The 267,967-nt window shown below is 45.9% G+C and overlaps 3 protein-coding genes and 1 pseudogene across 5 annotated transcripts in view; 2 read left to right on the top strand and 2 right to left on the bottom strand.

Moving 5' to 3' along the window:
- Positions 1-27,574: 27,574 nt before the first annotated feature.
- Positions 27,575-199,680, bottom strand: LOC134983674 (zinc finger protein 271-like). 3 transcript variants are annotated; one of them, XM_063949340.1, is made up of 8 exons: positions 199,516-199,680; positions 197,232-197,380; positions 196,203-196,394; positions 194,707-194,824; positions 194,530-194,627; positions 194,072-194,378; positions 153,029-153,910; positions 27,575-28,764 (listed from the first exon to the last, which is right to left on the bottom strand). In XM_063949340.1, the coding sequence occupies exons 2-8, from the start codon at positions 197,307-197,309 to the stop codon at positions 27,893-27,895; spliced, it is 2,547 nt and encodes an 848-aa protein (XP_063805410.1). In that variant the 5' UTR covers positions 197,310-197,380; positions 199,516-199,680; the 3' UTR covers positions 27,575-27,892. The 3 variants fall into 3 exon arrangements, with proteins under 3 accessions (XP_063805410.1, XP_063805408.1, XP_063805409.1); XM_063949338.1 differs by lacking the exons at positions 153,029-153,910; positions 194,072-194,378; positions 194,530-194,627; positions 194,707-194,824 and adding exons at positions 32,656-33,193; positions 33,352-33,449; positions 33,568-33,646 and having other exon boundaries at positions 27,575-29,055; positions 199,516-199,671; XM_063949339.1 differs by lacking the exons at positions 153,029-153,910; positions 194,072-194,378; positions 194,530-194,627; positions 194,707-194,824; positions 199,516-199,680 and adding exons at positions 32,656-33,193; positions 33,352-33,449; positions 33,568-33,646; positions 199,408-199,504 and having other exon boundaries at positions 27,575-29,055.
- On the top strand, positions 70,685-229,234 carry LOC134983676 (zinc finger protein 585A-like). Its single transcript, XM_063949342.1, has 7 exons — positions 70,685-70,828; positions 71,599-71,790; positions 73,498-73,576; positions 73,696-73,797; positions 73,958-74,641; positions 112,211-113,600; positions 227,104-229,234. The coding sequence occupies exons 1-7, from the start codon at positions 70,751-70,753 to the stop codon at positions 228,176-228,178; spliced, it is 3,600 nt and encodes a 1,199-aa protein (XP_063805412.1). The 5' UTR covers positions 70,685-70,750; the 3' UTR covers positions 228,179-229,234.
- LOC134983684 (5S ribosomal RNA) lies at positions 119,584-119,702 on the top strand (annotated as a pseudogene).
- A 36,790-nt stretch (positions 229,235-266,024) lies between the features above and the next one.
- The window catches only part of LOC134983665 (oocyte zinc finger protein XlCOF6-like), a gene marked incomplete at its 3' end in the record, with an annotated part of 7,365 nt that continues 5,422 nt past the window's right edge, over positions 266,025-267,967 (bottom strand). Inside the window, exon 5 of the mRNA XM_063949331.1 lies at positions 266,025-267,255. Coding sequence (XP_063805401.1) covers positions 266,025-267,255 — 1,231 coding nt within the window. The remainder of the gene's footprint in view (positions 267,256-267,967) is intronic.

The following is a 267,967-nucleotide window of genomic DNA, read 5'->3' as shown; positions in this document are numbered from 1 at the left end:
GTACAGATGTAAGGGTAGTACAGGCATTACTCACAGCACTAAAGTCATGGATTTGATTCCAACCATGGCCCTAACTATGTGGAGTTTGTATGTTCTCCCCATGCTTGCGTGGATATCCTTTAGTTACTATGGTTTCCTCCCACAATCCAACACTATATTGGTAGGTTAATTGACTCCCCAGTGTGTGCGTGTACATGGGCAGACCAGATAGGCCAAGTGGTTCTTATCTGCCGTCACTTTCTATGTTTCTATGTGTGTGTTTGTGTAGGCTGTATGTGTAGGGTGGCACTGACCCCTGTGGGTGTGTGTAGGGTGGCACTGACCCCTGTGGGTGTGTGTAGGGTGGCACTGACCCCTCTGTGCCCTAACAGTGAAGGTTATAACAATAAGTGACAATAGACCCGCCCACAGCTGGCCAAACCAACCTGACTAGATCATAGAGAACAATGTATCCGTTTTATGTACTGCTGATGTTCGGGCTACCTAAACGCGTAACGTGCCCAAGTAGCTGTTCCTGCAGTTCCTGATAATATTGGAATTATGATTGGCTGATTGAAGTGAAAAGATGATACTACCTTTGGTAGAAACACGGAATTCGTCTGAAATTCCGCTCTAAAGGTGTGTACACACGGTGAGATCCTTGCTATGTCCTATTTTTTTCTTGAGATTTCCCTTGAACTCCCCGGAGGCCAGATAGGACAGATTTTGACTAACTTTTCTTGAGATCTGTGTTTGTGTGCTTAAGATTTTGGCTGATGTGAGATTTCGGCTTATGTGAGATTTTGACTATCTCATTATAATAGTGGGATGGCATTACAGGGTTGGGGGGAGTGTCTTTTTCGACTGTCAGACATTTTTAAAACAGTGCATTTCTGCTCTGTGGCTGATTTTTGTTGCCATTTTTTTCCAGTGAACCTATGGATTCTACATGGACAAGAGGACCGAGGGGCTGCGTGGGACACTAGGTAAGTATGTGCGAGTGTGTTGGTGTGTGTGTCAATAAACTTTTACCTTCACGGTGTGTGTGTTTTGTCTTTCTTGGGGTATTTCTTTTGTTGTGGAACTATAGGTACCAGCAGGCCTTTTAATTCTCTGCATGCTGGTACTTGTGGTTCTCCAAGTACCAGCATGTGGGGAGGCTTGCTGGGACTTGTAGTTCCACAGCAAAAGACAATATTCTTTTTTGACACAAGGGTGCTGGGGACAGCCTCGGACTTCACCTCTGGCCCTTGGGTGCCTGGAGGTGGGGGGGCCCTTTGTTTAATGGGTCCCCAACCCCCCAGGGAACCCCGGCCAGGGGTGACTAGTTGGGGGGGTGTGATGCTGCGGCCGCAGGGACCTGTATAAAAGTGTCCCCCGGCTGTGGCATCATCTCCCTGGCTAGTGGAGCCCGGTGCTGGTTTCAAAAATATGGGGTAACCCTACTCTTTGTCCCCCGTATTTTTGGAACCAGGACCGGACCAAGAGCCCGGTGCTGGTTGCTTAAATATGGGGGACCCCTACTCCATTTTTCCCTCATATTTTTGAAACCAGGACCGGCTCAAAGAGCCCGAGGCTGGTTATGTTTTTTGGGGGGACCTGCACATAATTTTATTTTTTATTTTTAACACAACATTTTTACACAGAAGCATGTGCGGATCTTACTGGTCTGTGTATGCTTCTGAGTAAGGGGGTCATTCTGACCTGATTGCTTGCTGCAGTTCTCAGCGATCAGGACAGAAGTGCGCCGAATGGCCGACAGCTGTCGTGGCCTTGAGATCACCTCTGCCTGATTGACAGGCTGAGGCGGGAGGGGGCGGCACGGCAGCGTTTGGCTGCCGTTTTGTGGGCGCGGTCCGGCCAACGCAGCCGTGGCCAGACTGTGCGGGGGGGCAGGCCGCAGCAGCGTGGCGTCACACGGAGCCGCTGTGACCTGGCCAACGACGAGTAGCTCCCGCCTAGCACGCAAAAGTTGTGCTGGCTGGGAGTTACTACTGAAGTGCAAAAGCATTGCAGCTGTATGATGCTTTTGCACTTCTGTGGGCCTGACATGCGGGGCAGACTACCCTGTGCTGGGCGTCCCCCTGCATGTCAGTGTGCCTGATCGTAGACCTGCAAAATGATGCAGGGCTATGATCAGGTCTGAATTAGCCTCTAATAAAACATGACCCCAAAAAAACATAAAAAAGATGTGGTTTTCGGCAGTATCCCCCCCCCCCCCGCCACCTCAGCAACACTCAACTCCCATCCACCCCCCCCCCCCACAAAAAAAAACACCCCCCCCCCACCTAAAAATGCGACAGGGCGTTTTTACTACCTGCCGATAACACAATAAAACCCTTTACCTTTTTTACAAAATACACCACACAGTTTGTTTTTTATAAACTTTATAAAAATATTAAATGCCAACGCCAACTCTGGCCAGGATTCATAAGCTGTACCATGAGAACGAGTGCCTTTGGACAGGGACTATGCCAACAGAACAGGAAACGGGCAAATCAGAGTACAGTAGAGGTAAACAGTGCAATTTTGCCTTGGGTGAAGAACATCATCAAATTTCCAAACAGTCTTGAAGGAACACAAGAAGTGCAGTCTTCACAACGATCCGTAGTCCAGGACAGTGAGGACACAAAACCGACGCTGCAGTACTAATGACCTCAATACAGTTCACTTTGAGCAAGAGCGTAGGATAAGGTCACCAGCAGATTTTTCTAACAAAACTAAAAAACCGGGTCCAAAAAACTAATTATAAATGAAAAAAGCGTAGGTCGCCCAGCACAGAGGACTGTGTACTCTGCATGTCAGAGTACATGCCACTGGACGAGGTGCTAGATTGGGGGGGAGGGGCTGGGCTGTGTGGCTCCCGACGGAAAAAAATACGGTTGCTGAGAGGGGTTTACCGGCGCATGCTCCATGGGGGGGTTGTTTGGGAAGGGGGGACGGGACAAATTTGGGTGATACCAAGGGTCAGTTGGCACTATCTCACATGCCGACACCAGTGTTTGGCGCCTGCCGCGTGAGACAGTCTCATTGACTAACCGTTGGACGATGAATTTTTGATCATCCGTCATCAGGCGCATTTCCGATGCAATAAAATTGCCAAATTGTTGTTCGGCATCCGGGGGCCTATGCAAAACCTCCTCAGCGCGTTGAAAAAACTGCTGGGAGCCAGAGGGGGTGCTAAAGGGTGCAGAAGTGGTCCTCCTTGCCGTGCGCCTCGGTCTTCCTGGGCGCGCCACCGGCTCCTCCACTTCTGCCCCTTGGCCTGTGGTAGGCTCCACCTCCAGCTCCAGGGTAGCATCCTGCAATATAAGAAAAACAAAAATTAGGTCTATGTCAAAATTGGTGGGTGGCATATGAAACAAATGTGTGTGTACTTACCAGATCCAGACTCTCCTGGGCCTCCTCTTCGACAAGAACTGGAGACTCTGGATCTAGAGCGTCCCGTGACCTTACCCGTGCCTCTTGCTCTATAATGAACTGAATTTGGTCATAGTACCACAGCGTCGGTTTATAGACCTCATCAGTCCCGGCTCCGGATCGCTGTGAATCTTGCACCTTCTTGCGTTCCTTCACGAACACTGTTCGGAAATGTTAAATTTTTTTCTTCACCCAATCGACATCAACATCAGAGTTTTTGCCTCTACTGTACTCAATAAGCTGCTGATATGCCCGATTCCGCTTGATTCTGTTGGCATAGTCCGGGCTCCTGACACGCCACAGGCACTCGTTCTGACGGTACAGATCAATGAATCCTGACCAGAATTGGCGGTACTCCGCAGATGACATTGCTGGTTGAAAATAAAATAACACAATTAGCCGACAAAATACAACCGTCACATGCAAAAAGCCTAAAAATACTATTTATATATCTATCTATCTATATCTCTATCTCTATATATATCTCTCTCTCTCTCTCTCTATATATATATATATATATATATATATATATCTCTATCTACCCCAAAAATGCATCCCTTAATGTGTCGCCAGCATCCCCCCGGCAAGGGTCGTGTCCTCATTATTTAAATGTGCTGGCCTCATTTTAATGGGTGTGCCTCATCTGAAAAAACTACCTCAAACCCCAGTATTTGACCGTGTACCAACAGATCACACCCACCATAGGGAAATAAAAATTAAACCATCTTAAGCCCCACACAGTAATGCCCCCTGCACCATATTATGCCACACTCCGCAATGCCCTTGATACATGAAATCCCCACATTACGGCAGGCAAGAGTCCGCATTTTACACATTATGGCAGGCCGAGCCAATGCCCACTACTGCCTATGAGCCAATGCCTGCTGCCACCACCAATGGCTTACGAAGTCGCCCACCATCAACTGACTCAGCCCTCCGCCACTAATTTGCATCTCCAGGCCTGCCTGCTCATCATACTTGTAATATATTGTACATTTTTATAGAAAAAATAACAATTACTGTTTGGGAAGGGAGTGGGAGGAGGACATGAATGCAATTTTGTTGTCCAGGGATTCCATTAACTTAATGGAGAAGGGTCTGAATGTGTTAAAAAAGTACAAAAAAAAAATGCGTGGGGTCCCCCCTCCTAAGTATAACCAGCCTCGGGCTCTTTGAGCCAGTCCTGGTTGTTTAAATACTGGGGAAAAATTGGACAGGGGTTCCCCGTATTTTGACAACCAGCACCGGGCTCTTAGTCCGGGCCTGGTTCCAAAAATACGGGGGACAAAAGATATAGGGGTCCCCCGTATTTTTAAAACCAGCTCCGGGCTCCACTAGCCAGGGACATAATGCCACAGCCGGGGGACACATTTATGGAGGTCCCTGCGGCCGTGGCATTACCCCCCCAACTAGTCACCCCTGGCCGGGGTTCCCTGGAGGAGTGGGGACCCCTTAAATCAAGGGGTCACCCCCCCTCCAGGCACCCAAGGACCAGGGGTGAAGACCGAGGCTGTCCCCCCCATCCGTGGGCGGTGGATGGGAGGCTGATAGTCATGTGTTTAAAGAAGAGAATATTGTCTTTTGTTGTGGAACTACAAGGCCCAGCAAGCCTCCCCCGCTTGCTGGTACTTGGAGAACCTCAAGTACCAGAATGCAGGGAAATAACGGGCTCGCTGGTACCTGTAGGTCTACAACAACAAAAAATACCCAAATAAAAACACAACTCGCACACCGTGACAGTAAAAATTTATTAAAACACACTTACACAGTCACACATACTTACCTACATCCCACGCCGGTCACGTCCACTTGTCCAGTAGAATCCAATAGGGTACCTGTAAAAATGAGAGACAGATTACTTACCTACATCCCACGCCGGTCACGTCCACTTGTCCAGTAGAATCCAATAGGGTAGGGGTACCTGTAAAAAAAAAAAACTTAACACATCAACAGAAGAGAGAGAGAGAGACTAACCTGCTGCTGCTGGGGAGAGCCGCATACACTTCAGGGCCATGCCGCTGCTCCTGTCAGTGGGAGGACGGAGCCAGCGGAGGAGGGGGGAGAGCCGCATGTGGGAGAGCCCCCCCAGTGCCAGTATACATTGCCCCACAGTGCCAGATATGCCCCCCCCAGTGCCAGGTTACGTTGCCCCACAGTGCCAGATATGCCCCCCCTAGTGCCAGTATACATTGCCCCATAGTGCCAGATATGACCCCCAGTGCCAGGTTACATTGCCCCACAGTGCCAGATATGCCCTCCCCCCCAGTGCCAGTATACATTGCCCCACAGTGCCAGATATGTCCCCTTATGGTGCCAGAACTGTGCCCCCCCCCCCCCCGGTGCCAGATATGTCCCCCTGCGGTGCCAGATATGTCCCCCTATGGTGCCCCCCAGTGCTGTCTCCCAACCCCGCATGTGGGAGGGCCCCCGCAGTGCCAGTATACATTGCCCCACAGTGCCAGATATGCCCCCCCCAGTTCCAGGTTACGTTGCCCCACAGTGCCAGATATGCCCCCCCTAGTGCCAGTATACATTGCCCCACAGTGCCAGATATGACCCCCAGTGCCAGATACGGTGCCCCTCAGTGCCAGAAAAAAAGCCCCACACTGCCAGATACGGTGCCCCCCTAGTGCCAGATACATTGCCACCCCAGTGCCAGAACACATATTCATTGCCCCACAGTGCCAGATATGCCCCCCAGTGCCAGTATACATTGCCCCACGGTGCCAGATATGCGCCTCAGTGCCAGGTTACATTGCCCCACAGTGCCAGATATGCCCCCCCAGTGCCAGTATACATTGCCCCACGGTGCCAGATATGCCCCTCAGTGCCAGGTTACATTGCCCCACAGTGCCAGATATGCCCCCCCCCAGTGCCAGTATACATTGTCCCACAGTGCCAGATATGCCCCCCCAGTGCCAGTTTTGCCCCACAGTGCCAGATATAACCCCCAGTGCCAGGTTACATTGCCCCACAGTGCCAGATATGACTCCAGTGCCAGGTTACATTGCCCCACAGTGCCAGATATGACCCCCAGTGCCAGGTTACATTGCCCCACAGTGCCAGATATGCCCTCCCCCCCAGTGCCAGTATACATTGCCCCACAGTGCCAGATATGTCCCCCTATGGTGCCAGATATGTCCCCCCCCCCCCCCCCGGTGCCAGATATGTCCCCCTGCGGTGCCAGATATGTCCCCCTATGGTGCCCCCCAGTGCTGCCCCCCAACCCCGCTGGATATACTTACGTGTCCTTGGATTTTCTCCTCCACGTGCTGCCGCTGCTGCTGCTTCTTTCTTCCTCCGCGCCGCTGTGAAGAGAATGGACCGGCGGGGAGTGGCCACATGACGCTGATCGGCATCGCAAGCTCATATTGCAAGGTACTAGAAACACTTGCGATATGAACTAGATAGGACACCGATCTAGCAAGGATTGACTTGCCAGCTCGGCCTATCTTTTCTTGCGATGCCGACCTGGCGGGGACGCGCATCGGGATCGGATAAGGATCGCAAGGTGACTATCACCTTGCGATCTGTACTATCTTTTCTTCCGATTCTGACTATATAGTCAGAATCGGAAGAAAAAATCGTACCGTGTGTACACACCTTAACTCATGAAACATTAAAACGATGGCTTGCAAAACAAGGCACCCAATTGTGAAACACGCCTTGCCAAAGCTAAGGCTAGGAGAAAACACGGTTTCCCAAGTTAGAACTTAACCTCCACGTGTTATAAGGGTTCAACATTTGAAGACTGTACGAAATCTAAAACTAGATTGAAGTTTCCTGGCGCTGTAGGCGGTATAAAAGGAGGGAGGACCTTGCAGGAAAGAATAACCTGTTGGCCAAAGGCCAAATGCCTTGAAAGTAAATTGACAAGGCAGCGACCTGCACTCTTAGTGTCGCTAAACGTAGTCCTCCATCGAACCTAGTCTATAATCATAGCAAAAAAAGAGAAACCTGAACAAAAGCAGCCACTTCTGAACTTCACACCATCCTATATAAGCTCGCCAATTACTAATAATGAGCTGCTGTAACTGGCTTCCTAGCAGGTAACCTGGTTGGTATAGCAGGTATTGGAAAGCCCTCTTGTCTTAAGAGTGCGGTGTGACCCGCGACCCTGTCAACTCCACCGCGCTAAATTTGGCAAAGGGAACGGTGTTGTATTAGGTGTGGACGTAGCGGCAGCAGCCACAGATGTGGTCTGTCGTTTGATCAGCCTCAGCCACCCAAAGAAGCGTAAAGGTGGAACAGATACCCCAGGCTGTAAGGCTTCTCTATTGTGAGAGCACTCACTGCCACTGCCTTTGTTGTTTTGAACACATATTGGGTGTTTAACGATGATGGCGAGACGTCATTAGATCCAGCTGTCGGTAACTGCATCGCTGGACTAACATGTGTAACCCTGTGAAGCTCTTTCCCATTCCCGTGGATGAAAATGCTGAAGGTTGAGATAAACCACCTTTGAGTAGTCGGCCTCTGGAATGAAAGCTGCTGACAGTATCACTTGGTGATGCTCCGCACCATTTGGGATTTTAGCAACTTGTCCCATAGCCATGCGACATCAAGTCCCTTTTTGTTTGGTGATTTATGCGACTGCCGTCACGCTTCTAACTGAGGAATCACCTGAGACTGGAACATGTGAACTTCCTGTCGCTGTGTATTGTACATTGACTTGAGTTCTAGGACATTTATTGTCAGGCCTGGTGTGAAGATACACTATGTAGGATTACTACTCCCCAACTGAATGAGGTAAATCTAGACTCGGAACAGTCTCTCCGCGGTGAGATTGAGTATGTGGTGCCACGAGAATAGTGATACACTGTTCTTAGATATAAGCGCACTATCTGATGAATCTCTAACCACTGTGCGATTCAGTTAAAGAGAATGTGAGTGAAACTTCCGAAAAAGCGTGCTTCTAAAACGTACATATGTTTCTAACAGTGGCAAGCACAATTGCACCGAGACTTCCTGTGGATCGAGCACAAATTGTATTAGCGAACTAATACTTTGTGCATTTTGTGTCTCAGGCATGATTCGCAGAAGTTGACCATCCAGTCGTGCTGAATTAGCACATTGTACGTTAGTAGAGTATTTTGAAGGAGTATCTGTTGAGATGGAGCTTTGATGAGAAGGTTGTCTAAGCACAGCGTTATCACTACCCGGGATCTGAGAATAGCTATTATCACAGACATCACCCTTGCGACTACCCGAGGCGCTGACAAGAGGCCAAATAGTAGTGTCTGAAATGATAATGGTTTTGTTGTACTGCAAACCTTCAAGTATGCCTGATGTGACAAAAATTGAAAGCGTAAGTACGCGTCCCTGAGCTTTAGTGAAAGGACGATTTCTGTTGTAACTCGCAATCACTGACCGCAGGAATTCTCTATAAAATATGTAGTCAGTCACGTACTGATTGAGCCTCTTTAGGATCAATATGGTTATGACCGAGCAGTCTGCTGTGGTACTGCAGAAAATAAATTGTAATAATAATAAAAACATTGAATGTACCAGAGACTGAATTGCGGTCTACAGGACTGCCTCTGTGTGTTCTGATACAGTCAAGCTTGTTTTGGATGTTGCCTTGGAAAAAAAAACACAGTAAGAGGTGGCAAACAATGGAACTTTATTTTAAGCACTAAATTGTGGATTCACAGATCTGTGGATCTCCGCAATCCCAACAAATGGAACATCTGAAGATATGTTCCACAAAGGTGAATTGAAAGCTCACCAAGTCACTGGCTTGGCAGACTGAACGACGGTTAGTGGTTCAGTTGAAGACCACCTCCTGTAGGAGAGCCTCGAAAAGGCTGAGGTCTAAAAGATTTGAACGCTGGTGTAGCGTGATTCTATTAGGAACTTGTAAATGGTCGTAAACAGACTTTCACGCCGTAGGCTGAGAATGAATTTTCCTAATTTTGTTTTGATTCTGCTTCCACCTGTGTAGGCAATTTGCTTGTCAACCCTGATGCTGAAATCAGACTAACCTAGCTGAGATCTATAGCAGCCATGCTTAAATACTCCGCCGTGATTAGCAAGAAGTAGAAAACTCTTTCAAGACAATACTCGGCTACCAACTATGTTGCCCATGCAACTATAACGCCGTTAATCCAAACCCCAACTGCATCATGTATATGGCCTTCAGCATAGCTTAAAAGTACAAATATACAAGCTACAGAATTATTTAACCTCATGGAGTGGCCTATATAGGAAACAAACACCCCCCCGCGATAAACCATTGGAGACTAACTATCTATTGACCTACATTTTAAAAACCAGACTTATAGTCCAACCTCAGGAATGATAGTTCTCCCTTCTTTTTTTCACTTTGACACATTTACCTTCTCAATGAGAACATATCAATAGGATATATGAACCATACTATGGAATTTTCAGTGGACCAGTCATTCGTTTGCATAATAAGAACATAATAAAGGCATATGGGAATCTCAATGAGGAATACCCTAATAGACTACCTGGTGAATTTGTCCTTATTATGACTTATTGTATATGGCTCACAAGAATGACCAGCATAATACCAACAACTATAGCCCTCGTGGTGGATACATTCTTACCTGTACAATTAGATCATATCGAGGGCAAACAGGGATTTCAACAATGGGACTATTTGAGTAGATCATCTTAGTGAATCTAATTTATGTCACAGATTTATAATATGCATATTTTAGGATCACGTTTCTGATACCCGTGTGAGATTACTAAACATCCCACAAGAATGGGGACAAATGCGAAACAACTCATCACCTAGCAAGTGATAATGCATTATATACATTCTGGGTAACTGTATGATACAATATGCAATATGGAAAAGATGTTTCAAAACCAACAATTAGATGAGTTTATTCAGGACACGTATCTAACAGTATCATGCTTTATCCAAATGCTTTAACAACATATACCTTCGTTTTGAGTTTTGTAAAACAATCGGAACAATACACACTGATATCAAAGGACCCAATCACGTGATTGGGCCGAGTGTTGATACTGTAACCATGGAATGAAAAGTGACGTCTGATATCACGTGACCGGAGCGGGCCGAATGTTTACACCGTTACCATGGAATGGAGAGTGACGTCGGACATCACGTGATCGGAGCGGGTGATCAGTGCCCAGAACGGGACGTAGGTGCGCCGCGATTGGCGGAACAGCTCACTTGATCTGCATCTGACTCATGATTGGCTGCGGTCAATCCTAGAAATTAGGCTCACGGAAGGCAATCGGGTTCAGCCTCGTTAAAGCTATACAGCGAAACGTGCACGTCGGCGTTTCAGTGGCCTGCCACACTCCTTAATAATGTATTAAATGGTGTAGAAATTGTTGTATAGATAGATAGTTTTTGGAGACCTCGTGACACCCTTGAACATTGAGGGACAGCAATTATGCATATATCAGGATAGGTAGTCAGAGGCAGTTATTCAGCGTGTCCAAACTGCATAACAATTCAAACTCTCAGACACATATTGCAAATGATTGAAAGTCTTGCTTAAATACTGTTACGATTCCTGTACTCCAGACTGGAGAAGATCTTATGGCAGGGATCTGAGTACAGGAACCATATACAGGTTGTGGGAGCTGGAGAGCCTAGTAACCCCTGGCGCCCTAACTCCGTTGTCTCGCCCGTGTTATCAGAAATCCCCTGCGAGACTATGGTTGCTTGAGCCCATGGCAGCCGCGTTCGAAGGGCGGATTATGTCTGCCCAACCCCGATGCCCCCGCAGGTCTTAAAGGGAGACAAGGGGAAGTCCGAGACAGGGTGATAACAAGGGGCCCTCTGACTAAGCAACCAAGCCAGGGGTTACAAGCTAACTTAACTAAATCAAAAGGTATGTGCGGATTAGCCGCCAGGGAAAAGGACAACCAAGATCCACTGATCCGACACTCCTATCCGGCACCGCTGGACACCAGAGTGGATCTTGTGGAAGCGGAATCCTCCGCAAAGCTCCAGAACACAATATAAACAAAATAATAAATTATAGCGGACAAGCCGCAACACACGGCTGCGCCGCGACTCACGAACACCACCAGATGTTAAAGGTGCTCGGTCAGACTCCAGGAATAGATGGTAACTTCCGAGTACAGGATCACTGATAACAGGAACAAACGGATAGACCGGGACTGGGAACTTTCTCTGCAGCAGACACAGGCAAACAGGAAGCTATCACCGGCGTCTGTGAGAAGTCCTGGGAGTGCTTATATTTGAGAGCCCTCCAATCCTGATCCAGACAGGGTAATTACATGATGATGCCGTGCAGCTGCATGCTGCATGGCCAGAACACACAGGCACTGATAAATTAAGACCCAGCAACAGGGAATGCAGTCTGACCTGTTGCTAGGGTCTGAGCGGCTCTGTGCGCCCGGCGTCTCTGGTTGCTAGGCGCCGGGCCGCACGGCCTCGCGGACCCCGGCGCCTAACAGTACCCCCCCCTTGAGGAGGGGTCAAGGAACCCCTAAATCCGGGTTTCTGAGGAAATTCTTGAAAAAATGCCCTTTTGAGTCTTGGGGCATGAAGGTCCTCATCTAGGACCCACGACCTTTCCTCAGGACCATAACCTCTCCAATGCACCAAAAAATAGAGCCGACCCCGGGACAACCTGGAATCGAGAACCTTCTCAACCACGAACTCCTGCTGACCCTGTACATTAACTGGTGATCTCCCCTGAGGTTTTTTACCAGGAAATCTGCTAGATGAAACATATGGTTTGAGCAAAGAGCAATGGAAGGTATTTCCGATCCGTAAAGTTTTTGGTAGCTGTAACCGGAAAGCAACTGGATTGACTTTCTTGATAATGAGAAATGGTCCAATAAATCTAGGACCCAATCTGGCTGAGGTTTGTCGAAGTTTGATATTGCGAGTCGACAGCCACACCCTGTCTCCTACTTTAAAAGTGCACGGCCGCCGGAGCCTGTCAGAAATTTTTTTTTCCCTGAAAGCTGCTTTTCTGAGAGCAATGTGCACTCTTTTCCAAATAAGTTTAAGATGAGAGGTCAGGGCCAGAGAGGAGACAGAGGAATGTTGGAAAAATGAATTAGCTCTGGGGTGGAAACCAAAAACTGCAAAAAATGGAGATACATTGGTGGAGGAATGACAGGCATTATTATAAGCAAACTCTGCCAATGGAAGAAACTCAGACCAGTCATTTTGGAGTTTGGCCGAGTACAAACGTAAATATTGTTTTAGGGATTGGTTCACTCGCTCAGTCTGTCCATTTGATTGTGGATGATAACCGGAGGTTAATGATAATTTCATCTTTAACGAAGCACAAAAAGACTTCCAAAATTGTGCAATGAATTGTGGACCCCTGTCAGAAACAATATCAGTGGGTAACCCATGCAGTCTGAAAACATGACGGAGGAACAAGACTGCCAATCCCTGGGCAGATGGCAATCGGGGAAGACCAACAAAATGAGCCATCTTACTAAAACGGTCCACTACCACCCATATGACTGTGCATCCAGCTGACAGAGGGAGATCCACCACAAAATCCATGGAGATATGCGACCATGGTCTAAGAGGAACATTCAATGGCATAAGTTGACCAATAGGTAAAGAGCGAGGAACTTTATGCTGTGCACAGACCTGACACGAAAAAACAAATTCTTTAATGTCTTTAGAAAGACCAGGCCACCACACTGAGCGGGATACCAATTCCAAAGTTTTAGCGACTCCCAGATGCCCTGCAACTTTGCTATCATGAAATTCCTCCAAAACAGTTGCTCTCAAAAACTCAGGAACAAAAAGACGACCAGCAGGAGTATTTCCCGGAGCTTGATGTTGAAGCAGCTTCAATTGAGAGAAAACATCCTGTGTGAGACCTGCCTGAATGACTGAAGGCGGAAGTATGGGAGTAACAGGACTGTTGTCTTGAACGGGAAGAAAACTGCGTGAGAGGGCATCTGCCTTGGTATTCTTGGAACCAGGTCTGAAAGTGATAATGAATTTGAAACGAGTAAAAAATAAAGCCCAACGAGCCTGTCGGGCATTCAATCGCTTAGCTGATTCAATGTATTGAAGATTTTTGTGATCCGTCAAAACTGAAATGGTATGGGTCGCTCCTTCAAGCCAATGTCTCCACTCCTCAAAAGCCCATTTAATAGCCAGCAACTCCCGATTACCAACATCGTAGTTGGATTCAGCAGACGAGAATTTCCTGGACATAAAGGCACAAGGATGTAACTCAAGGGAATCTGGATCCTTCTGAGAAAGGATAGCCCCTACACCAACCTCCGAGGCATCTACCTCAACGATGAAAGGCAATTCTGGGTTGGGATGTCTAAGGACAGGGGCTGAGACAAAGGCTTGTTTCAAGGCCTGAAAAGATGCTTTAGCTTCACATGACCAATTGGTAGGATCCGCTCCCTTCTTAGTGAGCGCCACAATGGGAGCAACTAGGTCAGAGAAAGAGTGAATAAACCTTCTATAGTAGTTTGCAAACCCTAAAAAGCGCTGAATTGCTTTTAAGTTAGTGGGTTGCGCCCAACTCAGGATGGCTTGGAGCTTCTTAGGTTCCATTCGGAATCCCCGAGGGGAAATAATGTACCCTAAAAAGGATACCTCCGTGACGTGAAATTCACACTTCTCCGGTTTGGCATACAAGTGATTTTCACGTAATTTCTTAAGCACCTGACGCACCTGGGTAACATGTTGTTCTACAGAATCAGAATATATCAAAATGTCGTCTAAATAGACCACGACGAATCTTCCCAGAAACTCACGGAGCACATCATTAATGAGATCCTGAAAGACTGCCGGAGCGTTAGATAGGCCGAATGGCATGACCAGATACTCATAGTGGCCTGATTGAGTACTGAATGCCGTTTTCCACTCATCCCCTGACCTGATTCTAATGAGATTATATGCTCCTCTCAGGTCAATCTTAGAAAAAATAACAGCCGAACGTAGCTGATCAAAGAGGACAGAGATCAGCGGCAGGGGGTAAGTATTTTTTACTGAGATCTTATTCAAGGCTCGAAAGTCAATGCAGGGTCTGAGGGAACCATCCTTCTTCTCTACGAAGAAGAAACCTGCACTTAAAGGGGATTTAGATGGCCTGATAAACCCTTTCTCAAGACTTTCTTTCACATACTCATTCATGGCCACCGTTTCAGGACCAGACAATGCATATAACCTTCCCTTAGGCAACGTGGCACCAGGAATTAACTCAATGGTACAATCATAAGGCCTATGGGGAGGCAAAATATCAGCATTGCCCTTGGAAAACACATCCAAAAAATCCTGGTATTCTCCAGGAATATGTGCAGAGCTGGCAGCAGCTACTCGAATGGGAAGTGTAATACATTCTTTATCACAGATGGTACCCCATTGTAGGATCTCCCCAGACTGCCAATCAATGATGGGATTATGAAAGGCCAGCCAAGGGTGACCCAGAACCACAGGAACTGCTGGACAATGGGTAAGAAAAAACTCAATCTTTTCAGAATGTAGAGCTCCCACCGAGAGCAAAACTGGAGGTGTACATAGAGAAATAACCCCATTGGATAAGGGACTCCCATCTAAACCATGCATGGTGATACACCTACCTAAGGTTAGCTGAGGAATACCTAAGGCCTTGGCCCATGTTAAGTCCATAAAGTTTCCTGCAGCTCCACTGTCCACAAAAGCAGAGACCGAGGAACAGAGGCTGTCATAAGAAACTTTAGCAGGAACCAACAGTGAATTATTTGAGGAGATGAGCTGTAGACCAAAGTGAACCCCCTCACTATTCACTTGGTCAGGAAGTTTCCCGACTTGTTTGGGCAACTACGGGCAAAATGTCCCTTACCTCCGCAGTACAAACACAGACCAGAATTTTGCCTCCTGGTTCTTTCTTCCGGAGACAATTTGGAGAGACCAATCTGCATAGGCTCCCCCATGTCTTCAGGAACGGAAGGAACACAGGGAAAAGAAACTACAGATGCCCCTTTCTCAGTCCTCCGCTCTCTGAGCCGACGATCTATTTTAATAGAGAGCTCCATGAGTTTATCAAGGGTCTCAGGAGCGGGATACTGAAGGAGGCTGTCTTTTATAGATTCAGATAAGCCGAGGCGAAACTGACTGCGCAGGGCAGGGTCATTCCAGCCACAGTCGTTCGACCAACGGCGAAACTCCGTACAATAATTCTCTGCAGGATTCCTACCCTGTCTTAGAGCACGCAACTGACTTTCTGCGGACGCCTCTCTATCAGGGTCGTCATACAATAGCCCTAAAGATTTTAAAAAGGCGTCTACAGACGATAAGGCCGGATCGTCTGTCTTTAAACCAAAAGCCCAGGTCTGAGGATCCCCCTGAAGCAGAGAAATTATAATTCCAACCCGCTGAGCCTCCGTACCTGAGGAGACTGGTCTTAAACGAAAATACAGTTTACAAGACTCTTTAAAATTAAAAAACTGTTTTCTATCCCCAGAAAAACGGTCAGGCAGATGCATTTTTGGTTCAGGGATGACCCTCGGGGAAGTCCGTAACAGATCTTCCTGTGAGCTCACCCGGAGGGACAGATCCTGAACCATCTGGGTAAGTTCCTGAATCTGACTAACCAGAAACTGGCCAGGATTTGGCCCAACACCGGTGGGATTCATGAGGCCGACAAAATTCTCCCAACTGGATAAGTGAAAAAATTAACTCCTGTAGAAATTTTTTCTTTTGTTTGGCCGGTGATAATGTTACGATTCCTGTACTCCAGACTGGAGAAGATCTTATGGCAGGGATCTGAGTACAGGAACCATATACAGGTTGTGGGAGCTGGAGAGCCTAGTAACCCCTGGCGCCCTAACTCCGTTGTCTCGCCCGTGTTATCAGAAATCCCCTGCGAGACTATGGTTGCTTGAGCCCATGGCAGCCGCGTTCGAAGGGCGGATTATGTCTGCCCAACCCCGATGCCCCCGCAGGTCTTAATGGGAGACAAGGGGAAGTCCGAGACAGGGTGATAACAAGGGGCCCTCTGACTAAGCAACCAAGCCAGGGGTTACAAGCTAACTTAACTAAATCAAAAGGTATGTGCGGATTAGCCGCCAGGGAAAAGGACAACCAAGATCCACTGATCCGACACTCCTATCCGGCACCGCTGGACACCAGAGTGGATCTTGTGGAAGCGGAATCCTCCGCAAAGCTCCAGAACACAATATAAACAAAATAATAAATTATAGCGGACAAGCCGCAACACACGGCTGCGCCGCGACTCACGAACACCACCAGATGTTAAAGGTGCTCGGTCAGACTCCAGGAATAGATGGTAACTTCCGAGTACAGGATCACTGATAACAGGAACAAACGGATAGACCGGGACTGGGAACTTTCTCTGCAGCAGACACAGGCAAACAGGAAGCTATCACCGGCGTCTGTGAGAAGTCCTGGGAGTGCTTATATTTGAGAGCCCTCCAATCCTGATCCAGACAGGGTAATTACATGATGATGCCGTGCAGCTGCATGCTGCATGGCCAGAACACACAGGCACTGATAAATTAAGACCCAGCAACAGGGAATGCAGTCTGACCTGTTGCTAGGGTCTGAGCGGCTCTGTGCGCCCGGCGTCTCTGGTTGCTAGGCGCCGGGCCGCACGGCCTCGCGGACCCCGGCGCCTAACAAATACATGTGCAAGTCTAATTACCTAGGCGCTTGACTTATTAATGTATTTAGACACAGATTATAAGGAAGGATGTTAATGTCTAATACATATGTATGTCAGTAGTAGCATTGTGTTGCCACCCTGCAATTTAATTTGAATGGATGCTACTCCTAGCAATTGGTAATTATACAAGATACTTACCATACTCCACAGTGAGAGCAGCTGATTGGTGGGAACTATGTGCAATACAGTGCTCTATTTAGTAATATAAAAGACTGAACCAGTGATTTATGATAACCAGACATAACAAAGTGCTTCACTTATCAACATGAAAGACTGAACCAGTCAATAATTATATATTCTCTAATTCACAAGCAGAACTCAGTGACGCATAAGTAAAGTGTATTGTGTAGTTCAACTCGATACAATATACAAATATAAATACATGTGCAGCCAGACTGATAACAGCAGTGTAGCAACAGCATTTATAAGTCAAGTGTATCGTGTAGCATAACTCGATACATTGTATAATTACAAACACAGGTGCAGCCAGACTAATAATAGCAAGCAGCATTATTATTCCTGTGTTATCTATCACAAATACAGATTGCTACAACATCAAAGTGAAAACATCACTGATAGGTTAATGCTGGCAAGCGCATAGGAGTGCTAGAATTGTTATCTATATAATTTAATAGCAATAGCACAAGTTTGTGATACATTCTTGGATCAGTGTTCACTACAGGGACATTAATCTACTGTATCCCTTCAATAAAAATCTATAAATTGTGTAATTAATAAGTGGAATCTGTCCAAATATATAAAGGATTAAAAGACACAATTTTTCTGCAACACTGACCCCTATTGCAGGGGCATCCAATTGTGGAACACCTCTTCCTAATCAATAAGTCTGTAAGATTCATAAGCAGTGATGCTATTAGTGTATAAATAAAATGAAGAATGAAACATATGTATATTCAACAAACACACACCACACCTGCTACAGAAATTTATTGGGATAAGTGATCCTTTATAACATAATTTCACAATCTTAGGTTCCAATTAGACATACACCTTCCAATTTTGTAATACGTCATTTGCTGTAATAGGTTGTATTGAGAGTGAGTATTCAGTACTGAGTGAACCAATTGAATATCATATTTTGACTCATAAGGGCACCACAAATTCTATTTTCTACACCACATTGGGAGGTATATGTGGCAGTGCCACTTTTTAAATCTATTCTCACGTATCTTTATTTTTTCTCAATCACTACATGTTTGTATATGTCCAACAATTTTAACCTCTATGTTTTGCTGTGTAATGTCCCAGTGAAAAGGGACCTTTTAGAAGGCATAAGCAATAAAAGCTAAGTTTTAAACAACATATCAGAATACAAATTATATTAGTGCGCCCTACTAGGCAACTACTTTTGAAATTCCTTCCTGTCCTTTCCCCTCCTGTGCAAATTCATATAGATATCAGAGAAAAAAGATGCGTTAGGGCCATTAGGGGCATATATATTGGCTACTGTATAGAGCGTATTTAGTATTTTTATTTTTAAGAACAAGAATCTACCCTCTTGGTCGATCAGGCTATCTAAGATAGTGGCAGGGAGTGATCTATTAAGAATAGTTAAGACGCCTCTGCGTTTAGATGTGAAGGAGGCTGTTCTATACTCTCCCACCCACACATCCCGCAGTACATTAGGATCTGAAATTCGCCAATGTGTTTCCTGCAACAATACTATATCAGGTTTCAGTCGTTTCAAATAGGTGAGGACTTTTTTCCGTTTAATGGAAGTATTGAGCCCATCTACGTTCCAGGACACTAACCGAAATCGTGACTGCACTATTGTGGGAGGGTCATTGGTTGACAGCATTCAGCCGATACCAACCCTAGGCCAACCACGGGGAATATTATACCTTAACTGCTGATCCCAGTCTGTCCCAGCGAGCAGACCGATATGGATCATTGATGATAAATAAGAAAAGGAATTCAACGGATACATTCCTATCGCTATACATAAACCATGTGTGTACACAGTGTCAACATTATGAACCAAGTTACAAAACCATTTTAACTTTTTGTGAACCCATATGGGTGCCCTATTAGACAATGGCAATCTCCAAGTGGAGAGCAATAAGACATTTCAGGCGGGTGTCCACCCACCTGGCAACCGGGGGCACCAAATTCCAAAACAATATGGTAAAAGATGAGAAAAAGGGGTGAGGGGAAAGGAAGAGAACAAGCAAAAGATTGTCAGAGACAATTGTAGATAAGATGCACAAAAGGAGAAATAGAAGAACATAACCAACATGGTACTGTCGCACCGTAGCCCTTTTCAAGCTCCGGTCGCTACAGTAGGCTATCTCCACTGTGTAGAGATACATTCTATTTAGCTTATCAAACAAGAAGGTGCTATTAAATTCAAACATGAATGGGTCAAGCAATGGAGACGATCAACCCACTTGGGAGGGAAATATAGAGTCAATCAGCATCGTCTGTGCCCGAAAGATGAGCTGTATCTAAAGAGTTCACGAAATTTCTGGCCGCTTGTGCAGTTTCAAAAAGGTGGATTTTGCCACTATAGGTGATTCTCAGCTTGGCAGGATATAGCAACGCAAACTTGTGGCCCATCTCAAAGAGATGCTTGCAAATAGGTGAGAATTCTCGTCTTCTTGCAGCTACGAGATATGAGAAGTCTTGAAACAATAGGATTCTGGAGTCTTGGTATCGGAGATCTGTGCTTTTCCTATATGCCTCAAGCAATCGGACTTTATCGGCATAGTTGAGAATTCTCATGATGACCGGCCTGGGTCTATCTCTGCCGGACTGGCGATCAGGACCGATCCGATGAACACGTTCCACCAGAATGGAGCCCGTGGTCGAGACGCATCCCAGCTCTCTGGGCAGCCACTGGGAGACCAGGGTCATAAGCTCGGAGAATTTCACAGATTCAGGCAAACCCACCAGACGTACATTATTTCTTCTATTCCGATTTTCCAAATCTTCTAATTTGTCTTGCAGAGACACCATCAGCTTGTCGTGTTCTATCTGGATGTTTTTAGCTGCTGACAAATCATCCTCTAGATCCGAGATTTGCTGCTCTGCCTCGGAAATACGTTGATCATGGGCTGTGAGTTGTGCAAGCGCTGAATCTAAAGAGGTTTTCAGGGGCGCTAGTTTTTGGTCTAGCAGAGATGAGAGTATATTTGTAATTTCAGTCGTGGTGAAGGATTTGGAGGGATCCATAATTGGTGCGGGTTGCCCCCTAGGACTAGAGCCTTGACTATACGTCGGGGAGACAGGGGCACTACTAGCGGGATTTTCACGATTTTTGCCTTTACCCGACTGGGCACCTTGTGGGTTACGTAATGATTTAGACATGAATTTGTCCAAAGCAATACCAGACTCACTCCACTCCGCACTTCTAGCCTGTGAGCTGCAGGGGGCGTCAGGCTTATGTTTCTTTTATGTGTTCCCCTCTCTCTCCTCTCTTTTTCTCCCTTCTCTCTGCTCTCCCCCTTCCCTTGATGTATGAAGATATGGGGATGCTTAGTTTCAGGGGGGGTAAGGGAGGATGTAATTAGTTGCTGGTGTTTCTGTATTTGGCTAACCAGGAGACACACAGATCAGAGGTCCTCCAGTGTATGGCTTGTATGTTTATTCATGCTGAGGCTCCATGCTCTGCCATCCAGCACACCCCCAGGTGAAAAACAAGACACTATGGTCCTCCTACCTCGAAGGGGCCCCTCAGACTGTCGATCAGTGAAGGCTTCCACAGGTCCCAGCGGGTGAGACGCGGCCGAGATGAAGCAGCAGGGAGCCGTGTACACGCAGCCGAAGCAGCCGCCCGCCGCCCCGTCAGAATGCCCAGTGTCTCCGGCCAGTGCTGTCAGGTAACAGGTGGTGAGGCGAGTCTCCCAGCCGCGGCCAGCGGCAGCGCAGATGTCCGATGCTCCTGAGCCGTTCACAGCCCTGTCCGGGAGCCCCCTAAGCCACCACCGGCATGAGGGGTAAATCGAGGCCCCGGCTCGTGTCTGTCTCGCAGGCCGCAATCCGCGGGAGTCGTTAAAACCACTCCCCGATTCCGCGGCTCAGACAGGGGTGTTATAGAGGGTTTGAGGGAGACTGGGGGGATATCAAGGGTCAATATGAAGCCCAGAGGTGATATATTTAATATTACAAGAGCCCCGTTTTGTAGGAGCTCCTGTGGTGTGTGACTGTCTCCTTCAGCAGCCAGGCCCCTCGTTAAATAATTTTTTGAAACTGTTTTTACTCTCATATATTAAAATTTACTTTTATAATATCTTTTGGCTTTCAATTTTAAAACATATTAAACCACTGTTTTTAGCCACACTTGTCGCCGGCACCTCTATCCCCCCATTTCTTAAACATTTTAACAATACTATACCAGTGTTGTATTTTTAGGGTTTGGCTGACACCTTTTGATAAGGTTAGGTGGGCTTTAACTTTCTTATCGTAATTTTTTTTTTACTCGAAATCCTATTATTCGTTTATATAGTCTTGCTGAGATTTTCACCTCACAAGTGGCGCTATACTATCTTTTTGCACACACACACACACACACACACACACACACACACACACACACACACACACACACACACACACATATATTGCTCAAAAAAATAAAAGGAACACTAAAATAACACATCCTAGATCTGAATGTATGAAATATTCTTATTAAATACTTTGTTCTTTACATAGTTGAATGTGCTGATTATAAAATCACACAAAAATGATCAATGGAAATCAAATGTATTAACCCATGGAGGTCTGGATTTGGAGTCACACTCAAAATTAAAGTGGAAAAACACACTACACGCTGATCCAACTTTGATGTAATGTCCTTAAAACAAGTCAAAATGAGGCTCAGTAGTGTGTGTGGCCTCCAGGTGCTTGTATGACCTCCCTACAATGCCTGAGCATGCTCCTGATGAGGTGGCGGATGGTCTCCTGAGGGATCTCCTCCCAGACCTGGACTAAAGAATCCGCCAACTCCTGGACAGTCTGTGGTGCAATGTGGCGTTGGTGGATGGAGCGAGACATGTCCCAGATGTGCTCAATTGGATTCAGGTCTGGGTGGGCCAGTCCATAGCATCAATGCCTTCGTCTTGCAGGAACTGCTGACACACTCCAGCCACATGAGGTCTAGCATTGTCTTGCATTAGGAGGAACCCAGGGCCAACCGCACCAGCATATGGTCTCACAAGGGGTTTGAGGATCTCATCTCGGTACCTAATGGTAGTCAGGCTACCTCTGGCGAGCACATGGAGGGCTGTGCGGCCCCCCAAAGAAATGCCACCCCACACCATTACTGACCCACTGCCAAACCGGTCATGCTGGAGGATGTTGCAGGCATCTCCAGACTTTGGCCCTCATTCCGAGTTGATCGGTCGCAAGGAGAATTTAGCAGAGTTACACACGCTAAGCCGCCGCCTACTGGGAGTGAATCTTAGCTTCTTAAAATTGCGAACGATGTATTCGCAATATTGCGATTCCAAACTTCTTAGCAGTTCCAGAGTAGCTTCAGACTTACTCGGCATCTGCGATCAGTTCAGTGCTTGTCGTTCCTGGTTTGACGTCATAAACACACCCAGCGTTCGCCCAGACACTCCCCCGTTTCTCCGGCCACTCCTGCGTTTTTTCCGGAAACGGTAGCATTTTCATCCACACGCCCATAAAACGCAGTGTTTCCGCCCAGTAACACCCATTTCCTGTCAATCACACTACGATCGCAGGAGCGAAGAAAAAGCCATGAGTAAAAATCCTTTCTTCATAGCAAAATTACTTGGCGCAGTCGCAGTGCGAACATTGCGCATGCGTACTAAGCGGATTTTCACTGCGATGCGATAAAAAATAACGAGCGAACGACTCGGAATGAGGGCCTTTGTCACGTCTGTCACATGTGCTCAGTGAGAACCTGCTGTCATCTGTGAAGAGCACAGGGTGCCAGTGGTGAATTTGACAATCTTGGCGTTCTCTGGCAAATGCCAAACGTTCTGCACGGTGTTGGGCTGTAAGCACAACCCCCACCTGTGGACGTCGGGCCCTCATACCACCCTCATGGAGTCTGTTTCTGATCGTTTGAGTAGACACATGTACATTTGTGGCTTGCTGGAGGTCATTTTGCAGGGCTCTGGCAGTATTCCTCCTGTTCCTCTTTGCACAAAGGCGGAGGTAGCGGTCCTGCTGCTGGGTTGTTGCCCTCCTATGACCTCCTCCACATCTTCTGATGTACTGGCCTGTCTCCTGGTAGCGCCTCCATGCTCTGGACACTATGCTGCAAGACACAGCAAACCTTGTTGCCTCAGCTCGCATTGATGTGCCATCCTGGATGAGCTGCACTACCTGAGCCACTTGTGTGGGTTGTAGACTCCGTCTCATGCTACCACTAGAGAGAAAGCACCGCCAGCTTTCAAAAGTGACCAAAACATCAGCCAGAAAGCATAGGAGCTGAGAAGTGGTCTGTGGTCACCACCTGCAGAACAACTCCTTTATTGGGAGTGTCTTGCTAATTGCCTATTATTTTTTGCACAACAGCATGTGAAATTGATTGTCAATCAGTGTTGCCTCCTAAGTGGACAGTTTGATTTCACAGAAGTGTGATTGACTTGGAGTTACATTGTGTTGTTTATATATATATATATATATATATATACACGTAGCAAATAAGGGCGGCACTGGGAGACTTCTCAATGGCGGTGAAACAAATAAGTGCTTTTAATGAGGATAGCAACGTTTCGGGGTTGCAGCCCCTTCGTCAGGATACAGTGTAATGAAAATCAAACAAACTTAAATACCTGTGAACAGTGAGGCCCATCCCGCCGCCTCGAGTCGCGCTGCCCGGTTTACGGTCCTGACCTCACCCCGCCCACCGGAAGTGCTGCGGCTTCGGAACGTCTGGCCGGCGCTCTGAGGCTCTGTAGGTAGGTAACCATGGTGATGATAGCAAACAATAACAAAAAACCAGATACATTGATTTTTAGCAAAAGTGAAAATAACCACTGGCTTACCTATATATTGATAAATACAAGATGTCTGTCGACAATAAAAACATGCAGTGAAGTAACCTTAGCTCATTAACACAGCTAGAACAGTGAGATAATAATACTGCAATATACACCTAAACTGTTTGTTTAGGTGTTAGCTACCTTTACTGTGTACATGAAGCGATAAAAAGTGAGAGCCAATGAAACAGATAACTCAACTGATAGCATTTGAGGCTCAACGCTTCATTTAAACCCTTAGGGAATTGCGTGTTTAAGATAAAAATCCATTTAGCTTCAACCTGTAGTAACCTCTTAGAACGGTCCCCCCCCCCCCACGTAGTGAGAACGGGACCTGATCAATTATCTTATATCTTAAAGTAGCCATCCCATGCTTGGCTAGCATGAAATGGCGAGCCACCGGTTGATCGCTACTGCCAGTCTTAATAGCCTCCCGTATGGCATAACGATGCTGTGCCATCCTGGTTTTAAAGGTACAATCAGTTTTACCCACATAAGCTAGTCCACATGGGCATGTCAACAGATAGGACTCTACACGTATTGGACTCTATATATATAAAACACATAAATACCCCCACATGTACACACACACAGATTACTGTATGGGATTTCAGGGAGCTTAAACAGTATTATGAGAACCATGCTCCCTGCACCTTAGTGCGTCTCACTACAACATAGGCTGCCAAGATATAAAGATGTACCAGAAGTACCACGCTCCATGCACCTTGCTGGAAGTGGGGAGCGCTTATGGAAGCGGCGCTGTTATTCTCTATAGAACACGCTCCCTGCACCTGCTGTATAGCCCACGCTCCCTGCACCAGCTATGTGCTGGGAGCGGCGTGTGGGAGTGGGCAGCGGAGCGGCACGTGGGAGCGCTTATGTGCTGGAAGCGGTGCTATAGAACACGCTCCTCTCTCGGGAGCTGGGGAGCGTCGGCGTGCCTCAGCGGCCGGGCACCTGTGTCAGTGGACGGCATGAGCGGCCAGGCGGCAGGTGTAACAGTGTCCGGCCTGTAACAGCGACCGGCATATCTGTATGGGCGGCGGGCAGCGTGGGTGCTCTGAAAAAGCAGCGCAGTCTCCTACACACGGCTGGCAGCAGCAAGAGCTGACCTCCCCTGCACTGACCTTGCGGCAGCTGTTGGAAGCTACCGTATGCGGCTTCCGCCGCTCAGTTCTCCTGTCGGCAGCGGCGCTGTAAGCGCCCTTAGATAGAAAACCACTCCTGTTTGAAATCTCCTCCACCCAGCGCCTCTGGAGTCTTCATGTGGAGGAGATGGCCGCTCAATCCCGGACCTCACTTCTCTGTAAGTGGGAAAGGGATCATATGCTGCCTGGTTGACACGGCCGTGCTTCTCCTACAAGCGCCCACGTGTCAGCAGCGGCTGGAGGGAGTGCAATCCTGGACCAACACTTCTTAGTAAGTGGGGAAGGAATTGTCTGTAAAATAAAATAAACGTGTAAAAAAGTTAAATCAAAATGGAGCCTTAAGCTCATGATGTGCTTCCCTGAGGCACATAAAAAACACTGAGGATCTTGGGAGTATGGAAGAGGGAAGAGGAGGGTTACACATTTAAATATTTAAATGCGCCTTCCCTGCTAATGCACCGTCCATATCCCTAAGAGTACTCCAGTGACCACTAGTGGATGAAAAAGAAATATACAACCACAGCGCTTTTATCCAATATGAAGTCCGCAGACCTGAACACAATATGTGCTCCCCTCTCCTTCTATAACACCCTGGTACTTGTAACATCGATGTGCGTGGAGAAGCAGCGTTCAGGATCAGCGCTCCGGCGTCTCTACAGGAGAAAATGGCGCCCAATGAGTGTTACTGGCAAGTCTGAGGAGAAGCCCCGCCCCCCTGTAATGGCGCGATTCTACCTCAGTAATACAATATTTATACTGGCAGGGGTATGTACATCAGTGGCTCACATGTATGTACTGTTATGCCAGTGAGTGTAAGGATTTTACCATGTTCCCCAGAGCGCGCCACCCTGCGCGCTCTGCACCCTGTGCTGAGACATGTTTGTGCGCAGCGTCCCATGCTGCGCTGGTACCTTTATGCCGCCATGATGACCGGAGGACCCCTCTCGGCAGGTCTCCGGTAAATACTCACCAGCCTTCTGACTTCTGGCTCTGTTAGGGGGTGGCGGCAGTGCTGTGGGAGTGAGCGCTAGCCAGGCTTGGGCTGTGTTCAGTACCCTTCAGGAGCTAATGGTGTCCTGTGCGCGGAAGCAGAACCATTGAACTAAATGAGAAGTTGGTTCCTACTTCCCCCCCCCTAAGTCCCACGAAGCAGGGAAGCTGTTGCCAGCAGCTTCCCTGTACAATAATAAACCTAACAAAGTATTTTTCCAGCAAAGCTCTGTAGAGCTCCACTGGTGTGCATCCAGTCTACCGGGCACATTTTCTAAACTGAGGTCTGGACGAGGGGCATAGAGGGAGGAGCCATTTCACACTGCTAAAAATTCTTAAAGTGCCGAAGGCTCCTGCGGAACCATCTATACCCCATGATACTGAAATGGACCCCAGCATCCTCTAGGACGTAAGAGAAATTGCGATTGCTTCACAATTTCTGTTTCATCTTCACAGCTTAGCTTGTCCCCCGTTTGTCCGCATCCCGTTCGCTCCACACCGCACTTGCAATGCTCTATTTTCTCCCTGGAAACGGAGCATTGCCCCCCACACCATGACCATCTCTGCCTGATTAACACGGAGCAATCGCATTTTCTGCGGCCCCCCGCAGAGAATGCAGACACATGCGCAGGACGGGCGCAGTGGATGCGCCCGCAACTTTTTCTCAGTACTTCCATTTGGATCGCACACTGCAACCCACCCTGAATTAGGCCCAGAGTCACCATCTTACAGGCAGACGGTGAAGGGAGCAGAGAATGGGTGTTATGTGGCAGGGACGGGCTGGTTAGGTAACAGCCTGGCTGCATTCTGTACAATCTACAAGCGGTGCAATTCTTCTGCTGGGTGACCCAGGTAGAGGACATTGCAGCAGTCTATGTGTGATTATACAAGTGCATGTATGACTGTAGGTAGATCTTCTGAGGGAAAGAAGTGCAGGAGTCTGGCTATGTTTCTCAGATGAGGATCTGATTGTGGCTGATACCTGATGTCTAAGTGTCACTCCACCATCCAGGACACCAAGATTCGGTACATGATCAGCATTTTGTAACTCTGAACCCACAAGCGGAAGTCTGGTTGGTTTGCAAAGCTGAGCTGTAGCCCTGCGCTTTGTTGGTGAGCTTCTATCATAAGGACTTGTTTCACCAGGACTGAGTCACAGCCAACTGGCATCACCCACACCTGAAGCTCAGCTAGACAACCATTTAGGATTGGGACTGGTTTCTCAGTATCTGGAGCAAAAGACAGGTCATCTGCATAGCAGTGGTAGATGAGGGCATGACATCTGATTATTTCACCCAGTGGTAACATGTATATTGCACAAAGCATAGGAGATAGGATAAGAACCTCGAAGAACATTACATGGCAAGTAGTATACTCCAGAAGACTAAAACGGTTCCTCATACAAAGAAAAAGGTTGCAGGTGCACAATTCAAACATTACCAATTTATTAATAATAATCATTGCAATAAAATTTTGCATTTTTAGCGAGGTTCTTCGCATAGTTATAGGATTGGGACTGGTTTCTCAGTATCTGAAGCAAAAGACAGGTCATCTGTATAGCAGTGGTAGATGAGGGCATGACATCTGATTATTTCACTCAGTGGTAACATGTATATTGCAAAAAGCATATGAGATAGGATAAGAACCCTGAAGAACAACGCATGGCCATGATAAGTATACTCCAGAAGATTAAAATGGTTCCTCACCGGAATGATGTCTATTGTGTCCAACAAGAGCTGATTTATTTCTCAGAACATGGAAATGGCCTCTCACCTGTGTGACTTCGCTGATGTATAACAAGATGTGATTTCCGGATAAAACATTTCCCGCACTCAGAGCAAGAAAACGGCTTCTCACCTGTGTGACTTTTGTTATGTCTAACAAGATCTGATTTGCGTGCAAAACATTTTCCACACTCAGAACATGGAAATGGCTTCTCACCTGTGTGACTTCGCTGATGTATAACAAGTTGTGTTTTCGAGGTAAAACATTTCCCGCACTCAGAGCAAGGAAATGGATTCTCACCTCTGTGACTTTGCCGATGTGCAACAAGTTGTGATTTCCGTTCAAAACATTTCCCACACTCTGAACATGGAAATGGCTTCTCACCTGTGTGACTTCGCTGATGTGTAACAAGTTGTGATTTCTGTGCAAAATATTTCCCACACTCAGAGCAAGAAAATGGCTTCACACCTGTGTGACATCTCTGGTGTATAACAAGAACTGATTTGCATGCAAAACATTTCCCACACTCAGAACATGGAAATGGATTCTCACCTGTGTGACTTCGCTGATGTGTAACAAGTTGTGATTTCTGGATAAAACATTTCCCGCACTCAGAGCAAGAAAATGGCTTCTCACCTGTGTGACTTCTCTGATGTGTAATAAGATATGATTTCTGGATAAAACATTTCCCGCACTCAGAGCAAGAAAATGGCTTCTCACCTGTGTGACTTCTCTGATGTGTAATAAGATATGATTTCTGGATAAAACATTTCCCACACTCAGAGCAAGAAAATGGCCTCTCACCTGTGTGACTTCTCTGATGTGTAACAAGATTTGCTTTCAATGTAAAACATTTCCCACACTCAGAACATGGAAATGGCCTCTCACCTGCCTTAGCTGCCTGATGGGTGATAAGCTTTGTGTTCTGTGTAAAACATTTGGCATCTACAGAACAGGGAAACACTGTATCTACTGTCAGAGCTGTAACAGATGCACCAATATCAGAGTGATCAGGAGAATATTTCCCAGGATCAGAGGGCTCAGCTGATAGAGCTGGATGTATAATTGGGGTAATGGGGTTAGCTCCTGGAGAATTCTGTCTACTGTCATTATCTTTTATGTCACAATCCGGGGATAACATTAGATGTCCTTCTGTGATATTCCTGCTTGTGTGTCCATCTGCTGGAAATAAAATACATTATGGAAATGTGACATTTTCTGTAACAATATTAATCTTGTAAACAAGCGGAGAAGACGACTCTCTGGGACACTTAATTGTAAATGTGTGTATATAATAAAACATAACTTTTAATGAAGGCTTTATAATATTGTGTCTCAGACTATCATTGTGTCCACCCTCCTGAGAACACTCACAATAACAAATGTAATATTATAATAAGACTTAGATATATCTCTCTCTTGTACTGGTAACTAACCATGAAGTATAAATGGAGATGTAGTCACTCGCCAAGTCCTATGTCAGCACCAATGTAAAACAATGGATGGGGAACATATCGTATGAATTGGAGATTCTAGCTGAACAATAACATCAGTCGTATGAGCTGATGGATCAGAGAAATGTCTCCTAACGTTACTCCTGGAAGCATTGGTAAGGTAGAATTCCCTTATGTGTGTGCTTATACGCTGGTAAGCCTGTACATGTGTTACTCACCCTTATATAAGGTATATTGCTACAGCAGAGTAGGTGTGGAACAAGGTACTTTACATGCAATACACCATATGATATCCTGTAATCATCATCATCTGCTAGGTTATAATCCACTGTTACACCCTCATCATCAGTGTCTTACATCTATACCCTCAATAGTAATAAGGAAGATGTGTGTACGGTATGATACAGAGAATTACATATCAGAATCTATACAGCTGCCGCCATACTTCTGCTTCTCATACGTGTGCTACTGACAGCAATGAACATCTGAGTGAGAGTGCAGGGAAGACAGCAGAGTCTGATGAGAAAGAGATTGGATCTGCCTTTGCAGAGATGTACCACACCTGTCACCCCTGTTAGTATATAAAATAATAAATAAGAGCGGCGTGGCCTGAGTCCATCCAGACGTACTTTCTGGAGCTCTCCTCACTAAGTGGCTTCTTATCTACCTAATAGCTCTCAGCCGCTGCTGGAACCAAGACCCAATTTATTAAGTCCCCCACTCCTCCTGCCCTATAGCCGCTCGCTCTGCTCACTACGAGCACTGTTCACTGTCGCAGCCTAGTGACGCCGCTGAAGCCACTGGCTGAATTTTGGGGATAAGTGCGCCCAGTCTTTCCAGCACGCTCCAAACACCTGACTTGGAGGCAATTTTTCCTTAGGTGGGGGCAAATGCTCTCCCACTCACATGGGTGCGCAGCTCCCACTATTGCTGGAGACAGAACGGGCTGCCCACAGTCACCGAGCCCGGCAATGATATTGGAAAGTGAGGTGGCTGCCATTTTGAATCCTGGTACTCGGCCATCACATGCTTTGCCTTCAATAAGGTGTAAAATTGATATAAGCTACTAAATAAGTGTCCTGATGGCTGGATTGGGGTCACTGCACTAAATTGAAGCATTTGCCTGGAGGTGAAACTACCTTCTATTTATATGGTACCACTATAATCTACTTCCTCTCAGTCTACATGCAGAGCCCAGTATCAAGTATCGTCTGAGTACAGCTCATTACACTCTGATTACAACCTCACAGTATATTATTTTGTGGATTTATCCACTGAATATATTTTGCCATTTGTGTCTCGCTGTGCTGAGCGCTTCCCGTCTGTGATCACGCTGACCTCTAGTGGAATTTCTCACTCATTACTGTGTTATTTGAGTTGCATTACATCAGGTTTACTTGAAATTTTGTCTCAAACCCCCCCCCCCCCCCGTCTCCCCAAGAATGTCATTGTGAACAGAGTCATCTTGATGTAACCTCCTGACAGCGTACTACTGCTCCTTTTATTTATAGATCGTTAGTATTTTCCTATCTCTGAGAGGTCTGTCTCTTTGTAGCCGGCTTTCCATACCTCCAAGAAAGGTTAAAAGATACCAAATCGGCCCCACCTGTCCATCTCTTTGGGGGTGTAGTATGGCTGACCGGCATTCTCCTGGCGACGCCGGGATCCCGGCAGCATACCGTCGCCGGGATCCCGGCGGGGAGGGGCGAGTGTAGCAAGCCCCTTGCGGGCTCGCTGCGCTCGCCAAGCTGCGGTCGCCACAGGTTCTATTTCCACTCTCTGGTTGTCGTGTACACCCACGAGTGGAAATAGTCCCTGTTGGTAGATATGCCGACCATCGGGAAAGTGAGCCGTCGGGCTCGTGGAGGAGGTTATGTGACTGTCGGTCAGCTGACCGGCGGTCACATGAATACCACCCCTCTTTGGTATCTCAAATTCAGGTGGTCCATCTGAGACCGCTACAACATCATCTGCTTCTTCTTGTCAGGCGCACAGCCCAGCTGTAATGGCTGAAGACATCTTAAGACATCCTAGATGATCCTATTACTCTACGCTCTATACATTCTATGTTATCTACACTTAAGGACTGAAATAACCTCACAACTTAACTCTAATATTCAAGCTTTGAGGTCCAGTATCAGTGAGATTGGCACTCGTACAGACTAAGATGAAAGAGATTGTTGCGTCTCACAAAGATCTGATTTCAGCTCATGACACCCTTCAGGAAGACCCGGTCTCTATTCGTGATAAAGTCATTGATTTAGAAGACAGGTCTCAGAGAAATAATATCAGAATAATGGGCATTCCGAATTCTGTTACAAATGCTGAGCTTTATGATTATGCCATGGTCCTCTTTTCAGAACCTTCCACCAAAGGCTTCTGCCATGGACCTTCTTATTGATAGGATCCATAGACTCCCAAAGTCCAAACAGGCCCCTATCCAAGCACCGAGGGACACTCTGCTCAGGGTCAACTTTTTTCATATTAAAGAATGCATTCTACAAGTCGTTTTGTCTTCTTCATCCACAGCTGAGTGCCTGGATAATCTGCAGCTATTTCTGGATATTTCTCATGTGACGCTGGCCAAAAGGCGTCTATTCCACCCAAGGAAATGTGCAATACAAATGAGGCTTTCCTACTAAGATTATTGTGATGCGAAATGGCGCCTTCACAGTGATACCTTCACCCGAGGATGGCCCTGCTATTCTGAAAAAGTGGGATATTCCTGTAGACAGTCTTTCATGACACTTTACCTAAACCAATCCCGGAGGAGTTGTCTTCCGTCTCGAAGTTATATGCTAAAGGAGTAAGACTGTTACAGACACTCAGAGTTTGTTTCCTACTGTAACATGTGCCAACTGGGACTAAGTTACTGGGCATGGATCTATTTTTGGGCCAGATTTATTTGTTCTTGTTATGGGTATAAAGCATACAGTATATTTTTTGCTTTATTTCCTTTGCTATTTAATTGCTATATAGTATATGGCCTGACATTCTTCCCACTGTTACGTTTCATAATACCTTTCTAGAATGTTTGGGTGTTCAGGCAAAGCATGACTGACTCGTCTAAGATACTGTTGCCCTTAGAGTGTGGAGTTGGGACTGGTCAGACGTCTGGGCTGGTAAAACACACAGTGACATGATGTAAGGAGAAGAGCAGGAGTATAATAGGGGCTGATGTCTCCTGACTCCCCAACGGGGAAAATACATATTCCTCATTAGTTTGTACTAACAGAGGCTGTAGTATAAGAGATTGCTGTAGTGACTGAGCAAGGAGAATATGTCACTATGTGACTCTGTTCTGTAATAAGTGTTTATTACTCACCTGTGCTGATATCTGTAGGGATCTCCTCCTCCTTACACTGCTGATCGCCCCTCACATACGTCTCTTCTTCTCCCTCTGTATCTTCTGCCTTCATATCAGTCACATACGTCTCTTCTTCTCCCTCTATATCTTCTGCCTTTATATCAGTCACATACGTCTCTTCTTCTCCCTCTGTATCTTCTGCCTTTATACCAGTCACATACGTCTCTTCTTCTCCCTCTATATCTTCTGCCTTTATATCAGTCACATACGTCTCTTCTTCTCCCTCTTTATTTTCTACCTGTATATCAGTCACATACATCTCTTCTCCTCCCTCTATATCTTCTGCCTTTATATCACTCACATACGTCTCTTCTCCCTCTATATCTTCTGCCTTTATATCACTCACATACGTCTCTTCTCCCTCTATATCTTCTGCCTTTATATCAGTCACATACATCTCTTCTTCTCCCTCTGTATCTTCTGCCTTTATATCAGTCACATACGTCTCTTCTTCTCCTTCTATATCTTCTGTTTTAATATTAGACAGACGTTCTACCTAAAAAAAAACAAAAAACACTATAATGATATTTCAATACAGTCAGATTAAACTGAGGTGAAACAGTATAATATCAGTGTATAATACACACAGCTTCTCTACAGACCATATAGTGACAGTCACTTTGGTATATTGGGGAGACCCTAAATCCCACCTACCTGATCCTCCAGTGGGGTCCTGTGATTCTCCTCTGTACAGTTCTGGGAATACAGAGGACAGGGACATCTTTCTGGGGTATCTCTGTTACTGGGCCCATCTGTAGGAGACACACAGTGACTGAGTACAGTGTATATATGTGATTATCAGGTGATGTGGGTATATAGGGGCACCCATACCTGCTCTCCCCTGTACAATACATGACAGTCTCCTCTTACCCAGTGATGTGAGGGGCCGGTGATTCTCCATCATGACGTTCTTGTACAGACCCCTGTGTTCCTCTATATACTCCCCCTCCTGCATGGAGACATAGACAGTGACATCCTGACACCTTATAGACACCCAACACACACAGTGATACAGTCATCACCCAGACACATCCCCTGGTGTTACTGTATAATGCCCCATTCCCAGCAGTCACCTCTCCAGTCATCACCCAGACACGTCCCCTGGTGTTACTGTATAATGCCCCACTCCCAGCAGTCACCTCTCCAGTCATCACCCAGACACATCCCCTGGTGTTACTGTATAATGAACCATTCCCAGCAGTCACCTCTCCAGTCATCACCCAGACACATCCCCTGGTGTTACTGTATAATGAACCATTCCCAGCAGTCACCTCTCCAGTCATCACCCAGACACATCCCCCGGTGTTACTGTATAATGTCCCATTCCCGGCAGCCACCTCTCCAGCCATCACCCAGACGCATCCCCTGGTGTTACTGAATAATGTCCCATTCCCAGCAGTCACCTCTCCAGTCATCAGCCAGCCATGTCCCCTGGTGTTACTGTATTAATGCACCATTCCCAGCAGTTACCTTTAAAGCCATCAGCCAGACACATCCGCTGGTGTTACTGTATTAATGCCCCATTCCAAGCAGCCACCTCTCCAGACATCACCCAGACACGAACCCTGGTGTTACTGTATAATGTCCCATTCCCAGCAGTTACCTCTCCAGTCATCACCCAGACACGACCCCTGTTGTTACTGTATAATGTCCCATTCCCAGCAGTCACCTCTCCAGTCATCACCTAGACACGACCCCTGGTGGTACTGTATAATGTCCCATTCCCAGCAGTCACCTCTCCAGTCATCACACAGACACATCCCCTGGTGTTACTGTATAATGCCCCATTCCCAGCAGTCACCTCTCCAGTTATTACCCGGACACGTCCCCTGGTGTTACTGTATAATGTCCCATTGCCGGCAGTCACCTCACCAGTCATCACCCAGACACGTCCCCTGGTGTTACTATATAATGTTCCATTCCCAGCAGTCACCTCTCCAGTCATCACCCAGACATCCCCTGGTGTTACTGTATAATGTCCCATTCCCGGCAGTCAACTCTCCAGTCATCACCCAGACACATCCCCTGGTGTTACTGTATAATGTTCCATTCACAGCAGTCACCTCTCCAGTCATCACCCAGACACATCCCCTGGTGTTACTGTATAATGAACCATTCCCAGCAGTCACCTCTCCAGTCATCACCCAGACACATACCCCAGTGTCCCTGTATAATGCCCCATTCCCAGCAGTCACCTCTCCAGTCATTACCCGGACACGTCCCCTGGTGTTACTGTATAATGTCCCATTCCCGGCAGCCACCTCTCCAGTCATCACCCAGATGCATCCCCTGGTGTTACTGAATAATGTCCCATTCCCAGCAGTCACGTCTACAGTCATCAGCCAGCCATGTCCCCTGGTGTTACTGTATTAATGCACCATTCCCAGCAGTTACCTTTAAAGCCATCACCCAGACACATCCGCTGGTGTTACTGTATTAATGCCCCATTCCAAGCAGCCACCTCTCCAGTCATCACCCAGACACGAACCCTGGTGTTACTGTATAATGTCCCATTCCCAGCAGTCACCTCTCCAGTCATCACCCAGACACGACCCCTGGTGTTACTGTATAATGTCCCATTCCCAGCAGTCACCTCTCCAGTCATCACCCAGACACGTCCCCTGGTGTTACTGTATAATGTCCCATTCGCAGCAGTCACCACTCCAGTCATCACCCAGACATGTCCCCCGTTATTACTGTATAATGTGCCATTCCCAGCAGTCACCTCTCCAGTCATCTCCCAGACACATCCCCTGGTGTTACTGTATAATGCCCCAATCCCAGCAGCCACCTCTCCAGTCCTCACCCAGACACATCCCCTGGTGTTACTGTATAATAGCCCATTCCCTGCAGTCATCACCCAGACATGACCACTGGTGTTACTGTATAATGTCCCATTCCCAGCAGTCACCTCTCCAGTCATCGCCTAGACACGACCCCTGGTGGTACTGTATGTTCCATTCCCAGCAGTCACCTCTCCAGTCATCACACAGACACATCCCCTGGTGTTACTGTATAATGTTCCATTCCCAGCAGTAACCTCTCCAGTCATCACCCAGACACATACCCCAGTGTCACTGTATAATGCCCCATTCCCAGCAGTCACCTCTCCAGTTATTACCCGGACACGTCACATGGTGTTACTGTATAATGTCCCATTGCCGGCAGTCACCTCACCAGTCATCACCCAGACACGTCCCCTGGTGTTACTGTATAATGTCCCATTCCCAGCAGTCACCTCTCCAGTCATCACCCAGACATCCCCTGGTGTTACTGTGTAATGTCCCATTCCCGGCAGTCAACTGTCCAGTCATCACCCAGACACATCCCCTGGTGTTACTGTATAATGTTCCATTCACAGCAGTCACCTCTCCAGTCATCACCCAGACACATCCCCTGGTGTTACTGTATAATGAACCATTCCCAGCAGTCACCTCTCCAGTCATCACCCAGACACATACCCCAGTGTCCCTGTATAATGCCCCATTCCCAGCAGACACCTCTCCAGTCATTACCCGGACACGTCCCCTGGTGTTACTGTATAATGTCCCATTGCCGGCAGTCACCTCTCCAGACATCACCCAGACACGTCCCCTAGTGTTACTGTATAATGTCCCATTCCCAGCAGTCACCTCTCCAGTCATCACCCAGACATCCCCTGGTGTTACTGTGTAATGTCCCATTCCCGGCAGTCAACTCTCCAGTCATCACCCAGACACGTCCCCTGGTGGTACTGTATAATGTCTCATTCCCAGCAGTCACCTCTCCAGTCATCACACAGACACATCCCCTGGTGTTACTGTATAATGCCCCATTCCCAGCAGTGACCTCTTCAATCATCACCCAGACACATACCCCAGTGTCACTGTATAATGTCCCATTCCCAGCAGTCACCTCTCCAGTTATTACCCGGACACGTCCCCTGGTGTTACTGTATAATGTCCCATTGCCGGCAGTCACCTCACCAGTCATCACCCAGACACGTCCCCTGGTGTTACTGTATAATGTCCCATTCCCAGCAGTCACCTCTCCAGTCATCACCCAGACATCCCCTGGTGTTACTGTATAATGTCCCATTCCCAGCAGTTACCTTTAAAGCCATCACCCAGACACATCCGCTGGTGTTACTGTATTAATGCCCCATTCCAAGCAGCCACCTCTCCAGTCATCACCCAGACACATCCCCTGGTGTTACTGTATAATGTTCCATTCACAGCAGTCACCTCTCCAGTCCTCACCCAGACACATCCCCTGGTGTTACTGTATAATATCCCATTCCCTGCAGTCATCACCCAGACATGACCCCTGGTGTTACTGTATAATGTTCCATTCCCGGCAGTCAACTCTCCAGTCATCACCCAGACACGTCCCCTGGTGTTACTGTATAATGTCTCATTCCCAGCAGTCACCTCTCCAGTCATCACACAGACACATCCCCTGGTGTTACTGTATAATGTCCCATTCCCAGCAATCACCTCTCCAGTCATCACCCAGACACGTCCCCTGGTGTTACTGTGTAATGTCCCATTCCCGGCAGTCAACTCTCCAGTCATCACCCAGACACATCCCCTGGTGTTACTGTATAATGTCTCATTCCCAGCAATCACCTCTCCAGTCATCACCCAGACACGTCCCCTGGTGTTACTGTATAATTTTACATTCCCAGCAGTCACCTCTCCAGTCATCACCCAGACATCCCCTGGTGTTACTGTGTAATGTCCCATTCCCGGCAGTCAACTCTCCAGTCATCACCCAGGCACGTCCACTGGTGTTACTGTATAATGTCTCATTACCAGCAGTCACCTCTTCAGTCATCACACAGATACATTCCCTGGTGTTACTGTATAATGCCCCATTCCCAGCAGTCACCTCCCCAGTCATCACCCAGACACATCCCCTGGTGTTACTGTATAATGTCCCATTCCCAGCAATCAACTCTCCAGTCATCGCCCAGACACATCCCCCGGTGTTACTGTATAATGTCCCATTCCCAGCAGTCACCTCTCCAGTCATCACCCAGACACGTCCCCTGGTGTTACTGTATAATGCCCCATTCCCAGCAGTCACCTGTCCAGTCATCACCCAGACACATCCCCTGGTGTTACTGTATAATGTCCCATTCTCAGCAGTCATCTCTCCAGTCATCACCCAGACACATCCCCTGGTGTTACCGTATAATGTCCCATTCCCAGCAGTCACCTCTCCAGTCAGCAGATGAATAATCTTGTTGGTGAGTTCCTAGAACTTCTGGTCACTGTGTCTCTCATGTATCAGTGAGTGAGGTGGAGGCACCGTGATGGGGCTCTGAGACCTGCTCAGTCCTCCTGACACACGAGGATGGCTGCTGGGTGTCTCATGCTCACCAGATGTCTTCTTCACAACTCTGTGAAATGGGGAGACATCAATATAACTGTAAATACGCCCAGATCCCCTCACCTCCACAGTCATGTACTTACCAGATAAATCCTTTTCTTTGAATCCACAGGGGGCACTTGAGTACGCTTGGGATATGGACAGTGCGATAGCAGGGATAGGCACATTTAAAAATTTTAAATTTGAAAATAGAGGCGCTCATGAGAAGCACATGCCAAAATATGGTGGATTCAATATCAGCCAAGGAATGAATAATAATAATAATAATAAATTTTGTTTATATAAAATACATATATTTATTGATAATAATATAAAGATATTATTTTCATGATAGATAATTCAATAAACCATAAAATTTTAATAATATATATCAAATACAAAGTTTTAAAAAATTCCGTGGATTATCTAAATCCTGATATACTTAAGAAATCACTGACCAATATAATTCAAAGAGGTATATGATATAATGTTGCAGTCTCTTAAAGACACACTGTTGCCACAGCTGTTACAGATAGATCCTGAATGTATCACATTATCTGCATGTATGAATTAGTAATCAGCATGGATATTGTGTAAAATACCTCTCCACAAGGGCTGGTGAACCCGAGCGTCCTCGGGTAAGTCCAAAAGTGGCCCAATAATTGAGAAAACTGGAAGGTATGTAGGATGTCTGGGTCTTTCAGCCGACAAAGGTGTAACAGTACGTATCCTCCAAGCTACCTGGACGTGCACCGTCCGCCGGTAGGAACCAGAATGGAGAGCGCTGGGGACACTTGCCGTGTCCGTGCGGCGGCTGCAGCTGATCAAGCGGCCACGTGGAAAGCCGTACACCGATGCTGCTGGTAAAGTCACGGGTCACGTGACGAAACGCGTCAGGACTCCCCCCCCTTTCTTGGAAATCACTGAACAATCTCCAGGACACACTCAAGCCGCAGCCATCCCGTCTGGCTTTACCAGCAGCATACGTACTGTTACACCTGGGCGGAGAACACCACCTGATCTAGCAGCCGCATTATTTGCCGTTCACCATCACCCGCATATAACACCAGCAAGGTGTAACAAGCAGGGGAAACGACAATCGTTACAGTCGGCTGAAAGACCCAGACATCCTACATACCTTCCAGTTTTCTCAATTATTGGGCCACTTTTGGACTTACCCGAGGACGCTCGGGTTCACCAGCCCTTGTGGAGAGGTATTTTACACAATATCCATGCTGATTACTAATTCATATATGCAGTTAATGTGATACATTCAGGATCCATCTGTAACAGCTGTGGCAACAGTGTGTCTTTAAGAGACTGCAACATTATATCATATACCTCTTTGAATTATATTGGTCAGTGATTTCTTAAGTATATCAGGATTTAGATAATCCACGGAATTTTTTAAAACTTTATATTTGATATATATTATTAAAATTTTATGGTTTATTGAATTATCTATCATGAAAATAATATCTTTATATTATTATCAATAAATATATGTATTTTATATAAACAAAATTTATTATTATTATTATTCATTCCTTGGCTGATATTGAATCCACGATATTTTGGCATGTGCTTCTCATGAGCGCCTCTATTTTCAAATTTATAATCTGATCAACCCTTTAGGAGTATTGCACAACTCCTTATAGTGGCGAACGTGTTTTTTTCATGCCATAAGATCCGTGGTTCAATATGTATTTAATTTAGATTATTATACACAGGCGCAGCAAAAGAGTTTTTTCCTTTTTTTACATTTAAAAATTTGAATGTGTAACATTCCTTCCCCTTCCATACTCCCAAGATGCCTTAGTGTTTTTTTTGCTGATCCAAATAGGAGTGAAAGAGAGGATGAACAATGGAGAATTACATATAACATAACGGACAACTAGAAAGTGGACACATAACATAACAGACAACTAGAAAGTTGACACGACAATAGATAACAATCACCTTAGCATTTGATCAAGTCGGTGAAAATGTGTTACCATAAGAACTATTGAACTTACCACCAGCCAGGAGAAACTGCTCTGGGTGGGTGTCCAGTGCCCCCTGTGGATGTAAAGAAAAGGATTTATCTGTTAAGTACCAAAATCTTATTTTTTTCATCCATTAGGGGTCACTGGAGTACTCTTGGGACGTACCAAAGTTTCCCCCTTGGGCGGGAGAGCTGTCTTTCACCTGTAACACTAGATGGTCAAAGCTAGAAGCTGATGCCGCAGAATTATCAAACTTGTAAAAGCGCACAAACGTCTGCACTGATGGCCATGTAACTGCACGGCAAGGTTGCGTCATAGAAGCTCCACAACCTGCTGCCCACGACGTTCCCACAGAACGCATGGAATGTGCTGAAACAGATGCAGTCGGTGTTAGACTAGCATGAAAGTACACCGGACGAATGGTCAGGTTAATCTATCTGGCCAAGGTCTGTTTGGAAGCTGGCCAACCTATCTTGACTGCATAATAGAGAACAAAAGTATCCGTTATACGTACTGTTGATGTTCGGGCTACATAAACGCGGAGTGTGCGTACCACGTCCAAAGTAGCCGGAGTACCTGAATCTTCTGAAAAACAGGAACTGTGATTGGTTGACTGATGTGAGAGAAGATACTACCTGTGGTAGAAAAGTGGGATTTGTCCAAAGTTCCGCTCTGTCAGTATGAAATACCAGATACGGTGGCTTGCATGACAAGGCACCTAATTGTGCAACATGCCTTGCCGAAGCTAAGGTTAGGAGAAACACATTTTTCCTAGTTATAAACTTAACATCCACGTGTTGCAAGGGTTCAAAACTTGACTGCAAAAACATGCAAAACTAGATTCAAGTCCCATGGAGCTGTAGGTGGAATGAATGGAGGTTGAACACCTTGCAGGAAATTATGAACTATTGGCAAAAGAGCCAAACTCCTTTGAAAGAAAACTGACAAGGCAGAGACCTGCACCGTTAGTGTCACTAAACGTAGTCTTCCATCTAACCCCGTCTGTAAAAAGAGCAAAAGATGGGATAACTTGAAAGAAGATGTCGGAAACATCCTAGCTTCACACCAACCTATATAAGCTTGCCAAATCCTGTAATAATGAGCTGCTGAAACTGGCTTCCTAGCACGTAACATGGTTGGTATAACCAACTGCGGAATGCCCTGTCGTCTTGAGAGTGGTCTCAACAGCCACCCCGTAAAATGCAGCCGCTCTAAATCGGAGTAAAGGAACGACCCCTGCTGTAGTAGGTCTGGACGTAGCGGAATCAGCCAGGGATCATCTGCAAGTAGACCATGGAGATCCGAGAACCACACTCTCCGTGGCCAATGAAATGCCACTAGTATGACGGTCGTGGACTCTCGTTTGATCCGCTTTAGCAACCGAGGAAGAAGCGGAAAATAAGATTTTACTTACCGGTAAATCTATTTCTCGTAGTCCGTAGTGGATACTGGGGACTCCGTAAGGACCATGGGGAATAGACGGGCTCTGCAGGAGACAGGGCACTTTAAGAAAGAATTAGGATACTGGTGTGCACTGGCTCCTCTCTCTATGTCCCTCCTCCAGACCTCAGTTAAGGAAACTGTGCCAGGAAGAGCTGACAGTACAAGGAAAGGATTTTGGAATCCAGGGTAAGACTCATACCAGCCACACCAATCACACCGTATAACTCGTGATAAACATACCCAGTTAACAGCATGAACAACAACAGAGCATCAGATAACCCTCATGCAACCATAACAAAACCCTTATTGAAGCAATAACTATATACAAGTATTGCATAAGAAGTTCGCACTTGGGACGGGCGCCCAGCATCCACTACAGACTACGAGAAATAGATTTACAGGTAAGTAAAATCTTATTTTCTCTAACGTTCTAGTGGATGCTGGGGACTCCGTAAGGACCATGGGGATTATACCAAAGCTCCCAAACGGACGGGAGAGTGCAGATGACTCTGCAGCACCGACTGAGCAAACACAAGGTCCTCCTCAGCCAGGGTATCAAACTTGTAGAACTTTGCAAAAGTGTTTGAACCCGACCAAGTAGCTGCTCGGCAAAGCTGTAATGCCGAGACCCCTCGGGCAGCCGCCCAAGAAGAGCCCACCTTCATTGTGGAATGGGCTTTCACTGATTTTGGTAGCGGCAATCCCACCGCAGAATCGTGTTACAGATCCAGCGAGCAATAGTTTGCTTTGAAGCAGGAGCACCCAGCTTGTTGGATACATACAGGATAAACAGCGACTCAGTTTTCCTGACTCTAGCCGTTCTGGCTACATAAACCTTCAAAGCCCTGACTACATCCAGTAACTCGGAATCCTCCAAGTCACGAGTAGCCACCGGCACCACAATAGGTTGGTTCATATGGAAAGATGACACCACTTTTGGCAGAAATTGCGGACGAGTCCGCAATTCTGCCCTGTCCATATGGAAAACCAATTCTGACACACGCCTAGCTGACACACGCCTAGCTGAAGCCAAGGCTAACAGCATGACCACCTTCCACGTGAGATATTTTAACTCCACGGTTTTAAGTGGCTCAAACCAGTGTGATTTCAGGAAACTCAACACCACGTTAAGATCCCAAGGTGCCACTGGAGGCAGAAACGGGGGCTGAATATGCAGCACTCCCTTTACAAAAGTCTGAACTTCAGGAGAAGAATCCAGTTCTTTTTGAAAGAAAATGGATAGGGCCGAAATCTGGACCTTAATGGACCCAAATTTTAGGCCCAAGGTCACTTCTGCCTGTAGGAAGTGAAGGAAACGGCCCAGTTGGAATTCCTCTGTAGGAGCATTCCTGGCCTCACACCAAGCAACATATTTCCGCCATATACGGTGTTAATGTTTAGCCATCACGTCCTTCCTAGCTTTTATCAACATAGGGATAACCTTATCCGGGATCCCTTTTTCTGCTAGGATCCGGCGTTCAACCGCCATGCCGTCAAACACAGCTGCGGTAAGTCTTGGAACAGACAGGGCCCCTGCTGCAACAGATCCTGCCCTAGAGGCAGAGGCCATGGGTCCTCTGTGAGCATTTCTTGCAGCTCTGGATACCAAGACCTTCTTGGCCAATCCGGAACGAGTATTGTTCTCACTCCTCTTTTTCTTATGATCCTCAGCACCTTGGGTATGAGAGGAAGAGGAGAAAACACATAACTGACTGGAACACCCACGGTGTCACCAGTGCGTCTACAGCTATCGCCTGAGGGTCTCTTGACCTGGCGCAATACCTCTGTAGCTTTTTGTTGAGGCGGGATGCCATCATGTCCACCTGTGGCAGTTCCCACCGACCTGCAATCTGCGCGAAGACTTCTTGATGAAGTCCCCACTCTCCCGGGTGGAGGTCGTGCCTGCTGAGGAAGTCTGCTTCCCAGTTGTCCACTCCCGGAATGAACACTGCTGACAGTGCTCGTACGTGATTCTCCGCCCATCGAAGAATTCTGGTGGCTTCCGCCATCGCCACCCTGCTCCTTGTGCCGCCTTGGCGGTTTACATGAGCCACTGCGGTGATGTTGTCTGATTGAATCAGCACCGACTTGTTGCAAAGCAGGACCTCTGCTTGTCTTAGGGCGTTGTATATGGCCCTTAGCTCCAGGATATTGATGTGACGGCAAGTCTCCTGACTTGACCACAGCCCTTGGAAATTTCTTCCCTGAGTGACTGCCCCCCACCCTCAGAGGCTTGCATTCGTGGTCACCAGGACCCAGTCCTGAATGCCGAACCTGCGGCGCTCGAGAAGGTGAGCACTCTGCAGCCACCATAGAAGAGACACCCTGGCCCTGGGGAATAGGGTGCTCAGCCGATGCATCTGTAGATGCGATCCGGACCACTTGTCCAACAGATCCCATTGAAAGGTCCTCGCATGGAACCTGCCGAAGGGAATGGCCTCGTATGACGCCACCATCTTTCCCAGGACTCGAGTGCAGTGATGCACCGACACCTGTTTTGGCTTTAAGAGGTCTCTGACCAGTGTCATGAGTTCCTGAGCCTTCTCCGTCGGGAGAAAAACCTTCTTCTGGTCTGTGTCCAGAATCATGCCCAGGAAGGGCAGACGCATCGTAGGAATCAGCTGCGACTTTGGAATATTCAGAATCCAGCCGTGCTGTTGTAACACTTCCCGAGAGCGTGCCACACTGATCAGAAACTGCTCTCTGGACCTCGCCTTTATGAGGAGATCGTCCAAGTATGGGATAATTGTGACTCCCTGCTTTCGCAGGAGCACCGTCATCTCTGCCATCACCTTGGTAAATACTCTCGGTGCCGTGGACAGACCAAACGGCAACGTCTGGAATTGGTAATGACAATCCTGTACCACAAATCTGAGGTACTCCTGATGAGGTGGATACATGGGGACATGAAGGTAAGCATCCTTTATGTCCAGAGACACCATAAAACCCCCCTCCTCCAGGCTTGCGATGACCGCTGTGAGCGATTCCATCTTGAACTTGAACCTTTTCAGGTATATGTTCAGGGATTTTAAATTCAATATGGGTCTGACCGAACCGCCCGGTTTCGGTACCACAAACAATGTCGAATAGCAACCCTTTCCCTGTTGAAGGAGGGGAACCTTCACCACCACCTGCTGGAGATATAATTTGTGAATTGCTGCTAGCACTATTTCCCTCTCTATGGGGGAAGCCGGCAGGGACGATTTTAGGTAACGGTGAGGGGGCATCACTTCGAATTCCAGCTTGTATCCCTGAGACACAATCTCTATAGCCCAGGGATCCACCTGTGAGTGAACCCACTTGTGGCTGAAATTTCGAAGACGCCCCCCCCCCCCCCCCCGGCATGGCCTGTGGAGCCCAGCATCATGCGGTGGATTTAGTGGAAGCCGGGGAGGACTTCTGTTCCTGGGAACTAGCTGTGTTGTGCAGCTTCTTTCCTCTACCCCTTCCTCTTGCAAGAAAGGACGCACCTCGGACTTTCTTGCCTCTTTGTGATCGAAAGGACTGCATTTGGTAATACGGTGCTTTCTTAGGTTGTGAGGGAATATATGGTAAAAAATTCGACTTTCCAGCCGTAGCTGTGGAGACCAGGTCTGAGAGACCGTCCCCAAACAATTCCTTACCCTTGTAAGGTAAAACCTCCATGTGCCTTTTTGAGTCAGCATCGCCTGTCCATTGCCGAGTCCACAGGACCCTTCTGGCAGAAATCGACATAGCATTTATTCTAGAGCCCAGAAGGCTAATGTCTCTTTGGGCATCTCTCATATATAGGACAGCGTCTTTTATATGCCCCAGGGTCATTAATATAGTATCCTTATCCAAGGTATCAAGTTCCTCAGATAAGGTATCCGTCCATGCTGCTACAGCACTACACACACAGGCCGACGCAATTGCCGGCCTTAGTAAGGTACCTGAATGTGTATAAATGGACTTCAGGGTACCCTCTTGTTTTCTATCTGCAGCATCTTTTAGGGTGGCCGTATCCTGTGATGGCAGGGCTACCCACTTGGATAAGCGTGTTAGAGCTTTGTCCATCCTAGGGGAGGATTCCCAGCGTAACCTGTCCGTTGGCGGGAAAGGATACGCCATAAGCATCCGTCTGGAAATCTGCAGTTTCCTATCTGGAGATTCTCAAGCCTTTTCACATAACTCATTTAGCTCATGTGAAGGGGGAAAGGTCACCTCTTGCCTTTTTCCCCCATACATATAAACCCTCTTGTCAGGGACAGGGTTTTCCTCTGTGATGTGTAACACATCTTTCATTGCTATAATCATGTAGCGGATGGCTTTAGCCATTTTAGGCTGCAACTTTGCATCATCGCCATCGACACTGGAGTCAGAATCTGTGTCGATATCTGTGTCAACAATTTGGGATAGTGGGCGCTTCTGAGACCCTGACGGCCTCTGCGCTGTAGGATCAGGCATGGGTTGAGACCCTGACTGTCCCAAGGCTTCAGCTTTATCCAACCTTTTATGCAAAGAATTAACATTATCATTTAAAACCTTCCACATATCCATCCAATCGGGTGTCGGCACCGTCGGCTGCGACCCCACATTCATTTGTACCCGCTCTGTTTCCACATTGCCTTCCTCATCAAACATGCCGACACAAACGTACCGACACACCACACACACAGGGGATGCTCTTTTTGAAGACAGTTTCCCCACAAGGCCCTTTGGAGAGACAGAGAGAGAGTATGCCAGCACACACCCCAGCGCTAAAATACCCAGGAGTCACACAGTAAATTGGTGTTAACCCAGTAGCTGCTGTATAATTGTTTTTGCGCCAAATTTATGTGCCCCCCCCTCTCTTTTTACCCTCTTTCTACCGTGATTCTGCAGGGGAGAGCCTGGGGAGCGTCCTCTCAGCGGAGTTGTGGAGAGAAAATGGCGCTGATGAGTGCTGAGGAAGAAGCCCCGCCCCCCTCAGCGGCGGGATTCTGTCCCGCGTTCTGTGTAAAAATAATGGCGAGGGCTCATGCATATATACAGCAGTGATCGCGCTGAGACCAAAAAAAAGTGGGTCCCAGGGACCCCTCACTTTTAAAAATTGGGGTCCTACCTGTCCTTTTCTGGGTCCCATCGGAATGAAGGTTTTAATTAGTCTTATTAATGATTCAAATCTAAAAACACAAACTTGATTTGGATACTATAAAAGGGGTGCAAGGGGGAGGATGGGGTGACTATGCTGCTAGGCTGTGTAGCATACAGGACACCCCGCACTTTAGATGTAATTAGACATTTTGGTGACCTTGTGGCAGAAAGAGAATCGGTTCTCCTGCACCGATACTGAAAACTGCGGCAGTGCGCGGCGAAGGCGCGCTGGAATTTTTTTAGGGGCGTAGCTTCGTGGGGAAGGGGCGTGGTCACATAATAGTACCAATTCACATTATTCCACACAGTATACACGTTATACACATTGCAGCAGGTAGAGCACGTTATACACATTGCAGCAGGTAGAGCACGTTATACACATTGCAGCAGGTAGAGCACGTTACACACATTGCAGCAGGTAGAGCACGTTACACACATTGCAGCAGGTAGAGCGCGTTATACACATTGCAGCAGGTAGAGCACGTTATACACATTGCAGCAGGTAGAGCACGTTATACACATTGCAGCAGGTAGAGCACATTATACACATTGCACCAGGTAGAGCATGTTATACACAATGCGCCAGGTAGAGCATGTTATACACATTGCAGCAGGTAGTGCACGTTATACACATTGCAGCAGGTAGAGCACGTTATACACATTGCAGCAGGTAGAGCACATTATACACAATGCACCAGGTAGAGCACGTTATACACATTGCAGCAGGTAGAGCACATTATACACATTGCAGCAGGTAGAGCACGTTATACACATTGCAGCAGGTAGAGCACGTTATACACATTGCAGCAGGTAGAGCGCGTTATACACATTGCAGCAGGTAGAGCACGTTATACACATTGCAGCAGGTAGAGCACGTTATACACATTGCAGCAGATAGAGCACGTTATACACATTGCAGCAGGTAGAGCACGTTATACACATTGCAGCAGGTAGAGCACGTTATACACATTGCAGCAGATAGAGCACGTTATACACAATGCACCAGGTACAGCACGTTATACACTTTGCACCAGGTACAGCACGTTATACACATTGCAGCAGGTAGAGCACGTTACACACATTGCAGCAGGTAGAGCATATTATACACATTGCAGCAGGCAGAGCACGTTATACACATTGCAGCAGGTAGAGCACGTTATACACATTGCAGCAGGTAGAGCACGTTATACACATTGCAGCAGGTAGAGCATGTTATACACATTGCAGCAGGCAGAGCACGTTATACACATTGCAGCAGGTAGAGCACGTTATACACATTGCAGCAGGTACAGCACGTTATACACATTGCACCAGGTATAGCTCATTATACACATTGCAGCAGGTAGAGCACGTTATACACATTGCAGCAGGTAGAGCACGTTATACACATTGCAGCAGGTAGAGCACGTTATACACATTGCGGCAGGTAGAGCACATTATACACATTGCAGCAGGTAGAGCACGTTATACACATTGCGGCAGGTAGAGCACATTATACACATTGCAGCAGGTAGAGCACGTTATACACATTGCAGCAGGTAGAGCACGTTATACACATTCCAGCAGGTAGAGCACGTTATACACATTGCAGCAGGTAGAGCACGTTACACACATTGCAGCAGGTAGAGCACGTTATACACATTGCAGCAGGTAGTGCACGTTATACACATTGCAGCAGGTAGAGCACGTTATACACATTGCAGCAGGTAGAGCACGTTATACACATTGCAGCAGGTAGAGCACGTTATACACATTGCAGCAGGTAGTGCACGTTATACACATTGCAGCAGGTAGAGCACGTTATACACATTGCAGCAGGTAGAGCACGTTATACACATTGCAGCAGGTAGAGTGCGTTATACACATTGCAGCAGGTAGAGCACGTTATACACATTGCAGCAGGTAGAGCACGTTATACACATTGCAGCAGGTAGAGCACATTATACACATTGCAGCAGGTAGAGCACGTTATACACATTGCAGCAGGTAGAGCACGTTATACACATTGCAGCAGGTAGAGCACGTTATACACATTGCAGCAGGTAGAGCACGTTATACACATTGCAGCAGGTAGAGCACGTTATACACATTGCAGCAGGTAGAGCACGTTATACACATTGCAGCAGGTAGTGCACGTTATACATATTGCAGCAGGTAGAGCACGTTATACACATTGCAGCAGGTAGAGCACATTATACACATTGCACCAGGTAGAACACGTTATACACATTGCAGCAGGTAGAGCACGTTATACACATTGCGGCAGGTAGAGCACGTTATACACATTGCGGCAGGTAGAGCACGTTATACACATTGCAGCAGGTAGAGCACGTTATACACATTGCAGCAGGTAGAGCACGTTACACACATTGCAGCAGGTAGAGCACGTTATACACATTGCAGCAGGTAGAGCACGTTATACACATTGCAGCAGGTAGAGCACGTTATACACATTGCGGCAGGTAGAGCACATTATACACATTGCAGCAGGTAGAGCACGTTATACACATTGCTCCAGGTAGAGCACGTTATACACATTGCAGCAGGTAGAGCACGTTATACACATTGCAGCAGGTAGAGCACGTTATACACATTGCAGCAGGTAGAGCACGTTATACACATTGCAGCAGGTAGAGCACGTTATACACATTGCGGCAGGTACAGCACGTTATACACATTGCAGCAGGTAGAGCACGTTATACACATTGCAGCAGGTAGAGCACATTATACACATTGCAGCAGGTAGAGCACGTTATACACATTGCAGCAGGTAGAGCACGTTATACACATTGCGGCAGGTAGAGCACATTATACACATTGCAGCAGGTAGAGCACGTTATACACATTGCAGCAGGTAGAGCACGTTATACACATTCCAGCAGGTAGAGCACGTTATACACATTGCAGCAGGTAGAGCACGTTACACACATTGCAGCAGGTAGAGCACGTTATACACATTGCAGCAGGTAGTGCACGTTATACACATTGCAGCAGGTAGAGCACGTTATACACATTGCAGCAGGTAGAGCACGTTATACACATTGCAGCAGGTAGAGCACGTTATACACATTGCAGCAGGTAGAGCACGTTATACACATTGCAGCAGGTAGTGCACGTTATACACATTGCAGCAGGTAGAGCACGTTATACACATTGCAGCAGGTAGAGCACGTTATACACATTGCAGCAGGTAGAGCACGTTATACACATTGCAGCAGGTAGAGCACGTTATACACATTGCAGCAGGTAGAGCACGTTATACACATTGCAGCAGGTAGAGCACATTATACACATTGCAGCAGGTAGAGCACGTTATACACATTGCAGCAGGTAGAGCACGTTATACACATTGCAGCAGGTAGAGCACGTTATACACATTGCAGCAGGTAGTGCACGTTATACACATTGCAGCAGGTAGAGCACGTTATACACATTGCAGCAGGTAGAGCACATTATACACATTGCACCAGGTAGAACACGTTATACACATTGCAGCAGGCAGAGCACGTTATACACATTGCAGCAGGTAGAGCACGTTATACACATTGCAGCAGGTAGAGCACGTTATACACACTGCAGCAGGTAGAGCGCGTTATACACATTGCAGCAGGTAGAGCACGTTATACACATTGCAGCAGGTAGAGCACATTATACACATTGCAGCAGGTAGAGCACGTTATACACATTGCAGCAGGTAGAGCACGTTATACACACTGCAGCAGGTAGAGCGCGTTATACACATTGCAGCAGGTAGAGCACGTTATACACATTGCAGCAGGTAGAGCACGTTATACACATTGCAGCAGGTAGAGCACGTTCTACACATTGCACCAGGCAGAGCACGTTATACACATTGCAGCAGGTAGAACACGTTATACACAATGCGACCGGTAGAGCACGTTACACACATTGCAGCAGGTAGAGCACGTTATACACATTGCACCAGGTAGAGCACGTTATACACATTGCAGCAGGTAGAGCACGTTATACACATTGCAGCAGGTAGAGCACATTATACACATTGCAGCAGGTAGAGCACGTTATACACATTGCAGCAGGTAGAGCACGTTATACACATTGCAGCAGGTAGAGCACGTTATACATATTGCGCCAGGCAGAGCACGTTATACACATTGCGCCAGGCAGAGCACGTTATTCACATTGCGCCAGGCAGAGCACGTTATTCACATTGCGCCAGGCAGAGCACTTAATTATATGATTAAAAAACAGGACAACATTATTAAATAATACATTTTCTGTATGTAATGGCTTTATGGTGAATGGCTTTATGGTGCCGCTATAATAGGAGCCCCAGACTGGATTTAGACACTACAAAAGTGTTGTGGGGGAGGGAGGGTGGCAATGCTGCTGGGCTGTTATTATATCAAAAGTATGCATTCAGGATCCTGGCTGTTGGGATCCCAGCAGCCGTAATTCCGATGCCGGAATCCTGACAGCCACCACAATACCAACGCTGGCATCCCGAGGAGATCAGCATCCCGGCAACGATATCCTGACAGTCAGGATCCTGAAGGGAAGTATGCACTGCAGCCACTGGTTTAGCTTGCGGGTGGGGGGTTAGGATATGGTGTTGGGGAGGTTAGGGTTAGGCTGCAGAGAGGGGGTATAAGTGTTAGGCACTAAAGGTGGGTACACACTATTAGATATATCTGCAGATCAATTGATCTGCAGATATATCTATGTACGGATCGGGCAGTGTGCTGTGCATATACACTGCCCGATCCGTCGGGGGACTGACGTCATGAATTGGGCAGGCGGGCGACCGCCCCGTACACACACAGCGACGCGCCAATATATCGTTAGATATATTGGCTGTCGGCTGTGCTGCGGGGCCGATGCGATACGTCTGTGAGCGACGGAGTTCACAGACGTATCGCCCGTACACACTGGCCGACGGTCCCGCGATGTTTCGGCCGTTCATGAGAACGGCCGATACATCGACCAGTGTGTACGGGCCTTAAGGGGGTGGGTTAGGTTTAGGCTGCGGGAAATGGAGGGTTAGGGGTTGGAGGTTAGGGTACCCTCTGCACTCGTCACTCTTGTCAGCTTTGCTGCGATCGGGATGCTGGTGTCGATATACTAAATGCCAACATCCTGACCTGATGACTTTGGACACTTGGTACAACCAATGGATTTGAGTCATGCTACCTGTAATTTATGTGCTGACTGATCAACTTCAGTGACACTAACTGTGCTGGCTGCCTGTACAGTAACCAGCGGCAACCAGCAGTAACCAACAGCAACCAACAAAGGCAGCCAGAACAGTGAGTGTCACTGAAGTTGATCAGTCAGCACATAAATTACAGGCAGCATGACTCAAATCCATTGGTTGTATCAAGGGTCCTGTATGCTGCAGAGACCAGCAGCACTGTCACCCTCTCGCCTCACCCCCACTCCATACCACAAAAATGTGGCGTTTAATACATGTTTGCCGGCGCCATGCAGCCCCCATCTCCGCCATCCCACCGATATGAGCAGCCCCCCAGCCGCCACCGTAAGTCCAGCTCACCCTTCCGCGGTCTCCGGCGTTCAATTTCCCCGCAGCACAGTGTGTAGCGCCACAGAGCCGTCCTTGCTCTCTGTCCGGCTCCCGTGAAGCTGCAGCGGGTGATCGGCGGGGGGGCGCGTCCTCACTCTGTCCGGCTCCCGTGAAGCTGCACTGGGTGATCGGCGGGGGGGGGGGGGGGGGGGGGGCGCGGGCGCATCCTCACTCTGTCCGGCTCCCGTGAAACTGCACTGGGTGATCGGCGGTAGGGGGGGGGGGCGTCCTCACTGTCTGTCCGGCCCCCTTCAAGCTGCTGCAGCAGGTGATCGGGGGGAGTGTGGGAAGCCGTCCTCACACTCTGTCAGGGAGGAAGGGGGGGGGGGGGGGCGCGCTGCGCTGCCACAAGAGAACTTAAACAAGATGACCAGCTTCAGCGGAGCGCGTCCCAGGGGACTCACACAGTTTAGAAAAGTGAGTCCCCGGAGCACAGATCAGGGTAAAATACGCGCTATAGTGCGTATTTGCGAACACTGTACAGTGCCCAGTTGTATATATGCTGCTTTTGCCAAGAGGTACCTAATTGCTGCCCAGGGCGCCCCCCCCCCCCTGCGCCCTGCACCCTACAGTGACCGGAGTGTGTGGGTTTAGTATGGGAGCAATGGCGCTCATATGAAGACTGGAGTCTTCTGACGCCAATTTCAAAGTCTTCTTGCTTCTCACGCTGGCTTCTAGCTCTGCGAGGGGGATGGCGGCGTGGCTCCGGGATCGGACGACCAGGGGTGCGTTCCTGTGTATGATCTCTCTGGAGCTAATGGTGTCCAGTAGCCTAAGAAGCGCAACCTAGCCGCAGTTAGTAGGTTTGCTTCTCTCCCCCTCAGTCCCACGTAGCAGAGAGTATGTTGCCAGCAGATCTCTCTGAAAATAAAAAATCCTAACAAAATACTTTCTTATTAGCAAGCTCAGGAGAGCTCACTAAGGTGCACCCAGCTCGTCCGGGCACAAATTCAAACTGAGGTCTGGAGGAGGGACATAGAGGGAGGAGCCAGAGCACACCAGTATCCTAATTCTTTCTTAGAGTGGCTTGTCTCCTGCGGAGCCCGTCTATTCCCCATGGTCCTTACGGAGTCCCCAGCATCCACTAGGACGTTAGAGAAAAGGTGGAAATAGATACACGAGGCTGTACGGCCACGCTATGGTGAGAGCATCCACTGCCGCTGTCTTTGGATCTCTTGTTCTGGACACATAACTGTCTGATGATTATGGCGAGAAGCCATTAGATCCACCTTTGGGTAACTCTACCGCTGGACTAACATCTGGTACACTTCTGGATGTAAGGCCCATTCACACTTGATTTTTATTTTTAAGTTGACAATCCAAACGTACTGAACTGGTACACTGTACAATAGTAAGGCATGTTTATGAAGTATTTGCTGAGACGAAGCCTTGATGAGAAGGTCATCTAAGTACGGAACAATTATCACTCCCAGGGATCTGAGATGAACTATCATCACAGACATCACCTTTGTGAATACCCGAGGCGCTTGTTGTACTGCAAACTTGCGGTGGCCAAATTGGAATGTGTAAGTACGCATCCTTGAGATCCCACGAAATCATGAATTGCTGTGGTTCTAAACCTGCAATCACTGACCGTAGGGATTCCATCTTGAATGTGTAGTAAGTGATGTACTGATTGAACCCTTTTAGGTTCCATATCTGTGTGACCGAGACATCCGCTTTTGGTACTACAAAAAGATTGGAATAAAACCCTTGACCTAGTTGGTGTACTGGAACCAGAACCAAAACTCTGTACGAGAGACTGAATAGTGGTCTGCAGACCTGCTCACTTGTCTGCTGACACAGGCAGACATCTTGAAAACCGCAGCGGTGGTAGACAATCAAACTCAATTTTGAAACCTTTGAAAACAAAATTGCGGATCCACCTGTCTGTGATATCTGAAGCTATGCAAAGTGAAACTTCTGAAGGCGTGCTCCCACAACTGAAGAGCCAAGATGGGCTGGAAGCCCGTCATGCCACTGGCTTGTCAGCGCCCTTTGTGTCCTGACGACGGTTAGTGGTTTGTTGAAAACCACGTCCCTCTGCATGGTTGCTCCTCTAGCCCAGCCTCGAAATGACCGAGGTCTAAAAGATTTGTACGCTGGTCCATCGTATTTCCTTTTAGGAACCGGTGCAGGCAATGGCAGGAAAACAGATCCCCCCCATCCCCCATTGACTGAGACTCTATTTGTTCAAATCAGGACCAAATGACATCAGTAGAAGGCAACGCCTCTATTCCTCGTTTTGACTCTGCCTCGGCCTGTCAAGAATGCAACCACAGCGAGACTTCCGGTTCCGGCATGGGAGAGTGAACAGCTTCTCCCTGTAGCTCCGCTCTCCACGCTGCTATACCCAGCCTTAACCCTGTCGACCGCAGCCAGACACCGTTCCCGGTCCCCTAACAGATCGGGTATAGCTATGGACAAGTTCATGAACCCACCCCCGCCCGCAAAGCAACCTCCGGTAATGCAGCAGCAGCGCCAGGAGAAGCGTCGCGGCGACCATAACATGGCGCCTGACACAGATAAGGGCCCGGGGACGCCAGCGGCGAAGAAAGCCATATCAACCGCAGAAGGGATCAAAAATATGCCGGAAGGTAATATCACAGCTTCCCTCACATATGATGAACTTACCAAGGCTATGCAAGCCACTATGGCGCCGCTATTACAGAAGGCGGTTGCAGACATAACTACACAGATTTCCCGCATGTCTGACCGCATATCAGGGGCAGAGGCACACATAAGCCAGAACATGGATGATATCCACACGCTACAAAAGTCAGTCAAAGACTTGATATTAGATAACAAACGCATGGCTGAAAAGCTTGACAATATTGAAAACAGGTCACGACGTAACAACCTGCGTATCACCGGGCTCCCTGAATCTATTAAAGGGGTGCAGTTAGAATTTTTTGTTCGTCATACACTACCTGAATTACTACATGTAAAATCTGAATGCTCAGATATAGTGATTGAAAGAGTACACAGGATGGGAGAACTTAAACCTGCTTCAGCACATAAACCGAGGGTTGTTATTTTTAAAACACTGAATTATTTGCATAAACAGATACTTTGGTCTGCTTCTAGAAAACACAACCCCCTCGGTTGGGAATCCCATACCCTAAGACTGTTCCAGGATTTCTCTGTAGAGCTTTCCAGAGTGAGACGATCCTTCTCAACGGTCTGTACTACGCTGATACAAACAAACCGCAAGTTTCATATGATGTACCCAGCCAAGCTTAGAATTTTCACAACGTCAGGCTTTGCTGATTTTTCTAACGCAGCAGATGCTGCAGCTTATCTCAAGGAAGAGACGGATGGAATAGGAACCGATCCCACGGTAGAACTTGATGATATGGCTGTGTGAATCACCTGCTAATCTGTTACTGAAAATTTGACTTTGGACCCTTGAAACGAGTCATACACCGTACACTTAATCTTAGATATGATGTGTGTGCAACCTTGTCTGATATCACAGGTTTATATAACATAAAAATGTTATAATGGGAAGATAGCCCACGCTAAGTGGATCTACTTACCTCAGTTTGGAAAATTATATGTTTGAGCAGCTCGGAGAGCGGAGCTCTGCCGTTCTTGATTTTTTTTAAATTTTATTATTGAAAGACTCCTCCCCTGATACCTGGAATCGTACCGGTTTGGGTAACTGGGTACCAGGGATTTTTCTGGAGGTCACTCAGTTTTTTGTAGGAATGGTTTTGTTCCTTATGTCTTACGTCTCCCCTTTCCCCTGTGTGTTTTCCTTCCTCTCTCTTTACTTTTCTCTCTCTGACTTTCCTTTACAATTATTATTCAAATACCACTTTAATGTCTTTTAATATAGGCTCTCTTAATATTAGAGGGATTCATACACCTGCTAAGCGCCGAAAACTCTTTACCTACCTTAACAAATGCAATGTTGATCTTATATGTTTACAGGAAACTCATTTGATGCCAGACGAAGTGAAAAAGTTACAAATTATGGGTTGGTCTGTCTTAGGTTCAGCGTCCTTTAATACTAAGTCATGTGGGGTAGCAATTTTAGCAAAAAAAGCCTTAAACTTGCAGGTTACGTCAACCTTTTCTGACCCGCTTGGTAGATACCAGACTATATCCCTTTCCCATGCAGGTATCTCCTTCTCTATTTGTAATGTGTATGCTCCTACTCAATATAAAAAATCTTTTTTTGTAGAACTCCTTACACATTTACATAAATATGACACCTCCTCCCTGATAGTATGTGGAGATCTAAACTTAATATCTTCTCAATATCTAGACAGATCCCCTCCCTCCAAACGGCAGACTCCTCTCCCTAGATTGGGTGTCCCATACCTTAACAAAGATCTTAACTTAATAGATTCCTGGAGGACACTCAATCCAACGGAGAGAGAATTTACTTGCTTATCACTAACTCACAATACTTGGTCCAGAATAGATTATATATTACTTGCTGAATCCCTGTTTCCTTCACTTGTCTCGGTGGAGATAGAACCCCCCCTTTTATCAGATCACTCATTGATTACTGCGAAACTAGTTCTGACAAAAAGTAAGACTACCCCTCCGATTTGGAGATTTCCATCCCACCTGTTTCAATCCCAGGGTCTAAAACAAACACTTCTGACTGCATGGAATAGTTACGCAGAAATAAATGCATCCCATTCCTCTGCTAACCCCCCCCTCTTCTGGCAAACCGCAAAGACGGTCCTTCGAGGTGAAGTGATAGCTTTTACTGCAAATACCAAAAAACGCCATAAACAAGAATACTTGCAATTGCAAGAGAAACTATCTAATGCGTTCCAAATGTTTAAGACACTTCCCTCACCAGCACATAAAACTACCTACTTGGAAGCTAAATTAGCCTACAATGAATTTCTCCTAACTTTAGGAGACAAATACCTTTTCAATGTGCATTCAAAATTTTATAAGTTTGGAAATAAAGTGGGAAAGCTCCTAACTAACTTATTACAAGGATCTAGACCCCGCACAGTTGTTCACCCTTTAATACGCACAGATGGCTCCAAAACTGTCTCTGAAGCACAAATAGTGGAAACAATGAAAGGTTTCTATCAATCTTTGTACTCAGCCCCGACGGTGGTTCCAGAGGAGCCCTTAGAAGATCATGACCCTATCCCCACTTTACCTCCCTCCTCCTCCTCAACTTCTATCCCTTCTATTTCTTCTTCTTACTGGAATTCCCTTACTTTACCACAAGTTCCAGAAAAATTTATGACGACCCTGACGAACCCTATTACCCCTGAAGAGGTCTCTTGGGCTATTGGAAAGTTGAAACTGGCCTCGGCGCCGGGCCCTGATGGATTTTCAAATGAATTTTATAAAATACTATCCCCACAGATAGCCCGGCCGCTGGCGGACACTTTCAACTTTGCAATAGACCAACAGTCTCTTCCACTTTACTTTTCGGATGCTATTATAAAAGTCATTCCTAAGCCTGGGCGAGACCTTAGCCTCCCTGGTTCATATAGGCCAATCTCTCTGCTAAACGTAGATTATAAAATACTGACAAAAATTTTGGCAGAGAGATTGAAACCTTTATTGCCCCTCTTGGTTAACTCAGACCAGACAGGATTTATCACTGGCAGACATTCTGTAGTGAACGTCCGCAGACTTTTAGCAGTCATACAACAATCTACCTTGACCTCTGATACTTCCTCTTCTAACATGGTGATTACATTAGACGCAGAAAAAGCTTTTGATTTGGTATTGTGGCCCCATCTTTTTCAAACATTATATAATTTTGGCTTTCCCCCTCACTTTATTCAGATAATTCGTACCTTATACTCTTTCCCTAAATCAATGGTATCTTGCAATGGTCTTTTATCCCCCCCTTTCCTACTTCAAAGAGGCACTCGTCAAGGATGTCCGTTATCCCCTCTTCTCTTTGCACTAGCAGTTGAACCTCTAGCTGTCGCAGTACGTAGCTCCCCCCTGATACATGGAATTACTATACACTCTCTTGAACTGAAGATAGCTCTCTTTGCTGATGACACGCTTATTTTCCTTTCTAAACCTACTCAATCTTTACCTGCCCTATTTCACCTTCTCGACTCCTTTGGAGCGCTGTCGGGGTTTAAAGTCAACCTAACAAAATCGGAAATTATGCCGCTGGGAGCAGACGCCCTAGACTTTATTGATAAAGCTGACATTCCTTTTAGAGTAGCCTCCTCTCATTTTCCCTACTTAGGGGTAAACATTCCTTCGGACTTAACTAAATTATACTCCCTAAATTTTCCCCCCATAATATCAAAAATAACTACTAGACTGGAATCATGGAAATACTTACCAGTCTCTTTGCTGGGCAGACTTTCCATAATCCAGTCAATAATCTTTCCGAAGCTTTATTATTGTATGCAAATGATCCCGTTGCATTACACAAATTAGATATTGCTAAAATGGAAAATTTGTTTTCAAAGTTTATATGGCAAGGTAAAAGGCCTAGAATAGCAAAAATTAAACTTGTCACTCCCCGGGCAGGTGGAGGAATGGGATGCCCAGATCTAAATAACTATTCCTTAGCTACCTTTTTTAGATATATCAACGATTGGATTCTCAACAATTCTACCTATACAGATTCTACTTTGGACCAAGCTATTTTCTACCCATACTCCCCTGGAGCTCTGATTCAAACTAAACTGGCAAAGATTCCTACCCAGATAAAAGTGCACATTTTGTTTAGAGATACATATGCTGCTTGGATTTCTTTAAACAAAATGTGTCATAGGAATCCTTGCATCTTTTGTTTTCTCCCCTTGTGGGGTAACCCCTCTTTTTCCCCGTCTTTGAATAATTCGCTTTTTTATCACTGGAAAACTAAAGGTCTAGATACTTCACACAAGGTTTTCGATCCTGGAGGAAATATATATTCATTTACAGAAATTGCAAAACGCTTTGAATTACCCCACACCCACAGATTTATGTATTTTCAAATCAGACACTACTTAAACAGTATTAAAATAGTCAGGACTAATACTTACCCTAATCCAATTCTTCCCTCACAACTTATCAATATTGATATCCTATTAGAATTTCTGCTACATAAACCCTACAAGGTTAAATACTTGTATAAAATTCTCTTGAAGGCCTCTTATAATACTCACCCTCAATGGGAGGTTTTGGTACAAAAATGGGCATCGGATATCCCATCTGTTACTCAAATTGGGGATGTATTGGCTCTACACACTCTTTCATTGAAAACGTTACAGTCCAGCTACCTCCAAGAAGTGTACATTCGAACCCTTCACAGGGCTTATATAACACCAAGCCAAAGACGGCATATGGTCCTTGAGGAACAAGGATATTGTTTGAAATGTAGAACAATGATAGCGGATTACTCCCATTGCATGTGGAATTGCTACAAATTAAAACGCTTTTGGTCTAAGTTAATGATTTATGTCAATTCACTTTTTCACACTAAGTTAACCTTTGAACCGCTTGCATGTATGGGGCTTAACTTTTCTTCTTGGATTGCACAAAAACTGGAGAAACCTGTTTTTCCTTTACTTATCACCATTATAACAGTGGCCAGAAAATGTATTTTGGCCCACTGGACAAAAAAAACGGCTCCCCAGTTAAATACAGTGAAACGGAAGCTACTCCAAATTCTGTATTTTGAACGCAAATATGCCAGATTAGAGGCGCTAACAGGTGCTCATAAATTTTATCAGAAATGGATGCCTTTTATCACTACCCTAGAATCTCACATACAAAAGCATATTGTGACTGTCTTTGAACAAGGGTATTCTACTTCTTCCAATACTGTCTGATCCTTCATGGTCTCAATATGTATAGAATGTCAGAGTGCTGTCTTTCTCTTTCTTTTTCTCCTCTCTTTCTATCCCTTCTACCCTTATCTCACAACCCTGAAATGTCTGTCTTGTAACTAGTTTAGTCTTTCTTTATTTTAAAAAATAAGGAAAGAAAACAAAGTATGTCATTTTCTTCTATAATTAGGAGGTGGTTTTGCTGATACATGTTTAACCATAACATTTTTTTTTTTTAAGCCTAACTTTGATTTAATATCATTCTGAGTAGAAATAATTGGACCGATTTAGTCTAATTTTCTATATTGAACTATACGGAATACAAGGCCACTACTGTTTGACTATCTGAAAATGAGAATTATTTAGAATGATTTGTTAATGTCAAATGTACTTGGTTGTATCACCTACACTATGAACCTCTAACCACTCTTTTTGTTTTGTTATATCTTGAAAATCTTTAATAAAGAAATTTAAAAAAAAAAAAAAGAATGCAACCACAGCGGCTGTTGGGCCGCAAACCAAGAACAAACTTGTCCAACATCCAACGAGGCCATACCTAAATACTCAACCAATTCACAAATGGGATCGGTAAGAAATATAAGCTGGTCTGAGGGAAAACCCTGTTGTAGGCCTAACCTGAGCTGTTTCACCCTTGCAACTACAGCCTTGTTAACCCAAACTCCAACTCAAACAGGTGTAAGCATCACCCCTGTTGCTGTATACATGGACTTTAGCATGGCCTCCAGCTTACTCTCCGAGGGGTCTTTAAGCGTAGCTGCACCTGGCACTGGAATAGTAAATTTTAGTGAAAGTTTAGGAACTGAAGACTCCACCGATGGTGATTTAGTTGTCATTGCCTGTGGGAAAAGATATTTAGACAGAAATCGCGTTGTCCCAGAAAAGTGTTTAACTGGATTTAGCCATGCTTCTATGAACTGCTTATTAAGAGATATGAATAAGAAAAACACAGTCGCCCATAGTCTGCTAGCAATAAAACCTCATATGTTTCAGTGCAACCTAGCAGCTGGCGTACCGCTCTAATGAGATCATCATAGGTCGGGCTATTAGTGACCTCACTATCTGACTCCTGACCCAATGCTGAGATAGCAGATGTGGCACTGAATCATCAGAATGTAATTATGAGACAGACGATGACCATTCTTAGAAATTGAACTATACATGGACTTTGTAACCCAGCAAAGTTCTAGAAACATTCTGAGCCCACATTGGCTGCTCACACGGTATTAACCGTGAATCAGACTTAGCCGCCTCATGGTCTTTTTGTGCAGCGGACAACTCAGACATTCTCACAGTTATCACAGACAAGCTGCTGTTTCTCATATTGTCATGCAGACAGACAGACAATAATACAGTGAGACAACGTCCGCACAACTCAGTGAAAATAACTGTAGTGTCTATAATACCACGTGCACCGCACTGTGTTATAGATGAAATCTATGATGGTCACTGTGCCACCTACTAAACACCCCTGCCCCCTCCAGTGGCCGTGTGTTGTAGGACTGACATATTGCTGTAGGAAGAAGCAGGAAGTGGGTGTGTAACCTTTGTGTGAAAATGGCGTCCCAGCATGTGCATGGCTATAACCTATGTACCCCCAAAAGCACTAATTACCTAGGCTTAATAGCCTGTTATGTCCCTTATAGCCCTGGCCACCATCCCTTATATTTAGTGGAACCGCTGAACTAGGGACTGCCATGACCTCCCACAATGCTTAAAGCAGTGAGCCGCACCTAGCTTCTTCCACCCCCCCCCCCACCCCCGCATTGTATACCAAGCGCCGGCTCTGAGTGACGGTGCCCTGCAGCAGCTACCCACCGTGGTCTGTGCGCTTGTGGAAGCTGGAGAGCGGGTAGATGTGTGATGTGATGGGCGCCCAGCAACGGCAGTGTGATCTGTCCACTGCTGGGAGCCGCGAGGTGTAGCCTGACAGGTGCCCAGCGGCAGAATTATTTGACCTCTGCTGGAAGCCGCTTCCCAGTTGTCTAGAGGGGCAGATTATAGAGGCCAGTGGCAGTGCTGTTTGGAGCTGCGCTGCCAGGTGTTGGGGAGTGGGGAGGTGTGGAGCGACACAGAAGCCCAGTGGCAGTATGTGTCTGACCGCTGGTGGGAGCCGGGAAGAGGGGGAGTTTGATCCAGTAAAGCTATACCTTAGTAAGCAGCTCGTGCAAATCACGTTCCCCGCACATGGAGGGGCGGCAGCAGGAGCTAACTGCCCCACAATCACAGCAACAAACAGGTCCAACGGAGCGGCATAAGATGACCGCCCGCTCCTTACCTCAGTGTAATGTGGAGGTTCTGACGGGGCTTCTCTCTAAGCTCCGTCCAGCTTTTGCAGCCATGGCTGAATCAGCTAATGCTGATGAAGGTCTATGGGGGGCTTCTCTGTCTAAGCACCAACAAGCCTTCGCTGCACAACAGCAGCACACACTCCCGAACCCACGCTTGTTAATAAGCTGGGAAGGGAGTGTGATTGACACAAGAAAAATTATTTAGAAACATTTAAAGTAAACCCTGGAATGACTCCAGGATGCGACCTTCACTGGTGAAGGCACAAAGAACACTGAGGCATCTTGGGAGTATGGAGGGGGAAGAGGGTTACACATTTAAATATTTAAATGTGCCTATACCTGCTATCGCACCGTTCATATCCCAAGAGTACTACAGTGCCCCCTTGTGGATAAAAAATAAATAAGTGATGTCACCGTGACACTCCCAGATCCCCTAACCTCCCCAGTCATGTCCCTGTATTATTACTATAGATATGTGATGTCACTGAGACGCTCCCAGATCCTCTCACCTCCCACTCACGCCCCTGTATTACTACTATAGATATAAGTGATGTTACTGTGATTCTCCCAGATCCCTCTCACCTCCCCAGTCATGTCCCTGTATTATTACTACAAATATAAGTGACATCACTGTGACACCCCCAGATCCCCCTCACCTCCCCATTCATGTTCCTGTATTATTACTATAGATATAAGTGATGTCACTGTGACGCTCCCAGATCATCTCACCGCCCACTCATGTCCCTGTATTATTACTATAGATATAAGTAATGTCCCTGTGACACCTCCAGATCCCCCTCACCTCCCCAGTCATGTCCCTGTATTATTACTACAGATATAAGTGATGTCACTGTGACACCTCCAGATCCCCCTCACCTCCCCAGTCATGTCCCTGTATTATTACTATAGATATAAGTGATGTCACTGTGACACTCCCAGATCACCTCACCTCCCCAGTCATGTCCCTGTATTATTACTATAGATATAAGTGATGTCACTGTGACACCCCCAGATCCCCCTCACCTCCCCAGTCATGTCCCTGTATTATTACTATAGATAATAAGAATTTACTTACCGATAATTCTATTTCTTGTAGTCCATAGTGGATGCTGGGACTCCGTCAGGACTATGGGGGATAGCGGCTCCGCAGGAGACTGGGCACAAAAGTTAAAGCTTTAGGACTACCCGGTGTGCACTGGCTCCTCCCCCTATGACCCTCCTCCAAGCCTCAGTTAAGATACTGTGCCCGGACGAGCGTACACAATAAGGAAGGATTTTTGAATCCCGGGTAAGACTCATACCAGCCACACCAATCACACTGAAAAACTTGTGATCAAAACCCAGTTAACAGTATGATAACATGAGGAGCCTCCAGAACAGATGGCTCACTACAACAAAACCCGAATTTTTGACAACAATAACTATGTACAAGTATTGCAGACAATCCGCACTTGGGATGGGCGCCCAGCATCCATTACGGACTACGAGAAATAGAATTATCGGTAAGTAAATTCTTATTTTCTCTGACGTCCTTGTGGATTCTGGGACTCCGTCAGGACCATGGGGATTATACCAAAGCTCCCAAACGGGCGGGAGAGTGCGGATGACTCTGCAGCACCGAATGAGAGAACTCCAGGTCCTCCTTAGCCAGGGTATCAAATTTGTAGAATTTTACAAACGTGTTCTCCCCTGACCAAGTAGCTGCTCGGCAAAGTTGTAAAGCCGAGACCCCTCGGGCAGCCACCCAAGATGAGCCCACCTTCCTTGTGGAATGGGCATTGACAGATTTTGGCTGTGGCAGGCCTGCCACAGAATGTGCAAGCTGAATTGTACTACAAATCCAACGAGCAATAGTCTGCTTAGAAGCAGGAGCACCCAGCTTGTTGGGTGCATACAAGACAAACAGTGAGTCAGATTTCCTGACTCCAGCCGTCCTGGAAACATATATTTTCAGGGCCCTGACTACATCCAGCAACTTGGAGTCCTCCAAGTCCCTAGTAGCCGCAGGCACTACAATAGGTTGGTTTAGGTGAAACGCTGAAACCACCTTAGGAAGAAATTGAGGACGTGTCCTCAATTCCGCCCTATCCGAATGAAATATCAGGTAAGGGCTTTTATATGATAAAGCCGCCAACTCTGATACGCGCCTGGCTGAAGCCAGGGCCAACAACATTACCACTTTCCATGTTAGATATTTTAAATCCACTGTGGCCAGTGGTTCAAACCAATGTGATTTTAGGAATCCCAAAACCACATTGAGATCCCAGGGTGCCACTGGGGGCACAAAAGGAGGCTGTATATGCAGTACCCCCTTGACAAAAGTCTGGACTTCAGGAACTGAAGCCAATTCTTTCTGGAAGAAAATCGACAATGCCGAAATTTGCACCTTAATGGACCCTAATTTTAGTCCCATGGACAGTCCTGTTTGCAGGAAATGCAGGAAACAACCCAGTTGAAATTCCTCTGTCGGGGCCTTCCTGGCCTCGCACCACGCAACATATTTCCTCCAAATACGGTGATAATGTTGCGCGGTTACATCCTTCCTGGCTTTGATCAGGGTAGGGATGACTTCATCAGGAATGCCTTTTTCCTTCCGGCAGAAATGGACAGCGCACTTACTCTTGATGCCAGAGTGCAAATATCCCTCTGTGCATCTCGCATATATAGAAATGCATCCTTTAAATGCTCTATAGTCAATAAAATACTGTCCCTGTCCAGGGTATCAATATTTTCAGTCAGGGAATCCGACCAAGCCACCCCAGCACTGCACATCCAGGCTGAGGCGATTGCTGGTCGCAGTATAACACCAGTATGTGTGTATATACTTTTTAGGATATTTTCCAGCTTCCTATCAGCTGGTTCCTTTAGGGCGGCCGTATCAGGAGACGGTAACGCCACCTGATTTGATAGGCGTGTGAGCGCTTTATCTACCCTAGGGGGTGTTTCCCAGCGCGCCCTAACCTCTGGCGGGAAAGGGTATAATGCCAATAATTTTTTAGAAATTATCAGTTTTTTATCGGGGGAAACCCACGCTTCATCACACACCTCATTTAATTCATCTGATTCAGGAAAAACTACGGGTAGTTTTTTCACACCCCACATAATACCCTTTTTGTGGTACTTGTAGTATCAGAAATGTTCAAAACCTCCTTCATTGCCGTGATCATGTAACGTGTGGCCCTACTGGAAATCACGTTTGTTTCCTCACCGTCGACACTGGAGTCAGTGTCCGTGTCGACTGACTGAGGTAATGGGCGCTTTAGAGCCCCTGACGGTGTTTGAGACGCCTGGACAGGCACTAATTGATTTGCCGGCTGTCTCATGTCGTCAACAGTCTTTTGCAAAGTGCTGACGCTATCACGTAATTCCTTAAATAAGACCATCCAGTCAGGTGTCGACTCCCTAGGGGGTGACATCACTAATACAGGCAATTGCTCCGCCTCCACACCATTTTCCTCCTCATACATGTCGACACAAACGTACCGACACACAGCACACACACAGGGAATGCTCTGATAGAGGACAGGACCCCACGAGCCCTTTGGAGAGACAGAGGGAGAGTTTGCCAGCACACACCAGGGCGCTATATATATGTAGAGGGACAACCTTATATAAGTGTTTCTCCCTATATAGCTGCTTGTATAATTATTTTTGCCAAATGAGTGCCCCCCCTCTCTTTTTTACCCTGTTTCTGTAGTGCAGGACTGCAGGGGAGAGTCAGGGAGACGTCCTTCCAGCGGAGATGTGAGGGAAAATGGCGCTTGTGTGCTGGGGAGATAGGCTCCGCCCCCTTCTCGGCGGCCTTTTCTCCCGCTTTTTTAAGGAAAACTGGCAGGGGTTAAATACATCCATATAGCCCAGGAGCTATATGTGATGTATTTTTTGCCATAAAAGGTGTTTATATTGCGTCTCAGGGCGCCCCCTCCCAGCGCCCTGCACCCTCAGTGACCGGAGTGTGAAGTGTGCTGAGAGCAATGGCGCACAGCTGCGGTGCTGTGCGCTACCTTTATTGAAGACAGGACTTCTTCTGCCGCCGATTTCTGGACCTCTTCTGTCTTCTGGCTCTGTAAGGGGGCCGGCGGCGCGGCTCCGGGACCCATCCATGGCTGGGCCTGTGATCGATCCCTCTGGAGCTAATGTCCAGTAGCCTAAGAAGCCCAATCCACTCTGCATGCAGGTGAGTTCGCTTCTTCTCCCCTTAGTCCCACGATGCAGTGAGCCTGTTGCCAGCAGGACTCATTGAAAATAATAAAACCTAACTTTAACTTATTTTCTAAGCAGCTCAGGAGAGCCACCTAGATTGCACCCTTCTTGTTCGGGCACAAAAATCTAACTGAGGCTTGGAGGAGGGTCATAGGGGGAGGAGCCAGTGCACACCGGGTAGTCCTAAAGCTTTAACTTTTGTGCCCAGTCTCCTGCGGAGCCGCTATCCCCCATGGTCCTGACGGAGTCCCAGCATCCACAAGGACGTCAGAGAAATAAGTGATGTCACTGTGACACCCCCAGATCCCCCTCACCTCCCCAGTCATGTCCCTGTATTATTAGTATAGATATAAGTGATGTCACTGTGACATCACCACCACTCCCAATGTATAATAATAATAAAAAATAATACCAGGACACCACAAGCTGCTCCCCCGTTATAATAATAACCATACATAAAAACCTGCTCCCCCTGTATTATACTAACAACAACAGGACACCATATTCTGCTCTCCCTGTATACTAATAATAAAATGACACCATAGGCTGCTCCCTCTGCAAAAAAATAATAATAATAGGACACAACAGGCTGTTCCCAATCTATAATAATAATAATAATAACAACAACAACAACAACAACAAGACACCACAGGCCGCTCCCTTTTGTATAATAATAATAATAACAACAACAACAGGACATCACAGGCTGCTCCCCCTGTATACTAACAATAACAGGACACCACAGCCTGCTTCCCCTGTATAATAATAATGACAGGACATTATTATTATTATTATTCTAATTATAATAATAAGTGGATACCACAGGCTTCTCCTCCTGTATAATAATAATAATAATAATAATATTATTATTAGTAGTAGTAGTAGTAGTATTATCATCATCAACAACAACTGCATACCAGAGTCTACTACCCCTGTATAATAATAATAATAATAATAATAATAATAATGCTTCCCCTGTATAATAATAACAGGATACCACAGGCTGTTCCTACTGTACAATAATAATAACAGGACACCACAGGCTGCTCCCCCTGTATAATAATAATATTAATAATAATAATAACTGTACACCACAGGCTGCTCCTCCTGTATAATAATAATAATAACAAGACGCCACAGGCTGATCCTTCTGTATTATAATAATAATAATAATTACAACAACAACAACAACAACAACAGGACACCACAGGCTGCTCCCCCTGTAGAGTAGGATGCCACAGGCTGCTCCTCCTGTCTATTATGACAACACAGGATGCTACCCCTGTATATTATTGCAACACAGACTGCTCTTCCTGTATACTATGACAACACAGGTTGCTCCTCCTGTATATTATGACAACACAGGCCACTCCCCCTGTATACTATTGACAGCACAGGATGGTACCCCTGTATATTATGACAACACAGGCTGCTCCTCCTGTATACTTTGACAACACAGGCCGCTCACCCTGTCTATTATGACAAGACAGGATGCTACCCCTGTATATTATTGCAACACAGACTGCTCTTCCTGTATACTATGACAGTACAGGAAGGTACCCCTGTATACTATGACAACACAGGTTGCTCCTCCTGTATATTATGACAGCACAGGATGGTACCCCTGTATATTATGACAACACAGGCTGCTCCTCCTGTATATTTTGACAACACAGACCGCTCCCCGTGTACAGCACAATGCCACAGGACACAACACCTGCAATGTCCCGTGTATAAAATTACGGTAACGGTGGGGTCTGCGCCACCTGTAGTATGGTAATGGCGGCGTCTCCTCCACCAGTATTACGGTAACAGTGTGGTCTTGCTCCACCTGTATTAAGGTAACGGCGGGGTCTGCGTCACTTGTATTACAGTAACGGCGGGGTCTGCGCCACCTGTGTTACGGTAACGGCGGGGTCTGCGCCACCTGTATTACGGTAACGGCGGGGTCTGCGCCACCTGTATTACGATAACGGCGGGGTTTGCGCCACCTGTATTACGGTAAAGGCGGGGTCTGCGCCACCTGTATTACGGTAACGGCGGAGTCTGCGCCACCTGTATTACAGTAATAGGACACTAGAGTGTCAGCCACCTGTACAGGGATAATGCAGCACCAGAGGCTGCTCCAGCTGCACTATAACAAGGCACCAGAGGCTGCTCCCCCTGTAGTACAGAACCTGACACCAGAGCTGCTCAGCCTATAGAATAATAATAATAATATCATTACCTGCTGCCAGACACAGCAATGGCTGCTCTCTGCTCCTGCTGCCTTGTGGGAATGATAGAAGGAAGGCGGAGCTCAGACCAGTGGAAAATGGCCGCCCCTCCTGACGTCACTACACGGCCAGGGAACCTATTGCTGCTGCAGCTGATGCCGGACTGGTCTACAAGAAAATGGCCGCCGGACTCCGGCACTGAGGACATATGTGGTAATATTCCTATTATAGCTTTACAGAGGACGGGGCTGTGGCCTGTGACAATACTTCCGAACTTAGCGTTCCACATACAGTGTCCGTGGAGATCAGGTAATGGCGTCTTACTATACAGGAGGAGCAGCCTGTGGTGTCCTGATATTATTATTATTATACAGGGGGAGCAGCCTGTGGTGTCCTGTTATTATTATTATACAGGAGGAGCAGCCTGTGGTGTCCTGTTATTATTATAATACAGGAGGAGCAGCCTGTGGTGTGTTGTTATTATTATAATAATAATAATAATACAGGGGGAGCGGACTGTGGTGTCCTGTTATTATTATTGAGAGGGAGCAGCCTGTGTTGTTGTTGTTATTATTATACAGGGGGAGCAGCCTTTGGTGTCCTGTTATTATTATAAAGGGGGAGTAGCCTGTGGTGTCCTGTTAATAAAGACATATGTTATTATTTTTATACAGGGGTGCAGCCTTTCGTGTCTTTGTTATTATTATTATTATTATTTTTATTATATGTAATTGTGGGGATTGAAAATATTGCTCAAATTCTAGGCTATATTAAAGCAGAGACCATAATATCCCTGGCATGTGTAACAGATGATAATTGGAGCAGTATGAAGCAAATGTATATCACACTCCTGGAAGTGTCACTGTGACGTCACTTATATCTATAGTAATACAGGGACATGACTGGGGAGGTGAGGGGATCTGGGAGTGTCACAGTGACAAGAGAAAGAACGTAGACTTCTTTGTGGGCGCACTCTTGTGAAGAAATAATGAGATATTCTCAAAGAATAAAACATAACTTTTATTACAAATTATTAACAATTTATTCAATCTCCTGAGAACAAATAATGTCTCTTGCCGCCTTTCCCCTGCCTGTCTCCTGCCACCTTTCCACTGCCTGTCTCCGTCCGCCTTTCCCCTGCCTGTCTCCTGCCACCTTTCCCCTGGCTGTCTCCTGCCGCCTTTCCCCTGCCTGTTTCCTGTCACCTTTCCCCTGCCTGTCTCCTACCACCCCCACCCTGCTGCCCACCTGCCTGTCTCCTGCCGCCTTTCCCCTGCCTGTCTCCTGCCACCTTTCCCCTGCCTGTCTTCTGCCACCTTTCCCTGCCTGTCTCCTGCCGCCTTTCCCCTGTAACATTTTCCCTGCCTGTCACCTGCAACCTTTCCCCTGCCTGTCTCCTGCAACCTTTCCCCTGCCTGTCTCCTGCAACCTTTCCACTGCTTGTTTCCTGCCACCTTTCCCTTGCCTGTCTCCTGCCTATCTCCTGCCGCCTTTCCACTGCCTGTCTCCTGCTGCCTTTCCCTGCCTATCTCCTGCCGCCTTTCCACTGCCTGTCTCCTGCTGCCTTTCCCTGCCTGTCTCCTGCCACCTTTCCCTTGCCTGACTCCTGCCGCCTTTGCTACACCATCGGCTGGATGTGTGAAACCTGAGGTCACGGAGACTGTACGCCGCAGCTCCATGAATAAGGCCATGAAATTTCCCTCAGGAGACCATGTCCCTTCACAACCAATTCTCACCCTTACACCACTCAATGGCTGCAGCCATACTCGTCTGACAACTCAGGACACATAGAGCATATGCTCCGTACGGGTCCTGCACATGAGCGGTATACCGAACATCAGTTCATTGTGACTCCACCCACAATAGCGCTACAATCTAGATCAGGCCCACTATGCAGTACAGCCTTATGGGGCTGGGTCACAGGAACCTCGGAGACACTGACCAGGACTCTATGGCTGTGGGGAAATAGGAGACTTAATGGCCACTCTATTCCACATTTACTATGTTACATGTGCAATATGTTTTATGTATTATATTTATTCTAAGGAACTCTAGCTGTCGGGAACGGAGTTTTTACTACACATCACACGTTCTGTATTCTCTCTGATTCACAAGGATGGACAAGGACAGGAGTCACAGGACTGAGAGTATAATAAATATCACCCTGGAGATCATCTACCTGCTGACTGGGGAGGTGAGTGGATCTGGGAGCGTCACAGTGACCTTATATCTATAATAATACAGGGACATGACTGGGGAGGTGAGAGGATCTGAGAGCATCACTGTGACCTTATATCTATAGTAATAATACAGGGACATGACAGGGGAGGTGAGTGGTTCTGGGAGTGTCACAGTGACCTCACTAATATCTATAGTAATAATACAGGGACCTGACTGGGGAGGTGAGTGAATCTGGGAGTGTCACAGTGACATCACTTATATCTATAGTAATAATACAGGGACATGACTGGGGAGGTGAGGAGATCTGGGAGCGTCACTGTGATGTCACTTATATCTATAGTAATAATACATGGACATGACTGGGGAGTTTGGGGGATCTGGGAGCATCACAGTAAAATCACTTATATCTATAGTAATAATACAGAGACATGACTGAGGAGGTAAGGGGATCTGGGAGTGACACAGTGATGTCACATATCTATATTAATAATATAGGGACCTGACTGGGGAGGTGAGAGGATCTGGGAATGTCACAGTGACATCACTTACATCTATAGTAATACTATAGGGACATGACTGGTGAGGTGAGGGGACCTGGGAGTGTCACAGTGACATCACATATCTATAGTAATAATAAAGGGACATAATTGTGGAGGTGAAGGAATCTGGGAGTGTCACAGTGACTTCACTTATTTCTATAGTAATAATACAGGGACATGACTGGGGAGGTGAGGGGATCTGGGAGTGTATATATCGATATTTGATGTCTCCACCATTACACAGGATTACACAATAGTGAAGAAGACATCCAATGAGTATGAGACACCCAGCAGCCATCTCCGTGTATCAGGAAGACTAAGTAGAACCCAGAGCCCCATCACGGTGCCTCCACCTCACTCACTGACACATGAGAGACACAATGATCAGAAGATCCTGGAACTCACCAACAAGATCATTCAGTTGCTGACTGGAGAGGTGACTGCTGGGAATGGGGCATTATACAGTAACCCCGGGGGACGTGTCTGGGTGATGACTGGAGAGGTGACTGCCGGGAATGGAGCATTATACAGTAACACCAGGGGACGTGACTGGGTGATGACTAGAGAGGTGACTGTCGGGAATGGTAGATTATACAGTAACACCATGGAATGTGTCTGGGTGATAACTGGAGAGGTGACTGCTGGGAATGGGACATAATACAGTTACAGCGGGGGACGTGTCTGACTGAAGACTGGAGAGGTGACTGCTGGGAATGGTACATTATACAGTAATACCGGGGGACGTGTCTGCATGATAACTGGAGAGGTGACTGCTGGGAATGGGGCATTATACAGTAACACCAGGGGATGTGTCTGGGTGATGACTGGAGAGGTGACTGCTGGGAATGGGACATTATACAGTAACACCAGGGGATGTGTCTGGGTGATGACTGGAGAGGTGAGTACTGGGAATAGGACATTATACAGTAACACCGGGGAACTCGTCTGGGTGAAGACTGGAGAGGTGACTGCTGGGAATGGGATATTATACAGTAACACCAGTGGATGTGTCTGGGTGATCACTGGAGAGCTGACTGCTGGGAATGGGACATTATATAGTAACACCAGGGGATGTGTCTGGGTGATGACTGGAGACGTGACTGCTGGGAATGTGACATTATATATATAGTAACACCAGGGGACGTGTCTGGGTGGTGACTGCTGGGAATGGGACATTATACAGTAACACCAGGGGTTGTGTCTGGGTGATGACTGGAGAGGAGACTGCTGGGAATGGGGCATTATACAGTTACACCAGGGGATGTGTCTTGGTGATGACTGGAGTGGTGACTGCTGGAATGGGGTATTGTACATATTATACAGTAACACCTGGGGATGTGTCTTGGTGATGAATGGAGAGGTGACTGCTGGGAATGGGACATTATACAGTAACACCAGGGGATGTGTCTGGGTGATGACTGGAGAGGTGACTGCTGGGAATGGGGCATTATACAGTAATACCAGGGGATGTGTCTAGGTGATGACTGGAGAGGTGAGTGCCGGGAATTGGGCATTATACAGTAACACCGGGGATGTGTCTGGGTGATGACTGGAGAGGTGACTGCTGGGAATGGGGCATTATACAGTAACACCGGGGGATGTGTCTGGGTGATTACTGGAGAGGTGACTGCTGGGAATGGGACATTATACAGTAACACCAGAGGACGTGTCTGGGTGATGACTGGAGAGGTGACTGCTGGGAATGGGACATTATACAGTAACACCAGGGGACGTGTCTGGGTGATGACTGGAGAGGTGACTGCTGGGAATGGGACATTATACAGTAACACCAGGGGATGTGTCTGGGTGATAACTGGAGAGGAGACTGCTGGGAATGGGGCATTATACAGTAACACCAGGGGACGTGTCTGGGTGATGACTGGAGAGGTGACTGCTGGGAATGGGACATTATACAGTAACACCAGGGGATGTGTCTGGGTGATGACTGGAGAGGTGACTGCTGGGAATGGGGCATTATACAGTAACACCAGGGGTTGTGTCTGGGTGATGACTGGAGAGGTGACTGCTGGGAATGGGACATTATACAGTAACACCAGGGGACGTGTCTGGGTGATGACTGTATCACTGTGTGTGTCATGTTCCTATAAGGTGTCAGGATGTCACTGTCTATGTCTCCATGCAGGAGGGGGAGTATATAGAGGAACACGGGGGTCTGTACGAGGACGTGATGATGGATAATCACCGGCCCCTCACATCACTTGGTAAGAGGAGACTGTCATGTATTGTACAGGGGAGAGCAGGTATGGGGGCCCCCTATATACACACATCACCTGATAATCACATATATACACTGTACTCAGTCACTGTGTGTCTCCTACAGATGGACCCAGTAACAGAGATACCCCAGAGAGATGTCCCCGTCCTCTGTATTCCCAGGATTGCACAGAGGAGAATCACAGGATTCCACAGGAGGATCAGGTAGGTGGGATTTTGGGTCTTACCAATATACCAAAGTGACTGTCACTATATGATCTGTAGAGAAGCTGTGTGTCTTATACACTGATATTATACTGTTTCACCTCAGTTTAATTAGACTGTATGCAAATGTCATTATAGTGTTTGTTTTTTTTCTTTTTAGGTAGAACGTCTGTCTAATACTAAAATACCAGATATAGAGGGAGAAGAAGAGACGTATGTGACTGATATAAAGGCAGAAGATATAGAGGGAGAAGAAGAGACGTATGTGACTGATATAAAGGCAGAAGATATAGAAGGAGAAGAAGAGACGTATGTGACTGATATAGAGGCAGAAGATATAGAGGGAGAAGAAGAGACGTATGTGACTGATATGAAGGCAGAAGATATAGAGGGAGAAGAAGAGACGTATGTGACTGATATAAAGGCAGAAGATATAGAGGGAGAAGAAGAGACGTATGTGACTGATATGAAGGCAGAAGATATACAGGGAGAAGAAGAGACGTATGTGACTGATATAAAGGCAGAAGATATAGAGGGAGAAGAAGAGACGTATGTGACTGATATAAAGGCAGAAGATATAGAGGTAGAAGAAGAGACGGATGTGAGAGATATGAAGGCAGAAGATATAGAGGGAGAAGAAGAGACGTGTGTGACTGATATAAAGGCAGAAGATATAGAGGGAGAAGAAGAGACGTATGTGACTGATATAAAGGCAGAAGATACAAAGGGAGAAGAAGAGACGTATGTGACTGATATAAAGGCAGAAGATACAGAGGGAGAAGAAGAGACGTATGTGAGGGGTGATCAGCAGTGTAAGGAGGAGGAGATCCCTACAGATATCAGCACAGGTGAGTAATAAACACTTATTACAGAAGTCACATATTCTCATTGTTCAGTCACTACAACAATCTCTTATCCTACACCCTCCTCTGTCAGTACAGACTAATGATGGAAATGTATCTGCCCAGTGGTGCAGTGGTGTAGTCTAGGACCATCAGCCCTGTTTTCAGTTGGGTGTTTATAAAACAACTCTTGTGGCTGGCCCCACCATTGGATACAATGGAGCGCCTATGCGCTACATTGTATCTTCAGTGCGCAGCCTGACTGACAGTTCAGGCGCGCACAGCCAATCAGGAGAGTGCCGTGACGTGGCGCTCCCTGATTGGCTGAAGGGACCTTCTTTGACAGGAGTAACGGGGGGTCCCGCTTGACGGGGAAAGGGGTCCCATGTGTAAACATGGGACCCCTTTCAGTGCGTGGTCCGGGTAATGCGTTTTACTATTTTGCCAAGTACGTGGATTACAAACAGAAGAGGACCGATCTACACAGGATTGTTGTGAGTATAATTTTATTTACAGGTACCACGTGGATTCTACGTGGAGAAGGGGACCGACTCTTTGTGTCAACATAGGTAAGTATGTGTGTATGTCGGTGTGCATGTATGTAATAGAGTTGTACTGTCACGGTGTGTGTGTCCTGTTTTTATTTGGGTATTTTTTGTAGTAGAACTACAGGTACCAGCGGGCCCGTTTCCCCCCCGCATGCTGGTACTTGTGGTTCTCCAAGTACCAGCTTGCGGGGGAGGCTTGCTTGGACTTATAGTTCTGCTACAAAAAACAATATTCTTTTTTTTAGACAAAAGGCTATCAGCCTCCCATCCGCCGCCCTTGGATGGGGAGGGACAGCCTCGGGCTTCACCCCTGGCCCTTGGGTGGCTGGAGGGCCGGGACCCCTTGATTTAAGGGGTCCCCACTCCTCCAGGGTACCCTGGCCAGGGGTGACTAGTTGGGGATTTAATGCCAGGGCCGCAGGGACCTATATAAAAGTGTCCCCCGGCTGTGGCATTATCTCTCTGACTAGTGGAGCCCGGTGCTGGTGTTAAAAATATGGGGGACCCCTATGCTTTTTGTCCCCCGTATTTTTGGCACCAGGACCAGGTGCAGAGCCCTGTGCTGGTTGTTAAAATAAGGGGGATCCCCTGACAATTTTTCCCCTGTATTTTTACAACCAGGACCGGCTCAAAGAGCCCGAGGCTGGTTGTGCTTAGGAGGGGGGACCCCACGCAATTTTTTTCTGAATTTTTACCACTTTAAAAACTGATTTAAGGTACACAATGAAGCCCTGCACGGATCTCACAGATCCGGCCGGGATTTCTTGTGTTTTGTCAGGCAGTGTTTTACTCATCACTCCCGTAAAACACTGCCTGACATTACGAATCACATCGACATCGGAAAAAACGAATGAGGAAAACTCGGTAGCTTAGTAAATGACCGTATCAGAATTCAAAATTTGCAGCAAAATGCACCCGATACCATTCGAGATCAAACACCCTTAAAAACGGCTAAAACACGAATATTAGTAAATAAGCCCCCTAGTGGGTACAGATGTCATACTTAGAGAAAGGACATCCTTTTTTGGATTCTGGATTGGGTGGTCCTCACATCTTCAAGGTCGGTGTACTCCAGACAAAAGTTGCTTGCCAATCAACGTCCTGGAACTTCGGGCACTCTACAGCGCTTTCTTTCAGGCTCAGGATCTCCTCCAAGGCAGGCCTGTTCAGATTCAGTTCGACAATGTCACTGCAGTTGTCTATCTAGACCACCAAGGGGGCACTCTCAGCCATCTGGCTATGGCAAAGGCTGAGACTCACCTTCCGGCCATCTCAGCTGTGTTTCTACCAGGAATCCTCAACTGGGGAGCAGACTTCCTCAGTCGGCAGAATGTCCACAGCAGCGAATGGGCTCTGCACCCTGAAGTGTTCCAGAACCTGGTAAACAGATGGGGTCTGCCGGATGTAGACCTCATGAACTTGCATCACAATCACAAGGTCCCAATCTATAGATCCAGGACCAAAGATCCGCAGGCAGCATTCGTGGACATTTTATCAGTACGGTGGACCTTCCTTCAGGGATACCTGTTTTCTCCAGTATCGCTGTTACCCAGATTTCATTGCAAGTTTAAACGTGAAGGAGGCCCCATTATACTGATTACTCCCATATGGCCTAGGCACCATTGGTCCGCTGATCTGCAAAATGTATCCATAGACATGCCATTCCTACTGCCACAGCGAGCAGACTTGTTGTCTCGGGGTCCCTGTCTGCATCGGAACCTGGCTCGACTGTCTTTGATGGCTTTGCTCATGAGTCATCAGTCTTCAGAGCTATGGGGTTCTCGGATGCAGTGATATAGACCATTTGCGTCTTCAACCCGCATCTATTACCTGATTTGACATGCTTATTTTCAGTGGTGTGCGCCTAGGCGCTATGACCCTCCTACCTTTTTAGGGTCTCCAAGGTACTGGCCTTTCTACAAGCAGGGTTAGACCTTGGTCTTTGCCTAGCATTCCTGAAAGTACAAGTTTCTGCACTATCAGTGTGGTTTCAATGACAGATTGCTCCACTACAAGATGGGCGTACCTTTTTTCAAGGAATACTCCATATCCAGCCTACCTTTGTACATCCAGTGGCCCCTGGGATTTATCCCTTGTCTGGCAAGCTCTTAAGACTTCCCCATTTGAGCCTTCAGAGTCAGTGGACCTTAAGTGGCTGTCTGTAAAGGTGTTATATCTCCTGGCTATTGCCTCTATGAGAATGGTGTCTGATTTAGGAGTGCTTTCCTGTCCTTCGTTTCTGATCTTCCATCAAGATAGGGCAGTTCTCCAGACCAAGGTGAGGCACCTTCCTAAGTTGGTGTCCAAGTTTCATCTAAATACAGAGATAGTGGTTCCAGCCTTTTAGTCCTTGTTATGCACACCAGTGCCAGCAGGAATGTACTGATGTCTGAACGGAGAGGGATGCAAAACAAATGAACTCACAGACAGACTGGGGAATATGACATTACATACACAGAAGGTGATAGAGTAACAAAATAAACACAAAGTGAACAGAGAAGCCCAAAGGCTAAGAAACTTGGTGTCTCCCTAGTATTAGGAATGCTCAGATGGAAAGAAGCGAGATGTTGTGATTTAATACGTAGAGAACCCGAAATGCTGTTGCTAAGGGTAACAGCAAAACCCTAAAGGGTTACCAACGGGTGTGGCAGTAAACTCCTTGGTCAGAGATGGAATAATAGACACAAGGAGAGTCTCCACAATCCTAGTCCTCACTTGCAGTGCACCGGTTCAGCTTACTGCCACTAAACTGACACCTGGACACCTTGCACAGTGAGAAACGATTTTGGCAGGCAAGTCTGAGAATACAGCCGCAAACTTGCTAGGTTCACAGAATAGCAAAAGAACCCCAGCAGGTTAAACGACTGACTCGAGTCTTACTGCTAGGTCTGGATTGGCAGAGTGTAGTACCAAATCCCAAGGCCTATTTGCAGTAAGCAACAAGCAAATACAAAGTTACACAGTACTAGCTAACTTTCAGGAACTGACTAACCAACAAAGATTCAGCTGTATCTGCCTAACCTGAGAAGAGGGTTTATATAGCAGGTGCTGTCCACGCCCCACTCAGACCTCACAAACTGTGAGCACAAAAACCAGCACCGGATCCCCTGCCGTGCAGAACCTGTAACCACTGCACAGCAAAAGACCCGAACCGGAGTATCAGCTGCGCTCAGGTTACTCCGCTAGCACTTGCCTCCCGGTTGCCATGACGACGTGGCAGCACAGGGCAGGAGACCCTAACAGTCCTATTGGCTGGTGAGGCCTTGGAGGTGGTTAATAAGGATTTATGTGGAAAGTACCAGAGTGATTAGGAAAACGGATTCTCTATCTGTCCTGTATGGATTCTATAAGCAAGGTTGGCCAGCTAGTAAACAAACGCTGTCCAGGTGGCTTTGCATGACTATTGCAGAGGCTTACATTCAAGCTGATCTTCCTGTTCCGGTCTCTGCTCATTCAATAAGTTCAGCAGGTCCCTCATGGGTGGCTCGCTGAGGTGCTACTGCTGAACAACTCTGCAAGACAGCTACGTTGTCTTCTATTAACACGTTCCTGAGGTTTTTATGCCTTTTGATACCTTTGCCTCTCAGGAAGCTTCCTTAGGGCGTCGGATTCTCCTGTCTACTCAGGAGCGTCCCCACTCTTAGGGGAAACTGCTTTAGGACATCCCCAATGTAAGGACTGTGGATCACTATGGATCCTGATGAAGAAAACAAGAGTTTTGTTAGACTTACCATGGTGAACTCTTTTTCTTCGAGGTCCATAGGATCCACAGTGCGCCCACCCTGACACACCTGTCTTGGGGAAATACTTTTCTCTTACGTCCTAGAGGATACTGTGTGTGTGTGTGTGTGTGTGTGTGTCCCTTTCACAATCATGTCCAGGGACTGTATCTCTTGTACTGCAGTATGTCTCTCATCCCCTGAGGACTCACTACCCTGCACCCAAGATAGTGCTCCCTCTCAAGCTAGTGGGGCTGAACCCCCGTGGTTGGCTTCTATTAAAAGGATGATTTCTAATATTTGCACTAAGCTATCTCATAGTGAAAGGGAGACACAATTCTTAAGGCAGTCTATGGATGACCTGATCAACAAAGATTCAGCTCCCATACCTGTGTCTCAATCCCTCGCCATTTGCCTACAAAAGTGTACTCTGGCCCAAGTCATGCAGGGTGACACTGATCCGGATCCGGATAATATGGATGCCAGTGGGGGGGGGGGGGGGGGGGGTGCTGCCTGTCACAGGGTATCCAGGCCCTCATAGAGGCGGTTAGAACTGTCTTACATATTCCTGTCAGGGCAGAGGAAGTAATTGAGGAATATTACTTTAATACAAAAAAAGAAATCCTCAGCTACTTTTCCGGCTTCAAAGGCGTTAAATGTCCTCTTTGAAGAAGCTTGGGTGAACCCTGACCAAAAATGTCAGATCCCAAAAAGGTTAATTTCTTCCTTCCCCTTTACTTTGGAGGATAGAAAAAAAAGGAAAACCCATCGATAGTGGACGCATCTGTGTCCAGGTTGTTGCGAAAGATAATCTTACCGGTTCCCGGGGCGGCGTCCTTAAAGGATGCGGCTGACCGTAAGGTTGAGACCACTCTCAAATCTATATACTCGTTGGCTGGGGTAGCCCAGAGACCCAATATTGCTTGTGCATGAATCACTACGGCAATTGCAAGATGGTCTGATAATCTAATTGAAGATTTAGATTCACTAACCAGGGATGACATTATTTTACTCCTACAGCACATCCAAGATGCTGCTAACTTCATGGTGGAGACCATAAAAGAAATTGGTTTACTCAACGCATGCACCACTGCCATGGCAGTGTCAGCACGCAGGGAATTGTGGCTTCGCTCTTGGACTGCGGATGCAGATTCTAGAAAAGGCGTGGAGAGCCTACCATTCACGGGTGAGGCTCTGTTTGAAGATGAACTAGATACTTGGATATCTAAGGCCACTGCGGGTAAGTCTACATACCTTCCTTCTGCAGCTCCCCAGCTAGGAAAACCTACTCTGCTCCGACTTTGCAGTCCTTTTGGACAGCTAAATTTAAAAACAAGTCCAAGGGTTCTTCTACAGCCTTCAGAGGCGGTAAAGGTGAACCCAGAATAGCCGTAGCTGCAGGTTCTCAGGAACAAACCTCTGGTACTGCTTCCTCAAAGCCTTCAGCATGACAGTGGACCACACTGCCTGGAAGACAGGCAGGTGGGAGCCCGGATACATTATTTCAGTCACATCTGGGCAACGTCATGCCTAGATCCCTAGGTGAATGATCTTATCGCACAGGGATACAGACTGGAATTTCAAGAACTACCACCTCCCAGATTCTTCAAATCCGGCTTACCATTTTCTCCAGAAGCAAGTTTGACCTTACAGGCAGCAATTCAAAAACTGGTACAGACTCAGGTGATTGTTCCAGTTCCACCTCACCTAAAAAACAAGGGTTATGATTCCAAACTGTTTGTGGTGCCGAAACTGAACGGTCCGGTATGACCCATTTTAAACCTCAAGTCTCTGAACCCATATTTAAAGGTGTTCAAATTCAAGATGGAGTCTCTGAGAGCGGTGATCTCAGGTCTAGAGGATGGGGAATTCCTGATGTCTCTGGACATCAAGGATGCGTACCTTCATGTCCCGATTTGGCCGCCTCATCAGGCTTATCTCAGGTTTGCGTTACAGGAATGCCACTACCAGTTCCAGGCACTGCCATTTGGACTCTCTATGGCGCCACAGGTGTTCACCAAGGTGATGGCAGAGTTGATGTTGCTCCTCCACTTGCGGGGAGTGAACATAATACCGTACCTTGATGACCTGCTAATCAAAGCACCGTCCAGGGAGAAGTTGTTACACAGCATTGCCCTCTCAACGACGTTACTCCAGGATCACGGGTGGATTCTGAACCTGCCAAAATCTCACCTGGAACCAACACGGAGGATTTAGTTCCTGGGAATGATACTGGATACAGAGGCGCGGAGGGTATTCCTCCCAATGGAAAAGGCATTGGTGATCCAGTCGATTGTACGGGACGTTCTAAGGCCGACCCGGATTTCGGTGCACCTGTGCAATTCGCCTCTTGGGGAAGATGGTGGCCCCTTACTGATCTCTGCAATATGGAATGTTTCACGTAAGGCCCTTCCAGCTGGATCTGTTGGACAAATGGTCCGGATCGCATCTCCACATGCACCAGATGATACGTCTGTCGCCAAGAGCCAGGATTTCTCTTCTGTGGTGGCTTCAGACTTCTCACCTAGCCGAAGACCGAAGGTTCAGGATTCAAAATTGGATTCTGCTACCCACAGACGCAAGCCTCTGTTGTTGGGGAGCAGTCACCCAAGGGGAACAGTTCCAAGCAAAATGGTCAAGTCAAGAATCTATTCTTCCGGTGAACATTCTGGAACTTGGGGCCGTATACAACGCCCTTCTACAGGCATCCCATCTTCTTCAAGATCAGGCCATACAAGTTCAGTCGGACAATGTTACGGCAGTAGCATACATAAACCGACAAGGCGGAACGAAAAGCAGAACTGCAATGTTAAAGGTAAAAAGGATTCTCCTCTGGGCATGAAGACATGCGGTGGCGTTGTTGGCAATCTTCATTCCGGGAGTGGACAACTGGGAAGCGAACTCCCACGGCAGACATGACCTCCATCCAGGAGAGTGGGGCCTTCACCCGCAGGTGTTCGAGTCCCTGGCACTTCGGTGGGGAATTCCCCAAATCGACAAGAGGGCCTCTCATCTCAACAAGAAGCTTAAGCGATATTGTTCCAGGTTGAGAGACCCGCAAGCAGTGGCTAGCGGACTCTCTGGTGACTCAGTGGGTCTACCAGATGGTCTACTTGTTTCCACCACTTCCGTTAATCCCAAGGATTCTCAAAAGAATAAAAAGGGAAAAGGTTCAAGCAATTCTTATTGCTCTGGACTGGCCAAGAAGGGCCTGATACGCGGATCTACTGGAGTTGCTCCTGGAGGACCTGTGGCCTCTTCCTCTTCGAGAGGATCTTCTACATTCGTCTATCAAGACTTACCGCGGCTAAGTTTGACGGCATGGAGGTTGAGCGTCAAATTCTAGCCCAGAAAGGGATTCCGGATAAGGTTATTCCAACCTTGATCCAAGCCAGAAAGGGGGTAACGGCTAAACATTACCACCGTATTTCGAAGAAATAAGTCTCTTGGTGTGAGAACAGGAAAATTCCTGTGATGGAATTTAAGCTGGGACGATTTCTCCTTTTTCTGCAGGCAGGAGTGGATGTGGGCCTCCGTTTGGGCTCCTTGAAAGTCCAGATTTCGGCCTTGTCCATTTTCTTTCAGAAGAAATTGGCATCTCTTCCTGAGGTTTAGACTTTTTTGAAGGGTGTTCTGCACATCCAACCACCCTTTGTGCCTCCTATGGCACCTTTGGATCTCAACGTGGTGTTGCAGTTCCTCCAATCGGATTGGTTTGAGCCTTTACAGGCAGCGGACGTTAAGTTTCTTACGTGGCAGACAGTTACACTGTTGGCCCTGGCTTCGGGCAGGCGCGTGTCGGAACTGGCGACATTGTCTCACAAGAGCCCCTACTTGATTTTTCATGAGGATCGCGCTGAGCTCAGAACTCGTTAGCAGTTCCTTCCTAAGGTGGTGTCTGCATTTCACATCAACCAGCCTGTTGTGGTTACGGTGATTACCAACACCTCTGATTCTTCAAAGTCCTTAGATGTTGTGAGGGCTTTGAAAGTTTATGTGAAGCGGACGGCTTGTCACAGAAAATCTGACTTGCTGTTTGTTTTCCATGATCCCAATAAAATTGGGTGCCCTGCTTCAAAGCAGTCTATTGATCGCAGGATCAGGCTTACTATCCAGCATGCTTATTCTACGGCAGGCTTGCCGGTGCCGAAATCGGTTCAGGCCCACTCTACTTGGTTGGTGGTTTCTTCCTAGGCAGCTGCCACGGGTGTCTCTGCTTTACAGCTTTGATGAGCGGCTACTTGGTCAGGGTCGAACACGTTTGCTAAGTTCTACAAGTGCGATGCTTTGGCCGCTGATGACCTTCAGTTTGATCAATCAGTTCTGCAGGAACCTCCGCACTCTCCCACCCGTTTTGGGAGCTTTGGTGCATCCCCATGGTACTAAATGGACCCCAGTATCCTCTAGGATGTAAGAGAAAATAGGATTGTAATTACCTACCGGTAAATCCTTTTCTCGTAGTGCGTAGAGGATGCTGGGCACCCGCCCGGTGCTTCGTTTTTCTGCACTGTTACTTGGTAAAGTATTAATATTGTTGGTTCAGCCATTGCTGTTCCTTTTCAAGTTTGGTTAGCTTGGCTTTCCTCTTGGTTGTGTGTGCTGGTTTGAATCTCACTACTGGAATATACAAAAAAGAAGAAGCAGGAACTAGCGCTGCATAGTACACATAAATCTGAAGGTGATCCTTTGTAGTTTCTGTGGGATCCACTACTTTATCTCTCTGTGGAATTACACTTACAGCTAATTTCTATCACGCGTGTCCATAAAGGTATCTTTATATCTGAAACAATGTGCTGTCCCCACACAAATAAAAACGGTACACACTTACAGGATATTTCTGTCTTGCGTGTCCATAAAGGTATCTTTTACTGCATGAAGATATTCAGTAGCGGAAAGGCCCCCAAAAGACTTCACATGATATATAGGTATGCAGGACAACTTACATTAGCTTCCTTTCCCGTGTGCCCATAAAGATATCTTTTATCTGGTACGTCGTCCCAAAGAAGGATTCAGCAAGATGATTTCCACAAGAGAAAGTTGTGGAAATCATCTTGCTAAATTAAAGTGTTAAAAATCTCAAAAAAAATTTGCGTGGAGTCCCCCCCTCCTAAGCATAACCATAACTCTTTGAGCTGGTCCTGGTTGTAAAAATACGGGGGGGAAATTGACAGGGGTTTCCCCCCATATTTTAACAACCAGCACAGGGCTCTGCACCTGGTCCTGGGGCAAAAAATACCGGGGACAAAAAGTGTAGGGGTCCCCTGTATTTTTAACACGAGCAACGGGCTCCACTAGTCAGAGAGATAATGCCACAGCCGGGGGACACTTTTATATTGGTCCCTGCGGTCCTGGCATTAAATCCCCAACTAGTCACCCCTGGCCGGGGTACCTTGGAGGAGTGGGGGCCCCTTAAATCAAGGGGACCCCCCCCTCCAGCCACCCAAGGGCCAGGGGTGAAGCCTGAGGCCCCCCCCCCATCCAAGGGCGGCGGATGGGAGGCTGATAGCCTTTTGTCTAAAAAAAAGAATATTGTTTTTTGTAGCAGAACTATAAGTCCCAGCAAGCCTCCACCGCAAGCTGGTATTTGGAGAACCACAAGTACCAGCATGCGGGGGGGGGGAGGGCACACTGGTACCTGTACTTCTACTACAAAAAAATACCCAAATAAAAAAAAACCCACACACACCTTGATAGTAAAATTTGATTAAACATACATTACACATTACATTCATACATACTTACCTATGTTGACATGAAGCAGTCGGTCCTCGTCTCCAGTAGAATCCCGGGGTACCTGTAAATAAAATTATACTCACAAAAAATCCTGTGTAGATCGGTCCTCTTTAAGTTTGTAATCCAGGGACTTGGCAAAATAAAAAAAACGGATTACCCGAACCACGCACTGGCGGGACCCCCGTGACTGCTGTCAAAGAGGGTCCCTTCAGCCAATCAGGGAGCGCCACGTCATGGCACTCTCCTGAGCTGTCAGTCAGGCTGCGCACTGTAGATACAATGTAGCGCATAGGCGCTCCGTTGTATCCAATGGTGGGAACTTTGCGGTCTGCGGTAGACCGCGAGGTTAAGTGGGGTCACTCTTGTGGTTGGCCCCACTTAAGCTTGCGGTTCCTGTAAATTCTTGGGCTGTCTTGCATGAACTGCACGTTTGAGATCTCCCCAGAGTGGCTCAATGATATTGAGGTCAGGAGACTGAGATGGCCACTCCAGAAGCTTAACTTTATTCTGCTGTAGCCAATGACAGGTCGACTTGGCCTTGTGTTTTGGATCATTGTCATGTTGGAACGTTCAAGTATGTCCCATGCGCAGCTTCCGGGCTGATGAGTGCAAAATGTTACTCCAGTATTTTCTGATAACATGCTGCATTCATCTTGCCATCAATTTTGACCAAGTTTCCAGTGCCTTTGTAGCTCACACATCCCCAAAATATCAGCGATCCACCTCCGTGTTTCACAGTAGGAATGGTGTACCTTTCATCATAGGTCTTGTGGACTCCTCTCCAAACGTAACGTTTATGGTTGTGGCCAAAAAGTTCAATTTCTCCTTCGTCCTAGAGGATGCTGGGGACTCCAAAAGGACCATGGGGTATAGACGGATCCGCAGGAGACATGGGCACACTATAAGACCTTGAATGGGTGTGAACTGGCTCCTCCCTCTATGCCCCTCCCCCAGACCCCAGTTAGATTCTGTGCCCAGAGGAGACTGGTCACACTATAGGGGAGCTCTCCTGGGTTTCTCTAAAAGACTTTGGTTAGATTTATTTTTTTCAGGGAGCACTGCTGGCTGCATCGTGGGACTGAGGGGAGAGAAGCAGACCTACCTCTGTGAGACTGATAGGCTCTGCTTCTTAGGCTACTGGACACCATTAGCTCCAGAGGGTCCGATCACTTGGGTCGCCTAGCTGCTCGTTCCCGGAGCCGCGCTGCCGTCCCCCTCACAGAGCCAGAAGATCGAAGACGGGTGAGTAACCAAAGCAAAGAAGACATCTGAAGGCGACAAAGACTTCAGTCTTCCTGAGGTACCGCGCAGCGGTCACGCTGCACGCCATTGCTCCCGCACACACAGGCACTGCATGGGTGTGCGCCCTGGGCTGCAATATAAACCTCTTTTGGGCAATATCTGGCTAAAATAAAGTGCATAGGCACTGTTTTGAGACCCCCGCCAGTATTATTATAGCGGGACCGAAGCGCGCCTTGTAGGGGGCAGGGCTTCCTCCTCAGCTCTGACCAGCGCCATCTTCTCTCTACAGCTTGCTGCAGAGACGCTGCTCCTGGCCCTTCACTGCTGTCACAAGTAACAGGGTGCTAAAAATGAAGGGGGGGGGCACATAATTTGGTGATTGGTTGTATTATATTACAAGCGCTTATAGGTCTGGGGCATTGTGCTTTTCAGACAGGTGTGGCGCTGGGCGTGAGCTGGCAAACTCCTTCTCTGTCTCTCTGAAAGGCCTTATTGTGGGTGTGTCCCCTTTAGCCCAGTGTGTGTGGGGGTGTCGGTACGTGTGTCGACATGGCAGAAACTGAATGCTCTTCCCAGGAGGAGGTTAGTGTGAGAGCTGAACAAAATGAAGGAGCGACTCTGTCGGCACCGCCGACTGCTGATTGGGTTGATATGTGGAATGTGTTGAATACCAGTCTGGCTTTGTTGCATAAGAGGTTGGACAAATCTGAGTCTCAGAACCAAGCATGGAGGCAATCCATGGGAGACGTGGTACCACACTCTCAGGCCCCCTCGGGGTGCCAAAAACGTTCATTTACCCAGATAGCAGACACTGATACCGACACGGATTCTGATTCCAGTGTCGAATATAATGATGTGAAGTAACATCCTAAGGTGGCTAAGAGTATTCAGTACATGATTGTGGCTATAAAAGACGTGTTACATATTACGGAAGATCCCGCTGTCCCTGAGACAAGGGTCTGTGTGTATAAGGGGAAGAAACCGGAGGTTACATTCCCTCCCTCTCATGAACTGAATGCTCTTTTTGAAAAAGCCTGGGAAACGCTAGACAAGAGGTGGCACATTCCCAGGGGAATTGCTATGGGATACCCGTTTCCTTCTCAGGATAGGGTTGAGTGGGAGGCCACACCCACGGTAAACAAAGCTCTAGCGCGCTTATCCAAGAAAGTGGCGCTACCATCTCCTGAAATGGCGACCCTTAAAGATCCTGCTGATCGGAGGCAGGAAGCTACCTTGAAATCTATTTATGTCACGACAGGTACACTCCTCAGACCGGCTGTCGCTTCGGCGTGGGTGAGTAATGCGATTGAAAAGTGGGCGGATAACTTGTCATCGGACATAGACACCCTGGATCGAGATAGCGTGCTGTTGACTCTGGGTCACATCAGGGATGCTGCAGTCTATTTAAAAGAGACGGCGAGAGATATTGGCCTCTTGGGATCAAGGGCCAATGCCATGGCAGTCTCGGCTACAAGGGCGTTGTGGACTCATCAATGGAATGGTGATGCTGATTCTAAGAAGGCTATGGAGGCTCTGCCCTATAAGGGTGGGGTTTTGTTTGGTGAAGGCCTTGCGGACCTGGTTTCTACAACTACCGCGGGTAAGTCCTCTTTTCTGCCTTTTGTTCCTCCACAGCAAAAGAAAACGCCTGCATATCAATTGCAGTCCTTTCGGTCGCAGAAATTCCGGAAAGGACGTGGGTCATCCTTCCTTGCGGAAAGAGATAAGAGGAAAAATATCGCCGGCTGTGGCAAGCTCCCAGGAGCAGAAGTCCTCCCCGGCTTCTGCCAAATCCACCGCATGACGCTGGGGCTCCCCTGCGGGAGTCCGCACCGGTGGGAGCGCGTCTTCAACTCTTCAGTCAGGTCTTGCTTCTCTCGGGCCTGGATTCTTGGGTACTGGAAATTGTGACCCAAGGTTACAAGCTGGAGTTTCAATTCGTTCCCCCATGCTAATTTTTCAAATCGGCCTTGCCAGCTTCTTTTCCGGAAAGAGAGGTAGTGTGTGCGGCAATACAAAAGCTGTGTCAGCAGCGGATCATTGTTGAGGTTCCCCCGTCACAGCGAGGAGAAGGGTTTTATTCAAGCCTGTTTGTGGTCCCGAAGCCGGACGGCTCGGTCAGACCAATTCTGAATTTAAAATCCCTCAATGTGTATTTGAAAAGTTTCAAATTCAAGATGGAGTCTCTCCGAGCGGTGATCTCTAGTCTGAAGGGGGGGGGGGATTTTATGGTGTCAGTCGACATAATGGATGCTTATGTGCATGTCCCCATTTATCCTCCTCATCAGGCGTACCTGAGGTTCACTGTTCAGGATTGTCACGACCAATTTCAGACGTTGCCGTTTGGTCTTTCCATGGCCCCGAGGATTTTCACCAAGGTAATGGTGGAAATGATGGTACTCCTGCGCAAGCAAGGGGTCACAATTATCCCGTACTTGGACGATCTCCTGATAAAGGTGAGATCACAGGAGCAGTTGCTAAAAAGCCTTGCGCTCTCCCTGCAGGTGCTGCAACAGCATGGCTGGCTCCTAAATTTGCCAAAGTCACAGTTTATTCCGACAGCTCAGCTGTCGTTTTTGGGCATGATCCTGGACACGGAACGGCAGAGGATTTTCTCCCGTTAGAAAAAGCTCAGGAAATCCAGAACATGGTCAAGGAACTTCTGAAACCGCCAAGAGTGTTGATTCATCAATGCACTCGAGTGCTGGGGAAAATGGTTGCGGCCTACGAGGCCATTCTGTTTGGCAGGTTCCATGCAAGAACGTTTCAGTGGGACCTACTGGACAAGTGGTCAGGGTCCCATCTACAGATGCACCGGAAAATAACTCTGTCGCCCAGGACCAGGGTTTCTCTCCTGTGGTGGCTCCAAAGTTCTCACCTTCTAGAAGGTCGCAGGTTCGGCATCCAAGATTGGATTCTGGTGACCACGGACGCGAGTCTCCGAGGTTGGGGAGCAGTCACACAGGGAAAAAATTTCCAGGGAAAATGGTCAAGCCAGGAGGCTTGTCTGCACATAAACATTCTGGAATTAAGGGCAATTTACAACAGCCTGCTACAAGCGGAACATCTTCTTCGCGACCTGCACGTCCTGATTCAGTCGGACAACATAACAGCCGTGGCGCACATAAAACGCCAGGGTGGAATGAAGAGCAGAGCGGCGATGACGGAGGCCACCAGGATCCTTCGCTGGGCGGAAAAGCATGCAAGCGCTCTGTCAGCGGTCTTCATTCCAGGCGTGGACAGCTGGGAAGCAGACTTCCTCAGCAGACACGATCTCCATCCAGGAGAGTGTGGTCTTCATCAAGAGGTCTTTGCAGAAGTGACAAGTTGTTGGGGACTTCCTCAAATAGACATGATGGCGTCGCGCCTCATCAAGAAGCTGCCGACATATTGTTCCAGTTCGAGGGACCCTCAAGCAGTAGCGGTAGACGCTCTGGTGACACCGTGGGTGTTTCAGTCAGTCTTTGTGTTCCCTCCACTTCCACTCATCCCAAAGGTGATAAGGATCATAAGAAGTACAAGGGTCCAGGCAATACTCGTTGTTCCAGATTGCCCACGGAGGGCCTGGTATCCGGATCTTCAGGAATTACTCACAGGAGATCCCTGGCCTCTTCCTCTAAGACAGGATCTGTTACAGCAGGGACCATGCATGTTCCAGGACTTACCGCGGTTGCATTTGACGGCATGGCAGTTGAACGCCAAATCCTAGCCAGAAAGGGTATTCCCGGGGAAGTCATCCCCACTCTACTTAAGGCTAGAAAGAAGGTAACGGCGAAGCATTATCACCTTATTTGGAGAAAATATGTGTCTTGGTGTGAATCCAAGAAGGCTCCTACGGAAGAATTTCAGCTGGGTCGGTTCCTCCATTTATTGCAAGCGGGTGTGGATACGGGCCTGAAGTTAGGCTCCATTAAAGTGCAGGTTTCAGGATTATCAATTTTCTTTCAAAGGGAATTGGCTTTGCTTCCAGAAGTACAGACCTTTGTGAAAGGCGTGCTGCACATCCAACCTCCATTTGTGCCCCCAGTGGCACCGTGGGACCTTAACGTGGTGTTACAGTTCCTTACGTCACATTGGTTTGAACCTTTACAAAGGGTTGAGTTGAAATTTCTCACTTGGAAAGTGGTCATGCTATTGGCCTTGGCATCCGCAAGGCGGGTGTCCGAATTGGCGGTTTTGTCTCACAAAAGCCCCTATCTGATTTTTCATGAGGATAGAGTGGAGTTGAGTACTCGTTAACAATTTCTAGCAAAGGTGGTTTCTTCATTTCACATGAACCAACCTATTGTGGTGCCTGTGGCTACTGAAGCGTTGGCTAATTCAAAGTCCCTTGATGTGGTCAGAGCTTTGAAAATTTATGTAGCCAGAACGGCTCGGGTGAGGAAAACAGAGGCTCTGTTTGTCCTGTATGTGGCCAGGAGCTACTCAGAAACTGCTAAGAAATTTCTATTCGCAATTATGCTAATCTTTCATTCGCTATTCTGCTAAGCTAAGATACCCTCCCAGTGGGAGGCGGCCTAGCGTGTGCAATGCTGCAAAAAGCAGTTAGCGAGCGAACAACTCGGAATCACCCCCATAGTTATTGTTTAAGTTACACAAAGGTTGTGTTTGGTAAAAGTCAGTGTTAGGATCTCCTGCTCTGTGCTGCCACGTCACCATGGCAACCGGGAGGCAAGTGTTAGTGAAGTAACCTGAGCGCAGCTGATACTCCGGTCCGAGTTTTTACTGTGCAGTGGTTACAGGCTCTGTGCACGGCAGGGAATCCGGCGCTGGTTTTGTGCTCACAGTCTGTGAGGTCTGAGTGGGGCGTGGACAGCACCTGCTATATAAACCATCCTCTCAGGCTAGGCAAATGCTTCTGAATCTTTGTTTGTTAGTCAGTTCCAGAGAATTAGCTAGTACTGTGTGACTTTGTATTTACTTGTTGCTTACTGCATATAGGCCTTGGGATTCGGTACTTCATTCTGCCAATCTGGACCTAGCAGTAAGACTGGAGTCAGTTGTTTAACCTGCTGGGGTTCTTTTGCTATTCTGTGAACCCTGCAGGTTTGCGGCTGTACTCTCAGACCTGCCTGCTTAATCCTCTCTCACTGTGCAGGGCGTCCAGGTGTCAGTTTAGTGGCAGTAAGCTGAACCTGTCCCCTGCAAGTGGGGGTTAGGATTGTGGATACTCTCCTTGTGTCTATATTTCTATCTCTGACCAAGTAGTTTATTTCCACACCCGTTGGTAACCCTTTGGGGTCTTTTCTGTTGCTCTTAGCAACATCATTTCGGGTGCTCCACATGTTAAATCACTACATCTCGCTTCATTGTCCGCTCTATTCCATCTGAGCATTCCTGACACTAGGGAGACACCCAGTTCCTGAGCCTTTCCGGCTTCTCCGTTCACTTTGTGTTTATTAGTTATTACATAGAAACATAGAATTTGTCGGCAGATAAGAACCACTTGGCCCATCTAGTCTGCCCCTTTTTTTTTTTTTTTTTTTTTATCACTAACCTTATTTGATCCTTATTTCTTTGTAAGGATATCCTTATGTCTATCCCATGCATGTTTAAATTGCTCTACTGTCTTAGCCTCTACCACCTCTGATGGAAGGCTATTCCACTTGTCCACTACCCTTTCTGTGAAATAATTTTTCCGCAAATTTCCCCTGAACCTCCCCCCCTCCAGTCTCAGTACATGTCCTCGTGTCCTATTGCTTCTCTTCATTTGGAGAATGTTTCCCTCCTGGACTTTGTTAAAACCCTTCATATATTTGAAAGTTTCTATCATGTCCCCCCTTTCCCTTCTCAGCTCCAAACTATACATATTGAGATTTCTTAGTCTTTATGGGTATGTTTTGTGATGTAAGCCATGCACCATTTTAGTTGCCCTCCTTTGTACAGTTTCTAATGTATTAATATCCTTTTGAAGATATGGCCTCCAGAACTGAATACAGTATTCTAGATGAGGCCGTACCAATGACCTATACAGTGGCATTATTACTTCTTTCTTTCTGCTGCTGATTCCTCTCCCAATGCAGCCAAGCATCTGACTAGCCTTCCTCATTGCCTTGTTACATTGCTTACCTGCTTTTAAGTCATCTGAAATAGTGACTCCTAGATCCCTTTCCTCCTCAGTAGTTTTCAGTATAGTGCCATTAATACTATATTTAGCCTTTGGATTTTTGAGACCCAAGTGCATGATTTTGCATTTTTGGGCATTAAACTGTAATTGCCAGACTCTTGACCATTCCTCTAGTCTACTTAGATCATCAATCATTTGTTTTACCCCACCTGGTGTGTCTACCCTGTTGCATACCTTTGTGTCATCTGCAAAAAGGCATACTTTCCCTTTAATGCCATTTGCAATGTCACCAATAAAGATATTAAAAAGCACTGGTCCAAGTACAGATCCCTGGGGTACTCCACTGGTAACATTTCCCTCCTGTGAATGCACTCCATTTACCACAACTCTCTGTTTTCTATCCTTCAACCAAGATCTTATCCATTCAATAATCCTAATATCCAATCCCAAACTTTCAAGTTTATTTAGCAGTCTGCGATGTGGAACTGTATCAAAAGCCTTACTAAAGTCTAGATAAACTATATCCATGGCTCCACCTTTATCCATCACTTTAGTCACACAAACAAAAAAGTCAATAAGATTTGTTTGACATGATCTCCCCCCAGTGAATCCATGCTGTTTGGGATCCAGTATATTGCTGGATTTGAGATGATCTACAACTCTTTCTTTTAGGAGTGTTTCCATCAATTTCCCTACTACTGATGTAAGACTCACTGGTCTGTAGTTGTTTGCCTCTTCCTTGCTTCCACTTTTGTGCAGTGGGACTATGTTCGCTCTTTTCCAGTCACCATTTTATTCCATCACCTTCTGTGTATGTTATGTTATACTGTCTGTGAGTTTGTTTGCTCCGCATCCCTCTCTGTTCATACACCGGTATACTGCTGTTAGCACTGGTGTGCGTAACATATTCAGCAGCCTTACGCCTGTTGAAATTTTGTGGGAATATGGAGCATACCCCTCAAAATACTTTGCAACAGGTGGTCGATCAGGTGCAGGTCCTGACTCGACAATTTAATGAGATGTCTATTAAAATGAACACCCCGCAGGCCGCTAGCAGAGCTCCCGCAGCAGCAGCGGCAAGTTCAGGGGTTAAGGAGACGAAAGTAAATCTCCCGGATCGTTTTTCTGGAGATCGCTCGCAGTTCTTTTGTTTCAAGGAGAGTTGTAAGCTATATTTCAGGCTTAGGCCCCAGTCTTCTGGGTCGGAGATTCAGCGGGTGGGCATGGTGGTTTCCTTGCTACAAGGAGACCCACAGCTCTGGGCATATGGGTTGCAGCCTGACTGTCCGTCGCTTAAAAGTGTTGATGCTTTTTTAACGGCACTGGGCATTTTGTATGATGACCCTGACAAGATGGCTTCAGCCGAGGCTCAGATTACGGTCCTTAAGCAAGGGCGACGGCCAACTGAGGTTTATAGTACTGAGTTTTGGAGGTTGGCTCATGATACCCAGTGTAATGACCCAGCCCTGAGAAACCAGTACCGAAGGGGTCTTTCTGACCAGATAAAGGACCAACTGGTACAATATCCCTCGCCTGATAGCTTAGATCAGCTCATGCAGTTATCCATCCAGGTGGATAGACGGCTGAGAGAGCGTAGGCTTGAAAGGGAGACCGCAGTTTCCTTTTTTCCCAAGGGAACCTCAGACTCTGAGGAATATTCAGAGGAGCCTATGCAGATTGGGGCTACCCGCCTCTCCTCGTGTGAGAAGACGCGGAGGAGACAGCAGGGTTTGTGTTTGTACTGTGGGAATAAAGGTCATGTTGTAGTATCATGCCCAGAAAAGCTGGAAAACTTCAGGGCCTGAGGGTGATGGGAAATATCCTGTCAGGCCAGAAGTCAGAATTTCCCAAAAATACTTTTCTCATTCCGGTGACTTTGGAGATCCTCGGCCAAACTGTCAAGACTGAGGCCTTTGTTGACAGTGGGGCCGATGGGGTTTTCATGGACCGTCAATTCGCCCTGGAGCACTCTGTTCCCTTAGTACCTTTGGCATCGGAAATTGAGATCTGTGGGTTAAACGGGGAACCATTGTCCCAGGGTAAAATTACCTCCTGCACCAGCCAAATTCCTTTGTTTATTGGAGCCACACACTCTGAAAAATTGTCTTTCTATGAGACTGTCTGTTCTTTTGCCCCATTGGTTTTGGGATTACCCTGGTTAAGGGCCCATAACCCTCAATTTGACTGGGTCTCTGGGGAGATTCTTAGTTGGGGTAGTGATTGTTTCAGGAGTTGCTTGAGCCTTCCAGTCAGGCTCTCGCAGCTAAGTTTGCCAGGATGTTATGCAGATTTTGCGGATGTGTTCTCCAAAAAAGTTGCGGCGGTACTACATCCCCATCGCCCCTATGACTGTGCCATTGATTTGTTGCCGGATGCTAAGCTTCCCAAGAGCAGGTTGTACTTACCTGTCACGTCCTGAGGCACAGGCTATGGCAGAGTACATTCAGGAGAACTTGGCTAAAGGATTTATCAGACCCTCACAGTCCCCAGTTGGGTCGGGGTTATTCTTCGTGGGTAAAAAGGACGGTTCGTTGTGACCCTGCAATGACTTCAGGGAATTGAACCGTATCACGATTAAAAATTCGTACCCACTGCCTCTCATTTCGGTTTTGTTTGACCAGCTTCGTACTGCCACCAATTTTTCTAAGATTGACCTACGCGGTGCTTACAATCTAATCCGAATAAGAGAGGGGGATGAATGGAAGACTGCCTTTAATACCCACTCAGGGCATTATGAATATTTGGTGATGTCTTTTGGGCTCTGTAATGCCCCGGCAGTCTTCCAGGAATTCATGAACGATGTGCTCAGGGAATATTTGGATAGATTCTTAGTTGTTTATCTAGATGACATATTAATCTTCTCCCATTCCCTGGAGGAACATCGGAAGCATGTACGCTTAGTCCTCCAGAAACTCAGAGACCACCAGCTTGGGGCGAAGCTGGAGAAGTGCGAATTTGAAGTCCAGCAAATCGCATTTCTAGGGTACATTATCTCCTCAGAAGGTTTCCAAATGGAGGGTTCTAAGGTACAGGCAGTCCTGGATTGGGTGCAGCCCACTAGTTTGAAGGCGCTTCAGCGTTTTCTGGACTTTGCGAATTTTTATAGACGATTTATCGCTGGATTTTCGTCTATAGTGGCCCCCTTGGTGGCACTCACTAAGAAAGGGGCGGATGTTGCTCACTGGTCTTGTGAGGCCAAAGCGGCCTTTGCCCGTCTCAAAAGGGCATTTGTCTCGGCCAAGGTGCTGCGACACCCAGATCCAGAGCGTCCTTTTGTGGTGGAAGTGGATGCCTCTGAGATAGGTATTGGGGCAGTGCTCTCTCAGATGGGGGTGTCTTATAATCGCCTTCATCCCTGTGCTTACTTTTCCCGTAAATTTTCGTCTGCCGAGATGAATTATGATGTGGTTAACCGGGAATTGTTGGCTATAAAGGATGCACTCGGGGAGTGGAGACACTGGCTTGAGGGGGCTAAGTTTGTGGTCTCAATTCTCACCGACCATAAGAATCTGGCATATTTAGAGTCAGCGAAGCGGCTCAATGCCAGGCAGGCACGATGGGCTTTGTTTTTTGCTCGCTTTAATTTTTTGATAACATATCGCCCTGGGTCAAAAAACATCAAGGCTGATGCGCTCTCGCAGAGTTTTGCTCCAGTCCAAGAGACCACCGAGGAGCCATTACCCATTGTGTCCCCATCATGTATTAAAGTGGGCATTACCCAGGACCTCTTGTCATTAGTCCTTAGAGCACAGGAGCAGGCTCCTCCAGACCTTCCGGTAGGTCTCTTCTTTGTGCCTCCTAGATTAAGACAGCGAGTGTTCCTGGAATTCCATGCCAAGAGGTCGGCAGGGCATCCGGGTATTGCCAGAACTCGGGAGTTGCTATCTAGGGCGGTGTGGTGGCCCTCGGTGGCTAGGGATGTGGATCAGTGGGTTCGGGCATGTGACGTTTGTGCCCGAAATAAAACTCCTAGAGGGGTTCCTGTCGGCCCATTACATCCATTCTCTATTCCATCTAAGCCATGGACCCACATTTCCATGGATTTTGTGGTGGACTTGCCTAAATCCGCGGGGATGACAGCCATTTGGGTTGTCGTTGACAGGTTTTCGAAGATGGCGCATTTTGTTCCATTGGTTGGGTTGCCATCGGCCAGACGCCTGTCTGAGTTATTTATGCAGCATGTTGTGCTCCTCCACGGGTTGCCACTTGATGTGGTCTCTGACCGTGGATCCCAGTTTGTGGCCAAATTCTGGAGGGCATTTTGTTCTGATCTCCAGATTTCTGTGAGTTTGTCGTCAGGCTACCATCCACAGTCTAATGGGCAGACTGAGAGGGTGAACCAGTCCTTGGAGCAGTTCCTCAGGTGTTATGTCTCCAAGTGTCATACTGACTGGGTTGCTCATCTGTCCATGGCGGAGTTTGCCTATAACAACGCGGCTCACTCTGCTACAGGGATCTCTCCCTTCATTTGTGTGTATGGGCATCATCCTAAGGCCAATTCTTTTGACCCCCTGGATTCCACGCCTGGTGGTTCCTCTGTGGTTTCGGCCCTTAGGGGTATTTGGAGGAAAGTGAAGAAAGCCCTTGTGTCTGTGTCATTAGTGACCAAAAGGGTTTTTGATAAGTGGAGAAGACCCTGCAGCTTCAAATTAGGAGACTTCGTCTGGTTGTCCACCAAGAATTTGAAGTTGAGACAGCCATCTCATAAGTTAGGCCCCCGGTTCATCGGCCCTTATAAGATCACCAGGGTTATCAATCCGGTGGCATTTCAGTTAGAACTGCCCCGTTCTTTGGGTATTAATAAAACATTTCATTGTTCCCTTTTAAAACTGGCGGTTAGTAATCCTTCTTCCAGTAGAAGACCTTCTCCTCTTCTGATACGGGGTCAGAGGGAGTTTGTGGTTGAAAGGGTTCTTGACTCCAAGATGGTTCGGGGTCGGCTGTCATTTTTGGTGCACTGGAAGGGGTATGGCCCGGAGGAGCGGTCGTGGGTGCGCAGTTGTGATCTTCATGCCCCCAGACTGATACGCTCTTTCTTCTCGCAGTTACCTGATAAACTCGGTGGTAGGGGTTCTTTGACCCCTCGTCAGAGGGGGGGTACTGTTAGGATCTCCTGCTCTGTGCTGCCACGTCGCCATGGCAACCGGGAGGCAAGTGTTAGCGAAGTCAATAACAACAAGTGTGGACCACCTTGCGCACCCTCTTGGTGACCGGGTAAAAACGGGGTTAACAGATATAAAAATATCCTCAATGTTCCACTCTCCCCTTTATTTACTGGGATATTTTAGTGATATAGTCCAAATATAATTTCAACGAGCGGACTCCAACCTCAGATGTCCAATTTCTTGTTCTCTTAGTCTCTCCTTTCTCCAAATGGGAAACCAATTTCATGTGGACCCCAAAAACAGAAAAGAAAGGAGAATATATAGAGTAATATTGTTTTTATTCAAGAAATTTAAAATTTATATATAAAATCGGTATTTCCCACAAAGGATTTAGGATAATAAACTTAAATACATATACAGCAATCCACCAAGGATTGGGCTAGTATGCGTACCGGATTTCATGGGGTGTCATGAAATGTCCACCCTAAACAGCATGTTAATATACCAAGGATTCCCCTCGATCTTTCCAGGTGCTGTATCAGTCTCAGGATCTGCAGTATCCAGGAGATCAAATACCGGCTCAGTGCAGTCTCCCCAATCAGATCACCAACGCGTTTCTGCCCTCAAGGGAGCCTTTTTCAAGGTGTGAGGTGGACTTTACTGCTCTGGGTTTTTATGCCCCCCAGAGTGATCTGATTGGTTGTTACTGCACACAGCCTAATTGGTGTCTTTGCTGTCTAATTTTCTATCTAACTCCTTCCCTTTTTGCTTTAGAGTGTGCAGGGGATTTGTAAAAGGTCTCAAACCAAATTTGGAAACTAAGATGAACAATAAATCGAGTTTTTAAACCCGATTTGCGGCGTGCGTTCCAAACCCTGGAACGCACGCCACTTCCACTTCCGCTCTCGAAATTTTTTTCCGGCGTGCGCTCCATACCTAGAGACGCACGCCACTTCCTATTCTATGTACACTCCTTCCGGCGTGCGTTCCAAACCCGTGGAACGCACACCGCTTCCTGTAGCCGTCTCTTCTCGTAGCGGCTCACTGTGAGAGAGGAGGTTTGGTTCAAAAAACCTTCATTACCGTGTTCCATCCTCAAAGGGATAATGTACTCTCTATACAGTGCACCTACCCCATAATGATAAATAGGGCAACTATACATCCAAATACAAAAAACGAAAACGTAAAGAACATTAGTACATCTTAAATATCAGTGCATGTAACAACAATACATGTACAAAATTCATGCATAATAAATTCTGAACATTTTTAGAATCAATTAAAAGATATATCCCTAATTTAAAACATATTTTTTGACCAGATTTGAATATAAATAAAAAAAAAAAAATTCAAATAAAATAGTTTAAAACACTTTGAGCAAAGTCATCAAATTCAAATAGGATATTATAAAAACCATTTGAGCTCAAATTCTAAATTTAAACCTTTAGGAGCTAAAGTCCCCATATCAAAAATACATTTCATTTCCGCTTGTGCTAATGCTTCCTCTGTATTTTGTTTCCTCCAATGATTACTCACTGTTTTTATCCCTATTACTTTTTTTAGACATTTGTGGTCACAGGAATGTATCTCTTTAAAATGGTTCGATACTGAATGATTAGGATAACCTTTTTTGATATTTCGCAGGTGTTCTGCCCACCGCTCTTTTTAAAGATCTGGATGTACGTCCTATGTATTGCAGCCCACAACTGCACTCTACCAAATGAATGCAATTTTTTGTGTTGCATGTTATAAAATCGAGAATACGGTACACTTTTCCTGTAGATTTTGATTGTACCTCTTCCACTTTACTGGCTTGTGTGGTGTGGTGTCTGCACATATTGCAGAGTCCACACCTGTGGAAACCCTTGGTTTTTATTCTTCCGGATTTTTTTGGACCTACGGCACTTTTTACTAATTTCTGTTTTAGATTTGGTGCCTTCCTATAAATAAATTTCGGTTTAGACGGTAAAATGCTTTTAAAATTGGATCTCTATTCAACAAATGCCAGTGTTTGTAGAATATTTTTTCTACTTCTTTGTGCTGGCTATTAAAAGAAGTGATAAAAGGTAAAACTATATCATCTTTTTTGTCTTTGATATTTGTTTTTAAGAGGTCTTTCCTTTCTATTGCTCCAATTTCTGTAATGTATTTATTCAAGGTGTCTTTGTCGTATCCTTTTGCCACGAATTTTTGCTGTAAACTTCTTGACTGGTCCTGGAAAGTGCTCTGATCTGTGCAGTTGCACCTCATCCTTCTAAACTGGCCTTTGGGTACATTTCTTATCCAATTGTGGTGATGATTACTTTTTGTAGAAATATATGAATTGCTATCTGTGGGTTTAAAATACGATTTAGTTTTCAGTATACCATTCTCTATATATATCCAAAGATCTAAAAATTGTATCTCAAGAGGGCTGGTATTGAATGTTAAAAATATATTAAAATCATTAATATTTAAAGAAGTACAGAAAGAATTCAACGAGGAATCATCCCCTTCCCATATAAAAACAATATCATCGATAAAGCGATGCCAAAGCCTGATGTTCTTCAAAAAGGGATTGTTTTCAGACCAAATATATTCATCCTCCCATAGTCCCATAAACAGGTTGGCATACGCGGGGGCAAATTTTGTGCCCATAGCGGTTCCTTTCTTCTGTTGGTAAAACTTACCGCTATACCAGAAAAAATTATTATTTAAAATAAATTTTATACTATCTAAAATGAACTGGATTTTCTTTTCCTCCAAGTTGCTCCTCAGGAGATGATGTTCAGTTGCTTGCACTCCTTTAGTGTGATCAATAATAGTATATAAGCTACTCACATCTGCAGTCCCTAATATGAAATTAGGCTGCCATTCTACCAGTTCTAATTTTTTAAGTATATCTCCTGTGTCTTTAATATAGGATCTTAATTTTAAAACTTCCGGTTGGAGGTGATAATCCACATAGTGGGACAAATTTGATGTTACCGAATTAGTTCCCGCCACAATAGGTCTACCCGGGGGATCTTCCAGACTTTTGTGGATCTTCGGTAAGACATAAGAAGACTGGGAGTGTAGGATCTTTTATGTTGATATAACTTTCTTCTTTCTCTGTTAATATTTCTTCTATCTTATACTTCAAAGAAAAATTCTTTAATTCTTTCTGGATCCGTTCATTTGGGTTACTTCTTAGGGTAATATAGGTATCTTTATCATTTAGTTGTTTCTTAATCTCATTATCATATTTTACAGCGTCCATGATCTTTGGACTATATCACTAAAATATCCCAGTAAATAAAGGGGAGAGTGGAACATTGAGGATATTTTTATATCTGTTAACCCCGTTTTTACCCAGTCACCAAGAGGGTGCGCAAGGTGGTCCACACTTGTTGTTATTGTCTTGAACGTTTCTGGTGAGTGGGATCACCTGGACCACTACTGCTGCACTTTTGAGTTGGGGCGCTGTGTTTTTTTACAAACTTGTATTCTAAGTGTTAGCGAAGTAACCTGAGTGCAGCTGATACTCCGGTCCGGGTTTTTACTGTGCAGTGGTTACAGGCTCTGTGCACGGCAGGGAATCCGGCGCTGGTTTTGTGCTCACAGTCTGTGAGGTCTGAGTGGGGCGTGGACAGCACCTGCTATATAAACCATCCTCTCAGGCTAGGCAAATGCTGCTGAATCTTTGTTTGTTAGTCAGTTCCAGAGAATTAGCTAGTACTGTGTGACTTTGTATTTACTTGTTGCTTACTGCATATAGGCCTTGGGATTTGGTACTTCATTCTGCCAATCCGGACCTAGCAGTAAGACTGGAGTCAGTTGTTTAACCTGCTGGGGTTCTTTTGCTATTCTGTGAACCCTGCAGGTTTGCGGCTGTACTCTCAGACCTGCCTGCTTAATCCTCTCTCACTGTGCAGGGCGTCCAGGTGTCAGTTTAGTGGCAGTAAGCTGAACCTGTGCCCTGGAAGTGGTAGTTAGGATTGTGGATACTCTCCTTGTGTCTATATTTCTATCTCTGACCAAGGAGTTTATTCCCACACCCGTTGGTAACCCTTTGGGGTTTTTTCTGTTGCTCTTAGCAACATCATTTCGGGTGCTCCACATGTTAAATCACTACATCTCGCTTCATTGTCCGCTCTATTCCATCTGAGCATTCCTGACACTAGGGAGACACCCAGTTCCTGAGCCTTCCGGCTTCTGCGTTCACTTTGTGTTTATTAGTTATTCCATCACCTTCTGTGTATGTTATGTTATACTGTCTGTGAGTTCGTTTGCTCCGCATCCCTCTCTGTTCATACACCGGTATACTCCTGTTAGCACTGGTGTGCGTAACAGTCAGGCTATTGCTGATCTGTTTTGGTTCACACTGTTAACTGGGTTTAGTTGAATGCCATGTTGTACGGTGTGGTGTGATGTGAGCTGGTATGTATCTCACCCTTAGTTTAACAAAATTCTTTTCCTCGAAATGTCCGTCTCCTCTGGGCACAGTTCCTATAACTGAGGTCTGGAGGAGGGGCATAGAGGGAGGAGCCAGTTCACACCCATTCAAAGTCTTATAGTGTGCCCATGTCTCCTGCAGATCCCGTCTATACCCCATGGTCCTTTTGGAGTCCCCAGCATTCTCTACGGACTAAGAGAAAAGGATGTAACGGTAGGTATTAAAATCCTATGTTTGGTCTCATCACTCCAAATGACTTTGTTCCAGAAGTTTTGAGGCTTGTCTCTGTGCTGTTTGGAGTATTGTAAGCGGGATGCTTTGTGGCATTTGCGTAGTAATGGCTTTCTTCTGGCGACTCGACCATGCAGCCCATTTTTCTTCAAATGCCTCCTTGTGCATCTTGAAACAACCACACCACTTTTTTCAGAGAGTCCTGTATTTCAGCTTAAGTTATTTGTGGATTTATCTTTGCATCCCGAACAATTTTCCGAGCAGTTGTGGCTGAAATATTTGTTGGTCTACCTGACCGTGATTTGGTTTCCACAGAATCCATCATTTTCCGCTTCTTAATTACAGTTTGAACACTGCTGATTGGCATTCTCAATTGCTTGGATATCTGTGACAGGACGGTACCGTACGGAAGCACTCGCCGCTTGCCGCGTCCCGTCGACTGCGCACAGAATGGAAGGTCAAGCCGCACGAGGCCTGACCACATAGGGGATTCCGGCTTACCGTCAGTAACCGCCTGCTACTGACTCCACCCACTGCGCTGTGGGCGGGTTCTCGCTGCCACCACCAAACTCCTAACCTGCCGTGGCGTTTGGAACCACGGTTCTGCTCTGTATGTGCCGACGCACTGCCTTAACACACCTGTGTGGTGTTGACGAATCCCCACTAGCCACTTGCTAGGTCTCTACCGGTAGCTGGCGGAAGGCGGGGCTTGGAGACGTCAGGTGCTTCCATGGACAGCCGGAGAACGGGGCTAGGTTTGGCCTAACCCTGTAGGTCACAAGATGAAGCAGTCTTCTTGAGGCAAAGATGTTTATTGCTCAAATAACCTTTAAAAAGGCTCCTCCCTATTGCTAGGGGCAACAGCATACAATCAGATGTTTTCAGCAGAAGAAGATGTTACAATACACTCCTATGGGCCAACTGCCCTTCTTTTATCCCTCTCCAAGACCCCTTACCACAGGGGGTAAGCCCGCCCTGTGGTGCACAACCAATCAATGTTTACCCATGAGCTGTGCATGCTTTGGTCTCATGCACAGCTTTACATTGTTCCCTATGGACAGTGGGGAGTGGTCGGTCTCCTTTGACTCTCCCACCTTGGAGAATCAGGATACTCCCCGGTGCCGTCCAGTCTGGCTGGGGGGAAGTTTTCCCTCCTAAATCTGACTTCCGGAAACCTGCCCGGGACCCCTCTCACTGCCTGCAGCCTGGATTTGGGCTCCAGAGCTGGGCAGCCTGGCTCCCCGGTCCAGGTTTCTTGGCACTACGGGTGATCTCCATGGAGCTCCAAGAAACCACTCAGCCTGTTTCCTAGCTGAGCTGCTTCTCTTTCTCCCTGTGCCCCTTGGAAATGTGAGGCTGGATGGGAAAGCATTCCGTTTTTGGGGAAAAGGTCTGGGAGAATCCATCAGCCTGCACAGCTATGGATTCCCCCCTCCTGGGACACACAACCAAGTAAGTGCAATTTACCTTTAAATACATCACATTTAAATCACCCTGTACATGTTATACATTTAAATACACTCTGAGCCTGCACAGGCTCCACGTACCTAGGCACTGCAGTGCCTTACAACACACTGTACTTTCTACATTTAAATAGACACTGTCTGGTTTGTGGAATACTGTGTACTAGCCCTGCAGCCTGGCTGCTAGGGCTCTCTGCGTGCTGGAGGTATGGGGCTGGCTTCCCCCACCCTCCAGCCTGGCTGCCTGCCACTGGGGTCCAGGGAGCTGGCTCTCCCTGTCCCCCCAGTGTGGCACTACTTTTGTGGCCCCGCCGCACGCAGCGGCGCACCCCCCTGTACTGAAGCCCGGCGGCCCGGGACACTTGTCCCGGCCGCCGTGACTAAGGCTCTGTTTGAGCGCTGAGGCACCGGGAGCGTAGCTCCCGGACCCCAGCGCTCATCAGCCTGCTCAGCAGCCTAATTGCACCCCCGCCGCTAGGGAGCCGGCTAGCCCGGTCCCCCATGAGCGGCGCCTGTCTGGTAGCCTCGCTGCGCAGGAGGCCGGCTAGCCCGGTCCCCTGTATGCGGCGCTGGATCCATGGTGCCTCGCCGCAGTGTCCGGCGGGGAGCCGGGCTGCGGCACACCCCCTCGCCGCCCAGCAGCCCGGGACGTCCGTCCCGGCGGCTGCGGCTGGCCACCCGTGCTGGGCTGAGGCGCCGGGAGCAGAGCTCCTGACCCCCAGCGGCGGCTCTCACAGAGAGCACTGCAGCGGGAGCCGAGCTCCCAGCCGCAGCGCTCACCCTTCTCCCCGGCGCGCACAGCCCGGTGCGCCCGGGGCTTCACCGACCGCTGCCGGGAGCGGAGCTCCCGGACTCCGGCGGTCAGCGGCTGCCTTCTCTCCCCCGGCGCGCACACACTGCTGAGCGCGCCGGGGGGCTGTCCTCCCTGCCGTGGTCTCCGGAGAGGTCCGGGACCACGGCACATCTTAAAATACAATTTAAACATTTAATACAACACGGCGCCTAGCGCCCCATACATTTTCAAATCTGGCGCCAAGCGCCCATTGTCTGTAAAAGTGGCGCCGGGCACTAGGGGTTAACCCCTTCAGTGCTGCAGGCGGCCATTTCCCTCGTGGCTGGGGTCCCTCTGGCCACACTCCTCCCCCCCCATTCAAGCGGGTCAACCAGGGACCCATGTCCTAACGATTTGGGTCCTGGTCCCGCAGTCCGTTGGGGTGAAGGGGACGCTACCTGGGGGGTGTAGGCTCTGGCCTAGACAGTTCATCCATAGTGTAGTGGGCCTCTCTTTGTGGGTGCACAATGTTCAAATAGTCCACCTGAAGTCCAAGTTCAAGGCTCCACCACAAAAGTCTGTCAAATTTCCCCAAGTTAGGTTGCAGCCATCTAACAGGTAGGTGGTAAGTCACCACGGTGGGGGGCCGGTTACAAACAAGTGCCACCCAAGGTGTCCCAATTGTGGCATACCCCACCTCCCACCATAGCAGTTTTCTGCGCAAACAGGCCACAGGGTGCTCCTGACCATATGGCTCTTTCTGGCTCGGTACTGCTCCCAGTCCGTGCAGTGGCGCAATAGTTCGTAACACACAGTCCTGGTCAAGAATGTGCGCCGTCAGCACTGGAGCGGGTACCCGAGCCTCCTTCAATGACTGGAATGCCAACTCGCAAGCAGGTGCAAAGTCCACTGACTTGGGAATGCCCTTCCTAGCCATCTCTGTCAAGGGGTTCACTACAGGACTAAAGTCAATGACAACATGTCCGTAGGGCCTTACAGGTTCTAAGGTCAGTACCGGTCTGGGTGATGTGGGTCGGGGACAGCCTCTGGTTGCCTCCACCCCCTCTGGGTTGGGCCTACCCCTGTCTCCTTCCACATGGTGCCCCAGGCACTGCACCTTCGTCATACCTATCTAGCAACTGTCTGCCCTAACTGTCAGACCTGCCCTCCAATCCTCTTCTGTCGACCTATGACTCGGGAAATCTACCCTGTCACCTAGGCCTACTCTTCCCTCCTCATCCGCTACCTGTGCCACAGTGATGGCGGCCAGACCACCAGCCTCTGGATCCTGTGTGGCATCCAATACAGGGAGGCTGCGTGTCTTCCCCGATCTACTGTGCACAGGCAGGGGTCCTACTATGTCCACAGCAACTTGCTGCAAGGGTTCTCCTATGGGCAGAGGCCCAGAGACAACACAACCGCTGGAGTGCCCCGGCTGCCAACGCATGGCACCAGCCTTACAGTTGGTCTGGGCGTCATCCGACATTCCAGACCAGGGTAAGCTCTGTGTCTGGCACTTCAGGGTACGGTCTGTCTCCGGGTTACTGTCCAAAGGGGTTTCACTGGCAACCGACACCGGTTGCGCAGGAAAGTTCCCTGAGGGGACCAGTTGGACACATTCCCTATCTGGTCTATCCCCTCCCACTTTCCGGGCTACCCTGTACCTTAACCCTTGCCGCCAGGTCAACCTCCCCGCCCCAACCCTGTCAAGGCCGCTGCCAGAGTGGCGCCTCATGCCTTTCGGGGATGGGTCAGAGAGTTGAGCCTCCCTAAACTCCTGCCTGTGGCCCTCAATCTCTCCTAAATTGGGACACTCTACAGGGGGATCTAGGTGGGGACTACTAGGGTCAGTCTGGTAGGGGTCAGTCATGGAAAAGTCAGTGTGGTTTCTCATACTCACCGCCGGAGTTGGCAAACCATTTGGGTCAGGAGCATCATTGGGCACCCCCACAGGATCAAACGAGCTGGAACCGACATCCTCTGCGTTGCTAGGGGACGTGGGCATACCAGAGGCAAAAGGCATGCGGGGTCGATGTGCTGATCTAGCCGCTGTAATCTTTTCCTCTGGGCTGGTTGATGCTGTGGTTGGCTGTGCTGGCAGTTGTCTAGCAGCTGTAGTATTTTCCTCTGGGCTGGGCTGTGCTGGAGTAGCTGATGTCAACGGTGGGTTTGGAACTTGACTCCGGGGAATGGCACCAACAAACGTAGTGACGATCCCACCACCCAGATCATTTCCTAGGACCACATCAGTTGGGAGACCATCCATGACGGCAACTTCTCGCAACTCTGGTCCAGCTCCCCAGTCCAGGTAGACTCTTGCCATGGGAACCGCTTTTTCTGTTCCTTCTGCCAGGGTGACCGTGGCAGTGCGACCCTGCAATACTGCAGCAGGATCTATAAGGTGGGGGCTCACCACAGTTATTGAGGCCTTCTCCCTGCATGGGTCCAACGTGGACTGGCTGCAGGTGCCTCCACATGTTGTGTAGGGGCTGTTTGGCCATGCAGGTGACTCCGCAGAGTGCACCTGTCTCTCGCCACACTCCATCGGACTGACTGGATGGGGAACAGTCTCTGTAGGCCCATCTCCTCTCGACAAACAAGCGATCCGGGCTCCAGCACTCGGATTTGGGGCACGAGTCTGGGGTGCTTGGGATGCAGGACAGTTCATCCTCAGATGTCCGATTTTCCCACAGCCGTAGCACTTCTTCTCCAGTCGTGGCACCGATGATCTCTGATCAGTTGCAGGGACGCTGCGGTGCGGTTGCTGGCTAAGAGCACCCGGGTTGGAAGATGCTTGTCTTTGGGGGTGATGAGCTGAAGAGGGGGGTCCCCTTGGTGGTACAGTCTGTTGGAGCTGGCTGCTGGCGGGGCGCTTCTGCCCCCGTGGCCGAATTGCCACATACTTGTCTGCTAACTGGGCAGCCATCTTTAAGCTGGGTGGCTCCCGATCTAGCACCCACTCCTTCACTTCTTGGGCGCACCTGCGGTAGAACTGCTCCCTGCAGATCAGGTCGATCAGTGCGTCCCATGTAGTGGCTTCCGAATCCTTCACCCACTTCACCACGTACTGCCACAGCTGGGTGGCGAAATGCTCATGGGTGCTGCTAGGATTCTTGGGCAAGTCTCTGAACTTCTTCCTGTAAGACTCTGGAGTGATGAAGAATCGCTGGAGGAGGGCCTTCGCGACTTCGTCGTAGTTCCCACAGTCCTCCGTCGCCACTCCTCGATAGGCCTCCAAGGCCTCTCCATGCAGAGTGGGCACAAGGTGTCTCACCCACTCCGACTTGGGTAGATCGTGTAGTTTGCAAGTCCTTTCAAAAACTTGTAAATGTCCATCAATGTCCCCATCACTGTCTGCAAACTTGGCAAACTGAACTCGTCCTGAACTGTGCACAACAGCTGACAACGGATCCCGGGGTACCACGGCCTGTGGTGCCCGCTCATCACGCCACATCTGGATGATGATCAAGCGCTCTTGCTCCGTTGCCCTTTCCCCCAATTCCGCTAGCCGATCTGCTAGGGTATCCGGGCCGCCCCCCTTGGGACGTTGGGATCCTGGCCCTGCTAGGGATTGCTGGGAAACATTGCTGCTGTGAGAGAGGGCGGGGCTTGTGGTTCTCACCGGTTCTGTACGAAGGTCCACTGGTGGGCCGTCCTCTGCGATGCTGATGCCGTCAGTGCTTTCCACCTCCGCCCGATGAAACTCCTCCCAGCTCCTGAGCGCCGCCTGCATGACGCTCCTGGACGCGTTGGAAGGGATATCCACACCCTTCCCCTGGCATACGATCTCCAGATCCTCCTTGGACATTCCGCTGAATTCCGCCATCTTGTGCGTTCTCCTGCGCTGCAGTTACTCCTCTCCTGAGTAACTCGGCTTCTCCAATCGGGTGATGAAAAGCCGCCTGGGATTATCCCACCACTATGCCACCAATTTATGTGACAGGACGGTACCGTACGGAAGCACTCGCCGCTTGCCGCGTCCCGTCGACTGCGCACAGAATGGAAGGTCAAGCCGCACGAGGCCTGACCATATAGGGGATTCCGCTTACCGTCAGTAACCGCCTGCTACTGACTCCACCCACTGCGCTGTGGGTGGGTTCTCGCTGCCACCACCAAACTCCTAAACTGTCGTGGCGTTTGGAACCACGGTTCTGCTCTGTATGTGCCGACGCACTGCCTTACCACACCTGTGTGGTGTTGACGAATCCCCACTAGCCACTTGCTAGGCCTCTACCGGTAGCTGGCGGAAGGCGGAGCTTGGAGACGTCAGGTGCTTCCCTGGACAGCCAGAGAACGCGGCTAGGTTTGGCCTAACCCTGTAGGTCACAAGATGAAGCAGTCTTCTTGAGGCAAAGATGTTTATTGCTCAAATAACCTTTAAAAAGGCTCCTCCCTATTGCTAGGGGCAACAGCATACAATCAGATGTTTTCAGCAGAAGAAGATGTTACAATACACTCCTATGGGCCAACTGCCCTTCTTTTATCCCTCTCCAAGACCCCTTACCACAGGGGGTAAGCCCGCCCTGTGGTGCACAACCAATCAATGTTTACCCATGAGCTGTGCATGCTTTGGTCTCATGCACAGCTTTACATTGTTCCCTATGGACAGTGGGGAATGGTCGGTCTCCTTTGACTCTCCCACCTTGGAGAATCAGGATACTCCCCGGTGCCGTCCAGTCTGGCTGGGGGGAAGTTTTCCCTCCTAAATCTGACTTCCGGAAACCTGCCCGGGACCCCTCTCACTGCCTGCAGCCTGGATTTGGGCTCCAGAGCTGGGCAGCCTGGCTCCCCGGTCCAGGTTTCTTGGCACTACGGGTGATCTCCATGGAGCTCCAAGAAACCACTCAGCCTGTTTCCTAGCTGAGCTGCTTCTCTTTCTCCCTGTGCCCCTTGGAAATGTGAGGCTGGATGGGAAAGCATTCTGTTTTTGGGGAAAAGGTCTGGGAGAATCCATCAGCCTGCACAGCTATGGATTCCCCCCTCCTGGGACACACAACCAAGTAAGTGCAATTTACCTTTAAATACATCACATTTAAATCACCCTGTACATGTTATACATTTAAATACACTCTGAGCCTGCACAGGCTCCACGTACCTAGGCACTGCAGTGCCTTACAACACACTGTCTGGTTTGTGGAATACTGTGTACTAGCCCTGCAGCCTGGCTGCTAGGGCTCTCTGCGTGCTGGAGGTATGGGGCTGGCTTCCCCCACCCTCCAGCCTGTCTGCCTGCCACTGGGGTCCAGGGAGCTGGCTCTCCCTGTCCCCCCAGTGTGGCACTACTTTTGTGGCCCCGCCGCACGCAGCGGTGCACCCCCCTGTACTGAAGCCCGGCGGCCCGGGACACTTGTCCCGGCCGCCGTGACTCTGGCTCTGTTGTAGCGCTGAGGCGCCGGGAGCGTAGCTCCCGGACCCCAGCGCTCATCAGCCTGCTCAGCAGCCTAATTGCACCCACGCCGCTAGGGAGCCGGCTAGCCCGGTCCCCCATGAGCGGCGCCTGTCTGGTAGCCTCGCTGCGCAGGGAGCCGGCTAGCCCGGTCCCCTGTATGCGGCGCTGGATCCATGGTGCCTCGCCGCAGTGTCCGGCGGGGAGGCGGGCTGTGGCACACCCCCCTCGCCGCCCAGCAGCCCGGGACGTCCGTCCCGGCGGCTGCGGCTGGCCACCCGTGCTGGGCTGAGGCGCCGGGAGCAGAGCTCCCAGCCCCCAGCGGCGGCTCTCACAGAGAGCACTGAAGCGGGAGCCGAGCTCCCAGCCGCAGCGCTCACCCTTCTCCCCGGCGCGCACACCCCAGTGCGCCCAGGGCTTCACCGACCGCTGCCGGGAGCGGAGCTCCCGGACTCCGCCGGTCAGCGGCTGCCTTCTCTCCCCCGGCGCGCACACACTGCTGAGCGCGCAGGGGGGCTGTCCTCCCTGCCGTGGTCTCCGGAGAGGTCTGGGACCACGGCACATCTTAAAATACAATTTAAACATTTAATACAACACGGCGCCTAGCGCCCCATACATTTTCAAATCTGGCGCCAAGCGCCCATTGTCTGTAAAAATGGCGTCGGGCACTAGGGGTTAACCCCTTCAGTGCTGCAGGCGGCCATTTCCCTCGTGGCTGGGGTCCCTCCGGCCACAATATCTTTTTATATCTCTTTCCTGTTTTATACAGTTCAAATACCTTTTTACTGCATATCCTTTGACAATTCTTTTGCTTTCCCCATGACTCAGAATCCAGACACGTCAGTGCAGCACTGGATGAAAGATGCAAGGGTTTTTCAGGAGTCCAGAAGCACACTGACCTTTTATATGAACACACTGATAACAAGCAAACAGATCACAGGTGAGGATGGTTACCTTTAGTAGCCATTCAAACCCGTTTGTGTCAACTTGGTTGCATGTTATCAGGCCAAAAATTTTTGTAAACTTTTGATCAGGGTCATTTGGGTAGTTTCTGTTGTCATTACGATTTAAAAAGAGTAAACACAGTTGTTTGACAATAAATGGCTTCACCCAACCACTAACCATGGGTGAAAGAAAAGTTTGTGAGTTATCATTCATATTCTCTGACAAATGGCCAGAAAATCACTAATTCTGCTAGGGTATGTAAACTTATGAGCACAACTGTATATAAGCTAAATTGCTGTGAGCTTTAGACCAGGTAGCAGCATACCTAAAGTGCAACACTAATGTGATAGCTGTTTTTATGGTAATTATTTTGAGCAGTAGAGTAGGACTTGCAGTATAGTGGGGTCTCTTGTTGGGGGCTGCAGGCTTAAATGCATTGGTCAATACGTGAACTAAATCTCCACTGTTTATTATTGTTAGTGGTTATAGTGAGTGCAGAGGCCCAGTGACATAGATATAATATACTAATCCACAGCACTCACCGTTCCTAGATTTGGGGTGCAACACAGTATGTGACCACATTGTTTAAATAAAATCCCTGGGGCTCTGCACTCACTATATTAACTAACAATAATAAACAGTGGAGATTTAGTTCACGTATTGACCAATGCATTTAAACCTGCAGCCCCCCCCCCAGATTACCTGCATTGTATCTATTAACACCCAATTAAAATCCAATGGTTTTTTATTACTTTATTCAGCTCTCTATACACTTAACTTTGTGTTTAATATTTCAACAATTTAGTTTACATACTTTACTGTACTTAATAAAGGTTATATATTATTTATCAGTGCGCCGAACAGGACAGCACTTTCTCTTCTTTGGTGTTTTAATGATTCATTATTGCAAAGCCCATGTCACCTCTAGTAATCCCACATGAGCGTCCATGTCACCTCTAGTAATCCCACATGAGCGTCCATGTCACCTCTAGTAATCCCCCATGAGCATCCGTGTCACCTCTAGTAATCCCACATGAGCGTCCATGTCACCTCTAGTAATCCCACATGAGTGTCTGATGTCACCTCTAGTAATCTCACATGAGCGTCCACGTCACCTCTAGTAATCCCACATGAGCGTCCATGTCACCTCTAGTAATCCCACATGAGCGTCCATGTCACCTCTAGTAATCCCACATGAACGTCCCTGTCACCTCTAGTAATCCCACGTGAGCGTCCATGTAACCTCTAGTAATCCCACGTGAGCGTCCGTGTCACCTCTAGTAATTCCACATGAGCGTCCGTGTCACCTCTCGTAATCCCACATGAGCATCAGTGTCACCTCTAGTAATCCCACATGAGCGTCCATGTCACCTCTAATAATCCCACATGAGTGTCTGTGTCACCTCTAGTAATCCCACATGAGCGTCCATGTCACCTCTAGTAATCCCATATGAGCGTCCGTGTCACCTCTAGTAATCCCACATGAGCATCCGTGTCACCTCTAGTAATCCCACATGAGCGTCCGAGTCACCTCTTGTAATCCCACATGAGCGCTATGTCACCTCTAGTAATCCCACATGAGCGTCCGTGTCACCTCTAGTAATCCCACATGATCGTCCGTGTCACCTCTAATAATCCCCCATGAGCGCCAATGTCACCTCTAGTAATCCCATATGAGCACCCTTGTCACCTCTAGTAATTCCACATGAGCGCCCATGTCACCTCTAGTAATCCCACATGAATGTCCGTGTTACCTCTAGTTATCCCACATGAGCGTTCAGTGTTGATCAAGCTCCAGTCTAAACATCCTATCTTTTTTGTTTTTTTAATAAACATAAAAGCAATGATTACAGGTAAAAAAAAAATGTCAGTTATAGAATTATATATTGTATCCTGTAACACCCTGTGTCTTGTCTGCTCATTTTATATATTAATGTATTTTATTTCCAGCAGATGGACACACAAGCAGGAATATCTCAGAAGGACATCTATTGTTATCCCCGGATTGTGACATAAAAGATGACAGTAGACAGGATTCTCCAGCATTTAACCCCATTACCCCAATTATATATCCAGCTCTATCAACTGATCCCCCTGATCCTGGGAAATGTTCTCCTGATCACTCTGATATTGGTGCATCTGTTACAGCTTTGAGAGTAGATACAGTGTTTCCCTGGTCTATAGATACCAAATGTTTTACACAGAACACAAACCTTATTACTCATCAGCCAGCTAAGGCAGGTGAGAGGCCATTTCCATATTCTGAGTGTGAGAAATGTTTTACATATAAATCAAATCTTGTTACACATATGAGAAGTCACACAGGTGAGAAGCCGCATTCCTGTTCTGAGTGTGGGAAATGTTTTACACAGAAATCATCTCTTGTTACACATCAGAGAAGTCACACAGGTGAGAGGCCGTATTCCTGTTCTGAGTGTGGGAAATGTTTTGCATCGAAATCAAATCTTATTAAACATCAGAGAAGTCACACAGGTGAGAAACCGTATTCCTGTTCTGAGTGTAGGAAATGTTTTGCACAGAAATCAGCTCTTGTTACACATCAGAAAAGTCACACAGGTGAGAAGCCGTATTCCTGTTCTGAGTGTGGAAAATGTTTTGCATCGAAATCATATCTTGTTACACATCAGAGTAGTCACACAGATGAGAAGCCATATTCCTGTTCTGAGTGTGGGAAATGTTTCACAAAGAAATCAGCCCTTGTTACACATCAGAGAAGTCACACAGGTGAGAGGCCATATTCCTGTTCTGAGTGTGGGAAATGTTTTACACAGAAATCAGATCTTGTTACACATAAGAGAAGTCACACAGGTGAGAAGCCGTATTCCTGCTCTGAGTGTGGGAAATGTTTTGCATCGAAATCAAATCTTATTAAACATCAGAGAAGTCACACAGGTGAGAAACCGTATTCCTGTTCTGAGTGTAGGAAATGTTTTTTATCTAAATCATATCTTGTTAAACATCAGAGAAGTCACACAGGTGAGAAACCGTATTCCTGTTCTGAGTGTAGGAAATGTTTTGCACGGAAATCAGGTCTTGTTATACATCAGAGAAGTCACACAGGTGAGAAGCCGTATTCCTGTTCTGAGTGTGGGAAATGTTTTTTATCTAAATCAAATCTTGTTAAACATCAGAGAAGTCACACAGGTGAGAAGCCATATTCCTGTTCTGAGTGTGGGAAATGTTTTACACAGAAATCATCTCTTGTTACACATCAGAGAAGTCACACAGGTGAGAGGCCGTATTCCTGTTCTGAGTGTGGGAAATGTTTTAGACAGAAATCAGATCTTGTTACACATCAGAGGAGTCACACAGGTGAGAAGCCATTTTCATGCTGTGAGAGAAATAAATCCGCTCTTGTTGAACATATTAGACATTACCCAAGTACGGAACCATTTAAATCTTCTGGAGTATAATTATCACTGCCATGCAATGTTCCTCAAGGGTCAATCCTATCTCCTATGCTTTATGCAATATACAGTCTGGTCCATATATATTGGGACATCGACACAATTCTCATATTTTGGGCTCTATACACCACCACAATGGATTTGAAATGAAACAAACAAGATGTGCTTTAAATGCAGACTTTCCGCTTTAATTTGAGAGTATTTACATCTAAATCAAGTGAACGGTGTAGGAATTAAAAACGGTTTTTATATGTGCCTCCCACTTTTTAAGGGACCAAAAGTAATGGTACAGACTAAACAATCCTAAATCAAACTTTTACTTTTTAATACTTTGTTGCAAATCCTTTTGTCAGTTACAGCCTGAAGTCTGGAACGCATAGACATCACCAGATGCTGGGTTTCATCCCTGGTGATGCTCTGCCAGGCCTCTACTGCAAATGTCTTCAGTTCCTACTTGTTCTTGGGGCATTTTCCCTTCAGTTTTGTCTTCATCAAGTGAAATGCATGCTCAATCGGATTCAGGTCAGGTGATTGAATTGGCCATTGCATAACATTCCACTTATTTTCCTTAAAAAATACTTTGGTTGCTTTTGCAGTATGCTTCGGGTCATTGTCCATCTGCACTGTGAAGCGCCTTCCAATGAGTTCTGAAGCATTTGACTGAATATGAGCAGATAATATTGCCCGAAACACTTCAGAATTCATCCTGCTGCTTTTGTCAGCAGTCACATTATCAATAAATACAAGGGAACCAGTTCCATTGGCATCCATACATGCCCACGCAATGACACTACCGCCACCATGCTTCACTGATGAGGTGGTATGTTTTGGATCATGAGCAGTTCCTTTCCTTCTCCAAACTCTTCTCTTCCCATCACTCTGGTACAAGTTGATCTTTGTCTCATCTGTCCATAGGATGTTGTTCCAGAACTGTAAAGGCTTTTTTAGATGTTGTTTGCAAACTCTAATCTGGTCTTCCTGTTTTTGTGGCTCACCAATGGTTTACATCTTGTGGTGAACCTTCTATATTCACTCTTGTGAAGTCTTCTCTTGATTGTTGACTTTGACACATATAGACCTATCTTCTGGAGAGTGCTCTTGATCTGGGCAACTGTTGTGATGGTGTTTTTCTTCACCAGGGAAATAATTCTTCTGTCATCCACCACAGTTTTCCGTGGTCTTCCGGATCCCTTTGGTGTTGCTGAGCTCTCCGGTGTGTTCTTTCTTAAGAATGTTCCAAACAGTTAATTTGGCCACACCTAATGTTTTTGCTATCTCTAAAATGGGTTTGTTTTGATTGTTTAGCCTAATGATGGCTTGCTTCACTGATAGTGGCAGCTCTTTGGATTAGATTAGAAATGCAAATGTCACAGCTGGAATCTACTCCTGACCTTTTACCTGCTTAATTGATGATGAAATAATGAGGGAATAGCCCACTCCTGTCCTTGAAATAGCTTTTGAGTCGATTGTCCCATTACTTTTGGTCCCTTAAAAAGTGGGAGGCACATATAGAAACCGTTGTAATTCCTACACCGTTCACCTGATTTGGATGTAAATACCCTCAAATTAAAGCGGAAAGTCTGCAGTTAAAGCACATCTTGTTTGTTTCATTTCAAATCCATTGTGGTGGTGTATAGAGCACAAAATATGAGCATTGTGTTAATGTCCCAATATTTATGGACCTGACTGTACATGCTACCACTGGGTGATATAATCAGACCTCATGGCCTGGTCTACCACTGCTATGCAGATGACCTGCTTTTTGCTCCATGTACTGAGAACCTAATACCAATCCTAAATGGTTGTCTAGCTGAGCTCCAGGGGTGGATGATGCCAGTTGGCTGTGATTCAGTCTTTGTGAAACATAATAGAAGCTCACCAGCAAAGGACAAGACTACAGCTTTACCAACCATCTGGATTTATGCTTTGGTGTTTGGTTTGAACATGTGCTGAATCTTTGTGTTGTCCTGGTATGTGGCTGACACAGACATCAGGTATCTGCCACATACAAATACTCATTCTTCCATCTGTGGACCATAGCCAGAATCAAGCACTTGATTCCCTCAGATGTTCGTAGACTACTGCAATGCCATCTACCTGGGTCACCCAGCAAAAGAATTACAGAGCTTGCAGCTAGTACAGAATGCAGCAGCCAAGCTGTTACCTAACCAGCCCGTTCCTGCCACATAACACCCATTCTCTACTCCCTTCACTGGCTGCCTGTAAGATGACAAATCTATTTTATAATTGGCTAACTGACCTTCCCAGCCCACATTACATGGTCCAAGGTACTAGAAGCAGCTTCTGCCTCCTTACTGCCCTGCTTGCTTGCTTCTACAGATGAAGGACTGTTACCAGCAGTACCAATAATCTCCTGTAATTTATTTAAGGGTCAAACTTTTAGTTTTGCAGCCCTGACCATGGAACTCACTGCCTTGCATAGTCCAAGAGGCCTCCACACTAGAGACCTTCACAAGCAGACTGATGACTGTTACGTTTTTCATTAATGTATTTACAGATGGGTCCTCCGTTATCTTGACTGTTTCTGCACCTAGACGGAGGTTTAGTCACACCTAGGCAATAGCTTAGGTTCCTGAGTTTAATCATGGACAGGCGCGATGAGGCATGACTGGATATTCAGCATGCAATACACATCTCCACCACTGGGTGGCTAATGCTTCACTAATCCAGTACTTTAGTTTGAATAGCAGCAGATTGATCTTCTGTACAAGCTCTGGCAAATGGTCAGTGACAACTGTAATGTTAATATACAGTCCTGTACTGCATAGTGTACACACAGATGGTGACCAATGGTCAGACGGACAGAGTAAAAAAGAAAAAATAGTTTATTCAGATGCAAACTAACATGTTAAAACACTTGTGTAAGCAGACGCAACTAATGTGTGAACACTTGTGTATGCAGACGCACCTAATGTGTGAAAGGAATAATGTAGCAAATTGACTTTACAGTATGTAAAGTGCACAAAATGAGCATCCGAGTCCCCTAATGGCATAAACAAACACCAATGGGAAGGAATCGCTCTTTGCAGTACTTTTACACATGAACTTGAGAATCTTCCATGCAGTGTTGTGGGCTAGCGATGAAGGCTCTCATCTGCCACGCTGAGAGTCCCGGGTTCGATTCCCAAAATGTCAGGTTATTTTTGTGTTCCCGTGACATCAACTTTATTATTATTTTTTTTCTGTGTAATCCATTGTAAAACATTCAAAGGAAGGGTGCACACAGGTTTCACACAAATCGGGGTAAATCTGCAGGAGTGACTCATTCGCTATCTAAAATACACAGCGGTAATGACCACCTATAGACATACCAGTAAATATAAATTAGTGTATTCTGACGCAACTAACTGTTCGAGCAACAGTACTGTAGATCGTCGGCGTTAGAGAATCTGTGTTGTACATTATAAGCTGTTCGTTCTAATTAGTACTCTAATAGAAAAAACTGTACAGAGATACTAAGGACAGTGATTTGGCATCCAGGAACTTAGGGATGAGCTTTTATTTCTCTCCATTATACTTAATACTACGGGATTTGGACGCTCACATATCCCAAACATCAATAGACCATACTGTACCTGTAACACGTTAGTTTGCATCTGTATATGCTGTACTATTTGCACCTGTACTGTATATACTGTTATAGACTGTATGACATACTGTAGCGTAATGAGACGCACCAGTAAAGTAGTTCTTACGCTGTAGTTCAGTATTGTATGTTAATGGAGACCACACGCTTGCGCATTGGTGATTTAAAAAAGCGACATCTGGTGGATGATCTTAGGTATTACACTCAAAGGTAACGCCAAACGCTCTGTGTGCCTTCCTACGACTAGGCGCGCCTCCTTGCGCCCAGGTACGCTGCGTATGCCTGATCGCGACTAACGCCTCAGCCAGCCAAGATAACGGAGGACCCGTCTGTATATTTAGTTCCTAAATAATACATCCCAAATGCTTAGGTCTTTTTTCTGCTGTTTATTTTGTATCTTGTGCTTTGTGTAAATGTGAATGTGTAATACCAGTTTGCACAATCTGTATTGCTGCACGACAATATGGCGGCCATTGGAACGTGTTTTCACTTCTAGTTTGCCTAACTTGTTGCAGACACTCATCTTGATCAGGAGTGTCGAGTGTTTTCTGATACAAGATCCTGTCCATATATACCCTGTACATTACCATGTGCATTAGAGTCACCCGGGTTCCATCTGCGGTGGTTTGTTGTATGTTACATCTATATGGTGCGGATACTCCCCTGTATGATTTCATAATAAAAGCTTTTGTCTGCATCTAATTATTGCATTAAAGCTTTTATTTTTTATTCTGTTTTATATTCCCGTCTGAGTAATTACACCATAATGTCTAATCTCGGAGTGGACCCCAGAAGATGTAAAGAAACCGTGTAAGTTTACCATCATTCTGTTTCGTGTAAGCATACAGGTTAGTGATGGCACGGTGGTCACTGACCGTCACATTCAGGTGGTATAATGGAAGTGGGAATGTCTGGGCTTATTCTAGTCTACTGCAGAAATAAAAAACTCAGCCTTTATCCTGCTTAAAAAAATTACAAAGCACATAAATCAAGCTTGGTAGGACAAGACAGTGTCCACATTAATGGTGGCACATCATATGGGCCCTCATTCCGAGTTGTTCGCTCGTAATTTTTTTTTTGCAACGGAGCGATTAGTCGCTAATGCGCATGCGCAATGTTCGCAGTGCATCTGCGCCAAGTAAATTTGCTAATAAGTTTGGTATTTTACTCACGGCTTTATGAAGAAATTTCTTCGTTCTGGTGATCGGAGTGTGATTGACAGGAAGTGGGTGTTTCTGGGCGGAAACTGGACGTTTTATGGGTGTGTGCGAAAAAACGCTTGCTTTTCTGGGAAAAACGCGGGAGTGTCTGAAGAAACGGGGGAGTGTCTGGGTGAACGCTGGGTGTGTTTGTGATGTCAAACCAGGAACGAAACTGACTGAACTGATCGCAGTGTAGGAGTAAGTCTCGAGCTACTCAGAAACTGCAAAGAAATTTCTATACGCAAATCTGCTAATCTTGCGTTCGCAATTCTGCTAAGCTAAAATACACTCCCAGAGGGTGGCGGCTTAGCGTGTGCAAAGCTGCTAAAAGCAGCTAGCGAGCGAACAACTCGGAATGAGGGCCATAGGCTGAAGACCCATGCTTCTGGTATATATGGCATAACTCACTCTTTGCCCACAAAAACCTTCCTTTCACCATTCACAATGTCCACCATTGCCCCTTAAGAAGGGACACAACTTTCCTTTGCTTGTTCCACCTCCTATCTACAGGGCCCAGGACCACCTTCATGTTTGTCAAGGGGCGCTTGGACCCCGAAACGTCGAATCACTTGTGTGTGAAATACACTTGAATCTCAAACAGACTTGGAGTGCCGCCTGCTTTGTTGTTTACTATATATATATATATATATATATATATATATATATATATATATATCTTTAGGATTGTTGAAGTATCTTCAATTTGTGATTTTGCTAAAATATGATAAAACCACAGGATATCTGCTTTTGGGAACTAATGTTTATTGGAATTTTGTGTGCTAAATCATATACACCCAGAATTGGGGATTAATCCCTGTTAGACAATTATATATAATCTGTGTGTTTCTCATTGAACTGAATTTTATGCATTATTGGGGATCAATCCCTGTTATATTATCATACTCAGCTATTGTACTTACATCACTGCCTGATTTCTTTTGCTCTCATTAGTATAACAATCAGCACAAATGTTGCTTAATGCTCTGTTCTTGTACCAACAATAATTCAGACATTTATGATATGCTCAAAATAATGTGTATGAGTATCCGCACACTGGAATTGACTGCACAGATTGGAGATTTAGCCACCTACGGTCAAACCGCACTGAGTATGCCCAATCTCGTCTGATCTTGGAAGCCATACACTGCAGGGCCTGGTCAGTACCCGGTTGCGAGACCACCAGGGAATACTAGGTACCGTAGGTATTTTATTCTCCAGTCATTTGTGTCCTTCCGATTTTCTGTGCAGATCCAGGTATTTAATTTCTACTTTCCTTTTCAATTGTGCTAGTCTGACAGGCTACAGCTGAACCCAACGGAGTTACCCTATTCCCAATTAAAAAAATTATCAATTAAGGAAATCTCTAGACCACTAAGGGAATAAAGATAAATTCGCTCATCTAAATCCTATCGCTCGAAATTGTAGCAATTATGCTTTGAAAAATTATTCATCTATATTTGCCTTCTCCCTTTCTTTTTAAGTATATCTCATAAAAGTTAAGTATTCATTTTCTCATATTTCATCATCTTATTAATTAATTTTTTCATAAGTGTGCCCTGGAAAAGATATATAGCTGCCTTTGTCTTTTTTCTCTTATAAAAGACCACACCCCTTATTATAGGATACTAGACATCGCCTTCCAACCTTTATCTGACCCTTCCTATCATGCAACGGCGAATCCCTTAGTCCTGGAACTGTTTAAACTATTGATACTCGCTGATGTGGTGCAAGGGAGTTATATCTAAAATGTACACTATTTGGGTTAAATATGTAATGTTCTAATAAACCTCTACGCGCTCACAAACTCCGTCGTAAATACCCATATCACGCGCAGGAGCGATCCTACGCAAATTGCGGATATGTGCACGCACGGCGGATTGAGTGCACGCGCAGCAGGCATGTGCATGGGGTTAGTACAGGGCATATGCATTACAATATTTTTCGACTTTGACATTTGTTAATACCAGGTATAAGATTGCATTGTACCTGGTGGGTTCCTCAATTAGTTGAACTAAGTAGTTATCATTAAGTGTGTTTAAGAACCTATTACCCCTAGCAGTATCACATGAATCGTTTTTCCAGTTTTTCTCTGGATATTTAAAATCTCCCATCACTACCATGTCTCCTACTCCTGCTGCTCTTTCAATTTGCTTCAGTAACAATTCCTCGTTAGATACATTAATACCAGGCGGCCTGTAGCATACTCCTAATACTACCTTTTTTATTCCCTTTTAGCCACATGCAATTTCTACCCCATAGCATCTCGACCGTATCTACAGTCTCCTCCTGCAAATCCTCCCATATATCAGTTTTTAAAAATGGTTTTACATAAAGGCACACCCCTCCACCCTTAAGTTGCCTTAAGTTTCTTGCCTAATTCCCTATAGTCTTTTTTTAAGGACATCCCACCTTCTGCTGACTTTGTCATTGGTGCCAACATGCACAAAGACCACCGGGTCTTTCCCAGCCCCTCCCAACAATCTATCTACCCGGTCCGCGATGTGCCGCACTAGAGCACCCGGGAGACAACAGACTGTACGGCGATCATGGTCCGGGTAGCAGATTGCTCTATCTGCCTTCCTGATGATAGAGTCCCCCTACCACCACCATCTGACTAGGTACCTCACTATCTTTTGTCCCAACTGTGCCAGAGGGGCTGCTCCTCTGGATGCTAGAGGGAGCAGTCCCCTCCTCCACCGTCATTTCCTCAGTATCATCCTCCGAATCTTCGTCCTGCCGTGCAAATTTATTCGGTTTGATAGTCCGAAGATGTCGAGGTCAACAAGTATCCAGCCAAGAGTCATTACCTTCACTATCTTTATGCACTACTTTCTCCGACTGATCCTCTCTGGTGAATACTGAGGAAAAAAATTGTTCAGTATTTCCGCTTTTATTTTATCATTGTTTATTAAAGCTCCCAATTCATCTTTTAATGGGCCTACGTTCTCCTTCTTTAACCTTTTACTGTTTATGTATTTATAAAACTTTTTAGGATTGCTATTACTCTCTCTAGCGATTTGCTTTTTGTTTACAATTTTTGCTGCGATTATTACTTTTTTGCATTTTTTATTGCATTCCTTGTAATGCTGGAATGACTCCTCCCCTCCATTAGATTTAAATGTTTTGAAAGCACGCTTCTTTTTAGCCATTGCTTCTTTGACCTCCTTATTAAGCCACATTGGTTTGTTTTTAGTACTCCTGCATTTACTGCTCATGGGAATGAATTTGTGAATATGAGCATGGGAATGAATTTGTGAATATTTCTATCAAGCAACCCTTTTAAAGCATCCCACATTACTGTTGTGTCTTTACCATGAAACAAAACTTCCCAATCAATCTCGTTTAGTGCCTGTCTCAGCATATTGAAATTAGCTTTTCTAAGGTTAAATGTTTTAGTTGTTCCCTTATAGCTGTTTCTTGATACTGATGTCGAATGTGATCATATAGTGGTCACTGTTTCCCAAAGTCTCCCCAACTTTAGTGTTTTATATAATGTCCACATTATTGGTAATAACTAGGTCCAGAATAGTTTTACCTCTAACCATGTAAAAACATCGATGTATATTTTATTTCTAAAATAATTAAGATCTGGTGTGGTCACAACACCCTCAACTGCATACCAATTATAATTTAATAATTCTCATTCGTAAAATTAAGTGTGCTGATTAGAATAATGTCCAGACCGGCAATATATTATGCCACAGATTCAGTCCGTAATAGGATCCTTTATATTAATTTACACCCAATGATAGAAGGACACCGGTGTTTTCATCCAGAAACTGTGCACCACAAATAAGTACAGTCACAGGTACCTTTGCTCACTCTGTCCCTTGTGCTTGTAATACGGGACCTGTTTGCAAGTTTGAGGAGCTTTAAGTGTGACCCGAGCGTCCCCGGAATTACACGGTGTAATGGACAACTGTTACCTGTGCGTTGTAGCGGTGTGGTGCATATGTGAAACAGCTTCTGTGTCCGTGCAGCAGGGTGAAGAAAGGTTTCCGTACGGGCAGCCCGACAGTTCTCACGAGGGGGCTAATACTGTTGCTCAACCCACTTCAGCAGTCAGCCGCCTCGCTACTCCGGCTTCCAAAGATCACTGTTCTCTCCGACACTGTGTGAATATAATTTCCACGATTTGCTCGTAGCAGGTGCCAAGTGCTCTGGAGATGCCGGGGGACGGTCTGGACAATTCAGCAGTCAGCAGTCACTTAAACAAGGAGTCCTAGACGCGTTTCGTAACATCCAGTTACTTCTTCCATAGGCGGTACCGCACCGGTGTCCTTCTATCATTGGGTGTAAATTAATATAAAGGATCCTATTACGGACTGAATCTGTGGCATAATATATTGCCGGTCTGGACATTATTCTAATCAGCACACTTAATTTTACGAATGAGCATTATTAAATTATAATTGGTATGCAGTTGAGGGTGTTGTGACCACACCAGATCTTAATTATTTTAGAAATAAAATATACATCGATGTTTTTACATGGTTATATGTTTAAATAAATATTTACAATTAAGAATGGTGTGGAACAATTAATTGGTTCTATAGCGCGACCTCTTTTCCATTTAAATCATAATTGCTTTATTGAAGCCATTAGAGACAGGCTTCTGGGGTCTGACGAAATAGAACCATTTTTCTTATGATCACAAGGTGGCAGAATTTTATACAACATTTATCATTTATATCGCTTGCGCCATCAGGTATAATCTTTTCTAGTTTTACCTCTAGTTGGGTCCTCGACTAATTGAGTCAAGTATAGATCCTTTAATGTATTTAAGAACCTGCTGCTCCTAGTTTTTACACAAGAATCGTTACTCCAATTTATATCAGGATAGTTAAAATCCCCTAACACTAGGATGTCCCCCATTCCCGCAGCTTTTTCAGTTTGATGTAAGAGTTGTTCCTCGTCATGTACACTAATATCTGGTTACTTGTAGCACGTGCCAATGACTAGTTTCTTTACCTCTGTGCCCCCACTTGTGATCTCACCCCATAGCGACTCCACGTTATCTCCAGCCTCCCCGAAAATACCCTCTATTAAGTTTGGTTTTAGAGATGGTTTAGGAAAGAGACATACCCCTCCTCCCCTTTTGGTAGCCCTGTCCCTCCTGAAAAGAGAATATCCCTCCAAATTCGCAACCCAGTCGTGAGAGTCGTCCCACCATGTTTCCGTAATACCTATAATATCATACTGAGACTTTGATACAAGCCATTCCAATTCCCCCATTTTACCCGATAGGCTTCTTGCATTCACAAGCATACATCTTAGCTTAGCCTCTCCATTACCCGTGTTTTAGTGGTATCTTATCTATATTTACAAGAGCCTTTCTAGACTTACCTTTACTGACTGTTATTCTACTCCCTCCCTTTCCACCCCATCATGCTTAATACAGACTTCCTCACTACTATCTCTATCTGACCTATTAAGACTTTCTAACCCCCCCCCTGATGTTAGTATCCTCCCTTATGCTATGCACATTACATTCTATATACCGTATTGCTGAGCCATATACGTCATTAGGTGATAAATTGGGAATATCTTGGGCAATACCTGTGTCAGTATTTCCGGTGTCAATACCCATGCAAATACCCTTGCCATCTGACCTTATGCTCCCTACTTCTCCACCCCCAAATTGTTCACTACCCCCATCCTTACTGCTCTCCCTAATTAACCCGCAGCTTCTAGCTAAACCCTCCCCCCAGGCTCTTAGTTTAAAAGCTCCTCCAACCTTCTAACCATCCTGCCCCCCAGCACTGCAGCCTCCTCCTCATTCAGTTGCAATCAATTGCGACAAAGATGGCGCCTGACTGAGAAGTCCGCCCAGTATTCCAGGAACACAAACCTTCCTACATCAGTCTCTAAGCCACACATTTACCTCCCTAATCTCCCTCTGCCTCCCTGGGCTAGCGCATGTCACTGTTAATATTTCAGATAATATTACCCTAGATGTTGTCACAACTGAGGGCCTGAGCTGACGGGAGGCAGCCTCAGTTGTAGGGGCTGAGATGTACCGGAACCTGGGAGGTTGTATCAGACCCCTGGACATGTAAGTAACATGAATAATAACTGCCCGAAGGCGTGACCACGACAACTTAGATAAAAGTCAATGATGTTTATTATGACAACTCCGCATCACAGCAGCAATAAAAGAAAACGTAAAAGTCAGCAAAGAATAAATACAGTTCCTGAGTACTACAGCATGGCAGGAGCCACAGGGCACTGGTAGTGTGAGATAGTTCTTATGATCTTCTAGATGGAAAGTCCTTACCAGGCCCGGCTGTAGCAATGGAGATAACCCAGGATTGTACCAGCTGGTGTTCCAGGAAGAGCTGGGTTGCTGAAGGTAAAACAGCTGCTGTGGATACTGGCTGGAACCAGACTGTTGTTAGCACGGAGTGGATACTGGCTGGAACCAGTTAAATAATAAATGAACTTTGGGAGCGATGAAATGTGAACTGAAATGTAGAACTTGAGAGCGGAGAAATAATAATTCCGGTGGAGAGTGGTAAAGTGTAGAAAGGACACCGGCCCTTTAAGGGAAGCTGTACTCTGCTGGAAGCTGAGGCTGGAAGCAGGTAGTGTTGTAGCTGGAAACAGATGAATCCACAATGGATTGGAGAGTCAGGCTACACCGCAGGTGGAATGCTGGTGCGGGTCTCTATGGTGGAAGTCTTGAGACAGGAGCTGGAACCTGGAAGACAATCATAGAAGAGAGACAAACAGGAACTAGGTTTGACAACCAAAGCACTGACGTCTTCCTTGCTCAGGTACAGCTTACTTATACCTGCAGCAAGGAAGGGGTTGGCTAGGCAATTATGCAAATCAACAACACAGACAGCAGATTGGTGGAAATGATCAGATGACAGAATCCAAGACGGCTGCGCCCATGCAGACACTTGGAAGGAAGTTTGGTTTGTAATCCATGTGGTCTGGGAAACAGTAATGGCGGCGCCGGCCACCGGAGACAGGAGACGCCAGGCTGATAGATGCACATTTAACCACGCGGGCACAGCGGAGGCCGCGGCTGATGAAAAGACCACTCTGCATGTGGAAACTCAGGAACAGCGGAATCCGGTCCTGGAACGCTGAGCCCGCCTTAGGAGGCATCTGAAGGGTAAGTAATGGCGTCCAGATACCCGGATCGTGACAGCACCCCCCCCTTTAGGAGTGGCCCCAGGACACTTCTTAGGCTTTAAAGGAAACTTTGCGTGGAAATTTCGGACCAAGGCAGGAGCATGGACGTCAGAGGCATTGGTCCAAGAGCGTTCTTCAGGACCATAGCCCTTCCAGTCAATGAGATACTGAAGTTGACCGTAACGGTGACGTGAGTCCAGGATCTTGGCCACTTCATACTCAATGCCTCGTTGAGTTTGGACTTTCGGAGTTGGTGGAAGTGAGGAATGAAACCGATTCAAGATTAGCAGTTTCAACAGGGAAACATGGAATGTCCTGGGTATTTTTAAGAAGGGAGGTAACTGGAGTCTGTAAGCAACAGGATTGATGACTTGATCAATTTTAAAAGGACCGATGTAGCGAGGTGCAAACCTCATACTGGGAACTCTTAACCTCAAATTCTTCGTGGATAACCATACCCGATCACCCACCTTGAGAGCAGGAACTGCGCGACGCTTCTTATCCGCAAACTTCTTGTACCTGAACGATGCCTTGAGCAGAGCAGATCGTACGCTCTTCCAGATATTGGCAAACTGATGCAAGGTGATATCCACTGCGGGAACAGAAGTTGCTGGAAGCGGTTGGAACTCAGGGACTTTAGGGTGGAATCCAAAGTTGGTGAAGAATGGTGTTGAGGAAGATGAAGAATGATACTGGTTGTTATGACAGAACTCGGCCCAGGGAAGTAATTGAACCCAGTCATCTTGAGAGGAGGACACATAGATGCGGAGGAAGGCCTCCAAGTCCTGATTCACCCTCTCAGTTTGACCATTGGTCTGAGGATGGTAAGCCGTGGAAAACTTTAACTTGACTTGGAGGACTTGACATAAACTTCGCCAGAATTTGGCTGTGAATTGAACTCCTCGATCTGAGATAATTTCTTCTGGAAGACCGTGGAGTCGGAAGATCTCTTGTATGAATACTTGAGCCAACTTGGAAGCTGACGGAAGACCGGTGAGAGGAATGAAGTGTGCCATCTTGGTGAACCGGTCAACTACCACCCAGATGGTATTGAACTTGTTGCACATGGGCAAATCTGTAATAAAATCCATCGACAAATGGGTCCATGGTCGACGGGGAACAGATAGTGGAACCAGTTGCCCCGCAGGCGACTGGCGGGATACTTTATGTTGAGCACACTTTGGGCAAGATGCAATAAACTCCAAAACGTCCTTTTTCAGAGTTGGCCACCAATAGGACCTAGAGATAAACTCCAGGGTTTTTTGGATACCTGTATGTCCGGCAAAACGGGAAGCATGGGCCCAATGCATGAGCTTCTTCCTTAGTGTCGGCTTCACAAAACTTTTCCCTGATGGGGGCGTAGAGTCCATCCCTACCGTGGAGAATGCCAACGGATTTATAATAGGATGCTTGTCTGAAGACTCTGACTCATTTTCTTGCTCCCATGAGCGGGAAAGGGCATCGGCCTTGCGATTCTGAGAGCCCGGACAGAACTGGAGTTTAAAGTCGAACCTGGAAAAGAAAAGTGCCCATCTGGCCTGACGAGGGTTGAGACATTGTGCGCCTTTTAGATATAGAAGGTTCTTGTGGTCTGTAAGGATGGTGATTGAATGAGAAGCTCCCTCCAACAGATATCTCCACTCCTCTAGAGCGAGCTTGATGGCTAGCAACTCCTGGTCGCCAATGGCATAGTTGCGCTCCGCTGGGGAGAACTTCCGTGAGAAGAAACTGCAAGGATGTAAATGACCATCTTTAGCCCTCTGAGATAACACCGCTCCTACTCCAACGGAGGAGGCATCCACCTCTAAGATGAAAGGAGAGTCGATGTCAGGCTGTTTCAGGACAGGTGCAGAGATGAACCTCTGTTTTAAAAGATGAAAAGCTTGCATGGCTTCTTCAGACCACTTGGACGGGTTAGCACCCTTCTTGGTGAAAGCAGTAATAGGCGCCACAATGGTGGAAAAGTCTCGTATAAACTTTCGGTAATAATTGGCGAACCCTAAGAACCTCTGGACCCCTTTGAGGGTTAAGGGTACCGGCCAATTCTGGATTGCTTGTAGTTTCTCAGGATCCATCTCTAGTCCGGAACCGGACACAATGTACCCTAGAAACGGAATGGACTTGACTTCAAAGACGCATTTCTCTAATTTGCAGTAGAGATGATTGACACGGAGACGGGACAGAACCTCCTTTACCCAGAAACGATGTTCCTCTAAATCGTTGGCAAAAATGAGGATATCATCTAGATAGACCACGACATGACGGTATAGAATGTCTCTGAAGATCTCATTGACGAAATGCTGGAAGACAGCTGGAGCATTGCTCAATCCGAAGGGCATGACGAGGTACTCATAATGTCCGTCACGGGTGTTAAATGCGGTCTTCCACTCGTCACCCTCACGGATCCGGATGAGATTGTATGCACCTCTCAGGTCCAGCTTTGTAAAGATGGTAGCTCCGCTAACTCTGTCAAAGAGCTCAGTAATCAGGGGTAAAGGATAGCGGTTCTTGATGGTAATGTCGTTCAAACCTCTGTAGTCGATGCACGGCCGCAGACCACCATCTTTCTTCTTTACAAAAAAGAAGCCTGCGCCGGCTGGAGAAGAAGAAGGTCGAATGAACCCCTTTGCTAGGTTCTCTTTAATGTATTCCTCCATAGAATGTGTCTCGGGGAGAGACAACGGATAAGTTCGGCCTCGAGGTGGAACCTTCCCTGGAACGAGATCAATCGGGCAGTCCCATTCTCTATGAGGAGGAAGGATATCAGCAGAAGCTTTACTGAACACATCCGTGAAATCTTGATATGGAGGAGGTGGAACATCAGACGACCTGGGGGAGGAAGAACAGACAGGCAACACTTTAAACAAACATGTCTTAGTACAGGAGGAACCCCATGCCAGGATTTGCGTAGTCGTCCAATCAATTGTAGGATTGTGAAGACGGAGCCATGGAAGGCCCAGGACCACAGGATGTGTGGCTCTTGGAATCACTAAAAATGAAATAAGTTCGGAATGAAGAACTCCCACTCTCAGACGAACTGGTAGAGTCCTTAGAGAAATAACTGTATCAAAAATTTTACTGCCATCCACAGCAGTTAAGGAAAAGGACGAAGGAAGTCTCTCGGTGGGTAGGGACCACCGTTTAACATAGGCTTCAGTAATAAAGTTCCCAGCTGCTCCGGAATCCAGGAGGGCAATGACGTTCTGATAACGTTGAGCAACTTGAAGCGAGACTGGGAGGTTACAATCTTGAGGAGATGGAGAGGAGATCATTACTCCTAGCCGGCCCTCTCCTTGGCGAGCTAGGATTTGGAGTTTCCCGGACGTTTGGGACAGGCATTAATGGTGTGAGACGGAGCTGCACAATACAGACAGAGAAACTCGGAGAGACGTCTTCGGCGCTCAGCAGGAGTTAAACGGGAACGGACAATTTGCATGGGTTCATCTGTAGTTGGTGACAGTTAGCGAGGAGGAGGAGTAGAAGATTTTGGAGCAGATGATCTTCCACGCTCAGTTGCTCTCTCTCTGAAACGTAAGTCAACTTTCGTACAAAGTGAGATTAGCTCATCTAACTTGGAGGGTAAGTCTCTGGTAGCTAACTCATCTTTAATACGCTCGGATAAACCATGCCAGAATGCAGCATACAGGGCCTCGTCGTTCCATGCCAGTTCGGATGCCAGGATCTGGAACTGTATAAGATATTGTCCTACAGTACGTGATTCCTGGCGTAAACGGAGAATCTCAGACGAAGCTGAAGTTACCCGGCCTGGCTCGTCGAAGATGCGCCTGAATGTTGACACAAATGCAGTGTAAGAAGATAGCAGGGTGTCGGACCTCTCCCATAACGGTGATGCCCAATCAAGGGCTGAGCCACTGAGAAGAGAAATAATGTAGGCAATTTTTGTACGGTCACTGGGAAAATTGCCAGGTTGTAGCTCAAACTGAATCTCACACTGGTTGAGAAATCCCCTGCAGAATCTTGGAGATCCGTCAAATTTTGCTGGCGTTGGAAGATGAAGACGTGGAGCAGAAATGGGTAAGGTGGGTGGGGTTATAGCTGGAGTCACTGTGGTTGACGCACCAGACGCGCCTGATCCACGGAGAGTTGTCTGAATCCCATCCAGCCGAGTAGAGAGATCCTGGAGACAGCGGATGATGTGGCCCTGTGCAGCCTCCTGATGTTCTAGTCGGGCTGCCAGTTCTTGCATCGGCCTGGCCGCTTGATCCTGGTCTCCGGCTGGATTCATTAGGTCAGTGCTTACTGTCACAACTGAGGGCCTGAGCTGACCGGAGGCAGCCTCAGTTGTAGGGGCTGAGATGTACCGGAACCTGGGAGGTTGTATCAGACCCCTGGACATGTAAGTAACATGAATAATAACTGCCCGAAGGCGTGACCCCGACAACTTAGATAAAAGTCAATGATGTTTATTATGACAACTCCGCATCACAGCAGCAATAAAAGAAAACGTAAAAGTCAGCAAAGAATAAATACAGTTCCTGAGTACTACAGCATGGCAGGAGCCACAGGGCACTGGTAGTGTGAGATAGTTCTTATGATCTTCTAGATGGAAAGTCCTTACCAGGCCCGGCTGTAGCAATGGAGATAACCCAGGATTGTACCAGCTGGTGTTCCAGGAAGAGCTGGGTTGCTGAAGGTAAAACAGCTGCTGTGGATACTGGCTGGAACCAGACTGTTGTTAGCACGGAGTGGATACTGGCTGGAACCAGTTAAATAATAAATGAACTTTGGGAGCGATGAAATGTGAACTGAAATGTAGAACTTGAGAGCGGAGAAATAATAATTCCGGTGGAGAGTGGTAAAGTGTAGAAAGGACACCGGCCCTTTAAGGGAAGCTGTACTCTGCTGGAAGCTGAGGCTGGAAGCAGGTAGTGTTGTAGCTGGAAACAGATGAATCCACAATGGATTGGAGAGTCAGGCTACACCGCAGGTGGAATGCTGGTGCGGGTCTCTATGGTGGAAGTCTTGAGACAGGAGCTGGAACCTGGAAGACAATCATAGAAGAGAGACAAACAGGAACTAGGTTTGACAACCAAAGCACTGACGTCTTCCTTGCTCAGGTACAGCTTACTTATACCTGCAGCAAGGAAGGGGTTGGCTAGGCAATTATGCAAATCAACAACACAGACAGCAGATTGGTGGAAATGATCAGATGACAGAATCCAAGATGGCTGCGCCCATGCAGACACTTGGAAGGAAGTTTGGTTTGTAATCCATGTGGTCTGGGAAACAGTAATGGCGGCGCCGGCCACCGGAGACAGGAGACGCCAGGCTGATAGATGCACATTTAACCACGCGGGCACAGCGGAGGCCGCGGCTGATGAAAAGACCACTCTGCATGTGGAAACTCAGGAACAGCGGAATCCGGTCCTGGAACGTTGAGCCCGCCTTAGGAGGCATCTGAAGGGTAAGTAATGGCGTCCAGATACCCGGATCGTGACAGATGTCCTTGCCTTAAGTTTTTTGCCTAAGTCCCTATAGTCTTTCTTAAGGACATCCCACCTACCACTAACTTTGTAATTGGTGCCAACATGCACCAAAACCGCTGGGTCTTTACCAGCCCCTCCCAACAATCTATCTACCCTGTCCGCGATGTGCCATACCGAGCACCCGGAAGACAACAGACTGTATGGAGATCACGGTCCCGGTAGCAGATTGCCCTGTCTTCCTGATAATAGAATCCCCTACCACCACAATCTGACTACGTACCTCATTATCTTTTTTCCCATCTGCACTGGAGGGACCGCTCCTCTGGATGCTAGAGGGAACTGTCTCCTCTGGTTCTGTCATTTCCTCACTGCCATCCTCAGAATCTTTGTCCAATTGGGCAAATTTATTGGGGTTTGGTAGATCGGAGATATCATGTCTTCCCCTCCCCCTTTTTTCCTTCTAACTGTGACCCAGCTGTCTTCCTGATCTTCCTCATCTACCAGTGATCCCCCTGCAACTGTTAGGCGCCGGGGTCCGCTTGTCCGCGCGGCCCGGCGCCTAGCAACTAGGGAAGCCGTGCGTGTTCAGCCGCCGGCTCCCTAGCAACGCTAGACGCCGGGCGCGCTGAGCCGCACGGACCCTAGCAACAGGGACGCCACTGGCGGACCGCGTTCCCCGTTGCTGGGCTTAATGAACAAGCACATACATCTGTCCTCCGGCCGTGCAGCAAGGCAGCTGCACGGCATTTATTCCAATCAGGCTCTAAGCAGCTGATTGGAGGACTCCCTGTTAAGTACCTTCCCAGGGCTTCTCACAGACGCCGGTAACAGCTTCCTGCATACTGCTTTGGTTTGCTGAGAGTCTGTTTCCAGTCCTGCTGTATCCGGTCATTCCTGTCCTCAAAAGTCCTGTATTCGGGAGTTGTCATCTCATCCCAGGAAGTCGTTTTGTTCCCTGGAGTCCTGACTGATCACCGTTTAACATCGAGTGGTGTTTCGTGAGTTGCGGCTCTGCCCTGTGTTGCGGCTCAGCCGCTTTATCTTTATATCTTCTGTTGTTGGAGCATTTGCGGAGGGTTCCGCTTCCACAAGTCCTCTCTTGAACTCGGCGGTGCCGGGTAGGAAAGTGGACAAGTGGATATTTTGGTTGTCCTTTTCTCTGGCGGTTTTTCCGCACATATTCTAGTTTTGAGTTAGCTTGTAGCCCCTGGCCTGGTTGTTTAGTCAGAGGGCCCCTTGTTATCACCCTGTCTCGGATTTCCCTTTGTCTCTCACTAAGACTGGGGGGCATCGGAGTTGGGCAGACATAATCCGCCCTTCAAACGCGGCTGCCATGGGCTCAAGCAACCATAGTCTCGCAGGGGATTTCTGACAGCATGGGCGAGACAACGGAGTTAGGGCGCAAGGGGCTATTTTCCATTCCCGCTCCCTTTCCCAGCATCTCGTTCCAGTGCTCCGGTCCTCGCAATAAGATCTCCTCAGACCAGAGTGCTGGAATCATAACATTATTACCGGCCATACCAAAAAATTAAAATTAAACAGGGCTTTAATTTTTTGCCTCTCATTCAGTTTTTGTTAAAAATTTTTGGCCTCATGAATCCGACAGGTGTAGGGCCAAATCCTGGCCAGTTCTTAGTCAATCAGATTCAAGAACTTACTCAGATGGTTCAGGATCTTTCGCTTCGGGTGAGGTCGCAGGAAGATCTTTTGCGAGCCTTCCTAAAGGTAGTCCCTGAACCAAAGATGCATTTGCCTGACCGTTTTTCTGGCGATAGAAAATGATTTTTTAATTTTAAGGAATCCTGTAAACTTTATTTCCGTTTAAGACCCACTTCCTCAGGTACTTAATCTCAGCGGGTTGGGATTATTATTTCTTTACTCCAGGGGGATCCTCAGACCTGGGCATTCGGTTTAAGGGCAGAGGATCCTGCATTGTTGTCAGTAGACGCTTTTTTTTAAGTCTCTAGGGCTTTTGTATGATGACCCGGATAGAGAGGCGTCTGCTGAAAGTCAGTTGCGCGCTCTCAAACAGGGTAGAAATCCTGCAGAGGTTTATTGTACTGAGTTTTGCCGTTGGTCGAACGACTGTGGCTGGAATGACCCAGCCCTACGCAGTCAGTTTCGCCTTGGCTTATCAGAGTCTATAAAAGACAGTCTCCTCCAGTAACCCGCTCCTGAGACTCTCGATAAACTCATGGAGCTTTCTATTAAGATTGATCGTCGTCTCAGAGAGCGGAGGGCTGAAAGAGGAACACCTGTAAGGTCAAGTCCGTGTGTTTATTCCATTCCAGAAGACGTAGAGGAGCCCATGCAGATGGGTCTCTCCCGGCTGTCTCCAGAGGAAAGAGCCAGAAGGCAAAATTCCGGTCTTTGTTTGTACTGTGGTGGTAAGGGACATTTTGCTCGTAACTGTCCGAACAAGTCGGGAAACGCTTTGACCAGGTGAATTGTGAGGGGGTTCACCTAGGTCTGCAGCTTATCTCCTCGAATAACTCTTTTAGTCCCAGTTAAAGTTTCCTTTGGCAGCCCAAGTTCTTTGGTGTCGGCTTTTGTCGACAGTGGAGCTGCAGGAAACTTTATGGATTTAACTTGGTCTAAGGCCTTAGACATTCCTCAGTTACCATTGGGTAGGTGTGTCACCATGCATGGCTTAGATGGGAGTCCGCTTTCCAATGGGGTTATTTCTCACCGTACACCTCCCGTGCTACTTACAGTAGGAGCTTTACATTCCGAAAAAATTGAGTTCTATCTTACACATTGCCCAGCAGTTCCAGTTGTTCTGGGTCACCCTTGGCTGGCCTTTCATAATCCCACCATTGATTGGCGGTCCGGGGAGATTTCACAATGGGGTACTTTTTGTGGTAAGGAATGTATTTAGTTTCCAGTCAGAGTAGCAGCTATCATTCCAGAACTCATTCCTGTGGAATACCAGGAGTTTGCCGATGTTTTCTCCATAGGTAATGCGGACATTCTGCCTCCCCATCGGCCTTATGATTGTGCTATTGAGCTAATTCCTGGTGCCGCATTGCCAAAGGGAAGATTATATGCATTGTCCGGGCCAGAAACTTTGGCTATGAATGACTATATTCAGGAGAGCTTACAGAAAGGTTTTATTAGACCATCAAAATCCCCTTTAAGTGCTGTTTTTTTCTTTGTGGGGAAGAAGGATGGCTCGCTTAGACCATGCATTGATTTTAGAGCCCTGAATAAGATCTCAGTCAAAAACACCTATCCTTTGCCGTTGATTTTTGTACTATTTGATCAGTTACGTTCTGCTGTGATTTTTTCTAAAATTGACCTGAGAGGAGCTTACAACCTCATCCGAATTAAATCTGGAGATGAGTGGAAGGCGGCTTTCAGTACTCAGTCAGGTCACTACGAATACCTGGTGATGCGGTTCGGCCTGTCTAATGCTCCAGCAGTTTTTCAAGACCTCATAAATGATGTGCTCCGTGACTTCCTAGGGAAATTCGTGGTCGTTTATTTAGACAACATCTTGATTTTTTCTGAATTGATGGAACAACATATCACCCAGGTGCGTCTGGTTCTTCAAAAGTTACGTGAGAATTATTTATATGCCAAGCTGGAGAAGTGTGAATTTCACGTCACGGAAGTATCTTTTTTAGGGTACATAATTTCCTCTCAGGGATTTTGCATGGAACCCAAGAAGCTTCAGGCCATCCTTAATTGGGCGCAACCCACCAATTTAAAAGCAATTCAGCGCTTTTTAGGGTTTGCGAATTATTATAGGAGGTTCATTCATTCTTTTTCTGACCTGGTAGCTCCCATTGTGGCTCTGACTAAGAAAGGAGCGGATCCTACCAACTGGTAGCATGAAGCTGAGTTGTCCTTCCGGGCCCTCAAATAAGCCTTTGTCTCAGCTCCAGTCCTCAGACATCCTAATCCGGAATTGCCCTTTTGTTGTGGAGGTTGATGCCTCAGAGGTTGGAGTGGGGGGCTGTCCTTTCTCAAAAGGATCCGGAGTCTTTGGAGTTACATCCTTGTGCCTTTATGTCCAGGAAGTTCTCCTCCGCTGAATCCAATTATGACGTTGGTAATCGGGAGTTACTGGCGGTAAAGTGGGCTTTTGAGGAGTGGAGGTATTGGCTGGAAGGAGCAAAGCATACTATTTAGGTATTGACTGACCATAAGAACCTGCAACACATTGAATCAGCTAAACGGTTTAATGCTCGGCAGGCACGTTGGGCATTATTTTTTACTTGTTTCAAATTTATTATCACTTTCAGGGCTGGTTCCAAGAATACTAAAGCTGATGCCCTGTCACGTAGTTTTCTTACGGTTCACAATAACAATCCTGTTGTTACCCCAATACTTCCATCTTCGGTCATCCGGGCAGGCCTCACACAGGATTTATTTACCCAGTTAAACCAGCTTCAACACCAAGCTCCTAGATTTACTCCTGCTGGTCGTCTTTTCGTTCCTGAATTTTTGAGAGCTACTGTTTTAACTGAATTCCATGACAACAAGGTTTCAGGGCATCCGGGAATCACTAAGACATTGGAGTTAGTCTCTCGCTCAGTATGGTGGCCTAGTATGTCCAAAGACGTTAGGGAATTTTTTTTTCATGTCCGGTTTGTGCACAGCATAAGGTTCCCCGTTCCTTGCCTATCGGGCAACTTATGCCCTTAAGTGTCCCTCTCAGGCCATGGTCTCATATTTCCATGGATTTTGAGGTTGACCTTCCCCTTTCAGCCGGATTCCGAGTCATATGGGTGGTAGTGGACCGTTTTAGTAAAATGGCTCATTTTATTGCTCTTCCCCGATTGCCTTCTGCTCAAGGGTTGGCAGTTTTGTTCCTCCACCATGTGTTTTAGGCTTCATGGGTTACCCACTGATATTGTTTCTGATCGGGGTCCACAATTTATCGCACAATTCTGGAGATGTTTTTGTGCTTCATTAAAGATGAAACTGTCATTAACATCCGGTTATCACCCACAATCCAACGGGCAAACCGAACGAGTTAACCAGTCATTGAAACAATATCTGCGCTTGTATTCAGCCAAACTCCAGAATGATTGGTCCGAGTTTCTTCCTTTGGCTGAATTTGCTTACAATAATTCCTGTCATTCCTCCACTAAAGAGTCTCCATTCTTTTCAGTTTTTGGTTTTCACCCCAGAGCTAATTCTTTTTTTCATCATTTTCCAGTCTCCTCGCTGGCATTGACCTCCCAGCTCAGAGCAATTTGGAAAAAAGTGCACCTTGCTCTCAGACAAGCGGCCTTTCGAGAGAAGAAATTTTCTGACAGGCTCCGACGTCCTTGCACCTTTAAGGTGGGAGATAGGGTGTGGTTGTCGACTCGCAACATCAGGCTTCGACAATCCTCGGCTAGACTGGGACCCAAATTTATTGGGCCATTTCTTATTATTAAAAGAGTCAACCCAGTTGCCTTTCGGCTACGTTTACCAAGATCTCTCAGGATTGGAAATACGTTTCATTGTTCCCTGTTGAAACAATACGTTTCTTCCAGTAGGTTTCCTCGGAGGATCTTTCAGGGTAGATCTCCAGTGGATGTACAGGGACAGCAGGAGTTCTTGGTAGAGAAGGTTCTCGATTCCAAATTATCCTGGGGTCGGCTTTATTTTTTGGTTCACTGGAAAGGCTATGGTCCGGAGGAAAGGTCTTGGGTCCTGGATAAGGATCTTCATGCCCCTAGGCTCAAGAGGGCATTTTTTCGGGAATTTCCTCAGAAACCTGGCTTTAGGGGTTCCTTGACCCCTCCTCAAGGGGGCGGTACTGTTAGGCGCCGGGGTCCGCTTGTCCGCGCGGCCCGGCGCCTAGAAACTAGGGATGCCGTGCGCGTTCAGCCGCCGGCTCCCTAGCAACGCTAGACGCCGGGCGCGCTGAGCCGCACGGACCCTAGCAACGGGGATGCCACTGGCGGACCGCGTTCCCCGTTGCTGGGCTTAATGAACAAGCACATACACCTGTCCTCCCGGCCGTGCAGCAAGGCAGCTGCATGGCATTTATTCCAATCAGGCTCTAAGCAGCTGATTGGAGGACTCCCTGTTAAGTACCTTCCCAGGGCTTCTCACAGACGCCGGTAATAGCTTCCTGCATGCTGCTTTGGTTTGCTGAGAGTCTGTTTCCAGTCCTGCTGTATCCGGTCATTCCTGTCCTCAGAAGTCCTGTATTCGGGAGTTGTCATCTCATCCCAGGAAGTCGTTTTGTTCCCTGGAGTCCTGACTGATCACCGTTTAACATCGAGTGGTGTTTCGTGAGTTGCGGCTCTGCCGTGTGTTGCGGCTCAGCCGCTTTATCTTTATATCTTCTATTGTTGGAGCATTTGCGGAGGGTTCCGCTTCCACAAGTCCTCTCTGGAACTCGGCGGTGCCGGGTAGGAGAGGTGGACAAGTGGATATTTTGGTTGTCCTTTTCTCTGGCGGTTTTTCCGCACATATTCTAGTTTTGAGTTAGCTTGTAGCCCCTGGCCTGGTTGTTTAGTCAGAGGGCCCCTTGTTATCACCCTGTCTCGGATTTCCCTTTGTCTCTCACTAAGACTGGGGGGCATCGGAGTTGGGCAGACATAATCCGCCCTTCAAACGCGGCTGCCATGGGCTCAAGCAACCATAGTCTCGCAGGGGATTTCTGACAGCACGGGCGAGACAACGGAGTTAGGGCGCCAGGGGCTATTTTCCATTCCCGCTCCCTTTCCCAGCATCTCGTTCCAGTACTCCGGTCCTCGCAATAAGATCTCCTCAGACCAGAGTGCTGGAATCATAACAGCAACTCCTCCACTGTTCTAGCTAAACTTTGCTTGAGATTGTGAATGCTCCTTAGTAGCATAACAGTCCGCTCTAGATCAGTTACCTAGGCTTCCAGGGCGGCCGTACGCTCACATCTCACACAGATGTACCCACACTCAGACTGTTGTGCCAGGTGCGCATACATCATGCACGACATGCATTGCGTGAGATTACCAATCTCGGCCACACCCATTTTTTTAATTAGTGCTAACTCCCTGCTACCTTCTGAAAATCAAAACGAGTGGGACAATCAATATAAGGTGTATATACAGAACAATAAATAAATAAAATAAAGGAATAAGGGACAATAAATATATATATATATATATATATAAATTGATAGGATAAGGATAAATTTAGTACAAATACAGGAACTCAACAATAAAATACAGTAATGGACAAAGGAAGACAATCAGTTATACAACACAGTGGGAAAAGCTAATAGGGAAAGTTAATACTTATCTGCTCCACTGATCTGTGCACAGAAGTTGTTCTCCCCGGCTGCAGGCTCCCTTCCCCACCGGCTGCAGGCTCCCTTCCCCACCGGCTGCTGGCTCCCTCCGGCCACTGCTTCCTCCTGACTATTGTCTCTCCCTGGCCGCTGGCTTCCCCCTTGCTGCCGGCTTCTGGCTCCCTCAGGCCGCTGCTTCCTGCTGGCTTCCCCCTTGCTGCCGGCTTCTGGCTCCCCCCGGCTTGCGGCTCTAGCACCTTGCCGCTCTGTCCTTGTGTGCGCCCTTATGTGTGCGCACCCAGCGTCACTTCCGGTTCTGGTCGCTCGATGCTCTATCTCAGTAATAGGTTTCTCATACATACTTGAAATGTATTTGTAGTTGATTACGTGCTCCTATTACTTATTATACTAATGTATATTGCCTGTGATTGCTGCATTTACTATAATTCTATCAGTTTTTTCTGTCTATTCCGATCTTCAATGCTTGTACAAAGCAGGGTAGGGTCGGATTTTATGTCACTTTGACAAAATTTAAAGTGATTACAGCACAATTTGTGTAGTACACTGTGCAAGTGTGTGATTATTTATCATGTCTAAGAGCAGCAAGGGTGAGGAAAATACACTCACAGCAGCACCAATACTCATATCATGTCTGTCAAAGCTGGGTTAACCTCTCGGGATCTGGTTCAGAAAAATTGTTTTAACTTTCATCAAAGTCTCTTAAAAAATCTAAGGAGGACACAGGTGCAAGTTGAACCACCATGGGCTACCTTTGTACAGACATTATCCAGTATAGCTCAGTGGATAATTCCAACGTCTATACCAGGGATAGGTTACACTATTAACCCTTACATGCAGCATTCCACCTGAGGTTTATCACATCCAGCAGTGGAAGCAGCAGCCTCTCAACAAAAACAGGCTGAAAGGACAGTGGTAAGTAAAGCACATAGACATGAAACAACATCTTCACAGTCTACACATGCTTCAGATGAGGATTCGTTGGAGAATGAAGACTGATTACACTCCATTTCTGCATACGCAGTTGAGGAGGAAGGTCTCGGCTCAGTGGACATACCTGAGTTAATTAAGGCAATGAAAGCCATTCTATCCTTACAAGAATCAACAGAGTCTGTGTTAAAATCCAAGTCACCTGTGTTTAAATGTCCCAAAACAGTCAGTACTGAGTTTCCTGGGTCAGAACAGCTGAAGGAAATTATGGAAGAGGCTTGGGCTACTCCCAGTAAGAAATTTAGAATTCCAAGGAAATGTAATTCCAATTATCCTCTACCCCTACAACCACTTTCTGCAACATCACAATGGGATCCCAAAGGGCCTTCAGGTCTTTGGTATGAGACACTTTGAGACGAATATTCGAGGTGGGGATATAGATGGCAGTCTCCTTAGGTTTGAAAGCCAAATGATATTCCTAATGGGATGTCAACATCCAAGAGGTCTGAATGAAAACAACAGTTACTTACCTTTTTAGTGAGATTGAACGTACGTCAGGAGAAAACTTGATCCTGTTGTATACCATTATGAGATCCAGTGTGTATCCAGGAGTTTTCCCTTTTGAGTAAATGATTACCTGTCGGATACGTCCACCTACTCACAAGTTCAAGTGATGATCCCCTGGGATTTGAGAGATCAAATGTAAATGACAGCTACCTATCTATTTTATAATGGGGGAACTATGACTCTGATATATACCATCATATGACTTATTGTTTTTTTTTGTCATTCTAGGATTCTGTCTCTTGAGAAATTGATTACTTACTTGTTATGTCCATATATATACATGGACTCAGTTGAGGGTATTTTGAGATCACATTCATTATTATATATTAATAGACATGTCTATTTCATATATATTTAGGGGATGATTTGTACTTATAAATCCATTGTAGGGGCTAGATTCCTGTACGTGTCCCTTATTTTATGCATATTATCAATACCTGTATTGCTAACTTCAGATTTGATCCATATAGGAGGAGTATATAGTAACATATTCATTATTAGATGTGGTGTTTTAGGGAAGAGCCCTGGATATACTTTAACATAGAATTTATTCACCTATGCAGGGAATACATGAGTATGTAACCTATTTGAGGCTAGCATTCAAATAAGTCCACACAGACCATTAGGCATTGGGTAGTAGACACTTTGAGGTGAACATCCGAGGTGGGGACACAGATGGAGATCTTCTCAGGTTTGAGGGTCAATGGCATCCTTAATGGGACACCAGTATCCAAAAGGGCTAAAGGAAAATAATAGCCACTTACCTTATTTTTGAAGATTGAACATACATTAGGTAAAAATGTGATTTGATACATACCATCATGTGACCCATTGTGTACCCGGAATTCTCCCTACTGAGCAATAGACTACTTACCTGTTACACTCATTTATTCACAAATCCAAGTGATGATACCCTGAGATTTAAGAGATAAAATATAACAATAGCCACTTACCTTTCAATGATGGGGTAATTAAGATCTCGACGCACACCATGATACGTTTTATTAATCGATAGCTCTCATGGGATTCCTTCATTTGAGAAATTGATCACTTACCCGATGTGCCCACACATTTATGGATTCAATTGCGGGTACTGTGGGACCAAATTTACTATATGTCGGCAGATATCTGTCTAATTCTATACATTTCTAGTAGATGACACGTTCATTAGATTTTTTTCTTGCAGAGGTCAAAATCTTACTTATATGTCTTATATGTTACAAATACTATTAATAACCATATTGATAAAGAAGGACTCAAAGCTTTAGATTAGATCTATATAGAAAGAGCATACAGCAATATACAATTCACCAGATGTGGTAATTTAGGGAAGATTTTTGCATATACCTTATCATAAATTCATCCATATGTGTAGGGAATTTATAGGAAAATCATATTGAGTCCTCACAATCGGTTTAAATACTCTAATATAAATGTATATATATATATATATATATATATATATATATATATAAAAAGCAGGTAGGTCCGGCTCTCCCATTAGAATTACAGAAGCACTGGGTGCCCTCACATGGAATGAATACATACAGCGGGTTTGGTGCGGCACTCCTAGCGGCTGTCACAAATAGGCAAAAGGGTCCTCGGTGTGGACAACGTTTCAAAGCAGTTTAATATAGCTTTTTCGTCAGGTCATATGACCTGACGAAAAAGCTATATTAAACTGCTTTGAAACGTTGTCCACACCGAGTACCCTTTTGCCTATTTGTGACAGCCGCTAGGAGTGCCGCACCAAACCCGCTGTATGTATATATATATATATATATTATTATTTTCACCTTCACTTTTCTGCACGTTTATTTTATATAGCTTTTACTTCATTCATTTCACATGCTTTGTTTATTCTGCACATTCACATTAATTTATATAATATTTCTCACCACTCAATTTTGATAATTAATTTAATTAACAAGTAAAAATGTATACACTCTAAGGTCATTGACCAATATTTTGTTTTGCACCTATCACGGTCATAATTCTTAAATCACCATCACTCATACACATATAATATAAGCATTAAACCGCAGGACCATTAATATATTCATGCTCAGCATTAGCTAATAAATCCCAACACCAGAATTACCAGTCTAGGATTTCTATAAATGTATGATCCCCCTTCCATCTAAACTTATCTTATGATGGAGAGATATTATCCTAGAGATCATAATATGCAATTAAACGTTTAATAATATATGTAATTATACCCCCAAAAATCCAGTTTATGTAGTACAAATTCTCTAAGATTCGATTACGTATAGATTCTCATCTGCTGAATGTGTTATTTAATTTCTCCTTTTATTTAACTCATGTTGATCCCCGGGATCTATTATGATCTGAGAATCATCTACCAGGATTGGACGTTTTAGACACATGACATGTGTGAGACAATCAGCGCTGCAGAAGTAAATAGGAGCCTTGGAGAGGACGATGTGATGCGCGATCACATGCTCACACACCCGTCCGTGATTGGCTCCCCTTTCCTTTATAGTCATTCTAGGTAGGGCAATCGGGTTTGTCCTGAAGAAGCTGGTGTGAAACGTGCACGTCGGTTGGCGTTTTCAAAGCGGCATTGATATGCCTGCTTAATTCACTGTGAAAAATGTTTAAATTTAATCTAATGATGTAAAGAATTGTGTAACAATACGACCAGAAATATCCAAATGAATGACAACCAATCTAGTTTATCTATGAGATGTAAAGTGAGACAATACTTGAAGATAGGTTAGCACATACACACCTCAGGTTATCCGCGATATATAGTAAACTTCATGTGGTGGAACTAGCACAGCACAGCGTATCTGTGATTTAATGGCTCCTTGAGAACATTTCCTATGATAGGCTTTCTTAGAAATACGGAGTCTCACATATGAGTGTAATTGAATCAATGTAATACGTGATATCAGGGCCATAACTAGGTGTGTGCGGAGGGGGCACCACACATAGCGCTGCAGGCTAGGGGGCGCTGTTGGTGGCACTTGTCAATTATCTGCTTTAATTACTTTCACTTGCAGCTTCCCCTCTTTTTGAAGCCCAGCATCTCCTGACTGCACCTGTCTCCTACCTTGTCGCCTTCTGTCGCTAACACCTAAACAACATTCATAAACTCAACTTCAGATTTCTTTGTTATTCAGTCACACTATCCTTTATTACATTTAAAAATTCTGACATACCCGGAATTCAAACCCACTGCCTGTGGCACTGCAGTCAGACAGTTTATTCATTGAGCTATCTGCCCTTGCATAGAAAGGTAGATAATTCTAAGCTAGAGAATTCTATTTGAAGCTTACCTTGTACTTTGTGAAAAAATGATCAGCATTGCGGCTGAGCAGATCTATGTAGTGTGTGGCTGCAAGAGATTGCATGTGTGGCTGCACACTACATAGATCTGCTCAATTGCAATGCTGATTATGTTTTTATAATCTTACAGTAGCTTCGTATAGTGTACATAGTTTTTATGTAGGATCAAAAAGCTCAATGAGTAGGGTGTTTGATTCAAATTCAACAGGTTATAGGTTTGAATCCTGGGTATGGCAGTATATTGAAATGTGTTAATTAATAAAGGATATTGTAACTAAATAACAACAAGCTTTCTCTGTCTATTATATATATAATGTGGAAAGGATGTCATAGCATTGTCATGCCCCTTTCCAACGAGTCATGCGCCTTATGTCCCAATTGGAAAAATGTAAGGGGGAGCACCAATTCTCTCTCTGGCACAGAGCACCAAAAAGTCTAGTTACAGCTCTGCGTGATATACAGTAGCAGATCTTGCCACGGGCAAGCAGGACTTTTGCCAGGGGCGCCGCCTTCTGAAGGGCACCGTCGCCGTCCAGAGGGCGCCGCACCATGGCAAGATCCGCTGCTGATGTGCCGTCCGCCCCCCGCTGCCGCTGTCTCCCGCCATGAAGGGAACTAGACGCGTAGCATCTAGTTTCCCTTCGTAGAGAGGACGTTTACTGTGTGGTGCGCGATGACGTCATCGCGCACCGCACATCATTTCATCGGTGCTACTACTGTACAGGGGCGTAAGTGACAACGCCCCCTGTATGAAGCCACGCCCCCATCGCCTGCCCGGGGCGCTCAAAACCCTCGAGCCGGCCCTGGTGATATACCTGTGTTAGCTGGTCTGTATGCATATTAATTGGCATGAGACCTAACCAATATATGTATTAGTGCCTCCTTCATTAATATTCCATATCACGGAATTTAATGACTATATAGTGTCAGAAATATAAGTAAGATCCCATGCGATATAGCATGCCATAAGGACACATATCACATGGGGATGGGGATGTGATTGCATTTACTTAAATGAATTACCCTGTACAAACATTCCTGCAGCAGCACTTAATCACGTATCTCAGCGGCTTATGTAATAGTGTATGTGTAACCACGTATGTGCACATTATCAACTTTATGCATGTATTCCCCATAACAGGATTTTACAAGTGTACGCTGCTGATTATTTGAGCATATTAACAACATCTACAGCAGGAATAGATGTAATTATAGGGTACAGAACGGGACATAATTTCTCTGTCAAGTAACACCAGCACAAAATATATCATATCTACAATACCTCAAGGGACGATTAAATTAATTCTACTCTATTACAAGCTCCTTTAGAAAGGGAAAAGACCAAGCCACATAAAACTATAATAGTGTGGCAGCATCTGATAACAGCACAGTAACATTGTATGATACAATAAATTACAGCACGGCTCCCCTCAATTAGCCTTTAGCAACAGGCTTTATATGTTATATATACCTGCTATTGTGTTCACACTATGGGGTATATGCAATTGCGGTCGAATTCTGGCTGGAATTCGACTGTTTTTAAATTCGACACAATTCGACAGTCACATACCCTCCCTCCCCTGTCAGACGTGCATAGCACATAGCCGCTCCATTATCTTCAATGGTGGGAACTTTGCGGTCAGCGGTGAGGTTACTCGCGTTCAGCCGTAGTAGACTTGTAGTATTGCTGCAAAAAACAATATTCTTTTATTTAACAAGGCTATCAGCCCCCCATCCGCAGCCCATGGATGGGGGGACAGCTTCGGGCTTCACCCCTGGCCCTTGAGTAGCTGGAGGGGGACCCCTTGATTTAAGGGATCCCCACTCCACCAGGGTACCCTGGCTAGTGGTGACTAGTTGGGGATTTAATGCCACGGCCGCAGGGACCGATATAAAAGTGTCCCCCGGCTGTGGCATTATCTCTCCAGCTAGTGGAGCCCGGTGCTGGTGTTAAAAATATGGGGTACCCCTACATCTTTTGTCCCCCGTATTTTTTGCACAAGGACCGGACGCAGAGCCCGGTTCTGGTTCTAAAAATACGGGGGATCACCTGTCAATTTTTCACCGTATTTTTACAACCAGAAAAAACTCAAAGAGCCCGAGGCTGGTTATGCTTAGGAGGGGGGACCCCACGCATTTTTTCTTGATTTTAACCCATTCCCACCCCTTCCCAATGAAAACCATGCTCTCTCTATTTTAGTCAGTTAAAAAATATATATTCTTTTAAAAATATATAAATAATACTTGTGGCTCCTAATAGACAAACCAGGTACATAATCCCTCCTAATATAAATAGATATGCTATTAGCAATAAAAAAACAAAAAAAACAAACATGTTTTTACATTTTTTATTAGATTCCGCCAGCAAAGTGAGGCGGAATGAAATTGACGAAATGACTGTCGAAAAGCACTGTTGTCGAATCGACATTCTTCAATTGAATATACTTTTGTCGATAAGCCGCATTTTTACCACTGCAGACATGTCGAATTTGACAACTGTCAAATTTCAAAAAGTCCAATCTGAAACGTCCGTTTTTTTGTCGAAAAGTACTGTATTGCATTGTCGAATTTAAAATGCCCCGTTTTTCGACATTTGCGGCAATTCGACTGCAATTACATATACCCCATCATTACAGTACTGCCAGCAGGAGAACTGCATAGCAACACTGTAACAAATGTGTTACACCGCAGCCTGCTCTCCCTCTGTGAAGGGAAGGATTTAAGCCGTATCAGCTACAATCAATGTCAGAGTATGTAGCAATTGGATAAGCACCAATGTATAAATAAATCGGCTACAGTGAGGTTCTTTTCAATCCACCTTTCAATAACAGGCTTTTACATGATATGTGCTTCTACTACTTCATTTATGTTTAAACTATCTCACGATTTGAGTCATCCACAAATGAAATGATATGTTAAGAATGACTAATGAGCTGTTTATTTAAACAGTTCAGACAACCAATTAGGTTGAGAACCCCATAATGAGAAATGGTAATATACCCCAATATTAGGAGACTATAGATAACTCCTTGGCTGGATTAATCACTCAATACTGTAAAACACCATACATGAATGTGACTGTCACCCCTTGGTATATATAAAAAAATGACCACAGGTATACCACAAGGGACTAATGATATATTATAATCCAATCCTAAGGGAAGAGATAGAACAGTAAATGTAATATTGTGACACATCCCACAATATTCTATTGAACATAGAACTGCATAGGTGGTACTACTTGTGTCAATTCATATAGTAAGTGTGGGATTGTGGGATCATTACTCAAGGGGTGTGGACTTACAGTACATTAATACGACTAGAGGTTATATAACAATGATTACAGACATACTGTAAGGGATTTAGGACATATTGTGGGATCCGAATAACTTGCTCAATATTGTGATCTATCCCACAGTAATGTGTTGGACCTAGAATTGTATAGGTGGTATTACCTGAGATAGTTGATATACTACGATTGGGGATGATTAACATTAAAAGTTATATTTTATACAAATTAATAATTTTCTCTCTATCTTAGTGCGCCAACAAAGAGACAATCTTCTCTTTCTTACCTTTCCCTACACCATGAGCCATAATGGCTTAAGGAAAATAACATAAACATATAGTATGTTCCCCACACTGACCATGGCATATGAAGATATAATGACACTAGGAATATGTACAAAATGATGTTTTGATAAGATACTGATGAATATGTACTTGAGCAGAAGAAGAAATATATCACTTATCAATTGAGACACGCTTACCAAAAGTATCTATTTATATTTCGTGGTTATAGAGCTAAAATACTATGATTTACAATTTATTTACTATAAAAAAAATACCCTTACTGATATGCCTTTTGGCTTGCTATATAGACTTGTGATAGACCTAGGAAGTTTTACTTTTATGGACTAGCTAAAAATATAAAGGCTACAAGCACGTCTATAGGACTCATTAATGAAGAAATGAGAGACATTAGAGAAGGTATGATTCAATATCCAGTGGCCATCGATTAGTTACTGCTCAGAGAAGGTAGCGGATAGGAACAATTTAAAGGAATGTGTTTTAATATCTCAGATAATTACAATCCCATTGAACAGAAGCTTAAATTACTACAAGATTTACAGGAACACATGAACCAATCGGCTGATTGGGATCTTTTTGGATGGATGGGAGCTAGTATTTCTAAGTGGCTATATCAAGTGTTACATTATGTCATGATGATAATTCTTATGATTCTCATAATCTATGTAAGCATCAAATGTCTGCCGGCCCTTGGTCGTCAGTGTGGCAAAATACTAACACCCCAAAGAAAGCCAAAAACTAATCTTATGGTGATGACCCCGGTTACTTACACTGCGGTAGCCCACACATGATCACACTAACAGAAATATACACTTAATAGGTGCGTACATGCTTTTGCTTCATACACACACACAGCAAGAAGAACCTCAACCTATAGCCAGGGTAAAGAAACAACATGTTCTGTCGCTACCTCTTCCATTTCTCTTATCTATACAAGTTTTCGGGAGGGTTGAGACTTTTCGCATCGATACTCAGTGGACTAGTGCCAGCGATTGCATCCAGAGAACGGGTTTTCCTTATTCTATCTCACATCTCACACTACTCCACTCATCACCAGACAAATCATTTACACATGGTGAGTATTTGATTTATTATATGATTGTTGTTTAGAGATTAAACAAAACAGTGGAATGTTGGAAGTTATATCAAATATCCTGTATTGTCTCATTAATTGTGCTATGATTCTTGATATTCTAATGTTCCCTTAAACAGTGTCTTCTTTTAGTATAGAGTTACTATGCACAGAGTAATATTCTCCCACAATCCTTGAGCATCATTTGATTAGGTGTTTATGTGGCTAGTAGCAAGGCCTGTGTGTAGATAACGAGAGCTCCATGATATTGTATGAGACTTTGTGGCAGAACAAGAACATATCATGGAATATCTGATGGACCTTCACTTTAGACAACACGTTATTATGAACAAGAATGACCTTTATGACAACGAAGCCTATTAGAGAACCTAATTGTTATATATAGGAGTTTCAAGATTCATGGACAAGTCTGCCATCTTATGGATAAACCACTCTCTTTAATTAGCTAATCTGACCATATTTGGCATTTCCCCTTATTGTTCATCAACCAATATATCTCCATGATTTAATCTATATGTACGCCTTGTGTGTAAATAAGCTCTGAATAATTGTATAATGTTATGGTATAAATAATGTAAAGTCAGTGTTCTAAAGACACAGGCTCATTGATGAATTCTGTCTTGGTCCACGCTCCTCTGCGCAGAATATTGGGTGTGGTTCCCTCTTTGATAATAAATTCTATATGCTGAATATCATCACAACGGAGAACTCTCTATTATTATTATAATTCGGCTTTAACACCAGACTTGTTGTATTGGGACTGTTTTCTTTTGTTTTCACTTGAGACGGAAAGGGCTGAAAAGCCAGAATTTTAGGCTTGAATTTGTATGTGGAAGGAAACTTCACTTTTTTGGAGTCTGCTTCTGACTCCAAGATACTGGTTAATTCTTTATCAAAAAGAATATCTCCAGTAAAAGGTAAACACTCCAAAACCTTTTTGGATTCTGAATCAGCTTTCCATGTACGTAGCCAAACTGCTCTGCGAGCGGCTACTGCTGAAGCTGATGCCTGAGAGGCAATAGTACCCATATTCAAGGCTGCTTCTTCCAAAAACATTGCAGCCTGTTTGACATGTGCTACGTGAGATTTCTGCTCTCTAGATGCAATTGAAAGATCCATTTCCAATGCATCAGCCCAGGCAGCCACTGCTTTTGCCAGCCAGGCTGAAGCTTTGATTGATCTTATGATTGCCCCAGACGGGGCAAAATATTTTTTTTGCCAAAAACCATCCACTCTCCTATCCATGACACCATTTAATGATGTTGAAGGCAGAGGTAATGTGGATATTCCCACTAATAGAATTACATGCGTATCTACTTTGGGGGCCACCTCCCTATTTAAACAGTCCTCAGCCAGAAGAGGATAACTGGAATTCCATTTCCTTGGAATTCTAAATTTCTTACTGGGTGTAACCCAAGCCTCTTCTATAAATTTCCTTCAGCTGTCCTGACCCAGGAAACTCAGTCCTGACTGTTTTGGGACATTTAAACACAGGTGACTTGGATTTTAACACAGGCTCTGCTGATTATTCTAAGGATAGAATGGCTTTCATCGCATTAATTAACTCAGATACGTCCCCTGAGCTGAGACCTTCCGCCTCAGCTTCGTATGCAGAAGCAGAGTATAATGAGTCTTCATTCTCCAACGAATCCTCATCTGAAGCATGTGTAGACTGTAAAGATATTGTTTCATGTCTATGTGATTTACTTACCACTGTCCTTTCAGCCTGTTTTTGTTGTGAGGCTGCTGCTTCCCCTGCTGGATGTGATAAACCCCAGGTGGAATGCTGCATGTAAGGGTTAATAGTGTAACCTAACCCTGGTACAGAAGTTGGAATTATCTGCTCAGCTACACTGGATATTGTCTATAAAAAGGTAGCCCATGGGGGTTCAACTTGCACCTGTGTCCTGCTTGAATTTGTCAAGACTTTGATGAAAGCTAAAACTATGTTTCTGAACCAGATCCTGAGAGGTTAACCCAGCTTTGACTAACATGATATGAGTGTTGGTGCTGCTGTGAGTGTATTTTCCTCACCCTTGCTGCTCTTAGACATGATAAATAATCAGACACTTGCACAGTGTACTACACAATTTGTGACTGTAATCACTTAAAATTTTGTTAAAGTGACATAAAATCCGACCCTACCCTGCTTTGTACAAGCATTGAAGATCGGAATAGTCAGAAAAAACTGACATAATTATAGTAAATGCAGCAGTCACAGGTTATACATTAGTATAATCAGCAATATGAGCACATAGTCAACTACAAATACATTTCAAGTAAGTAGGAGAAACATATTACTGAGATAGAGCATCAAGCGACTGGAACCGGAAGTGACATTGGGCGCGCACACACAAGGACGCACACGAGGATGGAGCGACAAGGTGCTAGAGCCGTGAGCCGGGGGAGCCAGAAGCCGGCAGCAAGGGGGAAGCCAGCGGCCGGGGAGAGACAATAGTCAAGAGGAAGCAGAGGCCGGAGGAAGCCAGCAGCTGGTGGGGAAGGGAGCCTGCAGCCGGGGAGAACAACTTCTGTGCACAGATCAGTGGAGCAGGGAGCAGATAATTATTAACTTTCCCTATTAGCTTTTCCCACTGTGTTGTATAACTGATTGTCTTCCTTTGTCCATTACTGTATTTTATTGTTGAGTCCCTGTATTTGTACTAAATGTATCCTTATCCTATCCATTTATTTATATATATTTGTTTTTATTTATTGTCCCTTATTCCTTTATTTTATTTATTTATTATTTGTCAGTGAGACAGTGTCTCTGGCACAGCTGTGTAATCATGATGTGAGTGTGTGTGCTGAGTAGTGAGTACTGCTAGCAGCAAGTCTCACAGCTTAACTGCAGTGTAGCAGTGTGGTGGGGGTGGGGAGAAGGGGGTTGCTACACCAATGAGTCAAGGAGAGGAGGAGTGGTTGGATGGGACTCACACAGCAGGTGGTGAAAAGCTTAAAAAGGAGGAGTGGTTGGAAGGGGAAGGAACTGGTAGGTGTAGAAGGGATTAGTGAGGGTAAGGACTCTCAAGGGAAATTGGAGTGGGATCCCACAGGTACCAAACTGGGTAAAGAGCAGCTTTTAGGAAGGAAATTGGTGAGCCAGTCCCTGTGGTTGACCCTTCTCTGCCTCATGCGGGATGGATCCTTGGAATCTCCAGTTCCTCAGGAGGCTGTGGATTCATCTTGCCCACTACCTGGTGGTTCTGTGGTCATCTCAGGCCATGAACCTCCCAGATGCCTGGCCTCCAGATTAACATGTAATGGTCATGGAGGTGGTCCTGGGCTCTGTAGAGGAGGAGGTGGAACAAGCAAAGGAAAGTTGTGTCCCTTCAGAAGGGGCAGTGGTGGACATTGTGAATGGTGAAGGGAAGGTTTTGTGGGTGAAGAGGGAGTTATGCCATATATCCCAGAAGTATGGGTCCTCAGCCTATATGATGTGCCACCATTAATGTGGCTTCTGTCTTGTCCGACCAAGCTTGATTTATGGGCTTTGTCATTTTTTTAAGCAGGATAAAGGCTGAGTTTTTTATTTCTGCAGTAGACTAGAATAAGTCCAGACAGTCCACTTCCATTATACCACCGGAATGTGACGGTCAGTGACCACCGTGCCATCACTTACCTGTATGCTTACACGAAACAGAATGATGGAACACTTACACGGTTTCTTTACATCTTCTGGGGTCCACTCCGAGATTAGACATTATGGCGTAATTACTCAGATAGGAATATAAAACAGAATAAAAATAAAAGCTATGATGCAATAATTAGATGCAAACAAAAGCTTTTATTATGATATCAGAGGAGTATCCGCACCATATAGATGTAACATACAACAAACCACCGCAGATGGAACCCGGGTGACTCTAATGCACATGATAATGTACAGGGTATATATGGATAGGATCTTGTATCAGAAAACACTCAGCACTCCTTATCAAGATGAGTGTCAGGAACAAGTTAGGCAAACTACAAGTGAAAACACGTTCCAATGGCCGCCATATTGTCGTGCAGCAATACAGATTGTGCAAACTGGTATTAGACATTCACATTTACACAAAGCACAAGATACAAAATAAACAGCAGAAAAAAGACCTAAGCATTTGGGATGTATTATTTAGGAAGTAAATAGAGGTACATTAATGAAAAGCGTGAGTAACAGTCATCAGTCTGCTTGTGAAGGTCTCTAGAGTGGAGGCCTCTTGGACTGTGCAAGGCAGTGAGTTCCATGGTCAGGGCTGCAAAGCTAAACGTTCAACCCTTAAATGAATGACAGGAGATTCTTGGTACTGCTGGTAACAGTCCTTCATCTGTAGAAGCAAGCAGGGCAGTAAGGAGGCAGAAGCTGCTTCTAGTACCTTGGACCATGTAATGTTGAGCTGGGAAAGTCAGTTAGCCAATTATGAAATAGATTTGTCATCTTACAGGCAGCCGGTGAAGGGAGCAGAGAATGGATGTTATGTGGCAGGAACGGGCTGGTTAGGTAACAGCTTGGCTGCTGCATTCTGTACTAGCTGCAAGCTCTGTAATTCTTTTGCTGGGTGACCCAGGTAGATGGCATTGCAGTAGTCTATGAACTTCTGAGGGAATCAAGTGCTTGATTCTGGCTATGGTCCACAGATGGAAGAATGAGGATTTGTATGTGGCAGATACCTGATGTATGTGTCAGCCACATACCAGGACAACACAAAGATTCAGCACATGTTCAGTATTTTCAATTCTGAGCACCAAAGCATAAATCCAGATGGTTGGTAAAGCTGTAGTCTTGTCCTTTGTTGGTGAGCTTCTATTATGTTTCACAAAGACTGAGTCACAGCCAACTGGCATCATCCACCCCTGGAGCTCAGCTAGACAACCATTTAGGATTGGTATTAGGCTCTCAGTACATGGAGCAAAAAGCAGGTCATCTGCATAGCAGTGGTAGACCAGGCCATGACGTCTGATTATATCACCCAGTGGTAGCATTTATATTGCATAAAGCATAGGAGATAGGATTGACCCTTGAGGAACATTGCATGACAGTGATAATTATACTCCAGAAGATGTAAATGGTTCCGTACTTGGGTAATGTCTAATATGTTCAACAAGAGCGGATTTATTTCTCTCACAGCATGAAAATGGCTTCTCATCTGTGAAATCGCTGATGTTTAACAAGAACTGATTTAAATGCAAAACATTTCCCACACTCAGAACAGGAATACGGCCTCTCACCTGTGTGACTTCTCTGATGTGTAACAAGATGTGATTTTGTTGCAAAACATTTTCCACACGCAGAACAGGAATACGGCTTCTCACCTGTGTGACTTCTCTGATGTGTAACAAGATCTGATTTCTGTGCAAAACATTTCCTACACTCAGAACAGGAATATGGCTTCTCACCTGTGTGACTTCTCTGATGTGTAACAAGATGTGATTTTGTTGCAAAACATTTTCCACACGCAGAACAGGAATACGGCTTCTCACCTGTGTGACTTCTCTGATGTGTAACAAGATGTGATTTTGTTGCAAAACATTTCCTACACTCAGAACAGGAATATGGCTTCTCACCTGTGTGACTTCTCTCATGTTCAACAAGACCTGATTTCTGTGCGAAACATTTCCCACACTCAGAACAGGAAAATGGCTTCTCACCTGTGTGAGTTCTCTTATGTGTAACAAGATTTGATATACATGCAAAACATTTCCTACACTCAGAACAGGAATATGGCTTCTCACCTGTGTGACTTCTCTGATGTGTAACAAGAATTGATTTATATGTAAAACATTTCCCACACTCAGAACATGGAAATGGCTTCTCAACTGCCTTAGCTGGTTGATTGGTAATAGGCTTTGTGTTCTGTGTAAAATATTTGGCATCTATAGAACAGGGAAACTCTGTATCTACTCTCAGAGCTGTAACAGATGCACCAATATCAGAGTGATCAGGAGAACATTTCCCAGGACCAGAGGGATCAGCTAATAGAGCTGGATGTAGAATTGGGGTAATGGGGTTATCTCCTGGAGAATCCTGTCTACTGTCATTATCGGTTATTTCAGAATCCAGGGATAACATTAGATGTCCTTCTGAGATGTTCCTGCTTGTGTGCCCATCTGCTGGAAATAAAATACATTAATATATAAAATGAGTAGACAAGACCCAGGGTGTTATAGGACACAATATATAATTCTATAACTGACATTTTTTACCTGAAATCATTGCTTTTATGTTTATTAAAAAACAAAAAAGCTAGGATGCTTAGACTGGAGCTTGATCAACACTGAACGCTCATGTGGGATTACTAGAGGAGACATGGACACTCATGTGGGATTACTAGAGGTGACATGGACGCTCATGTGGGATTACTAGAGGTGACATGGACACTCATGTGGGATTACTAGAGGTAACATGGACGCTCATGTGGGATTACTAGAGGTGACAAATGCAAAATCATGCACTTGGGTCTCAAAAATCCAAAGGCTAAATATAGTATTAATGGCGCTATACTGGAAACTACCGAGGAGGAAAGGGATCTAGGAGTCACTATTTCAGATGACTTAAAGGCAGGTAAGCAATGTAACAAAGCAATCAGGAAAGCTAGTCAGATGCTTAGCTGCATTGGGAGAGGAATCAGCAGCAGAAAGAAGTAATAATGCCACTGTATAGGTCATTGGTACAGCCTCATCTAGAATACGGTGTTCAATTCTGGAGGCCATATCTTCAAAAGGATATTAATACATTAGAAAGTGTACAAAGAAGGGCAACTAAAATGGTGCATGGCCTACATCACAAAACATACCCAGAAAGACTAAGAAATCTCAATATGTATAGTTTGGAGCAGAGAAGGGAAATGGGGGACATGATAGAAACTTTCAAATATAATCAAGGGTTTTAACAAAGTCCAGGAGGGAAACATTCTCCAAATGAAGAGAAGCAATAGGACACGGGGATATGCCCTGAGACTGGAGGGGGATGGGGAGGGGGGGGGGGGGTTCAGGTGAAATTTGCGGAAAAATTACTTCACAGAAAGGGTAGTGGACAAGTGGAATAGTCTCCCATCGGAGGTGGTAAAGGCTAAGACAGTAGAGCAATTTAAACATGCCCTAAGGATAGACCCAAGGATATCCTTACAAAGAAATAAGGATCAAATAAGGTTAGAGATAAAAATAATGTAGAAAAAAAAAAGGGGGGGCAGACTAGATGGGCCAAGTGGTTCTTATCTGCCGTCAAATTCTATGTTTCTATGACATGGACGCTCATGTGGGACTACTAGAGGTGACATGGACGCTCATGTGGGATTACTAGAGGTGACACGGGCGCTCATGTGGGATTACTAGAGGTGACATGGACGCTCATGTGGGATTACTAGAGGTGACATGAGCGCTCATGTTGGATTACTAGAGGCGACATGAGCGCTCATGTGGGATTACTAGAGGTGACATGAGCGCTCACGTGGGATGATTAGAGGTGACATGGACGCTCATGTGGGATTACTAGAGTTGACATGGGCGCTCGTAGGTTTACTAGAGGTAACATGGGCGCTCATGTGGGATTACTAGAGGTGACATGGATGCTCATGTGGGATTACTAGAGGTGACATGGACGCTCATGTGGGATTACTAGAGGTGACATGGACGCTCATGTGGGATTACTAGAGGTGACATGGACGCTCATGTGGGATTACTAGAGGTGACATGAACGCTCATGTGGGATTAATAGAGGTGACATGGACGCTCATGTGGGATTACTAGAGGTGACATGGACGCTCATGTGGGATTACTAGAGGTGACACGGACGCTCATGTGGGATTACTAGAGGTGACAAGGGCGCTCATGTGGGATTACTAGAAGTGACACGGACGCTCATGTGAGATTAGTAGAGGTGACACGGACGCTCATGTGATATTAGTAGAAGTGACACGGACGCTCATGTGAGATTAGTAGAGGTGACACGGACGCTCATGTGAGATTAGTAGAGGTGACACGGATGCTCATGTGGGATTACTAGAGGTGACAGGGCCGCTCATGTGGGATTACTAGAGGTGACACGGACGCTCATCTGAGATTAGTAGAGGTGACACGGACGCTCATGTGAGATTAGTAGAGGTGACACGGACGCTCATGTGGGATTACTAGAGGTGACATGGCCGCTCATGTGGGATTTCTAGAGGTGACACGGATGCTCATGTGGGATTACTAGAGGTGACATGGACGCTCATGTGGGATTACTAGAGGTGACATGGACGCTCATGTGGGATTACTAGAGGTGACATGGACGCTCATGTGGGATTACTAGAGGTGACATGGACGCTCATGTGGGATTACTAGAGGTGACATGGGCGCTCATATGGGATTACTAGAGGTGACATGGATGCTCATATGGGATTACTACAGGTGACATGGGCTTTGCAATAATAAAACAGCAAAGATGAGAAAGTGCTGTCCTGTTTGCTCACTAATAATAGGATTTTAATATACCTACCAGTAAATCTTTTATTTGCAGTCCGTAGAGGATGTTGGGGATGCATCAAAGACCGTGGGGTATAGACGGGTCCTGTGGAGCCTTGGGCACTATAAAATTTGAATAGTGTGGGTTGGCTCCTCCCTCTATGCCACTCCTCCAGACCTCAGTTTAGGAACTGTGCCTGAGGAGATGGACAACCTCGAGAGAGGATACTACAAAATTGTGTGGTGAGATTTCACCAGATCACACTGAATTTATAACATGCAACCACATGTAACTCAATGAAAACATGTCAGTATACATGACCAAAGAGTGGCAACAAATGCTGCCATTACTGAACAAGTAACAACCGTACAGGAACACATCAGCACTGGGCGGGCGCCCAACATCCTCTACGGACTACGAGAAAAGGATTTACCGGTAGGTATATTAAAATCCTATTTTCTCTTATTTCCTAGAGGATGTTGGGGATGCATCAAAGATCATGGGGCCTATACCAAAGCTCCCACTAGGGGAGGGAAAGTGCTGATGTACCCTGCAAACTAATTGACCCAACTGGAGGTCATCAGAGGCCAAAGTATCAAACTTGTAGAACTTAGCAAATGCGTTTGATCCTGACCACGCAACTGCTCAGCAAATTTAAGTGCCGAGACACCTCGGCCAAATGTCCAGGAAGAGCCCACTATACGAGTAGAGTGATGCTTTACCGATTTAGGTTCCGGCAAACCTGCCGCAGAAAACATGCTGAATAGTACATTCGATCCAGCGAGAAATAGTTTGCTTAGAAGCAGCACACCCAATTTTAATTGGGATCATGAAGTACAAACAATGCTTCCGACTTTATAAGAGGAGCAGTCCTCTTCACATATACCTTCAAAGCCCGGACCACGTCCAAGGACTTACTGAAGTAGAAATGTCAGTAGCCACTGACACCACAACAGGTTGGTTGATATGAGAAACTGACACAACCCTTGGAAGGAATTGTTGACGCATCCTTAGCGCAACTCAAAGCTCATGAAAAAACAAAGAGGGCTCTTGTGGGATAAGGCCCCACATTCCAACACCCGCCTTGCAGATGCCAATGCTAACAAAGTGATCAGCTTTCATGTAAGAAACTGAAATTCTGCCTCTCATAAAGGTTCAATGAATCCGAATGCAGGACTTGTAACATAACAGCAACATCCTATGGCTCCGTAGGAGGCACAAAAAAAAAGAGGCTGTATACGTAGAACCCTTTTCAAGAAAGTTTGCACCACAGGAAACGCAGCCAATGGTTTCCGGAACAAAAAACAAAGAAGGCCAAAAACTGGACCTTGAGCAAGCCTAATCGTAGGCACACAACCACACGGAACTGTGGAAATAAAAGGAAAGACCTAAGTGGAACCCCACCAAAGGAAGTTTCTTGGACGTACACCAAAACATCTTTCCTCCAATAATTATGGTAAAGTCTTGACGTGACTCCATCCCCTGCCTGAATAGCATAGGGATGACTTTGCTCGGAATACCATTCCGAGCTAATATCAGGCGCACAACTTCCATATCATCAAACTGATATGCGGTAAGTGTTTATTAAGAACTGACCCCTGCAGACGCAGGTCCTTTTGATGATGCGGAAGCCTTCGAACCTTAGAAAGTAACCTGAGAGCCTGAAAACAAGCTCTCCTTGGCCGTCCCAGGGCAATGAGGGACGCCAGATTTTATGTTCCATTAAGTGTAACTGGAGGGAACACCTCCATTGACTAAACGCCCCTGGAACCAACAGAGGGCTGACTGCCACTGAATGTGGGTTTGTTCTGGAACCCAGTGTTCAAAACTTTATTTTGAGATAAAACATTTGTTCCACCCTACAGAGGAACGTCCCAAATGTTTTAGTTTTTTGACGTAAACTATGTCAGTCCGACCTTCGTTACAGAATGTTTGTGTGAAGAAGTCAGACAAGTCGTGGAAGTTCTCCCCTTGCGCGAATGTCTGTCAAATTTTCTCCTGAGAGAGGAGGATCCAGGTCCGACTTCTGAACCTGCGTTCCTCGAGTAGATGGAACCATTTTACCCCTTTTCAGGGAATGAAATCTAGGTGGAAGCTCAACGGCGTACTCACCGTTACATCCTAAAATGTGCTCTGAACACTTGTCCTAGAGATTTCGCTAGAAGAACTCGTTCTGGAATCGTTAAATTACGCCACAGCAGTGCTGTGAGATATTATGGGATTAGGGAAGATGTGAATATCTGGACATGGACCCTCTGCAACTACGAGAGGCCTAAGAACCTCCGGAACTGATCTAACAGAGCAGCACTGCCAATCATATATAGGTACGAAGCAGAGGTCAAGTGGGAAGCGCGCCTAGCCCCGCCAGTCATAGAGACTGCCTTTCCAAATGGAAATCAGAGATTTAGTTTCCAAATTAATTTTGATAATTCCACCAGGTGGGAGCCAGTTAAGTCATTGACTTGCGACCGTAGGTAATGCATACCCGTAGCGGATCCCTGTCTCCCACCTGAGTGGACTTCCAGGGGGAAGCGTCATGCGAAAATAGTAGGTGGAACAGATGTCATATTCTGTTCCTGCCCCTCCTTTCCCGAAAAAAAGGCGGGGACCTCGGGACCTTACCGTTATCCGGCTCCTAGGGTCAAGAAAAGAGCATCCCTACCAATCGAACATTTATATACATATATAAAATTCTAACAGAGGTCCTGCATACTTTCCAATAGTACTGGAAACCCATGCACCCACAATAGGTGGCCTGAAGACAGTTTTACTGGCCGAGTATATAAATCAGAGTGTAGGCTCAAGTATGCGGCCAGCCTGTTCTTTCAGTGAAGCTGAACCGGGGACGGGTCAGGTAATAGTAATCTGATAATATGGACACAGCGGTGTGCACCACAGGAGAAATCTCCCAATATGTCTTATCCTTTTCAGGACACGGCTAAGCCGTGAAAATACCCTTAAGAATCAGGACTTATGTGCCTGGGATTTTCCAGGTGTGTTCAAACATAGCATCAGAAATAGGGGATGTTATCACAGGCTTCGTATTTATAGTAAAATATTCTCTTATCTCCTGTACAGGAGTGTAACAGCGATTTCTAACTCTTCCCCCAAGTTTGCATCATAGTTTGAATACACTTTGTTAGGATAGCATTCTGTCTACAGATCCCCTCTCACGTCCCCGTGTCGACATCTGACGACTTGCATTATACGTGTAAAAGCACGCTTCGAGGGACATGAAGGGTCTGAAGAAGTTTTCAGACTGTATAAATATATCATTCAACTGAGAAATTATAAACTTAACTTCTCTAAATCCTCATCATGGGGACCAGGAGACACGACACCGTCCTGTCTTACTGACATGAAGCAATAGCTGAATTACATTCTGCATTGACTGACGTATATATATATATTTTCCTTATAGACATGATATACTGTAATGTTACACATACACAGATACACAGTGTGTATACTGATTTATCAGATTAATAGGACAGGAATTCATACAGTCCACATCCTCTGATATACTCTTTAGACTGATAATGTGAACTTTCACCCTCATACCCAGACGGTCTGCAACATTTACCTCAGAGAATAATCAGATCAATACAGAAGTATGAACCAGCCACATACCAGCGCTAATAGAAACTTTTTTTATAACCTTCTACTGAATTAATACATTAACATCATCCCAAAATACATCCCCCTATACTTATAACACCCTGTTACCAGTGAGTTATGAGCAGTGGTGCAAGTATGCGGGTACGGGTGGGTACGGCGTACACTTTAGAATTTAGCCGTGGGTATGCCGTACCCACACAGACGGGCCGCCGCTCCTCTTCCCTCCCTGCCTCTGCTGCTCCCCACACCGCCGCTGATGTGAGGGGAGGAGAGTGCAGCCTGCGCTTCTCCTTCCCCTCAGTCTCCGGCGGTTGCGAGTGTCTTCGTTCAAGTCAGCGCCGCCCATGAGCCAATCAGAGCTCGCGGGACCGATTCTCCAGAAGAAGTAAGGGTCATCGATCTTCCAGCAGAAGATCCAGCAGATCCGCATACCAAGCCCTCCTTGGCCAGTCCGGAGCAATGAGGATTGCCAGAACCTTTGTTCTTCTTACAAGTTGAAGAACTGTTGGAATCAGAGGAAGTGGAGGGAACACATACACTGACGTGAAAACCCACGGTGTTACCAGTGCATCCACCGCCAATGCCTGCAGGTCTCTCGACCTGGAACAGTACCTCCGCAGCTTCTTGTTGAGATGGGAGGCAATCATGTCTATGTGAGGAACCCCCCACCAACCGGTTACCTCCTCGAACACCTCCAGGTGGAGACCCCTCTCTCCTGGATAGAGATAGTGTCTGCTGAGGAAGTCTGCTTCCCAGTTGTTTACTCCCGGAATGAAGATTGCGGACATCGCCACTGCGTGCCTTTCTGCCCAGAGGAGGATTCTTGACACCTCCGACATTGCAGCCCTGCTCTTCGTTCCGCCTTGTCGGTTTATGTAGGCCACGGTGGTCACGTTGTCCGACTGCACCTGAACAACTCGATCCTGTAGGTGGTGTGCTGCTTGAAGAAGGCCGTTGTACACGGCCCTTATCTTCAGGATGTTTATTGGGAGAAGAGATTCTTGATACGACACCATCCTTGGAAGGTTTCTCCCTGAGCGACTGCTCCCCAACCTCTTAGACTTGCATCCGTAGTTAGAAGAATCCAGTCCTGAACCCAGAACCTTCGGCCTTCCAGAAGGTGTGGTAGTTGTAGCCACCAGAGGAGCGAAATCCTGGCTCTTGGTGACAGACGTATCCTCTGGTGCATATGTAGGTGAAATCCCGACCGATGGTCCAAGAGATCCATCTGAAAGGATCGAGCATGAAACCTTCCGTGCTGCAGAGCCTCGTAGGAGGCAACCATCTTCCCCAGAAGGCGGATACACTGATGAACCGATACCCGGGAAGGCTTCAAGACACCCCGGACCATTGTTTGAATCACCATGCTTTCTCTACCGGTAGAAACACCTTCTGCACCTCCGTGTCGAGGATCATTCCCAGGAAAGACAGCCTCCTTGTTGGCTCCAGATGAGACTTTGGAAGGTTCAGGATCCAACCGTGCTCCTTGAGCAGATGTGTTGTGAGAACAATGGATCTTAATAACTTCTCCCTGGACGAAACCTTGAGCAGGAGATCGTCCAGATACGGAATTATGTTCACCCCCTGCTTGCGGAGGAGAACCATCATCTCTGCCATCACCTTGGTGAAGACCCTCAGTTGAAATGGATACTGTTCGTTTAACAGTGCAAACCTGAGATAAGCCTGATGCGGCGACCAAATGGGAATGTGGAGGTACGCATACTTGATGTCCAGGGACACCAGGAATTCCCCCTCCGTCAGTCCTGAGATGACAGCTCTCAGAGACTCCATCTTGAACTTGAACTCCCTGAGATAAAGGGTCAAAGACTTTAAACATAGAATTTGTTGGCAGATAATAACCACTTGGCCCATCAGTCTGTCCCTTTTTTTATTACATTATTTTTATCTCTAACCTTGTTTGATCCATATTTCTTTGTAAGGATATCCTTATGTCCATTCCATGCATGTTTAAATAGCTCTACTGTCTTAGCCTCTACCACCTCCGATGGGAGGCTATTCCACTTGTCCACTACCCTTTCTGTGAAATAATTTTTCCGCAAATTTCCCCTGAACCTCCTCTCCTCCAGTCTCAGTGTATGTCCTCGTGTCCTATTGCTTCTCTTCATTTGGAGAATGTTTCCCTCCTGGACTTTGTTAAAACCCTTGATATATTTGAAAGTTTCTATCATGTCCCACCTTTCCCTTCTCTGCTCCAAACTATACATATTGAGATTTCTTAGTCTTTCTGGGTATGTTTTGTGATGTAGGCCATGAACCATTTTAGTTGCCCTTCTTTGTACCGTTTCTAATGTATTAATATACTTTTGAAGATATGGCCTCCAGAATAGAACACAGTATTCTAGATGAGGCCGTACCAATGACGTATACAGTGGCATTATTACTTCTTTCTTTCTGCTGCTGATTCCTCTCCCAATGCAGCCAAGCATCTGACTAGCCTTCCTCATTGCTTTGTTACATTGCTTACCTGCCTTTAAATCATCTGAAATAGTGACTCTTAGATCCCTTTCCTCCTCAGTAGTTTCCAGTATAGTGCTATTAATACTATATTTAGCCCTTGAATTTTTGAGACCCAATTGCATGATTTTGCATTTTTTGGCATTAAACTGTAATTGCCACACTCTTGACCATTCCTCTAGTCTACCTAGATCCTCAATCATTTGTTTTACCCCACCTGGTGTGTCTACCCTATTGCATACCTTTGTGTCATATGCAAAAAGGCATACTTTCCCTTTAATGCCATTTGCAATGTCACCAATAAAGATATTAAAAAGCACTGGTCCAAGTACAGATCCCTGGGGTACTCCACTGGTAACATTTCTCTCCTGTGAATGCACTCCATTTACCACAACTCTCTGTTTTCTATCCTTCAACCAAGATCTTATCCATTCAATAATCCTAATATTTAATCCCAAACTTTCATGTTTATTTAGCAGTCTGCGATGTGGAACAGTGTCAAAAGCCTTACTAAAGTCTAGATAAACTATATCCATGGCTCCACCTTTATCCATCACTTTAGTCACACAGTCAAAAAAATCAATAAGATTTGTTTGACATGATCTCCCCCCAGTGAATCCATTGTTTGGGATCCTGTAAATTGCTGGATTTGAGATAATCTACAACTCTTTCTTTTAAGAGTGTTTACATCAATTTCCCTACTACTGATGTAAGACTCACCGGTCTGTAGTTGTTTGCCTCTTCCTTGCTTCCACTTTTGTGCAGTGGGACTATGTTCGCTCTTTTCCAGTCCTCAGGAATTACTCCTGTAGCTAATGACTGGTTGAATAATTCTGTCAATGGTGATACCAGCACCTCTAAGTTCTTTTAGTATCCTTGGATGTATCCCATCTGGCCCCATAGATTTGTCCACTTTCAGCTTTGAGAGTTCTGTTAGGACCTTCTCCTCTGTAAATGTACTTGTTTCATTTTCCTGAACATCCCTGCAACTTAACTGTGGCCCCTTCCCCTCTCTTTCAGTAGTAAATACTGAGCAGAAATAATTATTAAGATGATCTGCTACTAAATTGTTTCCCTCAACAAAACTACCAGTGTCTGTCTTTAGTTTTATTATTCCATCTTTTTTTACTTTTTTACTTTTTTATTGAATTTTTCCAGAGAAAAACAAAAACATTAAATACAGAACAAAACCAGAACATCAAACAAAACAAAGAAAAGGGTACAGGAAGAAGACTGTAAATAATACAATCTGTGTCACAGTGTCACATAGAAGAAAATAATAAGTGTCTCGACAAAATCTCAAATTTACATACTAAGCCTCAATCAGGTATTCCACCTATCCCACTTGCTAAAGTAATGGGGCAGGGTCCCTCTAGACCTATGCGTAAACCTCTCATGTCCTGACACCTCATTCACTAGAGCTCGCCAATTGTACACATTAGGGGAAGAGGTAGCAAACCAGTTACGTGCTATAATCACCTTAGCTAAGGTAGTCAGGCAAAGAACATATTTGTATAATGCCGGGCAGTAGGATTCCTCTAAGTCTAGCGCAAACATACACAGTGCAGGAGAAAGGGGGGGCAGCGTAGGTTCAGCAAGCAGAATGTCCGACCAGACTGCTTCCCAAAAGGCATATACAGGGGGGCACAGCCATAGTAGATGCCAAAAGGTAGCTTCAGGGGCACCACATCTTGGGCAGGTAGTACCAGGCTGTAGCCCTGCCCTACATAAAGAAACTGGAGTTCTATACGTCCTATGCAAAACAAAGAATTAAACCTGCTGGTACTCGACACACTGAGTACAACACCTGGAGCCACTGGTCATCTGTAAGTGAGCCAATGTCTTGCTCCCATTTAAGTTTAAGTTGGTCAAATATATTCGGGCAGATGTGGGCATTGAGACTACCGTATAAAATAGAAACATGGTGTCTTGTACCAAAATTCATAACCATGTCTTTAATCAGAGAATCAGAAATGTACGGGGGCGAGGTCCCAAACTGTGTCCGTACCGCATGGCAGAGCTGTAGATAGCAGTGAAAGGATCTATTGGATATTTCAAGCTCCTTCTGCAGTTGTGTGAAAGATTTGAAAACACCGTTATCATATAGTTGTGAGACTGTGTTAAGGCCCGCCCCAATCCATGTTGTCCTGTGAGAGCTGCAATAACTCCCTATACGCTGGGTTGAACCAAAGTGGCGTGTCAGAGTCTGTACCTTGCCATGCATAATAGGAGTGAGCTTGGCGCCATACAAGTAGCGACTGACGGAGTAAAGGAGGAAGACCAGCAGTAGAAGAGGCAGAGAGAAGGAACTGGACAGGGGAGAAGTGAGACCCCACATACTCGGCAAAAGAATCTCTCAAACGTGGGACTATCCCTACTGAGAATCCAATTAGACAAATGTGCCAGTTGAGCAGCTAGATAATAGGCCCGGAGATTGGGAAAGCCCAAACCCCCATCCAATTTATCCTTAACCAGAGCTCTCAGGGCAACCCTAGGCGTTTTATCGCCCCAAACAAAAGAGGAAAGCACACTATCAATGCTAGTAAAAACTTTCTTGGGGATATAGGTAGGAGAGTGCTGCAATAGATAAAGATACTTTGGTTGTATCACCATCTTGATCAGGTTAATGCGACCCGTGACAGTAAGGGGAAGCTTCTTCCATACATGAATCCGTCGCTTCAGATCCACCGTGACCTGGTCAATGTTTTGATGTACAAAAGACTTAACATTAGGAGTGATCCAGACACCAAGATACTGAAAGCGAAGGGTCTAGGCCAAGGAGGACACAACTGGTAACGGGTCAGGAAGAATACCAGATATGGGAAAGACATTAGATTCATTCCAGTTGATAGTCAGGCCGGAATAAAGGCCAAATGTATCAACAATATCCAGAAGGGAGGACAGGGAAACATCAGGGTCTCTGAGGAACAAGAGCATGTCATCGGCATATAATGCGACAACATCCTCATGGCCGTCAATAGTGATGGCCCTAACAGAAGGGGACGCTCTGATGAGACACGCCAGTGGTTCCACAGCCAGGGAAAACAGGGCAGGGGACAGTGGGCAGCCCTGTCTAGTACCACGGGACAAAGCAAATGGGGACATCACATAGCCATTGACACATATTCGAGCCACGGGGGAGGAATATAGTAATTGTACCCAGCGTATGAATTTGGGGCCAAAAGCAAACCGTCTAAGGACTTCCCACAAATACTCCCACTCCACAGAGTCGAAGGCCTTGGCAGCATCCAAGGAAACCACCACAGCCTCCGACTTGGGCTGGTCCCCCATCTGCATGTGACAAAACAGTCGCCTCAAATTTTGGAGAGTGGACTTGCCTGGCATAAATCCTGTCTGATCATCATGAATGATCGAAGTGATAACACTATTAAGTCTAAGTGCCAGGATTTTGGCCAAGATCTTGACATCAGTAGGTAGCAATGAGATTGGGCAGTAGGATTCTGGGGCCGTAGGGTCTTTACCTGGTTTGAGGATCACCACAATAATAGCTTCAGACATAGAGGGAGGCAAACGAGCACCCTCCAACAAGGCATTAAAGAGAGTCAAAAGATAAGGGACAAAGTATGCACGATATTGTCTATAGACTTCAACCGGTATACCGTCGCTACCCGGGGCCTTTTTATTAGGGAAGGAGGCAATAGCAGCCTCAACCTCCTCCGGAGTGATATTAGCATCTAAAATATCTACAGATTGTTGGGATAGCTGCGGCAGGGTAATGCATAAGATATTGCTGTAGCTGAGTGGAGGTATAAGTGACTCTAGAGGCATACAACGAGGAATAAAAGGACTGGAAGACCTGAGCAATTTCAGGAGTGGCATATACCATTTCACCCTGGGTATCACAGATCTGCTGAATGGAACCCCCAGTCCTCTCCCCCCGAGCCAGAAAAGCCAAGTAACTACCCCCCGTGTCCGATTGTGAATAGAGGGTGTGCTGGGAGAAAAGTAATTTGCGCCTTAATTTATCAAGTAAGTGGTCAGACCAGGCTTTCCTGGCCAAAGCCCACCTTACTCGATCCCCAAGGGTCTTAGTAGTAAGGTAAACCGACTCGGATTGGGAACAGGCAAGCTCCAGGTGCACCTCCTCCTCCCTACTAGACTTCTTGACAGTTGCTATTTGTCTTATGAAGGAGCCCCATAGTGAAGCCTTAAATGCGTCATGCTTAACCAGTTGATCAGAACAGGACGCATTATGAACCCCAAAATCGCTCCATTCACGAGTCAAGGCTTCATGGTCAGTCAGCAAGGTCAACCAAAAGGGATTAAATTTCCACAGTTTAGCCCCACAAACAGGCACAGAATCTAGGGCCACCAGCAAGGGTGAGTGGTCCGAGATTCCCCTCTGTAGGTACTGGACATCCAGTATTCTAGCAGTGAGATCAGGGGAAACGAGGCCAAATCTATTCTCGAGAACGTGTGAAAGCTGGCCGAGTGGCAAGAGTATTGGAGTTGTTTGGGGTGTCTCAACCTCCAAACATCCAGGAGTCCAAGCTAGGAAACCAGCCTCGCAAACGGTGTGGGGGACGGGGAAGCAGAGGGTAGTGAAGGGGGAAGCTCAGCCCATCGATCTAAAAGTTTATCTAAAACATTATTGAAGTCTCCGATGCAAAGGACCGGCGCTGAGGGAGAAGTAGCAATAAAAGACATTGCCTGTCGGAGTACTTCATTATTGTAGGGGGGGGGGATATAAACAGCAAGCATGTGCAAAAGTGTACGGTTAACATACGCCCTAAGGAATACATACCTGCCATATTGGTCAATTTGGCTATGAACTAAATGGAAATTAACCGACTTCCGCACCAAAATTGAAACCCCCCTGGAGTTAGCAGAGAAGGTGGAATGATAGGAGAGACCAACCCAGGGTTTCCTGAGAGCCAAGGTTCTAGTACCAACCAAGTGCGCTTCGGAGAGGCATATGACATCTGCCTTATACTTCCTCACCTGAGATAAAACCAGAGCCCGCTTGATGCGGTCGTTCAGGCCCCTCACATTCCAACCGAGTATGCGGAGTCCAATAACCCTGCAGCCATGAGTATAAGAGAGAAAGGACAGAAGGAGAAAAGAAGCAAGGGGCGAATATGGAGAGGCAGGAGAAGAGAGAAATCCAAGGCAAGCAAGGCACGCAACAGAGAGGAACCCAGAGTGTAGAGGAGGAAGGAGCAAAGGGACCGCTACGGCCCCCTGCCAGCAAACAGGCAGAGCATCCGGAGACCAGAAGGCATGTATAAGAAAAATCATGGACACATTGCAGGTCAAGAAAAAAATAAGATTTTACTCACCGGTAAATCTATTTCTCGTAGTCCGTAGTGGATGCTGGGGACTCCATAAGGACCATGAGGAATAGCGGCTCCGAGACTGGGCACAACTAAAGAAAGCTTTAGGACTACCTGGTGTGCACTGGCTCCTCCCTCTATGACCCTCCTCCAGACCTCAGTTAGGATACTGTGCCCGGAAGAGCTGACACAATAAGGAAAGTATTTGGAATCCCGGGTAAGACTCATACCAGCCACACCAATCATACCGTACAACTCGTGATACTATACCCAGTTAACAGTATGAAATATAACTGAGCCTCTCAACAGATGGCTCAACAATAACCCTTTAGATAAACAATAACTATATACAAGTATTGCAGACAATCCGCACTTGGGATGGGCGCCCAGCATCCACTACGGACTACGAGAAATACATTTACCGGTGAATAAAATCTTATTTTCTCTAACGTCCTAAGTGGATGCTGGGGACTCCGTAAGGACCATGGGGATTATACCAAAGCTCCCAAACGGGCGGGAGAGTGCGGATGACTCTGCAGCACCGAATGAGCGAACTCTAGGTCCTCCTCAGCCAGGGTATCAAACTTGTAGAATTTAGCAAATGTGTTTGACCCCGACCAAGTAGCTGCTCGGCAAAGTTGTAAAGCCGAGACCCCTCGGGCAGCCGCCCAAGAAGAACCCACCTTCCTCGTGGAATGGGCTTTTACTGATCTAGAATGCGGCAATCCAGCCGCAGAATATGCAAGCTGAATCGTACTACAGATCCAGCGAGCAATAGTCTGCTTTAAAGCAGGAGCACCCAGCTTGTTGGGTGCATACAGGATAAATAGCGAGTCAGTTTTCCTGACACTAGCTGTCCTGGAAACATACATTTTCAGGGCCCTGACTACGTCCAGCAACTTGGAATCCTCCAAGTCTTTAGTAGCCGCAGGCACCCCAATAGGTTGGTTCAAATGAAAAGCTGACACCACCTTAGGAAGAATTTGGGGACGAGTCCTCAATTCCGCCCTATCCATATGGAAAATCAGATAAGGGCTTTTACATGACAAAGCCGCCAATTCTAACACACGCCTGGCCGAAGCCAAGGCCAACAGCATGACCACTTTCCACGTGAGATATTTTAGTTCCACGGTTTTAAGTGGTTCAAACCAATGTGACTTTAGGAAATCCAACACCACGTTGAGATCCCAAGGTGCCACTGGAGGCACAAAAGGGGGCTGAATATGCAGCACTCCCTTAACAAATGTCTGAACTTCAGGTAGTGAAGCCAGTTCTTTCTGGAAGAAAATCGATTGAGCCGAAATCTGGACCTTAATGGACCCCAATTTTAGGCCCATAGTCACCCCTGACTGTAGGAAGTGCAGAAAACGGCCCAGCTGAAATTCCTCCGTTGGGGCCTTCCTGGCCTCACACCACGCAACATATTTCCGCCATATGCGGTGATAATGGTTTGCGGTCACTTCTTTCCTAGCTTTAATCAGCGTAGGGATGACTTCCTCCGGAATGCCCTTTTCCTTCAGGATCCGGCGTTCAACCGCCATGCCATCAAACGCAGCCACGGTAAGTCTTGGAACAGACAGGGCCCCTGCTGCAGCAGGTCCTGTCTGAGCGGCAGAGGCCATGGGTCCTCTGAGATCATTTCTTGAAGTTCTGGGTACCAAGCTCTTCTTGGCCAATCCGGAACAATGAGTATAGTTCTTACTCCTATTCTTCTTATTATCCTCAGTACCTTGTGTATGAGAGGAAGAGGAGGGAACACATAAACAGACTGGTACACCCACGGTGTCACTAGAGCATCCACAGCTATTGCCTGAGGGACTCTCGACCTGGCGCAATATCTTTCTAGCTTTTTGTTGAGGCGGGACGCCATCATGTCCACCTGTGGCCGTTCCCAACGGTTTACAATCAGCTGAAAGACTTCTGGATGAAGTCCCCACTCTCCCGGGTGGAGGTCGTGCCTGCTGAGGAAGTCTGCTTCCCAGTTGTCCACTCCCGGAATGAACACTGCTGACAGTGCTAACACGTGATTTTCCGCCCATCGGAGAATCCTTGTGGCTTCTGCCATCGCCATCCTGCTTCTTGTGCCGCCCTGTCGGTTTACATGGGCGACCGCCGTGATGTTGTCTGACTGGATCAGTACCGGCTGGTTTTGAAGCAGGGGTCTTGCCTGACTTAGGGCATTGTAAATGGCCCTTAGTTCCAGAATATTTATGTATAGGGAAATATCCTGGCTTGACCATAGTCCTTGGAAGTTTCTTCCCTGTGTGACTGCCCCCCAGCCTCGAAGGCTGGCATCCGTGGTCACCAGGACCCAGTCCTGTATGCCGAATCTGCGGCCCTCTAGAAGATGAGCACTCTGCAGCCACCACAGCAGAGACACCCTGGTCCTTGGAGACAGGGTTATCAGCCGATGCATCTGAAGATGCGATCCGGACCACTTGTCCAACAGATCCCGCTGAAAGATTCTTGCATGGAACCTGCCGAATGGAATTGCTTCGTAGGAAGCTACCATATTTCCCAGAACTCGCGTGCAGTGATGCACCGACACCTGTTTTGGTTTCAGGAGATCTCTGACTAGAGATGACAATTCCTTGGCTTACTCCTCCGGGAGAAACACCCTTTTCTGGTCTGTGTCCAGAACCATCCCCAGGAACAGTAGACGTGTCGTAGGAACCAGCTGTGACTTTGGAATATTCATATGATGTTGTAGCACCTCTCGAGATAGTGCTACCCCGACCAACAACTGCTCCCTGGACCTCGCCTTTATAAGGAGATCGTCCAAGTACGGGATAATTAAAACTCCCTTTTTTCGAAGGAGTATCATCATTTCGGCCATTACCTTGGTAAATACCCTCGGAGCCGTGGACAGACCAAACGGCAACGTTTGGAATTGGTAATGACAGTCCTGTACCACAAATCTGAGGTACTCCTGGTGAGGAGGGTAAATGGGGACATGTAGGTAAGCATCCTTGATGTCCAGTGATACCATGTAATCCCCTTCCTCCAGGCTTGAAATAACCGCCCTGAGCGATTCCATCTTCAACTTGAACCTTTTTATATAGGTGTTCAAGGATTTCAAATTTAAAATGGGTCTCACCGAACCGTCCGGTTTCGGTACCACAAACATTGTGGAATAGTAACTCCTTCCTTGTTGAAGGAGGGATACCTTGACTATCATCTGCTGGGAATACAGCTTGTGAATTGCCTCTAGCACTGCCTCCCTGTTTGAGGGAGTTGTTGGCAAGGCAGATTTGAGGAAACGGCGAGGGGGTGACGTTTCGAATTCCAGCTTGTACCCCTGAGATACCACTTGTAGAATCCAGGAATCCACCTGTGAGCGAGCCCACTGATCGCTTAAGTTCTTGGGACGGGCCCCCACCGCACCTGGCTCCGCCTGTGGAGCCCCAGCGTCATGCGGTGGACTTAGAGGAAGCGGGGGAGGACTTTTGTTCCTGGGAACTGACTGTATTTTGCAGCTTTTTCCCTCTACCTCTCCCTCTGGGCAGAAAGGACGCGCCTCTAACCCGCTTACCTTTCTGGGGCCGAAAGGACTGTACCTGATAATACGGTGCTTTCTTTGGCTGTGAGGGAACATGGGGTAAAAATGTTGACTTCCCAGCTGTTGCTGTGGAAACTAGGTCAGAGAGACCATCCCCAAACAACTCCTCACCCTTGTAAGGCAACACTTCCATGTGCCTTTTATAATCTGCATCCCCTGTCCACTGCCGAGTCCATAAACCTCTCCTGGCAGAAATGGACATTGCACTTATTTTAGATGCCAGCCGGCAAATATCCCTCTGTGCATCTCTCATGTATAAGACTGCGTCTTTTATATGCTCTATGGTTAGCAATATAGTGTCCCTGTCTAAGGTATCAATATTTTCTGACAGGGAATCTGACCACGCAGCTGCAGCACTGCACATCCATGCTGAAGCAATAGCTGGTCTCAGTATAATGCCTGAGTGTGTATATACAGACTTCAGGATCGCCTCCTGCTTCCTATCAGCAGGCTCCTTTAGGGCGGTCGTGTCCGGAGACGGTAGTGCCACCTTCTTTGACAGGCGTGTGAGCGCTTTATCCACCCTAGGGGATGTCTCCCAATGTGACCTATCCTCTGGCGGGAAAGGGTACGCCATTAGTAACTTTTTAGAAATTACCAGTTTCTTATCGGGGGAAGCACACGCTTCTTCACACACTTCATTTAATTCATCAGAAGGGGGAAAAACCACTGGTAGTTTTTTCTCCCCAAACATAATACCCTTTTGTCACGATCCGGGTATCTGGACGCCATTACTTACCCTTCAGATGCCTCCTAAGGCTGGCTCAGCGTTCCAGGACCGGATCCCGCTGTTCCTGAGTTTCCACATGCAGAATGTCAGAGTGGTGATTTCATCAGCCGCGGCCTACGCTGTGCCCGCGTGGTTAAATGTGCGCTTGTCAGTCTGGCGTCTCCTGTCTCCTGTGGCCGGCGTCGCCATTACTGTTTCAATTCTCACATGGATTACAAACCAAACTTCCCTCCAAGTGTCTGCATGGGCGCAGCCATCTTGGATTTTGTCATCTGATTATTTCCACCAATCTGCTGTCTGTATTGTTGATTTGCATAATTGCCTAGCCAACCCCTTCCTTGCTGCAGGTATAAGTATGCTGTGCCTGAGCAAGGAAGGCGTCAGTGCTTTGGTTGTCTAACCTAGTTCCAGTTTGTCTCTCTCCTGTGGTTGTCTTCCAGGTTCCAGCTCCTGTCTCCAGACTTCTGCTATAGAGACCCGCACCAGCATTCCATCTGCGGTGTAGCCTGACTCTCCGATCCATTCTGGACTCACCTGTTTCCAGCTACAACAATCACCTGCTTCCAGCCCAGCTTCCAGCAGTGTACAGCTTCTCTTAAAGGGCCGGTGTCCTTTTCTGCAGTTTACCACTCTCCACCGGTATTATTATTTCACCGCTCTCAAACAATCACCTGCTTCCAGCCCAGCTTCCAGCAGTGTATAGCTTCTCTTAAAGGGCCGGTGTCCTTTTCTGCAGTTTACCACTCTCCACCGGTATTATTATTTCACCGCTCTCAAACTCCAAACTTCATTATTAGTTCATCGCTCTCAAGTTCGTTTATTATTTAACTGGTTCCAGCTAGTATCCACTCCGTACCAACAACAGTCTGGTTCCAGCCAGTATCCACAGCAGCCGTTTTACCTTCAGCAGCCCAGCCTTTCCTGGAACATCAGCTGGTACGATCCTGGGTTCTCTCCATTGCTACAGTCAGGCCTGGTAAGGACTTTCCAACTAGAAGATTATAAGCACTGTCTCACACTACCAGTGCCTGTGGCCCTTGCCACCCTGTAGTACCCAGGAATTGTATTTATCCTCTGTTGACTTTTATGTTTCCTTTTACTGCTGCTGTGTTACGGAGTTTGTCATAATAAACATAATTGACTTTTATCCTGGTTGTCGTGGTCACGCCTTCGGGCAGTTATTCTACATGTTACTTACATGTCTAGGGGTCTGATACAACCTCCCAGGTTCCGTTACATCTCAGCCCCTACAACTGAGGCTGCCTCCCGTCAGCTCAGGCCCTCAGTTGTGACAGTAAGCACTGACCTAATGAATCCAGCGGGAGACCAGGATCAAGCGGCCAGGCCGATGCAAGAACTGGCAGCCCGACTTGAACATCAGGAGGCTGCACAGGGCCACATCATCCGCTGTCTCCAGGATCTCTCTACACGGCTGGATGGGATTCAAACGACCCTCCGTGGACCTGGCACGTCCGGTGCGTCCACTACAGTGACACCAGCTGTAACCCCACCCACCTTACCCATTTCCAGTCCACATCTTCATCTTCCAACGCCAGCAAAATTTGATGGATCTCCAAGGTTCTGCAGGGGATTTCTCAATCAATGTTAAATCCACTTTGAGCTTCTACCTGGCAATTTCTTCAGTGACCGTACCAAAATTGCCTATATCATCTCCCTTCTCAGTGGCTCAGCCCTTGACTGGGCATCACCTTTATGGGAGAAGTCTGATCCCCTGCTATCCTCCTATACTGACTTTGTAGCTACATTCAGGCGCATCTTCGACGAGCCAGGCCGGATAACATCTGCTTCATCTGAGATTCTCCGTTTACGCCAGGGAACACGTACTGTGGGACAGTATCTTATACAGTTTAAAATCCTGGCATCCGAACTGGCATGGAACGACGAGGCCCTGTATGCTGCATTCTGGCATGGCTTATCAGAACGCATCAAGGATGAGTTAGCTACCAGAGACTTGCCCTCTAAGTTGGATGAGCTAATTTCTCTTTGCACGAAGGTTGATCTACGTTTCAGAGAGAGAGCAACCGAGCGAGGAAGATCATCTACTCCTAAATCTTCTGCTCCTCCTCCTCGTCAACCATCTCCATCCAAGGATGAGCCTATGCAAATTAGTCGTTCCCGTCTATCTCCCACTGAGCGCCGAAGACGTCTCTCTGAGTCTCTCTGTCTCTACTGTGCAGCTCCGTTGCACACTATCAATGCCTGTCCCAAACGTCCGGGAAACTCCAGATCCTAGCTCGCCAAGGAGAGGGCCGGCTAGGAGTAATGATCTCCTCTCCATCTCCTCATGACTGTAACCTCCCAGTGTCGCTCCAAATTGCTCAACGTTACAGGAACGTCATTGCCCTCCTTGATTCCGGAGCAGCTGGGAATTTCATAACCGAAGCTTATGTTAAACGGTGGTCCCTACCCACCGAGAGACTGTCCTCGTCCATCTCTTTGACTGCCGTGGATGGCAGCAAGATTTTTGACGCAATCCTTTCCTTAAGGACTCTTCCAGTTCGTCTGAGAGTGGGAGTTCTTCATTCTGAGTATATTTCTTTTTTAGTGATTCCAAGAGCCACACATCCAGTGGTTTTAGGCCTTCCATGGCTCCGTCTCCACAACCCATCAATTGACTGGACGACTACGCAAATACTGGCATGGGGTCCCTCCTGTGCTGAGACTTGTTTAGCCAAAGTTCTTCCTGTTTGTTCTTCCTTCCCAATGTCATCTGATGTTCCGCCTCCTCCATATCAAGACTTCACGGACGTGTTCAGTAAAGCCTCTGCTGATATCCTTCCTCCTCATAGAGAATGGGACTGCCCAATCGACCTCATTCCAGGGAAGGTTCCACCGCGAGGCCGAACTTATCCGTTGTCTCTGCCTGAGACACACTCCATGGAAGAGTACATCAAAGAGAACCTGGCGAAGGGTTTCATCCGACCATCTTCTTCTCCAGCCGGCGCAGGCTTCTTCTTCGTTAAGAAGAAAGACGGTGGTCTGCATCCGTGCATCGACTACAGAGGTCTGAACGACATTACCGTCAAGAACCGATACCCTTTACCCCTGATTACCGAGCTCTTTGATAGAGTTAGTGGTGCAACTATTTTCACAAAGCTGGACTTGAGGGGTGCCTACAATCTCATCCGAATCCGTGAGGGTGACGAGTGGAAGACCGCCTTTAACACCCGTGACGGACATTATGAGTACCTCGTCATGCCCTTCGGATTGAGCAACGCTCCAGCAGTCTTCCAGCACTTCGTGAATGAGATTTTCAGGGACATCTTGTACCGCCATGTCGTGGTTTATCTAGACGACATCCTCATCTTTGCTAATAATCTCGAAGATCATCGTTTCTGGGTAAAAGAGGTTCTTTCCCGTTTCCGTGTCAATCACCTCTATTGTAAATTGGAGAAGTGTGTGTTTGAAGTTAAAACCATTCCGTTTCTAGGTTACATTGTGTCCGGTTCCGGACTAGAGATGGATCCTGAGAAACTCCAAGCAATCCAGAATTGGCCTATACCCTTCAGCCTCAAAGGGGTCCAGAGGTTCTTAGGGTTCGCCAATTATTATAGAAAATTTATACGAGACTTTTCCACCATCGTGGCGCCTATCACTGCATTAACCAAGAAAGGTGCTAATCCGTCCAAGTGGTCCGAGGAAGCTACACAGGCCTTTCACCTTCTGAAGCAACGGTTCATCTCTGCACCAGTTCTGAAACAGCCCAACACCGACTCTCCTTTTATCTTAGAGGTAGATGCCTCCTCCGTTGGAGTAGGAGCAGTGTTATCCCAGAGGGCCAAAGATGGACATCTACATCCTTGCAGTTTCTTCTCCCGGAAGTTCTCCCCAGCTGAGCGCAACTATGCCTTTGGCGATCAGGAGTTGCTAGCCATCAAGCTCGCTCTGGAGGAGTGGAGATACCTGTTGGAGGGAGCTTCCCACTCAATCACCATACTTACCGACCACAAAAATCTTTTATATCTCAAAGGCGCACAATGTCTGAATCCTCGTCAGGCCAGATGGGCACTTTTCTTCTCTAGGTTTGACTTTAAACTCCAGTTCTGTCCGGGTTCTCAGAATCGTAAGGCCGATGCCCTTTCCCGCTCATGGGAGCAAGAAAATGAGTCCGAGTCTGCAGACAAGCATCCTATTATTAATCCGTTGGCATTCTCCACGGTAGGGATGGACTCTACGCCTCCACCAGGGAAAAGTTTTGTTAAGCCAGTTCTAAGGAAGAAGCTCATGCATTGGGCCCATGCTTCCCGTTTTGCTGGACATACAGGCATTCAGAAAACCCTTGAATTTATTTCTAGGTTCTACTGGTGGCCAACTCTGAAGAAGGACGTTATGGAATTTATTGCCTCCTGCCCAAAGTGTGCCCAACACAAAGTCTCCCGCCAGTCGCCTGCGGGGCAACTGGTTCCATTATCTGTTCCCCGTCGACCTTGGACCCATTTGTCGATGGACTTTGTTTCCGATCTACCTATCTGCAACAAGTTTAATACCATCTGGGTGGTAGTTGACCGTGTCAAAGTCAGAAAAATATCTCTATACACACTGCCATATTTGCACCTCATACTGGTCCGCGCTGCGCTTGCGTACGCTCTCCCGTACGTGCACATACTCACAGTCGCGGGCACCCGCAGGCGCACGGTATGCGTATTTACGGTAGAGTTTATGTAATCATAGCGTGCGACTCATTCGTTACATATTTTCACTAATAATGTATTTTGTAGATCATGGTCCCTTTGATAGATTCTGAAAGTTTAGTTAACATAGCATGTTCCTGAACAGAGAGATCCCTCTTTGTATTGTACGAAGGGTCTAACAGGGGTCATACAGTAGTGTTTGGTACCCATCGGAAGAGTATTTAAATAGCAATATTCCGGTGTTGGTTTGGAGCGGATTAGTCGCTCGTGCGAATAGTTATGGACATAAGAAGTTTATGTCCATTTACTATTATTTGTTCTTACTTAGTCATGCGGCGGGAAACCCAGTATCCCACCCACCTGAACAGTTGGAAACAGTCACAGCCCACCTGTATGAATCAACCTATGACCTTTTGTTATAATGCAAAGCCGAATTCCTGTGTCCAATGGACAATGAGATTGTAGGGACCATTGAATTGTATTGTGTGTGGAGCATAAAAGACGAGCCTGTGGCATCCAGCTTTCACTTCTCTTCAACGGTTCTCATTGCTGATAATCGGGAGCTGGATGTCCAGAGGCGCTTGCGATCGTTTCCCCTTGTGCGTAAGTTTTCTCCGTAATCATATTGTCTTACTGTGAGCCATCTCTCTCTCTCCCTTCTCTTTCTCTCGTATTTTCCCTTAATTGTATTGTATTGTATTTCCCGTATAGTTATCTGGTTAGTTAGTCTATGTTATATTGTAGTGTGTGATTTGTACTGTGATTCCTTTTGCAAATATAATAGTCATAATACATATAATAGGTTTTGGACCCTAAGCCCAGGTATCTGTGTATTCTTTATAGTGTTAAGTATTCTCTGAGCGTCAGTGACGCTCAAACAGCTTTGTAGTTAATCAGGTTACATCAGGTTGCACTTACACTCTGTCTCTACACTAAGGTATACTGTGTATCTCATTGTTAAAGGTATAGATATAAAGGTTTTAACGTTGTGAGCGTCTACGCCGCTGGTGATCTCCTCGTGGTCCCGAGCGTCCGCTAGGCCATTGCGACTCATTACGTTAGTCGGCAGCCAATAGCGTGCTTGCCTGTGATCTCTGGGCCGTGAGCGAACGCGACGCTTGAGCGTCTCGACTACGGCTGAGCGATCGTTACGCAACTTGTGTACCCTTACGGTACCTCTTACGTAGACAGCGTACAGTGTTCTTAGACCTCATAAAGGGTGATATATACGATAAATATTTAGCTTTATCAATTGCGGGCTCGTCCTGTCCTTCACATATCTGCACTAGGTAGATCAGCAGACATTATCCCTCAGCAAAGGGCGGGAGGTTGTATCCCTCGTAGTGCTGACGGGATAAGCGTCTGCTTCACTTAGGTAAAGAGTGCTGAAGGAATCCGGGAACCGGAGGTAAGAACAAAACGCTAGTGTCTTTTAAAACTGTTTATTTTTTTTCTGTCTTGCGTACACACGCACGCACACATATATATATATGCATTTCTTTTTCAATTGTGTATTTTCGTATATCACTCTCCTGTCTGCCAGTTTTATAGTTGATAAACGTGCTAAAAGAGATTTGCTGTTATTTCATAGTTTAAGAATAGAGGTAATATAGTTAAAGTGTAGACAAACACACAGTTTTGCCTGGGAGATAAGGCGAAGTCAGTGTGGTGTGTGGTAGATGATCAGGGATCATCTACATTGATAAAAATATTAATTGTGTTACGGTGGATCTTTGCTTTGCGTACACGTGTCCCTAACAAAGACTTGCGTACGCAATCCAAAGGCCGACGCACGCAGCGTATATTACGCAACGGAGCGTCCGGTTACGCCCACGTAGCTCAAGTCACGATAAGTTGATTTTTAACGCAACGCGATAAGTAACGCAAAGCGGTAAATAGCGCAACAGGCGATAAATAACGCAAATCTATTTTTGGGTATCCGAAATTTAAATTAACAGATCCTGCTCCTAATTGGTAACACATCTGGTCTAAAGAAAATTTCTGCGCAGAAATAGAAATAGAAACAAAAGTGTACATGTGGTGAGTGAGTGTTTTCATACATTTATACAATTTTGAGGTTGAACCAAAAGAAATCACCGAGTACTCGTGAGGAACATACGTGTAAGTGACATGCACGGTGGCTAGGGAGGCATCCTTGGTTAAACATAATATTTGAGCATTAGAGTATAGCGGACCAGGAGGTAACAGACCAGGAGGTCATACTGCAACAGACCAGGAGGTCATAGCAAACCAGCAGGTTCAGGTACAGTAGACAAGGAAGTCCGCTATACAGTCCACAGGCACAACACCGAAAAGGGTTGGTGCAACACCCATATAGGCCATACAAGCTCGCTGAAGGAATTCGCAGCCGCAATTTTCGATTCCATTGATCTTTCCGTACATAAGATTAGTTGTTTATGTACTGAACGATTGTACCGCACGTAATTGTGTGCATTAGTAAACCTGACCGGTACTATTTGCGTACGAAGGTCATAAACGCTATTTGTACATTCTGACGTGATTTGTGTAATTTTTTATTTTTACAAAGGGAAGTTCGCTGGTCACTCAGGAATTATCCAACAACCCCACCTTTACTGGAAAGAGTAAGTGTTCTTCGGATAACCCTCGCATGTTCCAGTAAACAAAGGTTTATAGGTGCCCTGGGTCGAGTGCGCCAGCACCATATCGGTGTGATCAGGTCGCATTGGTCGGCGTGGGCGAGTGAGTGAGGTGCTCGGTAAACTTCACCGCCTACCTATCGTGAATATTTTGGTTTTCTGTAAGGGTTCGCTAAAGACCCTGATATAGAGATCAGAGGAAGAGTAAGCAACACCTGCAGATTATGGGGGCCAGTTGTTCAGGAAGGGGGCGATCAACCTCGGTTCGGGTAGACCCTGTAAACCGACCAGTAGGATCGGCCAGGTACGTAATGTGTGAGAAATATGGAAGTCACACAGAAGTTTTATGTGATGAATGGGAGAGAATGACGGTACAAGACAGGGAGAAATTCCCAAGAATAGGTAGCTTCAGCCCAGAGGTGTTACAAAATTTAAGGAGGAGGATATGTCTCATAAAATCAACAAAGAGACGAATCCAGCATTATGATTGTTTGCAGTTGTGGCAACAGGAAGGTGAGATACAGAGAGGTTTGGCTCAGGCGGCGGGATCTGGGTCGGTCAGAAAACTGATAGCCACGGCCCCGCCGCCACCATATATAGCAGGAGAGAAGTTGATTGCGGAGAAAGACGCACTGGGGTGTAACACACAATCACTTAGTAACCATGTAAATGTTAATGATAAATTAACCCATGCAAGTATTAACCCGTGCAAGCTGTACCCTGTTTTGAACTTTCCTCAGGAGTGTGATCAAGAAGACGATTCGGCAACAATTTCAGCGCTCTCTCTAGCGGCCACCATATCAGAAACCACAGTAGGAACTGCTCCACCCACGAGATTAGTAACAAAGGCCCCTAGCGGAGGGATAGGTGAGGTTGTGTCAACGGGTAAGTACGGCACTATGCATTATACTAAAACAATTTTGCCATAACAGGCTGTAGAATCTACACAGAATGAGGTTGTTAAAATTAAACCTGTTAAGGTAATAGTAGTTCCCAATGGGAAAACAGACACATCAGGAGCCACACCCGTTAGAAACATTGCCATGTACACTCCATTCTCCCGAATGGAATTAAGAACCATAGTGTCCGAATTCCCAGACCCCAGAAAAGATTTAGTTGCTAGCCAAAAATACATCAGGGATCTAGGAAACACTGTAGAGCCCAATAATAAAGATTGGCAGATATTGCTAAGAGCTTGTTTACCCTCCAATGTCGACTCAGCTCAATTCTTAGCTGATTGTGGACTAGATCTGGATGTACCTCTTACAGATGTGTACAACAAAGATAACGTAAAAAGGATAAACTTACAGCTAAAGGAGTATTTCCCAGCAGTTGTTAAGTGGAACAAAATATTCTCCATTAAACAAAAAGAGTCAGAAACAGCTGCAGAATATTTTCACCGGGCACTATTAGAAATGGCAAAGTACACTGGTATAGAGGACATTAAGACCAATCCAAACCATCAAGAAGTAGCAGTATCTGTACTAATGGATGGTTTAAAGGAAACATTAAAGGCAAGGGTACAGACCACGCAACCATGTTGGCGAGGTCTGTCAGTGTCCACTTTGAGAGAGGCTGCTATTGATCACGACCGAAACATCACCAGACACAGGGAGTCGCAAAGTGATAAGTTAATGTCAGTAAGTATACAGGCCCTGACCACAAAGCAGCCTGCGTATGTACCACCAAACCCTGTGGGTAAGTCAACTGTGGTAACATGTTATTTTTGTCACAGACAGGGACACTTTGCACGAGACTGTAGATCAAGAAATATACAAAAATCTTACCAACCCCCTAGACAACGACACGACACACGACATTGGGATCAGGGTCCACAGAGACGGAGTTATGAGCCACATACAGGGGAAACAAAAAGATATCCCCCGAACAGAGACTGGCATGCCTCTGGTAGTTCCCAGCTATCTCCCTCACAAGTAGTTGCTGCCAGCGGGATTCAGGGAGGTCACCATACCCAATAGGGGTGTGGCCATACCTGTAATCTGCAGCCAGTAAAATTGATTGCCAACCTTGGAAGTGAACCCGAGGTCGCAATTAATGTAGCTGGTAAAACTTTAAACTTTCTTGTAGGCACAGGGGCGGCCAAGTCAGTGATAAATTCGACAGTGGGCATGAGAACCACTGGTAGGACAGTTCCAGCCATGGGAGTAACAGGAGTAGTCCAGCACTACCCTGTTAGCAAACCAGCCGAGATTACAATAGGGCCTTTACATACCAAGCATTCCTTTTTGCTGGCTGCATCGGCACCAACAAATCTCCTGGGAAGAGACTTACTGTGTAAAATGGGGTGCGTCATTTATTGTACTCCTGAAGGTGTATTCTTGGACATACCTGAGAATCACGCTCAGGAAGTGCGAGACATGTTAGACTCCCCATCAAAATTAATGTCACATACCATTATGACAAATAGGAATCCATCCCAAGTAGAAGAGATGACATCCCAGATACCAGAGTCACTTTGGACAAAAGACGGACAAGACACTGGATTAATGGCAAACGTAGCTCCAGTAGTTGTACAAGTAAAAGATGGTAGGATAGCTCCAAAAATCCCACAGTATCCTCTGAAGCCAGAGGTGGAGTTAGGAGTTTTCCCAGTAATAGAGCGCTTGCTACAACAGGGCATTCTGGTAAGAACGTCCAGCACTGCCAATAGTCCCATCTTCCCTGTTAAAAAGAGTGGGGGGAGGGGTTACAGGCTAGTGCAGGATCTAAGGGGGATTAACAAAATAGTTGAGAGTCAGTTCCCCGTAGTGCCAAATCCAGCTGTCATCCTAATGCAAATCCCTCCCACTGCCAAATTTTTCACTGTCATTGACCTCTGCTCCGCTTTCTTTTCGGTACCTCTGCACCCTGACAGCCAATATTTGTTTGCATTCACATACAGAGGAGTCCAATATACGTGGACTCGATTACCCCAAGGTTTCATAGATAGTCCAAGTATATTTTCTCAGGCTTTGCATGATTGTTTACAGTCTTTCCAACCAGAGAGTGGATCAGTATTGATACAGTATGTGGACGATTTACTGCTGTGTTCAGATTCACTGGAAGTGTCCCTGAAGGATACGAAACAGCTCCTGTTTCATCTTTCAGACACAGGACACAAGGTTTCCAAAGACAAGTTGCAATTATGCCAAACTAAGGTAAAATATTTGGGACACTGTCTAACACAAGGACTGAGACACCTGACCGCTGATAGAATCCAAGCAATTAGAGACATGACTCTGCCACAAACCCAGCAACAGATCAGAACGTTTTTAGGAATGTGTGGGTATTGCCGTAATTGGATCCCAGGGTTTTCCATTTTAGCGTTACCTTTGCAGGAAATGGTCTCCTCAAACAAACCTGATCGGATTTCGCATACAGACGAGTCCGAAACAGCATTTGAGAGACTCAAACAGTGCCTAACGCAGGCACCAGCACTAGGTATGCCAAACTATGGAAAACCCTTTGAGCTATACGGAACAGAAAGTGCTGGTTGCGTGGCAGGCGTACTAACCCAAAAGCACGGTGATGCCAGCAGGCCAGTTGCATACTACAGCGCTCAGCTAGACACGGTAGCGCGATCCCTCCCCACATGCTTGCGAAGCGTTGCTGCGATAGCATTGCTAGTGACAAAAAGCGAAGATGTCGTGCTAGGCCACAACCTCACAATCCATACGCCACATGCAGTGTCAGCCTTATTGAATTCTGCCCAAACCAGACACGTCTCATCAGCGAGGTTTACAAGATGGGAATTGGCACTAATGGCCCCCGTAAACATCACCATAAGGAGATGCAGTGCATTAAATCCTGCAACATATCTCCCAGGTGTGCCTGGTCAGGCACAAAGGGTGGAAGGTGAGAGTGATGGGGAAGGAGGATTTAATACAAAGGAAGATACACATGATTGTATGGAATATTTGACCCAAAATTTTACCGCAAGGCCTGACATCAGTGACAACCCACTCGAAGACGCAGAACTCACGTTCTACACGGACGGTAGTTGTCACAGACAGTCAGACTCGGGAGACTTGTGTACTGGATACGCAGTCGTAGATGACCAAGACACCATAGAAGCGGAACCGCTAGGCCCACCTCACTCAGCCCAGGTTGCTGAACTGGTCGCCCTAACCAGAGCATGTGAATTGGCTAAGGGTAAGTCAGCCAATATCTACACCGATTCTAGATACGCCTTCGGGGTAGTTCATGATTTCGGAGCCCTATGGCGCCTCAGAAATTTCATGACGGCAGCTGGTACACCGGTAGCGCATGCAGCTCACATAAAAAGGCTTCTAACAGCGATACAGGAACCCGACAGAGTGGCTGTTATCAAATGTAAAGCTCACACATATAGCCAAGACCCCGTATCACTTGGTAACAGCCGAGCAGACGAAGCTGCTAAGCTAGCAGCCGGTACCCCCAGACAGACAGACACCACACAACTGATGGTATTTAATACCATCAACACACAGAAGTTGTGTGAAATGCAGAATTTGTGTTCCACACAGGAAAAGGCAGTCTGGAAGGCAAAGGGATATGGCCAGGAGTCCTCAGGACTCTGGACGGATGGACATGGTAAACCAGTGGCCCCCAGAGCATATCTTCCATGTCTGGCTGAAGCAGCTCACGGGCTGACTCATCTAGGCAAGGAGGGGATGTGCAAATTGGTAAGAGCATATTGGTGCGCCCCAGGATTCTCCTCTCATGCGAGTAAAAGAGCAATGTCATGCCTTACCTGTTTGAGAAAGAATATTGGAAAGGCAATACCTACAGAACCATCCCATATCCCACCTGCCGGCGGCCCTTTCCAGGTAATACAAATTGACTTTATACAATTACCCCCTTGTCGGAATTTGAAATATGTACTTGTCTGTATAGATGTTTTCTCGAATTGGGTCGAAGCATTCCTGCGGCTACAAATACCGCTATGTTTACAGCTAAGAAAATTGTGCAGGAATTTGTATGTAGATATGGTATCCCTAGAATAATCGAAAGTGATAGGGGTACCCATTTTACAGGTGATGTACTTGATTAACATGAGTAAACAGTTAAGGAATCAAAATGATAATCTAAAGTTGGTGATTCCTGATCTACCTGATAGTAATTGTCATGACATTGAACCTGGGGATTATGTAATGATACGGAATTTTCTACGCTCAGGTTGCCTTATTGACAGATGGGAAGGACCATACCAGGTCTTATTGACTAGCACGACAGCATTGAAGGTTGCTGAGAGAGAGACTTGGGTTCATTCATCCCACTGCAAGAAGGTTGCTGATCCAGAGAAGTCCCGTGATAAGGAACAGACGGTAGAGGTTGTATCACTGGAGTGTCTGTTCCAGGAGGACTGAGGCGGCACCTGAGCCGTGAAATCTCAAGACCAAGAGCTGTTGTCGACTCCCCATTCCCTTTTATTGTTTTTCTCCACTTCCCATCCCCTCTCCCTCAAATTTCTTTTTCCCCCTTCTCATTCTTCTCCGTTTCCTCCTATAAGATGGACTTGCCCCAAGAGACTGTGATCCGGATTTTCCTGTTAACCATGATGTTGACCAGAGCAGTCTGTTCCGGCGAGAGTACCATGGAGGTCGAGAGAGGTTCTGGAATGGGTTCTGATGATAAAGATGGAGGCGTAAATTTCCAAGATCAACCTAACCAACAAGCAAAGGCGGGTATCAGAAAACGATCCGATAGCATTGACCATAGAAGAAATTGTGACGGATTGTTAGCTGAAGAAAACTGTATCTGTAGGCTCTGTAACAATGTCATTGAGGATGGGTGCATTAAGAAATGCCAATCCAGTTTTAATATCCATATGGACCGGCATCCATTGAGTGACTATCACTCCTTAGTGGGTAATGTGTTAAACAAAACAGCTTGTTGGGTATGCTCTCAAGTACCTCAAGGTCATAGCAAATCAGGGCTAGTACCATTTCCTTTAACGTTAGGGGAGGTACTTGAGTTAAGTGGTGGGAGACCGGTGGACAGGAGGTTTAATATCTCCAGCCCTCCTAGTTTAAAGCTCCACCAATACCACGTGGATAGGTCCCTATTATGTTTCAACATCTCCAATCCCCGAAAGCCGGGAAATTGGGAAGTGTCATGGAGTAACCAAACCATGACCTTTTCGCATAGAGCAGATAGAATGCCTACAGATACAGAGCTTGTACGCCACATAGCCAGTAGAGGAAAATCTTTCCGGTATAGGTACACCTTAGGAAATAGGATTACGAGAGTTGGAGAAGTATCACCAGGATACTGTGCACATATCGTACAACCTGATACGTGTACTAAGCAGATGGAAGAATTAGGGTCAGGAGATTTCACATGGAAGGTGTGTAATATGGTTATGTCCTACTCCGTCCCATATGTTCTCCCCGATGATGCATATTTCATATGCGGGAGGAAGGCGTACAAGTGGCTTGCCCCAAACTCTGAAGGATTGTGTTATATTGGAAAAGTATTGCCTGAAGTAATGACTGTGTCACATGACAAAATGAAAGACATACACCGTGGTGCCCAAGCTCCTTATACTCACACCCATTACGAGCACGTTGTTAAAAGGCACCTGATAGAGAAGACAGAGCATCCGGCCTCTGATCTGATAAGTGAATCCACCGGGATTCAATTCTTAATCGCGTTAGATTTCACCCGCACCGCTAGAGGAGTGCTAAATTATAAATACATATCGGCGCTCGCAAATTTGTTAGATAATATCACTGAAATGTATGATGACACGTTTAGATATACTGGAAGAGAACTTCAAGCTTATAAAACAGAACTGGTACAGCATAGAATGGTTCTTAATTACCTCACAGCAGTAACAGGCGGATATTGTGTTACATTGGCAACACAGTACGGCGTGAAGTGTTGCACGTATATCACGAATAGCACCGAGGATCCGGTCGAGGTCATAGACCAAAAGATGGACGATATTCTCCAATTGAAGTGGGAATTTCGCCGAAAACACAATCTCACCCTTGCTGCTGTAGGTAATGAGCTGACTGGTTGGGTGTCATGGTTGAACCCGCGAAATTGGTTCTCCGGTTTAGGAGAGTGGGCTCAAGGAGTCATAATGGATGTTGGGAAGTTTCTCCTATGTATCTTAGGTGTTGTCATATCAATTGGCTTGATATTTAGATGCGGTCAGGCTTTAATGAAGTGCAAACAAAGTACAAGAGTGATGAGTTTGAGGAGTGAGGAAACTGTAATTAACCTGGATTTGATTTATGACCCAACGATAGAAACAATGATGTGATGAAAATGCGATTATACGGTCCGTTTCTTTCACCTGTTTTTCTGGTTTTTCTCCAAGATAAAAAGACCCCCTTGGACGAGGAAGTTGACAAGACGCTATACAGACAACGGATAGACCAAAGAAGAAGTTTTGACCACTTGAGATACGGACATTTGATGAACTTTGCCATGGATCCCCAGTTTCCCTAGAATTCTTAAACTTACGCTAGCCCAACATTTTTTGTAAATCTAATGGCATTGACAAAGCTTTTTGCTCACACCTAATGGGCAAAACAGCGCAAAGAAGACGACTTTCAACTGATACCGAACAAAACTTCAACCGACAGATGTACATTAACCTGACATAGAATACCACTGCATTTACCATAAGTGTTCTTTATCTTCATTTCTACAACCCTCAGGTAATGACACACATAGTCGATAGGGAATCCAGGCACAGATATCAGCAACCACATACCTCCCCTATTCATGTATCATCAACTAAAATGTGCTCCCCCATTTTGTTACAACTGAAAGCCGAAATGAGCTCGGTAGAGTTTGACAGCCCATCCACAGACCCTTAATACGGGATAAGAAGGAATTCAAATGTATACTTCGCAATACCTTGAAGCTTGATTTACGACACGTACGGCACGATGATACATGACCCCCCAAACATGGACTCATACACACATGCTTCTGCTATCTCACTAGGTCATACCCTCTTCACACCTACTCCTCTCTCCTCCCTTACCCAACCATGGAAATGAATTAACCCCTGACATATATTTTTCTCCTTTTGAAATGTTTTAGAAGGTGGCAGTTATTATTGACTGCCAAAGGGTGGACTGTCAAAGTCAGAAAAATATCTCTATACACACTGCCATATTTGCACCTCATACTGGTCCGCGCTGCGCATGCGTACGCTCTCCCGTACGTGCACATACTCACAGTCGCGGGCACCCGCAGGCGCATGGTATGCGTATTTACGGTAGAGTTTATGTAATCATAGCGTGCGACTCATTCGTTACATATTTTCACTAATAATGTATTTTGTAGATCATGGTCCCTTTGATAGATTCTGAAAGTTTAGTTAACATAGCATGTTCCTGAACAGAGAGATCCCTCTTTGTATTGTACGAAGGGTCTAACAGGGGTCATACAGTAGTGTTTGGTACCCATCGGAAGAGTATTTAAATAGCAATATTCCGGTGTTGGTTTGGAGCGGATTAGTCGCTCGTGCGAATAGTTATGGACATAAGAAGTTTATGTCCATTTACTATTATTTGTTCTTACTTAGTCATGCGGCGGGAAACCCAGTATCCCACCCACCTGAACAGTTGGAAACAGTCACAGCCCACCTGTATGAATCAACCTATGACCTTTTGTTATAATGCGAAGCCGAATTCCTGTGTCCAATGGACAATGAGATTGTAGGGACCATTGAATTGTATTGTGTGTGGAGCATAAAAGACGAGCCTGTGGCATCCAGCTTTCACTTCTCTTCAACGGTTCTCATTGCTGATAATCGGGAGCTGGATGTCCAGAGGCGCTTGCGATCGTTTCCCCTTGTGCGTAAGTTTTCTCCGTAATCATATTGTCTTACTGTGAGCCATCTCTCTCTCTCCCTTCTCTTTCTCTCGTATTTTCCCTTAATTGTATTGTATTGTATTTCCCGTATAGTTATCTGGTTAGTTAGTCTATGTTATATTGTAGTGTGTTATTTGTACTGTGATTCCTTTTGCAAATATAATAGTCATAATACATATAATAGGTTTTGGACCCTAAGCCCAGGTATCTGTGTATTCTTTATAGTGTTAAGTATTCTCTGAGCGTCAGTGACGCTCAAACAGCTTTGTAGTTAATCAGGTTACATCAGGTTGCACTTACACTCTGTCTCTACACTAAGGTATACTGTGTATCTCATTGTTAAAGGTATAGATATAAAGGTTTTAACGTTGTGAGCGTCTACGCCGCTGGTGATCTCCTCGTGGTCCCGAGCGTCCGCTAGGCCATAGCGACTCATTACGTTAGTCGGCAGCCAATAGCGTGCTTGCCTGTGATCTCTGGGCCGTGAGCGAACGCGACGCTTGAGCGTCTCGACTACGGCTGAGCGATCGTTACGCAACTTGTGTACCCTTACGGTACCTCTTACGTAGACAGCGTACAGTGTTCTTAGACCTCATAAAGGGTGATATATACGATAAATATTTAGCTTTATCAACCGGTTCACCAAGATGGCACATTTCATCCCTCTCACCGGTCTTCCGTCAGCTTCCAAGTTGGCTCAAGTGTTTATACAAGAGATCTTCCGACTTCACGGTCTTCCTGAAGAGATCATCTCGGATCGTGGAGTACAATTTGTAGCCAAATTTTGGCGAAGTTTGTGTCAAGCCCTCCAAGTCAAGTTAAAGTTTTCCACGGCTTACCATCCTCAGACCAATGGTCAAACCGAGAGGGTGAATCAGGACTTGGAGGCCTTCCTCCGTATATATGTGTCTTCCTCTCAAGATGACTGGGTTCAACTCCTTCCTTGGGCCGAGTTCAGCCACAACAATTAATACCATTCCTCATCTTCTTCTACACCATTCTTCATTAATTATGGATTCCACCCTAAAGTCCCAGAATTCCAACCGCTTCCCGCAACTTCTGTTCCAGCAGTGGATGTCACCTTGCGTCAGTTTTCAAATAACTGGAGGAACGTCCGCGCAGCCCTGCTTAAAGCCTCATTCAGGTATAAGAAGTTTGCCGATAGGAAGCGTAGAGCGGTTCCTGCTCTCAAAGTGGGTGATCGTGTGTGGCTGTCCACGAAGAATTTGAGGTTGAGAGTTCCCAGCATGAAATTTGCACCTCGCTACATCGGACCCTTCAAGATTGAACAAGTCATCAATCCTGTTGCCTACAGGTTACAGTTACCATCCTTCTTGAAAATACCCAGGACATTTCATGTTTCTTTGTTGAAACCGCTGATCCTGAATCGGTTTCATTCCGCACTTCCTCCAGCTCCCAAAGTTCAGACTCAACGGGGAGTCGAGTACGAGGTGGCCAAGATTTTGGACTCACGTTTCCGTTACGGTCAGTTACAATACCTCATTGACTGGAAGGGCTATGGTCCTGAAGAACGCTCTTGGACCAATGCCTCAGACGTCCATGCTCCTGCCTTGGTCCGAAATTTCCACGCAAAGTTTCCTTTAAAGCCTAAGAAGTGTCCTGGGGCCACTCCTAAAGGGGGGGGGTGCTGTCACGATCCGGGTATCTGGACGCCATTACTTACCCTTCAGATGCCTTTTAAGGCTGGCTCAGCGTTCCAGGACCGGATCCCGCTGTTCCTGAGTTTCCACATGCAGAATGTCAGAGTGGTGATTTCATCAGCCGCGGCCTCCGCTGTGCCCGCGTGGTTAAATGTGCGCTTGTCAGTCTGGCGTCTCCTGTGGTCGGCGTCGCCATTACTGTTTCAATTCACACATGGATTACAAACCAAACTTCCCTCCAAGTGTCTGCATGGGCGCAGCCATCTTGGATTTTGTCATCTGATTATTTCCACCAATCTGCTGTCTGTATTGTTGATTTGCATAATTGCCTAGCCAACCCCTTCCTTGCTGCAGGTATAAGTATGCTGTGCCTGAGCAAGGAAGGCGTCAGTGCTTTGTTTGTCTAACCTAGTTCCAGTTTGTCTCTCTCCTGTGGTTGTCTTCCAGGTTCCAGCTCCTGTCTCCAGACTTCTGCTATAGAGACCCGCACCAGCATTCCATCTGCGGTGTAGCCTGACTCTCCGATCCATTCTGGACTCACCTGTTTCCAGCTACAACAATCACCTGCTTCCAGCCCAGCTTCCAGCAGTGTATAGCTTCTCTTAAAGGGCCGGTGTCCTTTTCTGCAGTTTACCACTCTCCACCGGTATTATTATTTCACCGCTCTCAAACTCCAAACTTCATTATTATTTCATCGCTCTCAAGTTCGTTTATTATTTAACTGGTTCCAGCCAGTATCCACTCCGTACCAACAACAGTCTGGTTCCAGCCAGTATCCACAGCAGCCGTTTTACCTTCAGCAGCCCAGCCTTTCCTGGAACATCAGCTGGTACGATCCTGGGTTCTCTCCATTGCTACAGTCAGGCCTGGTAAGGACTTTCCAACTAGAAGATTATAAGAACTGTCTCACACTACCAGTGCCTGTGGCCCTTGCCACCCTGTAGTACCCAGGAATTGTATTTATCCTCTGTTGACTTTTATGTTTCCTTTTACTACTGCTGTGTTACGGAGTTTGTCATAATAAACATCATTGACTTTTATCCTGGTTGTCGTGGTCACGCCTTCGGGCAGTTATTCTACATGTTACTTACATGTCTAGGGGTCTGATACAACCTCCCAGGTTCCGTTACATCTCAGCCCCTACAACTGAGGCTGCCTCCCGTCAGCTCAGGCCCTCAGTTGTGACACCTTTTTTGTGGTACCTGGGGTAATATCAGAAATGTGCAACACATTTTTCATTGCAGTAATCATGTAACGGGTGGCTCTATTGGAATGTACACTAGTCTCATCATCGTCGACACTGGAGTCACTATCCGTGTCGACATCTGTGTCTGCCATCTGAGGTAGCGGGCGTTTTAGAGCCCCTGATGGCTTTTGAGACGCCAGGGCAGGCACGGGCTGAGAAGCCGGCTGTCCCACATGTGCTATGTCGTCAAACCTTTTATGTAAGGAGTCGACACTATCACGTAATTCCTTCCATAAGTCCATCCATTCAGGTGTCGGCCCCGATGGGGGTGACATCACATTTATCGGCACCTGCTCCGCCTCCACATAACTAAAACAAAATCACCAAGTAGGCGCACGGTACCAGTGATGTTGATAAAAACACAATTTATTAACATAAAACCAATAACAAACTGATTAAAAGACACAACACTACACAGAGCATATAACTGAGGTATTATACCTTATAATTCACACATAAAGTGTACAAATAAGTGAAAGGGACACTAATATGCAGGAGAACCCGTCTCTGTAAGAACCCTCAACAAACAAGAGTACAGAAGTAAGGGCCACACTTGACACATTAAGTGTCCCACGGAGCACGACATCCATCACTTTCAGCCGTCTGTTACAAGTTACCGGTGAATGATCCAGCCTGTGATTCAATCATTCCACTCTAACTCTCCTTGCATTTGGAACATTGTTACCTCCTGCCCGGCCGGGCGTCGCTCAGCAAGCTGGAGGATCTGTATGGTGATCTAATACAGGCAACTGGTGCTGCACAGAAAGAAGTGGCTTTCATCTGAATATACCGCTGACGGATGTCTCACCCATGCACAGGGTGATAACAAGCGGTTTTTTAACCATTTATCCCGTACAGCAAGAGATCATTACGTCTCAGTGAGTAACATTAATCGGCTGGTTTATTTTGCTCCAAGGAAACACTATTTAAATCTGGACACCTTTATGGTCACAAACGCTTATTACATCAGTTTACAGGACTTCCTTTTCATTTAAACTGTCTGATATGGAATTAATGTGAGAGATTAACCCTATTTTACAGAGACGGGTTCTCCTGCATATTAGTGTCCCTTTCACTTATTAATACACTTTATGTGTGAATTATAAGGTATAATACCTCAGTTATATGCTCTGTGTAGTGTTGTGTCTTTTAATCAGTTTGTTATTGGTTTTATGTTAATAAATTGTGTTTTTATCAACATCACTGGTACCGTGCGCCTACTTGGTGATTTTGTTTTAGTTGTTTCACTTTCAGGAGGCCGGCTACCTCCTTACCAAGTGGCTGCCATTACCAGTGCTATATTTGCACGACCCTGTTCAGCGCCTAAAAACCTTTTTTCTGTCCGCCTCCACATAAGCCTCCTCATCAAACATGTCGACACAGCCGTACCGACACACCGCACACACACAGGGAATGCTCTGACTGAGGACAGGACCCCACAAAGCCCTTTGGGGAGACAGAGAGAGAGTATGCCAGCACACACCAGAGCGCTATATAAAACATGGATATACACTACACCAGGCTTTCCCAACCACGGTCCTCAAGGCACACCAACAGTGCAGGTTGTAGTGATATCCAGGCTGCAGCACAGATGGTTAAATCAAAATAACTGAGCTACTAATTAAGTCACCTGTGCTGAAGCTTGGATATCACTAAAACCTGCACTGTTGGTGTGCCTTGAGGACCGTGATTGGGAAAGCCTGCACTACACAGTGATTTTTCCCCTATAGCTGCTTATATAATACAGATTGCGCCTAAAATTAGTGCCCACCCCTCTCTTTTTTACCCTATGTAGTCTGGAACTGCAGTACCCAATCATAGGATATTTAAATGGTCTAATTATATGGTGATTTTTCCTCATTTTAATCACAGTACTGTGCTATAGACATTATCCATACAAAGTAAACTGATTCTTTTGGATGAAATCTCTAGGTGAAATACACCTTATTTGAATACAGGCTGGCCAGCATATGTGGACATTTACGTTTAATGAATCAGTGCACTGTATTGTGATTTTTTATTAAGGGATTATATTTTGAATACGATACCATTATTTAAGTTTAAAGTGATTATGGCATCATTGCGGGTTCTTTTATAAGATCTAGATGGTTTAAAATCTGCTACAATTGTTCAATAATATTGTGAGGTCACCTCTGAATCAGATAGTATATACTGTATATTTTATTTTATCTATCCATATTTTTGGATTATTAATAAAATTATTATATTTTAAAAGTTAATCCTGTTGCGCACAGATTGGTTTCTTTTTCTTCACTGCAGGGGAGAGCCTGGGGAGCGATCCTTCCAGCGGAGCTGTGAGGGAAAATGGCGCCAGTGTGCTGAGGGAGATAGCCCCGCCCCCTTTCAGGCGGGCTTCTCCCGCTTTTTTTATACAGTTATGGCAGGGGATTTTACAGACTATATTATGTGTTAATTTGCCAAGTAAGGAGTTTATATTGCTGCTCAGGGCGCCCCCCCCCCCCCCCCCGCGCCCTGCTCCCATCAGTGACCGGACTGTGTGGTGTGCCTGGGGAGCAGGAGTATAATAGGGGCTGATGTCTCCTGATGTATGAGATACACCAGAGAGAGTGGGGAGGAGACTGGTCAGATCTCTGGGCTGGTAACACACAGTGACATGATGTGAGGGGGAGAGCAGGAGTATAATTAGGGCTGATGGCTCCTGATGTATGAGATACACCAGAGAGTGTGGGGAGGAGACTGGTCAGATCTCTGGGCTGGTAACACACAGTGACATGATGTGAGGGGGAGAGCATGAGTATAATAGGGGCTGATGGCTCCTGATGTATGAGATACACCAGAGAGTGTGGGGAGGAGACTGGTCAGATCTCTGGGCTGGTAACACACAGTGACATGATGTGAGGGGGAGAGCAGGAGTATAATAGGGGCTGATGTCTCCTGATGTATGAGATACACCAGAGAGTGTGGGGAGGAGACTGGTCAGATCTCTGGGCTGGTAACACAGTGACATGAAGTGAGGGGGAGAGCAGGAGTATAATAGGGGCTGATGGCTCCTGAATCCACACTGGGCAAATAAAGTTCCCTAATTTGTACTGACAGAGGAGGGTGCAGGATAAGAGATTGCTGTAGTGACTGAAGGAGAATATGTGACTTCTGTAATAAGTGTTTATTACTCACCAGTGCTGATATCTGTAGGGATCTCCTCCTCCTTCCACTGCTGATCACCCCTCACATACGTCTCTTCTTCTCCCTCTGTATCTTCTGCCTTTATATCAGTCACATACGTCTCTTCTTCTCCCTCTATATCTTCTGCCTTCATATCAGTCACATACGTCTCTTCTTCTCCCTCTATATCTTCTGTCTTTATATCAGTCATATACGTCTCTTCTTCTCCCTCTATATTTTCTCCCTTCATATCAGTCACATACGTCTCCTCTTCTCCCTCTATATCTTTGTCTTTAACATTATTTATTTGGGCTTCACCCTATGTAAACCATCAATAAAAGAAGACTGTAATAATTGTTGATTTCAGTAATAGATTAAACAATACAAATTTATTGACACACACAGCTGCTCTACACATCATATAGTGACAGTCACTTTGGTATATTGGGGAGACCCTAAATCCCACCTACCTGATCCTCCTGTGGGATCCTGTGATTCTCCTCTGTACAGTCCTGGGAATACAGAGGACGGGGACATCTCTCTGGGGTATCTCTGTTACTGGGTCCATCTGTAGGAGACACACAGTGACTGAGTACAGTGTATATATGTGGTTATCAGGTGATGTGTGTATATAGGGGCCCCCATACCTGCTCTCCCCTGTACAATACATGACAGTCTCCTATTACCCAGTGATGTGAGGGGCCGGTGATTCTCCATCATCACGTCCTTGTACAGACCCCTGTGTTCCTCTATATACTCCCCCTCCTGCATGGAGACATAGACAGTGACATCCTGACACCTTATAGGAACCTGACACACACAGTGATACAGTCATCACCCAAACACATCCCCTGGTGTTACTGTATAATGTCCCATTCCCTGTAGTCACCTCTCCAGTCATCACCCAGACACGTCCCCTGGTGTTACTGTATAATGTCCAATTCCCAGCAGTCACCTCTCCAGTTATCACCCAGACACATCCCCTGGTGTTACTGTATAATGCCCCATTCCCAGCAGTCACCTCTCCAGTCATAACCCAGACACATCCCCTGGTGTTACTGTATAATGTCCCATTCCCAGCAGTCACCTCTCCAATCATCACCCTGACACATCCCCTGGTGTTACTGTATAATGCCCCATTCCCAGCTGTCTTCTCTCCAGTCATCACCCAGACACATCCCCTGGTGTAACTGTACAATGCCCCATTCCCAGAAGTCACCTCTCCAGTCATCACCCAGACACATACCCCGGTGTAACTGTATAATGCCCCATTCCCAGCAGTCACCTCTCCAGTCATCACCCAGACACATCCCCTGGTGTTACTGTATAATGTCCCATTCCCAGCAGTCACCTCTCCAGTCATCACCCAGACACTTTCCCTGGTGTTACTGTACAATGCCCCATTCCCAGAAGTCACCTCTCCAGTCATCACCCAGACACATACCCCGGTGTAACTGTATAATGTCCCATTTCCAGCAGTCACCTCTCCAGTCATCACCCAGACACGTCCCCCGATGTTACTGTATAATGTCCTATTCCCAGCAGTCACCTCTTTAGTCATCACCCAGATACGTCCCCTGGTGTTACTGTATAATGTCCCATTCCCAGTAGTCACCTCTCCAGTCATCACCCAGATACGTCCCCTGGTGTTAATGTATAATGTCCCATTCCCAGCAGTCACCTCTCCAGTCATCACCCAGATATGTCCCCTGGTGTTACTGTATAATGTCCTATTCCCAGCAGTCACCTCTCCAGTCATCACCCAGACACATACCCTGGTGTTACTGTATAATGCCCCATTCCCAGCAGTCACCTCTCCAGTCATCACCCAGACACATCCCCCGGTGTTACTGTAAAATGCCCCATTCCCAGCAGTCACCTCTCCAGTCATCACCCAGACACATCCCCCGGTGTTACTGTAAAATGCCCCATTCCCAGCAGTCACCTCTTCAGCCATCACCCAGACACATCCCCTGGTGTTACTGTATAATGTCCCATTCCCAGCAGTCACCTCTCCAGTCATCACCCAGACACTTTCCCTGGTGTTACTGTACAATGCCCCATTCCCAGAAGTCACCTCTCCAGTCATCACCCAGACACATACCCTGGTGTTACTGTATACTGTCCCATTCCCAGCAGTCACCTCTCCAGTCAGCAACTGAATGATCTTGTTGGTGAGTTTCAGGATCTTCTGGTCATTGTGTCTTTCATGTGTCAGTGAGTGAGGTGGGGGCACCGTGATGGGGCTCTGGGTTCTACTCAGTCCTCCAGATACACAGGGATGGCTGCTGGTTATCTCACACTCATTGGATGTCTTCTTCACTATTGTGTAATCCTGTGTAATGGTGGAGATATCAAATATCAATATATACACTCCCAGATCCCCTCACCTCCCCAGTCATGTCCCTGTATTATTACTATAGAAATAAGTGACGTCACTGTGACACTCCCAGATCCCCTTACCTCCTCAGTCATGTCCCTGTATTATTACTATAGATATAAGTGACGTCACTGTGACTCTTCCAGACTCCTTCAACTCTCCAGTCACGTCCCTGTATTATTGATATAGATATAATTGACGTCACTGTGCCGCTTCCAGATCCCCTCCCCAGTCATGTCCCTGTATTATTACTATACATATAAGCGATTTCACGGTGAAGCTCCCAGATCCCATCACCTCCCCAGTCATGTCCCTGTATTATTACTATAGATATAAGTGATGTCACTGTGATGCTCTAAGACCCCCTCACTTCCCCAGTGACAGCCCTGTATTATTACTATAGATATAAGTTATGTCACTGTGACACTCCCAGATCCCCTTACCTCTCCAATCATGTCCCTGTATTATTACTATAGATATAAGTGATGTCACAGTGATGCTCCCAGATCCCCTCACCTCCCCAGTCATGTCCCTGTATTATTACTATAGATATAAGGTCACAGTGATGCTCCCAGATCCCCTCACCTCCCCAGTCATGTCCCTGTATTATTATTATAGATATAAGGTCACTTTGATGCTCTCAGATCCACTCACCTCCCCAGTCATATCCCTGTATTATTACTATAGATATAAGGTCACTGTGACGCTCCCAGATCCACACACCTCCCCAGTCATGTCCCTGTATTATTACTATAGATATAAGGTCACTGAGACGCTCCCAGATCCACTCACCTCCCCAGTCAGTAGGTAGATGATCTCCAGGGTGATATTTATTATCTTTTCAGTCCTGTGACTCCTGTCCTTGTCCATCCTTTGTGAATCAGAGAGAATACAGAACGTGTGATGTGTAATAAAGACTCCGTTCCCCACAGCTGGAGTTCCTTGGAATAAATATAATACATAAAACATATTGCACATGTAACATAGTAAATATAAAATAGAGTGGTTATTAAGTCTCCTATTTCCCCACAGCCATAGAGTCCTGGTCAGTGTCTCCGAGGTTCCTGTGACCCAGCCCCATAAGGCTGTACTGCATAGTGGGACTGATCTAGAATGTAGCGCTATTGTGGGTGGAGTCACAATGAGCTGATGTTCGGTACACCGCTCATGTGCAAAACCCGTACGGAGCATGTGCTCTATGTGTCCTGAGTTGTCAGACGAGTATGGCTGCAGCCATGAAGTGGTGTAAGGGTGAGAATTGGTTGTGAAGGGACAGGGTCTCCTGAGGGAAATTTCATGGCCTCATTCATGGAGCTGCGGCGTACAGTCTCCGTGACCTCAGGATTCACAGATCCAGCCGATGGTGTAGCAAAGGTGGCAGAAGACAGGAGGTGGAAAGGCGGCAGGAGACAGGCAGGGGAAAGGTTGCAGGAAACAGGCAGGGGAAAGGTTGCAGGAGACAGGCAAGGAGGTGGCAGGAGACAGGGAGGGGGTGGCAGGAGACAGGGGAAAGGCGGCAGGAGACCGGCCAGGGGGAGCAGGAGACAGGGGAAAGGCGACAGGCAGGGAAAAGGCGGCAGGTGACAGGCAGGGAAAAGGCGGCAGGAGACAGGCAGGTAGGCAGCAGGGTGGAGGTGGCAGGAGACAGGCAGGGGAAAGGCGGCAGGAGACAGACGGGGTAAAGGCAACAGGAGACAGGCAGGGGAAAGGCGACAGGAGACAGGCAGGGGAAAGGCGGCAGGAGACAGGCAGGGGAAAGGCGGCAGGAGACAGGCAGGGGAAAGGCGGCAGGATACATTATTTGTTCTCAGGAGATTGAATAATTTCTTAATCATTTGTAATAAAAGTTATGTTTTACTCTGAGAATATCTCATTATTTCTTCACAAGAGTGCGCCCACAAAGAAGTCTACTTTCTTTCTCTTGTCACTGTGACACTCCCAGGCCCCCCTCACCTCCCCAGTCATGTCCCTGTATTATTACTATAGATATGTGATGTCACTGTGACGCTCCCAGATCCCCTCACCTCCCCAGTCATGTCCCTGTATTATTACTATAGATATAAGTGATGTCAAAGTGACACTCCCAGATCCCTTTACCTCCCCAGTCATGTCCCTGTATTACTATAGATCTAAATGATGTCACTGTGACACTCCCAGGAGTGTGATATACATTTGCTTCATACTGCTTCAATTATCATCTGTTACACATGCCAGGGATATTATGGTCTCTGCTTTAATATATCCGAGAATTTGAGCAATATTTTCAATCCCCACAATTTCATATAATAAAATTAATAATAATAATAACAACGACACTAAAGGCTGCACCCCAGCATAAACATAATAACATATGTCTTTATTAACAGGACACCACAGGTTGCTCCTCCAGTATAATAATAATAAAAGGACACCACAGGCTACTCCCCCTGTATAATAATAACAGGACACCACAGGCTGCTCCTCCTGTATAATAATAATAATTACAGGACACCACAAGCTGCTCCCTCTGTATAATAATAATAATAGTAATAATAGTAATAATAATAACAGGACACCACACACTGCTACCCCTGTATTGTAATAATAATAATAATAATAACAAGAGACAACAGGCTGCTTCCCCTGTATAAAAATAATATCAGGACACCACAGGCTCCTCCCCCTGTATAATAATAATAATAATAAAAATAGGACACCACAGGCTGCTCATCCTGTATAATAATAACAAGACACCACAGGCTGCTCCTGCTGTATAATAATAATAATAATAATAATAATAATAATAACAGGACACCACAGGCTGCTCCCCCTATATAATAATAAAAATAACAGGACACCACAGGCTGCTCCTCCTGTATAATAATAATAATAATAATAATAATATCAGGACACCACGGGCTGCTCCCCCTGTATAATAATAATAACAGGACACCACAGGCTGCTCCCCTGTATAGTAAGACGCCATTACCTGATCTCCACGAACACTGCGGGGCCTAGCTCCTCCCCCTTGAGTCGTAACTCCTCCCCCTTACGGAAAAGGTCCCTTAGCCCACTTGATTCTAGCATCTACCATTACCTGATCTCTACGGACAACGACAAGGTACAGTGACCGGAAGTAAGGAGGAAAGCACAGGCATGATTGGCACGGGCCGATTCCTGGTGACTGGCCCCTCCCCTGCCACACCACGCTCACAGCCCGTGTTCTGTAATGACTATTACTATACATGTCCTCAGTGCAGGAGGCCGGCGGCCATTTTCTTGTAGACCAATCCGGCAGCAGCTGCAGCAGCAGCAATAGGTTCCCTGGCCGTGTAGTGACGTCAGGAGCGGCGGCCATTTTCCCCTGGTCTGAGCTCCGCCTTCCTTCTATCATTCCCACAAGGCAGCAGGAGCAGAGAGCAGCCATTGCTGTGTCTGGCAGCAGGTAATGATATTATTATTATTATTATTCTATAGGCTGAGCAGCTCTGGTGTCAGGCTCTGTACTACAGGGGGAGCAGCCTCTGGTGCCTTGTTATAGTGCAGCTGGAGCAGCCTCTGGTGCTGCATTATCCCTGTACAGGTGGCTGACACTCTAGTGTCCTATTACTGTAATACAGGTGGCACAGATCCTGCCGTTACCGTAATACAAGTGGCGCAGACCGCGCCATTACCGTAATACAGGTGGCGCAGACCCCGCCGTTATCGTAATACAGGTGGCGCAGACCCCGCCGTTACCGTGATACAGGCGGCTCGGACCTCACCGTTACGGTAATGCAGGCGGCGCGGATTACGCCATTACCGTAATACAGGTGGCGCAGCCCCTGCCGTTACCGTAATACAGGGGGACGCAGACCCCGCCGTTACCATAATACAGGTGGTGCAGATCCCGCCGTTACCGTAATACAGGTGGCGCAGACCCAGCCGTTACCGTAATACAGGTGGCGCAGACCCCGGCGTTACCGGAATACAGGTGGCGCGCACCGCGCCGTTACCGCACACACGAGACATTAATGTGTTCTGTCCTGTGGCATTGTACTATACAGGGGTAGCGACCTGTATTGTCTTGCTATACAGAGATAGGGGCCTGTGTTTTATTACTATACAGAGGGAGTGGACTGTGTTGTTCTAATATACAGAGGAGCTGTTTAATATACAGGGGAGCAGCATGTGATTTCCTACTCTACAGGGGGAGTGGCCTGTGGCATCCTCCTATACAGGGGTAGTGGATTGTGACGTCCTACTATACAGGGGAAGGGGGCTGTGGTGTCTTGTTACTAATATTATATAGTGTGAGTGGCATGTATTGTCTTTCTATACAGAAGGAGTGGCCTGTGTTGTCATAATAGACAGGAGAAGTGGCCTGTGTTTTCATAATATACAGGGGTAGCATACTGTGCTGTCATAGTATACACGGGGAGCGGCCAGTGTTGTCATAGTATACAGAGCGAGCGGCCTATGTTGTTATACAGGGGGAGTGTCCTGTACTGTCATAATATACAGGGGTAGCATGCTGTGCTGTCATAGTAAACGGGGAGCGGCCTGTGTTGTCATAATATACAGGGGTAGCATCCTGTGCTGTCATAGTATACAGGGGTAGCATCCTGTGTTGTCATAGTATACAGGGGGAGCGGCCTGTATTGTCCTAATATACAGGGGGAGTGGCCTGTCTTGTCATAATATACAGGGGTAGCATCTTGTGTTGTCATAGTATACTGGGGTAGCATCCTGTGTTGTCATAATTTACAGGGGTAGCATCCTGTGTTATAGTATACAGGGGGAGTGGCCTGTGTTGTCATAATAGACAGGAGGAGTGGGCTGTGTTGTCATAATATACAGGGGTAGCATCCTGTGTTGTCATAATAGAGAAGAAGAGAGGCCTGTGTTGTCATAATAGACAGGAGGAGCGGCCTGTGGCATCCTACTCTACAGGGGCAGCGGCCTGTGTTATAATATTTACTTCCTTTCGTTCCTCACACTCACTGCTTGACCCATTCCAGTCTGGCTTCCGTCCTCCCCACTCCAGTGAACTGCCCTTACAAAAGTCTGCAATGACCTCCATGCTGCTAAATCCTACTCTCTACTTGTTCTTCTTGATCTCTCTGCTGCTTTTGACACTGTGGACCACACTCTCTTACTGCAAATCCTTCACTCCATTGGTCTGCGTGATACTGCCCCCTCCTGGCTGTCTTCCTGCCTCTCTGACCATTCTTTCTCTGTCTCCTCTCATGACTCCAGCTCCTCCCTCTTCCCCTAACTGTAGATGTCCCCGAAGGTTCTGTCCTTGGTCCTCTTCTTTTCTCTCTCTCTATACGTCCTCACTAGGTAAGCTCATTAGTTCTTTTGATTTCCAATATCATCTCTATGCTGATGACACTCAAATCTAACTTTCCTCTCTCCGGACCTCTCTCCTGCTCTCCTTACTCGTATCTCCAACTGTCTCTGGATGTTCCAGCGCTTTATTACACCTAACATGTCTAAGACCGAGCTGATCATCTTCCCTCCCTCCCGCATAACCTCACCTCCTACAATCTTATTATCTATTGATGGCACTACTATCTCCTCTAGCCCCCAAGTGCGCTGTCTTGGAGTAATCCTTCCATCCTCCCTCTCCTTCACACCACACATTCAGCATCTCTCACGGTGCTGCCGTTTTCATCTAAAAAATATTTCCAAGATTAGACCCTTTCACACCCAGAATTCCACCAAGACCCTGAGCCACTCACCGGTCATCTCCAGACTGGACTACTGTAATCTCCTCCTGACTGGCACCCCTAACACATACATAACTCCACTCCAATCTACCCTCAATGCTGCTGCCTGGCTCATCTTCCTCACCAAATGTACTACGTCCACCTCCCCTCTCCTACAAGCCCTTCACTGGCTCCCCTTCCCCTTCAGAATCCAATTCAAACTTCTCACACTCACTTACAAAGCCCTCACCCACTCCTCTCCCATTTACATCTCTGATCTTATCTCCCTTTACACCACCACCTGTCCTCTTTGCTCTGCTAATGCACGCCGCCTCTCCTGCCAACTGATTACCTCCTCCCACTCCTACCTACAAGATTTCTCACGTGCTGCTCTCTTTCTCTGGAATTCTCTACTTCTCCCCATCCGACTCTCCACCTTTCTACAAAACTTCAATTGGGCTCTCAAGACCCACTTCTTCACCAACCCCAGCCAACTATCCTCCTAACCGTCTTGTCCACGCTCACAGTCTACTTCTACTATGTCACCCTGGTGTCTTAGCCCTTCACCTTTTAGATTGTAAGCTCGCAAGAGCAGGGCCTTCTCCATCATGTGCCTTGCCTTCTCTTACTAACACTATCTTATACTCCATACTCCCTTTGATGGCACCTAACCCCCGGTTTTCTGTATATATCTTGTATTTTTCCTATATTGTCTCAAACTGTAAGTTTATTTTATTTTTGCTCATTTGTTTATGTACTGTGTAATGGGTGCTGTGGATCCCTTATGGCACCATATAAATACAGGATAATACGAAATAGTTTTCTTTAACTGATACAATTCGCCATTATTGTTTCTTTTAAATACTTTGTATCCATTTGTTGTTGAAACATTAGTATCCAAGTGACATAACTGGGGAGGTGAGGGGATCTGGGTGTATCACTGTGACGTTGCTTATATATATAATAATACAGGGACATGACTGGGGAGGTCAAGGGATCTGGGAGTGTCAAAGTGACATCACCTATATCTATAGTAATAATAAAGGGACATGATGTCACGAACCGATCTCTCACCTCTGCGGGTTCTGGGGTTCATCCATTGCCGGTGCGGTTGCTCGCGGTGCTCTGCGGCCGTGTGGGGACGCGGCGTGATCGGTGGCACAGGTGATGCAGGAGCTAGGAGTGCGGGGACCGAATAGCCAAAGGCACCGCTGTGTGTCTGCAGTATAGGAGGCGGCCATGTTGGAGACCAAATAAGCAATACAGAGCACTAGTGAAAACACCTGTGGGTAACTGTAAGCCAATCCCGTGCTTGTGCTGCCTTTAAGTAGACTGGGATTATGCTACTCTGAGCCAGTGCTTCGTTGTATCTAAGCTATGCCTTAGCTCTGTGCTCTCTCCGTGCATTTCTGTGTGATTCCCGTGGTCCAGATATCGCCTCCGCTCCCAGAGGTCTGTCTGCAGCCTTCACTGTTTAAGATCCTCCAGCGCCCTGCTGTGCTGTCAGTCAATCACTCACCCAGTGGCAAACAATTGGATTCCCAGAGTCTTGTATGAGGTTACCCTGTCTGCCTGCTTCAACCACACAGACTTTGGAGGATTCTACTAACATCAGCTGTTCGTTTGCTCTGCTCTAAACTTAACCCATTCATCACCTTTGTCGTCTGCTGCAGTTTCTCAGTGATCTTCAGAACTCGCAAGTAACCCATTTCAGTACTTTGTTTTCTGTGTGCTACAATCAAGGACAATTCTTCACAGCGTCTCAGTTAAATCAAATATCTACAGTTACTTATTCATGTCTGCATTATCCAGTTAACACAATATACAGTTCTGCATCAAATCTTGTTGCTTTTGGACAATTCATCATTCATTCACAAGCCTGTTTTAAACTCAGTTCTATGAACATTTCCTCAATGTATCTTTAAGACTGTTCCTGTTTATCATTTTACCACTTCATGCATTACGTCAGTTTATATATGGTGATTTATAATTTGTCATTCAACTTCTTACTGAAATTGTTGCTTTCAATAAATATCTGAAACTGAACTTTCTTCGTCGTCCCTGCTTCCATTATACCCCAGCACCTACACCTGTGGTTGGTCCAGGGTTAACGGAGTCACAAAAACACCCGGCCCTGACAGTAAGCACTGGCCACATGGATCCGTCAGGTGACCAATTCGCAGGAGGCGGTGCTACGACAGACATCCTTTCCCGTTTGGAAAATCAGGAGTCTACACAGACACAAATAGTTCAGTTTATGCAAACTATGGCAGATCGTTTGGAGGTTCTTCATACGGCTATAAAGACATCTCAAGTCCAAGTCCCAACTCTGGTTGTTCCGGCTACCACAACGGTTTCTCCTGTGACGCTGCCTGTGTCCCGTTTGCAGTTACCCTCTCCGAGTAAGTTTGACGGGACTCCAAAGCTTTGCAGAGGATTTCTGAACCAATGCGAGATCCAGTTCGAAGTGTTGTCTGCTAGCTTTCCATCAGCCCGTTCTAAGGTTGCATATATTATTGTCCTCCTCTCCGGTCAGGCTTTGGAGTGGGCGTCGCCACTATGGGAGAGGGGAGATTCCATTCTCTCTAATTACAAAGAGTTCGTATCATCCTTCCGGAAAATCTTCGATGAACCAGGCAGAACCACCTCAGCATCTTTGGAGATTCTCCATCTATGTCAAGGTTTACGTCCTGTCAGTCAATATATTATTCAATTTCGCACGTTGTCTTCAGAGTTAAACTGGAATGAGGAGGCCCTGATCGGGGCGTTTTGGAATGGACTTTCAGAGAAAATCAAGGATGATTAAACCATTCGGGATGTGCCAACTAAGCTGGATGAATTGAGTTCTATCTGTATTAAACTTGACCTACGCTACAGAGAGCAATGTTTATAGAAATCCAGGGCAGAGAGATCCAGTCCACGCTATCATCCTAGGCCTTGACAAGATTCTTCATCTCAGTCTCCTGTAACGACAGAAGATCCTATGCAGATTGGGCGCTCTCGCCTCACAGAGGAGGAACAAATTAGTCGTCGACAGGGTAACCTCTGCATATACTGCGGGTCCTCCGAACATTTAGTTAAGGCCTGCAAACTCCGGCCAGGGAAACTCTTGCTCCTAGCTTATTCAAGAGACGTTAAGCTAGGAGTTACTTTGGAATCACGTTCTGGGAAAGAGACGACTTTGCCTATTCATTTAGAAGTTCCAAGTTCTACAGTTAAAGTTTCAGCTCTCCTAGATTCCGGGGCAGCCGAGAACTTCATCTCTTCAGCCTTCGTCATACGGTCTAAAGTTGAAACTATGCCTCTGGGAGTGGCAGTTGCTGTTACAGCAGTGGATGGAAGTCGGATTCCAGATGGTATAATTACTCATCGAACCGTATGTCTCAAGATGAAAGTTAGTGTGCTCCATTCCAAATATATTTCCTTCTTCATGATTCCTAAAGCCTCTCATGATGTGATACTTGGATTACCTTGGCTACAGAAACATAATCCACAATTTAATTGGCAAACCATGGAAGTTCTTTCGTGGGGAAATCCTGTACCAAGGACTGTTTAGCTTCAATTATACAGCTCCGGTCAGTTAGTCTTCCCGACTTACCCTCAGTCTATCAATCCTTTGAGGATGTTTTCAGTAAACAAGCGGCAGACTCCTTACCCCCTCATCGCGAATGGGAGTGCCCAATCGTTTTGGTACCAGGCAAAACACCTCCTAGGGGGCGAATCTATCCGTTATCCATCCCAGAGACTCAAGCTATGTCTGATTATATACAAGAAAATTTAACCAAAGGATTCATCAGACCAACTTCTTCACCTGCAGGAGCCGGATTTTTCTTCGTTAAGAAGAAGGATGGTGGGTTACGACCATGCATAGATTACCGTGGACTTAATGAGATCACTGTGAAAAACAAGTACCCATTACCATTAATTCCAGAATTATTTGACCGGGTAAAGGGAGCTACTGTATTTACAAAATTAGATCTTCGAGGGGCCTACAATTTAATCCGCATCCGTGCAGGGGACGAATGGAAGACTGCCTTTAATACCCGGGATGGGCATTACGAATACCTTGTAATGCCTTTTGGTCTTTGTAATGCGCCTGCAGTTTTCTAAAGCTATGTGAATGAACTTTTTCGTGATCTTTTCTACAAGTGTCTAGTAGTGTACTTGGATGATATCTTAATATTCTCCAAGGATCTGAAGTCTCACCGTCACCAAGTTAAAGAGGTACTAACACGTCTGAGAAAAAATCGACTATATTGTAAATTGGAGAAGTGTACTTTTGAAGTATCCTCCATACCATTCCTTGGTTACATAATTTCCGGAACAAAGCTATGTATGGATCCTGTAAAGGTACAAGCTATCCGAGATTGGTCTACTCCTACGACTCTCAAGGGGATTCAGCGATTCCTTGGCTTTGCTAATTTCTATAGGAGATTCATTAAGAATTACTCTACGTTGGCCGCTCCCATCACAGCCTTGACTCGCAAGGGAGCAAATCCTATGAACTGGTCTTCTGAAGCAATCAAAGCCTTCTCTGATTTAAAACAAGCCTTTGTGTCAGCCCACATTCTTCAACAGCCAGATTTGAACCGTCCCTTTCTACTGGAGGTGGACGCATCTACGGAGGCAGTAGGAGCTGTGTTGTCACAAGTCTTTGAAGATAAAAAAGTCCATCCCTGCGGTTATTTCTCCCGTAAGTTCCTACCGGATGAACGTAACTATGCAATTGGGGAGCAAGAATTACTTGCCATCAAGCTGGCATTTGAGGAGTGGAGATACCTTCTAGAGGGAGCGCAACATCGCATTACAGTATATACCGATCATAAGAATCTCCTATATCTGCAGTCAGCTCAGTGTTTGAATCCACGACAAGCTCGATGGGTGCTTTTCTTCACACAATTTAATTTCAAGCTCACCTATCATCCAGGGTCTCAGAACAAAAAGGCAGATGCCCTTTATCGGTCCTTCACTTCTTCTGAATTAAACGATGCTACCACGAATCAAGCCATTGTGAGTCCTATGTCCTTTCTAATGACTCGAACCTCTCCAGTTCCTCCGCCCGGCAAAACCTTTGTCTCCACAAATCTTCAAAAACGACTGCTTACTTGGGCTCACTCTTCATCCTTCATGGGTCATCCTGGAGTTCTAAAGACTCTCAAATTTATTCAGCAGTCTTACTGGTGGCCACGTCTTAAAGCCGATGTTCAAGAGTTTATAGCAGCAGATCAAGAGCTTCAACGTTTATCTAGAATCTGGAGTTGTGTGCGCAAGTCGTTGATCAAAACTTCTGCTCGTTGTAAAACTTTCACAGATAGAAAACGTAAGGCTGTACCAAATTACAAGGTGGGAGACCAAGTTTGAATTTCTACTCGCAATCTTAAGTTCAAAGTTCCTTCTAAGAAATTTGCTCCCAAGTTTATTGGCCCATTTCCCATTGTAAAGGTACTCAATCCTGTGTCATATAAAGTCAAGTTGCCACCGTCTTTGAGAATTCCTAACGCTTTTCATACATCGTTATTGAAACCTTTGATTCTCAATAAGTTCCGTACTACCCTGTCCAAACCTCCTAAAGTTCACTCTTTGCAGGATGAGAAATTTGAAGTTAAGGAGATTGTGGACTTACGTCGCCGATATGGACGTCTGCAGTTTTTGGTCGACTGGAAGGGTCATGGTCCAGAGGAGAGGTCCTGGGTTTTTGCCGAAGATGTTCATGCTCCAAGACTGGTACAGAAATTCTATTCCAAGAATCCTAATAAAGCTCAAAGGTGTCTGGAGACCACCCTTAAAGGAGGGGGTACTGTCACGAACTGATCTCTCACCTCTGCGGGTTCTGGGGTTCATCCATTGCCGCTGCGGTTGCTTGCGGTGCTGTGCGGCCATGTGGGGACGTGGCGTGATCGGTGGCACAGGTGATGCAGTATCTGGGAGTGCGGGGACCGAATGGCCAAAGGCACCGCTGTGTGTCTGCAGTATAGGAGGCGGCCATGTTGGAGACCAAATAAGCAATACAGAGCACTAGTGAAAACACCTGTGGGTAAGTGTAAGCCAATCCCGTGCTTGTGCTGCCTTTAAGTAGGCTGGGATTATGCTACTCTGAGCCAGTGCTTCGTTGTATCTACACTATGCCATAGCTCTGTGCTCTCTCCGTGCATTCCTGTGTGATTCCCGTGGTCCAGATATCGCCTCCGCTCCCAGAGGTCTCATCACCATGCAGCCATCACTGTTAAAGATCCTCCAGCTCCCTGCTGTGCTGTCAGTCAATCACTCACCCAGTGGCAAACAATTGGATTCCCAGAGTCTTGTATGAGGTTACCCTGTCTGCCTGTTTCAACCACACAGACTTTGGAGGATTCTACTAACATCAGCTGTTCGTTTGCTCTGCTCTAAACTTAACCCATTCATCACCTTTGTCGTCTCCTGCAGTTTCTCAGTGATCTTCAGAACTCGCAAGTAACCCATTTCAGTACTTTGTTTTCTGTGTTCTACAATCAAGGACAATTCTTCACAGCCTCTCAGTTAAATCTTTAAAGTTCATTACAAATATCTACAGTTACTTATTCATGTCTGCATTATCCAGTTAACACAATGGCCCTCATTCCGAGTCGTTCGCTCGGTAATTTTCATCGCATCGCAGTGAAATTCCGCTTAGTACGCATGCGCAATAATCGCACTGCGACTGCGCCAAGTAATTTTACAATGAAGATAGTATTTTTACTCACGGCTTTTTCTTCGCTCCGGCGATCGTAGTGTGATTGACAGGAAATGGGTGTTACTGGGCGGAAACACGGCGTTTTCGGGGCGTGTGGATAAAAACGCTACCGTTTCCGGAAAAAACGCAGGAGTGGCCGGAGAAACGGGGGAGTGTCTGGGCGAACGCCGGGTGTGTTTATGACGTCAAACCAGGAACGACAAGCACTGAACTGATCGCAGATGCCGAGTAAGTCTGAACCTACTCTGAAACTGCTAAGTAGTTTGTAATCGCAATATTGCGAATACATCGGTCGCAATTTTAAGAAGCTAAGATACACTCCCAGTAGGCGTAGGCTTAGCCTGAGCAACTCTGCTAAATTCGCCTTGCGAGCGATCAACTCGGAATGAGGGCCAATATACAGTTCTGCATCAAATCTTGTTGCTTTTGGACAATTCATCATTCATTCACAAGCCTGTTTTAAACTCAGTTCTATGAACATTTCCTCAATGTATCTTTAAGACTGTTCCTGTTTATCATTTTACCACTTCATGCATTACGTCAGTTTATACAGGTTGAGTCTCCCTTATCCAAAATGCTTGGGACCAGAGGTATTTTGGATATCGGATTCTTCCGTATTTTGGAATAATTGCATACCATAATGAGATATCATGGTAATGGGACCTAAATCTAAACACAGAATGCATTTATGTTTCATATACACCTTATACACACAGCCTGAAGGTCATTTTAGCCAATATTTTTTAGAACTTTGTGCATTAAACAAAGTGTGCCTACATTCACACAATTCATTTATGTTTCATATACACCCTATTCACACAGCCTGAAGGACATTTAATACAATATTTTTAATAACTTTGTGTATTAAACAAAGTTTGTGTACATTGAGACATCAAAAAACAAAGGTTTCACTATCTCACTCTCACTCAAAAAAGTCCGTATTTCGGAATATTCCGTATTTCGGAATATATGGATATGGGATACTCAACCTGTATATGGTGATTTATAATTTGTCATTCAACTTCTTACTGAAATTGTTGCTTTCAATAAATATATGAAACGGAACTTTCTTCGTCCTCCCTGCTTCCATTATACCCCAGCACCTACACCTGTGGTTGTCCAGGGTTAACGGATTCACTAAAACACCCGACCCTGACACATGACTGGGGAGGTGAGGGGATTTGGGACCATCACAGTGATGTCACTTATATTTATAATAATAATACAAGGACATGACTGGGTAGGTGAGGGGATCTGGGAGTGCCACAGTGACATCACTTATATCTATAGTAATACAGGGTCATGACTGGGGAGGTGAAGGGATCTGAGAGCGTCACAATGATGTCACTTATATTTATAGTAATAATACAAGATCATGACTAGAGAGGCGGGGGAGTCTGGTAGTGTCACAGTTACATCACTTATATCTATAATAATAATACAGAGACATGACTGGGGAGGTGAGGGGGTCTAGGAGTGTCACAGTGACGTCACTCATATCTATAGTAATAACATAGGGACATGACTGGAGAGGTGAGGGGGTCTAGGAGTGTCACAGTGACGTCACTCATATCTATAGTAATAACATAGGGACATGACTGGAGAGGTGAGGGGATCTGGGAGTGTCACAGTGACATCACTAATATCTATAATAATACAGGGACATGACTGGGGAGGTGAGGGGGTCTGGGAGCGTCACAGTGACATCACTCATATCTATAATAATACAGGGACATGATTGGGGTGGTCAGTGGATCTGGCAGCATCACAGTGATATCACTTATATATGTAATAATAATAATACTGGGACGTGACTGGGTTGGTGAAAGGGTCTGGGAACGTCACAGTGACATCACTTATATCTATAGTAATAATTTGGGGACATGACTAGGGAGGTGAGGGGATCTGGGAGTGTCACAGTGACCACTTATATCTATAGTAATAATTTGGGGACATGACTGGGGAGGTGAGGGGATCTGGACGTGTCACAGTGACAGCACTTATATCTATAGTAATAATACAGGGACATGACTGGGGAGGTAAGGGGATCTGTGAGTGTCACAGTGACATCACTTATATCTCTAGTAATAATACAAGGATATGACTGGGGAGGTGAGTGGGTCTGGGAGCATCATAGTGACATCACATTTTTATAATAATAATAATACTACAGGGACTTGACTGGGGAGGTGAGTCGCAGTGACATCACTTACTACTGTAGTAATAATACAGGGACATGACAGGGGTGGTGAGGGGATCTGGGAGTGCCACAGTGACATCACTTATATCTGTAGTAATAAAACAGGTACATGACTGAGTAGGTGAAGGGATCTGGGAGCGTCACAATGATGTCACTTATATTTATAGTAATAATACAAGGACATGACTGGGGAGGCGGGGGAGTCTGGTAGTGTCACAGTGACATCACATATCTCTATAGTAATAATACAGGGACATAACTGGGGAGAAGAGGGGGTCTGGGAGTGTCACAATAACATCACTTATATCTATAGTAATAATATAGGGACATGACTGGGGAAGTGAGGGGATCTGGTAGTATTTAGAATGTGACAATACTAAATTCCTTTGTCGTATAAACAACCCTTTATGAAGCTAAGAACACTGTACGCTGTTTACTTAAAAAGTACCGTAATGGTACGCTATCTGCGTAACGATCGCTCAGCCGTAGGCGAGACGCTCAAGCGTCACGTTCGCTCACGGCCCAGTGATCACAGGACACGTTATTGGTTATGTCTAGGGGAATGATTCGCTGTAGCGTAGCCTACGCTCGAGACCACGAGGAGGTCACCAGCGATGCAGACGCTCACAACACTATACCTTTATGTTAAAATCTTATACCAATGAAATACACTGAATACCTTAATGTGAGTACAGGGTGTAAGTGCAACCTTGTGTAACCTGACTATCTACAAAGCTGCTTGTGCGTCACCGACGCTCAAGTGAACACTTAACACTATAGAAAATACACAGATACTGGTTTAGGTTCCAAGGCCTATTAACTGTATTATATCTAATATACTTGTAAAAGGGGATAACAGTACATATGATACACTACAATATAACAAAGACTTCCTAACCACAGAACTAAACAATAAATACAAAAAGACAATACTACACTGACCTAAATGCAATACAATACAATACTATAATACTATGAGAGATATAAGAGAAAAGAAGAGAGAGAGAGAGAGAGAGAGAGACGGAGAGAGATGAGAGAAATTGGCTCACAGAAAGACAATGATTACGGAGAGAAACTTACGCACAAGTGTAACGATCGCAAGCGCCTCTGGACAGCCAGCTTCCCGATTATCAGCAATGATAACAGTTTGAAGAGAAGTGAAGGCTGGATGTCACAGGCCCGTCTTTTATGCTACTCACACAATGCAATCTAATGGTCCCTACAGTCTCACTGTCCATTGGACGCAGGAACTCGGCTTCGCATTATAACAAAGGTCACAAGTTGATTCATATCAGTGGCCCTGGTTATGCAAAACAATGGGTGATAACTAACACATTCCTGTCTTCTGGAGGGGGTATTGTTTGGCGAATACAAAACAGAATCCTGTCTGGGTTTTGTTCTATATTCATGATGTCCACTTTCAGTTGAGACAATGACATCTCAGCCCTCATTCTCCTGTATACAAATCCAGCCCCATTTGTAAACACAGGTGTTGGCCCTCCTCATTGAGTCTCAAAAGCTCAGTGTAATTAAAGACTATTGTACTCCGTCTGCGGGAAAGATACTGATTTGGAGTACAATTGATCTTCAATTACTATTCCTGTGTTTACCTTATGCATGTGTAGATATGAGGCCCTCTTAACATGCAAACTATTGTTTGGGGGATCTCTGAGGTCAAAGAGACATTTGAGACCTACTGATGTCTGTCTCCAACTGTTCAGATGCATGACTAAGTAAGAACAAATAATAATAAATAAATGGACATAACTTCTTATGTCCATAACTATTCGCACGAGCAATTAATCTGCTCCAAACCAACACCGGAATATTGCTATTTAAATACTCTTCCGATAGGTACCAAACACCACTGTCTGACTCCTGTTAGACCCTTCGCACAATACAAAGAGGGATTCCTCCGTTCAGGGACATTCTATATTAACCAAACTTTCAGAATCTATCAAAGGGACCATAATCTATAAACTACATTAATTGTGAAAATATGTAACGAATGAGTCGCACGCTACGACTACGTAAACTCTACCGTAAATACGCATACCGCGCCTGTGAGTGCACGCTATTGCGGGTATGCGCCTCCACGGGAGAGCGCACGCACGCGCAGCGCGGACCAGTGTGCGGTGCAAATATGGCAACGTGCATAGAGACATTTTTCTGACTTCGACAGTCCACCCTTTGGCAGTCAATAATAACTGCCACAAAACATTTAAGGAGAAAAATGTAAGTCAGGGGTTAATTGATTTCCATGGTGGGGTAAGGAAGAAGAGAGGAGTAGGTGTGAAAAGGGTATGACCTAGTGAGAAAGTAGAAGCATGTGTGTATGAGTCCATGTTTGGGGGGTCATGTATCATCGTGCCGTACGTGTGGTAAATCAAGCTTCGAGGTATTGCGAAGTATACATTTGAATTCCTTCTTATCCCGTACTAAGGGTCTGTGGATGGGCTGTCAAACTCTACCGAGCTCATTTCGGCTATGGTTGTAACAAAATGGGGATGCACATTTTAATTGATGATACATGAATGGGGGAGGTATGTGGTTGCTGATATCTGTGCCTGTATTCCCTATCGACTATGTGTGTTATTACCTGAGGGTTGTAGAGATGAAGATAAAGGACACTTATGGAAAATGCAATGATATTCTATGTCAGGGAAATGTACATCTGTCGTTGAGGTTGTGTTCGGTATCTGTTGAGAGTCGTCTTCTTTGCGCTGTATTGCTCCTTAGGCATGAGCAAATAGCTTTGTCTGAGCCATCAGATTTACAAAAAATGTTGGGCTAGCGTGAGTTTAAAAGTACTAGGGAAACTGGGGATCCATGGCAAAGTTCATCAAGTGTCCATATTTAAAGTTGTCAAATCTTCTTCTTTGGTCAATCCGTTGTCTGTATACATCTCGTCTCGTCAGCTTCCTCGTCCAAGGGGTCTTTGTATCTTGGAGAAAAGCAGAAAAACAGGTGAAAGAAACGGACCGTATAATCGCATTTTCATCACATTCTGGTTTCTATCATTGGGTCATAAATCAAATCCAGGTTAATTACGGTTTCCTCACTCCTCAAGCTCATCACTTTTGTACTTTGTTTGCACCTCATCAAAGCCTGCCCGCATCTAAATATCACTCCAATAAATATAACAACACCCAAAATACATAGGAGAAACTTTCCAACATCCATTACGACTCCTTGAGCCCAGTCTCCCAAACCGGAGAACCAATTTCGCGGGTTCAACCATGACACCCAACCAGTCAGCTCATTACCTACAGCAGCAAGGGTGAGATTGTGTTTCCGACGAAATTCCCACTTCAATTGGAGAATATCGTCCATCTTTTGGTCTATGACCTCTACCGGATCCTCGGTGCTATTCGTGATATACGTGCAACACTTTATGCCAATGTAACACAATATCCGCCTGTTACTGCTGTAAGATAATTAAGAACCATCCTATGCTGAACTAGTTCTGTTTTATAAGCTTGAAGTTCTCTTCCAGTGTATCTAAACGTGTCATCATACATTTCAGTGATATTATCTAACAAATTGGCGAGTGCGGAAATGTATTTATAATTCATCACTCCTCGAGCGGTACGAGTGAAATCTAACGCTACCAGAACCTGAATCCCGGTGGATTCATGGATAAGATCAGAGGCCGGATGTTCTAACCTTTCTGACAGTTGTCTTTTAACCCGGTGCTCGTAGTGAGTGTGAGTATAAGGAGCTTGGGCACCACGGTGTATGTCCTTCATTTTGTCATGTGTAAAAGTCATCACTTCAGGCAATACTTTTCCAATATAACACAATCCTTCAGAGTTTGGGGCTAGCCACTTGTACGCCTTTCTCCCGCATATGAAATATGCGTCATCGGGGAGAACATAAGGGACGGAGTAGGACATGACCATGTTACAAACCTTCCAGGTGAAATCTCCTGACCCTAATTCTTCCATCTGCCTAATGCACGTATCAGTTTGTATGACATGTGCACAGTATCCTGGTGATACCTCTCCAACTCTAGTAATCCTATTTCCTAAGGTATATCGATACCGAAAAGATTTTCCTCTACTGGCTATGTGGCATACGAGCTCGGTATCTGTAGGCATTCTATCTGCTCTGTGTGAAAAGGTCATGGTAAGGTTGCTCCATGACACTTCCCAATTTCCCGGTTTTCTAGGATTGGAGATATTAAAACATAAGAGGGACCTATCCACATGGTATTGGTGGAGCTTCAAACTAGGAGGGCTGGAGATGTTAAACCTCCGGTCCACCGGTCTCCCACCACTTAGCTCAAGTACCTCCCCTAACGTTAAAGGAAATGGTACTAGCCCTGATTTGCTGTGACCCTGAGGTACTTGAGAGCATACCCAACAATCGGTCTTGTTTAATACGTTACCCACTAAGGAGTGATAGTCACTCAATGGATGCCGGTCCATATGGATATTAAAACTAGATTGGCATTTCTTTGTTACAGAGCCTACAGATACAACTTTCTTTTTGAACTAACATTCCTTCACAGTTGTTTACAAATAACATGGTTGTTAGATCGTGCCCGGTACTCGCCTTTGCTTGGTGATTGGGTTGCTATTGGAAATTTACACCTCCGTCTCAGTCATCAGGACCTTTCTGGATCCTTTCTCGACCTCACTGGTACTCTCACCGAAACAGACTGCTCTGGTCAACATCATGGTTAACGGGAAAATCCATGTCACAGTCTCTTGGGGCAAGTCCATCTTACAGGAGGAGAAAAGAAGAAATTTGTAAAGGGGGTATAAGAAAATCAGTTTGAGGGGGAGAGAACTCGTTACGATAATAAGTTCTCTCGTTTTGTTGTTCTTCTTGTTCTGCTGTCCTCTCAAAAGGTGCTGTCTCTTCAGTCTTCCGAATGAACCTTCTGGTGATGTAATCTTTCTTCCTAACTAGCGATCTTTCTGTGTGGAGCAAAAATCTGGCATTACCATTGGTTAACACTTAGGGGTGACATACCATCTTTAAATCATGGAAACATGAGTGAGGAGAGAGAGAAAATAAAAAAAACAAAAGAGATAGAGAACAATTCATGTGCATATATACATTACATAACCCGACAATAACCACCAATAAGAGAAGAGAAACAAAGCATTTTTAAACGTTGTCAACATTAAGAAAACATTGTCAGACTATTAGGCTGTCGTATCTACGTGTCTAATGGTTTCCTTGAGCAGTCCCTCCCCACCAGCACTTTCATTATTCCACTGTCTGTATCTGGCCAGAAATACATTGTGGCGGAGGTCATGCTGGGGTTTGGTAGACTTCTGCAAGGACCAAGTGGATATGCAATGTGTGAATTCTTACCACTACTAGTCAGAGATGGGGATAGAGAGAGGGAGAGAAAAACATTTTTCACAAATACATTTACAACTTTTCACCTGGTCATTCCTGTGTCTTTAGTGAATGACCTCCCAATTTATTAACCGTTACCTCAGGCTTACCATCAGTCCTAATGATCACCTTTCCTGACTATATATTATGGGTGTGGCCCAAAATTCTTCCTATATGATCCCTGCTTGTAATTTGGTGTGTCATAACTTTTGCTCATTTTCATGTCTAGGGGGTCTGATTTTATGTGGGCTGTTGCAGTTACTGGCATAATGCCCTTCTCTTTTGCACAGATCACAAATCCTTAAGTTCCTCCATGTGCCAATGGCCTGGGGTTTTGGTTGATTTGATGCCTCCTCAAACGCTCGGATGTTCATCATCATCAATCGTTTCCCCTGTACTTCCCTGATTCTTTGGATTTTATGATTATGGTGTTGTTTTTCTCTTGACCTACAATCTCTTGCAATGTGTCCCTTTTTATGACAACTGTAACAGACTTTCATATCTGGATTTCTCGCAGGGGTGTGTGGCTTTTGTTGGGGTGGTCTTGTGGTTTGGGCCTGAATATTTGCTGCCATTAACTTATCTTTTAGTGACTCTCTGTACCTGGTGCTATTCTGATCATGATTAATGACGGCCTCTCTTAGTGCGGCCACCGAGATCTCTCTCCAGTTTGGGTTGGTGGTCTGTACCCTTGTTTTTAATTCATCCTTTAAACCATTCATTAATACCTTAACCGCTATTCCTTTATGTTGTGCATTTGTCTTGATGTCTGCGATCCCAGTGTTCCTAGCCATTATTTGCAGTGCTCGATTGAAATAATTAGAAACATTTTCCTTTTCGTTTTGCCTTATGGAGAAAATTTCACTCCACTTGACAGTGGTTGGGAAATATATTCCTAACTGTCGGTTAATCTGCCTAATACATTCCTGATTGTGTTCCTCCATACAGGGTACCTCCATGTTTAATTTACAATCAGCAATGAATTTTTCAGGGTCAACCCTGGAGGGCAAACATGCCCTCAGCACTGTCCGCCACTCTTTGTTGGTGGGTTCTGTGGCGTTTCCTAGTTCTTTAATAAACCTTTGGCATTTGGCTAGATTTTTCCCAGGATCAGGAAATTCGGACATAATTGATCTCAATTCGGTCCGGGACAAGAGACAGCGCATTGCACTGTCCTTGACGGGAATGATTCCCTGATCGTCAGTCTTCCCATTGGGGACTGAGATCACCCTGGCCAGATCGAGCTCAGTTACATCATCTTGTGTTGGTCTTACAATATGGGGTACCTCTGTTTGTGCGTGATATGAAACATTGTACGTACCTGTGGACACGACCTCACCTGACCCTCCGTTAGGGGGTTCGATTATTACCTTTACCAATTTGGTCGCGTCCACCTGGATGGCTTTTGTGATGGTTGCTGGAAGAGGTGCTGACATCGTTCTGGGCTCACTGTCTTGTTTGTATTCCTGAGGGAGGTTTGACATGGGGGGCAACTTGCACAGGTTAATAGTTGTACATTCAACAGTATTACAATAATCATAGTTACATTTATTACACTTATTCTTATAATCTATATTACAGTTGCTAAGAGCGTTTTTATTGTTCCACTTTTGTGCTTTTCTCTCCGCAATCAATTCCTCTCCTGCTGCCATGTCTCTCCCCTCAAGATAAGAGTCAGAAAAGTCAATAGACTCTTTTTGTAATTCACTTTCCTGTTGCCATAACTGTAAATATTCATAATGTTTATTTTGTCTCTTCGTTGGTTCAACGAGACTTATCCTCCTCCTTAAATTTTGTAACACTACTGGACTGAAGCTACCTATTCTTGGGAATTTGTCCCTGTCTTGTACAGTCATTCTCTCCCATTCATCACATAAAACTTCAGCGTGATTTCCATATTTCTTACACATCACATATCGTGCCGACCCGATGGATCGGTTCTCTGAATCAACCCGAACCGAGGTTGATCGCCCCCTACCTGAACAAATGGCCCCCATAATCTGCAGGCGTTGCCTATTCCTCCTTGAATATCAAGGCTTTCAGCGAACCCTTACAAACAAACCAAGATGTCCTTGGGCAGGCCGGCGGTGGTGGTTTATCAAGTACCCCACTTACTTCTCGCCCACGTTGGCCTGTGCTGCAATCACTGTAGCCAGAGCTGCTGTACCCAACCTAGGGCCCCTGTGAACCTTTATTTACTGGGGCGCTTTCCCCAGCAAGTATCGGTTGTTGGATAGTTCCTGAGTGACCAGCGAACTTCCCTTCCCAAAAAATAAAAAATTACACAAATCACGTCAGAATGTACAAATAGCGTTTGTGACCACTTTACTCTGATGGTATTAGGTCAGATTACTAACTACAGCACACAATTACGTGCGGTCCAATCGTTCAGTACACGAGCACTACTTGTCATGTACTGAAAGATCAATGGAATCGATGTTTCCGGCCGCGATTCCTTCAGCGAGAGCTTGTATGGCCTATATGGGTTCTGCACCAACACCCCAGGCGTTGTGCCACTGGACTTTTATAGCGGACCTCTTTGTCTATTTTACCTGTTACCTTATGACCTCCTGGTCTGTTACCTTATGACCTCCTGGTCTGTTACCTTATGACCTCCTGGTCTGTTACCTTATGGTCCGCTATACTCTAATGCTCAAATATTATTTAACCAGAGATGCCTCCCTAGCCACCGTATATGTCACTTACACGTATGTCCCTCGACGAGTACTCGGCTTTTCCTTTTGGTTCCACCTTTTAAATTGTATAAACACACTCACTCAACACATGTACATTTTGTTTCTATATCTATTTCTGCGCAGAAATTGTCTTCAGGCCAAGAGTGTTACCAATTAGGAGCAGGATCTGTTAAACTAAATTTCAGATTTTCTAAAAATAGATTTGCGTTATTTACCGCGTCGCGTTATCTACCGCTGTGCGTTATCTACCGCTGTGCGTTAATTATCGCCTTTGCGTTACTTCACTTTATCACAACTTGAGCTACGTGGGCGTAACCGGACGCTACGTTGCGTAATGAACGCTGCGTGCGTCTGCCTTTTGGATTGCGTACGCTAGTCTTTGTTAGCGACACGTGTACGCAATGCAAAGGATCCACCGTAACACAATATACTTTTATCAATGTAAATGATCCCTGATCATCTACCGCAATCCACACTGACTGCCTTGTCTTCCAGACAAGCCGTGTGTTGTTCTATATTTTAACTATTACCTCTACTATTAAATAACAGCAAATCTCCTTTTAGCCCTTTCTATCAACTATAAAAATTGGCAAACAGGAATAGTGATATACGAAAAATGAAATACACAAGTGAAAAGAAATGCAGGTATGTATGCGTGCGTACGCAAGACAAAAGAAAAATAAACAGTTTTAAAAAGACACAAGCGTTTTGTTCTTACTTCCGGTTACCGGGTTCCTTCAGCACTCTTTATCTAAGCGAAGCAGACGCTTATCCCGCCAGCACTATGAGACAATCTCCCACCCTTTGCTGGGGGATAATGTCTGCTGATCTACCTAGTGCAGATGTGAGAAGTATAGGACGAGTCCCCAATTGACAATACTAAATTCCTTTGTCGTATAAACAACCCTTTATGAAGCTAAGAACACTGTACGCTGTTTACTTAAAAAGTACCGTAATGGTACGCTATCTGCGTAACGATCGCTCAGCCGTAGGCGAGACGCTCAAGCGTCACGTTCGCTCACGGCCCAGTGATCACAGGACACGTTATTGGTTATGTCTAGGGGAATGATTCGCTGTAGCGTAGCCTACGCTCGAGACCACGAGGAGGTCACCAGCGATGCAGACGCTCACAACACTATACCTTTATGTTAAAATCTTATACCAATGAAATACACTGAATACCTTAATGTGAGTACAGGGTGTAAGTGCAACCTTGTGTAACCTGACTATCTACAAAGCTGCTTGTGCGTCACCGACGCTCAAGTGAACACTTAACACTATAGAAAATACACAGATACTGGTTTAGGTTCCAAGGCCTATTAACTGTATTATATCTAATATACTTGTAAAAGGGGATAACAGTACATATGATACACTACAATATAACAAAGACTTCCTAACCACAGAACTAAACAATAAATACAAAAAGACAATACTACACTGACCTAAATGCAATACAATACAATACTATAATACTATGAGAGATATAAGAGAAAAGAAGAGAGAGAGAGAGAGAGAGAGACGGAGAGAGATGAGAGAAATTGGCTCACAGAAAGACAATGATTACGGAGAGAAACTTACGCACAAGGGTAACGATCGCAAGCGCCTCTGGACAGCCAGCTTCCCGATTATCAGCAATGATAACAGTTTGAAGAGAAGTGAAGGCTGGATGTCACAGGCCCGTCTTTTATGCTACTCACACAATGCAATCTAATGGTCCCTACAGTCTCACTGTCCATTGGACGCAGGAACTCGGCTTCGCATTATAACAAAGGTCACAAGTTGATTCATATCAGTGGCCCTGGTTATGCAAAACAATGGGTGATAACTAACACATTCCTGTCTTCTGGAGGGGGTATTGTTTGGCGAATACAAAACAGAATCCTGTCTGGGTTTTGTTCTATATTCATGATGTCCACTTTCAGTTGAGACAATGACATCTCAGCCCTCATTCTCCTGTATACAAATCCAGCCCCATTTGTAAACACAGGTGTTGGCCCTCCTCATTGAGTCTCAAAAGCTCAGTGTAATTAAAGACTATTGTACTCCGTCTGCGGGAAAGATACTGATTTGGAGTACAATTGATCTTCAATTACTATTCCTGTGTTTACCTTATGCATGTGTAGATATGAGGCCCTCTTAACATGCAAACTATTGTTTGGGGGATCTCTGAGGTCAAAGAGACATTTGAGACCTACTGATGCCTGTCTCCAACTGTTCAGATGCATGACTAAGTAAGAACAAATAATAATAAATAAATGGACATAACTTCTTATGTCCATAACTATTCGCACGAGCAATTAATCTGCTCCAAACCAACACCGGAATATTGCTATTTAAATACTCTTCCGATAGGTACCAAACACCACTGTCTGACTCCTGTTAGACCCTTCGCACAATACAAAGAGGGATTCCTCCGTTCAGGGACATTCTATATTAACCAAACTTTCAGAATCTATCAAAGGGACCATAATCTATAAACTACATTAATTGTGAAAATATGTAACGAATGAGTCGCACGCTACGACTACGTAAACTCTACCGTAAATACGCATACCGCGCCTGTGAGTGCACGCTATTGCGGGTATGCGCCTCCACGGGAGAGCGCACGCACGCGCAGCGCGGACCAGTGTGCGGTGCAAATATGGCAACGTGCATAGAGACATTTTTCTGACTTCGACAAATGATATTGATGGGGCATTATACAGTAACACAAGGGGATGTATCCGGGTGATGACTGGAGAGGTGACTTCTGGGAATGTGGCATTATACAGTAACACCAGGGGATGTGTCCGGGTGATGACTGGAGAGGTTACTGCTGGAAATGGGACATTATACAGTAACACCAGGGGATGTGTATGGGTGATGACTGGAGAGGTGACTGCTGGGAATGGTACATTATACAATAACACCAGGGGACGTGTCTGGGTGATGACTGGAGAGGTGACTGCTGGGAATGTGGCATTATACAGTAACACCAGGGGATGTGTCCGGGTGATGACTGGAGTGGTGACTGCTGGGAATGGGGCATTATACAATAACACCGGGGGACGTGTCTGGGTGATGACTGGAGAGGTGACTGCCGGGAATGGGACATTATACAGTAACACCAGGGGATGTGTATGGGTGATGACTGGAGAGGTGACTGCTGGGAATGGTACATTATACAGTAACACCAGAGGACGTGTCTGGGTGATGACTGGAGAGGTGACTGCTGGAAAAAGGGCATTGTACAGTAACACCAGGGGATGTGTCTGGGTGATGACTGTATCACTGTGTGTGTCCAGTGTCTATAAGGTGTCAGGATGTCACTGTCTATGTCTCCATGCAGGAGGAGGAGTATATAGAGGAACACAGGGGTCTGTACAAGGACGTGATGATGGAGAATCACCGGCCCCTCACATCACTGGGTAAGAGGAGACTGTCATGTATTGTACAGGGGAGAGCAGGTATGGGTGCCCCTATATACACACATCATCTGATAATCACATAAATACACTGTACTCAGTCACTGTGTGTCTCCTACACATGGGCCCAGTAACAGAGATACCCCAGAGAGTTGTCCCCGTCCTCTGTATTCCCAGGATTGTACAGAGGAGAATCACATGATCCCATAGGAGGATCAGGTAGGTGGGATTTAGGGTCTCCTCAATATACCAAAGTGACTATCACTATATGATCTGTAGAGGAGCTGTGTGTCTCATACACTGATATTATAATGTTTCACCTCAGTTTAATCTGACTGTATGCAAATATCATTATAGTGTTTTTTTTTCTTTTTAGGTACAACGTCTGTCTGATATTAAAACAGAAGATATAGAGGGAGAAGAAGAGACGTATGTGACTGATATAAAGGCAGAAGATATGGTGGGAGAAGAAGAGACGTATGTGACTGATATAAAGACAGAAGATATAGAGGGAGAAGAAGAGACATATGTGACTGATATAAAGGCAGAAGATACAGAGGAAGAAAAAGAGACGTATGTGACTGATATAAAGACAGAAGATATAGAGGGAGAAGAAGAGACGTATGTGACTGATATAAAGGCAGAAGATATAGAGGGAGAAGAAGAGACATATGTGACTGATATAAAGGCAGAAGATACAGAAGAAGAAAAAGAGACGTATGTGACTGATATAAAGACAGAAGATATAGAGGGAGAAGAAGAGACGTATGTGACTGATATAAAGGCAGAAGATATAGAGGGAGAAGAAGAGACGTATGTGACTGATATAAAGGCAGAAGATACAGAGGGAGAAGAAGAGACGTATGTGAGGGGTGATCAGCAGTGTAAGGAGGAGGAGATCTCTACAGATATCAGCACAGGTGAGTAATAAACACTTATTACAGAACAGAGTTACATATTCTCCTTCCTCAGTCACTACAACAATCTCTTATCCTACACCCTCCTCTGTCAGTACAAACTAATGAGGGAACTGTATCTGCCCTGTGAGGGAGTCAGGAGGCATCAGCCCTTATTATACTCCTGCTCTCCCCTAACATCATGTCACTGTGTGTTACCAGCCCAGAGATCTGACCAGTCTCCTCCCCACACTCTCTGGTGTATCTCATACATCAGGACCCATCAGCCCCTATTATACTCCTGCTCTCCCCCTCACATCATGTCACTGTGTGTTACCAGCCCAGAGATGTGACCAGTCTCCTCCCCACACTCTCTGGTGTATCTCATACATCAGTAGCCATCAGCCCCTATTATACTCCTGCTCTCCCCCTCACATCATGTCACTGTGTGTTACCCGCACAGAGATCTGACCAGTCTCCTCCCCACACTCTCTGGTGTATCTCATACATCAGGAGCCAGAAGCCCTTATTATGCACCTGCTCTCCCCCTCACATCATGTCACTGTGTGTTACCAGCCCAGAGATCTGACCAGTCTCCTCCCCACACTCTCTGGTGTATCTCATACATCAGGAGCCATCAGCCCCTGTTATACTCATGCTCTCCCCCTCACATCATGTCACTGTGTGTCACCAGCCCAGAGATCTGACCAGTCTCCTCCCCACACTCTCTGGTGTATCTCATACATCAGGAGCCATCAGCCCCTATTATACTCCTGCTCTCCCCCTCACATCATGTCACCGTGTGTTACTAGCCCAGAGATCTGACCAGTCTCCTCCCCACACTCTCTGGTGTATCTCATACATCAGGAGCCATCAGCCCCTATTATACTCCTGCTCTCCCCCTTCACATCATGTCACTGTGTGTTACCAGCCCAGAGATGTGACCAGTCTCCTCCCACACTCTCTGGTGTATCTCATACATCAGGAGTTATCAGCCCCTATTATACTCCTGCTCTCCCCCTCACATCATGTCACTGTGTGTTTCCAGCCTAGAGATCTGACCAGTCTCCTCCCCACACTCTCTGGTGTATCTCATACATCAGGAGCCATCAGCCCCTATTATACTCCTGCTCTCCCCCTCACATCATGTCACTGTGTGTTTCCAGCCTAGAGATCTGACCAGTCTCCTCCCCACACTCTCTGGTGTATCTCATACATCAGGAGCCATCAGCCCCTATTATAGTCCTGCTCTCCCCCTCACATGATGTCACTGTGTGTTACCAGCCCAGAGATCTGACCAGTCTCCTCCCCATACTCTCTGGTGTATCTCATACATCAGGAGCCATCAGCCCCTGTTATACCCATGCTCTCCCCCTCACATCATGTCACTGTGTGTCACCAGCCCAGAGATCTGACCAGTCTCCTCCCCACACTCTCTGGTGTATCTCATACATCAGAGCCATCAGCCCCTATTATACTCCTGCTCTCCCCCTCACATCATGTCACTGTGTGTCACCAGCCCAGAGATCTGACCAGTCTCCTCCCCACACTTTCTGGTGTATATCATACATGAGGACCCATCAGCCCCTATTATTCTCCTGCTCTCCCCCTCACATCATGTCACTGTGTGTTACCCGCACAGAGATTTGACCAGTCTCCTCCCCACACTCTCTGGTGTATCTCATACATCAGGAGCCATAAGCCCTTATTATGCACCTGCTCTCCCCCTCACATCATGTCACTTTGTGTTACCAGCCCAGAGATCTGACCAGTCTCCTCCCCACACTCTCTGGTGTGTCTCATACATCAGGAGCCAGCAGCCCCTATTATACTCCTGCTCTCCCCCTCACATCATGTCACTATGTGTTACCAGCCCAGAGATCTGACCAGTCTCCTCCCCACACTCTCTGGTGTATCTCATACATCAGGAGCCATCAGCCCCTATTATACTCCTGCTCTCCCCCTCACATCATGTCACTGTGTGTTACCAGCCCAGAGATCTGACCAGTCTCCTCCCCACACTCTCTGGTGTATCTCATACATCAGGAGCCATCAGCCCCTATTATACTCCTGCTCTCCCCCTCACATCATGTCACTGTGTGTTACCAGCCCAGAGATCTGACCAGTCTCCTCCCCACACTCTCTGGTGTATCTCATACATCAGGAGCCATCAGCTCCTATTATACTCCTGCTCTCCCCCTCACATCATGTCACTGTGTGTATCCAGCCTTGAGATCTGACCAGTCTCCTCCCCACACTCTCTGGTGTATCTCATACATCAGGAGCCATCAGCCCCTATTATACTCCTGCTCTCCTCACATCATGTCACTGTGTGTGTTACCAGCCCAGAGATCTGACAAGTCTCCTCCCCACACTCTCTGGTGTATCTCATACATCAGGAGCCATCAGCCACTATTATACGCCTGCACTCCCCCTCACATCATGTCACTGTGTTTATCCAGCCTTGAGATCTGACCAGTCTCCTCCCCACTCTCTCTGGTGTATCTCATATATCAGGAGACATCAGCCCCTATTATACTCCTGCTCTCCCCCTCATATCATGTCACTGTGTGTTACCAGCCCAGAGATCTGACCAGTCTCCTCCCCACACTCTCTGGTGTATCTCATACATCAGGAGCCATCAGCCCCTATTATACTCCTGCTCTCCTCACATCATGTCACTGTGTGTGTTACCAGCCCAGAGATCTGACCAGTCTCCTCCCCACACTCTCTGGTGTATCTCATACATCAGAAGCCAGCAGCCCCTATTATACTCCTGCTCTCCCCCTCACATCATATCACTGTGTGTTACAGGACGATAGTATAAGGTATATAGTTACGGGAAGAGAAGCATCACATAAATGTCCTGTAAGTCAGAGCAGTATGGACAGTAGATCAATGTTTCCATCAGTAGTTACTGGAGAAGCATCTCCGAGTATTCTCAGACAGAGGGTTTGCCAGGAAAGCAATGGGATTATGGCAGAGGTGGGAAAGCTGATATATTGTGTAGAGAGAGTCACCTCAAGCGTTCCATGTATCAGGCTAGGAGTATACAGTGGCCGAATAGCTGAGACTGAGGCAGGATATTCCAAGGGACTGGTCCCTACATCAGGAAGTCTTCCAGCTACTGATAGAAAGATTTGGGCTTCTTCAAGTAGACATTATGGCAGCAGCTCATGTCACCTGTAGTAATCCCACATGATCTCTCAGTGTTAGTTATACTCCAGTCCAATCATCCTAGTTTAAAAATAAAATAAAATAAATATAACCGCAATGCTTACATGTAATAATGTCATTTATATAATTATATAGTGTACCATGGGACACCCTGGGTCTCGTCTACTCATTTTATAGTAAACAGACATTTTTCATTATAATCTTTACAAGATTAATGTTACAGGAAAATGTCACATTTCCATAATGTATTTTATTTCCAGCAGATGGACACACAAGCAGGAATATCTCAGAAGGACATCTAATGTTATCCCCGGATTGTGACATAAAAGATAATGACAGTAGACCGGATTCTCCAGGAGCTAACCCCATTACCCCAATTATACATCCAACTCTATTTGCTGATTCTGGGAAATGTTCTCCTGATCACTCTGATATTGATGCATCTGTTACAGCTCTGACAGTAGATACAGAGTTTCCCTGTTCTATAGATGCCAAATGTTTTACACAGAACACAAAGCTTATTACCCATCAGACAACTAAGGCAGGACAGAGGCCATTTCCATGTTCTGAGTGTGGGAAATGTTTTACATACAAATCACTTCTTGTAAGACATGAGAGAAGTCACACAGGTGAGAAGCCATTTCCATGTTCTGAGTGTGGAAAATCTTTTATACAAAAATCAGCTCTTGTTATACATGAGAGAAGTCACACAGGTGAGAAACCATTTCCATGTTCCGAGTGTGGGAAATGTTTTACACTGAAATCACATCTTCTTAGACATGTGAAAATCCATACAGGTGATAGGCCATTTCCATGTTCTGAGTGTGGGAAATGTTTTATAGATAAGTCACATCTTGTTAGACATGAGAGAAGTCATATAGGTGAGAAACAATTTCCATGTTCTGAGTGTGGGAAATGTTTTCTAGAGAAATCCCATCTTGTTACACATGAGAGAAAACACACCGGTGAGAAACCATTTCAATGTTCTGAGTGTGGGAAATGTTTTGGACAGAAATCATATCTTGTTACACATCACAGAAGTCACACAGGTGAGAAGCCATTTCCATGTTCTGAGTGTGGGAAATGTTTTATACATAAGTCACAACTTGTTACACATGAGAGAAAACACACCGGTGAGAAACCATTTCAATGTTCTGAGTGTGGGAAATGTTTTGGACAGAAATCATATCTTGTTACACATCACAGAAGTCACACAGGTGAGAAGCCATTTCCATGTTCTGAGTGTGGGAAATGTTTTATACATAAGTCACAACTTGTTAGACATGAGATAAGTCATACAGGTGAAGAACCATTTCCATGTTCTGAGTGTGGGAAATGTTTTATAGTTAAGTCACAACTTATTAGACATGAGAGACATCACACAGGTGAGAAGCCATTTCCATGTTCTGAGTGTGGGAAATGTTTTGTACAGAAATCAGAACTTGTTACACATGGGAGAATACACACAGGTGAGAAACCATTTCCATGTTCTGAGTGTGGGAAATGTTTTATACAAAAATCAAATCTTGTTCGACATGAGAGAAGTCACACCTACAAAGGGCAAGGCGTTACCAACCAACATGGGGGAAGCTTTCTCTCTGACCTCTCATTACACTACGTATCCTGATCCCGGCTCTATGTGACCTCTCACATCTATCACTTGTGTCACATTACATCTGATACCTGTAGTTTTATGTTTCTGTTGTTTCCCTGTTACCTGTTCTGTAAGATCACCTGCTCTCATTGTGTGGATGGGGGAGGGGGGGGGTCACTTTCTAGCATGAGTGGTAGTTTCTGGAACTGGATTGCCCAGAGGAGTGTGGGAGTACCATCCTGGAGGTGACGGGGGTGAGCGCTTATTACCTAATAATAGGGATACGATCTGACTGTCATGTCCCTGCTACACCTCCGCTCTGCCTAATAATGAGTGCCACTTTATATACGGGCAACTGTGCCAGTGTCACCCCACGTCTGTATCTCACAAGCTGTCACATAAGCCCCTATATCTGTTGTAGATGCAATAATCAGCCTTGGGCACAATTATATATATAAGTGAATTTGTGGCAGTACTCCCACGACATGAGTTAAAGTCCGGTACCCGTGCAGCGACGAAGCAATGGGCGGCACTCAGGTCACAGAAAATACAAACAGACATACCTTATATCCCCCCTCATGTGCAATGAATTTCGGCGTGGTTGCAGCGTTCTGACGCCCATAGATGACGTCATCATGCCGCCCCGCCTACCGGAGATTTCATAATAGATACAAACTGAAACATAGAAACAAGAATTGTTATACACAAAACAATTTAAACAAACCAGGAACAAGTACAGATGCCATGTAATAAATACAGATCATATATGTAGATACACACTTCTAGGTGATTATGAATATAAAGGTTGCTGACCAGATCTATACATCATTATAAAAAGCAATGAAGACCAAGAGACTTGTTAAGACATCAGATCTGACTAGCCAGTCACGTAAATTACAACCTCTCGTGTATGTGGGCATGATGGTTGTTCCCATAAGATTCAGATCCTTGTCAGTCTCTACCATGGGCCACAGGGATTTGGTAGTTTTGGCAATTGCCCTCCTGTTAACATTATAGTGATTAACCCATGGAAACCGGGTGCTGACAATTTTTTTCTCTTTTTTGGCCAATAAAGTATCCCGATTCATATTGAGAGCTTTGTTCTTAGCGCAAACAACGTTTCAAGAGGGAATCCCCTCTGTCTAAATTTGCTAATCATGTTGTCAATTTGTATGGTAGCTTTGGATTTATCACTGCAAATCCTCACCGCCCGCAGGAACTGAGAATAGGGTAAACCCAATTTGCATGAGAGGGGGTGAAAACTTTCAAAGTGAAGCAGCGTATTGCGGTCAGTGATTTTGTGATACAGGTCGGTGGATAAAATGCCCTCCTTACACTGTACTAGTACATCAAGGAAATTGACACACTCTTTGCTGATATTAAAGGTAAATTTGATTGGATGTTCCGTAGAGTTATGAAAATTCATAAATTCCCGGAACATCTCTGACTGTGACCAAATGACAAACACGTCATCTATGTACCGTACGTACATGATGATGGATTCCGAGACAGATCTGTCACTGAAAAAGATATTTTGCTCTGCAGAGAACATGTAAGCATTTGCATAGGACGGGGCCACAGGGGACCCCATTGCACAACCTGCTGTCTGCAGGTAAAACCTGCCATCAAAAACGAAATAATTATATGTTAGCATCATAGTTAGAAGATCTAGTACAAACTCAATATCTGGACCAACATATAATGGGTTGCCTGTCAGTAATTTTTGTACAGCGCATATACCAGCCTCACTGGGAATGACGGTGTACAGACTGGCAATATCTATACTGCATACAATATAGGAATGTTCTAATTGGACAATCTGGAATCGCGCAACAAACCAAAAATGAAGCAGCCCAGAGGTAAAACAAACCCCGCGGAGTCTTTCTCCAGATAACGCCAAAGTAACAAGGGTATATATGGCTGGTGGGGATGTATTACCTCAGGCGCTAATGATGAGCGTAACTTATTAGAGTGACTAAGTGAAATCACAAATCCAGCATAATAGTGAACAAGGTGAAGCAATAAAATAATTTCTTATCTTGAAAATAGATAGCCAGGAGTAATTTTTCCTCAATGAATATATTTCAATTCACAGGTTCACATGTGAAAAAGAGAAAAGGAATATCATGTGTAGCACAGTAACAACACTTTTTAATACTGATATACAAACATGACATAGATGTGCAAATATAACAAGAAAGGACTAGCACAGTCTCTGTATGAGGGGAGTCAGAAAAATTACCAGCAGGTCTGAGAACCAATTAAATAGTTCTTAAAATGTACAATCGCCTCTCCGGATAAGCTGACCGGACTCCGTTCTTGGCAAAAGTTCTGCAACCCAAATGTATCACAGAAGCTGCAAGGTCCACTGCTGATCCCTCAATAACCAACGCCTTTCCACCTGCTCTGTTGCAGGTCTTTTTCAAGGTGAGATGAGGGGCAGTCTGATGATCCAGAATTTAAACATGTTCAACCAATCCTCGTTTTTGTGCAATTATTTTGAACAGCTGTGTGTTCCCATAGTTACAATCTCCTCCAATCATATTAAGGGGCTGATCACGATTGCGTCGTGTCACTTCCGGGGAGGCTGTGGAGGCCAATCACATCTATCGAAAGGACTATTTCTTTCCCTTATTGGTAGTCTAGTCCCCGCTTCCGCCAACCTCCCCAGTGCATGTTCGCCAACTGGAAGTCTCGGGCACCGGCTTCCGTCAGCCCCGCCGATGGTATCCATGGTGAACTGAGGCTGGATGATACCGGCCATTCACTTCCGCCCGCCTTGTTGCGCCAACCAAGGCCGGAAGGGCTGTGGTTTAGATGATCCCTGCTTCCGCCAACCATTCTGGGAGCAGGATTGCCAACCAAACCCGGAAGTGCCTCTTCACAATCATATCAGCCCTCATAGAACATACTTCCAAAATTAAAAAGGGGACTGTAAGAGAGTTTCTTCTTGGCTTCTGTCCAGATAGGCTAGAATTTAAAAGACAAACATAAATATCCAGAAATAAATGCATAAAAATACATTTTATTAAAAAATTATAAAAACCATTTAAATTCAAAATCATTATTCAGTCCAGATGGGTGTAGTGTATTAAATTCATATATAACCTGCATTTCATTTTTCGCTAAAAACGACATATTATCCCTTTGTCTGTTGGTGCATTTAATTAATTTAAAACCCGCAAATCTAATGATGTGGTTTAGAGATTTGTTGTGATGGATTTTAAAGTGGTTAGACAGAGCGTGTGTAGTCAATCCATTTTTTTTTTATATTTCTGCAATGTTCGCTTATTCGTACTTTGAGTGGTTTGGTGGTACGGCCAATATAAAATAAATGACGAGCACTCAATAAAATATAAAACATTCTTAACATTGAAGGGGTGAAAAGAAAAGGATCAGTTTCTTTGGGTGCACTCACTCCCACCAACAGAAGTAACAGGAATTCTTCTTCTTATTTTTTTCAACTTAATATTGGATCTGTGTCCTTATACACTTTTTATATATATATGTAAAAACACTTAATTCTCAGTACTTCCCAATACCCATATGGAATGTTTCAACTTTATTAATATCCCATATGAAGTATTAAGACCCTTAGATTGGGCCGTAAACAGTGAAATATAAACTTGATAAAAGATAGTATAGACGTGAATCAGAAAAAGAAGAACAAAGCAAAAGAAAAAGGTTTGTTTTGTTCCAGTGCCAAATAATAAAGAAAATTTAAAAACTAAGCCGTGTGCCGCTCCTTATTGGTTTTATACTTAATATCTGGATTATATTCCACTACTATATTCCACTACTGTGTTCCTCAAACAAAAATAGTTGAGGTATATACGTGTATATTGTATATAGACAACCCCTGGCTTTTATTAGTGAGTCTGCCACAGTTAGTCTGATTATTTAGTAAGGAAAGAATTTCAATTCCAACTTCACTTTTGTGTTTCTCTCCTGCCACAAGTGATGGTTACTACTGAGTGCTACATGTAGCAATTTTAGTACACAGCAGAATGTTATGCCGATACAATTGTTGCTTTATTCCACAGGATGTCTTTCTATTTTAGAGTCTTACCATCATTTCAATTAGAGGTCTGCAGTACCTCATTACAAATTAGACATACTGGTAACAGGTTTTTAATCCTTATTATGGGCAAGAGGAAACAGTCAAGAAATTTTTCTTATATAGCGTCCTTACTACATACACGTATACATATAACGTTGTTACTTATACCATGTCACTACCCAGACTGGTGATGTAATTGCAGATTAATCAAGTGTAAGCCATTCATAGAGGGATTCTATTCCACTACCTCAATTAATTCAGTAAACGTTTGTTATTATCTGCCCCTCTAGGGGAGGTAATGCCTTTATATATAACTTGTGTCAAGTCATGTATATATAAAGTTCATGCTGATGGCAACCATTATCCTAATACATATATTTTGGTATACAGTGAGTGTAATTCTAATCTCAGTTGTCAGATATTTCCTATATAGTGTCCTTACTGTATACACATATAATATAACGTTATTGCTTATGCCATGTCGCCTCACAGGCTGATGTCACAGTTACAGATTAATCATGTGTGAACCATTCAAAGAGGGGTTTAATTGCATTCCCTTATTTGATTTATCAAACGTTTATTGTTATGTATCCCTCTGAGAGAGGTGATGCTTTAATCTATAGCTTATGTTGATTCATGCATATAATAGACTCATGCCACTTGCAGCTATTCCCCAGACACATACATTCTAATACACAGTCAATGTATTTCTAATCTCCACCTTCAGGTGCCACAAATTTAGTGCACCACTGACATATTCCTAATTATGACTGCTATATATCATATGTCTATAGAAAGACTGGCATTGTTTGTGTTGCGGGCTGCCGTATATCTCAGCACCGCACTGTGCTCGTCAATGTCTAGATATACATCGGTATGCTGCTAGCATGTGTCCTATCTGGCAGGTAACATAATGGAATATAATTTCATCTGATAATTGATTTATACATTTGTTTTCCTAGCGGCGCACGGCTATTTCCCTATGCGCATTTCACTCTGTACTCGAGCTTCGTCAGAGTGAAATGCGCATAGGGAAATAGCCGTGCGCCGCTAGGAAAACAAATGTATAAATCAATTATCAGATGAAATTATATTCCATTATGTTACCTGCCAGATAGGACACATGCTAGCAGCATACCGATGTATATCTAGACATTGACGAGCACAGTGCGGTGCTGAGATATACGGCAGCCCGCAACACAAACAATGCCAGTCTTTCTATAGACATATGATATATAGCAGTCATAATTAGGAATATGTCAGTGGTGCACTAAATTTGTGGCACCTGAAGGTGGAGATTAGAAATACATTGACTGTGTATTAGAATGTATGTGTCTGGGGAATAGCTGCAAGTGGCATGAGTCTATTATATGCATGAATCAACATAAGCTATAGATTAAAGCATCACCTCTCTCAGAGGGATACATAACAATAAACGTTTGATAAATCAAATAAGGGAATGCAATTAAACCCCTCTTTGAATGGTTCACACATGATTAATCTGTAACTGTGACATCAGCCTGTGAGGCGACATGGCATAAGCAATAACGTTATATTATATGTGTATACAGTAAGGACACTATATAGGAAATATCTGACAACTGAGATTAGAATTACACTCACTGTATACCAAAATATATGTATTAGGATAATGGTTGCCATCAGCATGAACTTTATATATACATGACTTGACACAAGTTATATATAAAGGCATTACCTCCCCTAGAGGGGCAGATAATAACAAACGTTTACTGAATTAATTGAGGTAGTGGAATAGAATCCCTCTATGAATGGCTTACACTTGATTAATCTGCAATTACATCACCAGTCTGGGTAGTGACATGGTATAAGTAACAACGTTATATGTATACGTGTATGTAGTAAGGACGCTATATAAGAAAAATTTCTTGACTGTTTCCTCTTGCCCATAATAAGGATTAAAAACCTGTTACCAGTATGTCTAATTTGTAATGAGGTACTGCAGACCTCTAATTGAAATGATGGTAAGACTCTAAAATAGAAAGACATCCTGTGGAATAAAGCAACAATTGTATCGGCATAACATTCTGCTGTGTACTAAAATTGCTACATGTAGCACTCAGTAGTAACCATCACTTGTGGCAGGAGAGAAACACAAAAGTGAAGTTGGAATTGAAATTCTTTCCTTACTAAATAATCAGACTAACTGTGGCAGACTCACTAATAAAAGCCAGGGGTTGTCTATATACAATATACACGTATATACCTCAACTATTTTTGTTTGAGGAACACAGTAGTGGAATATAGTAGTGGAATATAATCCAGATATTAAGTATAAAACCAATAAGGAGCGGCACACGGCTTAGTTTTTAAATTTTCTTTATTATTTGGCACTGGAACAAAACAAACCTTTTTCTTTTGCTTTGTTCTTCTTTTTCTGATTCACGTCTATACTATCTTTTATCAAGTTTATATTTCACTGTTTACGGCCCAATCTAAGGGTCTTAATACTTCATATGGGATATTAATAAAGTTGAAACATTCCATATGGGTATTGGGAAGTACTGAGAATTAAGTGTTTTTACATATATATATAAAAAGTGTATAAGGACACAGATCCAATATTAAGTTGAAAAAAATAAGAAGAAGAATTCCTGTTACTTCTGTTGGTGGGAGTGAGTGCACCCAAAGAAACTGATCCTTTTCTTTTCACCCCTTCTGTACTATTTTATGATCAGTGGGTAGCACCGACCTAAAAATTTATAACTGTATCATACACAATTATAGAGAGATCATACTCCTACAAATACTATTCAATTTATAATCAAGCTGGTGCGGGACTTCTTTGTTGTCTCTCCACATTCTTAACATTACAAGTTATATAATCATGTATTTTGGCAGTTTTCCCATTAATGCATATTGAATCTAATTTCTTGGAACCGTCATTTTTATTTCCCTACACCCGATGCAAATCCCGCATCGGTGAAACCCTTTTGTTAAAATCCTGCCTTCTCACCTTTTTGGTGGGAGATATCTTCTTACCAAGGAGTTTTTCAGATTCAGGGCTTTTTTATAAATAAAAATAGGGTGGTCTGGAATTACATCCCCAACTATTGGGTCCTTTTTTAGCATGTTCCAAGTTTTTCTAAAAGACCTTTCTAATAACTTATGTTGTGTGTTAAAACTTGTAATAAAAGCCCATTCATAATTTCCTTTCTTATGATGTTTTATATCATTACCTAAGAGTTTTTCTGTCCAGTACCTCTACATCACCCAGTGCTTGCTCAATTCTCTTACTGTCATAGCCACTTTTTTCCAATCTACACTTTAACTCCTTAGCTTGTTGTTGATAAGACTGTTACAATCACTTACCCTTATAATTCTGTGAACAGGGATGATTTCCTGGGGGTTAATTTATATTTCTCTGACGTCCTAAGTGGATGCTGGGACTCCATAAGGACCATGGGGAATAGCGGCTCCGCAGGAGACTGGGCACAACTAAAGAAAGCTTTAGGACTTCCTGGTATGCACTGGCTCCTCCCACTATGACCCTCCTCCAGACCTCAGTTAGAATCTTGTGCCCGGCCGAGCTGGATGCACACTAGGGGCTCTCCTGAGCTCCTAGAAAGAAAGTATATTTTAATTTTTTTATTTTACAGTGAGATCTGCTGGCAACAGACTCACTGCGGCGAGGGACTAAGAGGAGAAGAAGCAAATCTACCTGCTTGCAGCTAGCTTGGGCTTCTTAGGCTACTGGACACCATTAGCTCCAGAGGGATCGAACACAGGACCCGACCTCGATCGTTCGGTCCAGGAGCCGCGCTGCCATCCCCCTTACAGCCAGAAGCAAGAAGATGGTCCGGAAAATCGGCGGCAGAAGACTTCGGTCTTCAACAAGGTAGCGCACAGCACTGCAGCTGTGCGCCATTGCTCCTCATGCACACCTCACACTCCGGTCACTGATGGGTGCAGGGCGCTGAGTGGGGGGGGGGCGCCCTGAGCAGCAATATAAACACCTTGGCTGGCAATCATCACAATATATAGTCCCAGAGGCTATATATGTGATAAATTACCCCTGCCAGAATTCCTGAAAAAAGCAGGAGAAGTCAACTGAAAAAGGGGTGAGGCTATCTCCATCAGCACACTGGCGCCATTTTTCCCGCACAGCTCCACTGCAAGGATCGCTCCCTGGCTCTCCCCTGCAGTATCAAGCTACAAAGGGTAAAAAAGAGAGGGGGGGGCACTAAATTTAGGCGCAGTATAATTTATATAGCAGCTATAAGGGGAAATAATTCAGTTAATCCCTGTATTATTATAGCGCTCTGGTGTGTGCTGGCATACTCTCTCTGTCTCCCCAATGGGCTTTGTGGGGTCCTGTCCTCAGTCAGAGCATTCCCTGTGTGTGTGCGGTGTGTCGGTACGGCTGTGTCGACATGTTTGATGAGGAGGCTTATGTGGAGGCGGAGCAGATGCCGATAAATGTGGTGTCACCCCCTGCGGGGCAGACACCTGAGTGGATGGACTTGTGGAAGAAATTACGTGAAAGTGTCAACTCCTTACATAAAAAGTTTGACGACATACCAAATATGGGACAGCTGGCTTCTCAGCTCGTGCCTGCCCAAGCGTCTCAAAGGCCATCAGGGGCCCGCTACCTCAGATGGCAGACACAGATGTCAACACGTATACTGATACCAGTGTCGACGACGAGGAGACTAATGTAATGTCCAGTAGGGCCACTCGTTACATGATTGAGGCTATGAAAAATGTGTTGCACATTTCTGATCTTACCCCAGGTACCACAAAAAAGGGTATTATGTTTGGGGAGAAAAAACTACCAGTGGTTTTTCCCCCATCTGAGGAGTTAAATGAAGTGTGTGAAGAAGCGTGGGCTTCCCCCGATAAGAAACTGGTAATTTCTAAAAGATTACTAATGGCGTACCCTTTCCCGCCAGAGGATAGGTCACGTTGGGAAACACCCCCGAGGGTGGATAAAGCGCTCACACGCTTGTCAAAAAAGGTGGCACTACCGTCTCCGGATACGGCCGCCCTAAAGGAACCTGCTGATAGAAAGCAGGAGACGATCCTGAAGTCTGTATATACACACTCAGGCATTATACTGAGACCAGCTATTGCTTCAGCCTGGATGTGCAGTGCTGCAGCTGCGTGGTCAGATTCCCTGTCGGAGAATATTGACACCCTAGACAGGGACACTATATTGCTAACCGTAGAGCATATTAAAGATGCAGTTTTATGACTTCCGGTTCCGGCTCCCATGTGATCGGGAGCTCGGCGTGTGAGCTCCGTTGCAACCCCTGCCAGCACAGCAAGCAGAGCCGCATTCGCGGTCACAAACCCGGCGATTCCCGCAGCCTCAGCGAGGGGAAGGTCTCCTACATCATATGGAGAAGTTCCTCACTCCATCAATGCCGGCAAAGCAGCAAAGATCTCGCTCTGAGCGGCGCAGAGCAGAATCCAACATGGCCGCCGCACCAGACACGCAGGAATGCCCGCAGCTAGAGGATGGGTCCCGGCCTGTCTCCCCAGATCTTACAGCTCCAGTCTCATATGAGGACGTTGTGAAAGCCATCAAGGTAACGATGGGACCACTCATGGACACACACGCTGCTAAGTTAACACAGGTGGCACAGGACATTAAATCTCAGATGAAACAGCTGTCCCAGAGGGTATTAGCCACAGAACAGTGACTGGGGGAAGTGTTCCAAGATGTGGCAGAATTGAAAACGAATGCAGACACCATGCAAAAATCTTATTATCAGGTTATGAATAAATTAGACGACCTAGAAAATAGATCGAGAAGAAATAATCTCAGCGTTATGGGCCTAGCAGAAACTCTTAAAGGGCCAGACCTATATCGTTTTCTACAGGAATCTCTTCCGGAGTTGCTGGGCTTAAAGGATACATGTGCAGACATGGTAGTGGAGAGGGCCCATCGTCTTGGACCGCCCAGGACGGGTCAGAACACGAGGCTGCGGGTAGTAATTTTTCGATGTTTAAACTTTTTACATAAGGAAGCTATTTGGTCAGCGTCCAGGAAACACAGGACTCTGGCATGGGACAGCAAGGACATTCGTCTCTTTCAAGATTACTCAAAGATTTTTCCCAGATATGTTCACGCCTGGTCCAGGAGGGCAAGAAATTTGCATTGCTGTACCCTGCGAGATTACGGCTCTTTGAAGGGGATTCTTTTTGTGACTTTTCCAATGCGGCTGATGCAGCGGGATTCCTGTCTGAAGGAAGACGGTCAGGACATTCCTCCTCCCCTGCCTCTCCACATTCTGCATTATAGGTCCCGAGCTGGGAGAGTCCTGCATTAATCGTTGAGAGGCCTGGTAGCCCCGGCTGGGAATGCTTATATGCCTGACACTTGTATGATTTCCCTTGGCGGGGGAAAATGTTGCTTGAGTGACACTCTTCCAGTCTAACATTGATGATCACCCTCTTTTCCTTAATCTCAGCTCAGTTTGTTTCGTTAGGCTGCGGAGAAGCTGGGAGTTTCAAATCTTTTTATTAAAGGTTGATATTGACCGGGGGGTGCTAGGGGTTAGCATTATTGCAGTTAAAAGCACAGATTTCTACATGGCTGGAAGCCCCTATTTCTTGAATGATGGAGGCGAGTTGGTGCCTCCTGTTCTGTTCTGCTTTTTTGTTGTTATATGTTGTTACCCCTTATGTGTCTTGTCTAATCCCCCCTGTATGTTTGCTCAGGTAGTGTGGTGGGTAGGGCAGTGGTGGCCGGTCCACCACTGCATTTATGTGCTCGTCTTTCTCTTAATAGACATATTTAGAATGACTATATGTCGTCTTTAAAAAATAAGCACATGGAACGTGGGGGGTATTAATTCCCCGGCTAAGAGGAAAAAAATCCTTATGTATATGAACAAGCTCCGTACGGATATAGCTTTCCTGCAGGAAACACACCTCCTCCCTATAGAGATGGCCAAACTTAACACACTTAGGTGGTCGGTGATGGCTTCGGCCCCATATTCGTCAAAGGCGCGGGGAGTAGCCATATTAATTAGACAGTCTCTTGCTTATGACGGTCATTCTGTAAAGGTGGGCCTGCAGGGTCGGTATATTATTGCAGATGTAACAGTTGAATGCACTCGCCTATTGTTATGTAACATATATGCTCCGAATACTCGCCCCAAAGGGTTTTTTCTCGAAACACTGAACAAACTGTATGGTCATATAGATTCTAATATTGTGTTAGGGGGGGATTTTAATGTGGTTGCGTCTCATGTTATGGATAGAAATGTGGCCTCCAGCCGAGGGCTTAGTGACCCTAAGGTGGGAATAAATTATGTGACCCGCCGGCTGCGGGTGGTGGTTGTGTGGAGGGCGTGTTATCCACTGGAACGGGATTATACTTGCCTGTCGGCTGCATATGGCACGCTCTCCCGCATTGATTACTTGCTGTTGTCGGAGCATATGTTCCCTAAGGTTATGGATGCTGGGATTGAACCTATAAGTATCTCGGACCATGCCCTATGTTGGATTAAGTTAGCGGTGCAGGTGGCTAAGGGCCCAGTGCGACAGTGGCGGTTCCCGGCACATCTGGCTAATTCATTGAAATTTCATAACATGCTGGAGGCGGCATGGCTAGACTATAAGAGTAATAATGCAAGCCATGAGTCCGAGAAGCCTCTGACATTTTGGCAGGCATCTAAGCCAGTCATGAGAGGGGTGATTATGTCGTACTATGCACACAGGGATAGGCAATTAGACGGTTCATACCTGGAGGATCAGGGTAATTTAACGACCTCCTTTCAGAAGTTTAAGCATACACCTACTCCAACTAATAGAGCTGATTATAATAACAAAAAGGCTGTGTTTGATAACATTCTGAACCACTTAGAGGCCAAGCACACTTTTTATAGGAATGCTTCTTTTCATAAATATGGTAATAAACTGGGGAAATTAATGTCATTCTTATTGAAAGGGCACCATGCTTCCTCTGTAATCAAATCCCTCCGAGCTGGTGACAGTACTAGGTTCAGGTCTAATGCCAAGATAACTGAAGTGCTGAGTTCTTTTTACGCCCAACTATATTCTCAGCCTCCCAGTAATTTACCCAACAAAGAGGCCTTTTGGGCTGAGACGAGCTTACCTCAGATGTCTGATAGTCAGGCCTCGTCCCTTATGGCACCCATCTTGGGGGAGGAGGTGGAGAGGGTGATTAAGGCACTGAAGACAGGAAAGGCACCTGGTCCAAATGGCCTTTCTAATGATTATTATAAAATACTATTACCCCATATTCGGAACACACTGCTGGTATGTTTTAATGAGTTACTCTCCGGCAGGGCCCTGCCTGATTTTTTCAACTCAGCTTTCCTCAGGGTGTTGCCAAAGCCTGGTAGAGATCTGGAACTCCCAGAATCTTATGGACCTATTTTCCTGCTGAATACGGACTATAAGCTGTTCACCAAGATTTTGGCTGACAGGTTAAAACTCATATTACCCTCCATTATCCACCCAGATCAGTCGGGATTCATCTGGGGACGCCAGGCGGTGGTTAATATAAGAAAAGTCCTAACAGTAATGCAGAGGTTACAATCTTCTTCAGATACGGGCACTAACGTCATTCTATCACTTGACGCCGAAAAGGCGTTTGACATGGTGACATGGGACCATTTATTTGATACCTTGCATAGATTCGGAACCCCGCCGGTCTTTGTGGAGGTGTTGACCCGCCTGTACACTGAGCCGGCCACGCAGGTACTAGGTAATGGCTATATTTCCTCCTGGAGGTTAAGATAGCGCTGTTTGCTGATGATATGTTGCTATTCATCGCAGACCCCAGCAGGTCGATAGGACCAATAGTCTCTATCATTGATAGCTTTGGATCCTTTGCGGGTTACAAGGTCAATCTCTCTAAATCAGAACTCATGCCTCTATCGGGAGATGCGTCCCTCTTTACCAAACATCAGATATTGTCCCAATTCCCTAGGACCCAGGGGACTCTTAAGTATTTGGGGATAAAGATACCCACATCACTGGAAAAGCTGTATACAGTTAACATTGACCCAGCCCTGTCGGCGATCCGGGCCCTCCTAGACGGGTGGGTTAATTTGCCCTTTTCCTTGTTGGGAAGAGCCACGGTCCTTAAAAGTGTAGTGGTCCCGAAACTTTCCTATATTCTACAGATGCTGCCATTACGCCTTACAAAAAAAGATTGTAGGTTAGTGAACTCCATGTTCTCAAAATTTTTATGGGGGGGGGAGGAAACCAAGAATCTCCTATGCCAAACTTCAGATGCCAAAGGCGGAGGGGGGGCTAGGGATCCCAGACTTAGACACGTTTAGCAGAGCGGTGATGTTCCGCTATGTTACAGACTGGTTATGGCAGCGTTCTTGCTTCACCAATTATACATTGGAGGAGGAATTGTTTGCCCCCTTCTCTCCTAGCGCCATCCTTCACACCCCAAGGCACAAGCTGCCGGCCTCGCTAAAGGCGAATATTATTCTCACAGATACATATGGAGCATGGCATTATTCTAATTCAAAATCACATCGAAACCCGACCTCCTCCCGCTACACAACTTTCTGGGGGAATCCCTGCTTCAGCCCTGGGCTGGAAAATGCCAACTTTAAACAGTGGAGGGAGCAGGGAATCTCCTCTATCAGAGACGTATTCGATCCGGGAGGGAAGCATATGCTCTCCTTCGAGGATTTGAAATCTAAGTATGGTATAGCGAAATCAAACTTTTACATGTACCTGCAGGCCCGACATTTTGTTATTACTATGGCGGCCCCTATGATCTCACCAGACAAACAGGACCCCATAGCCACCCTCCTTACTATCACAAAGGCCTCGGCTTATCGTTTATCTTATTTTTATGACCACATAAGGGTGATACAAGTGGAGAAGCTATGGAAACGTACGGTTTCCACTTGGGAAGGGGATATACCGGACTTCCCGGCGCAACCAATTCTATTGAAATCGTGTCAGTATACATTTAAATATCTACACTCAGCTCAGCTGCAGGAAGTGTACTTTAAGTTACTACAAAGGGCCTACATAGCCCCGGCCCAAAGAGCACATATGATCCCGGACGGGAATAGCGAATGTTTAAAATGCCACATAGCAAGGGCCTCCTTCTTCCACTGCTTTTGGACATGTAGTAAGATAGCCACGTTCTGGAATAAAGTCATTGGGTTCATCAACAGAATTTTCTCTTTGAGGGTTGTTAAGGACCCCGTAGCCTGTCTATGTAGCTGCTTTGAGGGCTGGGCACTGGGTCCGGATAGGAAGCGAGTCACACCCATTCTCACAGTCATACTTACGGTGGCTAATAAGGTTATACTGAATCATTGGACGAAAAAGTCATCTCCTTCGATGGGGGAATTAAAAAATGTACTTCTACGGGTTCTCTATTTTGAGAGACAAGCCACCTTACCAGACATTGAGAGGGGCGTCGCCCGCTTTTACTCGAAATGGGAGCCGTACATCAATAGTCTAGACATAGACACACAGGGTCATATAGAAAAGCTCTTTGAAAATACCTCCTGGGTCCTCCTTAAACACGTAGATGCTAACTTGTAGAGCTGGCAACTTGCAATATAAGGGCTGATGAGTGCGTGGATGGAAGCTGTGTAGGTATGTAAGCCACAAGCCTAAGGAGTGAAATGTATTGTCTTGTCTCCTTCCCCCTCTTCCCTTTGTATCTTTGTTTCTGTTTCCCCTTATTGTGTTAAGATATTAATATGTGGATGACAACAGATCAAGGGTTATTAGCATAGACTACGCGATACTAAGCGATACATGCTGCAAAGTACAGAGATGTCCATAATGCAGTCGTTGCTGCAATATATGTATGTATGTATCTATCTTGGTCATTCATATTTTTCTTCCTGTTGAATCACCACTGTATGTAAAGACTTTATATTACAAAAATGAGAAAATAAAAACAGTTTTACAAAAAAAAAGAAATTTGTTAGTTTTCTATAGCCAATGCAGTGAGTACCCTTTGTGTGCAGCATTGAATGAGTTAATGTGAAAGCTTTGACGATTATCAGCACCTGTGGAGGTTGCTGTGGAGTTTAGAAGGTGACTGCACATGCTGTTTTGCATATATATACCGCATCTGTGTCTGTTTTATGTGTTGTTTTTAAATGTGAGTCTTGAAATGTTTTTAAATATATTTTGAGTCATTTTCACCAATTTACTTGTAGATGGTATTTTGATACTATCTTAGTGTGATGCTTCTGGTAAGCGGGGAGGCTGGATGATGTCACTGATGGGCGTCAGAACGCCAGAACCACGCCGGAGCTCACTGCACATGTGTGGGGGGAATAAAAAGGTATGTTGTTTTGCTGTTATTTTGTAACCTGAGGACGAAGAATAAACTTCAACCTACTGCAACCTACTGTATTGTATCTTTTGTGACCAGTGTGCCGCCTACAGTGGATTGTTATATATATATATATATATATATATATATATATATATACACACACACACTTCCATAAGTCATTTTACATATATGCAGTGTGTAGTTTAGTTTTGTTTTAGAAAATAATTCTCAGCTGTTAGGACAGTAGCATAGAACTCATTTACTTTGCTATTACTTGAAATACTAAAAGTTCTGGTAATGCATTTTTAATGCAGGGGAAAATAAGTTAGACATTACAACCCAAAACATATTGATTGAGAACATTACATACCATGGGGTTTCAGTCTAATATGTTAAGAATTGTAAATGAGTAAAAGGAATCCTGCTGCATTCTTTAAGCAAATACAACAATTGTATAATATGTATATATATATATATATATATAAAATGTAGCAAGGTGACAGCACTCTCTGTCTAAGATCAAAAATGTTGGTGCAGGGTCCTAGTAATTGATATACACACTCACTTTTCCCATGGCAGAAAAAAGAAATAGACCAGCACTCACGTTTTAGTTGAAGAAAAAAAGGTTTTTTTTATTCCTGATAAGACATCAAGGATTCATCAAGGATACACCCCACTGTTTACAGTACGCCCAACAGCCGTTTCAACACTTGGTGGTCTTCATCAGGGGCCTGATGAAGACCACCAAGTGTTGAAACGGCTGTTGGGCGTACTGTAAACAGTGGGGTGTATCCTTGATGAATCCTTGATGTCTTATCAGGAATAAAAAAACCCTTTTTTTCTTCAACTAAAACGTGAGTGCTGGTCTATTTCTTTTTTCTGCCATGGGAAAAGTGAGTGTGTATATATATATATATATAGACCCTGTTATGTAGATTTAGAACAGGTTTTAAGAGCACGGCAACAGGCTTCTGACCAGCCATATGTGAAGTAGCACACATGAGATGACAGAGTATGATAGTGTACAACCCCTGTGTCAGCAGCAGCCACCACTGACATTTCTACAAAAGGTACCATTACAGTGACTTTACCCACATGAGACACTGGGGCTTCTAGAACTGTTTTTATGCACAACCACATTCCTCCACATTTACTTTCAGATCAGGCCATCAAAGCAACTGGATTAGGAGGTCAGTGACATTGGTCAGTATTACATGGCAAGATTACAGACATGATGCCATGATCAGAAAATTTGAAGCACCAGCAGCTCCCAAATTAAAGCAAATAATAAGGAACAAGACAGAAGAAGCCCCAGAAGACGAATGAATGATGTTTCTTCTGCCATCATGAAGTGCAGGCTTCTCCAGGTACCTCCCAGTGAACATAATGTCTCCAGAGGAAATGACAGTAGGTATGGTCCAGGCACCTTGCCCACTGGAGAAGAATGTTTGTGTCTAATCATACTGGAGCCAGCAGAAGACAGCAGAGGGAGGTATCACAGAAACTCATAATATCAAAAACACTTGGAGGGACAGGAGATGCAAGAACTACAGTCACCAATACTAATCCAGTTCTTGACCTCGAGTATATGTCCAGTGACTTTGCTGGGACACAATGTACTGAAGCTTATCCAAGCTAGAATACAGTACACACCAGCTGAAGTTGAACTTTCCAGTAACTTATCAAAGGAGGTATGGATCCATTTAGAAGCAAGTTGGAACAGAAGTTCAGTATTGGCTCATTCCCACAGTACCAGTTGTGAAAGAAAAGGTGCAATACTGCTAGACCAGATTAGCCCAGGGAGGGGCTATATCACCAGGTGGTTTATCCAGAAGACACACAGCTAATACAGTATGTGGATGACCTGCTGATTGCCACCACCACTAAAAAAAGGTGCCAAGAAGAGACAGTGTCCTTACTGAAGTTTCTGGAAGAGCAAGACTGCAGATCCTTGAAAGGAGAAATTGCAGCTAGCAAAGCAAAAGGTTTCTCAAGGTACTCGACATCTAACAGAAAAGGGAAAGAAATTCATAATGCAAGCTAAAGATGCCAACTAGTGTCAAGCAAGTCAGATGATCATTCCTGGGCCTAGTAGGATACTGCAAAGAATGGATAACTCTAGCATCAGTCTACATGCAAGCATTAACAACACCGAAAGGGAGAGTGGGTCCACATCCTACACAGCAAAAGATGAATGAAGCAATTGAACAATTGAAAGCAGCAGTTTCCTCATCTCCAGCCCTAGGACTACCTGACTATAGAAGACATGGAAGTCCTTATGCAAAAATATGGACTGAGGCAAAGACCAGTGACCTACCACTCAAGCAAGCTTGACAACATTACTCAAGGGGCACCTACCGGCATCAGAGCAGTGGCAGCAGCAGCAGTCCTAGAAGAGGACAAGAGCACGGATATAGTGCTGAACCATGAGCTTATCATCCAGGTACCACATGCAGGTACAGAGAAGCTTCAACAAGCAAGAACCAAACACCTGTCAGCAGCACAGCTGACCAAGTATGAAGTATTACTGCTAAGTGCAAACAATGTAACCATCAGAAGAGTTCTATAAGTGCAAACAATGTAACCATCAGAAGAGTTCTATAAGTGCAAACAATGTAACCATCAGAAGAGTTCTACCTTCAACCCAGCAACCCTTTTACCAGCATTAATAAAGGTGTTGAATATCAAGATTCAAAAGGAGGGAGAGAGCAAGAAGATGATGATGAGGACCAGGAAGGTGGTCCAGAAGAGCAAGATACAGACAGATCATTATGGACGCAGGACTAGAGGGATGGTCCAGAGCAAGGTGATAGTTCTAATAAAAAATACATTCCCATGATTGTGTGGCTTTACTGGAACAAGAACTACCTTATGCTCAGCATGAGCATATGTGGATGGATGAAGGTACTATGAGGATGGGATTCCTTATACAGGATATGCAGTAACCACTGAACATGAAGTTGTGGATTCAGGATACTTACCATCCCAGCACAGGATTGTGGGCCAGATATGGAAAAGCAGAGGATTCAAGGTGGCAAGTGACGAAGACATATAACATGCTTCACTGATCATACACCGGTTCAGAGCTCTGCAAGGGCCACAGAAAAGGTTGCAGTAATGAAGATCCAGGCACACGCAAGAAACGACACTCCTGAAACAAGCGGCAACAATCTGGCAAGATGCTGAAGCCAAGAGGGTAACAAGATGCCCCCAGCAGAAAAGGCAAACCTATAGAGTAACCATTCCAGTGCCAGACCAAATGCCTGATTATGCTACACTGATTGAACCTCAGAACCAAGCAGGAGAGGGTGAGAAAGAAGCCTGTGAAAAAAGAAAAGCAACCAAACAACCAGTGAAGGTAGCAATCTACACTACACAACCAAACAACCAGTGAAGGTAGCAGTCTACACCACACAGACAGAAGAAACAGAAGTAAAGCCTCAATTGCCTGATCTACAGAATTTGAAGAAATTTCAGGAACAAACAGGTCCTAAAGAAAAAGCAGCATGGCAGAGAAGAGGAGCCAGACAAGAAGAAGAAACTAGCTTATGGAAATTAGAAGAGAAGTTATGCTTACCCAGAAGCTTATATCCACCTATGTGTCAAGTCAGCCATAGACTCACACACCTAGAAAAGGATCAAATGGGAAATTTAGTTAATGTAAGATGGATAGCTCCAGAATTTTGTCCAGACACAACCAAGTTTGTACGTGCCTACTGGATATGTGTAAATGTCCAATCCAGGACAGAAGGTCAAGACAACCCTTGGAGCAATCCCCAAAAGTTATTTTCCATTTCAAAGACTGCAAATTGACTATATCTAACTGCCAAAGATGTATTGGTAGCCACAGACATTTTCAGTTATTGGCCAATGGCAAAAGCCTCAGAAAACTCAATAGCTAGAAAATTAGTTCCAGAAGTTATTTGCAGATATGGAATACCAGAAGTTATAGTAGCAGATGGCGGTACTCATTTCATTGAAGAAATAATGTAGTACATAAGGTATGATTTGGGAATACAACAGGCATTCCATGTGTTGTATCGTCCGCAGATTAGTGAATGTGTCACAGAAACGTGTTTATTTTTAGTACTGGTTAATAGTAGAACCATACTCAGTAAAACCATAAGTTATTTACCTTATGACATATTGTTTGATAGCATACCTAAGATAGGATGTTATTATCCACAAGAGTTACAGCATAAATATGGTTATTTGACTGCATATGTAAAAAGTCTTACTGAAGAAACTGACACCTCTGTATTCTCTAGTTTTTTGCCTCTCTCCCAGTTCCAGGAGAAGAACTGAATCCCCACAAGCTTTAACCAGGAGATCGGGTGTATCTGGAAAGACACGTGAAAACGTCACTTGAGCCCAGATTTGATGGTCCATATCGAATGTTGTTGACCACGCCCACTTCTGTGAAAATTAAGGAGAGAGAGAGACTTGGGTTCCACTGCAAATTTTCTCAAGTTAAGTTTGAACAATGAAATACACAAACATGCAGAGGCTAATTAGACCTAAACTAGACAGGCCACTATGGGTCATTATATTGGGAACTTTAGTACTCATTGTAATCATAATATACTCTATATCCCTCATAGGAGAGGGCAGGGATTGGCATGTCCATCAATCCAACGTTACATACCAGTGTTTAGTATGTAAGAAGTGTGGTATCAAGGCCACTAGATCTTGTGTTAAGCAAATTAAAGTAAAGATCATGAAATCTCAAGGATTTCAAAGATACCAGTTAGTTAAGAGATGCTGGGCTCACATGGGCCCACACCTGGAAAAGGAGGGTAATAGACATTTGTCCCCACTACATAGAAGCATATCGGGGTTCTAGATTTCTTTGAAGTAAATACATACTACAAAATAGAGTGACATTTTTAAAATGTGTATGAAAAGAACTCCAAGAATGTGTTGTACATTTATCACTAATGGAATAGATAATGCACAAGAAGTGGTTTAGAAATATTGCTGAAGGGTGTGGGAAAGCTTATTGGGTGCAAGAAGGAAAATGGGGCAGCCTAGGGTACACCTCTGGGGTTCTCCTCTTATCCCAAAAATTAGAACATAAAACAAAAAGTGTGGGGTGGTGTATCTGGGGCGCCCTCCTTCTGTGGTCATAAGCTAGGACCAGAGTGATGGTAGCTTAACCAAACAAATGGTGGAAAATGCAAGAAATGTAGTATATTAGGAACATTCAAATTGTGCTTAAATGAAAGAAAGCATATCTTTCCGATATGCTTTCTTTCATTTAAGCACAATTTGAATTTTCCTGAACATTTTGAACACCATCCAGGGTAGAAGACCCCTATCAGCTTAGGAGCTAGAGCAGGGTGAAGTTTGAACCACCCTACATCATTACCACCTGCGGCTCCTAGCTTACCAATTTGGTATGCTTTTTATTGTGTATATTGTTTTATATGTATGAGATTGTATTAAACCTGTGTAACATGTTTTAACTTGAATGTTCCCAATATACTAAATTTCTTGCATTTTCCACCATTTGTTTGGTTAAGCTACCATCACTCTGGTCCTAGCTTATGACCACAGAAGGAGGGCGCCCCAGATACACTAACCCACACTTTTTGTTTTATGGTTTAGAAATATGTCCAAGAAGTGGAAACTCAAAGGTAGGCATATGCCAACAAACATAATATCCCTAACTTCCTGGAGGGGACTTGGTAGAAAGGGAGGATGGTTTTCCTCTCCTGGGTTAATCCTGCCAATTGGTTTATGGGATGAAATTGTTTTTTTTTTATTAAAAATTGTTGGCTTAGCAATTTTTATATATCTGTGTTTTAAGATGCTATTTTGTTTCCTTTCAGCTTATAAGAAGTCTGTAAACTCAAAGATGTGAAACCTCCAAGTTTAAGAAAATACAGAAGAGCTTGGCAAGAAGGAGCCGTGAGCAGTCTATCTTAACAGATATGAAGCAAACGGTTCTTTACCTTCCGTGGGATAGAGTGACAAGCACCGTCCTATGGGAACATAGCCTTTAGCACCATTATAGCTAGACTGTTTGCCTAGACTCTTTTAGGTAGAGATTATGTTATGCCTTGTAGCTCAACTGTAATGTCATATTTGTTATGCACACCAGTGCCTGCAGGAATGTACTGGTGTCTGAACAGAGAGGGATGCAAAACAAATGAACTAACAGACAGACTGGGAAGTATGACATCACATACACAGAAAGTGATAGGGTAACAAAACCAACACAAAGTGAACAGATAAGCCTAGAGGCTAAGAAACTGGGTGTCTCCCTAGTATTACAAATGCTCAGATGGAAAAGGCAAGATGTTGTGTTTTAATACGTAGAGAACCCGAAATGCTGTTGCTAAGGGCAACAGCAAAACCCTAAAGGGTTACCAACGGGTGTGGCAGCAAACTCCTTGGTCAGAGATGGAATAGTAGACACAAGGAGAGTCTCCACAATCCTATTTCTCACTTGCAGGGCACAGGTTCAGCTTCCTGCCACTAAACTGACACATGGACGCCCTGTACAGTGAGAGAGGATTAAGCATGCAGGTCTGAAAGTACAGTCACAAACCTGCTGGGTTCTCAGAATAACAAAAGAACTTTAGCAGGCTAAACGACTGACTCCAGTCTTACTGCTAGGTCTGGATTGGCAGAGTGTAGTACCAAATCTCCAGGCCTATTTGCAGTAAGCAATAACAAATACAAAGCTACACAGTACTGGCTAATTTTCAGGAACTGACTAACCAACAAAGATTCAGCAGCATCTGCTTAATCTGAGAAGAGGCCTTATAAAGCAGGTGCTGGCCACGCCCCACTCAGACCTCACAGACTGTGAGCACAAAAACCAGCACCGGATCCCCTGCCTGTAACCACTGCACAGCAAAAGACCCGAACTGGAGTATCAGCTGCGCTCAGGTTATTCCGCTAGCACTCGTCTCCCGGTTGCCATGACGACGTGGCAGCACAGGGCAGGAGACCCTAACAGTACCCCCCCTCTGACGAGGGGTCAAAGAACCCCTACCACCGGGTTTATCGGGGAACTGCGAGAAGAAAGAGCGTATCAGTCTGGGGGCATGAAGATCACAACTGCGCACCCACGACCGCTCCTCCGGGCCATACCCCTTCCAGTGCACCAAAAATGACAGCCGACCCCGAACCATCTTGGAGTCAAGAATCCTTTCAACAACAAACTCCCTCTGGCCACGTATCAGAAGAGGGGAAGGTCTTCCTCTGGAAGAAGGATTACTAATCGCCCGTTTTAAAAGGGAACAATGAAATGTTTTATTGATACCCAAAGAACGGGGCAGATCTAACTGAAATGCCACTGGATTGATAACCCTGGTGATCTTATAAGGGCCGATGAACCGGGGGCCTAACTTATGAGATGGCTGTCTCAACTTCAAATTCTTGGTAGACAACCAGACGAAGTCTCCTAATTTGAAGCTGCAGGGTCTTTTCCGCTTATCAAAAACCCTTTTGGTCACTAATGACACAGACACAAGGGCTTTCTTCACTTTCCTCCAAATACCTCTAAGGACCGAAACGACAGAGGAACCACCAGGCGTGGAGTCCAGGGGGTCAAAAGAATTGGCCTTAGGATGATGCCCATACACACAAAGGAAAGGAGAGATCCCTGTAGCAGAGTGAGCCGCGTTGTTATAGGCAAACTCCGCCATGGACAGATGAGCAACCCAGTCAGTCTGACACTTGGAGACATAACACCTGAGGAACTGCTCCAAGGACTGGTTCACCCTTTCAGTCTGCCCATTAGACTGCGGATGGTAGCCTGACGACAAGCTGACAGAAATCTGGAGATCGGAACAAAATGCCCTCCAGAATTTGGCCACAAACTGGGATCCGCGGTCAGAGACCACATCAAGTGGCAACCCGTGGAGACGCACAACATGCAGCATAAATAATTCAGACAGGCGTCTGGCCGATGGCAGCCCAACCAGTGGAACGAAGTGCGCCATCTTCGAAAACCTGTCAACGACAACCCAGATGGCTGTCATCCCCGAGGATTTGGGCAAGTCCACCACAAAATCCATTGAAATGTGGGTCCATGGCTTAGATGGAATAGAGAGTGGATGCAATGGGCCAACAGGAACCCCTCTAGGAGTCTTATTTCGGGCACAGATGTCACATGCCCGAACCCACTGATCCACATCCTTAGCCACCGAGGGCCACCACACCGCCCTAGATAGCAACTCCCGAGTTCTGGCAATACCCGGGTGACCTGCCGACTTCTTGGCATGGAATTCCAGGAACACTCGCTGTCTTAACCTAGGAGGCACAAACAAAAGACCTACCGGAAGGTCTGGAGGAGCCTGCTCCTGTGCTCTAAGGACTAATGACAAGAGGTCCTGGGTAATGCCCACTTTAATACATGAGGGGGACACAATGGGCAACGGCTCCTCGGTGGTCTCTTGGATTGGAGCAAAACTCCGCGAGAGCGCATCAGCCTTGATGTTTTTTGACCCAGGGCGATATGTTATCAAAAAATTAAAGCGAGCAAAAAACAAAGCCCATCGTGCCTGCCTGGCATTGAGACGCTTTGCTGACTCTAAATATGCCAAATTCTTATGGTCGGTGAGAATTGAGACCACAAACTTAGCCCCCTCAAGCCAGTGTCTCCACTCCTCGAGTGCATCCTTAATAGCCAACAATTCCCGGTTACCCACGTCATAATTCATCTCGGCAGGCGAAAATTTACGGGAAAAGTAAGCACAGGGATGAAGGCGATTATCAGACACTCCCATCTGAGAGAGCACTGCCCCAATACCCATCTCAGAGGCATCCACCTCCACCACAAACGGACGCTCTGGATCTGGGTGTCGCAGCACTTTGGCCGAGACAAATGCCCTTTTGAGACGGGCAAAAGCCGATTTGGCCTCACGAGACCAGTGAGCAACATCCGCCCCTTTCTTAGTGAGTGCCACCAAGGGCGCCACTATAGACGAAAATCCAGCGATAAATCGTCTATAAAAATTTGCAAAGCCCAGGAAACGCTGAAGCGCCTTCAAACTAGTGGGCTGCACCCAATCCAGGACTGCCTGTACCTTGGAACCCTCCATTTGGAAACCCTCTGGGGAGATAATATATCCTAGAAATGCGATTTGCTGAACTTCAAATTCGCACTTCTCCAGCTTCGCCCCAAGCCGGTGGTCTCTGAGTTTCTGGAGGACTAAGCGTACATGCTTCCGATGTTCCTCCAGGGAATGGGAGAAGATTAGGATGTCATCTAAGTATACGACCAAGAATCTATCCAAATATTCCCTGAGCACATCGTTCATGAAATCCTGGAAGACTGCCGGGGCATTACAGAGCCCAAAAGGCATCACCAAATATTCATAATGCCCTGAGTGAGTATTAAAGGCAGTCTTCCATTCATCCCCCTCTCTTATTCGGATTAGATTGTACGCACCGCGTAAGTCAATCTTAGAAAAAATGGTGGCAGTACGAAGCTGGTCAAACAAGACCGAAATGAGAGGCAGTGGGTATGAGTTTTTAATCGTGATACGGTTCAATTCCCTGAAGTCGATGCAGGGTCGCAATGAACCATCCTTTTTACCCACGAAGAAGAACCCCGACCCAACTGGAGACTGTGAAGGTCTGATAAATCCTTTAGCCAAGTTCTCCTGAATGTACTCTGCCATAGCCTGAGTCTCAGGACGTGACAGGGAGTACAACCTGCTCTTGGGAAGCTTAGCATTCGGCAACAAATTAATGGCACAGTCATAGGGGCGATGGGGAGGTAGTACCTCTGCAACTTTTTTGGAGAACACGTCCGCAAAATCTGCATAACACCCTGGCAATCCTGGCAAACTTAGCTGCGAGAGCCTGACTGGAAGGCTCAAGCAACTCCTGAAACAATCAGTACCCCAACTAAGAATCTCCCCAGAGACCCAGTCAAATTGAGGATTGTGGGCCCTTAACCAGGGTAACCCCAACACCATTGGGGCAAAAGTACAGACAGTCACATAAAAGGACAATTTTTCAGAGTGTGTGGCTCCAATAAACAAAGAAATCTGGCTAGTACAAGAGGTAATTTTACCCTGGGATAATGGTTCCCCGTTTAACCCACAAATTTCAATTTCCGACGCCAAGGGTACTAAGGAAACAGAGTGTTTCAGGGCGAATTGGCGGTCCATAAAAACCCCGTCGGCCCCACTGTCCACAAAGGCCTCAGTCTTGACAGTTTGACCGAGGATCTTCAAGGTTACCGGAATGATAAAAGTCTTCTTGGGAAATTCTGACTTCTGGCCTGACAGGATATTTCCCATCACCCTCAGGCCCTGAAGTTTTCCGGCTTTTCTGGGCATGATACTACCACATGACCCTTATTCCCACAGTACAAACACAACCCCTGCTGTCTCCTCCGCGTCTTCTCACGCGAGGAGAGGCGGGTAGCCCCAATCTGCATAGGCTCCTCGGAAAATTCCTCAGAGTCTGAGGTTCCCTTGGGAAGGAAGGAAACCTCGGTCTCCCTTTCAAGCTTACGCTCTCTCAGCCGTCTATCAACCCGGATGGATAACTGCATAAGCTGATCCAAGCTATCAGGCAAGGGATATTGTACCAGTTGGTCTTTTATCTGGTTAGAAAGACCTCTTCGGTACTGGTGTCTCAGGGCTGGGTCATTCCACTGGGTATCATGGGCCAACCTCCGAAACTCCGTACAGTAAACCTCAACTGGCCTTCGCCCTTGCTTAAGGATCGAAATCTGAGCCTCGGCTGAGGCCGTCTTGTCAGGGTCATCATACAACATGCCCAGTGCCGTAAAAAAAGCATCAACACTTTTAAGCGACGGACAGTCAGGCTGCAACCCATATGCCCAGACCTGTGGGTCTCCTTGTAGCAAGGAAATCACTATGCCCACCCGCTGAATCTCTGACCCAGAAGACTGAGGCCTAAGCTGGAAATATAGCTTGCAGCTCTCCTTGAAACAAAAGAACTGCGAGCGATCTCCAGAAAAACGATCCGGAAGATTTACTTTCGGCTCCTTAACCCCTGAAGGTGCTGCTGCTGCGGGAACTCCGCCAGCGGCCTGGGAGGTGTGCATTTTAATGGACAAATCACTAAATTGACGAGTCAGGACCTGCACCTGATCGACCACCTGTTGCAACGTATTTTGAGGGGTATGCTCCATATTCCCACAAAATTTCAACAGGAGTATTGGGCTGCTGAATATGTTATGCACACCAGTGCCTGCAGGAATGTACTGGTGTCTGAACAGAGAGGGATGCAAAACAAATGAACTAACAGACAGACTGGGAAGTATGACATCACATACACAGAAAGTGATAGGGTAACAAAACCAACACAAAGTGAACAGATAAGCCTAGAGGCTAAGAAACTGGGTGTCTCCCTAGTATTACAAATGCTCAGATGGAAAAGGCAAGATGTTGTGTTTTAATACGTAGAGAACCCGAAATGCTGTTGCTAAGGGCAACAGCAAAACCCTAAAGGGTTACCAACGGGTGTGGCAGCAAACTCCTTGGTCAGAGATGGAATAGTAGACACAAGGAGAGTCTCCACAATCCTATTTCTCACTTGCAGGGCACAGGTTCAGCTTCCTGCCACTAAACTGACACATGGACGCCCTGCACAGTGAGAGAGGATTAAGCATGCAGGTCTGAAAGTACAGTCACAAACCTGCTGGGTTCTCAGAATAACAAAAGAACTTTAGCAGGCTAAACGACTGACTCCAGTCTTACTGCTAGGTCTGGATTGGCAGAGTGTAGTACCAAATCTCCAGGCCTATTTGCAGTAAGCAATAACAAATACAAAGCTACACAGTACTGGCTAATTTTCAGGAACTGACTAACCAACAAAGATTCAGCAGCATCTGCTTAATCTGAGAAGAGGCCTTATAAAGCAGGTGCTGGCCACGCCCCACTCAGACCTCACAGACTGTGAGCACAAAAACCAGCACCGGATCCCCTGCCTGTAACCACTGCACAGCAAAAGACCCGAACTGGAGTATCAGCTGCGCTCAGGTTATTCCGCTAGCACTCGTCTCCCGGTTGCCATGACGACGTGGCAGCACAGGGCAGGAGACCCTAACAATATTATTATGAAAGGAGGGACTGAGAGAGATTTATTAAGCTTGTGCAGCTATCAGCCATTTTGTATAAGTAGCAGCCATGTTGTAGTGAATAAGAAAGATGATTTGTTAAGAAGTCATAAGAATGCTGACATTTCATAGTTAGTACATTCTGTGAGAAGCAAGGTTGTAGCTATAGTCTTGGAAATATGTTATCAGACAGTTTCTCATTATTTTAGACTTCTCCTGAAGGACACAAAGGAGAGGGCCAGCTAGAAAGGATTTCTGAGAAAAGACGCATTTTGTTTTACTCTGTGACGTGTATCAAGTTTCCATGCAAGTAACTTTTTGCTATATAATGCTTTGCTGAATAAACGAGCTTCAGTCTCATCTTGCCGACATATCCCTGTGTGTTGTCTGCTTCCTGGGATTCCCAATGCATTGGTAAACAAACGGTATCGAACAGACAATTGAAGGGACTTGATAGAAGGAGGCTTATCTCTGACACCCGTGGTAAAACAGTGTGCACCAAAGGCGCGTGCAAAAAATGAGGGTCGTGGCTTCATAGGGGAGGGGTGTGCCCACAGTTGTTCCCTATAGTAGCTGTGCCCCCAGTAGATTTGCCCCAAGTAGCTGTGCGACCCAGTTGATATGCGCCCAGTAGCTGGGCCCCCAGTAGATATGCCCCCAGTAGATTTGCGTCGAGTAGATTTGCCCCAGTAGTTATGCCCCCTGTCACTGTGCCCCCAGTAGTTGTGTCACTTAGTAGCCGCTTACAAACACACACATAAAAAAATACTTACCACTGCCCCGCTCCTGTTTCCCAACTGCTGCTTCTGCTCCATCCATCTGGCCTCCTGTGGCTCCTCTCTATGGGAAAGATGTCATGATGTCTCTCCCATAGCAGCGCCACACAGACACTAGAGGTCAATAATGACCTCTAGCGTCTGACAGGTGCACCGCCTGCAGCAGACGCCCACACAGCCCATGGCATCTGCTGCAGCCGGGGATCAAGGTGCGGGTAGGCGGCGGGCACCTGCAGGGTGACTGTGGCCGCAGCACTGCTTGCCAGCACCAAGAACCGCTCCGGATCACAGAATATGTGTACTAAATATTCAGATAGCAGAACACTTGTTCATAACTAACACTGTCTAACATAACCTGTAGAATACGTAAGTGTCCTGTAAATGCACAGCGCTGATGAGACAGGCGGCTTTACAGAGGAGACATCGCCCAGCAGTCCCAGGACAATCTCACTACATTGATTATGAAATGTTTGGAGAGAATTGTTATGGCCCATCTAAAAAGCGTTCTACCATTGAGATTTGACCCCAATCAGTTTGCCTATCGTCCGAACAGATCATCTGAAGACTCAGCTCTTATGGTGCTTCACAGGGTACTCTGTCACCTTGAAAACAGAGACTCCTATGCTAGACTGTTATTCGTGGATTACAGTTCCGCCTTTAACAGGGTAATGCCGGCGGTGTTAATAAATAAGATTTTAGAGATCGGATATGACATGGCCATATGCAATTGGCTGTTGGATTTCCTGACGGATCGCCCACAGTCAGACTGGGCTCTGACTTGTCTTTGGAATTGGTATTAAATGTAGGGGTTCCGCAGGGTTGTGTTTTAAGCCCCTTTTTATACTCCTTGTATACCTCCGACTGTGAGTCTAATTCGGAACAATATCTGTGATAAAGTCTGCGGAAGACACCACTTTAGTGGGTTTGATAACTAGCGGAGATGAGAGTGGTTACAGAGAGGAAGTGAGAAGGCTCGCTGAGTGGGGGGTAAATAATAACCTGTTATTAAATGGTAAGAAAACTAAGCAGGTTGTGATAGACTTCAGGAAATCTATGAAAACCAGCATTTTGCCCATTGATATTAAATGGTGAGGAGGTGAACAGGGTTACCAATGTGAAATTCTTTGGGATTACATTTACAGATGATTTATCATGGTCTTTACACATCACGTCTGTGGTCGGGAACGCTCAGCAACGTCTTTTTTTCTTACGGAAGCTCCGAGCAGCAGGTCTGCAGCAATCGACTCTTATTAACTTCTACCGCTGCGTGATTGAGAGCTTGCTGGCGTACGCGATCACGGTGTAGTATGGTAATGCCAAGTGTTCTGATCTTGTTGCTTTGGATAGAGTGATTAAATCTGCAGAGAGGACCATTGGCCAACCTTTGCCTAGGTTGGCGGATGTACTCACTGCAAGGAGTCTGCTGAAGGCAATTAAGATGATTGAAGATAGGGGTCATCCTTGTAATGTGGTTTTTCCATCTTGCCATCGGGGAGACGTTATAGGTGTTTAGGATGTGGAACCAGCAGGTTGAGGAATAGCTTCTTCCCCTCTGTGATTATTGGCTTGAATTCTCAGCTTTGCTAATTTTATTTATGACAAAAAAACTGTATGTACTTCCACTATACATGTTCATGCTATAGTGACAATAAATTATTCTTATCAGCGCCACTCTGTGTAATGACGCCCAAACGCTGATAGGCAGAGGGAGAGGGAGGGATGCAGCTCCAGGGTGGGAACATCTGCTGTAGATGGCGCCTGGGGCTGGGGGAGGGGCTACAGGTCAGAGCCTTATCCCCTCTGCTGGACTTCACCACCGGGTACTGTGGAGCCTAATATAAAAGGATTTGAATAAATCCGACCTGTGCCCCATGCCCCGGTGGATATAGTGGGGCCCTGCCCGGCCACAGTGTCCATGCCAGCGTCACGGTCCATCTCCTAAGACCGCGACCGGATCACGATTTTGGCGGGTCCCACCTGGGGGACCCTCTTACCTCCTCCCCCAGGAGAGCAGCAGCGCTGTGTGTGCCTGATGGGAACCGGTGCGCCTCCGCTGTAAGTACCCGGGAATTAGGCTGCAGGAGCATGCAGCGATGTGGAGGGAGGTAGTGGAGTCGCAGCACATAATGTCAGACTGACATTACTAGTGCTGTGACCCTTGACGTCTTCTAAAAGCTCTTCGTCAGGTCTGTCTAGCGCAGCCCCACCTGTTAGTGACCTGCACTGCAGGCACCAACTTACAAACTGAGCTCCAGTGCCTGGAGGCGGGGCTATAGAGGAGGCAGTGCGGTGCATCCTGGGAACAGTCAAAGTTTTAGCCTGCTGGTGCCTCGGATCAAGGTGTCGGAATGGGGGGGCAAGGGGGCAACTCACTCCCCCCAAACATGGGAGAGGCGTCAATACTGGGGCAGAGGAGCGGCGGGCAGCTAGGTGTGACGTACATGTGTACTAGCGCCTCTGCCCCCGCTCATGCTGGCACTGGGAGTGCTGTGGTTGGACACCTCCTTGCGCATCTGCGGACAGCTCTGTATCCTCCTCAGTACTGATTAAGGGGGGTCCCAGGGGGTAAGTACCCTGGGCCCTACTCTCTAAGAGCTCCCCGGAGCTGCTGTATAGGGATCATCCAGCAGACTCCCAGCAGCAGCTGTTGGAGCTGCTGCTGACGGTGGAGCCTGGCGAAAAGGAGAATCATCCCGATGCCGGCCCTGTACCCGCCGCGGGAGGCAGCGCTGTGATCCGGTGCTACTGCAGCACCGGTGACTACAAGAAGACGCCTGCACTGTGCATTTGACATTGGGGCTGTGGAGGAGGAGCGCGGGAAGCTGCCTGACTTTGGGTGCACTCCAGTCAGCAGAGGTCAGTGTATGAGGACACGGGGGAGGGGGGTTCATTAAATATATTCTATAAGTGATAGTGAGTGCTGTTAATGAAATATATACAAGGTGGGGAGGAGGTGGGATCATTAAATATTTAATCTGTGGGGGATCATATGTAAGAGATGGGGTGTTCGTTAGGGGGCTGATGTGCTGAGAGTGTGTGTGTGAAGTCCGTATGTGTGTGTGTGTGTGTGTATATATATATATATATATATACACACACACACACATATATGGACTTGGACAGACTTTACAGACACACATGTATATATAATAGGAAGACGTGGGCACATGTGGGGGGACGCCGCATGTTAGCCCCCCCCCTCCACAGAAGTGCAAAGGTACCACACAGCGGCGATGCCTTTGCACTTCAAGAGCAGCTCCCGACCAGCGCAGATTTAGCGTGCCGGCCGGGAGCTACTCATCGCTCCCCAGCCCGCATCGGCTGCATGTGACGTCACACAGCCACCGCGGCCTGCCCCTGCAACGGTCAACGCTGCTCCCGCCCAGCGACCGCCTCAGCCTCAGCCTCAGAGGTGATCGCTAGGCAATGACGGCTCCCATGCACCAGCACACTGTGGTACCGGCGCATGCGCAGTTCTGACCCGATCGCTGCGCTGCAACAAACTGCAGCGAGCGATTGGGTCGGAATGACCCCCATAGTACACATAATAGAATATATATATATATATATATATATATATGCATAAAGATGACCGCTTGCCCTCTGTAGACACCCTATATTTCTATGTTTCGGCCTTGCGCCCATTATCAATCAAAGTATTGTGCCTGCCGATGGATGCAAGACCGAAATGTATGAATAAAGGACTTTTTTAAACTGTTAACAAGTCTGCAGATTGCAAACTGTCATCTCTATGCCCTAGGAGGGCACCGTAGCAAGTATACCTGTCACCACTTGTGAGTGCCAGACTCATGGAGCTGGTTTTATATAGCGCTAGAAGGCTTCTGTGGTCACTTAGCTTCTGAAAAGTCTGTGAGTGCCGCCAATTTTTGTTTTTATATATATATATATATATATATATATATATCTCTCCTGCAAATGCCCGCAGGGTGTCTCTGTGAAAAATCGAAAAGGGGAAGCCAGATGATGGAGAACTGGCGGCAGATGCTTCCCGACCAGATATCATGCACAAGAACCTGCTGCTGGTGGTGCTCTGCCTGATGTTTGGCGTGGAGGTCACAAAGATGTCATTTACCTGCTGAACCTCTGTCATCTAGTCACCATGTTGCAGTTACTAATAATAGCAATGCCCCCACGCATCTTCCTGGCATATACCTGTTGAACCCCTGTCTGTGTTTACAGGTTGGGGCTGATATGCCGGTGTTCCCAATAGTTAGAATCCCGACGGGAAGAAAAGTATGTTTACCCTACCCCTCAACCCTCCCTTTTAGCAGCCTAATCCTAACCCATAACCCCCCCAACCTGCTGCAGCCTAACTCTAACCCTCCCCAATGGTGCCTATACCTAACCCCACCCCACAGCCTAATCCTCCCCAGGGGTGCCTAACCCTAACCTCCCCAACCTGCTGCAGCCTATCTCTAACCCTCCCCAATGGTGCCTATACCTAACACCACCCCACAGCCTAATCCTCCCCAGGAATGTCTAACCCTAACCTCCCCTTCCCGCAGCCTAACCCTCCCCAGCGGTGCCTAACCCTAACCCCCCCCTTCCCACAGCCTAAACCTAACCCCCCCTCGCAACCTAAACCTAACCTCCTCCAACCCCCCACTTTCACCCTCTGCAGCTTACTTCTCCGGGGGCCCACCACACAGACATCCAGGATCCTGGCGGTCCGTATTCCGGCACCAGGATTGTAATCTTATTCGGAATACCAACGCTAGCATTCCAAGCAGTGTCGGACTCCAGTGTAGGTATTTACACTGTCAGGATCCTCACCGGATCCCGTGCTTACCATGTTGCTGATAATGCTAATAATCTTAATGATGCACCGACACGTATGACCGGAGACAGTGTACGTCTGAGCGTCTGATGACGTACGTTTCATGTTTGCTTGATCACATCGGTGCCTGGATTTTAAAATGATATACTTGTTATAGGAAAACATTCCCTCTCAATACCAATATTATTACATATGTGCTGAATTGAACATATATGTTTCTTTGTGCTGTGAGAACGATCCCACTGTTATACATTATAGGTAGTAACACTGTCTTAACGTGTGATCCGCTACAGGTAGTAACAAAGTGGTCATTGTAAGACATAGTGGTACCAGAAAAGGCCACTTAGGTTGTATGCAGTAGTAACGCTCTGCAGGGAGCACTTAGTTTGTATGCAGTAGTAACGCTCTGCAGGCAGCACTTAGGTTGTATGCAGTAGTAACGCTCTGCAGGGGGCACTTAGGTTGTATGCAGTAGTAACGCTCTGCAGGGAGCACTTAGGTTGTATGCAGTAGTAACACTGCAGGGAGCACTTAGGTTGTATGCAGTAGTAACACTGTTCAGGGAGCACTTAGGTTGTATGCAGTAGTAACGCTCTGCAGGGAGCACTCTTAGGTTGTATGCAGTAGTAACGCTCTGCAGGGAGCACTTAGGTTGTATGCAATAGTAACGCTCTGCAGGGAGCACTTAGGTTGTATGCAGTAGTGACGCTCTGCATGGAGCACTTAGGGTGTATGCAGTAGTAACACTGCAGGGAGCACTTAGCCTGTATGCAGTAGTAACGCTCTGCAGGGAGCACTTAGGTTGTATGCAGTAGTAACGCTCTGCAGGGAGCACTTAGGTTGTATGCAGTAGTAACGCTCTGCAGGGAGCACTTAGTTTGTATGCAGTAGTAACCCTCTGCAGGGAGCACTTAGGTTGTATGCAGTAGTAACGCTCTGCATAGAAGCACTTAGTTTGTATGCAGTAGTAACGCTCTGCAGGGAGCACTTAGGTTGTATGCAGTAGTAACACTGCAGGGAGCACGTAGGTTGTATGCAGTAGTAACGCTCTGCAGGGAGCACTTAGGTTGTATGCAGTAGTAAAACTTTTCAGGGAGCACTTAGGTTGTATGCAGTAGTAACGCTCTGCAGGGAGCACTCTTAGGTTGTATGCAGTAGTAACGCTCTGCAGGGAGCACTTAGGTTGTATGCAGTAGTAATGCTCTGCAGGGAGCACTTAGGTTGTATGCAGTAGTGACGCTATGCATGGAGCACTTAGGGTGTATGCAGTAGTAATGCTCTGCAGGGAGCACTTAGGTTGTATGCAGTAGTAACGCTCTGCAGGGAGCACTTAGGTTGTATGCAGTAGTAATGCTCTGCATGGAGCACTTAGGTTGTATGCAGTAGTAATGCTCTGCAGGGAGCACTTAGGTTGTATGCAGTAGTAACGCTCTGCAGGGAGCACTTAGGTTGTATGCAGTAGTAACGCTCTGCAGGGAGCACTTAGGTTGTATGCAGTAGTAACACTGCAGGGAGCACTTAGGTTGTATGCAGTAGTAACACTGCAGGGAGCACTTAGGTTGTATGCAGTAGTAACGCTCTGCAGGGAGCACTTAGGTTGTATGCAGTAGTAACGCTCTGCAGGGAGCACTTAGTTTGTATGCAGTAGTAACCCTCTGCAGGGAGCACTTAGGTTGTATGCAGTAGTAACACTGCAGGGAGCACTTAGGTTGTATGCAGTAGTAACGCTCTGCAGGGAGCACTTAGGTTGTATGCAGTAGTAATGCTCTGCAGGGAGCACTTAGGTTGTACACAGTAGTAACGCTCTGCAGGCAGCACTTAGGTTGTATGCAGTAGTAACCCTCTGCAGGGAGCACTTAGGTTGTATGCAGTAGTAACGCTCTGCAGAGAGCACTTAGGTTGTATGCAGTAGTAACGCTCTGCAGGGAGCACTTAGGTTGTATGCAGTAGTAATGCTCTGCAGGGAGCACTTAGGTTGTATGCAGTAGTAACGCTCTGCAGAGAGCACTTAGGTTGTATGCAGTAGTAACGCTCTGCAGGGCACAGCTGTAAAACATTTTTTTTCTGAGATCACAATCCCGTTGTGAAAGGATCTCATAAATTTGATTTAAAAAAAAGTGTGTTTTAAATCCCTTTTATATTTCACTTGCTTATATCAGTTATTGCTCCCCCCATATACCCATACATAGGTAGTGCTGGTATATAAATTATTTTATATCTTTCATTCATTTTTTGTCTCTCCAGGCTGACAATCAATCGCCTTACGTCATGCCTATTGAAAAATCTATCTTAAATAAAAATAATAAAAGTTATGTTTTCATTTATTCATGAAAAATAAAGAAAAAAGAGTGCGCCACACATTAAGGCTTCTTTAGATATCAGCCCACGAGCGTTTTTTTTCTAAACCCTCTAACCAGTCATCGCAATTTGCTTAATGACGCACCTCCAACCAGATTAGCTAATCTTTGGTATTAACACTTTCGGATTATTCCCTCTATCGGTTGGTTTATACATAGAAGGATCATAAAACAATTATCACTTGGGCCTGTGCATAGTCCCTCAGACTTAACGTCTTCCCTGGAAATACTTGTGGATGGAGCCCTTCATTCGCTTTGCCAGGATTCAAGGGTGGTCAATCTGTTGAAATCAGAGCACTATATTTTGGCCACCGTGCTCGATTCTAGGTTTAAAGCCTACGTTGTATCTCTCTTTCCGGACACAAGTCTGCAGAGGTGGAAAGACCTGCTGGTGAGAAAATTGTCAACTCAAGCGGAACGTGACCCGTCAACAGCTCCTCCTTCATTTTCTCCAGCAACTGGGGCTGCGAGGAATAGGATAACATTTCCGAGCCCACCCGCTGGACACAAAAGTAACAATGCAAGTGACACATTAACAGGAAATTGTTTCTGTCACCATAGCGACAATTATCTGGAAATAAGATAATACACAGACACATAAAAAGACTCAACAGAAATCTTTTGTTTTTAAACAACTATTTCATATCTTTAATACACAGATTTTTCTCTATATTTTAAACTTAAAAAATACTTTACTCTACACAACATGGATAAAATATCCTTAAAGCACAGAAACAATTCAGGTTACATTATAGTATTGCAGGTAAGTAAAACAGATACATATCAGGAGAGCTAAAAGCCTATGGGGGTCATTCAGACCCAGCCGCAATAGCGGCCCGCAGCAGTTTGCTGGTGGTGACAAAATGCAAGTGCGCAGCGGCCGCGCAGACACACATTGTGGCCGCATCACTGAGGCATAAACACGGGCGGGCTAGGACCATTTTCTGGGGGGGGCTGCGTGATGTCACATCTGCGTTCATCTCTGATTAACCCCCTATAAGCTTCCAGAGTGCACCTCGTATCTCATCTTTTCAAAGTTACTACAAATGATATGAGATCGGTAGCAGCACTACTTTCAGGATTACACAGAACACACATAAAGGCTGACACAGCAAATAACAGTAACACATACAAGGGATTAATTAGAAATAAGGAAGAATAATCATCAAGTCTAATAATAAACTGATTCTGTGCGGGCTCATACACCTCTTTACTGCCTCCAGCAGCCACTGGTACTGCACTGTGGCCATACGCCCTGTCTCCTCCCCACTACTGTCACCCACCCTGTCTCCCCCCACTACTGCCACCGCCCCCTCTCCAACTAGCCCCCTGCCCCCTCCCATTACTGCCACCCACCCCGCCTCCCCCACTACTGCCACCGCCCAGTCTCCCCCAATACTGCCACATCTCTCCCCAAAACAGCATCTGCCCTGTCGCCCCCCACTACTGCAACCACCCACCCTGCCTCCACCCTCTACTGCCCTGTCTCCCCTCTGACACCTTAGCGCTGCTTGGGGACAATATTACCCACAGACAGTGCCTCTGGCAGCTCCCGCTACAGCATTAGTGCCACCACCCTCTCTGCCCCCCTGACATCTCAGAACTGCTTGGGGACTCTTGGTACTGCTGGTAACAGTCCTTCATCTGCAGGTGGAAGTAAAAAAGCAGGGCTGTAAGGAGGCAGAAGCTGCTTCTGGTACCACGGACACTGGTCATGTAGGATTGGGTGAGTCAATAAGATTATGTAATAGTCACTATCTTACAGGCAGCCGGTGAAGGGAGCAGAGAATGGGTGTTATGTGGCAGGAACGGGCTGGTTAGGTAACAGCCTGGCTGCTACATTCTGCACAAGCTACAACCGGTGCAATTCTATTGCTGGGAGACCCAGGTAGAGGACATTGCAGTAGTCTATGTGTGATGATACAAGTATATATATGACTGTAGGTAGATCTTCTGAGGGAATAAAGTGCTGGAGTCTGGCTATGTTCCTCAGATGAGGATCTGATTGTGGCAGATACCTTATGTCTAAGTGTCACTCCACCATCCAGGACACCAAGATTCCGCACATAATCAGCATTTTGTAACTCTGACCCCCAAGCACAAGTCTGGTTGGTTTGCAAAGCTGAGCTGTAGCCCTGCCCTTTGTTGGTGAGCTTTTACCATATAGACCTGTTTCACCAGGACGGAGTCACAGCCAACTGGCATCACCCACACCTGGAGCTCAGCTAGACAACCATTTAGGATTTGTACTGGGTTCTCAGTACCCAGAGCAAGAGACAAGTCATCTGCATAGCAGTGGTAGATGAGGACATGACATCTGATTATTTCACCCAGTGGTAACATGTATATTGCAAAAAGCATAGGAGATAGGATGAGAACCTTGAAGAACAACGCATGGCAATGATGAGAATACTCCAGATTAAAATGGTTCCTCACCTGAGTGATATCTATTGTGTGCAACAAGAGCTGATTTATTTCTCAGAGTATAGAAATGGTCTCTCACCTGTGTGAGTTCGCTGATGTTTAACAAGATGTGAGTTTTGTGTAAAACATTTTCCGCACTCAGAACATGGAAATGCCTTCTCACCTGTGTGACTTCTGTGATGTCTAGCAAGATCTGATTTCCTTGTAAAACATTTCCCGCACTCAGAGCAAGAAAATGGCTTCTCACCTGTGTGACTTCTGTGATGTATAACAAGATATGATTTGTGTGCAAAACATTTCCCACACTCAGAACATGGAAATGGCTTCTCACGTGTGTGACTTCTCTGATGTGTAACAAGATGTGATTTGTGTGTAAAACATTTCCCACACTCAGAACATGGAAATGGTTTCTCACCTGTGTGACTTCTGTGATGTATAACAAGATCTGACTTCCGTGTAAAACATTTCCCACACTCAGAACATGGAAATGGTTTCTCACCTGTGTGACGTCTCTGATGAATAACAAGATATGATTTCCGTGTAAAACATTTCCCACACTCAGAACATGGAAATGCCTTCTCACCTGTGTGACTTCTGTGATGTCCAACAAGATCTGATTTCCGTGTAAAACATTTCCCGCACTCAGAGCAAGAAAATGGCTTCTCACCTGTGTGACTTCTGTGATGTCCAACAAGATCTGATTTCCGTGTAAAACATTTCCCGCACTCAGAGCAAGAAAACAGCTTCTCACCTGTGTGACTTCTGTAATGTATAACAAGATCTGATTTTTGTGCAAAACATTTCCCACACTCAGAACATGGAAATGCCTTCTCATCTGTGTGACTTTGCTGATGTGTAACAAGATGTGATTTCTGTGTAAAACATTTCCCGCACTCAGAGCAAGAAAATGGCTTCTCACCTGTGTGACTTCTCTGATGTATAACAAGATATAATTTCTGTGCAAAACATTTCCCACACTCAGAACATGGAAATAGCTTCTCACCTGTGTGACTTCTGTGATGTCTAACAAGATCTGATTTCCGTGTAAAACATTTCCCGCACTCAGAGCAAGAAAATAGCTTCTCACCTGTGTGACTTCTGTGATGTATAACAAGATATAATTTCTGTGCAAAACATTTCCCACACTCAGAACATGGAAATGGCTTCTCACCTGTGTGACTTCTGTGATGTCTAACAAGATCTGATTTCCGTGTAAAACATTTCCCACACTCAGAACATGGAAATGCCTTCTCACCCGCGTGACTTCTGTGATGGTCAACAAGATGTGATTTCCATGTAAAACATTTCCCGCACTCAGAGCAAGAAAATAGCTTCTCACCTGTGTGACTTCTGTGATGTATAACAAGATCTGATTTGTGTGCAAAACATTTCCCACACTCAGAACATGGAAATGCCTTCTCACCCGTGTGACTTCTGTGATGGTCAACAAGATGTGATTTCCGTGTAAAACATTTCCCGCACTCAGAGCAAGAAAATAGCTTCTCACCTGTGTGACTTCTGTGATGTATAACAAGATCTGATTTGTGTGCAAAACATTTCTCACACTCAGAACATGGAAATGCCTTCTCACCTGTGTGACTTTGCTGATGTGTAACAAGATCTGATTTGTATGTAAAACATTTCCCACACTCAGAACATAGAAATGGCCTCTCACCTGTGTGACTTCTCTGATGTCTAACAAATTGCGATTTGTATGTAAAACATTTCCCACACTCAGAACAGATCAGTGGCCTCTCACCTGCCTTACCTGTGTGTGGGTTAATACGCTTTGTGTCCTGTGTAAAACATTTGGCATCTATAGAACACGGAAACTCTGTATCTACTGTCAGAGCTGTAACAGATGCACCAATATCAGAGTGATCAGGAGAACATTTCCCAGGATCAGGGGGATCAGCTGATAGAGCTGTATGTATAATTGGGGTAATGGGGTTATCTCCTGGAGAATTTTGTCTACTGTCATTAACTGTTATGTCACAATCCGGGGATAACATTAGATGTCCTTCTGTGATATTCCTGCTTGTGTGTCCATCTGCTGGAA

Source organism: Pseudophryne corroboree (assembly GCF_028390025.1).
Source record: "Pseudophryne corroboree isolate aPseCor3 chromosome 3 unlocalized genomic scaffold, aPseCor3.hap2 SUPER_3_unloc_20, whole genome shotgun sequence".
NCBI lineage: Eukaryota > Metazoa > Chordata > Amphibia > Anura > Myobatrachidae > Pseudophryne > Pseudophryne corroboree.
Note: the sequence above shows the minus strand (reverse complement) of the source record. Positions and strands in the feature narration are given on the sequence as shown.

Coding starts and splice junctions, on each gene's coding strand:
- LOC134983674 (XM_063949340.1), bottom strand. CDS start 197,309: ATGGACAAGGACAGGAGTCACAGGACTGAAAAGATAATAAATATCACC. Junction 196,395..197,231: donor TCTACCTACTGACTGGGGAG/GTGAGTGGATCT, acceptor ACCATTACACAG/GATTACACAATAGTGAAGAA. Junction 28,765..153,028: donor ACATCAGAGAAGTCACACAG/GTGAGAGGCCGT, acceptor CAGCTAAGGCAG/GTGAGAGGCCATTTCCATGT.
- LOC134983676 (XM_063949342.1), top strand. CDS start 70,751: ATGGACAAGGACAGGAGTCACAGGACTGAGAGTATAATAAATATCACC. Junction 70,829..71,598: donor TCTACCTGCTGACTGGGGAG/GTGAGTGGATCT, acceptor ACCATTACACAG/GATTACACAATAGTGAAGAA. Junction 73,798..73,957: donor TCCACAGGAGGATCAGGTAG/GTGGGATTTTGG, acceptor CTTTTTAGGTAG/AACGTCTGTCTAATACTAAA.